The 288358-nt window shown below is 40.5% G+C and overlaps 3 protein-coding genes and 1 long non-coding RNA gene across 15 annotated transcripts; 1 reads left to right on the plus strand and 3 right to left on the minus strand.

The window, feature by feature from the left end:
* The first annotated feature begins 41847 nt into the window (after positions 1 to 41847).
* Positions 41848 to 142758, plus strand: ZNF827 (zinc finger protein 827). Of its 4 annotated transcripts, none has more exons than XM_072334355.1 (14): positions 41848 to 42205; positions 69134 to 70144; positions 75251 to 75423; positions 85632 to 86112; positions 97535 to 97768; positions 109190 to 109438; positions 110118 to 110175; positions 114305 to 114408; positions 132289 to 132426; positions 133958 to 134129; positions 135577 to 135743; positions 138739 to 138873; positions 138970 to 139147; positions 141946 to 142758. In XM_072334355.1, exons 1-14 carry the CDS (start codon positions 42163 to 42165, stop codon positions 142751 to 142753), a joined length of 3951 nt encoding a protein of 1316 aa, XP_072190456.1. In that variant the 5' UTR covers positions 41848 to 42162; the 3' UTR covers positions 142754 to 142758. The 4 variants fall into 4 exon arrangements, with proteins under 4 accessions (XP_072190456.1, XP_072190457.1, XP_072190459.1 ...); XM_072334356.1 differs by having other exon boundaries at positions 138682 to 138873; positions 138970 to 139160; positions 141529 to 142086; XM_072334358.1 differs by having other exon boundaries at positions 138682 to 138873; positions 138970 to 139160; positions 141946 to 142084.
* A 3725-nt stretch (positions 142759 to 146483) lies between these two features.
* MMAA (metabolism of cobalamin associated A) lies at positions 146484 to 173363 on the minus strand. 7 transcript variants are annotated; one of them, XR_011903368.1, is made up of 10 exons: positions 173160 to 173335; positions 172214 to 172684; positions 170635 to 170757; positions 169601 to 169771; positions 169016 to 169101; positions 168297 to 168446; positions 161251 to 161432; positions 151471 to 151619; positions 149256 to 149332; positions 146484 to 146620 (listed from the first exon to the last, which is right to left on the minus strand). XR_011903368.1 is itself a non-coding variant. In XM_072334364.1 (7 exons), exons 2-7 carry the CDS (start codon positions 172632 to 172634, stop codon positions 166258 to 166260), a joined length of 1239 nt encoding a protein of 412 aa, XP_072190465.1. In that variant the 5' UTR covers positions 172635 to 172684; positions 173323 to 173363; the 3' UTR covers positions 163727 to 166257. The 7 variants fall into 7 exon arrangements, 6 of the variants coding, with proteins under 6 accessions (XP_072190465.1, XP_072190461.1, XP_072190463.1 ...); XM_072334364.1 differs by lacking the exons at positions 146484 to 146620; positions 149256 to 149332; positions 151471 to 151619; positions 161251 to 161432 and adding an exon at positions 163727 to 166545 and having other exon boundaries at positions 173323 to 173363; XM_072334360.1 differs by lacking the exons at positions 146484 to 146620; positions 149256 to 149332; positions 151471 to 151619; positions 161251 to 161432 and adding an exon at positions 163727 to 166545 and having other exon boundaries at positions 173216 to 173351.
* LOC140251098 (uncharacterized) lies at positions 161444 to 163724 on the minus strand. The gene is made up of 3 exons (XR_011903369.1): positions 163116 to 163724; positions 162398 to 162481; positions 161444 to 161824 (listed from the first exon to the last, which is right to left on the minus strand). It is a non-coding gene; the product is annotated as an uncharacterized lncRNA (long non-coding RNA).
* Positions 173364 to 187898: 14535 nt separating the features above from the next.
* SMAD1 (SMAD family member 1) lies at positions 187899 to 235300 on the minus strand. Of its 3 annotated transcripts, none has more exons than XM_072336139.1 (7): positions 235092 to 235300; positions 213170 to 213795; positions 200250 to 200507; positions 197595 to 197711; positions 193400 to 193621; positions 191100 to 191356; positions 187899 to 189395 (listed from the first exon to the last, which is right to left on the minus strand). In XM_072336139.1, the coding sequence occupies exons 2-7, from the start codon at positions 213567 to 213569 to the stop codon at positions 189252 to 189254; spliced, it is 1398 nt and encodes a 465-aa protein (XP_072192240.1). In that variant the 5' UTR covers positions 213570 to 213795; positions 235092 to 235300; the 3' UTR covers positions 187899 to 189251. The 3 variants fall into 3 exon arrangements, with proteins under 3 accessions (XP_072192240.1, XP_072192239.1, XP_072192238.1); XM_072336138.1 differs by lacking the exon at positions 235092 to 235300 and adding an exon at positions 234641 to 234828; XM_072336137.1 differs by lacking the exon at positions 235092 to 235300 and adding an exon at positions 234460 to 234641.
* Positions 235301 to 288358: the final 53058 nt, after the last annotated feature.

Here is a 288358-nt window from a genome sequence, read left to right on the forward strand (position 1 = left end):
GGCAGAAGTTAACCTCCATGAAACAACGTCTGTATGGAAGATTGGTAATGACAGCCTGAACCTCTGATTAATCAGCTGAGGCAAGTGTGGGGTCAGCTGTGGGAGCACAGGTGAGAGTGATGTAGCTGTGCTCCCGGAAGGGGTGGAGCTCGACTCCACCTCCTCTGAGACCTCATTTAAGGGTTGACCCCCACTGAGGCAGCATCTCTTGGAGATTGCTCTCCAGTGAGGACCACCCCAGCTTCTTCAGTCAAGGCATCACCACTGGTGAGTTTCCCTTTGCTTATTACCTCTGTACATTTGTTACCATCTGTATATTAACTACCAATGCAATGTCCAAGTGGAGAAGCCTTGCAATTCAGGACTAACACTGTAAGTGCACGGTTTCCTGAAGTAAGCACTGTATGATGTTTTCAGAGTCTGAGAGAAGTAAGGGGAAATTCTTCTCCTACTGAAGTCAGTGGAGGTTATGGTAATTACCTCTCTGTACTCAGAACCTCACAACAAAAATCTTTGAAATACACTGGTAATTTCAAAACAAACCCACCCCAGTAAGCAGGTATCAGAAGGAGAACTGTTGGCTTACAGTTGTCATGGCTTGTTTTTAGAGACTGAAGTTTCAGCAGTGTATCCTGGCTGCTGAAAAGTCCCTTTGTCTACTGGCCTGATCCAAAACTCTATCAGTGGGTTCTGGTTCAGATCCTTTACACACTCCTCGTTTTCTCCAAAGCTATCCCACAGGATCCTCACAGAAGAGCAGAATACCTTTTGCTGCTTAACATCACAGTAAGAAAGCTATTTCAACCTGAGAACCCATCCCAAGGCTTTCTCTCCCCCTTCCCAGAATTTCAAGTGTGTTGGAAAGAAAGAGTGTATCTCCAGGAGCTTTCAGAGCTCACCTCCCTCACAGTACCTAGCAGTGTTCTTGGCTTCCCCAGAGATATGAGAATTTTCATGAGCCTTGAGATGTTTGAAATTCCCTTTGCATGCATTTTGATGGGAGAATTCAGGCATTTCAGCATGTAAATGACACTGTATCTTTGCTTATACAATGAAAGATCAAAGTTTTTGGTGTTTTTTCCCCTTAAATAGAGGCTTATCCAGCATTATTTCCAAGAACATCAGAGCTGCAGATTGCCAGCTATACTTTCAATTAAAAAGTTAATGCATTTTAAAATTGGACCTTAATAAAAAAACATTGGTTCTGTGCTACAGATTTAAGTCAAAGAGCCTAATAAAATTCTATTGTCTTCAGTTCCTTACTTTGTGCTCCCACTCCAGGATGTTCATGTCATCCAATATGAATTAAGTGACATGATTACCTTTTGTTGCATGTGTTTGTCTCCAGCTTTCTATCTGGTTCAAATACAGTCTAACAGATCACATGAAAACTATGCTCTCTGTTGCACTCAGTAGAGGCTCGAAGCTCCACTTGCTTTTGTTCATTTGTTTTTTTTTTTTTTGTGGGGAGGGCACTTAGCTAGGCTCTAGCCAAATTACGATCATAGTGGAGCCAGTCTTCTACATTTAAGCTTTAAGGGGCAGCTAGCACAGTTTATATCACGGTTGTAATATTAGTAAATCAGGTTTATTGATGCAGACCACAACATTACATATTGGGGGGAAAAAAGAAAATTAAAATAAATTTAAAAAAGAAAAAAAGTGCAGATAACTGAGAAATTTGAATCATTTGCTCTGGGGAAAGAAAGAAAAAAAAGAAGATTGAGGTTTCAAGGTTACAGCTCTGAGGCTGTAACCTCTGGTTTGAGGTTACAGCTCTGAGGCTGTAAAGCTCTTGTTCTAGTTGCTTGTACAGTATGCAGAACTCTTGATTAGGTATTACTGAAATGCAAATAAAAATATTAATCATATGTTAGAAATAAGGGTACAAAGATCATTCGGTTTGTCCATGTGAAGAATGCCTTACTGAATGTTACTTTGACTGAGAGCCACAAGTGGAGCTACAGAGTTGGTGTTCACTGCAGATATGCATTCTCTTGTGAGAACACTGCAAAGAGGCAGAAATGATCGGGTCTGTTGTTCAGAGTGCCTGGGTTCTCATGTGCCTCTGCCTGAGGCTTCCAAGGTGACCTTGGGTGAATCGCTTACCTCCTCAGTGGCCACATTCATTTAATTAACAGAAGCTTGATTAGATGAGAGAAGCTACTTTTATTAGTATAAATAATTTTTGAAGTGGAGGAAAAATGGGAAAGAGATATGCAAAAAATCCCAAATATTTCTAGTTTCAAAGATTTTAAAAATAAATATTTGGTCTACTGTTAATTCAGGAAACCAAACAATTAAGTATTTAAAGTAATGGAGACTGTGGTATAATCTCTCTGTTCTTTCTGTATCTTTATTAGCTGCAGAGCTGGAGAGCGCTATTTCTTTAGAAATAAAATGTGATTTAATGTCAGTGTTAGGTTGTTCCTAGGGCACTTGTGAGCTGGTATTTGCCAGTGCCCTTAATTCCTGCCCATGAGTACAAAGTCACTATTTCTGTAGCAAAAATAATGTAAGATTTTGTAATGTAACACCAAGAACAGAAAGAATCAAAAGCGAAAGGGAGGACTAGAAACTCTGTACATATGCAAGATAAACAGTTTTGTTCAGGGTACGACAGAGTCATAAAGTTTTGTAGTCAGAAGTTATTCTCTTAACTTGCCTTTTTAATGTTTATTATCCTGTCTGCATACAGTACTGAAAATAAGGATGCTGTCTATAAGTACAGATCTGACAATGTGGTGCGACTGTCTGTGGCCTGGTCCCCAGGGCCTGCTGAGGTAGTAAAAGCCTCAAACACTGTGTTCAGATCTGACTCTACAGTGTTCATACAGATGCAAGGAAGTATTCCTACGTATTTCACTCATGGCCATTTTGATGGAAAGGTATTACTGGGAAAATTATATAAAAGCAGTATTGAAGGTTACGTGTTTGGTCTTCCAAATGTGTGACAACAGGTATGAATGTTACCTTTGAGGAGAGGTGGATGATACAAGGAAATCAACATGCTCTTCTGTGATGCATTTTTTATCTCTCAACAAAAACTGCCTTCTGTGATACCAGTGCAGCTCCACCAGATCTAGGAACTGTAGGAAAATTGTTAGGATGAAAATAACACGCATCTTTTCCCACTTCCCTAATCGTAGTGTAGGTGGCAGTAGTGTGAGGTGCCTGTAGCCATCCAGACCACCTGGTATTAAGATTAGCACTCTGACTGCTGCCAGTGGACCTGAAGAGGTGTTGGGTACATGGTGAATGCTGAGAAACCACTCAGTGTAGACGTGGCTTGGAACTGTGGAACTGAAAATGTTTGAAGAGTCCTTCTGAGGAGAGGAAAGATGGTACAAAACCTGATCAGTAGTCCTTGCAGGATTTTGTGGCTAGGAAGGTGTTGGCAATATTGCTTTAAAACGGGTTATAAATCCTTATGACTCGGGTCATTAAAGAACTATATCTCTCAGTATTTTCATTTGCTCTACGCGATCAGAAGACTTCTACAAAGAAGAGGAAGAAAATCTCTTCTGCATTCAGGAGAAACCAGAAGGTGAAGAAGCAAACTGTGTTTCTACTGCGTTCTTTGGTTTCCTGTTTCATTTCAATTCCATCTCCACTGTCTTGACACATGCTCTGGTTTCCTCCACCAAATATGTGGAATACTCTGGTCTTGTCTCTTGAGACCATGCCCCAAGCATGCCATCTTGCCATCAGCTATTAAATTCTTCCTATCTTACATGTTCTCTTTTCTCCAACAAATAATAAATTATATATATTTTTTTTCATGTTTTTCACCTGGACTCTCGTCAGCTTGGAACTGACACTACCAATTGATTTCATGTAATGCACACAGCACAGTCTAAATATATTTATTTCTGCCTACATGTATGTAGGGTTTAGACATTAAAATCAATGCCTTGGACATGAAAGGTTTGATGCTCTATAAATAACTCTTGAGCCATCCATTTCAGCTCCCCAAACAGAGAATCAGCAACAAAGTATGTGATCTGGAAGATGAAATTTGAAAATATATATGCTATGCTCCAACGTTTCCTCAGTTGGAGGTCATGCTTAATATTTCAGGAACAAGCAAATGGGGAATAGCAGTGGATTAGTATTCTCTAAGAAAATGGAGTAGTTTTTTATATAATGAGAAAACATCTGATAATTCATAGTAAATGAAGAGTCACAATCTGTGAACAATTCAGGATGCACCAGCAAATGATACAAACAGCCAGTTTGAAATAAGCAAGTTGAGTATTGGGCAGGCTAGTCTAGAGGTGCAGGATCTGTTCTCGCTTCTGTTGCTGAGCTTCTCTCAAATTTTAAGACAAGTCATCTCGCCTCTTTGTGACTCAGTTTCCCCTCTGTAAAACAAGAATGACATATCTGAGGTACTTTCAGATCAATGGATGAAAACATTACCTAATAGCAAGATATCAGTAATATCCTAATGATACCAGGAGAGAAAATGATCAGTAATTATTTATATTTTCCTTTGCTGTTTGTGAGGTATTTCTCAGCTGTGTATTTCTAAAGTAGTATATGTAACAGTGGAATGCTGTTATTTTCTTGCAGAACATACAAGTCTTTTGGTGCTTGTGTGATATGAAGATGGAAAACAGGTTAGATTCTGATATGTCATTTCTCTCAAGGCTGGAGGGCCAAAGTCAAAGGGAAAATCTGATGATTTACTGCATGAGCAAGAGCACAGCCCATGCATTAATGAATTCTACAGGAATTTACTCAAACCAGTTTTTAAGCTTGAATTTTTTTAAGGAATTGAAATAAAAAGGATTCCTTTTTAAAATTGCTCTATGTCAAATAATCCATGTTTAAGAAATTGTATATTTATTCTTAAAGCAACCTTATTACTACCAGACTATTTTTTTCCTTCTGACAGTAAAGCAGAGTGCTTATCTTCATATTTTCATAATGAAAGCTCCCAAGCACAAGACACTGTGGCAGATTTACAGCCTGTGAGCAGCAGAACTGACAGGCATTTTAATATGAAAGGAGATATGATGTCTTTAATGTACAGTGATGTCACTTCTAACAAGGTAGAAGCCTGCTTTTTGCACTGCAATCACCATAAGAAGTGAAACCTGTCTGCTTCAGGAGTGACCTTTTAACCCGGGAAAAGGTCACAAATAATAGAAAAGAGAAGGGACTCTGCTTCCTCAGGTGGAAGGGCACACTGACGGAGGAGCGAGGCTATTGTGAATGTGCATTATCTCCAGGAAGTTGAAGCTAGAAATAGTCTGGCTAGAGCTAACCTTGAGAGCAGAAAAGGAAAGGATAATGAAAATCCTCAAGGGAGTGTTAAACTGAAAGCTAGGTTGCCTGTTGACCACCTTTTTTCCTTTTATTCAACATTGATTGGACCTAATAACTTGAAAGTGATATTGACAGCCATATAGCCTGCCATTAGCTGGGCACACGATTGTTTCACTAGGAAAGCACAGCACTCCGATTTCAAAACCTAAGTCATTCTACATTAGACCAACAAGCATAATACTTTGTCTAGGAAATATTTGCCGGTGATTTTGAAGGCTGATTTAAAATGTTCTTTTCTTTAGTCCCTTCTTAAATATGCTTCCAGCTCCTAAGTGAAAGATTTTATCTTGGAATTGCAAAGCTGCTCTGTTCTTAAACCATGTATGCAAGAATATGTGCTGAAAAGACCATAAAATGGCAAGAAATCTCAAGGTCCAGTGAGTATCTTGTGTTAGCATTTGTTTGGTGACTGCAGTTGAAGACAGGAAGTTAATGTATGTGGGCATACATACCCTCAAGAGAGTCAGTTCCTTTAAAATGAGATTTGAGAAAATCAACTTTGAATTTCACATAATTTGGTATTTTGACAGTTTGTTCTTGAAAAGCATACTAAAGAATGAAAAGAATGCTGGCAACATAGAAAGTAGCTCTTGATTTCTTGCAGAAATTGTAATGTTAAAAGAAAAAGCTTTTCAGCAGGAATCTGAACCCTCTTGTTCTCTTAGCTGAGCTGCTGGGGCACTGAAACAGTAATATTCAGGTAAGGCAAACCAAGAGGAAACCAGTGTTGGCCAGTCTGTGTAGTATTGTCCCCAAAAGAAGGCACTGATGTCAATATAGCTAGCTATGTATCTGCTCTCTACACAGTCTAATATGATGGTTGTCTGGGATCTCTAAGATCCCTGTCATATTCCACAGCTCATCCTGTATCATTTTGAATTCAATTTTTACGAATGTATATTCTCCTAGGTGATTTTTTTCTTTTTTTTTTTCTTTTTTTCTTTTTTTAATAATTCACTTGGAAACAACTGTCTTTCTTTATCCTTCTTCAAAATGCAGAAAGAAACAGCAAAACCAAGCTCGCATGTAGAAATAACTCACATTTCAGTAGAGAAAGCATCAGGAATGCTGGCAGGAGCAGTTAGTTCTCCCTGTTTTGAGCCTGTTCTTCTGACAGTGAAGAAACGTTCCAAAGATCAGCCCTGTGTGTGCTCAGAGATATGATAACTATATTCTCCAAAAAGAAAAAGTATTGGCAAACGATATAGGAAGTGATTCTGCTGTAGATCCATAGATCCCTGCGTGGAAAAAATCAGATGCAATTAATGTAAGCTAGTGATTTGAAAGATCCCATAATAGCTTTAAAGGACCGTGTGTCTGGCGATGAAAGCTGCTTGACAGACCCAAGTAAGTTGTGAATGGCTGCACTTTCCATGCTATCTCCTATTTGTCAGTGTATTGGCTACAGAGTTCTGCCAAGGCCAGTCTCAGAAGGCATAATGTCACACTGCCTAAAAGATAAACCATCCCAAAGGGTGTGAAGAATGCAGGGACACATGCTGATAGACAGGAGCAGCACTGCAACTCTTAACATTTTATGGCTAAGTTCAGTGAGTGAGTACTTAAATGAATAATTGAATTGATAAAAGGCTTATTATATTTGCCCCGATTAAGCTTGTTCTTTCTCCATATGTAGAACTCAGGATAGTTTAAACAAAAAATAAGGAAGAAATTCAGGAAGAGACGTTCATAAGCTCTTTGAAAATTGGTGTTACACAGAAAGCTTGCTAGTTGTTCAGTCGTGTGCTGTTTGGCCCTATTTTCTAACTAAAGAACCTGTAAATATTTCTAGACCATGCTTCACCACTTCGTAACTCATTTCCCTCTGATCTTTGGTAGTTTTGCCATCTGTGATCATGCAGCATCCCCATGGCATATAGTCACTTGGGAAGTATTGTCAGGTAAAAATTAAGGGACTCTATCTATTTTAATGGCACTTGGAAGGCAAAAATATGAAAGAAGAACTCCATCACATCAGCATTTTCCAAGCTAGTGCATTACAACAAGCGATTTCATTACTTGTGCTTTATCCCTCTCTTTAATCTTTTGTTTGTAATTGAATTGTAAGCTGTCTAGGGAATACGCTTTTTTCTGTGTATGCATACACAGTGCAAAGTGCAAAAGTAAGATGGCCCATGACTGGGATTGTTAGGTGTTACGATAACACAACATTCAAACAAATGCATGTTGAATCTGGAACTCATATATACCTGCTTTCAAAAGCTTTGAGCTTAAACCTATGTCTGCTTCTTCCGTAACTTAGCTGATATTGGTTTCCTTTTTCACAAACTCGTTCCTCACCTGTTAAGCAGGCACGTGGTGACTTTCAGAGAATGAGTTCTGAACCCTTAGATGAGTATCAAATCTCTGTGTATTTAAAAACCATTTGCTGCTTGGCTGGATTCTATTTCTTTATGAATTAAAGAATTGGTTCATTGCTATTTGGGGCATGACGTTCAGCTCATCTGTTCACTCTGGCCACGATTCAGGCAAACATTCAGTGTCAGTGAGCATACATTCTATTGAAAGTTATCAGTGAGCATGCATGTGCCTAGTTCAGGAGTCTGACATGAACTAGCCAGTTAGGACTCCATGCATCTCTAACAGAAAGCTCAGAACTGAGTTGAACTTTCAATGTTTGAGTTTCATGTAAGTCTTTCCTCTTCGCACATTTGTGATTTATGAGTATTCTGATAGATTTCTTTTTGAGAACAATAGATTTCATTCATCGTAACTGAATATTAGAACGCGTGTTTAGTTCTATTGCATACGTACATCATTTTCACACTATAAGAATCACAAAATAACAGGAGCACCACGTGCTTGAACACTAATTTTTCTTCTTTAAGTAAGGCTGGGTTTTAATTGCATATCTGCATATTTTTTTCTTCCACCCAAACTGCTCTTGGATTCCTTCCACACAAGCAGCATCACTCACCATTCGGTTCAAATAACTACACTGGAGAGAACATTAGAGATTTTAAAACACCTTCTCCTTATGGAGAACTAAAGGTCATGGCTGGAAAACCGGTCATGTGAGCTCAGTCATTTCTATGTATTTTGTTAGTTTTTCCTGGTTTACGGCCCTTTCAAATTCAAACTGCATGGTTACTTCAGAGTACTTCTTGAAGGCAGACGCTTACAGTGGGAAAAGATAACCTATTCCTTTGAGCACTGTAGCTTTATCTGTGAACTACTGGCATCACGTGAAGATTAATTAAAGTTCTGTAGATGCTTAACACAAAAACAGAACACAACAAAACTCTCCTTGCCCAATTCAAAGGATTGCCATCTTAAATTCTAGCCACTTGTCTCTGAGCTATGAAAACTGGCAGATTCTATTTATCAATTAGGGTGCCAGCATTTAGAACAACATCCAGAGGATAATGGTAATCAGGGACCACAGTCATGGCTCCAGGGGAACATATTAGTATTAACCTCAGTGCTAGGTCATGCACTATCCCTTTTAATGAGGGATGTTAGGGCTTCCTAGACAGGTGCATTTTGAGCTGAAGAGTAACATAACCTTTTTTACCTTATCATGTCAGGTGGCAAATTTAAACCACAGTGGACTGAAATAGGCTTGCTCAGCACTCTAGATAATTTAATTCCACAGCCATCTTTCCTCTTTATCTCCTGTTGACGTGTTCCAGACTATAACACAATAATAATAATAAAAATGTTAAGATAAGCCTTCTGTAGGTGTGTGGCAGGCTTTGTTCCCTTCCCCCTTGTTCACCTGTGTGAATGGCAGCATGGAGTGCTGGAGGTGAAAAACTAATAGCTGGACCTTGGTACAGAGTGTGTTGTGCTTTTGGGCCCTGGCTCTGACAGAATACCCCCAAAAGCTTCTGCAACAGTGCACCACCTGGTGTGCGAGCCCTAGGCTGTGGGAGGGCTGCTGCTTGTGAATGGGGATATGTGTGTTTGACCTACAGCTTTTCTGCATGGTGTGCTTTTACCAGTCTGTGCTCCCTCTGAATTTTTCTTTTTAAATATTATAAGCATGCCTTCAGTAAAATTACCTATTGAAGTGTATCATGAACAGTCTCCTGGGAACCGCTACCTTGTTTTCTGTTCCACAACGGGCTCACTCATAAAATAAGCTTGAAATACACCCTATTTCTCTTCAGGTTTTTGAGGACAGAAACAGTTGATTTCATTAGCCACCAGTCAGGGACAAAATAGCTCTGAATAGATCTGAATGTGCTGAATCCAAGTATCATTATTTATGGTTGTGAAACAGTATGATTCAGTGAAATATGCTGCTCTCCCCAGGAGTTACATAAGAATTACCACTTTGATGTTGCTTTGTAATCTTGGATAAGCCACCTATACATTTTGTGAGTCAGCTATCCCCTTTTCTAAAAAGGGCATCGTGGTACTTACCCTAAGAAAATATATTGTCATTGTGAAGTGCCTGGAGGCAGTGAGAGGGACTCTTTGTGCTAAGCATAGCAGCAGTCTTTCAGGCAGGACAGCAGAGAGGTGCAGGTATATGAGCATTGCCTGTTCTGCCAGGAGCACAGAGACAAGAAAGTGTGTTGAGCAGCAGCCAAGAGCCTGGTGATGCCAGAGGGCCCTTCCAGCCTCCGAACAGTCCTGGCTGTTGCTTGTGCTTCCTGCAGTACTGGAAGGCTAACCAGTTGTTGTGACCTTAGGGCTAAGATCATTATAGGGTATCTAGAGGGGGTTACTTGTTGTGCCATTGGTTGATACAGTCTTCAGATTACATTAGAATAGGTGTAGCCAGTTATATTTTGCAGTACAGTAAGCTTTTGTGGGGCCAGGCTAATGAATAATCCTCTCTGTACCCTCTGAAATCATCCAAGTCCCTCCCTTGTGTATAGATAGAAATGACAGCAGCAGCCACTATAATGTAAGTGTGCCAGTACCTTGAGAACAGTCCAGTGCTGACCCATCCATCAGCGTCCTATTGATCATATTAACAAAAGTGGCGTAGTAGTGTGTCAGTGCTAAAATGCAGCCCTGGTTTTATATTTGTACATTCTTCTAGAGTTAATGTAATTTCAGTGATATCCTCTATAATTAAATATCATTAATAACCATGTCTTTTATTCAATTAAAGGCATTCTGGAAGCATGAGGCATCTTTTTGCATCTGGTACAATACCAGATTTTGTTTGGGAAGTGCTGCAGTAGCTCCATGAGGAGCACAGAAAACCAGATGAGAGATGTTGAAAGAAGTTTCTGTGAGTGGAGGGGGTCCAACAGCAAAAAAATATATGTTGATGCTGTAAGCTCTTGTCTTTGACCCTCCTATTCATGGTGCAGTTAGAGACAGACTGGCAGTAAAGTTACTATTGGAACTGAGCAGGCTAGGCAATGGCCTTTCAGACATGATCTATTTCTAGTAGCTGATGATTGATTTTAGGTGTTTGAATAAATGCACTTACGTTTTTTATAGCAATAGTTTCTGGTGCATAAAAGTGTTGCATTACACTGAAACACCTCTGGAGTGCAGAGGCAGCGATAGCAATATTTCAGGTGCCCTTCTTAATCATTCAGATCCAAGGAAAGACCGTGCCTTTGAACCTCTTGAATGATGGTGTGACTGGCATCGGTATAAGCACAGCTCCTGCTAACAGAGACACTGTGGTCAGTGAGAAACTAGTGCTGATCAATGCCACCCAAGCACACCTATCAATAATAGAAGAAATCCACGACAGAAAAAGGTTGTTGTCTCATACCACAAGGTGCCTCTTATTAGCAGCAATGCTGTGCTCCCGAGTGGACATCTCAGTGAGGAATAAGGTGCTATCCACTGTTAGGATGAGAGAATGCAGTTATTTGTTAAAATTTGTGTGCTGTGCATTTGGTTATTTTACAAGAGCAACATCAAGTGCTTTGCTTTCATGACTGTGCTGTATGACACTGGAAAATGTGCCTTGCTGACAGTTAAATTTAGGTTTTACTAACTCTGTCTTTTACTGTGATCCACAGAATGTTTATCTTGCTCAGTGTTAATACTTGATTTGTATATTTAATTGTGCGATCACCACAAAACAGCCTTCAGCTGTGTGATGCTTCTTCGTACAGCGTCAGCAAGGCTGTGTGAATGGGGCCCAGCAACTCCTCTTCCCTACTCCTAGCTTGGCTGCCTTCATTCTCACGGGCCTGATCCAAGCACACTTGACATTCTGGGGGAGGCTACGTCTTTTTTCAATGGTCTTTGCATAAAGTCCTCAGAGATATTTGCCAGCTGTGTTTTTTTTCATGGAAAAATCATCAAACTTATGAGAGTCCCACCGTGGTAAACCACTCCTCACAGCAGTGCTTTGCAGGCTTTTTTATGATAGTATACCCCTATCAGTAAAAATGCTCAATACTCGACTACATTCCTCATTGCCCTTAGCAGTAGCCTACACGCTTGTGTTTTGTCACTACCCTCTGCAACTTGAAGATCATGGCCACCATCTTGACACTGCTCCACCTTGCTGCCCTGCCTGGCACTGCTGCTCTGGCCCCTGTTAGTATATGTGGCTGCATTGAGTACTGCTTGGTTCTGTTACTGCTCTTCTATAGCCATATGCCCGTGGCTACTGTGGCAGACAGGAACCTGGGCTAGATGTGCCTTGTGACCTATCAGAACTATTGGGCGTTCTTATGTACTCTCTGATATATAGTGTGGAGGTGGAGCTCTGCATACATATGGATGCTTGGAGCTCAGCCTGGCATTTGCAGCTGGGTGAATGGATGCTTTAACCTGGCACTAGAAGCTACAGCTAAAGGAATGTTTTCAGTAGGATCACTGACTAGCAGTTTTAGTACATTTTGTGGTATTTGATGATTCTGAAGTTCCCAGTTCTTGGAGTTATGGGATAACACCAAAATATCCATTTCTCTGCAGCAGTTCAGGTTACACAAGCTCTTGGATTTGTAAGCGGTCCAAGAGGTCAAATCCAGTCAAATGCTTGTGTGGCTTATCTTGTATTAAATATTGCAGTAGTCATCTTATCTATCTGAGAAAGGTGAAAAGGTTCTGTGACCCTGAGACTTGAATCTGTGTGCCAGAGAGTAAGGGAATTTTTCAAAGTTGCTGTATTAAGTTTATCCTCTTTGACTTCTTTTTTTTACAGGTGATGTTAAAGATTCTTATACGGTTAAAAGGGTACAGCACTCTTATTCTATTAATATGTAAGCTTTGCTTATGGTCTGATCCTGCAAAGCACCAGGCACCTCTGGTAAAGGACTCTTAACTTCAGTTGGCATCAGTGGGAATTCTTGTGCTATGTGCTCAGACAAAAATCAGAAGACAGGAGCTTATGGAGGGTTCAGAAATGTTGCTGGAGTTCACTCACAACCTTTTCACAAGGCCATGATTTTTAAAGACTTCTACAACACTCAGCTCCCATCACTGTGGTAGTATGAAGGTATTTGCTGTTGTTATACAAAAAAAAATTTCAAACCTTTGTGATTGAGAAAATTGTAGAACTTTAAAACTGTTTGTCTCAACACCAGCAGACAAACCAGATGACTGCAATATCACAAGTCTCTGAAGTGCTAATAATTATGAAGACAAGTTTGTGATACTTGTAATGCATCTAGGGTTAGCAGCTTTGGGATTTTCAGCTTTATTTCCCGTTTCCCCATCATGCTTCCCATGTTCAGCTCTGGACAACAAAATTCCTACATCTACTTGCACAGTAGTAAGTTAACACTGTAAATATTTGAGACCAAGACTGTTCATCTTGAAATAGTTTGCTTCTAGTGGGTAGACCACTGGGCCTACTGTGAAAGGGTTTCACCTTGCTATATGTTATAATATGTTGATGTTCTCTGCCTCTTCATGATATACTTGTCTCTTCCAGTACAATCATCATTATTTCACAAGCTATTTCTGAAAACTGTGGGGCTGGGTCAAGGTAAGGACCAGCATCTTTCCTGCGATGAGCTCTTAGCCTCTCTCTCAACCAGGCTCTTGTGCTTAAATTATTAGTATTATTTTTATTCAAATCTCATGGCTGTTTGGAGGGAAGGACTCCAATTTCTTCAAACTTTTCAGCGCAGCTCTCCTGAATAACAGTGATACACACACACACACAAAAAGCTTTTCTGATTGCCTGCCTGGATTATGTAATTTTGTATCTGAACAATGTAATTTATGATCAATATCTGAAGTGGATGGCTGCGGCAACCCCAGTATATTAATAGCTGTATCCATTATTTTCTGAAGAAGAATCTCCTGGGCCTTTCCTGTGATATAAGCATTACTGCTAACTGGGTAGCTGGCTGGAAAGGATGATAGTGTCCCCTGCTATTATAAATCTAGTGAGCTCACCATTAAGTGTCTGTCTTTATTCTCCCCTTTGGGCATTGTTCCAGTCCCTTTTTGGCCTTTTTATTTTAAAGAAAAATCCTGTCCATATGGTTGAAGAAGGAAGTATACTTGCCCTCAGATTCAATTAATGTATGCTTGTTCTCTGTATTATGGAACCAGACTGCCGTTGTGCAGGAGAGAGAAAAGAGACTGGTCTTCGCTGAAAATCTGAATTATTAGTCCACATGCATCAAGAAAGAATAAAAGCCCTCGCTAGAGGATACAGCAGATCTAAATATGCATGCCCTGGTTCACGTAGACAGCCAAACTCTTCAAACAGAAACATAATTTGACCTATGAAGTAATTAATGCCATGATTATGGGGAGGGAAGACACCACAGTTCAGACTGCAGCCAGACTGCTTTCCATTAATAGAAAGCTCTATTATCCCCTTTCCCAACACACACACACACACAGACTTATCTCATTTTTAAGAACGAAGTTGGCTACAGAATTTCTTTGTCTGCACTGAAGGCGCAGCAGATTGTTTCTGTAAAACTTCAAGAAATTCAGTGCCGGTTTTTCAGATGTTCTGATTTTAGGCTTGCTGGGCTTTTTGCTTTTTTCCTGCATTATTTGAAAAGGGTAGCTTACTTCTTCTTCAGCCTTACCACGTAAAACCCTTTTACCAGATTTTTGAGGAAGATAAATTGACAGATTTTCAGATCGTCACTTCTTTGTATAACAAAAATGTAATTAAACAACTGAAGGGAAACCTGCTGCAGACTTTCAAGTATGTAGCTACTATTTCTAGCTCAAGAAAATCCCTGAATCACTAGAAACTACAAGACAGTACTGAGAATGTGTTACCATACACTTCCCCTTAGTCACTGTTTTAGGCATTTGCTACTGCCTTCTTCTGGAGGAAAGGTACTTGGTGACACAGACCTCTGTTTTAAGCGTGGCCATAAGTGTACTTATGTCAGCAGAAATTCATTTTTACTGAAACAAAAAAGCATTATTTTAGAACTAGAACAACAGATTTCTCATCAGTTGGACTAGAAATTCAGTCTGTCTTTTTTAGCTCAGGACACAGAACAGTTCTGTTGTGACAGAACTGAAAACTAAAACGTGATGAGAAACTTTCATGTTATAAGAGGGATTAAGAGCTTGAAGAATATTGTTGTACTTTTTCTTTTCTAAGCACTTCTTATTTCTTTGTATTCCTGAAAATTATTTATACTGCTAAAATGTTAAATGTAAGACATCTAAAAATGGCTACTCTTGCCCTTTATAAAGAAATTGTAGTTATTTTCATAGTTAGCTGTTCTTTCAGTTGTGCAATGGGGGAGAAAAGGTAGGTTATTTTATAGAGATTTTGAACTCACTTGATCCCTTTTTCCCCCAAAGAATTGTCTTAAAAATACCTGTGAAAATTGAGAGAGACCTCTAGGATCTGTTTACTTCCAAAATGCTCCTGAGATATAGGGTCAGGCTGAGAACTCATGTCTTAGTTCTCCCAGTGAAATCTCCATCCTCTGTAGGCTGTATAAGGACTGTGTTCATACCATTTCCAAAAGGTCAGACCCATTTCATTATCCCCATTTTTCACTGAGGTAAGTAAGCATCTTGCCAGAAGTCATTAGAGATGCCTGCCGCAGTGCCACGAACAGAGGACTAGCACCATGGTTTACGTCGACATCCTTGATTCTACCTCATTTTTAAACTGTCCTTATCTTTCCACTTAGACAATCTATAAAATCAAGCTAATAATGTTTATGCTTCATTCTGGAAGGAGCTTAGAGGTTTAGATATAAATGCTTGCTCTGCAAATGCAAAGATTTATTTTCCATGTGGAGTAATTACAGCTGAGTAGGAACGGGAAGATGATCAAATCCATTAGAGGAGGACTTAAGATCACAAATGGCTGTCGGTGACACTTATTTTCCTAATATTTTAGATGCTTCTGCATATCCTCTAGGGAGGCTAATCCACAGAAAAAGCTTTGCTATCGTGTCACCTAACTTTTGATGCCTCTCAGAAACTTATTTTAGGCGCAGCATTTCTGGCTATGTGGATTTGGAGTATCCTTTGCCAACAGGAGGGAGATGGAGTTGCATCGGAACACTGGGCTTAGAGGCAAGGGCCTTCTTCAAGTTGGATATCCATTTCTCAAAGGAACAAAATCTGTACTCTTCCATAGATTTCAAAAGGGTTTAAAGACACGCCTTGTTTCAGGGAGCTGCTTCTTTATTTAGGGAAGATTGATCCCAAATACTTAATATACGGAAGAGCTGAGAACTTTGTAGAACAGCACTGTGTAATAAGCCCTGTATAATAAAAACTGACTCATCTTAACTTTTTTTTTTTTTAAAGAAAAATTATTGCGAGATTTAAGACCATTTCCACTGAAGATGCCCCAAAAGTCTGAACTGGGCATCTTCAGGCCCTGATAAGGCAGAGGTGAATGAGGAGAAGACTGGCTGTCAGCCAGCAAAGCTGACCACAGACAGAGAGAAGTATGGGGCATTGTGCCTTGGCCAGCCTGTGCTGTCCTGACCTCAGGCTGTTGTACAAAATGTATGTGAAGGTAAAGCCACAATTCAGAAGAAAGCCGTGCACTGAAACTCTGCAGTCTGGGAGCACCCCTGCTTTAAACACTAGCCACTGGGAGCAAACAAACTCAGCTAGACACAAAATCAATCTTGTGATTAAAAATATATGATTGCTCCAAAGTTTTCAAGCCCAGTGTAATAGTTGGGTCCAATAGCTAGCTGTGAGAATGCAGTGCTTTAATCCTAGGGCCCAGCCACAGTACCCAGGAAGCAAAGCCCTGGCTTGCAGAATATTCAATCCATCCTCCCTTTTTGCCTTTGCAGCCTTCAGTTCCTGCTCACTTGAACTTTTGTATCCACTTTCTCCATTATGTAATGGCCTAGAGGTCACGCGTGTTCCTCTGCTTTGAATAATAAATCTCTACGAAGCCTTAGTATCTCTGTTTGAAAATTTATTTCTTTCATTTTAATATTTTATCAATTTTATCCTAAATGGATGACCTTAACTGGTTGCAGTTCATTTCATTTCTTCTCTGCTTAAATATTTTAAAGGTTCCAAAGTACAAACATCATTCATGCAGTGTGTAACAAAAATGCTCAGCTTGAGCTTTGGATTATTTAATTGTAATTGTCAAGCTATTATTAAAATTGATTTATTTTCTTCTCTTTTTGCAGTTTTTTCTGCCCCATTAACTATCCCCATTTCTGATTTCTTTCATCACATACTTTCGCTGGTATTTATAGAATCATAGAATGGCTTGGGTTGGAAGGGACCCCAAGGATCATCAAGTTCCAACCCCCCTGCCATAGGCAGGGCCACCAACCTCCAGATTCAGTACTAGACCAGGTTGCCCAGGGCCCCATCAACCTGTTTGGATGGGTGTCTTGAACACCCCTAGGGATGGAGCATCCACAACTCCGGGCAGCCTGTTCTAGCACCTCACTCTCCCTGTGAAGAACTTCCCCATGACATCCAATCTAAACATACCTTCCCTCCTTGAGCTTAAAACCATTCCCCTTTGCCCTATCACCGTCTACTCGAATAAAAAGTTGATTCCCCTCCTTTTTATAATCCCCTTTTAAATACTGGAAGGCTGGAATGAGATCTCCTCACAGCCTTCTCTTCTCCAGGCTGAACAAGCCTGTCTTTGTAGGGTTCAGGGTTCTGACCACAGTCTTTGCCAGGCCCATGTTCATTGGGATCGTAAGCTCAACTATGATCGCTGCAGCCTAAGCTGCCTCCAACCTTAACACCTTTAATGATCTCCTCTACATTGGTGAGCACTAGATTCAACAATACTTCACCTCTGGTCAGTCTATTCAATACTTGAACCAGAAAGCTATTGTACACACACTCCAGGAGATTCCTGGATCTCTTGCAGCTTGCCGTGTGGTTTCCCCAGCAGATACCCAGGTGGCTGAAATCCCCCATCAGGAAGAGTGCCTGTGAGTGTGACACCTCCTGCAGCTGAAGGAAGGAGGTCTCATTAACAGGCTCCTCTTTATCAGGTGGCCCAAGTAGAACCCCACCCCCAGGTGCTCTTTATTAGTCCTATCCCTAAATCTAACCCACAGCCTCTCAACCTGCTCTTCACCATTTCTCAGACTGCTCCTCGCAGTCTATCTGCTCTTTAACATAGAAGCACCCTTCCTACCTAGCCTATTCCTTCTCAAAAGGTAACACCCCTCTACAATGGTATTCCTTTTATGGGAATTACCCCACCATGTTTCCGTGATAGCAACCAGATCATAATTTTCCAAGCACGTCACAGTTTTTAACTCTTCTTATTTCCCATGCTGCGTGCATTAGTCTAAAGGCACTTCAGCTGGGCTTGTTGACATACCACCTTTCTAGAGGGGCTCTCTCTTACACTTCTCAGTGCTTATAGAAGAGCTCTACAATGCATTCGTGGGATTGCTTGTAAAAAACAGACAGTCGAGAGCCAAGAACACTATGCAGTGAGGGTAAGTACTGCATTCAGAAAACACCTCAGCAAAATACTCCAATACTGAATAGTGTAATCAGTGTTAGGCACAAGTAGACCTTTCTGCTTTAAATAAAAGTATCTATATATATGCACAATAGAAATTAGTAATTAATTAAATGATGAATTAAATTATACTTAATGAACAAAAAAATGTATTTATGAGCTGGTACCACCTTGGTTCTATGACTAATCTGGACTTTTTTTTAAGCTGAAAAAGTTATATTGTGGTGATATATCATTTGTATGCATAGGTGCACAACAGATTAAAAGAAGTTAACAAATACCTCGCTGTCAAGTGGGGTGTGCTGGAAGCAGTATGGTCTGGGGCAGGTCAGGTTCTTGGTAAGAGTAGCAGTACTACCCCTTCCCAACCCTTTTTAGGTAATTAAATTCAGTCTTCATAAATTTCAGTGTCAGCTGGCTATGGCGTTCTTTCTGCTTGTCCTGAGCAGCTTAGTGTCAGTTTGTGCAGCTTCACATTGACACTTGGTGATGTCCTGTCTTACTGACCCTTACAGTACAGGGAGTGCTTTGGGATATTCAGAAATGAAAGACAATAAGAGCTAGTAAGTGCAACTTAATTTCACCATTGCTATTCTGCACTATACTAAGCAAAACTAAGGTATGTCTTCACACTGTAACATTTTTATTAAACAATAAGAACACTGGCATTCTAAAGAAATGTGACTCATCCCCTTGACTTCTTTTAAATGATGTAGCTGTTATACATTTGCAAAATACAAAATTCAGTACACTATCTTTATATATATGTGTGTGTATATATATATATAAAAGGTTTAATTATTTGGGATGAGTGTGTGTTTGTGCTGGTTGTTACCTTGATAATATTCTTTTATCTTTCTCTTGTTCAGCATTAAAATCTTGCAGTATTAGTTAGATGTGGATTCCTGTTTTATTTTTGATGTCTGTCTCATGTTACAGTGTCATAACCCGTGTTCTGGTTTGGCTATACAGTATTCCACACCAGAGAGACATATTAAATATGTTTCTTTCCTGTTATGTCTCTAGCTACTAAGAAAGTAGGAAAGAAATGGCTCTACCTCTCTTGAACTGACTTTGGGCTTTTGTTTTACATTGTGTTCCGTCACAATGGAGGTCATTCAGATCACTTAGAGCAGACATCTCTCTACCTCCATGCAAAAAAATGGGGACATCTTGTTTTCAAGTGTGGGTCCTAGGCTGCACACAGAGGTGAAAATGAGTTGAAGTGAGTGAATAGATAAGCAGGTTGCCTCTTGCTTGCTTCTGGAATGGTGATAAGTCTCCTTGCACATCAGTCATTTATCCCTATAGTACTCATGTTTTCCCCAGAACCATAGGTGTGTCAAAATCAGAGTAAATGCTTTGAATAGCACTTTAAAGGTTGCTTGAAACATTCCTTTTCTATTTTTTCCCCACTGCAAGTAGCTCGCCTGGTTTGTTGAGAAATTACTGCAGGTAACCAGGATTGCTTCTTTATCTACAGGTTTTCTTATTCAGGTGGTGTGGCAGGTAAGGCTGTCTTGCCTCAATAGGGAATATGGTTAATACAGTCCTTCAGAAAGTTTTTGCAAATACATCCTTCGTATCCCTTGTTATAAAATTAAAAAGTATAAGCACTGAACATCCTTCTAAGTTCATGTTTAAATCCTGAAGGGTCACATTAGATTGGAGTATTAGGCTAGCTAGAAAGCTTAGAAATTAAGAACATTTGTGAACATGTTCTCCTTATTAATTAAGCGTTGTTAATGGTGCTTGGAGTAGTTCACCTCATGCCCAAATTTAAATAGCTTTAATATAAGTGTATCTCCACCTATTAGACATGCCAGACAAGCATTGGCAAAAAAATAGCGGTGTGTTGTTGGAGAACACAATGAGCTGAGACACTGAGGGAGCTAAGTCTGACACCAGGGTCAGCTGTTCTACTGAACAGCACCAATATCTGCACAGATACCCAGAAAGCCATCAAGGAACCGTGGCATTTTTTTCACTAGTGGGATTGCCTGGGAACATATCACTTTGGCCACCAAAGTGAAAACGTACTGCTACTATTAACCCCAACAGGGTAAAAATGCCCATGAATAGCAGTATGCTCCTTTAAACTGGGTGAAGATGAGGTTATGAATTCAAATCCCTGACTCTACTTGCAGATGCATGTGTACGTTTGTCTGTAGACAATGCTGTCTGTATGTATACAGTCATGGATCACTGCAGCAGCACAAGTCAATTAGCGCCTGTGAGACTCCATCATCCTTTGAAATAATTCTGTGAATACTCTAGGGAATGTTCAGAAGGACAGTGCTGAGGATTACAGGACGCAAAGGATAAGCCTGGCAAAATGACCACCTTTGCCACAGGTTTCCAAGCACTTTTGTGTTTACAGGTGCTTGAACTTCTCTACATTTCCTTAGTGTCTCTTGGGAAATACAAAGGATAACAACCAACCTGTGCTTATTACAAACCACAAAAAGCAATGGAAGGTGGAGTTCCTCATCTGAGCTTTCACCTGGCGTCTGAAAGGATAGAAATCTTACTAAGATAGCTAGAATTAAGCTTCCTAATTACAATGTATTTTATAGGCCTGATTTTGCTTTTAAAAGCAATGATGCACAGCACTCTTCAGCTCTGACCTACGATGAAAGAATCAGACTAAGATAAATTTCCAGTCCTTCTTAAGCAGTTCTAACTCAATAGAAGCTATTTTGTGAGATAGCAAAAGACCACAGGTTGTTGTTCTCTTTTACAACTGTATGGGAATTGCTAAGTCATGGTTTGAACCAATGATTGCACACCTGGTGAAGGGACACAGCCAGCCCTGGGAGCACAGATGAAACCAATTCATGTGAAACCACCTTCCACCCCTCCCTAAGCCTCATTTAAGGATGGGCTGCCACAAGGGAACGGTCTCTAGCTGGAGAACCTTTCTTTTCAAGCATGTGAGGAGCTGTGATCCTTGGGATGGGTAAGTCTGTATTTAACCGGTCTGTGGCCATCACCATTTTCCTTGCCTCGCCTTTCAGTAGTTTTCACTGTGGACTGTGTATGTGACACTGCACATTACTAGGAAGTGAAATCAATGTAGAAATGAACTATTAACCAGAGAAGACCAAAGAGAAGGGAGGACAACAGATAAGGAAATTAAAAATAAAATAATGGAGTAAAAAAAAGCTAAAGAGTTTTGTTACATCAAATAGTATCTTAGAACTTTTGCGATCCTCTACTCACTAGTCTGAGTCTTCTAAGTTCAAGTATGCTGTGGGGTTGGCATTTTTCTGAGGTTTTAGGTACTTGTTCTGTCAGTTTTTTCCTTGCGAATATTTTTTTTCTCCAAGGCTTATAACTGTATTGAATTTGAGTGAATTTTTGAAGAAAACCACATAATAAACCATGACTGTGCTAGAAGGCAAGTGGATGGCCCTCTACAAAATTGCCACCTTCCATCTAACAAAAGGACTACGTACAGGAGCTAGAGAATTACAGACCTGTAAGCCCTACTGTTATTCCTGGCATATTACTGTGGAGCACCATCTATTATAAAAATAATAATAAGGAATGCCATCACTGAGCAGTAGGTTGCAGGTTTTAGTGTAGATAAACATGATTTAGTGAAAAACAGTGAAAGTCTTACCTACATGTTTCTGAACTCAGAGGTGACATGGCGTTCCTGAACTTGAGAAGGTGTTAGAGGCTTTGTAGTCACTGTGGCAGCATAAAGAATTCAAACCAACAAACAAAAAAACACATAAGAAAAATAGTGAGTACAAAAGATAGGTGTCTTTCCGGTCACTATGCAAGCTGTGATGCACCCACATGCTCATTTACGTGCGCAGCTCTGGCTTTCTCATGTCACTAAGGAGGCTGTGGGATTAGAGAACATGTAGAGAAGGTGAATCAAAATGTTTTTGAGGATGGAGCAGCAGTGTTGTGAAGGAAGACTTTAAAAAAAAAAAAAAAAGCTGGAATTCTTTTGTAGAGAGGACTGAAGAATCTGAGGGGAGCTGCAGTCAAGGTTCAGAAAATCAAAAATGGGATGGTTTAGGTAATCTCACTAGCATAAGAAAGTTTAGGAAAGACTTGGACTTCATGGAGAAGATGTGTGTGCATACTCAAATAACTAGCTGGGACATCTCAAAACCAACTGGATGCTGGAGCAGTACAAAGGAGTCATATCTCTTTTATTTCCTTTCTTTCAACTGGTTTTGCTTTTGTTCTCCATGCTTACTTTTTCTTTTTTCTTTCTCTGTAGGTATTCTGCTTTTACTCTTTAGTATTCTAGTTGTTTAGCATTACATCCAAAATCCTCATTATCACAGCTCAAATCAGTTTTATTTAGGACCAGACTGTAATCATTGCTGAATCTGAATACCCCATTGCTTTATGAAGGCCTATGGATAGAGCACAACTCTGAATGACTGAAGGTATTGTAATCTGGACCTTGATGTTTGAACCGTTATTAAAAAAATAAATAAATCAGAGTAATTAGCTTATCATTTAAGTTGCAGCTTGTATGAGAAATTTAATGGACTGAAAATGGGTAAAACAGAAGGGATGACTGCTTTAGAGGACTAATTGTTCCCAACCTTCATCTTTGATTCATAGATCAGCTTGCTACTTTTGTAATTTAAATATGTGAAATTTCTTTGGAGTAACATGTGCTAGGAAATATATGGCTGAAGTGCCTGCCCAGATACACGTCCTGGTTAGATGAAGTATCCCAGGGCTTTCAGAAACTGCAGGTTTTTTTGGATTGGAGTACTACAATTTTGCTGAATTAATAAAATAAAAACACAACTCGTCATAGTTTTTTCTCCGAATGTCCTAAGTGCTGTATTTTCTTCAGTCACAGTAAATTCTTTTCCACACCATGTGATCATCAAATTACCAATAAAAATGGGAACACAATTAACAGTGAAGCCACTTTTATAGAGAACGTCATATTTTTGTGCCAGGAAAGCATATGTTTTATTCTACTAAACAGAGCAAAAGTCTTCTCTTGGGCCTTGTCTATTCTGGATGGTGCCATCTTCTCAGAAATACATCATCATCAGAGTGCTTTGTCCCAGTGATCTATTACACTAATACATCTGTTGCTTTAATGATATATTAGTGCCATACCTTATCAGAGTGATGCATACCGATGATCTATTACTCAAAAGGTGGTGCTGTTCAGGAATGAAAGACTTCGTGGACATATTCAGTGTAATTAGAGATAAGAGCCAACATACATTACACTGGAAGCTGCTTTCATGGAACCAAGAACACCAGTATTATGCTAGCCTCTTCAGTGCCATTTTCTAGCGCTATTGCACTAGATTTGCAATGCTGAGGTTGTTATATCTCTTTTAAACCTTTTAAATATACTAAGAGCAACTACCATTAACCCTGGGTCACTGTGAAGCAGACTGTATCCAGCTACATTACTTTTACTATATAGTAGTGCAGTACTTACTTATCCGTAACCATATGAAACTAAGTAACATTAACCTCCAGATAGTCTGAAGAACATATCATATCTCATTATAATAATCTGGGCTTCATCCTTTGCTTGACTTTAATTGTTGTCCGTTCTCAAACATTCTCGGTTACATGACAGTTGAACTTCAGCCTGTCATTAACTGTAGGCCTCTTTAATCTTAACCTTCATTTTCTTTACTGTTACTTTTTTCCCCATTATTTTAATCACAGAAAAACACGCAAAGTCAGTTTGGTTTACGCTGTTTTATGTAGAATGCTAATTAAATGTTTCCAAAATGCCATCTAGAGAGAAGCTTTTTTTGTTTTTGTTTAATTTTCACTGTAAAAAAGGCTAGAAGTCTATATTGATTACATAAACACAGAGCTTTCTCTCCTCTGCCTTCACTTTCTCACTAATTGGGTCCAAGCTAAAGAGACAGTCCTGAGACAGAATCAGAACCACGTTTTGTCTTGTGGTAGTTTAATTGAGGTACGCAGTATTGATTTGTTTGTCTTTCTTTACAATACTTTACAGCCACCTGTAAGGAGTGTTGCTTAGCAGGACACTTAGGCTTCCTTTTTTTTTGGAAGGGCAAAGTATTTATAATGTGTAAATATTGGATTTTGTTCTCTCTTACATTCTCTTCTGTTATATTCAGCTTCCTTATTAGCAACAGGTATCATTTTAGTCTGCAGAACAGCTGTCAGTGATATGTTTAGTCACGTGGTTGGAAGAATCCACAGAAATTTAAATGGTAATGCAGTATCATGAATGCAGAACATCCTGCTCTTCATATGCTCCTCCGTGGGTACCCAGCTGATTTGTCACCTTCCAGCTGGGAAGCTGCTGGCCCAGATCCTTCTCTTGCTTCTACTAGGGCAGAAAGTTTTATTTGTGAGAGTGAGTCCAATGGAAGAATGCTTGCTATCATCCAGAGAGGAAGACTGAGTAGAATAGCTTGCACAGGTGCTCTGGAGCAGGTGGTGGTGTAACAGGTTGTAATACAGAATGACATCTGTGGCTGCATGAGTGTGGCAGCCACAAAATGTGCAGTGTGCCATTTCAGGAGCAGCAAGTGGCCTTTCAGCTGGGAGGGTTACCACAGCCAAACAGTGCCTTGGTTCTTGAAGAGCCAGGTTCTGGAGGGAGGCTGCTATAGTCAAACTGTCCCTGTTATCTTCCTGTCAAACAGCTGTTATTTAAGCAGCAATCCCACCGATAATCAGGGAATTCATGGCTGGGGCTATGCCACCTGATCACAAGTGGAGCAGCCTGCTAGTAAAGCGACTCAGGAAGCTTCACTGCAGTGATAAGGGGGTACTTCAGCAAGAAATGGTGACAGATTTATTCTGAGTAACAAACTTGTGAGTTACCAGAACGTATCTTCTGAAAGGAAGGCATCATCTTTTTCCAGCCTGAGAAGCCCTAATCCTCAATGGGGTGTTTTACCTGAAACTGTAATTGCTTGAGTGACTGTACCCAGGGTATTTGCAGTCTCTTATCTGAAAAAGCAGGTTATTTCCCTGAATGTTTATTAGGATTCTTGAGTCCTGAAAATCTACTGGATCTGGCAGCTGAAGTTTCTGTGGTGTAGGTCTGCTGACTGCAGTGAGTACAGTCTTTTTCTGATAGAAGTCTGATTTACACAGAAACCTCCCAGATGGTTATTAACAAACCCGGGAACTGTTAATTCTGATACACTGCAGGTGAACAAAGATCTTTGCTCTGTTCGCGCGAGGCAAGTTACACAATCAGGGGAGATGGATTTGGTATAGAAAGTCTGACTAGTGGCTGGGCTTCTGATTCTGTTATTATTAAGTACTGTATGTGCCTAACAGTAGCATGTATTATCAACCTGTATGATATCTTGAGTTTCGACAGTCTAGGAAGGTGAGGGGATGTGTTAGTGTTCCCTTAAGAGATGGGTATCTGCATAGAGAAAAAGAAAGCAAAGTGAAATGCTTAATAATCTACAGCAGTCAGGGGGACTGCAGGCAAAGTGTGTGGTCTCATCAGCTTGGTTTTAATGGCCATTTAGTCATAGGCAGCTCTGTGCCCTTGTTTTCTGCTTTAGAGGAACAGTTTGTGGGGTCTCTGGAAATCTATCTGAGTGACTGGTGACTTTGGGTTTTTGTTTTTTGAGTTAATTTTAGCAATGTTTCTTACTCAGTATTGTTCACTTGTGTGCTACGCAAATGCTTTTGCTAGTGTGGTGCAGAAAAGGAAGAATGATAGGCAAGGTGGGTGGTAATTGCTTTAGTTTGCTCAGACTGTACTGTCAGTGAATACTGAACCTTGCCATGTTAGTAGGCTGTGTCAGAGTGGTGGCTTAGGACACAGCATTCCTTTTAGTTAATGATGAAATGATAATGATCGTTTTAGAAAAAACAGTTGGTGTTTTCCCCTAAGCTAGATTTAGCCACCTGCAAATATGATGTTTTAGAATGAACTCAAACTCAGTACCTTTCAACAGCCCACGAAGAGAACAAAGCTTCTCCAGTGAAATTCATCCCAACTTATAGACTGGGGAATGTTTGCCAACCGGTGATGTTTAACAGGAATGACTTTGACTCTCTCATGCTGAAGTCTAGCAGAATTTGCAGTTTCTATCTACTATTAATACTTTCCAAGGCAGTATCTTTCATTGATTTCATAAAACTTTAAACCAGAACTCTATGTTACCTGCATGTCTGAAACTGTCAATAACACAGTTGACAGATTAAATGGAATTGGTTTGAAAGAGATAACATGCGACCTCTTATTATTTACCTGTGTTCCTCAGGTAGATGCTACATACCATAGTAACCAACAAGAGCTTTGCACATCAGCTTATGTTTTGTGGTTGTGGGTTGTTTTTTTGTTTGTTTGTTTTTAATAGAAAAGAAGCCCCTAAAACAAAAATTGTAGATCTGAACTGGAATGGTGAGGGGTGACAGGGCATTGGTAACAGGTCAGCAAACAATCTAACACAGGTGCAGCTAGCTGAGTATGCCCGTGTCCCAACATCTGGACTGCAAAGTGTAATGGCTAATGTGAATATATAGCGTTAACTCCTCTAACTGTTAGAGGAAAATTAACTTTCGGCAAGAGGTAGAAAGCGCAGTCAGAAGCAGGAATGTGGCTCAAGCCTTGGAACTACTTGCTTGGTTGTATGAGAGCTGGAATCATTAGACTCTGTGAGCAAAACCCTGGCTTTGTGCAGATCGGTGAGGACTGTGACATTGAATTGGGACAAGGATTTCACTGTAATTGCTGGTTATGGCCAATGTGCGGCAGTTATGCTGCTGCTTAGTGCTGAACTGTTTGCTTCTGGATTTTTTTCTGGTTGCTTTTGTTTCCAATCATAGAAACTGATATATTCCTTCCCTTGAGTTTTCAGGTGTGGTAGTAGGGCTCATAAATCCCTGTGCTACTTGCTTTCAAAATGTGTAAATTAAAGTAGAATTTGCCTGATGAGGATGGAAAAATCATTTGAGCAAATGAATGGCATCTTCTGGATTACTTTCCTCTTCAGCTCCTCAAGCATTTGCTTGCTGTCTGAAGTGCATTAAATAACTGCATAAAATATTTGTGAACTAATATTTAAAAATGTTAAAACTTGAGGTCATGCCTACTATAGGAAGCTTTCGCTGGTGTAAGTTGTTCAGGTTCAGGCTGAAAGTTAACCATAGTACATTTTGACCAGTAATTGTAGTTTAGCCTGATTTCATCAAGAACATTTCCTGGATGGAGGCAGTGGTAAACATTCTCCAGCCTTATGTGGTAATGCACTAAGAGAACTGGACAGTTCAAAAGCTTGATAGTAACTACTGTTTTCTTCCATGAAGGGAAGCAGAGAATAGGGGGGTAAAAGAAGAGCCAATGACACCATCTTGCATGCTGCAGACCACTGGTAGTGAACTCCAGGATGCAGATGAGCTAAGTTAAATTTCCTTCTTCAAAGATCTGATTCCAACCTACAGCTTCCACTTAATTTATAAGGTATGCCAATACTTCCTGATAATTGCCTGTGTAGGACTGGGAAACTTGTTGAGGAAAACGCATAAACAATTTATAAGCTTGAAATCCACTCTCTGCTAGGAAATCTGTGGATTGGACACATATCTGGTTCAAAGGCACTTCAGTCATGAGCTATCTAGGACCTCAACAGCCTAACAAAGTTCTGGATTTTGCTCTAGAGATAAGACTATTAAAACAAACAAACAAACAACATTTTACACCTGTATTTGTTTGTTTTTTGAACGAGGCTTTCTCCTCGTTCTCAAATGTGTTTATGTAAGCAAGCTGTGCACATATGTATGCCATGACCAACTGTTAACAAAATCAGATGAAGGAGAAGATGAAGACCTGAGGAAATCACTCCCCGTTTTAAGTGGTAAACGTAGCAGTCTTCTGGATGCTCAGGAAATGGTCATCAGGAGGAGCATAAAAATAGTAGAACTGAAAAGGTTAGTAGATGCAATGGAAAACCTGGCTCTTGAACCTGGGGTGAGCTGGCACCTTTAGAGTGACTCCTTTATTTTCAGCGTGTCTTGCAATCGAGAACTTCAGAAGCCCACCGGTTTAGGACTGTACTGAGTATTGTAGGCTGTTGAGTTACAGCAGCATAATGAGGTGGCTGACTGCGTGCTCTTCTCATCTCTGGCACATTTGAAGTGAAACAAAGGTATTTTAGTCTAACACATTGCACTTGCTGCTTTAATAGCCTAAGAGAGTGCCAGGAGCAGCTAGGGAAGTTCAGCTGATGAGCAGTGATTTCTGAATCCACCATAATTTATCATACAGGATTATCTATACTCCCATTTGTGTCCAGTTCTTTCTCTGATGCTGTTGTGGGGTTTATGTGTCTTAGCAGCAGTTTCTCTCTGCTTTGTGTGAGATTGAGTCAAGTTTGTACGTTCAGAGGCACAGTGAGTTCTGTGGAGTGTGCAGAATGCGATACAAGTGCATGTGGACATGTTGTGCTACTGCACTGTTATTTTAATACCGCTACTCATGTTGTACTTAGTAGGAGAAACTTAGCTGTGAATGAGAGCATCTTTAGGTGCATGGTGAGGCACAACCTGAGCCGTGCACATAACCCCCCAACCCACTTGTGCTGTTTTTAAGATGGTATGAATGAATTCAAAGCTATTTGTCCCCTACTTGTCGAATTAATTTACTCAAGGCTGACACTGCTAGTTCCTACAGCATATCAGCTACAGGACAGTCCAAAACTGTGTTCTACCCATCTCGCTTTCTGTGATTGAATATATTTCAGGAGCAGGAATAGCAATATAGCATACACGTTTCTAGGGGACTTCTTGTTGGGGTCGGTTTGATTGTTCTTTATGGCACACCTTTAACATAAAGGAAATCGAGCGTTTCCTTCCAGTGGGTCATGGCTCCACCAAGGCCACAGTAAGAACCCACAGAGGATTAAAAAAAAAAAAAAAAAAAAAAAAGCGAAGCTGAAGTGCTGTCCAGAATCGTCCCCGTCGTTCTAATACTGCCATACAGTGGGGCATTTTCCTAAATCCGCTCCGTATCGTGCACACTAACGAGACGGTGAGCTGCTCGCCCCATCTGCGGCTCGTGTTTCTCAGCCCGATTTCCCTTCTGCCGCCCTGGCGGGGCACAAGGCGACGTTTCTCCCCTACGGCAGCCGCCGTGCCGGGGCGCTCTCAGATGGCAGCAGTCACGCCCCACTGGCGGCACGCACCGACCGCTCCGCTTCGACCGCCTCCTGCCCGGCGGCGCCCGGAGCCTTGGGAGAGCGCAGCGCCCCGCAGCGGCCCGGCGGCCACCCCGCCCGGTGGAGCGTGCCCGAAGCGCCGCCCGCCCGGGCAGGGGCAGCGCCTGGCCGCCGAGCTCTTAAAGGCGAACGGGGAGAGCTCCTGGGGGTGTGCCCCAGCGCTGTCTCACTGACCTCAGGAGAGGGACTCGTAGAGGCAGTCACGTGAGCGCCTCGTAAGGGTCAGCACTGCTGTCGGTGTCTCTTCTCACCTGGTGACAGTTTCCTTCTGTTGAAATGCATCGGGAAGATGTGATGGGTTTTAAAAGCAAGCTGTGTCTGGGGCTGATTGAACCGCTAGCTTGTTCTTGCTAGTGAGACGTACAAACAGCTTAAACTTGTGCAGCATTTGTATTCCTGTGCGCATGAATAAGTCACTGCTTTATCTTCAGCATTCTTAACCTTATCACTAGGAAACAAGCGCTGGCCTGTAACCCAATCCTCCTGCATTTGTGACTTTGTCAACTTCTGTATATTGACACAGCCGTTTCCTTCAGCAGACTTTCTCCCTAAGAAGGGCTTTAATACAAGAGTTGGGATGTTCCCTATTTTAGTGGACAGGTGAGCAAGGCCTCAGGAGTTCTTACAGCTTACATCCAAGAAAGGGCGAAGAAAGAAGCATGTTTACTACAAGAATCTGCTGGCATGGCTGCCTCAGCCCAAGGCTCTGAGGATGCACGCTGCAATCCCTTAGGGCCAAGCTCTAAAAGCAAAGAGTCATAAAGGTTTCCTTCCCTTCTTGACTGTGGCAAAATTTCTTCTTACCATTTTGTGTATGGGGTGGCTTTACTGTGCCACTAAAAACCCAAAGCTTGGTTGTACAAGGAGCAGGTAAAAAAGGACGCTTGGTAGTGTGGAAAGCCTCGCTGAGGATAATGTCACTGAGATAAGAGGAGGCTTTAATGACACCTGGAGATAAGGAGTTTCACAGGGAATGTTACTGTGAAGAAGGCCAAGTAAAACGAATCTGCTTTGAATGATGCTGGATGGAGAAGTCTTCATACTAGAGGAAACTGTTGAAGGCACAGCAGTTTGGAGAGGGGAAGGAGTTTGGTAGGGAGGGTTGGTTTGTGGGGGTTGGTTTGTTTGTTTTCTTTTTGTTTGTTTTTGTTTTTAACCAGCAGATAAAGCAAGAAGCTTTGAATTAGAGTGAGTGAACAGAGGAAGAATATAGGGTTTAGGTGTTCACCTAGGCCAGGAAGAAGGGGAAGAACGTGCTTCAGTCATAAAGATAACATTGGCGTTATTTTCAGCATGAGAAGAGCAGGGAGGAGTAAACTGGATGAGGTAACAGTTCAGAGGTAACTTGAGAAGAGAAGCTTTAAATGGTTGTAAGCTGGATATTCTATTATATGATAGGATGACAATTTCAGTCAGCTGCAGTGTTAAACCTGTCGAGCCACAACGTGTTAAGAACTGAGCGCTTTCAGCAACGTTAATTTGAATTTTAGCTTTCCTGGCAGCCTGATGAAATGTCTGTCTTTAGACTCTTCTGAGGGGTTTTCTCTTATTTTTTGACTATTTTTAGGTGAGGTTGCAGAGGTTTTTTCTGGGGGGGTGGGGGGGGGGGTGAGGGAGGTTGCTTTGATTTTTGGTGTGAGGTGGTTTTTGTATAACTATTTTCTTATTTTCTTATTTTGTTGAACCTGAATTATCTGGTTCAGGCAACCTGATGTGCTATTCTTTTAAATAATATAGAGGCACTGAGAGCTTAAAGCAGGACCTCATGTAAAAGGCTGCATAAAGATGTGAAACATTGTAAGCAGTGGAAGATGACAGCGTTCATATTTTCAGGTTCTCCAGTGGAGACTGTGATGAGCTTTTTACCTTTTTAATAAGTTGATTTAAAAAATATTGAAGGGAGGAAAGTAAGGGTGAGACTTGACTCAGCTTCCTTGATTAACACAATCCACTTGGGCAGCAGGCTGAAATGTCTGACGTGGTATCATGGTTGTTGGGACTGAAAGGTTGTGTAAATCATATAAACCTGATAAGCTCTGAACAGTAGAGGTTTTTCTCATGTTTTCTGCATTATCCTTCTCTGCAAAGCAAACTTTCTTTTTACGGAAGGATCAGAAAGATGTTCCACGCTGTTTCTTCTGAAGGTTATCTCTGTTATAATATCTTCTTCAACTGTTTCCCCCTAGAAAGCTTGCACTTGAGAACCTTCATGACCTTCCTACTAATTGTTTTTCAATGAAGCTGATAGCTTAAAAGCCAGATTTGGGTTTTTATCTCCATGTAAATGAAAACATCCCAATACCTCCCTTCTGAGTTGACTTTTAAAGGATTCATAAATGTGGCAGCCAAAATGCATTGCTTACCTACCTCCTCCCATTCCTTCCCCTCCCCTTCTCCCCCCCCCCCCCCCCCCCCCTTTTGGTCACTGTTCTTTGCAGTATGGAGTACAGACCATCTAATTTCATGATTATTGAGACTAAGGAGGTTTATTTGTTCTCTCTTGGTTTCCATTCAATACATTGGAATGCAATATAATGCAATAGAGATTTCCATCAAAACTCAATAAAAACATCATAAAATTGGTGGGCCTCGTGCAAGTCAGTTGTCTTGCTGGACTCCCTCTCTAATGGTCAGTTGCTTTGATGTTTCCTCAGTGACCTTCAGAAAACCAAGTGGACTTTGGTCTGGTGGGGAATAACCTCTGTTCAGGCACCTGTCAGTTTCCATTGACTTGACTTTTGCCAAGTTCAGTATATAAAATATGGGGAAAAAATACTTCCCCCTTCACCTGAAGAATGTTTCTGCCCCTCTTTTCCCTACTTGTTAAATAGAAATACCAAGGTTTTGTAGCATATGTACAAAAGAATATACAGATGTCACCTGGATGCTTGCTAGTACTGTCTTCAATTGTCAGTCCATCAGTTCTTCATTCATACAGTTGCTTTTCGATTGGCAAGCAGAGAAAGGGGCAAAAGGTCTGCCCCACAGCTCTATTGCTATGCTGGTTTGTTGCTCCAACTGGGGGGAAAGAGGTGTGCGAGATTATGTCGCATGGGTCCATTACTCCCTCTGCAGGCAAGAGCATGCTACTCTTCACCGAGAGTCTCCATAATCTCACTACACTGAAAGCACTTTGGGTTGTGAATGGCACTGCTGGGATGAAGTTTCTCCCTTTACAGCAATACAAGTATCTGTCCCTAGATCTAAATGAGAGCAAGACAAACAACAAATCAAATTATATGCATACCTCATGAATTATATGTGTACCTTACATGAAATAGGAGCCTTTAGGGCAAGCAGTGAAACTGGCTACTGGTAGAAGAGGAAATTGTGCAACGGAAGAATGGATGAAGGTTAGTTAAATAAATAAATATATGTATATCCTTTGGCCATGTTACCTACACATCAGGACTAAAATATGTATTTGTGACATCCCCAACTGTGAGGTGGACATAACAATAGTTTGCAGCTGTCTAAGTGTAAGAAACACACCGAACTTTTAATTTCTATGTTTTAGTGAGATTAAAAAACAGTCACTCTTCTACATGGTCTGTGAGATTACACTGTAGCTTCATTTAGCTTGTGAAGTCCTCAGATGGAATCCATGCTAAGGGAAGAGCAAGAGAGTAAAATACCATCCATAGTTTTGAAGGAAGTAGTGATTTTTCTATTTTTCTGCTGGGCAGTAGCTCAGTAGCCAGCAGGAGCTTTAAATATTTGGACACTGAAAAAATAAATAAATAATTGGTACTCCTTGTATTCTGTAAACTATTCCTATAACACTAGACATCAATACCATGTTTAAGAAATGAGAAGTGCTCATGTTAGTTTTTTTAACAGGATATTTTATTTGAAAGGAGCCTCTTGAGGTCATACAGTCCAACCTCAGTGCTGAAGCAGGGTTAGCTGAAGCTGGTTGCCCAGGAACATATCCAGTTGAGTTTTGGAAGTCTTTGTAGATGGAGATTCTGCAGCCTCTCAGTGCATCCTGTGCTGGTTTGATCACCCCTCACAAGAGGGGGCCGAAAAAAAGGTGCTTTCTTGTGTTCAGATGGAATTTTCTGTTTTGTTTCTAATTCCTGCCTGTTGCCTCCTATCCAGGCAGTGGGCATTGCTGAGAAGAGTCTGGCTCCTTCATCTCCATTTGCACCCTTCACACTTCTGTACACAGAGAAGATCCCCCTGAGCCTTTCTCTTCTCCAGGCTAAACAGCCTTAGCTCTTTCAGTCTCTCCCTGTATGAGAGGTGCTCTAGTTATTTAGTCATCTTTGTGGCCCTGTGTGGGGTTCACTCCAGTATGTCCATATCTCTCTTATGCCAGGGAGCCCAAAACAGGGCACAGCATTCCGTAAGCAGCCTCAACCTGTGATTCCCTCATCCTGCTGATAGTGTTCTTCCTAGTGCAATGCAGGGTACTGTTGGTGGTCTTGGCTGCAAGTGTGCATTGCTGACTTGTAGTCAAATTTGATGTCTGCCAGGACCCCAAGGGCTTCCTTGACAAAGCTGCTTTCCAACTGCTTGGCCCACAGGGTGTGTTGGTGCCTGGGATTATTTCTCCCTAGATTTAGGACTCTGCATTTCTTCATGAGTTTTGTAAGATTCCCCCCTGTCCAGTTCTTCAGACTATCAAGATAATGCAGAATGGCAGCACAACCACCTGGTGTATCAGCCATTTCTTTTGTTTTTCTGTCCTTTGTGACCTTGCTGAAGACGTTCTCTGTCTCTTGTCCAGGTCATTAATGAAGATGTTAAATAGTATTGGATTCAGTATTGACTCCAGAGGTGCTAGTGATTTGTCTCCAGCTGGCCTTTGTGCTATCAGTTACAGCTCTCTGGGCCTAGTCATTCTGCCAGTTTTAAATCCACGTTGCTTGTTACTCATCTAACCCATACTTTGTCACCTTGCCTATGATGACTGCAAGGGAAATGTTATGGGCTGTACTGAAGTTGAGGTAAACAACATCAACTACTCTGCCTTTGTCCACCACCTGTCACCTCATTGTAGAAGGGTGTCAGGTTTGTTAAAAATAATTTTCTTTTTCATAAGTCTCTGACTACTCCTGAGCACTTTCTTGTCATTCAGACAATGGAAATGCTTTCCAGAAGGATTTTCTCCATCAGCTACATACAAAAGTGAAGCTGTGTGGCCTATAGTACCCTGGACTATCTTTCTTGTTCTTGTTGAAGACTGGAGTAATGTTTGCTGTTTTCCAGTTTTCAGGAACCTATCCCAACTTTTCTGAGATATCCAGCTTAAGCATCTCCTGACCTGGCTGTCTTCCACCAAAATCCATTCTTCCTTGCTCCAGATTTTTACTCTGGTTTTAGGGAGCTAGAATTCATAAAGGCTAGTTATAACAATAAGGGCAAGGAAAGCATTTTGGCTTTCCTTTTCAAGTTTCATATGCTATTTTATTCAGCATCGTGATTGCTGTGGTCCATTACTTGGCCTTAGCCTTGCAGTGTTCTCTTCCAAAACTGTCAAACTTCTGTTTTCTTGCAAGGCATTTATAGAATCATTAAGGTTGTAAAAGACCGCTAAGATCGTTAGTCCAACTGTCAAACTTTCTCTTGAGAGATAGAATGGGCTTTTTGGTCTATTCTATGTCTAAAAATAATTTGAGAGACAAAATCTCCTTGCTGGACAACTGGGTGTTGTGCAACTTGTCCTTTTAAGAAAGCTTGCAGAATTTTACCTACTGACAATGCTTTCACCAGCCTCTGAGAGATGCTTGTAATATTTAATAAATATTCTTCTCTAGTCAGACAAAACTTAGAGTAGCTCCTCTTCTACAGGACAGGAATGGAAACATTTAAGTTATATTTATTAAAATGTACCATTGGAGGTAGAAATGACAATTTAGAGCGGTTTCCTAGATTACGATACAGATGTGAAAATAAGAGATTTCAAATGGAAGAAAATGTCAGGTTTTCCAGTCTTTACATTTGTTTATATCTTAAAAGGAAACCAGCGACTCCCAATGTGTATGTGATGACTTAGAGTAAAGGAGCCGAATGCAGATATTTGCTTTTAGCTGAGCCACACAAAGCTTTGATTCTCCTTAGCTAGTGAATGCCCAATTAATATTTTTTCCTCAAGGTTCTCCTGTGCAATCTTCTACTCCCCACCTGCTCAGTTGTTCTGCTTTCCCTTTCTCCAAAAGCCCCACTTCAGTCACTGTAACACTGTTTGTTGTTTCTCCTCTTGTTGTATAACTACATCCCTCAGCTTTCTTATGTGAAACCATAAGCTGCTTCTCTGCAGTCATCACTTCTTCCCCTTCCTTCCTACTCATGAAGTTCTGTGCTACTCCATGTGAGACTTTTCACTATTATTAGCCTGCTTCTTATGGACAAATAATTTGCATCTTACTGTATACTACAAACCTGGAAACACTGTGTAGCCTTAGTCATGCTGAAAAGTAAGAGCTAGAAATGGTATGTTCGTCAAACTGTGTGCAGGAAACCAGACTATTCCTAGTATCTCAAAAGGCAAATAACCTCTTCATCTCTGCTGTTTGGTATGATGGGGAAGTGACAGAGCAAGAAGATACTCCCTAGAGGAGCGACTGCCACGTGACTTCATGCTCAGCAAGCAGTGGTGACAGCAGGCTGACTTGTGGCCCAAATCCTTCTGCATGCCACTGGGTAAGGGCTGATAACTGAGGACATACAGCATGGTGAGGCATGGTTGAATGCTAAGTGAAAGTCATCACACCAGGCAGGTAGAATCCCATTAAGAGCTTAATCTCTACATACTCCTCCTCTTCCTTGCTGCTTTGTTTCCTTTCCCTGGAAACATAAGATTTCAGTACCATCATGTTTTCTTTCTCTCAGTTGCCCTTCTATTCTCTTCTCAAGCTGTTGAGGTATTACAAAGAGGGTGTAGCTGGTGTTAAACTGCTGAAGTCTACCTCTGTGCCTTCCTTCATCTTGTTTGTAAGCTACTGTGCCACAGAGAGAGAGATGAGCTTGATAGATGCACAGTCCTAGATGGTAGGTAAGCCCTTTGGGATCCTGTCAGTTCTTGAGATCCAGAGCAGTCTCAGTATTGCTCTAGTGTTTTAACACAAAACTAGCTGGTGAATTGAGAGACCAGAATTGATTTCCCTGAGGAATTTGCCACCTTGCTGGTGTAGCAGAAACTCTGCCTCTCAAAGTATGTGTAACAAGGTGTTTAAGAACTTACACACACTTTCATTTAGCAAACAGCTGTGGCTTAAAATGCTATTGCCTTTCTACTAAAGCAAGCTGCAAGACTTCATACTGAAGCAAAAAGAAGAGGCCAGTTGCATTGTTTTGCTAGTTGGGGTGATCAGTTTCTCTAGGTGGGCAGTAATGTCTTAAACCAGGGCAGGTGTATGCCGAAATCTTCAATTAACAAGCGATTAACTAGAAGTGGGAACAAAATGATAGAGTTCTTAATCTGGTTTAATTTAAATCAGACATTCTTAAAATTGGGATGAAGCTATGATTGATTTTTAATGAACATAAGTGGAGATGGAAAATAGAGAAAAAAATAGCATTGGAGCAGATACTTATTAGTTACAAAATATGAATAAATAACCCTGAGCCAGGTGCTCCGGTTCCCATTCGACTTAACAGTTTGGGAGATGTTTAGTATTTTATGTTGGAAATATGAAATTAATTTCTGTGTATTTAGTTTGTAGTAAGCTGTAGTGTCTAAAGGTCAAATATTCTTGAGAAATTCTTCATCTCAAATATCTGTAGATTTAAGTCTAACAGTTACAGGCTCAAGTGAGGTTCTTGGAGAAAAGGGCACGAATAGGTACTGTAGTGAACTGTGGAAATGAAAAGGCAACTGCACTAATGGTAAAATGAAAATGATGAGACTTCCTTGATAGATCTGAAGAACATCCCATAGTGGTTGAGTAGCAATTGTATTTCTGGGTCTGTAGTCAGTGTATTTCTGGCCTGCAATTCTGGGGTGATTTATCAGCATGAGTTTAAGGCTAGGATCCTGTTAGTATGATGGTGGTGGTGGTGTGTGTGTGTTTGTTTGGTGTAATTGAGAACTGTATCACCCTACCTAAGTCATATGCTATGCTAGCAGCTGGAACATGTAAATGCTGTAATTCTTCTGAAGGGATTAATGTTCTGAATTTACATTTCAACTAGAAGCAGCTTATGCTGAAATTATTATGCAATGATGATGGCTAGTTTGCTTAGAAGGATCTGGGCAATATTCTGACAAAGTTGCTTGTGGCTTTGGTAAGAGGTGTGGAATAGAATGCACTCTTTCTTGATGCCTACCCACTCTGAGGATGCAAAACTGTAGTTGAATTCACAGGAATCTCATTCTTGAAGAACATTCTTGTGCCTTGTGTTTTCTGATTATTAGCGTGTCATAAGCAAATGAAAAGTCAGAAGAGCATGGCCCATGATTTCAGTAGTTCCAAGAAGAGGTTTTGTCCAGGCCCTTGCATTGTGTTTCTCATTGAAAAGAGAGAGAAGTTTAAAATTTTGGGGAAGGAGAGAGCATGATTGCCTTTTCCAAAAGCTAAAGCTTCTCTGTGGTTTGAGATCCACTGGTTATGCAACTTCACCTCCAACTTTGCAACTGCTTATTATTCGTCCCAAGGTGGTAATCATCAGATTGTAATGACTTTTGATCATTATTTAATGGCCTTTGTGAAACCGGTTGGTGGCCTCGCCAGTAATTAACTTGTCATTATTTATTATTATTACAAATCCAGTACTTAATGTTATGAGTTTACAGAGCATTTGCAAGCGTGGATGATGTTATCCAGGAGCTGTTATCCTATGGATTTGTTCATCCTGTTGTGTTTGCCTCTTAAACACTTCAGAGCAAGGAGCTGTTTGTAATTATGTCTTGTTTGCAGGATTGATTCATAGTTACTGCTCAGAGTAGAAATACCAGCATCAATTAAAAGACAAAAGAGGAGGAGCTTAAGCTGTTGAGGATATCCCTCCAAGATGTGTGGGGAGGAGTGCCATTTCAGCAGGAGAACAGTGCACTCATTTGATGCTGAAGATACAGAGGCTATAGGCAAGTTCCTTCTCTGCTCAGTAGGAAATTAATCTGAAGCTGGTAGCAGCATCGAAGAGATCCTGTATATCTCTCCTTTGACTACCTAGGGACACACAACTTGCTTGGTGATAATTTTGGTAAGCTGTACATTGAAGCAGACAATGGCCTAACACCATAGTCTGGTTTGGGGCCCAAGAGCTGCTTATATTGGCCTCTTTAACCCCTCCCCCCCCCCCCAACTCAGTACACTTTCTTGTTCTTTTTTCTTTTTTTCTCTTAAGCTGACCCTAACAACAGAATTCTTAAAGTTTCAAATAACAATGTGAGGATGTCAGTTAGTTCTTAGGTTTCTGTTTACCAATCTTTACAAGCATTTGTTACGTTATGTGATGATAGTTTGGATTCTAGACAGTCTGTGAGGGTTTTAAAACATTACATCATTTATTACTGTGTAAAACCTTATTTACTCAATTTGTTTCATTTTTCTCGTGTGTAAGTGAGGAAAATATTTACTTTGTTCAAAAGTGGTTTGAGGCTGAACTTAATTCATACGTGTAACTAGCTTTGGTGTTTGGAAGGTGCCATACAATCATTACTTATTAATAGCAGGACCTGCAGAAGGAATGCATTATTTATATTATGTTATCTGTGGAAGACTCACAACTATTTTTGTGTGTTTGGATTAGAAATGTTCAAAAGTATGGTCAGCCAACATCTTTCTTTTTCCCCGCTATATGACCAACTATATAATGAAAGATTATTTTTAAAATGGAGGGATACCCTTAGTCACCTTCCTTAAACTGGTATATGAAAGCACATCAGCGTCTGTGGGGCTGTCTTTGATTCCAGTGTGGCTGGATGCAGTATCTTAAGTGAAAGAGTATGCCATTAACCAGGTGAGGAATGGAGAACAAAGTTGTTTCCATATAGACTACTTCCAGGTATGGGATTAGAAACTGCTTAAAGCTGGAGCGTATCGAGCTTCTACCTGATCATTTGTTCAGCCATTGGGATTTATTTTGCTGGAGGACAGGCTAAAGGTTTGGCCCTTGGTATCTCTTTGGGAACTCTTTATCAAACTTCTGGGATGCTGGTTGGACCCAATATCATCTTCAGAAGTTTGGTGCTGCTGTCACTTGCTGGTTCCCATGGCACATTCAAAGAACTGCGCTCCCACAGTGTCATTGCTGCAGCCACCTTAACTCCCCTGAAGGCGGATTCAAATGATGGAGGAAAAAATTAACATACTATAAATTAATGCTGACACTGTCAGCATTCATTTATGTGCGAAATGCATGAGGGAAAGAGGGTGGGAAGAGTGATGATGCAGAAAGCAGTGCTTTCTGATGTGCTGTTCTCACAGAGCACCTGAAGAAGGGCTGTTGCAGCAGCAGTGGGTAGCAGCACGGGGCTGCTCCTTCCCTTTGTGAAACGGCAGCTCTGCGGCCTCCTGCACTGAGAGCGGTGCTCAGGCAGCTGCAGCTCTGGGGCACGTACAGCTGGCCTGGTTCAAAACCCTGCCATTGGCGTTCAGTGAAAATGTAATAATAAAGATGGGTTTAGCACTGAAACCCCTCTGAAGTTAGCAAAGTTACACTGCTTAAGTCCCAACACCTCAAAACTGAGGTTTGTGAGCAAGAGTTAAAAACAAATAAGTAAAGCCTCTGATGTTTTTGGTTAATATCAGTAATGCCGTACAAATCTCCAAACAGCGCAGTGTGGAGAACAGAAGGCAAACATGGGATTCGCTCTTCTGAGGGAATTCTTTCTGTTACACTTGATCATGAGGAAGTGTAAGGTGGCTGTTGGGATATCAATCGGTTACATGCATTGGATTAAAATTAATCTCCCTGTGAAGATGAAGTATTTTAGCTGTACTGTGAGATGGCAAACCAACTGTAACCAGCAGCTGTGTGTTTTCTCTCAGAAGCGTCACCTGTACGAGTGGTTTTTAGCCCCGGAATGGTACGTGTGTTAATGAGCGTGTGGTTCTCTGGTGCATGTGATCTTTTAAATATTATTTAGGGATGTTGGGTTTTTTTTTCCCCACGTGGGGCAGGGAACCTTGCTGTAAAATGACTGCTGTTGTGTGGAGCCTTTCTAATGTGAGGTGACTGAGCGTACAGAGTAACGGCTTACCAGGTGGGCTGCCTATCTGCTGCTCTGTGTTCTCCCCAGCAGTTGTTGATTTAGAAAGCGTTCTGAAGTTGGGATAAAATCTGATGCGAGAAAGTGATGCGTCTCATAGGTATACACAGGAGAAGAATGCGCTTCTTTAGTTTTGCAACATCTGACTCATGATTTTGATTATGTATTCTGCTAAGTTCAAAGTTTCCCCACACAAAGTGAGAGCTGTACGAAGCAGCCGCGCTTCAAACCATTTGACTTCAATTGGAGTAACAACTTGCAGAGTTTAAATCATTAACAACCTCTGCATGAACTTCTATCCAAATGACTGCGACTCACAAAGGACGCTTCCCTTGCACCGGGTACTTTTGTGCTTCAGTCGGACCCAATCCCTTTTCTGTTTTTTTCCTCACCTTCATGTCTGTCTTTAAAGAGACGCGTGTGGTTGGGAAGTAATGAAAGTTACGTATTGGTTAATGAAAGCTGCTGTACAGGGCTCGTAATGCACCCGGTGTTGCTTCAGGATGGAGCTTCGCGGGTGCGTACCTGCGTTACAGCAGGACGGCGCATTTCAGAAGCATAGGTTGCAGTGTGCGTGTAGGAGTGCCATGTAGCAGTGAAACCAACCATGAGAGGTGACCTGATCCGTTTCCTTTCTCCCTCCCCCCTCCAGGAGCTGTGCTGTCCGTGCCCGGTTCATCTTTGCTTGCCAAACCTGTCCCACATGCGTGCAGCGTGCCCCCCTGCCCTGCCCGGGCCCTTCTGGCCCACTTGGTGCACTCCCTGGACTCGCGGCTGTGCATCCTTTTTCTTCCCGCCGCCCCCTCGCGCTGCTCAAGTTCTGTTAAAATGAGCCCATCTTCCCTCGTGCTCCGTGGAGGGGCAGCGAGCCGACCCGAGCGACGCCGGGGGGGTCATTATCGCAGTTTTGCTTTCCTAGCGCGGGATGACAGAACGCCTTAATTTTCCCAAAACGCGTGCCCGCCGTTATTTCCTTTCCCACCGGCTCGGCGAGGGCATTACGGCGCGGACGCCCGAGCCCCTCGCACCTCCTTTCCTTCCCCTCCCTCTCTTTCCGCGAGCAAGGAATGGGTGCGCGACCGGGGCAGCGCATCCTCCGCGCGCCCCGCCGGGCACGGGGGCACCTTCCCCTTTGCTCTGCCGCGTGCGCGCGCGTGTGCCCGCCCGCCGGGCTCTGTGTGTGTGCGCGTGTCCCCGCTGCCTCCCGCCGCCCGCGGGCGCGCCGCGAGCGCCGCCGCCGCTGCCCTTTGATCCCGCGTTAGTGTCAGTTAGGGGCCGGCGGGCGCAGCCCTCGGCGCTGCCACCGCAGCCCTCGGCCCCGCACGGCGCCCGCCGGGAGCGCGGCCCCGGCCGCCGGGGGACGCGGCGAGCGGGGACAAGCCAGGTGCACGGCCGGCTCGGGGGGGAGAGGAGGGAGAAAGGGAGCGCGGGGGGAGAGAGCCCTTCGCGGCGGCTCCGGGGACGCCGGCTGCAGCCCTCGCTTCCCCCGGCGGAGAGGGAAAGCCCGCCCCGGCCGGCGGCTCCCCCGGGGGGCCCGGCTTTGTGCCCGTCCGTGCCCCCACCTCTCCCCCCCCCTCTCCCGGCCCCCCCCCCCCCTCCCGCTCGTGTTTGATCTCCCGTTAAACAGAGGAGGAGAATGTGAAAAAAGGGGGAAAATGCCCAGGAGGAAGCAGGAGCAGCCCAAGCGCCTCTCTTCACGTAAGTGCCCCCTCTTTTTGCCATTTTCTCCTTCCTCCTCTCCTCGTCTCCTTCCTCTCTGCAGCCGCCTCCGCCGTTTCGCGCATTAGTTTAGGGTTACAGAGGTGAAACTGACAAAGACACAGCCTGGGTTATTCCTCTTTTAGGTCTGAGCTCAGGCAGCCATGTTGGTGATGAACAGCCTTGTGCCCTTTTAATTTTTCCTCTCTCTCCTTTCCCCCCTTCTTTCTTAGCGTCCCTCGCCCTTTCCTCCCCCTCCCTCCCCCCGCCCGTGATTGTGCATTTGTGCTGGGGGGGGAGGGGGGGGGAGACGGCGTGGGGCTCTCTTCGGGGCCGGAGGGAGGGGGTGCCGTTAACGGGGTGGGGAGGGGGGCTCGCACCGGAGGGGAGGGCGGCGAGCGGGGAAGCGGCTGCCGGTGGCTCTGGTGGAACCGGCCGAGAGGTCTGTCCGCGGCTAAAGGTTGCGGCGGGGGCCGGGCGGGATGGGTGGGCACGGCCCCCCGGGGCCGGTGGGGGTGGGGGGAGGGAGGCAACCGCAGCGACCCCGCAGCCGCCCCTACGGGAGCCGGGACCGGGGGGGGGGAGGGGGCGGCGGCGAGGCGGCCCGTGGCGGCGAGGTCCCCGCAGAGCGGGGAGAGGCGGCGGCGCGCTCGGGGCTGCCGCTGGCTGCGGCGAAGCGGGGACTCCGGCGGCGCTGCCCCAGCCGCGAGCAGCAGAGCACAGGGCTAAAGTGCATCCCGCCGCTCCCGCCCGCGGGCACCCCGCGTGCACGCACACGCTTACATCCCCAACGCGGCTCCCCCTGCCCCGCTGCTTCTCGCTCCCTGCCCCCTCCTTCCTATTTGCTCCCCTCTTTGCAAAACAGTTAACTTTTCTCCCGCTCTCCTCCATCCCACCCCGCAACCCCCCCCCCTCCTCCCGCCCGCATTAAGCGCTCGGCAGCTATTGAGGGAGAGACGGAGGGGAGGGGACCTAAAAATACCTTGCCCCTGCCTGGCCCCGGGGTCGCCTCGAGGCGAGCAGGGGGCGGCTGCCGGGGGTCATTTGACCGTCTCCGGCGCATCTGCCCTGAGCACGCTCTCCGCGCGAGGCCGGGGGCACGGCGGGGCCGAGGACTCGGTCAGCGGGAGTTCAGCGCGGCGGCCCCGGCCCTGCTGCCGCTGCCGGCGGGTGGGGGGGGCGCTGCGGGCGGGGCGCGGTGCGGCTCCGAGCGATAGGGGCACCGCTGCCCCGAACCCTCCGTTTAGCGGCACGGGGGCCAGGCCGGGGGGCGGCACTCGCAGCCCGGCGAGTATTTCTCTCCCCGATTTCTTTCCGCTGGTTTAAGGAAGGCTCGAGTTGCGCTTTTAATCGATTTTTCCCCCGGACGCGCTCCCTGCTCCTTCCCCTCATCCCTTCTCTCTCCTTTCGCCCCCGTGCAGCCCTGCCGCGCTCCGCCCGCCGCAGTCGGCGGCCCCGTGCGCTGCTCCCCGCGCACAGCGAGGCCGGCACGGGGGCGGCGGCGCCGCCTCTGCAGCGCCCGGCGGGCGGGGGCAGGGGCCAAGCCCGGGAGCGCAAGGCCTCGCCCGGCGGTGCGGGGGCCTCCTGGGGGGAGCGGGCGGGGGGTGCGGCGCCGCCGCCCGGAGCCCTCAGTACGCGGGGGAGCGGTGTGTATGTGTGTGTGGGGGGGGCTTCCTCGGCCCGGAGGAGGCGGCGGGGCGGGCCCCACGGGCGGCGCGGCGGCTGACCTTGCCCCTGCCCTGCCCCGCGCGGCTGCCCTCTGCCCGCCTCTCGGGCTGACACGCAGACCGGGCTCCATTTTAGCTCGCGCTGCCGTGCGCTGCCTGCCGGGCTCGGCTCCGGCGCTGCGCTGCCCCCGCCCGCGGGCTGCGCCTCGGGCTTGCCGCGGCCCCGACCTCCTGACCGCCGCGCCAGGAAAAGTCGCGGCCTTCTCCGAGCGAAGGAACAATCGGCTGCATTGTGCGAAACGGGCGCCGTGTTTATTTTGTATCTTACACGTACGGCCTCGTTTGCGGCTCTTTTAGCTGAATTTTTTAGTTCAATCCACAAGAGGTGATTTTTTTCTTCTTTTTTTTTCTCCCTGCTGTGTGAAGCACGCTTGCCGTGTCCCACGCTAATGCTGCTTCTTAGTGGGTTGTATTTATTTCCATTTCTCTCACAGCCCGATTGAGTTGAATTAAAAGCAAAAATACGATAGTAAGATGTTGGGTAAATAAGGAAGAATTGTAGCAATACGGATGCAGCCTGCAGCCCCGTGTGTTCAGAGGATGGCCTGGAACCCATTGCACTCAGTGTGCAAGTGCTGCAAATAGTGGGTTTGGGGCTGGTTTTGTTTTGTTTGGTTTTGTGATGTGTTTCTTTAATGGACATTCTGTGTAAAATACATATTTATTTTTGCTGCAATTCCTGAAGGTTTTAGCCATTTATTTTTTAGGTTGTGTATACTTTTTGTTTTTAGATGTTAACAATAGCAATAGAGCAGAGAGTGTGCTGTGCACGTCCAGAAGGAGATGGCTCAGGTTGTGTTGAGCCTTAGCTCTGCCCCAGATGGGTTTGGCACTGTGCTTTAGCCCGGAGCTGTGCCACTGGTTGCTGCTGGTGCAGGAGCGCTCTGCAGTGCACTTAGTGCCTGTGTGCCTGCTTTTGGCGCGTGTGGTATCCTGCACCACCTCCTGATGGTTTGGATTCTCTTGCAGTGGCTGGGAAAGCAAATAGGCATTGTTACACTGAACAGCTTAGTAAGGTGAGAGCATAAATAAGCTGCTGTATGATCCTGTGGACTCTACAGGAGCTCAGGTAGAAAGTGGTGTTTTCAGGATCTCCGGGCCTTATTTCATTTCTTATAAATTGTGTGCCCTGACGTGCATCTGAAGAACATGGTATGATAGTATGCAGCTGCTGCCCGCCGGGACCCTGATTTTATATTTCTGTATATTTGACACTTCTGTCTGTTGGCTTCATTTGATAACTGCTGCAAATTTCGAGGTGATTTCCCCAAAGAAGAAGGCATCACCAAAACACCTGCTCTGGTGAAGAAGTTACCTGCCTAAGAGTTGGTTAGAGACTCCATGGACTATTACAACAGTGTAACTTAGTTTCAAGTGAGTTGCAAGATGCTGACACTTAGGTAGCTGAAGGAGAATAAGAGTTGATTTCATTAGATGCATTAATACTATTTGCTTAAGGGGGTAGAGTTAAGGTTGAGCTCGCAGTTAGTGGAGTTGTTTACAACACAGTTCAATTTGGAAGGGTCCTTTGGAGGTCGTCTGGTCAAGGCCCCTGCTCCCAGCAGGGTCACCCACAGCTTTCAGTTGTGTGGGTGGGCAGTAGGAAACTCCACTGAGAACATGAATTGCAGCTGGAGCTTCTGCATGCAAAGAAGTGTAACTGTTTGAAATCTTTAGTTGCGGATGCTAGTGGACAGTCTTCACTCACATTCTAAAATACAAGAGAAAGCGCTTCCCTTTTAATCTAAGGTATGAGTGAATGAGGTCAGAACTTCAGGAATTCTTGGATAGACAGCGGCTCTTTCGTATCCAAATAAAATACTGGAGCAGCTCACCTCAGTTTGCGCTGAAAGAGCTTCATAAGTTAAAAATTTACTCAGTGCACGTGTGTCTCGTGGCTACTTTTGGATGCACCTAACTCAGACAAATCAATTCATTTTAAATGGAATGTTTGGAGGAGCTTTACTTGTTCCATAGTGTGTCATAGGTGGGCTTTTTTGTGCTCCCTTCCCCCTTTCAGCTGCTTCTATGAGGTTAGACTTAAAACTGCATTCATAAATACAATTTTCCTCTGTTCTTGTTATCCTGATCACCTTATGTTCTATCCTACCTCATGCTGTTACTTCCTTTTCTCAGAGTTCCTCACCTTACAAATGTGACATGGAAGAGATCAGCCTGAGAATTGCAAGTTTTGGGAAGTTTTGAGGCAGGGAGTAGATGTTTAGGATCTGGATCACTGCATTGTCTCAAACATAGCAGTCGGTGTTCCCTGAGGTTTGGTCCGGGCTCTAAAGTTTGAGTGCAATGCAGTTTGTGAATGAATGCCACAGTACTATTTATCTCAAGCTTGTGTTTGTTACATCAGACAACTCGAAGCTGTATTCAGAATTTTGAAGGATGAGCTACTGCTTCTGTCTTTTGCTGAAGATGGAGGTACAGCACTGGTATAATATTAATGTAACTATCAAAAGCTGGATTTGTGGTTATGAGGAACCCTAACTCTTCTTGCTTTTGAGGTTAAGTTTGGTATTAGGTATTCCAGATACTGCGCTGAAGGTTACAAATGTTTCTATACAAAACCAACAACCCTCAAACAAGATGAAACTTTTTATTATATGTCTTTTATTACTGGATTGTATCATCAGAGTGTAAAGAAAATACTGATAGTGGGACAAATTAAGAGGAGTTTAAAGCTTCCTCCTTTTGTATTTCTTCAGCTTGCTTTACGCGTTACCTTCTGGCAGCAAGAGAAGGGCCTGGGGGTGGGTTTTTCAAAAGACTGCCCAGTGTCAGAAAGTTCTCACCAGCATTTGAGCGTTTCCTTTGAGACAAAGAGCTTTTATCAGGAACAGGAATCTCTTAATAGTGTTTATTACCTTACTAGCAGGCATTGCATGTACAAGGGGAAGCTTTTAACATATTTTCTATTTACTATTTTTAACCTCTCACCACTGCAGGGATTGTGATATAGCTCATTGTTGGCAAGAGGGCCCACGTAGGGAAAATTATTATTCTTAGTATGATTAGGTTAATAATTTCATTGCTATTATCATAGTTGTCCTGGTGGTACTATAATGTACCTTTTAAATGAACAGCGGCATTCAGTTGGATGGAGTAGCATCCACATTACTCTGTCTGAAAACACTGTTCTTATTTTGTCCCGCTCCTTATAGCAAAGTCATTATGGACTTTTCAGCAATAGCTTTTCTCTTTACGGGGATGGTTTCTGACGTCTGAAATCTCTGTCACTCGTATAAAGTCATTCAGTGGTCTGTGTCTGCAGTCGTGCAGTGGTAGGCTCTTAGTGTTGTCTGCTGGTACAAAATATTAATAGATTGCACTCAGGTGTGAATGGGGCTAACAAAGAATTGATGTTGTGCGCCTTAAGTTACTTACGGTTTAAGGTCTTGTCAATTAAGTTTCAGAGAGAGCAGAGGGATAAAACAGTATAAAAGACAAATGCAGACTGTTTAGTTGGCAAAACAGGAAAACCCACTGGTAGAGCAATGGGGAATGTAAGAGCGTGTAGGCAGAATGCATTTCTTTATTTTTAAGTTTTCAAATGGACAAAGAAAGAGCACAGCTTCGCCTCTGTAATAGCAATGTTGTCTTTTTCATATGTAAGAAGGCAGAAGTAGGAAGAATTAAGTTTAACAAAAAAAAGAAGAGCCAGGAGGAGCTGGCTGTTCAAAGTGAAGTATTAGTAATTTCCCATAATTTAATCAGACGAGATCCCAGAGCAAGATAATGAGAGCATGACCTACAAAAGAGGACTTTTTGGAAGTTAAAAGGGTTTCTAACATGAAGCTTTACTAGGCATATGATTTGTCATGAAGCACCATATAGACGACCTTTTTTCTTTCACGTTGCAAAGAAATCATAATATGGACATTAGTTCAGATGGTTAGGAAGAGCTAATTTGGCTTGTGCCTGGAATCCTTTTACTGTTAGAGCTGTTAAACTACTCCAGAGTCATACTTGAAGAATTTATCTTCTAAATAATGTTTTGTTCTGGTTTCTGGTATACCATTTTTTCATGATACTATGATGTGTATCATTTAAATTTCCATATGTGTAACCCCCTTCATGAAAACAATATGCAGAAGTCCTGGAGTTGAAAGTAGCTAGCAGTATGTAATGGGCATCAGTTTTCAAGTGATTCTCTTTTTCTGTCCCCCTGGCTTTTTATTTCATATTTTAAAGTTGTTTCTATAAAGAACAGTAGATGATGTGGCTCAATATGGGCTGAAGGAAAGGTAACCTCAAGAAGGTTACTTATCCTTTCCCCAAGATTTTTTTTTCCCCCAATTATTTAAATTTGAATTCTAAAACTCAGGCTTAATCCAGACTTCAGTTGAAAGGAGGCATGTTGCAGGGTACAGTCAGCATAACTCTGCACACCTGCGCATGTACATGCCCACAGTTGTGGCTACTTCGATGCAGGATTCAGTAACTTGTATCCAGAAATTCACAGAAGAGCTTCTTAGCTTCTCTTTCAGTTTTTGTTTTCAGAGACTAACTCAGGGTCACAGTTATGGAACTGTTATGTTCCCAGAGATGAATTTTCTTCTCCTTATGTGCCTTCAGTAGTGTTTACAACCTGGTACTCCGTTTGGCCTAGACAACGCGTGTGCTTGGTCTGAGCCTGTAGGCTTTGTAGTTAGCTCGACTGCTTTAAGTTTCTCCTGCCTTTCCAGGGATTTCATGTTTGTGGTGTAATTACACTGAACAGTAGAACCCCATGGCATAAGCCTAACAATCAAACTAACCTGTTATATTTTGCAGGCTGAGAGAGATGTTGAGGGTTCACACAGAGTCCAAATTCAATTAACTGGGAATTGTAGAAGGGTTATGATTGTTTTTTGAGAAGTATGTAGTAAGGAGAGAAAAACTGAACCATATAAACAGTAATTTCCCTCATTCTTTTCAGTTTTTAGGTGATGGGAATGGAAATTGGGGCTGAAAGGATGACTAATGCTGCTGGTATGGTAGACCGAGCAAAAGAAGTTGTTTTGGAAGACTACAGCTTTAGCTGCTGCTCAAAATATGTTGCATTGAAAATGGAAGGGTTACCATGCAGCAGAGGTCTTGCGGTGCTTGACTTAACCAACAGTTTGAGAAAGTGGAGTTAGGTTCCATACGTTTGAACTGTTTCACTTCTTCTGTTTGGGACACTCACTAGGATGGAAATCAATTATTCAGAACAACTCTAAGCCAGCTCCTGTCACCATCTCTTTAGGTTCTGCATGGTTTTACTTCTGGAGACTCCCTCCCTCAAGAAGGGTTTATAACTGCAGGCCCTCATCTGAGATTTGCTGCTTGAATGTCTTTGCTGCTAGCACAGGACTTTCTGAGCAAGTACTCAGAATTTGTCTGCGTGGCCTTAAACAAGGAGGACAGAATTTTAACCTGGAAGTTTTTATAATGGAGAAGATCTGGTAAAGACTTACTTTAGAAATATAGCTCCCTATTTTAAGTGGGTGTTTTGGATGTGTCCTGGATCTTGATACCTGTTGGAGGTTGTAAGATGTTGTATTAGGGCAAAAGTGGGAATTCTGTTGAGTTCTTAAAAATAAATGGCAAATTAGAAAAATGCTTTTAAAAAATTTGACGGTTTTAACGAGTGTGAATTTTGCTTAATGGATGATCCTCGTGTGACTTTCTGAATGAACCGGAATTCTTTGCGAACCACTTCATTTTGACTCGTGTAGTACAAATAAGCAACAATAATTCATCTTAGATGAATGTAATTTCTCAAAAATGAAAATAGTAGCAGTTCTACCCACAGTAGATAATCATGCAGTCAAGAGCAGGTAAGGGAAAGAGAGAATATTGGGCAACTGGATTCAGCTAGCAGCAGGTGTTGTGGCTGTTTGAGTTAGCTTGCGTTCCTGAAGCACAGGCAGAATCACTCCCCTTCTGGGCTGCTGTGTCAAATGTAGACCTCGCAGCTGGTGCCTCAGGACTCATTTCATCTATGTTTGAAGCAGAATCTCCACTTTTCTACCTTTGTATTTCTAGCACTTTGAGGCCATGAGGAGCCCTTCTTAGGCACCAGTGTAAGCATAACAGCCTAGAGCTGCTCTAATTTCTGCTGCCCACAGGCTCTCATCCTGCTCCTTGTTCTGGAGGGGAAGGGCTGACATAATCCTATTGTCAATTCTGTGTTGCCGGAGGGAGTTCTATGCACAGAGAATAACTCTGAAGGGGGCTCTTCTGCCCACCTTGAGGTACTTTTACATTGTCCATAAGGTATAAATGGACCTCGCCATAATTGCTTATATGTCTTCCTGCACAGTGCTATGTGACGTTGAGATAACAAAGCAAGCTCTAATAAAGCTACCTTGTGTACGGGAGGCAGTTATCACAGCAGTCTACTCAGGTTAATTCAGCCATAATGCTTCTGGGTATTCTCGGGCTGGTTCAGATATCACTACGTAGCACTGTGTTATTTAGTATTGACATACTCTCATGAGAATCAGAGTTGTTGTCTTTGAAGGCATTTCCTGGCCTGCATAAAAACTGGTAAAGCCCACAGTCTTCAACCAATAAAAAAATCAAATCCCGTAATCCAGTAATGCTGGACTGGAAGTAGATGTGAAACATCCCTTTCTCTTCCATCATTCCTCTGAATCTTGGTGAATTTTTGAGCAGAATATAGAAATGGTCCATGCCCTGCGTAGCCATCGTTTCTTCTAAAATGGGATTGTCTCAGGACCCTAAATCTCCTAAAATAAAACAAGTTTTGAGGAAGGTTCATTTTTTATTTGGTGCTTGCCCAAGAATTAAGTGACCACTGACTTTTCTTCAGGTTGGAAGTTGAGGCAGACCTTAGTGTGTCTAAGAGTGGGGAGTGCCTATTCTACATGGGAAGAACTGCTTCTGTGTGTTAGCCTACCCCTACAAGTAGCTTCCTAATCCTCTCTTGTTTGGCTTTGCTTGTTAACCCCAAGCAATCCTCTCAGGGGCAAAGAAAGCAGCTGTCTTTGGTAGCAATCAGCACGACAAAACAAACATTTCTTGAAGCTTCCCTTAGATACTGTAATATCGTCTTTGTGGGGGGAATTAGAGAAACAGAGAATATAATTTTCCGTGTTTTAATCTGACTTTGGGAGAGAGGAAAGGAGTAAATGATAGGGAACAAGATTCTTGTGGCATTTGTAGGAAGGAATAATTTCGGTATCTAAACCCTAAGCCTTTTGTTTCTGAGCCAATCAGAAAGCTAATGTGCATAAAGCACTCAGGTGAGTAATGGAGCAGAGTAAAATTTCAAATGGGAGGCACATTATTTACCTAAATAAATAAATAATAATTAAAAAAATCTGGAGAATCTGCATATACCAGAAATAAACAGAAATTAGTTAAAAACAGAAGAGATCTTTGTTAGATTAGGTACTCTGTTCTCACCTGCTGTGCTTGAGCATTGACATGCATGCCGTTTGTGTGCTTCCACTTTGTGACCCCTTGGTGGGAGCTGTAAACATGATAGGGGTAGTTGAAGACATTGTAGCAGCTTGATCTGAGGCTTCCTTGATTGTCTTTATTACAGTTTACATATTGTAGTAACATAGGCATTTTTTGATTGATTTCGTTGTTTCCTTGATTTTACTGACAAACAGCCTTCATAAATGAGTTCTAAAGTGATAATTCAGTCTATTTTAACAGCGTGTTTCTAGGAGTCAGTGTTTTAGATAGTCACCGTGAGGTTTTCTCTTAATGTACTTTATAAAAGGGAAATAAATAAAGTTCACAGTATTTGCTGTCACAACATTCCCAAATTCAGTGTTTATGATAATCTAAAATAACTTTTCTGAGTTCCATTTAACTTAATTTTGAAAACCAGAGCTTATTGCCTCTTATCAGCAGTGGGCCACCTTTGCAGACTTGCTCCGATCGCCCATGCATTGTTGGGGGGCAGGGGGGTGTGTGTGTGCAAATATTGAGCAAGTTGTCTTGGCCTCCCCAGGTGGGATTCTCATTGCACAGGGAAAACACAAGAGAGAATCAGAGAACTGTAAAGGCTCGTGCTGTGTTCCTCCTTTACCATATACTTACAGTGCCATGGAGGAGGAAACTTGCTCCTGGATCTAGACTGAACAGAAGCATCTGGATTACTGAGCATGTAGCTGTTGTGACTCTCCTCAGCTGAGTGGCTTTTGCCACTGGGGCTGTTGTCAAGTTGTCTTATTTGTAGTCAGAGAAGGAAATACTGAGCTGACCAAAAAGTCAAAGTGAGCACAAGTCAAAATGTACAACAGAGACTGTTTTCTTCTTCCTTTCTTAGAAGCATACTGGGTTAATTTTGTGCTCAGGACATGAAAACCTGCCTTCAACAAGCAAGATTGCTTTTTCTTGTCGTTGTTGTTTTTTTCCTGTAGTTTTCCTAGTGTGTATGTAAGAACTACATTGCTTGTAATAGTTCTTGCTTCTAAGAGATCTAGACTCCAGTGACGGAACTTTCTGGGTTGTCTGTGATAGTGTTTGGAGGCTCAGTGGGATGGTTTATAGACAAGAAGCATCCAGCTTTTGGGAGTACTCATTTCTTCCTTTTTGTTTCTTTTTTTCTTCCCCAGTAGTTTTAACAACAATTTCTCATCAGAGACTGGTCAGCCTTCTCAAGCATGTCGGAAAGTAGAGGAATATCCCTTGTTCATTTTGGTGGTGCTGCTACTTTATCAGTAAAGACTACTAGTGGTTGCAGAATATAACGAAAAGTTATTTGGAACTGGTTGAAGAGATGACACCCTATGCCTTTAACGCCTGGGAGACAAGAAGTTAATGGTGCCATTTGTATTATTCCAGACAATGTTGGCCTTGCTTGAGACGTTAGAGCCAGTGGTAATGCAGAAAGCAGACTAGAAGTAGCATGTTTTTCTATGAGACTCTGAGTATTCTTTCACATGAGTGTCTGCTGGATTTCTGTTTACTGCAGCAGTGATTAGCCATAGGAAGGTGCTCTCAAGAACAACCTTGTGCACGAGAGACAAGGAAATACTGTTTCCTTCTCTTTTCTTGCACTGGTATAGTACATAGGAATGCAGGTCGGGGAGCCAGCCAACCTGTTGTCCTCAGTATGGTCTGACAAAAATTAGTGTCGGCTTTAAAGTGAGCTTGTATTGGAATTAGATGTACCATAGGAAAGATGCATATAGCAGTTTCTCAGGTAAACCAAGGCACCGATGGCTCAAGTCACGCATGTGGATAGCAATTTTCCCTCAGAGGAAGTAGAGGTAAGCTGAAAAAATAGAAAGCATGCTCGTTGAAATGACTAGGTACATGCTGAATGTTGCTGTATGACTTTTTGTTTGTTTGTTTCCCAGTGATTTCAAAACCTCCTGGAGAGCATTCCGTGAGTACTGAAATTTTGCTGGGCGTACATTTCTATATCTGGTGGGAGTTCTCCCCTTCTCTATTTCAAAACTTGACTATGTCTTTGAAAAGTAAAATAGAATGGGTACGTAGTCCTCTGTACTTAATAGCTTCTGTGCGTAGAGAAAGTCATTTTCATTTTGGTTTCAGCCTCTTGTGCCTTTAGTCAGATATTTTCTGTTCTTTTTTGGAAATCTCTTGCTATTACTAGTGAGAGAAGAGGTATGGAAAGGGAAATTTTACCTGAGATCACATGTGCATCCATCTTGCTGTAGATTTGATGTTCGCTTTTGGCCCTAAATGAGCTCACTGCTTCTAGGCAAGAGCAGTGGCCTTCTGTGATTTTCCCATGCTTTCCTTGCTTATTAGGTGCATGGATGTCCAACATCTTGGCTTGCCTGGGCCAAATTTAATGAACAGAAATAGACTTGGGCTGCATATATTTTTATCTGCTAAGGTAGGGGTTATGAAAGTCTGGTACAGAGACATGATCAGATTTTTTAGTTATGTATGTGATTGCAGCTCTATACATTCCATTAGAAAATTTGAGAGTCGTGTATTTGTATCAGCTGAAAATGGTTTCACACATATGAACTGATTTGGGGGGTTTTTTTGGACAGTCTTGAAACCCCAAGCTGCTGGGTGCAGTCAGTGTGCTTGAGGGTTGAGATGCTATTCAGAGAGACCTAGACAGGCTTGAGCAGTGGGCCCAGGAGAACATCTTGAGGTTCAACTTGAGTCCAAGTGACCCCACTATCAATACAAGCTGGGAGACAAAAGGATTGAGCAGAACCCTGCCAAAAAGGACTTGGGGTTATTGGTGGATAGCAGGCTGGACGTGAGCCAGCAACGTGCCCTTGCAGCCCAGCAAATTAACCATATCATGGGCTGCATCAAATGAATCATGGACCTGTTGGAGCACGTCCAGAGAAGGACCACAGAAATTTTCCGAGAGGTAGAACACATCTCCTACAAGAAAAGGCTGAGAGAGACAAGAAGAAATGGTTTCAAACTTAAGGAGGGGAGATTTAGGTTGGATATAATGAAAAGTCTTTTACAGTGGGGGTCCTGAGGTACTGAAGCAGGTTGCCCCGAGATGAGGGGGAAGCCCTGTCCCTGGAAACATTCAAGGCTAGGCCAAAGGAGCCTCTAAGCAGCCTGATTGAGCTGTGGATGTATCTGTTCATTGTGATGGAGTTGGACTAGATGACCTTTAAAGGTCCCTTCCAACTATAAGGATTCTATGATTCTATTTTCAAATCCCTTTATCGAACTGGAAAGCAGGACAGAAGTAAAGGTGGAGTCATTGGCCTCAAGTAATGATGGTGGGGGAGCTTTATTTTCTGGAGCTATGGCTTTGCTGTTCAGAAATATATATATATATATATATTTAATAAGACTGTTTAATCTTATTTGTAGTAATTAAGGATTTCCTGCTAATTTAAAGAGTTGGTTTTGGCAATATATACAGATCGTCTTCTTGTATGTACTGGTTCCAGTAATGTAAGGTTAAAAAATCTACACAAGAGTCAAGGAAGCAGATAATTCACTGATTTATCAACCTTAGCAGATTTTTTTTTTTTCTTTCCTTACAGCATAGTGGTAGCTATGGTAAATTTACTCTGGATTGCTTAAGGGTACCGATTCTATATGGTGTGTGCAACACATGAGGGCACCTCTTAAAATGAATGGGTGAAGGAGCAGGTAATCAGCCAGTGAGGCTTTCGTGCCTCGATTAGCCTTTTGGTCAATGGTTTATTCCTTAGAAAAGTTTGAAATTGCCCTCCACAGCACAGCTGAGAGCATAGGTGCTTTGTGGATTTTCCTTGGTGCATCTAGATCACTTTCAGTCTTTCAGGTATTTTGAGAACTTTCCATAAACTTAGCGCTGTGTGTAAGCAATAATGCTAAATTACTGTTGTGACTTGTAGTTATTTATCTTTGTGGTGAACTGTTTGTGTGCAACAAAGTGGCATCCTTGAACGCTTTCCTCACTTTGGTCAGCCCATTTTGTGGGATGAATTGACACTTGCAGCTTCTCATGCACTTCCTTTCCAACTTTAAGGGTGACTAGAATCATGTTATTGTGGTGATCTTGCTAGTTTAAAATGAATAACCGTGCTAAAATGAGCTGGCATATTGAAGACTAAACCAATGTTATAATAGTATATACCACAAACCAAACTCTTTATTCTTGTCTGCTCAAAACTGTTTGGAACATGCAAAGATTTTTGTGCCTGCTTTGTGTTGCTGGGGTGAAGTCTGTGCTGTGGCTTGCAATACATTTCAGGCAACGAAGATGCACTCTGCTGCAGTAAAGAACTGAGACAGCTGTCACTGCAGCCAGTTCTGGGAGGTGGCAGGTCAAGTGCAGGCAGGCCTTAATAAAGATGAATTGTTAGCTGATGAAGGCACTGAGTGAATAAGAGCAGACAGTTTATAGAGGTGTTTCAAAAATGGAGGACACAGATATGCAGAATAGAGTTTTATCTGTTACCAAGTCAAATGAAGAATAGAAAGCAAAGCTTTCCAACTCTTTCGAGCACCTCGATCTTACATACTATGATTAGAGAAACTGTACTATTTGTACTTAGTGTCCTACTTCAGTTCTGCTGTAGATACTCATGAAGTGCTTGCTACCTAAAGGTGACACCCATAAGGGTGCATTTCCATATTTTCTTCTTCTTTGCCAAAACCTTGTGGGATACTACTGACAACCAAAAGGTATACAACTGCTTTGAGATCATAGAACCCATAGAGTTGGAAGGGACCCTTAAAGGTCATCTGGTCCAACTCCCCTGCAGTAAACTGTGACATCTACAGGTAGATCAGGCTGATCAGAGCCCCATCCAGCCTGATCTTGAATGTTTGCAGAGGCAAGGCATCCATCACCTCTCTGGCAACCTATTCCAGGGTCAGTACTCATCACTGATCTACATCCAGATGTTGAGCCATTGACTAATGCCTTCTCAGTACAATCTCACAACTGGTTCCTTATCCATAGGGCAGTTACCTATCAAATCTATATCTTTCCAGTTTAGAGAGAGGGATGTTCTGGGGGATCGTATCAAAGACATTACTGAAGTCCAGCTCAGTAATTCTTTCCTTGTTCAGTAATGCAGTTAAGCCTTCGTAATAGGCCACTGGTTGGTCAGGCAGGACTTCCCTTGATGAAGCCATGCCGGTTGTCTTGTATCAGCTTCCTGTCTTTCATGTGCCTTAACATAGCTTTCAAGAGGATCTGTTTCATTATCTTTACCAGCACAGTGGAGAGACTGACAGGTCAGTAGTTACTTGGGTTGTCCTTTCTACCCCTCTTAAAAATGGTTGTGACGTTGCCTTTTTTCCCAGTCACCAGGGACTTAACCTGGCTGACATGACTTTTCAAATACTATTGACAGTGGTTTGGTAACTACATCAACCAGTTCCCTCAGGACTCTGGCATGCATCTCTTCAGGATCCATAGGTTTCTGGATGTTCAGGTTCCTCCGGTGGTCATGAACCTAATCTTTGCTTATAACAGGAGGTGTATTGCTCCCCTAATCCCCACCTTCTGAACCTTCTGCTTGAGGGGTATTGTGAATTGCAGATGCCAGTGAAAATTGAAGCAAAAAAGTTGAGTATCTCAACCTTCTCCTTGTCTGTTGTTACCATCCTGCCTGTATGTTCACCGAGGGAGAGAGGGGAAGTACACCTAATTTAGACTTTGCTTTTCTGGTTGATGTACTTGTAGAAGTCTTTCTTGTTCTTTGCATTCCTTGCCAAGTCCAGTTCCAGTTAGTCATTGGCCTTCCTGACCCCAGTCCTACACAGCCTAGCAGCATCTCTGTATTCTTTCCAGGCTGCCTGTCCCTTTTTCCACAGCTTATGCATTTTCTTCTTCCATTTTGACCAGAAGACCCTGGTTTAACCATGTTGGTCTCTTGTCCTCCTTTCCTCGCTTCCTGCATATCTTAAAGATTTGTCATCTCTTCTCCAATCCCTTGTCTTTGAGAACAGTTTCCCAGGAGGTTTTATTCACTAACTCCCTGAAAAGCTGGAATTTGGCTTTCCTAAAATTAAGCATCCTGATTTTACCCTTTGTCTGTTTGATATCCATCAGGATTGTGAATTCCACCACTCCTGATCCTTACAGCCCAGGCAGCCTCCAATCCTGAAGTTACTGATCAGTAATCAGTTCACTTGCGCTGACAAGCAACAGGTCCAGTCTTGCATCTCCCCTGACGTGGCTATTACTTGGCTCAAGAAGTTAACCTCAATACATTCCAGGAGCTTCCTGGATTGTCTACTGCTTGCTGTGCAACTTTTACAGCAAGTGTCAAGGTGGTTGTAGTCCTCTAGCAGGACAAGAGCCTGAGATTGCAACACCTCCTGTAGCTGGAGGAAGAAAGCTTCGTGAACAGGCTCCACTTGATCAGGTGGTCTATAGGAGACACAAACCACAAGGCTCCTTTAGTTACCACAGTCTCTTACCCGTACACAAGCTTTCAACTTGTTTGTGTCCATTCTGCAGGGACAACTCAATTTCTTTCTAAATCTAGAGGACAATTCCTCCTCTCATCCTTCTTTGTCTCTGCTTCCTGAACAGCTTCTAGCCATCGATAGCTACATTCCAGTCATGGGAATCCTCCCAGGTTTCAGTGATGGCAACTATGTCGTGGTTTTCTAGTAGCACGATGGCTTCCTGCGCCTCCTGTTTGTTTCCCAAGTTGCACGTGTTGGTGTAGAAACACTTCAGCTGGTTATCTGGCCTTGTCACCTTGGAGGATAATTCCTTAATTCCTTTGAAGCATTCCCCTTGAGTTTCCCTGCTATTGAGTTTCCCTGCTGCCTTCTCCTGTTACCTCAGTGGTCCCTGACTCATTGTTGTAAGATTTCAAGTGTGTTGCAATTCTACAGCATGTCTCAGGGCAACAGGTTGAAGGGCCCATTAGCACTCTGTCCCTCTGACTTAGCTATGCCATCTCACACCTTATCATGGGCAGGCTAGATGCCTCAAGCCATCCAGTCAGAAGATAGGTCTTCTAAACTCTGTGTTATGTGTAGTCTTTTTCTTGGAGATTGATCACCACAGCACCAAAAAGGCATCACATGGCATGCAGAAAGAAATTCTGCTGGTCTTGTTTCTGCTATGCAAGGCAGAAGTTAATCTCCTTGAAAATACATAAAATTCCTCTGTTTCTGAGCTTTTTGTTCTGGGTCATATGTCAAGTTATTGGCTGGTTCTATGATCATTCCTGTGTTTCACTCCCCTTTCTTGATGTCTTGTCTATATAATGAACTGAGGTTGTTGTTATCTTTTTTTTTCTTTCTTTCTTCTAGATATCTTAATAACGTAGAATGATCCTTCCATTTCTCAAGCAGAAAAGTCCAAGTGAATGGATTTTGTCTTTCATAACACCTAAACAAAATTGTATGCTGGTAGATTTGAGAATGCAGATGTATTTTAGTGCTTGAGCTAATGGTGATTACTTAGTCTGACTGTTGTATTCCCTCCTTCTCTCTCTTTTCTTTTGTGAGGTAAGGGTAACTGCAGCCTCACATCTAGTCAGGAAAAAACTGTATCTTGATTGTGGTGTCTTCAGCCTCAAAAATACAACAGAAGACTATATTCTGGAATCGGACTACTACAAATCATGTATTTATTATATTTATTATATGTTATCATATATTTATTCAACTCAGGCCATTCTATGATTCTATGATTTATTTGGAAATGAGTAACAAAGCTTCCTGCAGGTTCTAGTTTTGCGTGTAATAATCGGTTTAAAAAAAAAACAACAACATTTCATTCAGAACCTGCCAAAAGAATAAAATCCCATCTTACTCATGGAGTTAATTTTCATTCAATGATGGCTATAAAATATTATGGATTCCTATACTGACCATTTGGCATTCATGTAATTATCTCCCACAATAATTTGATCTTTCTGAGGTAGGCTGGTGTGGCAGGCCTTGACTCTTTATATGCTAAGAATAATAAAAGCATTAAGAATAATGTTTAACTCCTCTTATTTTGGATGTTTCTGCATGTAAATTGCCTTTTGGTATTCAGTAGTTTCTCACTGATACAGCGTATTGCTGTAAACATCTATCTAGAGCAAAACAAATGAACAAGCAAATGAATTTTTACCAACTGGAAATAATTGCAGGGAATTTTAAAACTTACTTATAATTAAGGAAAAGTAAAATTTGTAATCACTGTGCTGAACTTAGTGTGTAAGTGAGCTCACTGAGGTAAATGTGTGCTGAAATAAATGGTAGGCTGCCACTCCAGGTGCGAGAAATGCCTCTGTGTAGGCTTGCACATGGACCACTTGAACCATCAAAGATCATTAAAGTTGATCCCCTTTTCAAATACAGCCATGGAATAACAGTTGTTCTCCTGCATATTTAATTTGTCCTCACATTTGTAATATTCTGTAACTCTGGTATTGTAGCTGGCTTTAAAAGATGCGGGAAGCCTCAGTTTCTTAATTGAGGGGCTTTTGAATCTGACTCAGAAACTGGTGGCTAAAGAAGGGTTTATTTTGCTATAAAATAGCAAATGCTTGATTGTGATACACAATCTCTTTTTCATCAGACCGAAGAGATGTATTCCTCAGATATTTTAATGTGTAGACTTCAGGTTTTCAGTTGGCCATGTTCCTTCAGTGTATAAATCAGTGTGATCACGATCTCTAGCTTTATGAAAGGTGTGTTTACACTCAACCGTGTGTTATTACAGGATGTTGACGAGGGCCTGTGGAAGAACCTTTTCAGTAAGGCTGGCTGGGGTATTTTGCTTCGTCTCTGTAAAAGCATTACAATAAGAACATAGGTACCGTAAAATACGTTTTGTAGGGAACATGATTTTCTGTTGTTAGACTGACAGTTTGTGTGCTTCAAGAATCTGTCTTGGGGCTACTAACAAAGCCTTTGCAGAGTAAGCTGTCTTCAGGAGTTTTTGTTTCTTCTAGAAACCTCATTCATCAAAATCAACTGTTTTTGTCGGCAGTCTCTCCAGGAGTTCTAGGCTTTGGTAAGGTCAATGAATGAAAGCTCTTATTTGGGGGTACAGCTTGAGAAATGGTCCTTTAAAAAGGTTCTTTTGAAGCCAAGAGTGTTCCATTCTGTTTTGTGCGCACACCTTGAGTGCTTCAGCTCAGTGAGCTTCAGAGAGCGGGGAAAATCCAGCTAACATAAAGTCATTTTAAATTGCAAGGACACAAATATTACATATCCATAGTTATACATGTATTCTACATACATGTATTATTGTTACATGTTGACAGTGTAAGACATGTTGCTCTGCCCACATACTTCTCAGGGTTTTCTGATTACTAGGCTTTACTGTTAAAATATTCAGGTCTTGAAGGCTTTTTCTTCTCTCATGAACACGTTGCAGCGCAGTTCTAGGGATAAATGTTTTTAACTAGTATTAGGATAATCTTTGATGGGTCCCAGGTAGGACATCTCAAGCAGTCTTCATGAAACTGACGGCCGTGACCATAATTCTCACAAGGACCAGGTTCTCTCTGGGAAGCGTAGGAGTACACTGTGATGATTTGTGATGGGAGGGAGATTCCCTGGTGTTTTTTCTTGACAAAATGTGATGTGTTTTGTACTGCAAAAGACCTCAGGGAAGATGTGACTCAAGTTATTGTCTAGTATAACTGCTTTAAGGCCACCAGCTCCAGTTCTGCTTCCCCATTCCTGCCTCATGCACATAAGTTTTATTCCAGCTTCTTGGCAGACTGAGTTCTTTTCTGCCAGATTTAAGTGAGTTGAAATTGGCTCACCAAGCAGTCGGATAAAGAACTGAGCAAATATAAGAGTGGGCACAGGACTGCCATTTCTGTCAGTCATAAGGCTTTGTCATCTTAACGCAGTGTAGTCTGACTGAACTATGAGGCAGTGCCTGTTGATTTGGTGTTTGCATCTTTGAATCCTGTTGGAAGCAACACTTCTCAAACCAGATCCTGCAGTTTATAAATATAATCTCTCACCTAGAGCAAGAGAATCGTCAGTCTTAGAGGTAAGATGAACTAGCAGTAATCTTCTGAAGAACTCGATGTTTTTGCAAAGATCAGACTTGCTACCACTACAATGTCCTGTTTTGTGGTTTGTCAATAGACCAGAGAGCCTTCGTTAAGTAGTGACAGCTCACCTCAGGAGAAACCATCTATTTCTGTCTTTTTTCGTGGATACCTAGCTAGTAACAGAAGGATCTTTTTTGGCAGGTAATGAAACCCCATTTGACACACTTATTTTAGGACATTAGCCTGAAAATAAAAGGTAAGTGTCTGATTCCCATCTATGACAAAATCCTTCTCCTTTGAGGGAAAGGAAATAAAGGTAGTTTTATGTTGGCTCTGATGAGCTTTTTCAGTAATTTTTCCTGCCTCCCTCCTTCCTTGGAGTCCATAACAGCTGGGTTCTGTCCCTGAAAGGAAGTAGTGCTGTGCATTTTGACTTTCTGTCAAACTGGAGAACTGTTGGGAAGCCTGGATTTCTGCACACTCACTGTTGTTTGTGCATAAGGGCAAAGCATCCTGAACAGTTCCAGTTACTATGAGGTAATTAACTTGTCTTCCTCTAATCTTTTTCATCTTGGAGCCTTTTTTTTGTCTTATTTTATATTTTTAGAACAAGTGCTGGAGAAATTGCTAGGTGAGTATTCTGAAATATTTCTTGCAAGTATATTTTTTTAAACTCACTTTAAGTTAGGGATGAAAGCAGAGGATATATGTCCTGTCTTTAAAGGCTGTGCCTTGCTTTTTCCCTGTTCTCCTTCCCTCCAGTTAGGAAAATCATTATTTTAGAAGATGTGGAGATGAAATAGAGAGCTCTACCTAGGGCTTCTTTTCCTATCTAATTGTGTGAATATTTTCACACATCTTAAACACAGGGGTGAAGGACAGAACAGAAGAGTTATCTCTTTTTGGCAGTTCCTTCTTGCAGCTGTGCTGCTCTCTCTGGGTCAGCCTGCAGTAGAGAAATTTGGTTCAAGCACCAGCAACACTGCTAAACCATTTTGTGATGAGGTCAAGAGTTGAATAATCATCCCGTTGATAAGTGAGCGAGCCAGAAATTCTGTTGAAAGAGGACAGTGACTTACTGTGCTGCTTACCTATTATAGGTCACAGAAATGATGAAGGGAAAATAGGGGACTGAGGGCATTCTAGCACATGACTGTTTATGTAACTGCGACTTCTAAGTTTTATTTGCTGCTGTTGATGTAATAAAAGAAGTTAAGGCAGGCCTTTGTGTCTTTATTAGAATCATGATTTTCTTGCAAGCATCCCCTTGGGAAAATCAACAGTGCTACTGCTCCGGATGTATTGCCCAATCAGATGTGACTGTAAATGCATTTTAGAGATGGAGCTTTGGGTATGTTTGTGCACAGTGCACCAGCTTCCATGAAGTAGTTCTACAGACTGAACATCCACATAATCTGCTGGTTGTGGGAACCCACAATTTGTTAAGACCAAAGAAATGACAAATAGACTTATAAATTTTTATTTATTTTTTTTTAAATTGAAATGCTTGAAAAGACACCTTGAATACAAAAAAGGTAGTTCGTATCGAACTGGGTGGAATGATTTCTATAAAATGCACCAGAATAGACTTCCCAGGTATGGCTGCCATTTTAAAGCTTGTCAATATTGCTTTTGGTACTATCTGGTTGTTTAATTAGCAAGAATTTCTGTGAATATGAGATAGCATGAGTTAGAAAGTTAGGTGATAATTCTGAGTGATCTCTTGTAATCATTTTTTTTCATTGCTAGAATGATACACAATGCACATAATTCATCTGAAAATATTTACTATGTTCAGTTCTTAGCACCTTCATTTTGTTTTCTGGTCTGTACTAAATTCCGCCATGATATTTCTGTGGCTGATTGTTCTCATTGAATATTCTGTTAACAGTGAGGACTTCAAGTTCCTCTTCTCTAATTTTATCCTGGATCTTCTCCAGCATGGCTTCTACTTTCTGTATTTCTGTGAAACTGTTCTGCCCAGGGTGACTAGCAACCGCTCTGACAAATTTCAAGGTTTCTTTGCCAGTGGTACTTACTCATTTTGACTGGAGGAAGAGAGCATCCTTATGTACTCCAGTTTTAAAGGGCTGGAGTATATAAATCAACAGTTGATTGACTGTTGCAGAACTAAAACAGAGACCTGGTGGGGCTGAATTCTCTTCCTGAATGTGCTGCCACTTTATAATGGGAAACCCATCTTTCTTGGATATGATGCTGGTGGTAATAGTTGTGATGGAATCTGGGTTGCAGCACCTGTAAAGAGTATATTTTGCAACAGACTGCCAGAGCAGTGCAGCTTGGCCTATGGCCAGGTCTCTAATCCTTGTTTGAGGGATCTAAGAAAGGAGATGGGAGGGAACAGGACATGGAATTTTGATGTGTCACAGTGACAGTTGAAATCTTCCTGGAAGCCAAATATGAGCACAGGAATTTACTTTGTCTCACCTCTTCCTTGTCCTTGACTAGATATCTGCCTTTATGGTTATCCATGCCTTCTCTGTTCTCAATTGCTTCTCATCCTTACTGCATCTCCCCCTTTTCTTGCTGTTCTTGATAGAAGGCACATGAAGCCAAACTCTATAAATTGTTCAGTTGTTGCTCGTTTTCTTTTTAAAAATGATTTATTTATTTATTTATTTATTTTTAGTTTGACTACTTATCTAAGTCTCTCTGTGGTTCCATAGAACTCCTCATAGATGGCTTTCTGGTTCATTTAATACAACCCTGTAAATTCTTTAGACGTCTTGCAGGGCTCTTCGGTTCCCCAGTGTATACCTATAACTGGGATGACCTACTCTCTCAGTAGGCCATGGTATAGCGTGTAGTATCAGATAATATATAAAATGGATTATGGTAGGCATCACAGATGGAATAAGATACGCTGTTAAACTGCTGCTTGTACTCCCAGGTTAATCGAGCTTCAGTTAGACTAAATAAAAGCTGCAGGGGTAGGAAAATATCATAGATAAGAGCCAGAAGTGTGTTTGAGCAGCAAACTGGGAAGATTACCCGGGTGCCAAATAGCCAACAAATGCAACTATAACTTTATTTAGATTGAGACAAACTTGAATGATCATATCTGAAACTCTTATATACATCAAGATATTTGATATCAAGATGATAAAAATGAAGTATTCTATCACTTTTAATTCCCAGGTCTGTAGATTCCCAGACTTTTCTTGGAGCATAACTGCTGAAGTTAGGGCAATCTTACCTGATCTATCTTATCAGCAATTTCCCTGTGAGCATTTCTTTGAAGCGATTTGACATCTTCTTTTATATTTATTTTAATTTTTATTCTGTAATCCCATAATTATGACTTCCATGTGTATCATGTCACTGTAGTGCATGGAGGAATATAAATATCCATATGCAGTGTTAATTCTGTATTGAAGTTCTGTAACTTAATCATTGCACTGAATAATTAAAATGAAATTATGTTCCTTTTACAAGGAAATTTCAGACTCCTAAGGGTAGATTCCTTAACTGTAGTTATTTTTCAGATAATTTCTGGTGGTCCACACAGTGATCATGTAATCATGCTTTCACTGCCCACGTATGTCGCTCAATGCCATAACTTGAAGACTCTCACCTTTTCCTTGTGCTTCATAGACTGTTCCTACATGGAGTCTTACTTCATGTTTATGTCCTCCAGGTTCATACAAACTGGCATTATCGAACACTTGCTGCTTTCAAGAGTGGCACGTGTACTGTTACATTACTTTGCATAAGATGTGGCTGTGGGGTTACTAAGATTTCTCTGTCAAATTGAACTCTTGGAGGGGGAAACAGAACTTTTCTGTATTTGCAAACAAGAAAGCAAGCATGGGAAACAGGCGCTTCTTCAAGCAGTGACTTTGCCAGAGATTGTTTGATAATGGGCTACATCAGTGGCCCAATAACATGTTGGTGCTTTTTGTTGGTGCTGACAGGAGTGGGAAATACTGCTTTGAGGTTCCTGGTGCAATGTGATGGCATATTCCTGAAGCATGCAGGACACATGTAACTGTACCACTGTCTGCTAGAGAAAAGTGATTTGGGAAGCAGATCTCCCTTCAGAACTGCCATGGAAATCAGGAGAGAAAAGTGCTGACTGGTCTTGACTCTTGAATCATGTTGAGAAGAGCCAATCTGATGAGCAGTTACTAGCTAAGTTTTGGCAGATTCCCAGCAAAGACTTGTTCTAAGTGAAGTTGATGAGAATTCGTCCTTAATTTTTAAGCTACCTTTCCCTATTTTGCAATTTCCATGTGCTTTCCTACCTACATTAAGCATTTCAGACTTAAACAAGAATGAAATGCTTGTAGCTGAGCATGCATTAAGTAATTGTGTTATAACAAACTGTAGTATGTTTGCTGTGGGGAGAAGAAACTTAAATGTGGGATTGCATTTCTACTCATCTAAGCTACTAAGCTTTCAAGGGCTTCTCACTGGAGCTCCTTAGTTGTGTTGCAAGAGGAGGAAAAAAAGCACCATGCAGATCTTTTGCTGCAAGTAGGGAATTCAGCTGAAATTTCTTGACAAACACATGGAGATTGGCTCTTGCTTCAGTTGGGCTTGGACTGGGTGTCCCATGCACTCATCCCCTGAGTTCTGAGGAAGGTTTTATTCATTTTGAAGGTGTGTGAGTCGATGGGTTGGGCTGACTTCTGGAGTTCTGAAGCTTGTTCAAAGGCTTGTGAGTCTATGTGAATTAAAGACCTGCCCTAAAGGCCTTGAATGGCAACTTTGCTTAGAAGTAAAATTGTCAGGCTTCACAGTTATGCTTCTAAACCAATTCACTAGTGTTTAAAAGGAGGTTTGACTGAGTTCATGATAAGACACTGATGCTGGCTTTTTCAGCATTAACCTTACAGCCCTAAAGTACAGTGGGCTTGATACTGCAGCAACAGTGGGAATTACTCAGGAAAGGAAAATTAGAACTGTGTCAGCAGTTAGAGGTCTGATTTTTGTCTACTGAAAGAAACTGTACTGGGGGGAAAAAAAAAGTCCAGCTGGATGTTGCGCTAGAGATGCTGCAGAGGAAATTTGCCCATTTTTTGTACAGACCGCTTGGAAGTTTCGAGCAAGCTTGAGTAGGTCCAGGAAGATGAACAACAGGAGGGGGAGCTCTTTGCACTGCCCAAGGTGAAGGGAATTTCTGGCCTTGGTAGCAACCTCTTAAGAACATCATACCTGTCAGTAGTATGCTGTTGGCTGCCCTTACTGTGTGAGCAAGGCCAATGGAGAATGTGTATGTCTGGGAAAAGAGTGATGATACAAGTTATCTTGCTGTCCTGTCTGCCTTTGCTGTCTTTTTTTGGTTCCAGATATTGCGTATTTGTTTTAGTGTCAAAGAAGGCCGTATTTTGGCCCTGCCAAAGCAGATGTAGTTCCACACCCCACATCCTTACTGTCAATTTGCCAGTGTCCCTGCTGTGAGTATTTCCTGGGTTGTCAGCCATAGAAAGGAGAATAGACAGTGAAAGTCCATGTGGGATGTTTGTTTTGTGGTTACTGCAAAAACTGATGCAGGTGAGAGGGAAGAACTGATTTCCGGTGCAAGTAGGATGAACAAGATTTTTAAGAACAGTGTAATGTAACAGGTATATTAAAGGACTGGTTGCATCTAGGAAACATCAACATAAAGAAGGGGTACACGCCAAGGAACAGAGAAATTTGGGGGTTTATTAAATTGGAAATTTCTCTTAAAAGAAACCTGCTTCTGGTAGCCATATACAGTTAAATATCCTTCAAACTGTAATTTTTTGATGACTGAATGGAGGGAAATACAGTTATTATTTATGGGCAGGGAATGGAGTCATGGAGAGAGAGATTTTGGTGTGGGAGGGATGTTTTAACATAGACAAACGTAAACATACATGCATTTAAGCGGTAGGATGTAGGCAGGCTCTGTCTCCAAAGCTGTGCAGCGGTGTCAGCTCTCTGCTGTGCCCTTCTCTTGGTTTGTCGTGTCAAGGAAAGTGCCAGCAAGATGTTTTCCTGGCTCCCAGTCCGTAATTTGCTTGCTTCAGGTATGGGTGGACAGATCTCTCTTCTGGCTGCACTCTGCTCTGTAGCTCAAGTTACGTACCAGCACTCAAAGATGAAGAGGGAATGTGTTCAGTTTCCTACAAGCTGCCTTGACTGCTGCCTTAACTACTCAGCATGTATTTTCTTTATTGGAATGTACCTGATACTGGCCTTTATGCTTAAGCTACTGTTAACGTTGCTGTGTCTGTGATGTTAATTTGGGTGGTATCAAAATAATTTTAGATAAGTGCTCTGGGTTTTTCTTGGTTTTTGTTTTGAATAGCAACGATGCTAACCCTCTTCTACTTAAAATGCCAGTCTAAGGAAACGGAGTCATTTGTCTATGGGGTCTTAAAATGATGAAAGAAATTTAAGAGCTTTTGAGTATAAGAAACTTATACTAAGAGGCACCGTCTCTCATATTATGTGTAACATCTAAAATAAGGAAATTTGCCTTCAGATTGTATGCTGTTATCTCTACATTTAAGATGCAGTTGGCTAGATTTTTCCTTCTTACATTCACTGGATCAAAGTAATAATATAAATACAAGATTTTATTCATCAACTTCTCTCCAAGCTTTGCAGTTTGCAGGAATTAAATAAGGGATCTAGAAGTAATACATGATTATAGGTACGACACATACCATGAAGGCTTATTTCCAGGATGTCAGAGGAGGGTTATATTGAATCCTTTTGTTTTGCTGTAGTGTGATTACAAAGATTGTTTTGTAGCTAGGGACACTGAGTCTAAGAGCAAGAAACGTGAGAGGTGTCTGGCAAGAGATGATAACATGAATTCAGTTCTGGCATTGCTGCTGTTCTTGACTATGTTCAGATTGGCCTGCAAGATCTGGAGGGAAAAAAACTCACACACAAAAAAAACAACAAAAAAAAAACTTGGTCACATCTGTATGACTTTACATACCTTAGAGAAAGAAGAGCAACCTGTGGGCACAGTTCTATAAACACTGCCAGTTAGGTCTGAGGAGAAACTAGACAAATTGCAGGTACCCAGAAGAGAAAATATAATTGCATTGAGACCAACACATGATATTTAAATATACATACACATAAATAGTTTGGGGTGGGATTTGAAACTTTGATGAAGAATGACAAGCAAATGAAAAACAAGTATTGTTAAAAAAATTAAAAAAAAAAGGTTTTAAATGTATGATGTTCTTCTCCCAAATAGTTGGAGAGATGAGAGCCTTAGCTTGCATTCATGTATTGGTCTTTTCAGCTATTCAGACATGAAGCGTCTATTATTGGTACAAATTTTATTATATTTTAGATAGGGGTCACTGCAGGATTGGGCTGGGATTTAAAGTCTCTGGAAGAAACTTCTTTGAGCAGCTATACACCTGATCTGCTTTTGAAGGTTATCTGTGCTGAGACTCAAGTATCCATTACTTTCTGGACCTATTAAATCCTTGCTTTATACCACAGAGTTCATAATGTTTTGCAGGATGTGCAAACTACTCTAGTAATCATTGCAGTGTATGAGTGGTGCCATGGTATGTATTTGTGCTATATTTGTTTTGCTGCAGTTTTAGCTGCTTTAGTCATACTGACTGAACGATGACAAGCTTCCATGATTTTGTCTTCAAATGAACCCTTTTTCATTTTCAAAAACGCTTTTTCCTGGTCACCTAATCCAGGCTGATGGAAAGTCCATGCACTTCAGTAGGATGTTAGGTGACTACTCAGGAGAGTTGTGAAGAGCCAAATATACTGTATATTAAGGAGTTACTTTGAACAGATTAGGAAGTAATACTGTTATTCTTGGTTCCACGCAGATGGTACCAGGCAGGAAGAAGTGGAAGGTGAACTCAGTGAAGAAGAACGCTGGTTTGGAAATTCTTCAGAGACTCCTTCAGAAGCATCATATGGAGAAGTCCAGGAGAACTTTAAGTTGTCTCTGGAAGACAGGATCCAAGATCAGTCCACTTCCCCAGATACTTCTTTGGGAAGTGCAACTCCTAGCAGCAACACAGCGGAGTTGGGAACCATTGAAAATGAAGCACTAAGAGACACATTACAGAGCAAAGAGCACCTTTCTCCTGACGCGTCATCTCTGTGTGAGGAAGAACCTCCTGGTTCAAATAAGCCTCTGAGCAGTAACCTGAGGCGGCTGTTGGAGGCTGGCTCCCTCAAGCTGGATGCTGCTGTTACAGTCAATGGCAGAGTTGAGTCCCCTGTAAGTCTTGGCTCAAATCTCTCCTTTTCTCCACCTGCTCATCATGCCCAGCAGCTCAGTGTGCTTGCCAGAAAGCTAGCTGAGAAACAGGAACAAAGTGACCAATACAATGCAGGTAGTCACTTTATATGGAATCAAGGTAAGTGGTTGCCAAACTCAACCACCACCTGTGGTTTGTCCCCCGATTCAGCTATCCTGAAACTGAAAGCCGCAGCCAATGCTGTTCTGCAGGACAGATCTCTTTCAAGGACTGAAGATAATATAAGATTTGAATCCTTTTCCTCACCTTTTAGCTCTCAGTCTGCCAGCTCCACGTTAGCAGCTTTATCAAAAAAAGTGAGTGAAAGAAGCATGACTCCTGGGCAGGAGCACCCGCCTCCAGCTAGTTCTTTCCTTTCTCTGGCTTCTATGACCTCTTCAGCTGCCCTGCTCAAGGAGGTTGCTGCAAGGGCTGCAGGCACCCTGTTGGCAGAGAAGAAGAAATCACTGGTTGCTGAGGATCCCCTGCAGCTTTCAGAGGTGAAGCAAGAGAAAGCAACTCCACCACAGTCTTTGGAATTATTGTTACTGCCAGTCCCTAAGGGAAGAGCATCCAAACCCACTAGTACAGGTACGGATACGGTCTGAGCAACTAAATAGAATGCATTTGTTTCTCTTTAGACTTATGTAGCATCTCTTCAGTGGGTCTGGATTTGTTTTGATTCTGTGTATTATGAGAACAATAATTAGGTACTGTAGGGAAACAATAGAAGAGCTTTTTAAAATACCAGTTGAAGACCAAACTGTCACAGATGTTTCCATTCTATGAAAGATATAAGGGTCCAGTTCTGTATTTTATTTTATATATATATTTTTAATTTCATACAATGGCATTTCTCCCCCCCACCACATTCAGAAAAAATCCACAAAAATATTTAATGGAAAAGATCAAAGAATCCCTGTTAGGGAGCTCACAGTATCAGTGAGCGTATACAAAACTAGTGCTTTTGAAATGCTGGACAAGGAAGAATTCTCCCTCCTGCTGTCTCTGTCACAAATGGACTTTTGTATAATCGCTTACTACCCTGTCCTAATTTACCAGAGTATATTATTATGTTGCCACTTTTCATTAAATTTCTTCTTGCAGCATGAATAAATCTCACATGTTCAGTCTTTTACACAGCTTTGACATTAACGAAAAAAAAGTGAACTGTCTTTCTCTGATTTAGCTCAACAAGAGCCGTTTCCCACTTGAGCCTTCCCTCCACCAGTTCCAACTGTTGGCATTCAAGGAATTGGGCTTACAGGGAATAAGAAGAAATAGTCTTGGTAATGAAAGCTTTGAAGAACTGGTAGGCCATGCAGGAGAACGTAAATTATCCATCTTCAAAATAAGGAAAATCAAGATTTCTTTCACCTCTTTTTACAAAACGTTCACATCAGTAGTATGTATTTTGAGTAGAAAATAGGCACTTCTCATGTCTGATGTCAGTGTTCTTCCTGTAGTGGTATTCTCCCATAGAGAATAAGGAAGCTCATCAGGTATCTTTGCAGGGTGCACAGAGCAGTTCAGTACCTTAGAGCTTTATCAGACTGAATTTGTCAGGAATGTTAGCCTGGCTGTAAAAGTGCAGCAGATCAGTTGGGGAGCCTGACATGGGCGTTGTAAGAAAGGGATCTGATGAGGTGCAGCTAAGAGCAGTTTTTTGCTGAGAGATGCAAGTGTTCTACAAGGGTTTTGCCGCTATATTTTGCTAAGGCAGTTAAAGTAGCAAACTTTTCTTGCCATGGATCTTGGCATAAGGTTCCCGCTACTTTAAATAATGTCCTTTTCAGAGTAATAGAAATTAAACCAAAAAAAGGCTCCTTTATGTTGAACCAGGAGCACCTACACTGGCTACACCGATGTGACTGTGGGCATTAATTTCGTGCAACTCTCTGATACAGACTGGTCTTCATACAGGAAAGGCAGCTATAGGAAAGGAGAAAGGTTAAAATTAATCAGTAGCTATTAGTTTGTTTTTTGCTGGAAAAAAATCTCTTCTCCCTTTTCACTAGGGAAAGGTAAATAGTTGTAATGAAATCCAGGTTCTGTGTTCAACTAACAAACTGTGTGCTTTGTCTGTGCAGCTTATACGAGAGAAATGCTCTGGTATGTCTGAGTGCTCTGGTAGTACCAGCACTTCATAAACTAGCTCTGATGCAGCAAATTCCCAGCAACTGTTCTCTTTGCTGAAGGCCCTAGCTTACTGTACTGCTGAAAGATAACAATAGGGGCCAACTGCCTCAGGTTCTTGGTAACCAAGGAACAACAATTCATTTTTTATAATATATGGGACTAGGATCCCAAGAGGAAGGGTGTTTCCTTTCAGTTTATACGCACTGGGCCAGTGCCAGTTGGCATCCAAGCTGACTTTATAGTGTAATGTTCATAACAAAAGATCTTCTAAGTCGGTTTTCTAATACACAATTAAGTTTTTCCTTTCTAAATAATTAACCAACTGAAAACAAAAAGCAAGCTGCTGGTTAGCGTATCATGTTGATGTTGACTGTGGAAAGCCAAATTCCTTGTTTCCTTTGGCCATGGAGGAATGCAGCTCACAAAAAAAAAGGTCACTGTTAGTCAAAAAGGTCAGAAGTGACCTTTGATTGGAAAATTCTGTAAAAGTTGTGTAGGGTAGCGGAACATGTGTATTTTTACCATAAAAATAAATGTCACACACTCTCAATTCCTTTTGCATCTATGACCTTATGGCATAAAAAGCAAAAAAACAATATTTCACTTTATAATGCTGTATCTGTTATTGTGTGTCTGGTTGCTTCTTGAGACATAGGGTTTTTGGTTTGTTCCCAGAGTTAAGCATCTATGACCAGTAGGCATGGATTTTGCTCCCCTATCGTGCTTAGAGTATTTAAGGCATTGGTGACTTTACTTTGTTGTTACAAATCTGTTTTACTTAACCACCAGCAACATCTTGCTTTGGTTATAAGATCAATACTCTGTAAGATTAATTAGTTGTCGGCAAGTAAGGAACAGCAAAGATGGAGGTTATATAGAGGCAGATGTTAATAACAAGAGTATTCCTGCTGCGGAGCTGTTTGATCAGACATGTTTCAGGCAAGAAGCTGGAGCTGTGGCTTACAAGAACATCATCGGACTGATGCTGCAGGTTGGCTTTGGTGGGCTTGATCATTACTTGTATGAATTAGAGTGCAATGGTAAAGAGAAGGCTAATTTTGTTAGTAGACAATTTTCTAGTATTGCCAACACACTTACATGTTTTGGATCAAACTTAAAAGGAAGCCTGTAGTCTCTCTTAAAATTCTGATGCCATTTCTGAAAGAGTATAGGCAGCAACCCTTTTTTTATTTGTACTGACTGAATACTTGCTTGGTAATAATTTTTTGTCTGCAATGCTTGTAGTTTTGTTCCCAGATTTTTTTCCTGGGTAATTCTCTCTTCATTTTTTTCAGCATCAAGTAATTGATGCTGTGTGACATAAAGTAGATGTCAGTGTAAGTGAAGGAAAGCTGAAGGCACTTTTTTTTTTTTCTTTTTGCTAAGGTATATTAAGTACAGAACTAACATGGCTGAGCTTTGAACAGGGTAGATATAAATCCCATTTGCCATTAACTGACGTTATTATTGGTGAAGTCACAGAATTACAGAGTCATAGGGGCTGGAAGGGACCTCTAAAGACTGTCCAGTCCAACTCCCTGCTAAAGCAGGTTCCCTAGAGCAGTTTACACAGGAAAACATCCAGTTGGGTTTTGAGTATCTCCAGGGCAGGAGACTCCACAGTCTTTTGGGTTGTTTGTTCCAGTGCTCTGTAACACACAAAGTAAAGAAGTTCTTTCTCATGTTTGTATGGAACTTCCTGTATTCCAGTTTGTGCCTTTGCCCCTTGTTCTATCACTGGGCACTGCTGTAAAGAGCCTGACCCCATCCATTTGGCCCCTTTAGATATTTATATGCATTGAAGGCCCAGAAGCAGAGGGAAGGCTGAAATGAGCTGCTCCTTGCCAAAGATACTGCTAGCACACTCAGGACAGTCATGACATCCAGAAGCAATGGTGGGCTACCACTTGGCTTCACCATTACTCCCAAAAGAACCACGTGTTGTACCATATCTTGACAAAAGACTGCAGCTCCACTGCCCGGCACCACATCCATTCTCCCCTCCTCACCCTAAGGCCTGCTCAGGGTGCGGTGTGTGTGCATGACCTGCCTGCCTTTCTTCCTGCCCAGCTGCTCAGCCCCTCCTCATGCTGCCCAGGAGGCAGAAGGTATTTGGTCCAGCTCTTTTGTGAAGCGCTAAAGTGCTATTGGTTCATCTTGATTGCAGATTTATTCTTAATGGCCAGGAGAAATAGTTATAGAAGGCTTATTAAACATTTCTGTTCTGAATCCTTCATGATTGTCAGATCCTGGAGAAAAGATAATGAGAAAAGGGAAATAAATGATAGGAACAAAATGCTAAGAATATATATTTCTTTGTATTGCCCTTCTCACATTTTTTATTTTGTGAAGAAGTAAAGATGCTAAAAAAGTGAAACAAGTAATTATAGCATTGGTTTTTGCATGTTCTTTAGAGATTCAGAGAGGGGAACACTTTGATAAGTTGAGTGTGATAGAAAATTTGAGTAGAATTTCTAAAATGGCAGAAGTGCATGCTTTGTCAATGTGTCCTTTTTTTGCACTTAGGTACTTACGGTACTTAGTTCCCCATCAATGGAATCTGGTTTTTGCTACATTCTTATCAGTAGGAAATAACTGGTAGAAAAAAATGAGGTGAAATATTCTGAGAGAAATCCCAGATAGCAGGGATAGGTATTATTGAGCTCTGGGTATTTTAAAACAGTCTTGAAAAAAGGCTTCAAATTCTGTAGTAATTCTAGGCTTTTGTAATAAGCAGAGGAAGTTGTGACTAGGGGAAGAATGAATGGTTAGTTGTATATAGTCAGCAGCAAGGAATTTTCTCTTTCCATCAACACTGAGATGGTTCCACACACAGTGGACTAACCATATTTACTTGACAAATGCCATCAAATCCTTTTAGTATCTTAGAAAAGTAAAGCAGAGTGAAAATGTTTAGGAAAGCAGTGGATTTAATGCCCTGGTGGCTAGCAGAGTAGAAGGAAACCCATGACCCTGGGATTCCTGATGGCTGAAGTTGCCACAGCATCTACTTGAGGCGTAGTTAAACAATTCTTCTGTTAAACATACGTGAGATGTAAGGCCAGCATGCTTACCAGTTAAGCTCTGAATTGGTCTGTTTTATGTCCCCCATGCTCTCCTGACTAACCACTGAATATGGGAATGGATCATATTTGAACAATTAAGCATATTTTCCATACCCAACTACAACTGGCATTTGATAGGAAATGAGGCTGATAAATGATGATTATGAGAGACATCCATCTCAGTTCTGTTAAATTATAAGGAACATTAGCACCAGGTGAGACAGAATAGCATCCCCTACTGATTAACCAAAGGATGTTTGGGACATTAACCTTTATAAAATTATCGTGACCTTTCTTAGAGGGAGAATAACTAGATTAACTGGGAAAGGGACATGCAGGGGGAGGAACTGAAATTTCAGGTACGTGTTGTTGTTTAATGTTTGCAGATGAAATTCTAGCACTGAAAAATGGTATCTTGAGTATGTTTATGAGAGAAAAGCATTCAACAAGTGTCTGTAAAGGCTCCTCTCTTTCTTTTCCCCCTTCTGCTAAGCCTCAGAAGAAGAAGGAGGAAAACCTTTCCAGTGTCCAATCTGTGGTTTGGTTATCAAGAGGAAGAGTTACTGGAAACGGCACATGGTGATTCATACAGGTTTGAAAAGTCATCAGTGTCCACTCTGTCCATTTCGCTGTGCGCGTAAGGACAATCTCAAATCACACATGAAGGTAAGGGAAGTGTTTACTGACTGTCAAAACATTTGACTTGTCAATCAAAGAATGATAGTGCAACAAACGTACTTCAGTAGCATTGGCAAGAAGTTCACTATTCATGCTATAAGTATGTCTTTATTTAAATAAAGACACCATAAATAGATAAAGAAATAAATTGTTTTCCTTTGCTTGCCTTTCCATTTTATGTTGTATGGAAACTGCCTTGGTCTACGTCCACTTGATGCAGCACAAGTTGTCTGTGATAAATTTAGTTACGGACCTTGAACCACCAGAAGCAGGGATATTAGCTGAGATGTGACACCATGCAAACACAGTAGTTCTGCTTTCAGGATGCATGTTAGTATCTGTCTGCCATTGCAGTATGCTAAGTGAGTGCTGAAACTTGGCCTACAGCTCTGCAGTTTTATTCTTGCCATGGTTTTTAACTGCAGATACTCCAGAAATGAAGCATCCAAAATGATGAAAAGCAGGTTATACCGTAATGTTTTGTTTTGAAATGTTTCTACTAAACTTAAGATATGTTTCTAAATCAGCCTACGCTTCAGGCTCCGAAAGAAGCTTAACTAACATTTGTGTTGATATAGAGAAATGTAGAAATGTAAAAGAAATTTAGAAGAACAAGTCTATTTAGCAGAAATACTGTATGATTGCAAAGTACCCAATCTTCACGTACAGTAGGGCATGCTTGGTGAAGTAAAAATGGTACCTGGCCCATTAATCCATGGATGAAGAAGCTAACGGGTAAAAATTGTACTATGTTAATGCAGTTGAGCTGTTACAATACCAGAGAAATATTTTATTACGGGTTGCATTTTGTTTGTTTTGGACAGCAGGTCTCACAGTGTATGGGGGGAACAGAAATGTCAGTTCAGCTTTTCTGTGCTGCTATTGCAAAATCTTGAGTTGTCTGGACAGGAGTCTCACCTTGCTTAGATCTGAGTAAGTGTTAAGTTTTAGATCAGACGATTCCACTGATGACAATAGCAGATTGTGCTGCATTTCAGGTCCTTGCTGGGTCTGAAATCATCCTCCCAAAGTCTGCAAGATCACTTCTTACTTCTCCTAGTGTAAATCAGTGCACTATTCCCAGGCATCCTTAGTGTATTATGCTGAACCCAATCAGTTCCAAGTAGGTTTGGGGTGTTTTTTTGTTTGTTTGTTTGTTTGTTTTTAGGACTTGGTACTCAGAGTTAATTAGAGGGCTTAGATGGTCATCCTAAGTAGAAGACCTGAAAGAATGAGAACTAAATGTAATAAGATTTTTGTTTTCAGTTGTTGACAGTCTGCACAGAAGCATGCATCACCTGAGAATTTGCTCTTCTTTGGCAGAGGCCTGTTACTGTCCTGTGTTTTGTGAAAGATATCTCTGTTATTCCCTGCAGAAATTCTTAGTCTCTGCATTTTGTACCCTTTTGGAATTACTATTTAAAGTGTTAAGGGCCTATCCCTTACTTTTTCATGTGGTGATTTCCATAGGAAGGCATAGATAGGATGCTGGAAGGAATGAGGAATTTTTTCACTGTCTCTGTGTGCTATCATTTTGGTGGCTCTCTGAAGCCCTTGTAGTCTTCTCTGCTCCCTGCCTAATATAAGCACCTTTATTAACCGAACCTGTGTTGTCTTAAAACAAATCCTGGTAAAAACATGTAACAGTAGTAGTTATTATTTGTTAGTATGGTGATTATTGCTTAATTTGAGCTCATTTTGAGTCTCTTAGATGTACTGTGTAGGTAAGATTCTAAGTCTCCTCAGTCAATGCAGTCTAGTCATGCAGGTCATGATGGACTCAGTGATCTTTGCTAGTAGAACTGCTATATTTAAGATGAAGTCAATTGCTTCATAAAACTAATTGACCGGTATTTGGTCTATTGTTCTTGTTATAGTCTTATGAATGGATGCATAAAGTCATGAGTACGGATATTTGCGAGATAATATTCTACCTTAATTTCCAGGGGTTTCCTACACTTCCCTCATTCATGTAGTCCATTCATAAAAACATTGTCTATCAAGTCAGAATTTGTGTGAAGTTGAAATATTTGCATCGTAGTAGATGAATGAAATACAGACGTTAGACATTTGTTCAACAGCAGTGTCAGGTATATTTTGAGTTTCATTTGATAAAAAATGTACATTGATACCAAAATTGAAAATAGAAAAAATAGATTTATTTTCTCATTATAAAAATGTGCTGCTTTTAAATCTGTATCTAAATAAATGTGAGGTTTTAAAACACATATATATCTCTCTATATATATTTAAGCTAACAGTGTTCAAAACTGAGTGAATACACATCAGAAATAGTACAGCACAGCTGGGATTTAGGATGTAGTGTTCTGGCAACTTCAGTTGGATATTTCATTCTTTTCATTGTCCCCAAATCCTCTGGGAGCTACCTGGTCTTATCTCCTTCCTGGCAGGAACCCCATGAAGTCAGAGCTGCCTCTAGCTTTCCACTCCTCTCTTTATCCCCATGAATCAACAGCAGCTGCAGGTGAGACTGCAAAATTACGGTGCTAGGATGGTGTTTGTCATTATAAGTCATTTTTCTTTACTCTACTGTGTTATCACAAGCTCAGCTTTTTTTTTCATTAATGCTACTCTTTAATTTTAAGTTTTATGTTCCATTGATCAGGGTGACTGACAAAACCTGTTGAGATGTTTTGCCCAGCTGCAGTCTTCCAAATCTGATAATGTTGTCTTTATTTCCTCTCAGGCAGCATAGCTCTGAGCTCCATTGAACTTCTCCATTGAATCTGAGAGTTTTGAGATTAATTTCCCTTAATGGTTTTGTGTGTGTGTTTATACGGGACTCCCATATTCTGTGAATATTTAGGTTAATGAATAATATCTATATAATATAAATACTTTGTTATTTTCTGGCAGTTGTAACGCACCAAACTCATTGGCCAGGAATATAATATTGTCAGCATTTTTGATATCTTGTCTCCTGCTGAAGAAAATCTTAATAGACAGAGACAGTTGGATAGATTCCAGCCCTGACCATGCTCAGATCTACATGTGCTACCCACCATGTTGATGAAAGCTTTCTTCCAGGTGCTTTTCCTAGCCAGCTCGCAACTGAAGGCAAGGAAGTAAAATGGAAGAAGGGAAGCGGAAAGAATGTTTCCACACAATGAGCAAGACAGACTGAGTAAATTGCCTTTTAAGGCATGTAGTTTTATCTATAATTGTTATATGGCATTTAAATTCCACAGTGATAGGCACCTTAGAAAAGTCCTAAAATAGACACAGTACAAAGTTTTATTAGTCTATTTTGGAGACAAATTATAGTGCTTGCATAACCACAAGTTTTGGCCCTTCTTCCTAGGAATCTGAGAGTAGCATCTCAGGACTTGATTATGGTATCATAGTGTGGTTTCCTGGGGCCCAAAGGGTACTGAAAGTGAACACAGAAAAAGAAATGGGCATCTGAGAGAGGTATCTTGTCCTGGCAGGCAGCAAGGCTTTTCTTTGAGTCTTCCTCTCCATTTATCTAAATGCATACTCAATTTGAGTACATTATTTTCTTTATGAGTGAAAAAATAACATAAATGATAGTTCTGAAGCTGCTGAAGGCAACAGAAAGGGGTGGTGTAATTTAGCAAGGTGTCTTCATCAGGCCTTTCTGTTTTTACTGGTGGGGAAGTGGGAATTAAATTTACCTCAGAGCAGTGCCACAAGCATCAGTCAGATTTTGGCCAATTGGTATCTCTGGATCATATACATATCTTCCGCAGCAATTGGTGGAAGGTTAGGCTGTGAGATCATGCAGATACGTTCCAAGAAAGCAACAGGATATTAGCCTGAGTACTTGGAAAGGGGAACAAGGAAGAGAAGCATATGGCCAAAAATAATACCTATAAATGTTCCTTGTGCTGCTATATAGACATAATGCAGAAATGAGCGAGCCAGCTCTTCTAACAGTGGAAAAGAAGTTTGGTGTTGTGAATGTGTGCTGAAGCATGATGTTATGGTAGAAAAAGAAGAAATGGAAGATTAAGCTTAGCAGAACAGGCAAATGCAGTGGCAAGCAGATCATGAGATGCTTGAAAATAGTATCTTCCTGTTTGTCTTTCTTGTGAAGGACTATACAGTATGATCTAAGATTAATACTTCTGTCATAGTCAGAGTATTCTAATACACTTACTGATTAGGGGGGCTATTGATTACACAATGGTGAGAATAAGGAAAGACTGAAAAATGTAAACAGGTCTTTACTATCCTTCCCCTCACCCCTTAGTGATTTGGTTGTCACTTTTTCTTTCTTAGCAAAGTTCAGAAGACTGAATGAACATTCATAATCCCATTTTGGTGAAAGACAGAACAGGTTACTTTAAAGCATCTTCACCATATTGAGAAGGAGATTGGCTCCATTTTATGTGAGAGTTTTCTGTTTAGTTTTGTTTAAGCTAACCTTAAAGAGTCACAAGAGACTCTTATGATTCCATTACCTCACCTCAGCTAGGGGAGGTAATACAAACTTACACGGCTTTTCAGCAACAGAAGTCTGTGCCCCAAGACACTGATATATACCACTAGTTACTTAAAATACTTGCCTTTTAATCTTGGCACTTCTTGCCTATGGTGCAAGAGTAAGACATGAAATGCATTGCTGTCTTAAAATCTTCCAGATTTATCTTACAGATGAAATAATTTTATACGTGTTGTATATGTATATTATTTATATATTTTCAATGTGTAGTCCGGTCTTGCAGAAAGGCTTATTTTCCTTCATTCTTTAAGCAAAGCAAGGAAACAGTTTGAAAAAGAAAGTACTTTAATAATAGTGTACATATCCCAAAGTGAAGGATCATACCAAAACTAGTCTTATAAATAAACTTTTGAAAATGAAGGAGCTTATCAGAAATGAAGTGGTAGAGCACACTTGAAAGATACAAAATACAGACCTATCAAGCGTACCTGAATGCAGTCCTAGTAGAAGACATTTTGCTACAAGATTTGAAAAAGAGCCAACCAACCAGGAACAAACAAATGCAAAAAATAGGTGGGAAGACAAGTATGAGTAAAAGGGCAGGTTGTAGTTGTTATTGCCTATAGTGGTTGATTAAGAGATATTTCTCGTGAAAATGTTAGTTTGCATCAAACAAAGTAAGTGAGAAAAAGAAAACCTATCATAGGTAAAGAAAAAACTGATAGCAAGAACCCTGAAAGTAAGTCAGAGTGAGTAGCCAGAAGCAAACATTCATGCTCACTCACTCAACATTCTAATTTTGCTTAGGGGTTCGTGTTCTTAAAAAAATATCATCTCTTATTCCAAGTGTGAAAAAAAGACAAACCAACAAAATAAACAAACAAAAAGCAATAAAATCTCAAGTTCCACAAAAGAAAGATGAATGCCAAACCTTCCCTTCCCGTGTTTCATAAGTAGAAGGGAAAATCTGTGCCCAAATATAAGGAAGGGGGCAAGCGAAAATCTACCTGATGGGTGCTATAAAATGGCAGGAGTAGCCTATGTCACTGTTTCCCTCACCTCCACTACCTGTTTTTCAGGTAGGTGGGATCACATCACTTTTAACTGGTTGGTAAATTGGTCAGGATGTTGCTTATAAGGATGAATAGTTGATTTAACAAGCTGCTCGTGATACCAGAAATATTAGTATGTCGACAAAAAAAAGGTAACAATATATACAATGATATGAATAATGAGATACAATAGGGACACGTGGCTTCTGTAAAAGAAAGTCATGTGTTCTTCCACTAAGATGTTTTGAGCATGTCAAGAAAATCATGGACTTGAGAATCAGATGAAATTTATTTGGCCTTTACACAAGCCTTTGGCAAAGCTTCTCATTGAGAAGCTGCCAAATAAATTAAACAATGTAATGTATTGCGGCAAATTAGAAATTTACCAAGAAATGGTAAAACAAAGGGTAGGAAGAAACTATCAATGTTAATCATGACAAAAGGCTATCAGAGGGTGTTCCATTTCTGAGTGGAATTGTGCGTATTCTAATAAATGTGATCTGCACAAAATGATGGCTGTGGGGTAAGAGAATTGTAAGTGATACAACCTTATGTACATGAATCAAGATTAGAAAAGGCAAAACTTGAAAGGGAATAAAAAGAGCTTGCTGGCAGACAAATGCAAAGGCAAATGAAGTTACTGTTGACAAATGCAAGGTAGTGTGCCTTGGAAACAGCAGTCTTAAACTAATCATGCACCTGAGTGTCTTTAATATAGCAAACTGTAACTACTCAGGAAAAATATGTGGGTATCATGGCAGACAGTTCAGTGCAAACCTCAGCATATTCAGCAGTGGTTAAAAAGTATGTCAGATATTCAAATATGCATAGAATAGAACTGAAATAACACCAAAAATATTACAGCGCTGTTAGAACCCTTTTGATACTCACTTCTGATGCATGTTGTGTATTAAAAAGATATATTAGTAATAGAAAGTGTTTTAAAACATGACAGTGAAAATGACTGGTGGGATGGCAAGAACTTTCTTCTCCCTTTAGAGGAAGAAACTGTAAAGAATGGGGCTAGCAGGTCTAAAAAGAGGGTGAGATCAAAATAATGCATGTGGTAGAGAAGAAAATAGAGATGATTTTTTTTTTTTTCTTCATTCTTAAAATGTGAGACTGGGGAGGCAGTGAGAGAAATTAAAGAAACAAACAAAAAATGCAATTAGCCAACTTGTACCCAAATTTCCAAACCATGTCTAAAGTTTGTAAGAACCGTGTAGGCCCGTTGAAGCTTACATCAGTCACACACAGCAAAAGCTGTAGAAAATCAAAGCATTGTTTGAGACTAGGAAGTCTGTGAGGTTAAAATAAAAATATACTTCTCATAGTCAAGGAGAATATCCACAGTTAAATGAAGCAAACTCAGAAGGTAGGAGTCCATCAATGGTTTTGACACTGGGACTCAGGAGGAAACTTCAGCTGCCCTTGTCTCCTTTTGCCTGGGCTTCTTGCTGTCAGTATGGGACAGGAGTTGGCTCAGGCTCGTTGTAGTAGCCCTGCCACTACTAGAAGTAGCCTGGCTGAGGCTGAAGAGGACATCTGGTGGCTTGGGTAGCATTAGCATAGTATAAGAGCCATTTGCTGGAGGGAGAAGGCGGCCTGTTGGACTGTGTGACCTGGATCTCCTGTAATTGTCTTTCTGTGTAGTGCTAGAGGGTTTCTTGTTTATTCTGTAACAAGTAGCTACTGCCTCAACTCTACTCATAGGAGAGTCCTCCTCTGGACCTGCTCCAACAGCTTGAAAATCTTTGGTTTTGAATTCTGTCGTTCTTTGGCTACAAGCTATGAAACACTTCATTACAGGAGAAATTCATTGGTGATACTTCTGTTGTCTTTGGACAGGAGAGAAATGCAATTCAGATGGATAAGTCTCCCCATTCTCATTGATTCTCAAAAGATATTGCAGCGTGTCTTGCCCTGCGCCTGGGCAGAGAAGGTGGCTTTTCCACCTACTGCAGTGGTGACAGCCTTGAGAAGGCATCGTATTGATGGTTCTGATACAGGGCCTCCAGAAGAAGTGGTTAAATATGTAGGCAGGGAAATGTAGATTGGTGGAGATCCTGGAGACAAACTCTGGCATACAAGATCTCAGTGGGTGTAAGAGAGAAAGTTGCCATGGTGAGAGTGCTTGCTACCATTAGTACATCTTGGTGCTCTTCATGAAGGAAATTGCTTACATGCTGCTGTGCTTACAGACCATCCTGTTTTCAGTAGTGTGGATGGCCAATCTGGTTGGCATTTCCATTGTAACCTATTAATGTTGAGAAATTATTGTGCTGCTGTTATTCTGCAAGATTATTACTTTAAAAGCTAATGCTAACCTATAACCATTTTAATTTTTTTTTTTTGTTGTCAGGTGCAATTTTAAGATTCCAAAATGACTTTGTCTGTAAATGTCATGCTTATACAACACTGAGAATGTCTTTCTATAAAGTGGCAGACCACAGGAAATTGTAGCTGTTTGTTTAGTACATAATCTCCAGAGCCCTCGAGGAACCACTGAGTGCAAATTGGCACAGCACTAGTGAAATATGTTTTCACTGAATGGCAAGAAGACTAAAAGGAGGTCTCACAACTTCACATTTTTGGAAACCTGTGTTCAAGTCCACTGTGTGTAGAGCTGGGAATGGTAGATGTCATCTTGTGACTGAATTCCTCTTGCTATATAAAGAACAAATCTGGCTGAATCTTTTACTGTGGGAAACTTCTTCCAATCAGAATTTTAACAAAGTTTTATTTGGAAAATGCTGTTGCTACCCCCACAGCCTGCACCGGGACTCTCAGGATGTTGGTCCCAGTGCTGTGGGAAACCAGAAAGCGCTGAAAGCCTTAACTAGAGTTAGGCCTTCCAGGCTCCCTCATGGAAAGCTGTGTTTTGACTGGAGCTGGACCTCTCAGAGCTTTTAGGCTTTTAGACTTCAGCAGCAAACTTTGATTCTCTGGCATGTCTGTCTCTGAGCCAAGCCCAGAGAATTTAGAATAGAGCACCACCCAGCTGGGTAGGGAATGATGTCTGATTTGCTAAGGGTTCAATGAACCCCTCCGTGTTTCAGGTGAAATATTTTGCGTTCAACAAATGGCCACTTTCCAACAGAAATTCTGTCTCACTGAAATGTTTCCAGCCATCTCAAGTCACGAGTGAAAGTGAATGTGTGGAGCTAAGTCTGGTGCCAGTTTGCCCTGATAACATGTCATCAGTTGGTAAGGGACAAGTGTATATATTTGCCAGCCTTCCCAGAGGGAGTAGCCTTGAGCGCTGCTGTGAAGGTTTAAAATGTGTTTGTAAAGCTATGGAGAAAAAAGTTTTCCATGCACTGGCCACTACAATGCCAAGCTCAATTATTCTTTTCCTTTCATGAGTACTGTGCTAATCAGAAGTTGTGTATTGCATGATTGTTTATGCGTAGTTTGTATTAATGAGTCTATCTGTTTAAATGTGAAGTATGCTCCAAAAGTAATGCCTGTTATTTGTTTCTTTGGAAACTACAGCAGTATAAAGAACACAATAACACTATTTGATACAGCAGATTTTCAGCTGCAAAAGACTATTTTTTAACATAATCACCACCATTAGCTGTGGATTTTCACCAGCAACAAACCCACTGTCAGCACTGACACCACTGAAACGCTCCTCTCCACTGCCTCGGTGTGCTCACATCCACCATTAGGTCTCCATAAACATCCAGCTAGCATCACTGACTGTCAGTGGGTACCATTTTTTTTCTGCATGGAGGAATTCAGTGACATGCCTTTGTATCATGCACTTCCATGCCAGATGCCATTTTGTCAGACTGCCCTTCTGATGCCCTCTGGCACCCAATAAAAAAATGTAATGGAGTATTGACAGTAAGGTTCAACCTCTACTGCCATACCACCAATATCTGCTTCTGATGTCATGGGCCAATGTAATTAATAGGTGTCGTTACTTTTGGAGCAGCCTTCATGTGTAATACATAAACCATTGCAGATGGATAGATGGAGTTCTCTTTACAAGGTATCAAGATCAGGCCTGAGGATTCTGGATGTTGTATAGTCACCTTGGAGCATGCAAACTCTCCACGAGGCAGAGCCTGCAGTCGGAATACAAGGACAATGGGATTAATTGGTTTAATGGATTTACAGAGTTAGCTGACAGACAGCAGCTCTCCTGTTTGTATTTTATCATAACAGAGCAGTTTATTTTTTAGTGGAATTAATTTCAAGTGGTTCAGTGGTACCTTGGTATTGCCAGATGTTGGGTTTTTTTTACCCTAATGGTACATAAATTGATGGTGGATGTTGCTGTGTAGAATGATGGTTTGCTGGGTTCCTCTGAACAATTTTTATTTGTAAGTTTGACAGAATAATCACGCTTAGCAGAACATGTAACAGATAGGTTCTTCTGGAGTTTCTTTGCTTAGTTTTGTTTTTAAGCAAGGAAGTTGCTCACTATATTTTGGAAGTTTTTGTACATATTGACAGGTCATTGGGATCTGTTTCATCCAAAGCAGACTCCCATCATTTCCATGATACGAAAACAAATGTTTCTTACATGTGAAAGCGTCCTACTGGTTTTATTATCTGACATTTTTCCAAGTGCTCAGAATGCAGAGTTCACTCATTAGCTAAATTTTCTTGTTTTAAAACAGTGAGGAGTGTGGAGCTGAGATTTCTATAATGCTGGTAAACTACTCTGCTTAACACATGCTTTTATCTTTCACCTCTTGAACCAGGTTCATCAGCACCAAGACAGGGGTGAGACCTTTCAATGCCAGCTATGCCCTTTTACCTCCTCCCGCCACTTCAGCCTGAAACTCCATATGCGTTGCCATCAGCATTTCCTCAGGACAGAATCCAAAGTGAAGGAGGAAATACCAGAAACTGAGGTGAAGGGGTCACCACAGCTAAATAGTGACTCCTGCCTGGGACCACAGAGGGAAGGAGTTGGACCTGACCTTATGGGATCAGCATCTGTATCTAAAACATCTGATGTGGCTGGGCAGGCTAGTGGAGGTATTCCACCTTTACTAGTGAAAGAAGAGCCCAAAGATGACAATGGCATCTCAGCTGCACCTTTTGCTCTTAGCACTGTTGACAGAGCCCCCAACAACACAAAGCTGAAAGACTCTGACTTTGTGGCCAGTACAGCATCAGCACTATTCAGCCAAGACATCTCTGTCAAGATGGCATCAGATTTTCTTATGAAGCTGTCAGGTAATTGAGCAGCAAGCAGCAGCAGCAGCTGCTGCTCCTTCTGTGGGCTAAGAACCCCTTTGCCTTGGGTTTGCTAAGTCATTGAATTTCAGGGAGCAAAGCATTGCAACTTCTTAACTTATAATTTCTTGTTTCTTTGGATAAAAAGAGTTGCATGATGGAGGGAAGAGGGGAAGAATTGGGAAAAGAGAAAAGGAGAGGGATTTAGCTTTTTATTGAAACCTGGAACTGGGAATGAGAACTTGTTTTCCAGGCTTTGATATTCACTGACAATTGCCTCAGCAAGTCTCATTTGGTGTGTTTTTCAGATATGCTAACTACTTGTAGTTCTGGTTTAAAATCACTGAGGGTCACAAGCACCCAGCACATCAGGAAATTCAGCTCTTAACTTCTTCTCTGCCTTTACCCATCTGTTAAGTAGGAACAATATATGAGTGGTGACTTTTCTTTAAGGGAGCATAAAATAACTAGTCACTGCTTGCAAAGTATGAATGCTACTGCATTTCTTGATTATAAACATTAAAAAAAAAAAGGTAGTCATAGAGATTCGTGAACAGTTTTTAATTTTTTTTGTTATTCTAATTGAAACCCATATCAAATGCAAAACATTTTTTTTATTATTATTTTTTTTAATTGTTTGGTTGTTTTTTTTCCACTGTCAGGTTATTGCTGTGAGAATATTTGCATGTGAGAGTCTGAAGAGGAGAATGTGTTTAGGGAAAATCTATTACACCTTACGTGCTTTCTTATTGATTTGACTGAATTCAGGCTTGTGGACATGCTGTTGTTGTTGGAGGTGTTCTACATACCAGATGTTTGTGGTTGGTTTTGTTGTGGTTTTTTTTTTTTTTTTTTGGTTTAAATTGGCCTTTAGTTTTTAAAGAGGAAGAAATCAGGAAAAATGTCACTGAAGAAACTTCTGTTTCACAAGGAGATGTCAGTCCATGTTGCAAGTTTTAGACTTTGGAGATAGAAGATACCCTTTACAATAGAGAATAAATGGTCACCATTTTCCTTTAAGTTGAATCTTAGTTGTATTCTAGTAAATTAAAAAAATAAAAACCAACAAAAAAGTCAGATAAACGAGGTCTGTCCTCATTCCCCTGTCAAGGGGAAAGGACAGCATTCTGTTGTGGTAGGAAGGGTTGCTGTCCTCATCTGCCCGGATCTCTGGGATAATAATGCTGTGGGGGAATAGAATAGAGTGGAGAAACAGCAGAGATGAAGCTTGAGGCTTCATGGAGCCAGCCACAAAAAGGGGAAAGAAAAGACTGAGGGCAAAGAGGAAGTAAAATGGGTTAGCACAAACAGTTTCTTGTGTGGGCTGGAAGAAGCAGCATAAATATTTCCTTATTAAAAAAATAAAAATAAAAATGAAAAGAAAGAAAGAAAAGTGTTGGTATATTATTATGATAAACAAAAAAATGAGCAAGGATGAGTCTGCATGGTTTTTTTTGTTGAGTTTCAAATTTGGAATCCATGAAATCCATTTCTGGTGTTTGACAGCTGTCCCGTATGTTGTCCTTCTGACGTCTATTAAATTTGTATTTTTTTACACTGAGTGACTCTACATCATCTGCGCTCAACTGTGGATAGTAGTGCTGATGAAGGCTGCATGTAGCAAGAGTGAGAGCAGAAAGCTGGAGAGGAGGGGAAAGCTTGAATAGTGAAAAAATATACAACATTTTGATGTGCTGTTTTTCATGTAGCAGTTGATGGGGAATTGTTTACAGTTTGGCAGACATTCATGTTTTCAGTGTCTGATCTATTGGCATCAGAAAAAGGATATAAATGTACATTATTCATGCAAAAGACCTATGCCGCTATTTTATGGTGACTTACTAAAGGTCTTGAAACCTGACTTGTATGCACTGTTACCTAGCAACATGTTATAAAGTCACTGGGGGAGTGAGATGTATCTGTAATTTTGTATGTGTGCATATTTGGTTGAAAATGTTCTGCCAGTCACCAAGTTTGCTACACAAGGAGAGCAATGTTAAAAGGAAAAGAATTTCTTTTCTCCTGAGATTTATATTGTTTTATACGTTTAGCTCATGCTTTCTTCCATATAGTGTGCATAAATTTAGGGTGAAGTAAAAGTAATTCTCTTTTAGCAAGTTGGCTAAGTAATAGCTGCATTTTTTAACTGCTTGCTGTGCAAGTTCCTTTGAGTGATTCCTTTATTATGACACTCCCTTCTTAGGCCCATCAGAACTTCAATTATTGGCCTTACCTTTTCAACAATATAAATCTTTTGACATCGCAAATTGTATATGCCAATTGTAACAGCCAACACCGATTTGTCGAGACGGTATTATGTCAAAACAATCTCATTTTCTTCTCTGACAGGCCTTGTGGCTAAGAAGAAAGCAGTAGAGAGATATCTAGGCTTTTAGAACTTGGCATTTATTCTTATTGAATAGTGATGGTTTAAATTAACATTTATTTTTCCTTGCCTATGTTTACTGTCCCTCCTCTTCTTGGTTAGTTTGACTGTGTGCATCTGTAGTTTCATGAGAAACCACGGGGAGCAGATTGGTTTTCATTTCTGAGCAGTTTCGACCCCTTCTTTTCCAAGTGTCTGTCCTTGGATGCGTGCTTGCTTCCCTTCAGAACCAGGAGATGTGCTTTCCTGTGATATCCCAGAGCAGAAGTGTAACTGGTGTGTCTGAGGTGGAAGACGGTACAAAATTGGTGCTTATTAACTATTATTAACTTTAAAATTTAATCTTTATAGGCATGTATATCACCATGACTCTTATTATTATTTCTAATTATGCGGTACTTTTCTAGTCTAAGAAGCTGCTATCAGGTGACGGGAATGCAGTATGCTGAGAGTAGGTTGCAGTCAAAAGACAAGGGTTGCAGACAGAAGAGATGTGGAGGAAATGGGCAGGCAATTGCAAGAATTCTCTATCAAGAATGACTAGCTGGTTAACAGTCTCGTGGGAAAGAAACAGGAGTTAATAACATCGCACCGTTGATCAGATGTTGGCCGTTTGACTGAGATGTATAAGGAGCAAAATGGCCCCCGGGATGTATGAGGAGAAAAGGCTGCTCTTTTCAGTCTTGCTGAAGAGCATGGACAGTTAGAAGGACTTCAGAGGAGAGCAGGGGAATTGGCTGGCGGTTTGGAGAACATGTCCAGAGAGGAAGGGTGAAAGGGAGTGAGGTGGTGAAGCCTGTCAAGAAAGCTAAGGAGAGTCATTAGTAAGCCTTTCTGGATTAAAGAGTTTGTTGAAAGGCGGAAGGAGGAATAATCTGTTGGTGATTCATGATGACTGGGATAAAAAAATAACAGGTTTATATTACTGTAGGTTTTAAGTTGGCATTAGGAAAACCTTTCAGAACTTGAGGTGGTTAAACCTCCAACTGACCAGAGATTGCAGCATCACCACCATTGGAAGTTTTTAAAGGCTGGTTCGGTAACTTCTAGTCAGATATGATTGGTCGGGTATTAGGCAGTAGTGGATTAGACAATGTGGGATAAAGCTGCAAGAAATTCAAGCTGAACAAGCTTGAACAACCAAGCTGCAAAGAAGCAAAGGGAGGAAAAAAATTAAGGATGTTCAAAGTTTGATCTGATTTTGAGGTGGCCATAGGAAAGATGCACAAACTGTAAGGCTAAAAGTAAGAACAAACATAGAAATCTTTACCAGATTACATCCTCAAGGTCCTACTTTAAGGTAGGAGATGCTTTTACATTCACAAGCAATTGAAAAGGATTCTCTGGAATTTTCTTTAACTTTGAAAAGGCTACTACTTAGGAAGAGAAATAGCTGATTACTTGTAATGTGAAACCTGGGCATATCGTTATGTTTAAATCTTCCCCCCTCTTATTTCAGTGGAATTACCTCTGTGCTTTAAATTGCCCTTTGCTGTTTCAGTGCTTTGCCAGAATATTTTGTTCCCCTCGTCCACAAATTCTTTGTAACCATATTCATGTCTTTATTTGCAGAGTATTTGCTTTTCCTGTTTTAAAAGTTTCAGTGATAGACTTTATACAGCACATCTCTTTAAATCCTGATGCCCTTCCACCCACTTCTAAGGCTTGTTTTCTTTTTAAATAAAAAATAGCTTTCACAGTGATCCAAATTACCATGCCCACTGAACTCTAGTGAAGCTATTACAATGCCTGTGTTATGTGCAGCAGTTTCTTTTCATAACATTTGAAAATAAATGGAACGCAAAAAAATGAATGTGATTCTTGCACTATTGATCTCAAAGGAATTCTGTGTGGAAACAGTAATTGTAAGGCATACTTCATCCCCAGCCTCTCTCCCAAACTTCTCTGCATTCAACAAGTGCATTACTGTGGTAAGCACATCTCTTTATCTTCTGACATTGTGTGTCATCAGTTGTGCCCCGCTTCTACCCTTCATTTTATGTTCCCCAAGTTACTTGCAAGGAAAAACTTTAATGTAAAAAGGCTGAAGGAGAGATAACAGGCACGTTGCTTTTGGGACTGTCTATGTTAAGCAATGAGAAACTATGGTTTCTCCCAGTTTTAAGTCATGTCTGATGTCACTGTTGTGTGACAAGTCAAATCTTTATTTTGGAAAGTAATGCAACCATGGGATTTTGGTGACTGTCCAAAAGGCGCAGATTCTGCATTCATGCTTTCTTAGCTGATGCCATTGATGGCGCGATAAGACTGTAAATCATCAGCCACATACCAAATATTAATAGATAATGGATAGACTGATTACTTAGTTTAAGTTTGCCTTATGAAAAATACTGCATTCCTTAAAGGTAACAGAAGTAACTTGAAATGTTGCAACACTTGTCACTGCCTGAGCTGGCTGGCTGGAAGACTCTTGTCATAATTGATGTATTTGTGTAGCAGGTTCCAAAGAGAAGGCCGTGCTGCCTATATTTAGGATTCATAGTTTGTGCCAGAATGTAAAATTTCAATTAGATTATGTAAGCAAGCAGGACTGGCAATTATTCAGCCACGCTTTACAGTCTTACTTTAAGAATACTGCAAATTCCATAATGTTGCTGTTAGAGCAAATACCCCTGATGTCATCAGGAACTCCTTCAGGTGCCTCTCTCAATTAACGTTTTCATACATTTCTACTTGGACCTTTAATTTAACATCAAACTGAAAAAGAACAATAGTACAACTAATTAAAACCTAGTCAAATAAAAGCTTGTACTAATCTTTGCCACTTACACATCACCATCATCCCTTTTCAGCAACTGCTAGTCTTAATACCACAAAATTCTTGGATGTCTTAAAATCATATGCACCTTATTTCATGTACTGCAGAAATGCTTTAAGTTTAGTAAGATAAAGTGTTGTAGACTGTAATTCAGTTGTTTAAAGTACAATATAATGAATTGCTTTTATTTTTTTGTGTACTTAGTACAGTACAACTTAAAGGAAGACTTGAATATGATTCTGGACTGGACCAATTCTGTGCTTACAATTTTGTTTTGATATCCGCTCAAACTTCTATATCCAAGGATAGTTAGACTGATGTGTCCTTTACTTTCCTGATTGCACCATTACTCTGGGCTGAAGCCTTAGCTCACAAGCTTTCCTGTGAGTGCTATCTAAAATGGGAACTGAGGATATTAGTTCAGTCATCTCTGATTATTTGTTTCATCTGTTTGTGCTTTTTTAAATTTTCTTAAACAAATATAAAGGCCACTCTGGTGGCATTTCTCTTTTTCTCTGTTTCTGTTCCTTTGTAGAGAGAAGAAATGTCCGTAGTGCAAACAATTATTTCCTATCAGCAATAAATTTGCCTTCCTCTTCCCATTCTGTTCCTTTTCTCCTGCTCCCCCAGGAGTTTACACATTCTGCTGTTGTTTGGATTTTTACCCAGAAAGACGAACGAGGTCTTAGATATTGCAGTCTTGTTAGCAGGTGGGTCTTTGACTGTATACCATACAGCTTGGAGTGTGGGTGTATGGTCCTATGGATACTATGGCAACTTGCCAAATTCCTCCATTCCACTTGGACTAGAACATTGTAGTATTCTGAGGTGACACCAGCAGCCCTTGTAATTGCCCAGTGCTGTGTCTCATTTTGTTTGACTGTAGTTCCTTAAATGCAAAGCAGCTGTAGAGAAGATCAGGATAACTAGCTGACCTTTTCTGAGCCTCTGCTTACACAATTCCAATATACTTAAGCAAGATAATTTGGAAGGCCTCATATTTTAAGTGGTCCTTAGGAGCCCTGAGGTGGCAAATTTTGATATCATCATACTTCTCTTGATCATCTGTTCTGTCGTTCCACTGCTTTGATAAAAAAAGCAATGCTGAATGTCCTTGAGCCATGAGAAGCTTCCCATTCTCTTCCTTGGAGTCCGGTATGTTAGTTATTTGGTTGAAGGCAGAGCAGAGGGCCTTGCAAATGGCATGTAATTGAGTTAGCATTCCCATGAGGGGTAAGTACAATGAGGACTCTTGGACAGATCAGTGCTTTGGGCAGAAAGCACTGAAAAGAAATGAGAGACCAACTAGATTTCCCTGCTAGAAGAATAGTACTTCTCCTGGTAGATGGCCTCTGTGTATAGTATGTTGGACATAATTTGTCAGCCCATTGGATTTTAGTCTGGAGAGACTCCAGCAGATTCCATTTGCATAGATTATTTTCGCAAAGCGATATGCTCACCAGTGGCTTCTTCTGCAGCGTTTGTACCCCTCAGTCAGTTTTTGAGTCTCCTCAAACAGAAGCTGTAATCTCCCATGCCAAACTGCACATGTCAATTATCAGAGTGAAACCAGAAGACAACTGAAGTCATAACCTTTATTGACCACAGCTGCCTTAAGGAAGATTGACGCCCAGCATCAAGGAAATGTGACTTTTGAATACTGTGGAACAGATCTAATCATAGAATTATAGAATCAAAGGTTTGAAAGGACCTACAAGATCATCTAGTCCGACTATTCTCCCTTTACCATACCTACAGATGAAGGCCCTTGCCTCAGTGTGTCATTCAGATTCTCTAGCTGCAGCGGGGCACAGATAAAATTCTGTTCCTTCTTCCTCAGATAGCTGTGCTGTGAATTCTCTTTATGGTAGGTCTGACTATAATAATAATTAAAAAAAGAAAAGTTCAGTTTGAAGTGCGTTTTGGAATGTATCCCCACCTTCCTCCTTTTTCTTCAGCCATGAGCATCCTGCTGTGTCTCATCTTTGTGTGACAGAGTCGCTGTGATGGTGCAGCAGTGTACTGTGGTGTTAGAGATTTTCAGCAGAGCTCTTGTCAGGGCCTCCTCTTTTATTCTACTACTTTGTTGTTGAATATTTTTTTACCTTTTTTCTATTTTTTTCCTTTGCTCAGACGGAAAGGTGACCAACTCCTTGCTGTCTGTGACTCGCAAATGAAGCAATCAGCCCATTTCTCCTTTTTCAATTAAAAACATTTTTAGTATGTAGAAATCCTCAGTGAGCGGATCAGTGCAGTTAGCAGCTTCTATCAGAGTCTTCCAGATTAGTGGCAGATGCCCGTGGCTTTTCTTGTGGCATTTGGCAGTTTGAGAAAAGTGTTAAAACTTTAATTTTCTGCTTTGTCAAATGAATCAGATGATCCCAATTTCCAGGCAGATAAAAATTGTCAACTTGGAATCTTCTTTGATCTGGTATTTTTTTCTGGGTATGGAATGAAACAAAGTGAATGGGGAATTATCTACCCTCCTCGAGAGACTGCTGCCTGTTGGCTGGGTGTTCTGTGTTGTTCACCCCTCTCGCTGTGCCTTTCTAAATTAAATTACTGCTTCAGTCTGCAGGCACTGCATCCTTCAGTCTGTTCTCATTGCAGTTCGGGATGAACGCAAGTTACCTACAAATTAAGTATATGCACATGTATCTGTTTTTGTATGTAGATAGATGATGGTTTTCCTTCCTGGGCAGTAATAATTTTGTAGTTCAAAGATGCTGTAATAGAATTCAGCGTCATCTCTTTAATCCTTGTCTAGTTCCAGTTTTTTGGAAGATCTTTCATTCAGACCGTTGTTCTTTCTTTAATGTTTGTTTGTTTTTTAAATTGGCCTCAGTCAATTTATTTCCCTTATTTGCAGTGCTTTTTTTTTCCCTATATCTTTTTACTGTTCTCCCTAATAGAACCAGCGGATGCATCATTGTTGCTGTTACCTAATTTTTAGGAACTCTGTATGTAATTGTTAGATCCAAGATAGGGTGGTTTATGTGCTTTGTTGTGGTTTGGTATGATCAGTTAACACAGCAAATAGTTAACAGAGCAAAAACCTCTTTCTTAGCTTATTAGTTCTGTCTTCAGTCCAAAGCAAAGTAGCACAGGCAGAACCAGCTACATAGATAAGAACGCTACTCTTGGGTTTCTTTTTTATCTCAGACAATATTGCCAAATATTCATCATTAAAACTTCTCTGGATTGTGGGCCCTGACTGCATTTTATATTTCTCATAGGTGAAGTCTGGTAGATGTACTGCGATGAACTGAATGCACGGATTTTGTGGAGAGCTTGTTTAGACTATGAATTCTGTGCTGGCAGATCAGTTCTCAGTGTAGCTTTAGCACTGATATCTTGCATGGTGGCTCAAAGCTGTTAGAGAGCAGTGGCTCATGGCATTGTATGCTGTCAGAGTGGGAGAGCTGATACAGGTTAGGGAGACAAGGAAAGCGAGAGGTGGGACAGAAAGGAAACTTGGCACCTTTCCTGAATTAGTTGGGATAGGTCACTGTCACAAAACTGTTTAATCTCTGTAATAACCTACCTTGACTTGTTGGTTCTCTGAGCTCTCAGTGTTTGACTTCATCCTATTAGAGTTTCAGAATAGCCCTGGGAAGAAGGACATGGAGGTACCACTTGACATCTGCTTGGGTTCAGACTGCCCTTGAATTTTGGCTCAGTGCTAAAAGTGCTTAATAAAAGCTCATTTCCACCAGGAGTGCCCACTTTGTTTCTTTTGCTACTCTATTTCTGGTGGTGGGGGTTACTTTTAAGACCTTTGTTACTGCAAACTAGGTAGGGCCTGACCAAAAAAAGTTCCTAGCTTAAATCTATGATATTATGTAAGCATAGTTACAGTGGTTCTACTTGTGTGTAGGTGCTTTACATTAAACTTCACATGGCTTTTGGTGGACCATGGTGAATGGATGCAAACTTACTCTGATCTACGTCTGTTCAGTATCACCTCTATTTTAAATAGGAAAATTGTCTGCCACACATATCTATAGTGCTTCCTCTACCTAATTCATTTCATGGTTAAAAACGTAGCAGTCTGCACTGGTTAAGGATTGTTCTTGGTGTGTATGCTTTAGTTCTTCACTCAGAATCATGCTTTCTTTATTTTCTGCTGCAATTTAAATTAATGCCTTCTTGAAATGAATTCACTCACCAGATTTTTCTCCAGAGTCTCTCTGGAAGTTCATGAAGAATGCGCTGTAAGAGTTGCACTCTGCTCCTGGTGGAGGCATTTTTCATATTTGCAGTAGTTAGAGTGGCTTATTTGAAAGAGGAAAGACTGTGGAAGGTAGTGAAGCAGAAAAGGGTTGGTTCTGGTTTTTCTTCAGTGAAAATTCATCACATCGGGTCAGCCTCTGGAACAGATCAAGTTAAAAAGGTGGTGGAGAAAGCAGGTCGACTTTTTTATTTGTAAGTACCTCAGTAAAGTTAAGATTGGTCTGAAAGCCATCATCTATATTTTGGTGAATTAAAATGTCCTTTCATGTTTTATATTTCTGCTTGGTTGGGTTTGTTTGTTTGTTTTTAGGGGAAAAAAAAATGATTCCTGTTGCTGGTAAAACTGCTTAATGTTCATACTAAAAACTACATGTATGAACAGAGATTTCGCTTCTGAATGTGCCAGTGTGTGTGTACGTATTGCATATGTGTATGCAGTTTGTACCACTTTACTCTTGATGGGAAGCATTTTAAATGGGCTGCAGGAATTAGGAATTCAGATACTGTTGGTTTCAGATATTCTAGCAGTCAGATTTTGGGGTAACTGCTGCGATGGAGAGTATCTTAGGAAGTAAGCCAGGAAACTGAGAAGCCAGAGAGTAGATCGGAAACAGTGAAGTGGAAGAGGAAATAAATAAGGGCTTAAACCAGTGACCTTTGCCAGATTATGAGTTGGTATAACCTGTCAGTTCCCTGTGCCTTCTGTTGGCTGTTACTGTCCCCATAGTATGCCATTTGCTCAGCTTTTTCTGTCTGTCATGGGTTTGTAAAACAGCTTCCTGCAGCAGGTAATGGATGTTGACCTCTAATATCCTGCTGTGTCCAGTAAAAAGTGTTGTGGGGTGCTTCCTATCTGTGTGGTTTGAGTGACATTTGGTAGGAGTCATAAAGGTAGACAGTGGTATATCATGTGGAAGGAGGAAATTACGTAGGAGGGAAGAGAAAGGTAGCGAAGTGGATGGTGAGAGAGCTAAGAGAGCAAAAGGGGGATGATGTTCTGTCTTTAGTATTTGTGGAGATTAAAGTTTAGAGAGTGAGAAAGATGTAAGCTCATCAGTTTAGAGCACTGTTTCTGGGAATTTAAAGTGAACTTTCGTGCAAGAAAAAGCCACTAACAACTGGCAGGAGAGGAAGTGTCTCTTCATGGTCAGAAATAAAGGATTAAAATAAAAAGTGGTGAAAAATAATGCGACTTACATAGCCTCCTGTTGGTCGTACAGTTGACCGATGAATTTATTTTGAAAGGTTCTGGAAGTATTATCTAACGGGTGTTCTTAGTTCTATCCCTTTGGCCAAGTGTAGCACAAAGGATCCATCATTATTAGGGGTATCTGAAAGACTACTCGAGAACAACAGAACTGGATGTGCAGATTTTAAACACCCCCAAGATTTCTGTTTTCTTTTTTGATAAGCTGCTTTCATGCCTTTTTCGAAAGGGTCATTTTAAACTTCCTGTCTTTTTTTATCTGATGCAGAACTTGAAACAGTCCTTTGATAGCATCGACCAGTGCAGAGATGTCTAATAAATATCCCTCTGTTCTTAACTAAGATACTAACTTTTAGGGTATATGATTTTGTAGTTATTTTTCTCTTTATGCTCCTCTTACTTTTCTTATCCATTTTCCATCATCTCAGGTCTCTTTTTTTGCACTCTTAAGATCTCAGTATGTAGTACCTATAGGCTTTGCCAAATTTGCCCTTAAGTGTGATGGTATTTGAACTTCCATCCAGCCTATAGAAGATGTACAAACCAATGGCATTGTGGGACGCTTTTTGTGGGAGTAGGGACAAAGGAAAGAGATGTTGAATATTTTCTTGAACTCTGGTAACTTGCAGTTTTTTGTTGGTATGAAAGATGCAGGTATTTACCTCCTGAATGAAGCACCTATGAATGCACTTTAACATTCTTGCTTCCAGTACCTGCTCTAGCATTTTTTAGGTTGTCTTTTCTTCCTGCTACTAGTTGTTCTATGATTATATATTAGACACCTTGTTAAGTCTAGCTTGTTTTCTTCTTCTGACAGCTGCAAATCAAAAAGAGCCCTTGACTCCAAAGTTTAAAGTGAAAGATGAGCCTAAGGATGAAGAAGCTGCAAGTTCAACCTTGTCTCAGTCCAGCTATGTGTTCGGCCAGGAATCTGAAGCCTCAGCTCCCAGTGCGCCTAAGGAGAAGCTCAAGCCACAGGAAGCACAGGCAAATATGATGAGGCAGGACATATCAGTCAAGGCAGCGTCTGAGCTCCTCATGAAGCTCTCAGGTCAGTATTTAATAATATTCAGCTCCTTACTATTTTTTTAAGGTATGCTGGCTGGCCTACTGCACAGAATTGGTAAGCTTCAGTAGCAAGTGAAGGAACAATTGAAAGTATCTATCTACACAGGCTCATATACATAAGACAACTCAGTTAGTTCTGTCACCATAGTATCTAATTATCTGTGTTCTTCGCAGAATTCACTGGTCTTCAAATTAATGACTGGGATAAGCCAAAAGAAACTATGCCTTAAAGCTTTTAGATGCTGTCATTTTTAAAATGTACCAAAACACGTTCATTCCAATTTATTCACATTTGTGTCACTTCATTAACATCACAAAAATATGTATCTGTAGTGAACTAACTGAACTATATCTGGTACAGCTTTAGAAATGATAGGCTTTTAAAGCCTTTTATTTTTTCCTGACAGTATTTTGTACTCAAAATTGGGAGAAAAAAATAAATAAGTGAGCTGAGAACACTTGCACTTGTCTACATTGCCTTAGTAATACAGTGTTCTGTCAGTTGGACAGTATGCATGTGTGTACATGTAAGTACTGTTACAGCTGAAAGGAGTCAAAAATGTATGTTCTGCTAATTATGCTTAATCTAACTGTTAGACTGTTAGAATTGATGTTTCACTTAAAGGAAAGTGGAAAGTTTGAATTTATGCCCATTGGGAACAGGCTGTGTTTAGTTTTAATACAGACTTTATTATATTAGAGCATTAATGTCGTAAATGTCTGTGGGTGAAATCTGGCGTATATACATTCTTAGTCAGGTCTGCAGTCACTTCTGCTGGGATCTCCCAGTATTTAAAGGTTCTAGTAAGAAATAGACTGGTGTAATATTTCTCTTATGATCTCTTAGTGAGTGGGCAGTTTTTGCTGACAGCGTTTAATCATTAGACTGAAAAGGAAGGAACCAGGATTTACTTGGGCAGTATCGCTGAAATTGACATTCCAGAGTCAGCCAGTGGGTGGAGTTATATTAACTTTATCACATGTACTGTTTTCAGTTTGTACTTTTCTGAATTACTGTCTAAGTCAGAAAGTGTAAAACACTAACGTACAGTTAAACGTGGAGCAAATATAAGGGGAGAATCTAAGAGCAAACACCTTGTTAATGTTTCTGGTGGAGTTTTCTTGTTTGCTTGCTTTATCTGATAGAATATTCTGAAATCACAACTGACTTCCCGGATTGTTTTAAGCAACTTTTCACTCTGTTTTTAGCAATGTAGTATTTAAACAACTATATCACTTCTTCAGAGCAAGGGGGAAATAGGAAGAAATTTCTTCCTTTTTCCTGATACTGAAAGGAGCAAAAAGAAAAAATGGGAGGGAATGAATGTCTGGATATTCGAATGTCAGTGGGAAATCTTAAGCCAAGTGCACCTATTAGATTTGATATATTGCTTAATTGTGTTTAACTCAAGTTCTTCTGGACTCTGTACATATTCTAGGTAGTGGTTGAATGGATTACTTTCTTGCCTTGTTTTCATTTTCTTCTGTGTGCTATTAATTAAGAAAATCTGAGCTGTGTACAAATCACGCAGGCGATTTCTGACGTAATAGTAGACATCCTGACAGATACGTTCCTGTTATTCTCTAGAAATAGTATCGCCAACTGTTGACAACTCATTCAAGTCTTCTGGGATTGGGGCATGTATCTTTCACAAAGAAGGGTGCACTGGCTTATGTTTTTCACTAGAAAATCTCTTTCCCAAGGCAGTTGTACTGTGTTGCTGACTCTTAGAGCTCAGTTTCTACAGCCAGTGGAAGGCCTTTCTGGCTCAGGAACATACTTTGTACTACAAGATAGACTCATTTGTAAATCACCGGTCTCTTGAGAATATAATGCGGAAACTTGTCCACCACTTGGAAATCATTCTAAATCTAGGAGGACCTAGAATAAAAATGGTTTACTGAAATAGAATTTTAATATTGAACATTTCAGTTCTACTCTTTTCTCTGAAAGCTAAAACGCTGTCAGGACACTTGCAGGCTTTTAGCAGCAGACAGCCAGTGCTTGAGGTCAGGCCCTTATCCTGGATATTACTTTAGTGGAGTTGGACCTTGTCTGAAGTTGTTATGCCCTTTTATACCAGTTTTCTCCAGTGTCCCACTTGAATTTAGATCTCCTACCTCACAATTGATAAGCTTGATGTGTAATCAAGACATCACATTTTGAACACTTCTTCCGAAGATCGATGTCATGTCTTGGCAAAACTCATTTCCATCTGTCCAGTCAAAACAAAACTTGGTAACAACCAGTTTGGTATGTTAAAATAAATAGAGCACCCATTTGAAAGAAATGGTCTTTGTGGGTTAGCAGTTTCAGCTTAGGTACAGATCTTGTATCTACATTTACAGAAGAATGTAAAAAGTACCATGTTTAATACAAATGTATACAGGTGAGCTGTGAATGCAGTTCATCACTAAGTCTTCACTGAGGTAAGACAGAATGGTACCCTGATCGATTTGAGAAGGTAGAGAAGCGGAGCAAATCACTCACATCTCAGCCTAGTAGAGCATCGTTCCTGCATGGTTTTAAATTCATATTAAATATTGCACAAAGTCACTTGTGAGAAATCAGTGTATTTCAAATGCATCTAAACCAGCTTTCTACAGTTTTCCTTACCCGCTCTCTTTTGTGGGAAAGCTGATTTAATTCTCAAATTGTTTAATTAAGTGATGCACCCAGTGATCTCTGATCAGTTTTGTGCTCATGGTCTCGTAAGATGAAAGGTAGGTTCCAGAGGAGATGGAGATTTAAAATGAATGTTTGCGTTTACATCTTCGTGTTACAGTTTAAAAGCTCATTTTCTGTTGCAGTAGTTGTGTTGCTAATATGTTTGGAGTACATATGATATTTCAGAAGCATATGTTCCTTTCCCTTCTTGTCAAGAAGGGATGTGTATCTGGGGGTATATAAGTTCTGCTCCAGGTACATAACATTTCATAAGTAATATTTTACCCTGGTGCCTTGAACTATCATGTCGATAAGTCTCTGTCTTCCCTAGGAATGTTGTCTGACTCCCATTTGCCTTAATTCCAGCTGTATCCTCTTTGTGAGGTGTAGTCATTTTTGCATTTCCACAGTAACCTAGATCCTTTTGCTCTTCTTTCAGTGGTTCAATTCCAGATATATTGCAGATATCCTTGTTATCAGTCCCAATTCCATGGCCTTTGTACTACTCGGTTCCTTTGGATTTTTCTGTATTTAGGTACTCAGGTCACAGTGCTTCTCAAAATACACCAGTTTCCTACTACAAACAGCACGTCACAATTTTTGGGTTATCAGTAGTTGAAATTAATGCATGTTTATTTCTTCACAAGGATGTGAAGTAATATCTTGTATGCAATTAATTCCAAAACTGCCTTTGATGAGAGGGCAATAGAGATGCCCTAACTATTATTATCTAATTTTACAACAATTCAACACTCAGCACAACGGCTTGTCGTGGGTTATACTTTCTATTTTCATTGTTTATTCTGATTTCCTCTTTGATGCCTCATAATTAATTTTGTTTGCCACTATATCCTAGGTTTAATTGAAACCACACAGATAGAACTTCTATTAAGTGGCAGAAAAAAGAAAAGTAAAGAAAAATGGATTGTACAATTCTAGCATAAGTTGAAGGCCAGAAGACCCTACTGCTATTCCCATTCCAAGAATGACCCATTGGGTTTTAGGTTGCAGTACAGTGAAGGACTGTCTGTGAAGACTCTGAACAAGCTCATGCCAAAGCCAGTCCAGCAGCTCAGGAATATGTGTATTTTTTTCTTAACTTGGAGGGCTGTTCAGGGAAGTACTTGTATGGAGCTGGACTGCTGTCTTTGGGGGCAGCTGTTGCCAGAACTGTCTAAGTGTGTCCATCCCTGGATTGTAGGGAGTTGTTAGAACACTTTAATCCCTGCTCGGAATGCCTTGATAGTAGAGGTAGGAGTGAAAACTGAGAGGAAGTTTTTGTTGCTTGTTCGCTAAATGGCTCATTAGAAGGCTTTGGCAGCAGCGGGTACTTCTGTAGAAGCCCAGATAAGTAAACAGAGAAGTGTCTGCCCCAGAATAAGACTTTAAGTGTAAGCTGTAGATGGCATGGTAAGCCATATAGCCAGACTGAAGTCCACTACTTTTTTGTGTGTCTTTATTTCTTTTATTCCCCCTTAAAAATGCAGAAATAATTGTGACTGGTTAGGGTGAAGCTTTATTTTAATTAGAGCGTAGAAACAAGATGCAGCTTTCTGCAAAGCTACAGCTTGCTGTAGGAATACCGGGGCAGATCTGGGATGCTTTCATAAACTGGGATATGTTGTGAAATAACAGTTTGTTGCACATGCAGACTTTGGATCGAATTATTTTTTTTGGATTTTGTGAAGGCTTCAGAAGGGTGGAGCAGCTCTCCTATGAAGACGGGCTGAGAACTTATAGCAGGACTTAAAGTGGCCGTACAAGAAGTCTGGAGAGGAACTTTTTACAAGGGGTTGTAGTGATAGAGCAAGGGATAATAACTGTAAACTAAAAGAGGGTAAGTTTAGATCAGGTATTAAAGAAGTAGTTCTTCGCAGTGAGGGTGGTGAGGCACTGAAACAAACTGCCCAGAGAAGCTGTGGGTGCCCCATCCCTGTAAGGCCAGGTTGAATGGGGCTTTAAGCAGCCTGATCAAGAGGGACATTCAATGGCAGGGTGTTCCAGCGCATGAAAGGGAGGCTGGCCCTAGGTGGTCTTCAAGGTCCATTCCAGCCCTAACCATTCTGTGATTCTATGATTCTGAGAACTTCTGAGGAGTTGGGTGTGTTCTGTAAGTAGGTTCTTTCAGGTAGGCACCATATTCCCAACATTTGAACAGAAGGAACAGCAGATGCATATTGCAACTTTAGATTTGTCTAGTGCTGTCATTTTATCTTTCTCATGGTTTAAAATTTCTGTCAAACTGAGCCTTTAGTTGGGAAATTCTGTAACGCGGGACTTCTGAGTTCCACTTTAACAAATATCAGCTGCTTTTTGATTATTTCTTTTTTTAATGCAGGATCACTTTACATTGATTCAAGGCCCATTGACATTGTCTTATATAAAACAGCAGCTTGAAAAAATAGCAGCAAAATAAAGCATCAAACACAGCACCCCAGGGAACGTCAGATGTTACTTGTTGTGTCTGTAGCAGAACCTTCAGGGCTCACCAACTGTTCCCTGCCTCTGAGGGTTTTATTTAAGCTGTTTTAGGGCATGTTTATTTCTAGCAAATCAGAACAATTAGCATAACAAAATGCCTGATTCTTCATACTGAAAGCTTTTGAAGTCAGTACAAGTTGACCCACTAGTTACCCTTGTCTGCTTGATTGCAAAAACTAGTACATGAGTCCAATTTAAGAGACATATGGGAAAGACTTCCTTTTCTAAGTTGATTCATAAAACTGATTTGTAAAGCTGACGGACATTTCAGCATATACAAATACCTTAGAATTTCAGTGGTAAGATAAGGTTTTAAATTAAGTGATCAGAAGAAGCATGAATGATTTAGCAATATTTCACTTGATTTCAGGGAATGGAAAGTCATTGGACTAGCATAGTATCAGCAAAAACAGGGATTGTTTTTGTGTATTTTATTAATTCTGTTTGCTTGGTTTTGATGCTTGTCTCAAATAAGGTGAAGTACATACTGCGCTGAAGAGCACATTTATCATATCCCCTGTATTTAGGGCCTGTTGTGGTCTGCATGTAGAATACTGTAGTAGTTTGCAGTTCTCTGCTGAGAATTTATAGAGGGTCTGGAGGAAGGCTGCTTAGATAATTAAGGTTTTAGGGTTCATGACCTGCAAAGAAGTACTGACAGAACTGAGCCTGTTTAGTCTGGTGAGAGGAGGCTAGAGTCAGATCAAATAATAGCCTGCGGGTACTTGAAGAGGACTTAGGAAAACACTAAACTTTTCTCAGTAGGGACAGATGGTAAAACTCAGGGGGCAACAGTTACCAGCTGCAGCTCCCAAGGCTCAGACTGGACATTCAGAACACTTTTCAGTGCAGTCCTAGGGCAAGTGTTACCCAAGATGTTGTAGATTTCACTTGCTTGGAAGTTTTGGAAATTCTGCTAGATGAAGGTGTAGCTGATACTGTCTGATGCTGCTGCTGATTCAAGGAATAGTTAAGTTCAGAGAGAGCCTCCAGAGTTCATCTCATCCAAACCATTGCTTACGGCAGATCCAGGGGTATTGTTAAATTTTGGATGTGTCCAGGAATGGTGAACTCAGACCTTGTTGCCACATTGATGCATTGTTGACTTCATCAGGTCTTCTTGCAAAGCAGCTCGCTATTTAGTGGCTGTTCCCTCTCTATTATTGTGTGCTTTATTTCTATTATAAATGCAGTACTCTGCGTTTTCCTTTTCTGAACTTCTGAGGTTTCTGTCAGCCCATTTCTCTACGCTGTTGAGGTCCCTCAACACTATCACTGCACTGCAGTGCAGTACTGCCTTCCAGGACATCCATCACTCTCCCCAGTTTGGAATTGCCTCTGAACTTCCTAGGAGTGCACTCTTCCACATCGTCCAAGTTGTTAACTAAGACATGAAGGACTGGCTACCAGCTAGACAGTATCACTGACTGCAGTCCATTGAGGTTAGGGATACTGCCGTGCTTCTACCATCTTGTAGTCCAGTTATACAGTCTGCATTTTACTAGTTTGGCTATAATGGTAGTTACTAATGATGATGCTAAAGACCTAGCAAAAGTTAAGGTGATAAAATCTGTTGCTCTCAGTCCGTCCACATAGCCAGTTGTTTTATCATAGGAGACTATCAGGTTTATCAGGTATGATTTGCCATTGGGAAACCAATGCTAGGTTTTTCTAGACAGTCTTGTCTTTCAAGGGCCTGAAAGCTTCATACAGGCTATTACTGACATTAATAGTACTTGGGGGAAGTAATGACTAACGATTATTTGTCTACACTTTAAAGTACAAAACAATATTTGTATAAAAATAAATTTAACTGTTGCCTTTTGCATTAGTGAAAAGTGATCTTACTGGATGGATGTAATACCCGGGGCTCATTGCTTGTAGGTAGACTGCAATGGAGATGCACTCAGCATCTTACCCCACAGTCCTTACTGAAATGTGCTGCAGGTCATCCCTGGTTATCATCTTCCCAGGGGTGCAGGGATGGAAGCCTCTCCATGGCATATAATTTGTCAGTTTGTCTGAGAGACCAGGATGGCTGGTTTACCCTGACAACATCTGCTTTGCATTGAAGATTTAGGAATATTCCGTGGCTGCTCTTGGCCCTCCTGAGTTCTAGCCCCTTTTCTACAACTGTGAGGCAGACTGAGTCTAAGCAAAATGCTCAGGATTCTGAAAGCTTGCTTTCTGATGTGTATTTTGAATCATGATGCGTTACTACTAGATGCCATTGTGCATATTGGTGTATATCTGTGCAGCAAATGCAGATGTGTAAATGATCATCGATGCTCATAACTTGAGCAGGTGTGTATTTTAAGGTTTGTTATTTCTGCTTCTTGTTTGGTAAAGTAAATACCATTTTTACGTGTCTTCTAAAGTGCTCTGGAAGTTTAGAATTGAGAAGTGTTAAATAGTGCCAATAGTTGCTTTACTTACCATTGTGTTACAATATGTATTCAGTTTTAAGATATCTTGAAATGCAGATCTAGTGAAAAATGAAACTTATCCCAGTATCTCTATTTACAGTGATTGTTTTAAGTCTACTTGCTTGCTATGTTTCTATTTTATCCTCCTTGTTATGCAGAGAAAAGGGTATTTGTCTTGGCACTGGCAACTTCTTGCACATGTCCTGAAATCATCAGCAAGAAATTCCAGTGGTTTTATTCTCACAAGTTTCACTTGGCATTTTTTGCATTACTTTTCAGTGAGCTGAGAATTTATGAATTAGGATTTTATCTATTTTAAGGTGGTGCTGGAAGAATGAAATCATTCAACTTGTGGTGATTTGCTTTGGAAATGTATTTCTTCTGTTTATGTCCTTTCCATTTTCACGTGTCTGATACAGGTGTTGGATTCTTGTCCTGGCTTTAAATGAAGTAGCTTGAATGAAGTTTTAGCTCTTCTAAAACTTGGCAGTCACTGTCTGAGGCTGTAGAGGGGCATTGCATAGGGGTAGACTTCATAGCCACTTCTATTGCCATGCGTACCTGAGGTAACACTGTCAGGCCTTCAGGGTTGAATACTGTACCCTGACCTTTTAGGTAGCACAATTTTTGCTCTGGGTTTTTTCTTTTTTTTCTTTTTTTTGTTCAGTATTATTTTGAAGTTTCACTACTTTGCCATTTGTTGCACCCAGAAGTTGTGGGAAAAATGACTTCCTACTGCAAGAAGCCTATCCAGTACTGCATTATTGCATATCTGCTGTGGGAAACTGTCTCACTTGGCATGAATATAGTTCATTGAGGGTTTTGGACATCAGCTGATTAAAAGTATACTCTAAAGAGCATCTCTGTAGCTTCATGATGGTACATCCATGTATGTAATAATTCTCTCTAATTTTGTTAAGCTGCTTCTGTATTAAGAAAAAAAAATAGAAGAAGAAAGGGAAAAAGGTGTCTTAGGTCATTTAGTTCATCTGCTGCCAGAGGAGCAGTGTTCACTGCTGTGCACTGTACTGTTGTTCTGAGCTTCATCCAGTTTAGTTTGAAATGAATAGCAGACCATGTTTAAATCAATAGCAGAGCAGATCACGGTCCGGATACTTCAAAGCTATTTGAATTGTTCATCTCCACTGATTTTTATTTTTTTTTTCTGGGGATTGCAAAATAATCTTTAAGAAGTTACAGCTCCACAGTGTACAAATTTGCCTGTACATTGAGACGTGCATGGCCATAACCTTAATTCCACCCAAGATGTAGCACAGTTGGGTTGTCTGCCTGTGGCTTGTGGTGTGGCTGTTGCTCACAGGTTGTAATTTCTCTTCATTTAGCGTTGTAAAATTATCACAGAGACCCTCCATGTCTTCTCTCTTTGTTTTGGGGCATTGGACTATGGCAGGATTCACATTTGTAAGGTACATGCTGCCAGGTCAGACAGGTGCAGCTGCGAAGGTGAAGGTGAAAGGTAATTATCAAATATGTAAAGGTAGTTAGGGCTACTGGATTGCTAGCTGATTGCAGGGGAGAGAAGGTCATTGGTATTGCTTAACTATTGCCCTAGTTGGGTTGTATCAGTTTGATTGAAAAGCATTTGCAGGACAGGGAATTCAGCTGCGTGGGGCAGGAACAGAAATAGAAAGAATATTTTAAAAGCAGAAAGAGCAACAAAGGTCAGCTTGACTCTGCACCTAAATTTGGCAGCTGGGTGCAGAGCTCAGTCTGTAGGACAGCTAACGAACTCATTTGTTTGTGGAGTTACCTGAGCTTTTATTGACAGTGTTACCTGATGCGTCCCCTTGCCATGCTGTGTGTACTTTCAGTGCACAGCATATTATTTTTTCACTTCTCAACACAGATACAATGTTCTGTATCTTTAGAATAAGAGACTGATTTAAGCTTGAAAAAAAACACAACAACAACTGCTTTTTAATTGTTTAATGAAAAAGGCATTACATAATAGTATTTTCAACTCCTCTTCATTTGAGAATTCTGCATAAAATTTTTCATATCTGGTGGATCTACCCTATGGTAGAGGGTAAAGATTTTTCTCAGTGTTCGTTTGTTGTTTTGAAAGGTCAAGAAATGCCATAAGAAAAGAACGAAAGGGCTTCATGTAAATCACCCCTGGAGCATGTCCAAGTAGCTTTTATCTCCTGGCTCTGATTTTTATTCTTTTTCCTTTTAAGATCTGCAAGTAGCAAAGCCACTTTTTCCTCCACTTAAGGACAGCAGAGGAGAAAGATAAACCAAGGGAGTGAAAAAGTGGAACACGTCCATTTAAATTCATGTGAGATGTGTATGCCTGCATAATAAAGGATTGTGTTCATCTTGGCTTGAGGCTAGGAGATGACACCAACCAACTGGCTATCCTCAGGATGTTATCGGGAATGACCATACCATGTTTTGGTGCCCCCAAGTGTTATTGTTGTTGTTGTTTATTTGTTTGCATTTTGTTATTTTTTCTTACAAACCGATGCTCATTTATTTCTTTTTAATATTATATCTTTATCAGTGGTGAAATTTGTCAGATAAGAAGAAAACTTCCAGGTGAGGATGCTCATTGTACAGAATGCATCCATTTGATCTGAACATGTTCCCCAGTCTGAACAAAGGCCAGACTGCTCTCTCAGGTCTTAATCCTCACAGTATTTAAGCTCTGTGCTGCTCTGGCTCTCAGTGTGCTGTGGTATCTCTGTGCCTTAGTATGGCCTCTTTCCCTGAGCGCTAGATTTGCCTTTTCTTCCTTTGGTTTATGAAGTCTGTGCAGTTCAAAGTCATGCTTCACCTTTGTCTCCACCTCTGGAGGCTACACTGGGTGTTTTAGGGCATGTGCCCTAAAGTAAAAGGAATCAGATTGTTCTTAAGGTCTTGAGTATCTTGATTAGTAGCAGAAATACATATACAGGTTTAGGCAAAAAGAATAAATCCCTCGGGCATTTTTTTTTAATCTAGAATCACAAATTTTTTTAGAACAGTTTCTCACCTGGATGGCCGTTCTGCTGCATAACTGTGTTCACACACTGATTTATTTCCTTGAGCCTTTCTTCATAGTTCCCCAGTCTGGTCAGCATCCAGACAGAAGAGGCAACACACCTGATTGGGCCATTCCACCATTCTAGATACATGTCCTTTCAGCAGCACTCTGAAAGAAGATCATTAGAAGAACTCATCATCTCTCTCTGAACTAAACTTCAGGTCTTCAACTTCTTTTCACAGTTGAAAGTCTGAATCAAGAAGGGAGTGTGGTAGCTAGTCATCAGGGTTATTGGGTCTTGCAGTATTCAAGGGAGTATCAAAGACTGTTATATGTTAGGAAACTACTCATCTCATCTTGAAAAGAGAGCAGAAGATGAGCAGATGAGGTTTCTACCTCCACCCCTATACCTGCATTTCCAACTATATGCTCAGGTACTTCTCTGATAGAGAGTAATTAAGAGTTTGCAGGACAACTTCAGTGCCCAGCTTTGAAGAGCTGGTTTTTACTTGTCACTCCATGTAATAAATAAAAGCAAGGCTTCACAAACTGGGATATGATTACACAGTGTTCATGAAAAGTGATGTAATTCTCAGATTTTCAAATGTGCAGTTTTCTGCTCTGTAGTTTAAAGCATTATTTTCAGGAGATTTCTTCTATATATAAACTCCCAGATGAATATTGTAGCAGTCAGCTTCTTGCTTCTCTTACCATTGGCTGTTATAGGGTATACAAATTAAACTTTGTAATTGAGATTCCTGCTTTGAGTGCTCTGAAAAATTGTAACCTAATTAAGTGATTGTGGTGGCTTTTTTCTTTTTTTTTTTTAATACATATTTGCAGCCGAGAGTTACAAGGAAACCCAGACTGTAAAGATAAAAGAAGAGCCAATGGAAGTTGACATTCACGATTCGCAGACTTCAGCGTCACCCAGCCAACCCAGCCAAAACGTTGGCTACAGCACTTTATTAGGGCGAGACATTAGTGAACACATCCAGAAGGCACCAGAAGGTCGTGTGCTCCCAGAACGAAATTTGTTCAGCCAGGATATATCAGTGAAGATGGCATCTGAGCTGCTCTTCCAGTTATCAGGTAAAAGCAGAATTTAAAGAGCAAAAAGAGGTGGTGTATAATCATTAAGGTGCTACAAAAGTATGAGATTGCTAAGGCTGAAGCGTAATAGGAGGTAGAGCGCTTCTACCCTTGCATGTGGAATACAAGTCTTGCCAAATGTTCCCCATAGTTAACATATGTTTTAGAGCGCTGTGACAGTCTGATCAGGTTCATAATGTTTAAACTGAATTGGAAATGCTGGAGTTCAACTCTTGTATTTTTGAAGGCTAATTAAATGACTAGTGACAACTGGTTGATTGAGGCCTTGGAATATAAGGGAACATCTAGGTAGTTACTGTCATAAATGGACAGTGTCTGCAGCATAGTATTACTGAAGTTGTGCTGTCCATTCCTCTCCATGTAGAAGATGAACCTCAGCTATTACATGCTTGCAGTGATTTGATTTGAGCTCTGTTTAATGAAAGCTCGTAGTGCCCATGGAGCACTGACACTGAAATGTGAGGGTGAAAAAAACTGGTATGAGTTATGTTTCTAAGAAAGCTGTGCTTATTCTGAAATCATATTGCAACCACTTCCCCTTAAATTATTCTGGATTATACTGTTATCAGAAAGCATTAAAATATTTCTGCTGAATAAAATTTGATAGGGAAAATACAATATGTCCTATAATCACACAAAAATGTACATTCCTCTGCAGAAAAGGTGAGCAAAGAGCACAATCACAATAAAGATAACACCATCAGAACTACAGTCAGGTAAGCTCAGTCCATTGTTATCCATAAATCTGGCATTGCTGAGTTTTGCCTTGTGAGCTTGGATGTGTCTCTTGCCAGTGTGACCTGAAATTACAAGTGTAAGATATTTTCTTTTTGTAATGGAACCTGTATGTGAGAAATGACACCAACAGATACGATTTCTTAGTGTCCATGTTGCAAAAGGCCTTTGGGCCAAAAGGACTGTTCTCCTCTGATCAAGTATTCACATTTGGTTTTAAGAATTGTTTTCTCTTTGTGCTTTTTTCTTCTGCAAAAACCAAAGCTTAATGGAAATTGCATAGTACATGCAGTGCTTGAGGGAAGAACAGGCTGACAACTGGATTTTAAGGCATGGACCAATGTAAGAAGAGGTGCTGTGATTCAGTCTTCTGTCAAACTTGGCTTTCTTGAATAAAATTTTGGTTTAGTATTTCTGTGTCCTCTCAATGCCTTCCAGAGATGGATTTTTGAAAGACCGTAAGAGACAATGCTAAGGAAACTTTTGTTCAGGATTACAGTCACATGAACACAATATGGGAAATTATGCAGGAATTAAAAATGTGATTCATTTATAGCATGTGTTATTAAAGGAGTTTGCCCTTTACTGTATTTTGGCTGGGGAAAAAACTGACAAGTTGTTTAAATATGTGAGCAGCAGAGTGAGGTGTCCTAAGGGGAAAATTCAAAGCTATTGTGTAATAAGTGGCAGCTAGAATTGGTAAAAACTTTGGAGCCCATGGTTAGGAGTAAGTGGGAATTGACTTTGGCTCTCATCTAACCCTGGAGGCAAGGATACGTACACTTATGTCCACCCTGAAAGTTCTGTGGTCAGTGTGGGTGGTTTTGGAGACTGACTGTGGCTGAAGCATCAGAGTTCCTTCAAATATGGAGTAAGACCTTCAGTGTCCCTGCATCCCCTTCTGCAGAAATCCCCAGCATGTACAGTGTTTGGTAACTAAGGCAGCTTTGTCTAGACAGAATTTGAAAAGCATTTCATTTGCAGAAGAAACGGTTTCTGAAATGTGCTCATCTTAAATTCCTAGACCCATCCCCTTCTTTCCTGTTAATTGTAATAAATCAGTTTTTAATAAACTGAGCAATCCAGTAAACACCCATTAGGGATTTTTTGATGTTACAGGTTGAAAGAGAATTAAATTGAGCTTTTTAACTTCAGCTTATTGTGAATGCTTTTCATATTTACTAGTTTGGGAACATGTGGGTTATGGAGACTGCACAGACTTCCCATTACTTCTTAAAAAGCATAAGCCTGAAAAATACTCACAGAGTTGAATGCACATATTGTCCAACTACTCATTAACCATCCAATATATGTTGCAGGGAGGGGTGACAAATAGTTGGTAGAAAATAGATTTTGGTGTCTTGTGATATTACCAGCAGAACTGGTGTGAGAATCCAGAGCTACTTTTGGATCTATCAAAAATAGTTCAAACTGGAAAGGTTGAGGACAGTTCAGACAACCTTCCTTCTCTGCCTTGTAAGAGAATAGCACAGTTGGCTGTTGTCTAACTTGCACTGAATTGTACTGAGAAGTCCTGATAATGGCTGCTACCCACCAGTGTTTGAAAAGCAGAGTGCACGACTGAATTCTTGTGGGTGCTTTTCTTGGCTTGCCTATCTGTCAGTATGAATGAGAAGAGCTTCTTAAGGACAAGTGAGTCAGTCTACTAAATCCTGTGCGTTCTAACAGATTGACTCAAAAGACCTTGCTGAAAAAAGAAACAAAGCACCCCAAAGCAAGCAAACAGCTGGAAGTCTTTACTGGTAAGAGTATGACACCTCTCAAAAAATAGAATGTGATGGAGCAGCCAGCGGAGAATAGAGGCACGAAGGCTGCATTAAGAAAACGTGTAGTGTTGCAGTTTGGCTCACCAACCTACATCTGGAGTCATGACAGGAAGGCACTGGAATCACAATTGTTATGTGAAGTTTGCTGACAGCTGCAGAGTCAAGGTGAGGTCAGTGTCATCCACCTGTGAGTAATTGGGCAGTGGAGAGATTCAGCTTTGTCGTTGGCAAGAGTCTTGAATCAGCAGTGTCCAGCAAGATGGGGGTACGCGAGCACTTCTTTTTTTATATCTTATTTCATATTACCATTTCTGTCTCCCGTCTGTTGCTATTCTTCCTGTGAATATTCCTGGACTGTGTAAGCATATACTTCCATATGACTTTGCTCAAGCAGCCAAAACTGGCAAGGATTCCTCACAGTTCAATGGCTGAGTGAGATGGTAGAACCTGCCATCTGTGATAAGAAGAAAGAAAGCGGAGAAGCAAATGATCTGGAAGTGAGTACGCCAGCATGAGATGCCAAGATAAGTTTCTTTCATCTAGAGAGCTGTGTAGACAGAAAACTGGAAAAGTGCAGCCAGAAGAAGGAAAAAAAATAAAAGTAAAGCTTAATCTTCATCAGAAGAGACTTTACACAGTGACTGAGATCAATGTTATGGAGTTTCGGTGTTACAGGAGCACTTCGATCATACTTTGGATTGGGAATTGGAGAGCATCCCACTGAAATAAAACAATCATGGGCTGACACTGGAGAGACTCATCTGCCACTCTAGACAAAGGTTAAAAAAAAGGAAAAAAGGTGTATTCAAGGATGGTTCTGTAACTCAATGGAGGCCGGTGGCAAGGAGGGGAGATCCTTAAGACACCAGCACAGTGCATTCTTCAGCAGCAACCTACCGAGGGTTCTTATCCTAACCTGAAATGGACGAGCTCTGCATCATTCACTTTGTCTAGAACTAGCAATGCGCAGTGAGCCAGTGAGTGAATCTAAGACACAAGCAGGCACATTTCCACAACACGGAAAGCTGAGTGGATTACACGATTTTGAAGAGTTACAACCAAACCTTTTTTATTGGTGTTTGTTTTTTTCAAATCATTATAAGCCACTGAGAGGAATGTTGCAGTGAATTAGGCCGTATTTTTGTACAGCATCGGTCTGTTTTATATTATGTCCCCCCTGAGGGGGAGTGTGAGCCTTGGAAAAGTTAACTTTTGCACATGTGGGCTGCAGCTCTTCACCTTATCCTGATTAATCAGGTATCTGCATACAGTGAACTGCTCCAGTTTGGGACAGCTTCATGCTTTTCATCCAGTTCAGTCTGCTTGAATGTTTGTGGTTATGTTCAAACTTCTGCAGAAATAGCAAATATCCCGCTGTCATGCATAGGACAGCAAAAAATAAATAGTAGTAAAAAACAAACAAAAAACCCCAATTTCTCAACCCGTTGAGGAATCTCAGTACAGTACAGCTCAGATTTAAATGAAATTCCCATTTCTATTAGAAGGAATTCATCCTTGGAATGCAGATGGAATACGGTGTGTTAGGAATCTGCTGTCCAAAAAGAAGTACCCCTGTCCATCTTTAATTCTTTCATGTACTTCTTACCAACGCCTGTACTGTGGAGGAGGGATCGCAGTTTCTCGTACAACATCAATTGAGCAGAAAGCAAAATACTTGCACAGAAATGCCCTCCCACTGTTGGAATTAACTTTTACCTCCTGTTAATTGAAACCAAGGCACGATATACTTTTGAGAATCAAACAGCTGGTGGTTTATGCTCTGTTTGGGAAGTCACCATTCAGTTAGCTTCTTTGAGTTGTTTCCCGCTCTAAAAATCAAATTAATTGAGATAATTTTGTACGTGGAATGCTCTGTCAGTAGAGAACAGTTCAGCATCTCAACCTAAAGTTTGAAAAGCTTTGTTTTGAACGTAATTACTGTATTCCACAGGTTATTAAATACTTTAAAATATGTAATATGTTTTCCACGTTATGGGAGTAGAATGCAGATTTTTGAAGCATTAATTTTCTTGAGCTATATTGGGATGTGATACAACAAATCTGGCTTGTTGAAATGCTGTAATGAAAAGCATTTGGGGAGGACTTCAGTTTTTGCTCCACAATGCAGTTTTCCCAGAGCTCGCCTCTTTCTCCACACCTTACCTCACCGTCTGGTTGATTTTCAGCATGAATTCCATAAATTAAGCAGGGCTTTTAACAAGATGGTATTTATTATATTGAGAGGTTAAAGTAAAAAATATTGATTTCTTTTTTCTGTTAACTGCTGTTTTGTTTACGAAAAGGTGTCTTATTTCCCCCATAGCCCTTACTTTTCTGAAGACACATTTAGACAATCACCGTTTACTTCCAACTCAAAAGATCTCCTGCCTAATGAAACTGCTCTACATGGAAGGACGTCTGCACCAGGTCAGACACCTTTTATTTTTATTAGTTCCTAGGTTGGGTTTTTTAGTCCACGGTTTTCAAATTATTGTTATTTTTTAGTCTAAACATCACCAATTGACCAGTGCTTCTAAAGTGTAGTTGCTTTGTCAAAGGACAGCTCTTTCCATCACAGTAAATGCTTACTATTAACAAAAAAAGTTAAATGTTGCTGAATTATTTGTGTTAATTCTTTTGGAGCAACTATTTCTGTGAGCTGTAAAGGGACAGAAAGTCTGTATGACAGATTGAAGACAGCAGTGTTAATGGAGGCGGGGTCTTTGTGTGTGTGTATGTCCCACATTTAAAGGAACTGACGTCTGATTACTACCTGCTCTTTTCCTATTCCTTGCTGTTCCATCTCTCACAGTATAGATGAGATGTTTGCAGTATATTTATTAGAATGGCTGAGCCTGGCAATGCAGTTTTCCCACCTTTAGCAGTTATTTAAGAACCTATTTAGAAAGGTGTGGATTTCTTACAGTGTACTGAAAGGCCTTCATATCTGTGGGTGCAGTCCTGCTGAGCTTCAGAACTAGCTGACAGGCATTTTATATCTGGCTATAGCCTGGGTTATATTCTTAGTTAAAACAGAAAAGACAGATGAATGCCATTGCCTTCTAAGGTGGCACTGAATATATGCACAAACTCGATGTGCCTTTACTGTCCCGTTGCAAAATATTTCGTTTGCTAGTTCACTGCTGTCTGCTTTTAAATTTATCGCTCTTGAGTTCTAAAGGTCAGTAATTACACAGCCAGCCGTAGTGGGGGTTATTCACCTTTTCTTAGCAATCAATAAAGTTTTGGGCATGTTACTGCTAATTTTCAGCTATAGGCTGTCATTTAATTTACAACTTAACAGACCCCTTTTTTTTTAATGCTTGAATAGTCATTTGACAGCTTCTGATGAGGCAGATGAGGTGAAGAGCTAGATGTTGTCTAAGGGTAAATACACATTTCAGAAAAGGAATAAAATTTGTAGTATAAGAACAAGGGTCTTCAGGCTGTCTCCAACCATGCTTTCTCAAGGATGCAGCAGTTTTTGTAAACCTGGGCTAAGAGAACAAGTACCCTTAAGTACTAAAATGTAAACCAAATTAGCACTTCACTTCTGGCTTTTGACCGTGACATAACACAGGATATTCATATACCCAGATGACAGACAAGAACTCTTGGACTCCTCAGGCAGTGCTCAGTACCTCACAGGATGTGGCCTCTAGCAATAATGCTCTTACATCATGCTGAGATGGATGCATAAGGATTCTAATTCTCCGTAAGACTTTAAGCGAGGCATTTAAACCTACAGATGGGTTTTGGGCTTAAGAGATGTAAGATATCTAGTTGGTTAGGATATACTGGAGTGTTAAAATGGCTATTGAAATGGTTTTTGTATGCTTGTGATTCCTGGTATTCTCCTTAATGGAATATAAGTAATAACTGAGTGGGTCCATGGATTGTAACATGTATTGCTCTGTGATTATTATCAAGTAACGTATGTAAAAGCAGTATATATACAGAAAATTTAAATATATGTATCTATTTACTCATTTGGAACAACACTATCATGCTCTGTAAAAAAAATTCTCGGACCTGAACAGAAACTTCACAGTAGCATCAGGAATGTTATCAGATTTTTTAATCGATTACAAATGTGATGTTCACATAAAAGAACAGCAGAATACCCACAGATAGATTTCCTATTAGGTTCAGCCTCACAGGAAGAAATTATCTCTGAGGTGCTATGGATAGCTCAGACAAAGCTTAATCCCTGCCGAGAGTAGCATAAAGGAGCAGTAACAAACCATTGTGGAAGCCGACAGGATGTAACCGAAAATGCTGTGGAAATGTGTATGTGGCATCACATGGATAATGTGTGCCTTTGGTTGAGATTTGTTTTATTTCATCTCTGAAATAGGATAGTAAGAACCAGAAGTGAACAGCATACAAAATGACAGTTAATTCAGCTCATCCAATTAAAATACAAGCCAATTAGCTGCCAACAGCCAGCAGCATTCAGTCAGCAATATCCAAATTATCCAAAAGTAACCACGTGCAAAAATGCCAGTCTGTTGCTGTCACCAGAACCAATGGGGGCTGATGAACAAGTGTGGGTGGGGTCTGAGCTGCTGCTGTGCACTGGCTTTCTATGGAGAGATATGACTCAAGCAGGCATAGCAGCATGAGGAAAGGAAGCCTTTGCTGCAGGCTGGTCTGGGTGACGGTGGTAAAACCTCATGAACATTTGTCTTTTCAAGAGAGAGCACCAATATGAATGGCTGTATCCTCAGACTCTAGGAAACATTCTGTGCGCAGTCTTCTTGGCGCCCTAGCTGAAGAGGAATTGGGAATAGTGACAGGAACATGGGGCAGTCAGATAACTTGTGTCAAGTTCAATTCTTTTTTATAATAGGTAACAACATTATGTAATCTCAATTCATTTATTTATCAAGTTCTGTTTAAAATCTGTCATCCTTATTACTTGTACAAGAGCACTGTTTCAGAAGCTCACTCTTTGTAAGAGCTGGACCACCCTCAGCCAGAATTTACTCAAAGCAAGTTCTACTTTTTGTTTCTTCTACCAATGCTGTCCTTCAGCTGTGAGAATTCTTCTCTTCTGTGGGCTTATTTGATGTGCTATCTTATGTCCCATTAATCTGGTCTTCATTTTTGGAAAGTAAGCCAGTCAACATCTTTTAGTCTCTTAGCGTGACAGAGATTCCATTCCTTGACCAACATCGTTGCCTTTTTCTGCCCCTGTTGAGGGAAATTAATTTATGCAAATACGTGCAGTCAGAACTATATATGCTATTTTGCAGAAGATCTTATGAATTACTTTCTTCTGTGGTATGAAATCTTCTTTATGTATATTGGAAATAGCTCTCTCAATCACGTTTTTTTAACTCCAACGCTAATGACTTGCAATTCATTTACTAATCAAATACTAACAAGGTTTTCTTCTCCCTTATATTTTCAGCTCGTGATTCTACAGCATGTAAGAGTGGTTCTTGTTGCAACTTCATAAGTGTATGACCTTTTAATTTGAATCGTACCACTTATTATTGTAGCTGTCAAAATTATTTCTTTAATACTCTGAAATTTCTGCATATTTCTGCTTCTTTTTTAATGTAGTGCTGTTTTTTCATGTTGAAGGTACTAAAGAGGATTTTTAAGTATGGTTAGTCCACAGTTCAGTCTATAAGACCTCGCAGTAGCAGCCCTTCAGCCTAATGCTTTCCTTCTTAGTGCAATCCACTTCTCTTTATAGTCAGTTTATTAGGAAATTGCAAGAAGAGAAATTTAAGAGGAAGTGCACTTTTTGTAGGGCACTGAATATATAGGATCCCCGAGGAGTATGAAATAACTAGGAAAGACCTATTAAAAGATGTGTGAAGGCAGTGCACTGATTGGGGTACTTATGGGAGGAAACAAAGGCCTGAGGTAAAGGTGAAGTAATCCTGATCAGCAGCAGTATCACAGGCAGGACAAGTAGTTAGCATGATTAGTAGAATGAGTAGTTAGAAGCTTTTAAGTCTGGTAACCAAGGAAAAGAAATTTCCCACAACTCTCAGAAGAGAATGTGGTCTGACAGAAGTAATGATAACTCCCTGATAAACTGTGCTGAATTGTTAATAACTTGAGAAGGAAATCAAACAATTTCCTGTAGTTTGAAAGTATTGGATAGATTTGGGGAACTACTCTCCTTCCTTCCTAAAGTGTTTTGTACTTTAATAAGCATACAAAGTTAATTGCAGGTGTATAGACTTTTCTGGATTGCTATCACTATCTGTCTAAGTTCACTTTTGCTCAACAATTAATATTGAAATAATGCGCACATCAAACACAGTTTGCCCCAAAATTAAAGTAGTATCAAAGCCACCACCAATGCAGAGACACATTCAAAACAATCCAGTAGTTTCAGCTTTTCCCCTTAAGAAGTGAAAAAATGACCTTTTTTGGCTTAGCAAAATGTAAGGAGAAAAAATGAAAATGTTCTTTTCAAACAGTTGCTTTAAAAGGGCATTTTTATCCTTTGTTTTATATGACTGGTTTCTTTTGACAGAAAACAGTTCGGTTTTAAGTCAGACGATGTATTTCAGTCCAGATCTCTAGATAAATTAAAGACCTGATCTTATGCTGGTGTTCCTGACCCTTAGCCAATCTTTAATGTGTTTTAATAGTTTTCCACTATCTCACTGACTCATTCTGTAAATCAAACCTGCCTTCACGAAATCCAGATAGGTGACATTCATGACATTCACTATTTCTTTTCCAGCGATTCATGAATATTGTCAAAGACTCCAACCATGGATTTGGGGAGTATCTTTTTCTCCACGCCTATCTGCATGTAGTGTAAGAATATTTCATTATTTTCTCTTGTCTCACCAAGAAACTTATACTCTCCTTCACTTACATTGCCAGTGTGCAGCAATGAAAAAATTGAATCTATAGCTAGTAGTCTGGTCACACACAGTAGAGTTTGAGGGTGGTGAAACTTCTGTCTCCCAAGTCATGCCTCTCCTAGTCAGCAGGGATCACTACTACAATGGAGTCATCCAAGACTTGGAGGAGTAATACACATCAAGTTACTGACAGCTTTCTTAACAACAACTGATATTCTACTTGGGGGTAAAATTGGCTAATTTGCTAATTATGATTAACAAGCTTTACAGGTAAGACAATATTAGGCAATGACTACTTCAAAGAGTAAAAGAATAAAAGAAGATAAAGAGAAATGATAGAAAATGGGGGAAGAGAGACACAGGCAGATGTACAAACACAGCAAAGCAAAGTGGCTTGCCACTTCTTGATCCAGCTATGTCTTGGTGTTAGGTGCTGATCTTCAGTAGTGATGGGTTGCTGGAACTTGTGTCGTTCACTTGACAAATACTCACAGTATGAAGTTAGAGCGAGTCTGTCTATAGTTTCCCTTTCTCCTTAAGTTGCCAATGATTTTTTTTTCTGCTTGGCCTCACCTAGTCTGCTGCCAGACTTCCTATTTTTAACTTGTGTTGTTCCTGAGACCACTGTACTGCACTGTAGAAAGGAGGCCTCGAGGTTTGGATTTTGATTTCTGTGGCACTGTTGTCACCCTGGAAAATGTGCTAGGCCTTAGGGGACTGCGAAGTGTATAGGCCCTGAGGACTTCTGTAGAAGTGTTTGACAATGAAATGTTGGCATTTAAATTGCCACTGTGTAGTTTTCCAGCTATGCGCCCATGGAGCTAATTAGAACAGTTCACACCTTCTTACAGTTGTTTGCTTCCATCTGCAGAAAAGCCTCTAACCTCACATTATGGGTAGTCCTCTGTTCACTTTATGAAGGCTTTTTTCACAGTCCTGAATGCCACAATGTTTAAAGGAAAGCTAGGAGTTAAGAGTACAATTACAAGCTATCAATTTTCTTATACATTCACAACAGCAGAACCTCTGGACTATTATTTTTGAGAGGAAACACAGGGTGGTTGAGGTAAGAAGAGACCTCTGGTAATTATCTTACTCAACTCTGTTGCTCAGGGCAGGATCAGTGGGCTGTTAAGGACCATGTCTCTATCTGCTTTCCACAAGTGCAGCCTAACCTCAAGCACTGTATGCTGTTTGGGGCACCACAAGATAAGAAGGACATAAAACTATGAATACACTGAAGGATCTGAAGGGCAAGTTGTATGAGGATCAACTGAGGTCTCTTGGTTTGTTCAGCCCAGAGCAGAGGCTGAGGGGAGGCCTCATGGCAGCCTGCAGCTCCTCACAGGGAGTGGAAGGGCAACACTGAGTTCTGCTCTGGTGACAGCAATAGGATCCAAGGAAATGGTATGGAACTACGGCAGGGTGCAGTTGCGTTGGGGAAAAGATTCTTCACTGAGAAGGGTGGTCAGGCACTCACGCAGGCTCCCCCGGGCACTGGTCACAGCCCCATGCTGCTGGTGTTGAAGGAACACTGGGACAATGTTCTCAGACATAGGGTTTGAATTTTGGTGGTCCTGTGTGGAACCAGGAGTTGGACTTGGTGATCCTTGTGGGTCCCTTCTATCTCAGGATTCTGTGATTCTGTGTACAGGTAGCTTTTGAATTTCTCCGGGGATGGAGATTCCACAAGCTCTCTGTGGAGCATCCTGTGCCAGTACATGACCACTACCGCACAGTAAAAAAAGTGTGGGGCTTTTATTGTTTAAATGGGATTTCCTGTGTTCCAGTGCATACCTTTGCCTCTTCTCCACTGGGAACCTCAGAGAAGAGCCTGGCTTTGTCTTCTCTGTTCCCCACCATCAGGTTTATATGTGCATTGAAAAGATCCCACCAACCTATTCCCTCTAAGCTGAATGATCCTAGCTGTCTCAGGATCTCCATGTATAACATGCTCCTGTCTCTTAAGCATAGTGCTACACTTCGGTCTTTTAAGTCTAAATATTTCAAGATCCTGGCAGCATTTTCTGGTCCTGTGATGGAGCAGCAATTTTTATTGCCAGTATAGTTGCAGAGGAAGTGTACTTCTACATGAATTGACTTACATAGAGGTTTTTTTGTTTGTTTTGTTTTGTTGTTTTTTTCCCCCCTGCTTTATTCTATTATTTATGTGTATGATCATTTCATTTGGTTTCAGTTTTGGTCTGAGTTATGAGCTCTGCCTATCCAGGATATTTGGTAACCTCTTCAGTTTCCCTATGATGAGAGTGCCTGACCCTTGTTGGCTTCCCGACAGGGTGGAATAATGTAGAGTGGCACTTAATTCACTATGCATGGCTTTCTCCACCAGGCACTCGGTCCTGTTGTTCATTTCCATCTCAGTATTATTGTGAAATACGATTGCTGAAAGTGGTGCTAGAGGTAGATGCCACGCTGCGGTCATCACTGCCTGCAGAACACAGTGTTAGGTACTCGCTAACCCTTGAAAAATCTAGTTCTCTTGGTTTTGAAAAGCAACCATTTAATTTTATTTCTTTTCTGATACCAGTCTGGGGTGAAATTCAACCAGGCACCCTTTTATTTGTGTATGTGTATGAATTCATGCAGGTATATGGAGATAATAGATCTCCCTGTGACGAATCCAGACTTTGTGGCAGTGTCGTAGACGGTAGGAACATACTTGTGACAGAATAGCAGATTGATTTGAATGACTAATTGAAGTTGCTGATCCCCAGTGTGCATTTTACTTTGATTCTTCACAATCAGAAGTATGTCTCTGGGGTACCTGCTGTATGTCTCTCTGTCTTTGCACACTTTAGAAGGCTAAGGATTTGTCAGCCACTGTGGCTGCTCTCTGAAGTGTGATAGCAAGAGACAGATAACTGACAGGTTGTAGAAAGTGATTCTAGGAAAGTGAGATAGTTGAACTGCTCAGAAGTGGGCAGTGCTTGGCGTAGCTCCCCAAAAGAGACAGATTTTGCTTAATTTGTTCAATATAATTCAGTGCTAAACCGTGTGACAGTGGTTCTGGCTCTAGTGTGCTTTTATCTATAGCATCCTGCCTTCAGATTCCCATGATCATCTGCCTGGGTGCAGCCGCCTTTTCCGGTGCACCCAGCTACCTTGAAAACCAGCTTACCTTACAGCCCTTGAGAAGGGGGTTCCTAAGTTCTGGTTCGTTTAATGCGGTCTTAACCAAGCCAGCTGCAACTGGTTACAGCATTATATTTCTCTTTCAGCTTTTTCTGGGTCTGCTGCCAAGCATGTTTCCATCTAGTGTGTTACAGATCTGTGATGCGGTAACGGTGCCCATCTCCTGAGTAGCCATTGCACTTCTAACTAACAAGCCCCTTTTCAAAACAGAACATATTATTATGCAGAACAGACCATTTCGAATGATCAAATCTCCTCTTGGCAGAAACAGGACAGCTGAAGTATGCAGAATGCGCCAATATGTGCATGTTCAAATTTGTCTTAACAGTTGTGAATTATTGGCCATTCCCACAGCAACTGAGGGCAACGTGATTGGATCCCTCTGAGCAGCACGTGAAACTGCTGGTGAATTGGGCACTCTCTCAGTACTACACACATCAAACAGCAGTGCCTTGCAGGAATTGCCACAAACACACGGCTACTTCTTTTCCTGGTGAAGTCACCGCACTCATTATTTTGCCAATTACTTACAGAACCTTCAAAATGAAGGTAGTTAATTAAAACAGAGCCCCCCAGAGTTAATTCAGGTTCATGTCTAATGGATATCTTTAAGGGCATTCCTATCTAAAAGGTTGTGATCATTGTTCTATTACAGGTTGCCTTTATATGTGATAGTTTTTCCCCTCCTACACTGCAGTCTTTTCATGCAGACAAAAACACTTACTTTCCTTTCACTTCATGTTTGTTTCTCTTGAAGCAGGATGAGCCTCACAGTAAAGGACAGAAAAAAGTGCTTTCACTCAGAGCAGTCATCTTCTGGTGTCATTGAGACTAATACTAGACCTCGTTCGCTAAATCCAGGAAAGCAGAAACTCTTAATTTCGTAAGCATCAAATCCAAGGCCAAATGGTCAAAGGGGACCGTTTCATCCTATATGGGAAACAAAACTTAGCATCTGTTTTTCTTTACCCTTTGAATAGGGCGGGGTTTGGCACCTCCTAACATTTTTGGATGTGGTTCCTGACTCTCTCAGTTATTTGACAGCAAATGTTTGGTTGTTTTTTTGTGGGGGGGCTTGTTTTGCTTTGTGTTTTGTTTTTTTTTGTTTTTTTAGTAACCAAAATAGTTGTAGTTACCAGTTGTTTTAAAATAGATGCATAACGCGCGTGGAGGTCAAATTTGAGAAAGGCTCGCTGAGCAGCCTCTCATTCAACACACAGAATAAGAAGTATGGGATTTTGCCTAAGCTGCCTTCTGGGAAATCAGTTCAGGACAACACAGTGTTGCCCAGTCAGTTCTTGGGACCTGTGTTTTCTGCAAGGGTGTGTGCTTGCTTTCATGTTACTTAGCTCTTTCATTAATGTGGGTGATGGAATTGTGTTTATTAAACATGCTGGTGACGCTGTGCTAGGAGGTGCCGTAAGCGCTGCAGAGGATGGAATTAGAGTTCTGCCTTCTCTTGAGGAAATGAAGGAGTGGTCTGGAATACAGTGGTCAATTCAGTGAGGAAAAATTCTGTACTTGAGTGAATGATGAGTGAGTGCCACAGAGTGTGGGGAGAGATGAATGGCCAGGCAGTGCAGCTTAAGGGAGAGATCTGAATTAGTCTTGGTCAAACACCATACGCAGAGCTGACAATGTACACATTGCAGAAAGGGCAGTATCCCTCTGAGATGTGGGAAATGTTGTCTGTAAGGCACATGTGATACTTCTAGCCCTGCAGCTGGAACCCTGAATCCAATTTCGTGCTCTGTAACCCAGGAACAATGTGCAGCACAGCAGTGCTCAGGGGATGGGAAGTCATGAGCTGTGTAAAGACTGAAGGATTTGTGTCTGTTTATTCTGGAGAACAAAAGAGGAGAGACAAGGTAATGGTATTCAAATACATAAAGCTTTCAGAGGAGAGGAATAAATGTTGCCCATGTTCATGTAAGATACAGAATAATGAGTTACTGAGGAGATTTAAGTTAAACAGCAAAGAAAAACTTCCTGGCCGTGTGGTGACTTTGCACTGCAGCAGCAGTCATGGGAGACTGTGGAACCTCTGTATCGTAGGAGAGTTTTCTTAAGTTGGACAAACACTTGTGAGAAACGATAGGTACATTTGGTGTGTGGTGGGTGTGCCTTTGGGTGAGGGAAAGAACAAATGGCTTCCTGAAGCCCCTTCCAGCTCTAATTCTGTGATAGAAATTCAGTAGCAAAGCTGTGAGGCTGATTAAATAACCTCAGAATTGATAGATCAGGCTTTTGGCTAATAAATACTCTGCATGCTATGTTTTAGACTCTGTTTTTCAAAGTCATATGAAGTCTCATATTCTCTTTTGTCTATCTTAATATCAGAATATCTTGTGAAAGTGAGCATCAGCACTGAGCCAGATCGAATATGAATCTTTTCTGAGTACAAACTCAACATGAAATAGGAAGACAGGTTTTAAAATGACTTCTTCAGCTCTGCAAAAGGAATTGGAACATATCATTCCGTGACATTTCTTTCAGAGTTACCTTAGTACTTTCCATCTTCACCCATCTTATCTTGTGCAAGGTTGTCTTCTACGATATTTGTCTGCCTAAGAGTAAATTAAATAGAAACTCAGTCAATCAGGTATTGGGGTAACTTGGGGAAAAAAGAAAAGAAAAAAATCAGATTTTTTCTTCTACAAAATGATTTCAGTCCCTCCCTACTCTACCCTTGGGAGGCCCCATCTGCAGTACTGTGTCCAGGTCTGGGGCCCCCAGTACAAGAAAGACAGAGCTGTTGGAGAGAGTCCAGAGGAGGACCACAGTGACGGAGCACCTCACCTATGAAGACAGGCTGAGGGAGCTGGGCTCGTTCAGCCTGGAGAAAGCTGCGGGGTAACCTCATTGTAGCCTTCTGGTACCTAAAGGGAGTGTACAAACAGAAGGGGAGACAACTCTTCACAAGGGTAGATAACAGCCAGACAAGGGGAAATGGCTTTAAGTTGAAGGAGGGAAGATTTAGGTTGGATGTCAGGAGGAAGTTCTTCATTATGAGAGTGGTGAGGTGTTGGAACAGGCTGCCCAGAGAAGTTGTGGATGCCCCGTCCCTGGAGGTGTTCAAGGCCAGGTTGGATGGGGCCCTGGGCAGCCTGGTCTAGTATTAGATATGGGGGTTGGTGGCCCTGCACGTGGCAAGGGAGTTGGAGCTTGATGACCCCTGAGGTCCCTTCCAACCTGAGCCGTTCTATGATTCAGTCAGGGTATAGATTTTCCCTCCTGGTTCCTGGGTATTTTTGGTCAGTCCAGCTGGGGAAATCACCTCACCACCTGCCCCAGTGCCTGGCATGCAAGCCACGCAGGGGCAGAAGGAATTAAAGACTGCAGGTAGATGTGTTTATGATAGGAGTTATGATAGCAGGGTGGAGGAGCATGTTAAGGGCTTCAAGGAAATGGCAGATGCACTGCTTATCTCTCAGTATCTGCAATAACAGTGGTGGAAATGTTTTCTTTTACAGCAGCAACCACGTTCTATAGAGGTTGGCACTTGTCCCCTGGCAGCTTGCTGAATTGAAGCAAGGTGGCTTTTGCAGAATGCTTGCAGTGGCTTCCATCTGGTTTTGAATCTTAATTCTGTCTGGTCTGGAAGAGATACTCAATTTGTGCTTGGGGCAATATTTTGCATTCCTCCACTGATGTTTCTGGTCACCAGCTCACAGCAAAGGAGAAAAATGTAATCTAAAGGCCAATTTGCCTTTATTTCTATCTGAATTCTGGCTGGAGAGTACTAGTCTTAGGCTCTGCTAAGTGACCTAACTGTGACCTAACTTTCTTTCTATGGAAGAAATACCCCCACTGCAAACAGAAATTGGCAGAATGACCAAAATAAAAAGAGAAGAAAAAAGGAAGGTTTCTGCAGGTACCATAATGGTTCGAAATGTACATGGCAGTCTCTGAGTAATTTTTAAAAGAGTTTCTTAGGAAGCATGTTTTAAACAACCGAAGGAAAGAAGCTCAAAAGGAAGAATCCCATTGGCATTACCAAAACAAATTAATTGCATTCTTTTACAATAGAAGCAAATAATACTTTCAGAAGTTTTCATTGGGATTCATTGTTGTAGCAAACAAACAAACAAAGATTACAAACGGCGTAAGTGGATGAGCTAACTGAGAGGCACCTCTTGGGAGGGGGCTGGATGGGAGCTTGTGCAAATTCACCACGGCAGCTCATCCAGCTACCACAAAGACAGTTGCAGGGCAGTGCTGTGGTATTATATTGAAATAAGGTATGGCATGCAAAGGCAGCAGAGAGTACATTAGTGAGTTTTTATCTGACAACAGGCACAGAATTTATTTTTTATTTACAGTAGCCATTATTTCTAAACAAGCAGAAGTTATTGTGACGGAGCTTTTGCTACTCAAGGGACCGACTGACCGCTCTCTTGGCTGACAGTGATGAGATAAACTTTTAGAAACGAGTTTGGGGGGGATTTATTGGTACTTCACATCCTTTCTTGCAGTGTCACAGTCTTAAAAACAGACCGTCAGCATTATTTCTTTATGGTCTTGAAGCCAACCTGACTTTTTTCATGGTAATAGCTGTGAACGATAGAGGAAAGAGAACTGGAGCCTGAGCAAGGAGTTGGAGGGACTCTTCTACTGCTTTCTGGTCAGTGATGTTACAGCTCAAGGCCTTGCTTTGCACGTGACAGGAGTGATACCTTACTGTGAATGAAATGAGGTTACCAGCAAGACAACCTTGTTTATTCTTTATCCTACAGCAAGGCAGTGGGTCATCAAAGTTGGATAGTGCTGTCCAGTGTCATCCTCAACTTGATGCTGTAGTGTACATTGTTATAATTTATTTCAACAAATGACTGCAAAACTATTGCAACTGCAGCCACCTTCCACAGAATTTACAAACATAGACTGATTTAAGTTTAGAACTGGAATATTTTTTGTTTTCTTGTTTGTTGACTTTAAAGCAGATAGTAAAAGCAAATCTAAAAGCTTCATAATACAGATGAAATTTATCACAAACCCCATCTCTTAGTCAGAAGTCCTCTGTTTGTATAAGTGAAGTTAAAATAGCTGTCAATTTTGAAACAAAGGAGGGAAGCAGATTTGTCTTTCGAGGTCACTGAATCAGCTGCCCTATCTTTGCCCTGACTCAGGCTTTATTTTTCTCACCCTACGTGTGATGTCTGTTTTGAGCAGTGAGCTCAGTATTAGCAGCCAAGTGGGCTTTGCTCGTTTCCCATGTCCCTTTACAGAAGCAACTTTAAAGTTTATCAGTTGTTTATTTTTACTCTTTTCAAAAAACCCAACATCTTTATCACTTCAATCACCTTTATTATTATTATTTTTTAGTTGGGCAATGTTAGCATCACATTTCTGATAAAGAAAATCATTTGGGTTGTATTTTCTTCCATATCAGGGATTTTAAATTATCATAATTTCTCGTATCTGGTACATGCTGTGATGGGGTAGGTTGGTTTCAAAGACTCTTCCTTGTTTGCACTGGGCCCTGCTGCTGGCAATAGGTGGCTCCAGGCTGGTGCAAGTTCACCCCTGGCCAACCCAGAACACAAATGAAGGAACTTGAGTCCCCTTGCATACCAAGGGTATGCAAGATACTGTCGATGCCTTGCACTGGTTTTACAGCATTGACTGTTTTTAATAGCAACAAAAAGCTGGTTAACAATCCACAAAGAGATCAGCTTAGAATTACAGCTGAAACTTAGGTATTTAAAAAAAAAAAAAAAAAAAAAAGATTTCTTATTTCTTTTTATTTTCCTGGGGAATGCAGAAATGTCTTTATGCCAAAAAGCAGTTGCTTATCATTGACTAATAGTGGATGAATATGCGCACAGTAAGAGATAAATCCCAAAATAAGACCAGACGGGTTGCCTTGTTGCTGGCAGTGACAAATGAAGGCTGCAGTTCACAGGGTTCACAGATACCCTAGATAACTGGTAAGAAAATCCTTACTCAAGAACTGCAGTATCTGGAAGAATTCTGCTGTTTAACTGACCTACTAGAAATAGGAATTCTGGCGCCATAAATAATGCCTTTGTGAAAGTAAGTTGGGAATCGAGCAAGATCCGTAGCGTTAGGAGTGCTGCAGTTTCATACAGTCAGTATATTTTTGAGCTCACAAGCCCTTCTGAGGCTTGCAGCAAAGACTCAGTTATACATTCCAGAAAAGGAGCGCTTGATTTTTAAATATACCGTGTGCTTGTGAGAGGTGATGGATGAACACCTAAATGGAAGGCTCCCATGCAATAGAGTGCATCTTTGGTGATGCAGACTGCAGAGTGCGGGAGGACATTACAGTAACATAGATAAATGCAGTGAGTAGAATCTGTAGCCAAATAAATGTTCTTAAAGCAGTGTTTGCATGATTGCCCGACCTGAATACCTTGTTTCTGAATAAATCATTTGAACTTATTTTAGATGCAACAAAATAGAAATAATCCTATAAATGGGTTCTTGTGACGCTCATACACAGCCGCATACAGTATATTTCCCTCTTGGGTAAAAGCAAGGAGCTTGAAGGATGACAGAGGACAGGCTAGCAGCAATCCATCCATTGGCTGGTAGTACCAAAAGTTATCGGCTGACTGCTAAACTGAACTTCCAAAGTCTTCCAGAGACATTTCCCATTTCTTGACAAGTTTTTCTATGTGTGCGAACTTGTAGCAGTCACAGTGCTGACTTAGTGACTCTCAACAGTTATTTATGTATTCAGGTCATGCTTTGTACTTGTCTTCACAAACAGCTTCAACCAGATGGGGTATCCTCTCTCAGCATTTGACAAAAGTCAGGCTAAGGCTATTCTAAACGGGTGTTTAATCTCTGTATTGATATTATCAGTTTCAGGAGAAGAAAAACAAGTTCACCACTGAATGTGAGAACTGCAAATGTGTATCTGTTCAGAGTTGTGGCTAACAGACAGGAAGGGGCAGGCAGTAGTTCTCAAGCTGGTGGGCTTCGTCTGACAGAAATCAATGTATTTGAAGGAGCAAGTGGAGGGATGGAACTTCTGCCTTATCCCCACCTCAGAGAAATGTCAGGTGGGGACAGTCCCAGCCCTTTCTAGCCCTGTCGTGGACGAACGTGAAGCCTTAACACGTGTACTTGTTATCAGGTCCATTTGGGGCTGGTAGGGAAGTGATACCAAGTGACATAAAATGGTAGGAGTGTTGACCATGAAAATGTATTTTGCTAAATTTCACTGAGAATTTGGTTTTACATAAAAAAAAAAAAAAAAAAAAAAAGAGCTCTTAAATCATTTATGCAAAACAAAAACTATTTCAAAGCAATTTCATTACTAACCATTAATAAACTTTCCATTACTTTTTAATGATGTACTGCAGAGTTAGAGGCCTTTCATTTTACAATGCATATTTTGTTTTAAACTCCCAAACCTTTGGAGCTTATTGTTTAACCATTTCAATATTATTTGGTCATATTTGTTTTTAACATAAGAACTTTGGAAAATGCAGAAATCTTACATTGGTTTTCATGTTGTTTTTTTTTTTGTTTTGTTTGTTTTTTGGTATAGGGATGTCTTAGTGCAAGTTGGGTTTCTGTGGGACATGCCTCATAATGGTGATTTATTATTTAGCATTAGTTGGTCTCAGTCCACCTTCCTCCTGGCCACTGGATGACCCACTGCGTGAGGTATTATTTAAAGATAATGATGCAGAGTGGCTTGCTAAAGTGCACCGGGATACAGAGAGAACAGTGTGCATAATACGGTCTTGGAGTCACTGGACCATTCCCAGCCCTAATTAGAGGCAGAGCCCAGTGGTTGACTGTGGATGCTGACTCACCTGATTCCTCAGGTCACTGTGAAGGTCAGTTACTGGGTATGTTCTGGGGAAGATTCCTGGACTACTGCAGGGATGCAGAGCTTCAGTTTCCCAGAGCTTTCAGGAGGCTGATGCAGGCGGAAGGAGGTTTCCCACAAAGTGCTGAGGCTCCTGTGGTACCAGAGATCAGCTCTGTTTTCCTGTGACCAAGCTAAGAAACCTGCTGAATAGAGAAAGTACTTAGCTATAGAGAGAAGGTTCAGTACAAAAGGTAAGAAGTGCTGCGGTTCTGACTGTAGGAATAAATCTTTAAAGTAAACAGAAACACTTTCTGAACATGTACCGTATCTCTTTATTGTCAGTGAAAAGTACACAGCACCTTTGCAAGGGACTAGCATTCCCCAGCTTGAGATAACCAGAAAGTTGGTGTTTTTCCAACTTCCTATGAGTTTCCAAGAACTGATAGCTATAAATCCACAACAGGGAAGAGGATATTTCTCGAGAGATAAAAGAGGGCTGATGACTAATGCTGAAATGAATTGTTAAGAGACATATTTACGTCTAATTGTGCCGACTTGTTTGGTATGTGTCCCAATTAATTCATTTTTGTTGTGAGCACATTGAAGCAACCTGCACCCTTGTGACCTTCTATTATAATTATTACCATATTCCTCTTTTGAAGCGCTGTTTTGATTATGTACTCAAGAAGCTCTGCTAAAATAACTGTAACATTAGTACAGAGTCAGATTTTTCCACTGTTTTGAACTCAAGGACAGTAACAAAAAGAATTATTCTTTATTGAAGATTTTGAAGGTTAAGGGTCACAGTCCCTTTGGGGAGGGTGTTCTTTTTTTTCTTAATTCCACAAAAATGACTGTTTTGCAGAGGCAGAACTTGTTTCCCAACTAGAAATTCTGTAAGAAAAAATGTGTTGTTGGACCTCAGATGTGCCTCATGATTCCTCTCTTGAATACTGTACACGGGAGCTGAAAGGGGGCTGGAAAGTAAGACTGTCCCTAAACTTGAGAATGGAATGGAATCTCTGCCCTAAGTGAGGTGTTGTTTTTATTGTTGTTTAAATTAATTACAGTGTTTGGCAACCGTTTACATAAATCACAATAGAGCCAGCTGGGTGCCCCTTTGTCAGCAGGACTCTTCCAGACATGCCTGCCAGATTTGCAGTGGTAGGTGATGCTGCCTGCGCAAGTTGGGTGCTTATCCTTGGTGTTTCACTGGGTGAAGGTTCTGCTGTTTTGTGCCTGACTCCAGGATAGCAACTTAAGCTCAGTAAGATATTTTGCACCTCCTGTCCTCAGTTCCTCTCCCTTTGTTTACCTGAACACACCAGCCAGATGCTTTTCTTCCATCACACACACCAGGGGAAGTAGTTTTGAGCAGTGGTGCCACAGGTGGTGTGAGATTAGAGAAGGGTGCTCTGTGTGTTTCATCTTCCATTCTAGTGTAAACAGGAGGCCTTCTAGCAAAAGTAAGTTCTAAGCCAACCTTGCCACTCCTGTCCTACGCTGACTGTTGTATTTAGGAAGCTGCTGAAAGCCCTTGAGTTTTGTGTCACTGATCTGCAGTGGTCCCTTCCTTCAGGCACAACAGGACACTGGCAGAAAATATTTATTTCTATAAGGTTTGCTGACACTCTTTCTCGTGTAGGTCTGAGTAGTATCACTGTTATCCTCCATCTACGCCGGCTTTTTGCTCCCTTCTGTCCAGATGCTTTTACCACCTTCTTGAAACATTTTCTTCATCCTCGTCCCCAGTCTTTTCCTCTCTGCATCCTTGCGGGGTGTCTTTATGACTGTGTTTTATGCTGTGTGGATTATCTTCTTTGTACAGCAGACTCTCTCTGTTCTTGGAACAACTAGGAACACCTCTATAAAGATAACATTTCTCAAAGGGTCTTAGCTTTTCAATGGACAGCCCTCTGGGCTGCTGTGGATTTTGATGCCTGAGGACAGAAGTTACTGGTTAGAGCTTACCCCAGGTGCCGCCCACTTACTGGCGTGCTGTGCCCTCTTCATTTAACTTCAGTCTGAGCAATCTGCTGCTCTCCTTCAGCGGAAGACTGCTCATACAGCAGTAGTTTCTATGTCAGTAGGAAAAAGGTTTGGAGGTCTTCCTTCAGTCATGAATAATAATCCAGTGTAAAATTACCCACCATCTCAGACTGGGTCTTCATGCACTGGGTGAAAGTGGCTGAGTGAACAAGCCAAAGGCAAAAACAAAATCAGAGTGTAAAGCTTTGCTCTGCTCATTTTTGAGTTTCTCTCTGTACATAATCAGGTTGAACTCTGACTGTGTCTGGCTGGTAAGTGTTATGCTTTACAGTATATATGGAAGATGATGTATGAAAGATTTACTTCCTTTCCATCATTAGGAAAGTTTCCTTTTTTTCATGAACTCATGTCAGATCAGCATGCAGCCAAGGTGCTGTGCTTTATATCATACCTGCAGGATGATGCTGAGTGAAATCTGAGTCTTCTGAGTTGTTAAAATACAGCTTTCTGTTTGTGTGTGTTTTGGCATAGAAACAGAAAAGCTGGGGCTGGAGGCAGGAAACGGACTGCCGTCGTGGAAATTCAACGACCAGCTCTTTCCCTGTGAAGTGTGTGGAAAAGTGTTTGGTCGACAGCAGACTTTGTCCCGACATCTCTCGCTGCACACAGGTAAGCCCATGCTTTGTTGTTATTCTTCAGCGCTGAGGAAATCCTTGTGATTGACATAGCTTATTTAAGGTGGATGGGGAGAAGATAAGCGGAAAAGTGTGTGCAGAAGGAGAGAAGGAGCTCCACTCCGCTTCTTGCTAGAGCACAGCTTAGACGAGAAACAGGCCAGAATGCCACAGTAGAGGTGCTCGGGGACTTGGCTAACATTTCTGTACAGCCAGCTTGTAATTAATCTTTACAAAACGTGCAAGTTCAAGTTTGTCCAAGTTCCTGAAGATTGACCCGTAGATAGCAGCTGTTTAACCAAATCTGCTAGCACAGTTCAGAAGGAAAGACACAGCCTTCCTTACATTCACTTGATGAGCATGTTAGATGTTATCAAACAACAAAAGATTTGGCTTTGATGTTTTAGATACGGCGAAACTGACAGGATTTAATACCTTCATTCACCTTTGCTCTTACTATTTACTGCTTTTAAGAGGAACTGTTCAAGTTCATAGCAGCTTCCTTAAAGCCAGTGATTCAAATCAACTGATGCAAGCAGAGTTTTTATATGGAAGATGCATTTTATCAGCTTGCTGAGATGTACTGCATGAAATAAGATTTGAAAACAAGGATTTCTAATGCAGGGCTGAAAAATATTGTTGGTATAATGCCAGTATATGTTCTGTCACTTTGTACAGCCGTGCTGGAAAGGTTCAGATGCTCTTGTTCCTTGGCTTTGTGGGCTTTTCTTAATCCAGAGCTGTTGAATTTCTTCCCCCCTAACACTTGTTGTATTATGTTTCAAATTTAGAGCAGCAGCACTTCAAAGGAGAAGGTTGTAAAAGCTGATGTAATGTTTGGTTGTTTTATTAATCAGCTCTTCGCAAAATGAAGCCTGGCATGCACAAAGGATCTGCTGCCAGGACTTAGAAATGTTAAATTTGAAATGAAATCATTTCTACTTTAAAAGCTGTGAAGCACTGAAACTCGTGTTTAATTTCTTTTAATCGTTCTTTGAGTGTTTTGGGGTTTTTTTGTTAGCTTGTGTTCAGAGCCGCCCTAATGATGCAGCATTCTCTTTCATCCCTGCCCGCCCTCAGATCTTAATACAAAACCCATCAGCTCTGCAAGTGATCATATGGGCAGCCTCAAGAATAAGTGGACCCAAAATTCAAATAAAAGCTGTTGGGGAAAGGAAGTAGTTGCAGATTATTGACCTGTTTGTGTACTGGCTCTGCTGCAGCTCTCAGAGCAGCAATTACCCCACTTTTCCAGTTTATAAAGTTTTATAATATCTGACTACAAATGGCAGACCATGTTAAAAACACAGCCCTAAACTCCTGCCAAATGAGGGCGCTTGGTGGGGTTTTTTCAGAGTAATTGCTGTGAACTTCTACAATTTTCCAAACTGTCTGGCTTCCAAAGTACCTTATTCAGGAAGTTGCTTGGAGAAACTCAGAGGAACACATCCTTGGTTATGGGAAGCTTTAACAACGGTTTGCTTCAAAATGAAGCATACATTGCTGGTTTTTTGCTTCTTTCTCAGAAGAGAGAAAATACAAATGCCACTTGTGCCCCTACGCTGCTAAGTGCCGTGCTAATCTGAACCAGCACCTGACCGTCCATTCTGTGAAGCTGGTGAGTACAGACACTGAGGACATTGTCAGCGCTGTCACTTCTGAAGGCAGTGATGGAAAGAAGCACCCTTACTATTACAGGTGAGGACCTAGGCAAGAGCTGTGCACCAGACATTGCAGTTTGTCTTAGCTGCCTGCATAGGCTGTGTTACAGGACCTCTCTTCTGGTGTTCCATGATAGAACTGCACTGAATGTATTGGCCTTGCCCATATCTATCTGACTTTGAGCTGAACGGCAAAAACAGCTGGCTGCCTCGTGCTGTTTGGCTTGAATAGTCATTGGGTAGGGCAGAGTTCTTTGGCATGTGTGGTTTTGTTGTTGATGCTGGTTTTTAATGGTTCTGTGAGGCAAATGGGCTCCTAGAAGCCTCTCTAACTTTCGGTTTACGTTTTGCACTTGGAAACTTCCCACTGTTTATGTAGATTCATGTCAAATCTAAAGCACTGTTAGCTCTATTGTTTTCAACCAAATCTATGCAATCAAAGAGTAACGTATTAAAATAATTATGATCTCCACGTAGACATTTTCCTACTTGCCAGAGGTATATACACTGTGACCAGGACTGTGAAAAAAGACTTTTAGGAGAATGAGCCAGAAAAACTGAAAGGAATTGCCCAGATGAAATGGCTATTTGGGCATTCTCCTCTTTGTGTGCAATGCTGTGTGTTCTGCAAACTGTGCTATGCACCCTAGTGGCCAAGCAGAGTACAGAATTGCTCTCAGTTTCAGTCCGAGTGCTTCGAGTAGATTTAATTACAAGATTATGTCAGTAAAGAAAATAATGATCCTCCTGGATTAGGTTATCCAGTCCATCTCCCTGGGGAAGCAAAGTAGTCCCCCTAGAGTATACATCTTTTAAAACGTTCTTAGCTTGCTTTAAATCTTGATGGCCTAAACGAAAGAAGAAGAGGACTGCACAGAAAGTTAAAGGGTCCCTTCCATTGCTTCTCAATTTCACTCTGTTTATGCAGTGGCTGTGAAATCTGGCTCCCTGTTAATTATTTGCATGGCTGATGACTGCTGTTTTCCAGTCAAGCATAAGAAATGTTTGAGCCCATTTTTACTTCCTTACACTGAAACTGCCAGGCAGTTTTGCACAAGATCTCAGTTTGGCATGGGAACCATTCCAGGGCTTGAAAATAACTCCTGGAGTGTGCAGCACGCTTTCCGTTTGTCAGTGTATCAGCCATACTAAACGTCTTGGCAAAGCTGCGGTGCCTCTTATTGCCCAAAGGAATCAGCGAGGTGATGTGCAGCATCTGGAATCTGTAGTTTTTAATTAACTTTATGATTATCTAGCATCATTATAGCATGTACAAGATTGTTGCATTGTGCCTGCCCTTAATCACATTGGCATGGCCATCAGTTCAAAAGCAATTCAGCAGACAAAGAATTTTCCAATGAACATTCAGCAGTGAGGAAGAGAACTGTGCATCGAGGGGTTTTTGGTGAAGGGAAGGATAATATGCTTCTGTTTGCACTTCATTTTTTAATGCTTCTTACTCCTCAATTCCCCTCTGCTTGCAGCTGTCATGTGTGTGGGTTTGAGACGGAGATGAATGTCCAGTTTGTCAGTCATATGTCCCTCCATGTGGATAAGGAGCAGTGGATGTTCTCAATTTGCTGCACAGCGTGCGATTTTGTCACCATGGAAGAGGCAGATATGAAGGCTCATGTCAACAGCAAGCACACAGGTGATGATCCCCATCTCCCAACTGCAGTGATCTCTCTCTTCCCTGCTTTTTAGGTGCAACCTTCACACTTCTCATAAGCACTCTCTTTACTTTCACTGAAATGCTTGCTAATTAAGGCCTGATCTCTCAAAGCTGAAGTGAAGCCAGGCAAATAGCCTGCTAGTACAGATCAGTTTTCAAGCGTAGAGGACAAGTGAAGGGCTTCTTCACCTTCCTTTCCCATGTCCCTCAAATCTCGTCCCCTGCTGAAGTTAACATACATGTTTTTCTGACTGATTTACTGTTTCATCAAAATCCTGATTTGGCCTCAGTGATTATAAGGCAGTTTTGAGTGCTAACTGCACATATCTGGCTTTAAGGTTATAAAACACAATATACTGAGCTTTGCTCTTGGTGTGTTTGGAGTTTCCTGTTGATGTTTCTTTGATGCTGTGACTCAGAAATACTTTAAATGTAACTTTATATTCAGTACCAGAGCAAGTCCTGTGTCTTCTCCCTGGTCCTGTTCTTAGTCTCTCAATAGCCAAAGATAAGAGCAACAGCAGTTTTATCAAACAAGTTCCATATGCTGAGTCCAACTGGTGAAGCCTGGCATTATTTAAGGAGAAAATTAGAATGCTTTCAGTTGATTTCTATAATAACACCAAGCAGAGGAATTTTGCTGTCACAACCTACTAATAATTGCATTGACAGTACTGAAGCTGAACTGCATCCAGCACAGTTTTCCCATTATTAAATTGCTCTTCGTGTGTTACCAAGTGTAAAACTGGGAAGATAGGAAGGGTGGAAAGAGAGAAAGGACAGGAGAATGCTTGTGCTTACAAATGCATAAGTTACATTATCAGAATGCCCTCCCAGATTTTTGTGCCAGTGTAGCTTTCAGCACTACAGCTCTGCTCCCATCTCCCTGCACTTACACTGTCCTTACCCAATTTTTTCATCCATCCCTACATGTAGATGGAGAAATGCCATCCATAACCATGTGAGAAGTTTGGATCGGGGCTCAAAAAAGAGCTGTACTTAAATGTATCTTCCTGTTGTGGCTAAAATATTGGAGGTGCTGCTTGTCTTTTAAAACTTGTCTTTTAATTATCTGTTCTTCATTCACCCTGTCAAATTGAGCCATTCAGTAGGAGATCCCACCAGATGCTTACACATATGGCACGTATTGGGGGAAAAATACAGAATGGGTTTTCTGGGTCACATGCCTCCATTCCCTACCCTGTAAAGTTACTGAGTCATAAAAGGCCTGTTTGTAAGGCTCTTGGCAGATGTCTTCAGGCAAGTAGAATTGCTTTGGACCAGCTATCCCCACGGACAGATAGCTGCAGATTTCCTGGTCCTAAGGATGAGGTACTTTTTTAAAGTTGCCAGCAAGCGTCTTACTAATAATCGGGACTCACACACATTCTTTTCTGCCAGAACTTCCTTCAGTCTGAATCCGTCAGCCCAACTCCCTCCACCTTTTGCCTCCCCTTCCACAGTATTTATTCCCTTTCTGTATTTCTGGAGAACAACCCTCTCCCATCCAAACATTCATTGAGCCTTTTCCTACATGAAATACTCTTCTCAAAGTGCCAGTCCTTCAGTGTGTGTTCTTGTTAGATCTCCATTCTTGGCATACACATAGTTGGAATAAGTGGTGGTGGCAAAGAAAAACAGCAGCAGCTACTGGGAATAACTCACCCAGTAATATTCTGTGATCATATTTACCTTCCTTGGAGACTTTAACATGCTGATAGCTCATATCCATCCTGTGTTCTGCTCAACCTTTTTTTATTTTGTTTTCCTTGACTGTTTCCAACTTAAGCACTCCTCGTTCGTAGCAAAAAATTCTTGTTACTGGCCCTCCGGGTCATAACCTTGTAGTCTGTACTATTAAATTTCATTCCATTTTTATTACTCTAGTCCCCAAGGTCAGAGAGTCTTTCTGTATGATATCCCAGTCATCCTTCCTATTGACAGCATGGGTCATCAGATTTCATTAGCACGTTCCTACATTTTTTTCTAGACTTAAAGGTGCCATTCACGAGTTTTTAGCGAGGTACATAGTGCTGATTGCAGAGGCCTCGATTGGAGGACCTACTTTATCACATAGATAATATGACATTTTAGTAAAGTCTGTTTTTAACACAGCCCTGAATAAAGCGTGACATAGACGACAGGAGGAAATAATTTGCCCATCTTGACTTTTTGGCTCACAGCGGAGTATACCAGATTAGGCTTATATGAGAACTCTCACTCTTGCTCATTTCTAATGTGTGATGCTATTTGGGATTCCAACTTCATACATTTATTGCACGCATAAGACAATGCTGGAGTGCTACAGCTTTAGATCCAGATCCAATTAAATATGTTTTGTTTTGTTGTTTTTTTCCATTTAATTTTCAATGAGAGTTCCTAGTAACAACAGATCCATCTCAAGACCAGGCTGTTATTTCTTACACTCATTATTGAGGCTGCGTCCTCAGTACACAGAGTGCCATTTTTCTCCTTTACCCTTCCTCTCAATGGACAGACGTAAGCAGAAAGATGATGGAAGTTTGGTTTGGAACGCTAATAAGCTATGCCATCAACAGCACCCCAACCTCCATTTGTGAAAACTTCACTTTCTTCCTCAGTGACAAGTTGTTGATTGTCAAAATTAGTGTGTGCTTGGGATTCTTTTTTGGCCTGATAATGTGATAGAATTGCATGCCTCCTTTCACTGCCATTACAGACAGGATACCTTCTAGGATATACTACTATAAACACTTACTTATAAATTGGAAGGATGTGAAATTACTATGCTTCCTTAACCGACCAGTTGATTTCAGACTTGTTTATAAGTAAGTTTGAATTAAGTGCAAATGACACTCATCCTGAAATTTGAAACAGGATGACTGAGATTGCATCTAGTCTGCTGTACTAGCTATTGCTCCTGATTCCAATTTTTCAGCTGAGGAGAGGAAGACACCCAGTGAATCTAACAGTCCATCTTCATCTTCACTGTCAGCACTCAGTGACTCTGCTAACAGCAAAGAAGATGCAGATATATCTCCAAAAAACAAGGGTTCAAACAACCTGCTGGTCATTTCTGTAGTGCCTGGTACTCAGACCTCACTGAATACTGAAGAGAAGTCAGAGAAAGGTAAAAACCCCATTGAACAAATACAAACTGTCACCTTCTATGCAGTAGATCCGGCCACAGTATCAGGATTGCTTTTTCCTTCTTTTCGTTTTTCAGGCTTTGAATGCGTTTTCTGTAACTTTGTCTGCAAAACAAAAAATATGTTTGAGCGCCATCTGCAAATCCACCTGATCACACGGATGTTTGAGTGTGATGTGTGCCACAAGTTCATGAAGACACCCGAGCAATTATTGGAGCACAAGAAATGCCACACTGTCCCCACTGGTGGGCTCAAGTAAGGAAAGCAAGTACACAAACTTTTACTGTGTTAAGCACCTCTACTATTGTGGGGACAGGGCAAAAGGAAGTCAGCTAGAAAGGATTAGTGACATGTCTGAGAATCCAGATTTGGGGCTTCTTTTATTTAGATAATAAAAGCCCAGTCCTTTAGAGTTGCCTTAACGTGGGTTTGCACCATTACAGTAAATAGCAGTATATGTAGTTTCCCACAGTTATAGATCTTAACAAAGTATGGCCTTTCCTGTTTCAAGTCAAAGAGGAAAAAGTACTTGATGGGTCCTAAGAGAATGAGGTGCTGCCCAACTAAGAGGCATTTTGAAGGCATTAGAACAAAGGAAAGCATGCACCACATTCTCTGTTCCACACCTAGCTCAAAGAATCTAAATCCTGTCCAATCTGTGCAACTAAGTATGGAGTCAGCTTCTCAAATCAGACCTCTCAATTGCTTTGTAATCCTTGTAGATTCTAATGCAGTCAGCCCTCCTCAGCAACTAACTATTTTGATCCTTTCCTGCCTTTCTTTGCATGCTTGGAATAATCATTATAAATTGATGCATAACAAGCAGTACGCTCGTTTAAGAAAAAAAAAAAACAACCTGTCTTTGATTGAGGTGCTGTCCTTTAAGATCTGTTCGTACAGAGCAATGTTTCTAGTGAGCGACTGTGCCCTTATGTCAAAGTTGGATCCCTGAGGGGAGGGGTGATTGTTGGGGCCATATGCTTGCTCCCTGTGTGCAGGCAATGCGATGTTATGCAAGATGGACACCCCTGGTCTCCATTTGTTCCAGCTGCTGCAGGAAAAGAGGCTGGAGCCACTTTAAGCCCAGCACAAACCTCTCTGCTTGCATTGCTCTTGCTAAACAAACTAATGTTTTCAGTGCACCGTAACTGGCAGGTAACTAGCGCACCACATTTAACGTTAGCAGGAGTAGCTCTATCAGTTTGCACTGTGGTTTGTGAAAGCTGGTTCTGTTTGCCAGGCCATGTCTTGTTCTGCAGCTCTGTAGTTTCCCAAATTTGAATCTGTGATCAATTGAGATATGATGACTGAATCTGGGAATAAGACCAGGCTAGGAAACAAGTAGTGTGCCAGAACAATGGGATGTCGGTCTTGGATGCACAGGCCAGTGATCTCATGCGCTCTGGGTTTAAGCTGCACAGAATCTATTCTATTTACTGAGGAAAAACCATGACCTATGACTCAGACCTTCCTGACAGAATGGGCTTCTCAGTCTTCTCATAAGTTCTTCTTCTCATAAGTTATTCCTGCTCGACTCGAGTAATAATAAGGTACCTTCAAAGCTGCATCTAAGAAAAAGCTCTGACTTTTTTTTTTTAAGGCATCCAGAAGAGCCTGAAGAGATCTAAGTAAATTGTATTTTTGTCTCCTGTTTGCTGTGGGGGAAGAGAAAAAAAAACATGATTCCTCCAGTTCCAGATCAAAATCTGAGATTCTGATCCAGAGAGCACCCAGCTCAGGAGAGGTATGTGTGCATAGACGGCTGAGTTCTCTGTTGCAGTAGAGCTAACCACTTTAGCAGCCTCAGTGCCAGGTTCCCTCTCTGGATCAGAGTACTTGATGCTGCATCAGGAAAAGTGTCTGGATATTTTACTTCTGTTTGTTTGTCCTCCTGTATTATTCACTGCACTCAAAACTCTCTCCTCAATTGTTAGCAAGATAAAATAGAACCTGCAAATGCAATCAGTTGTAGTGAGTGTAAACAAAGTGAGAGGATATCTGCTTAGAAATTACCTTAGGTAGTAGAGCATAGTTGGCAGAGCTGCTAAATGGTGAATGCAGATCAGCAGGCAAGGGAGACATCTGTAAGACAACAGCCTGGTGCATTTAGTTGTGTCTCTTTACCTAGACTTGCTCTTCTAGCTCACAAGCTAGATCTGGAAGCCAGTATGCTTTGTTCTGGGTGGGTAGCTGTCTTCACCAACTTCCTCTAAGCCACATCAAGCAGAATCTGGTGCATTTTAGTCTTGATGGCGTCCAGGCTTGGTCAGCTCGGCCTTCCTTCCCAGCTTTCAAGGCTCCCTCCTCCAGCCTTCTGAGCCCTTCCTGGTCCAGGAACCAGGGCTGAGGCCCTTTACCACGTCCACCCTGGTCCGGAACCTTCTGCTGTGAGTAAGCAGAGCCCACATCCTGTTCCCACATTGGAACAATTCCTGCAGTGGCAGAGGTGGCTGTAGGCAAGCAGACTAGCTCATCTCCCAGCAATGGGAATCCCTACAGATCATCTTAATAAGCCAACTTTCAGCTGTTTCTAGCCGGATACCCAGCAAGCTTATTGTTCAGTCACATAAAAGGAATTTCCTAAGCTTTTGCTGTACATACGGTATTACAAGTTTATTCCATCTTTACTTAAACAGCTGCTTTCATACTCATCTGTAAACACTCTCTTTAAACCACTTCTGAACGGAGAACATGGCAAAAGTGACTTTGTGCAAACACTAGGAATGTCGTTACCCAAAGTACCTGTGAATCAGTCACCCACTGCACAACCTGGCCTGCTTTGCAGATCCTGCCCCACAAAGGTAAGCCAGAAGATTAAGGGGATGCTCCTTTGGTGCCTTCCTAGGAATGAGTGAGCTCTACTTCCATTAAATGGGCTAACGTACTCTAAGTAGAGACAGATGTCAAGATCAGTCGAACATAATAAAGAGACCAAACAGGGAGGACTAATTGCCTTTTTTCCTACTTTAGTAGGGCAGAGATGGGCTGAGCGAGAGGGTTGACCCGGTAACACAGAACTTCAAGCCACGTGACTTCTCTTTTCTCTGTGCCAGGTGCCCATTCTGCATCTACTCCACTAACCGCCCTGCAGCAATGGAGTGCCACCTGAAGACTCACTACAAGATGGAGTACAAATGTCGGATCTGCCAGACAGTGAAAGCAAATCAGCTGGAGCTGGAGATGCACATCCGAGAACACCGCCTTGGCAACCATTACAAGTGTGACCAGTGTGGCTACCTGTCCAAGACCGCCAACAAGCTGATTGAACACGTGCGTGTCCACACTGGTGAGCGCCCTTTTCACTGTGACCAGTGCAGCTACAGCTGCAAACGCAAAGACAATCTCAACTTGCACAAGAAACTGAAGCATGCTCCACGCCAGACTTTCAGCTGCGACGAGTGCCTGTTCAAGACTACCCACCCTTTTGTTTTCAGCCGCCACGTGAAGAAGCACCAGAATGGGGACTGCTCTGAAGAGGAGAAGAAGGGCCAGTATTCAACCTCTAAGGAAGCCAGTCCGCTCCTACCAGTGAACAGCTCCAGAAACCTCCTGTCACCCCTCTCAGTTATGTCTGCCTCCCAGGCTCTGCAGACAGTGGCTCTGTCAGCTGCACACAGCAGTGGGGCAGAACCAAACTTGGCAGTGAAAGCCTTGGCTATCAATGGCACTTCCCTGTGCTTTGATAAATACTGGAACTCAGAGTTTGCCCACCTTATTCCTCTAACAATGTTTTTCCCCAAAAACCACTACAGTCTCACATTCCATCCGCCCAGACCTCAGACTGCACCGGCAGGTGCCTCTTCACCTAAACACTCCTTCCTTGCCTACCTTGGACTAACAGAAAGGGCAGAAACTGTCTGAGGGCAGTTACATTCTGTACCAAAAATACCCCCAACAAACCCAGCAGGTATACATTGCTGCAAACCGTAAACCGAAGAGGTAATGAACATTTGTACTATATCAGTAGTAAGGTTTAGAAAATGGCTCTGTGTATACTTATTGCATTGACATGAAAGCTGCTTTATTAAATCTTCAAGAGGTGACCTACTGCATACTTCTACCTTCAGCATGTTCCCAGTACTCTTATCTAAGAAACTATTTTGTCTTGTTAAGCTGAAAAAGAGTGTCCTTACTGGCAGTCAGCGCTTGTAAGATTTCATATTGATGCATTATTTTTTTTTTCAGTCTTTGTGTGTGTGTGGGTGTGTGAAAGAGAGTCTGTAAGCGTGCCATGACACTGCTTTTGCACATCCCTTAGACTGGTTTATTTATCTATTATCTTGAACACACTCGTTCCCTCCCTTCCCTCTGTATCCTCTGGAACTGTAGAGTTGGGGCGGGAGTAACTCTTGGTCTGGGGTTGACTGGTGTCATTATTTCAGTGCTGCATGTAGCATCGTTTAGTTGTTTGAAGCTTTGTATTGAGTTGTCAGGGTCTGAAGATTTTGGGTAGAGCCGATAAGGAAGAAGTGGCTTTCAGCACTGTAGGATGAGAGTATAACAATGAAAATATGTGTGTTTGTACACACACACGTGCTTGTGCAGTGTACACACACACACAGCAGGCTCATTTCTTCTTAGCTGTTACGCAGGTGTAACAGACACCTGAGTCTGGGCCATAGCCTACATCTTTTGTTTTAAAAGGACATATAAATATTATATAGAGATACATATATGCTGTTTTATGCAGTGGTTACCTTTTAGTTTGCAGGAACAACTTGCATAACTAGAAATCTATGGTGGAAAAAAAAATCCAACAAAGGGGATTTTACAAAGGGTATGGATATATGGATAAATTCTGGGTATAAATACTCAGACTAAAAAAAAAAAAAGGCAGATTTGCACAGTGCTTTAGTCCTTGCACTACTTTGTTTCTCAGTTGCAAAAAAACAACAACAAAAATTCTGCAGGATGAAAGTAATCAGACTGTATATTTGACAAGGTACCAATAACTTTGAAATGTAAAGCTACAAAAAAGATACCATTTGAAAGATACAGTTCTCTTTTATATCCTCGTTATTTCAATTGTACTTGCAGATTCTACGGTCCTATCAATGCCCTCCACATGGTCGGTAATACTTTATTCCTTTCTGTTAATGGCTAATAGAGCACACACACTGCTAGGAAGCTAACTTTGTACTTATTTAATGCTCTTACTTTGTGGTCATTAAAATGACATGTTATATGTGGCACTTTATTGCAGGAAGAAGCAAATGCAGAGTGGTTGTATAACCTTTGTTAATCTCAAAATGCCAACAGTGATCTGAAAGAAGAGAAACTGTCTGTTAATTGATTTGTTCCTTAGACAACTTATTTAAAGATAAGGATGAAAAATCCTCTGCATTAAAATTGGAAATACAAAATATGAAACATTTCAAAATTATCACAGGTCTTACAGGAATTCTTTCTTACTGGATTATTGTTTTCCATGGTGTCTCTTGGAACTGGATCTTGCTGTCTTTCACCAGCAGGTATTGGAGATGTCTGACCTTGCTTTTATCAGTCCTCTTTCTCTCGGCCAAGCCATTGTAAGCGATGTGCTGAATCACATCTGATGTGCTACTTACCCACTCTCATGCTGTTCCAAAGCAACTTCTCCTGCAGGGTGCTGTGGGAAGGAGGGATCTCAGCAGACCAGTTGGAGCCAGCCCCTTGTTTGGACAGCACTAAGGCAATATCTCAGTTCAGGAAGGCATTCCTGGTCCACGAAGGCTCTGAGCCACACACACACAGGTAGAAACATAATCTCAATCTTCTTCATTTTTCAAAGGAAGCTTATGTAGATTACCTTTTTTTTTTTTTTTTTTTTTTTCCTTTTTTTTTGGATGCAGAACTTGCATCGCTTTATTTATGTGGAAGATTCCTACATTTGTTTTGCACTGAGATGGCCAAACAGTCTCCACAGGCATGACCAAAGTCTTCCTGTTCAGGGAGGACATCCTCGTTTGTGCACTCCTGTTTAACATCCTCAAAGCTATTTACAAAGGAGAAACAACCAAAATAGGAGCAGGTTATTATTTGGAATAATTAATTAAAGGGCAGAGAAGTCCCACCATTTTGTTTACATTCCAGCAGAAAATTTTTGTTCTACTGAGCATATGGCAGTTCTGCCTGTCTGTGCGGTAGAGAAAAGCCATCTGTTCCAAAGGAAGTATAAAAATCTTAGTAACAACACAACTCAGGGCCCTCTTTGCCATTGGAACTCCTGGTAACCCCCCTGGGAGTACAGACAAAATAGAAAGTGGTGTGTTAGTAAATACACAAAGCATAAACAACTGAGTATCTCAACAGCGTGAAATATGCAATCTGCACCCAGAAACTATACCAGTTCTATACAATACACTCGATGCGTAGCTCTCTGACCCCACCATAGTAAAGCAAACACTTCCAAAGCAAAAAGCTTCTTTTTTTTTCAAACCAACAGGAAAAGTACAGCTGTCTGGGAGGAAGTACAAATATTACTAGGATGCTTTCTGTAAACCAAACTGCAATATAAATAGGGCTGGAAGTTCCAAGAATGAGCTGTCAGCACACGAATGCCACGTGTTCAACAACGTTCCATTGTATCTGTACCTGCCATAATAATGTCTAATATACCTGGGAAGTTTGTTTAGCACTTTGGAAAGGATACATTCATTCTTTCTGGTATGTCATAGAAGTTTTCTCCATAAGGAAAGGTGTGTTAGGAGGTTTTTATTTTTTTAAGAAAAAAAATACAGTATTTATCAGAGCTCATGCCTATTAACATAATTGATTTGCAGTTCAAGACTAAAGAAAGGAATGTTCTCCAGAGATATCCCCTACCTACTAAAGACCAACAGTTCTGAAAAATTCCCCCCACCATAAAGCTAATTTCAGAATAGTTTATCCCTATGCATTCTTTAATGAAGGCTAGTGTGTTTTTCCATTCAGTACTTCAGTTAAAGTTCTCAGCACTTTTTTCTTTCTTCTGTGTTTTTTTACTTGGTGTATTATGTTCACATATCATTCTGTCGAGGTCTGTGTACATTATTAAAAGTTTGTATTGTATAAAGCTTTTTGCATTATAAGGCTGTACAGGGTCATTTTGACAGTAACTGGTATATTCCTTTGCATCTTATGTTGCATTGCCAATTTCTAGTGTATCCAGTTTGGAAGTACAATATACTCTAATTAAAAAGGTTGGCTATATCCCCCGCTTCTTTTTGCTTTTTCTTCCTCTAACTTCACCTTGAACACACTTTAGGCTCAATGTGGGGGAGGGAGAGTATACTCCTACAAGACAAGATGCACGGAAAAGAGGCGAGATATCATCAACAGTACGAATGGTAAAGGAAAGCTCTGGTTAAGCAAAGGTGCCACTGAACATGCAGGAATACCTTACATCTTGAAAGATGAATTTGTAAATACTAAGCAAGGGGGGAAAAAAACAACCGAGTTTTCATTCAATAAAAACTATCCTCAGATAAATTAATGTTAGCATTAAACATATTTGGATTGTCTTTCGCCTTCAGGTGGGGCTGCAGGAAGGTCTAACGAACTGAAAAATTCTTGTTTTCCTACTGGGTTGGAGTACTAATTTTCAGGCTTCCTATCAGTACCTTGTAGAATACGCAGTGCAGATAACAGCTCATGTGTTGAATCCACTCTTCCTCCTTTTGCTGTTACATGATGAGAAGGCTTCTCTAGCTTTGACGTGAGGGTGATAAGTCATGTTCAAGAAGAGATGGTGGTCTTCCTCCTACTGGACTGAAAAAGGAAATGTAAAAGTAATACTTAGGGTTGGTCTGGGGTGGGTTTTTTGGTTTGTTTGGGTTATTTTTTTTTGTATTACATGTATTTACCTTAACAATTCTTTATCAATCATGCAAATTCTCTGGTTTGATTTTGAAGGATTTCTCAGAGATTAATCTACAAAGCCCTGATTATACCTTGATGGTTTTAAAACAGTAATTGCAAATTCTGTTGTAAACGATTGACTGTTCAGTGATAAGAAAATAGTTTAAAACGTTGGTTCAAGTGTTCAGCCTAAACAAGCAAAGAATGTGTAGAGTGAGTCAAAGAGAAGCTTGGCTGGCAGAGAAGAGGGGCCATGGCTGCCTCAGCAAGTGAGCACATCCCTGTGTCCCTACACATTCTAGCATGCACTGCTGCAGAATTTGAGATTTTCTCATCCAAAGAAAACAATTTCTCTTGGAATGGACAGAGCAGAGGATTGAATTGTTCTGCCTATTTACTGAGCCAGCTGGCAATAAAGTCCTTTAGAAGAAGCTCCAGCCATAGAATCTTACTGTAAACTTTCCTAAAAATGATCAGGCCAAACCTTAACCCAACAATTAACTGTCCCCTCAAAAGCACAGCCTCCTCCCAGCGCAGCGTATTTCTGACTGAGGAACTATCTGTACCCAAACAGAGGTAATATCACATACTTATTTACATGACAAAGCCACTGTCCTTTAGAGGAGGTGGCTACAATGTGATTGTAGACCTGTACCATTTTAATCAGTTAAATCAGGTTTCCCTGAACTGTTTTGTTGTTTGTTTTTTTCCTGATACACCAATAATAAACAATATACATTTATATGTGTATGGAAAACAGCTCAGTTCTGCATCTGGACCCACTTCAGATGGCAATGACTGCCCTGCTTTCAATATGCAGCTCTGTGTATTTTGAATATATCACCCATGTAAAATTAAAAGAAAATCATAGAATGGCTTGGGTTGGGAGGGACCTCAAGGATCCTCAAGCTCCAACCCCTTGCCACATGCAGGGCCACCAGACTCCATATCTAACTTCAGACCAGGCTGCACGGGGCTCCATCCAACCTGGCCTCGAACACCTCCAAGGACAGGGCATCCACAAACTCTATGGGCGAAATAATAGAAGTAGATTTTTTTCTAGAGGAATTAGTTCTTATAATCCTGCACTTACCACAGTGAGCACAAGTCCAGCAGAGTAGGAGCTTAAGGCAAAGACTTTGAAAAACCTCAAAAAATATATATATATATTCTATAACACAAATGTAGACACTGATTTTTTGTGAGAGATGGCATCATTAATGCAGAGCTACGTTTTAAAATATATGTTGTGTTAAAATGTATCAGCTGCGTCCATAGCGAACAGACATCTGCATTATATCATCTGCCATCATATCTGCTGCTAATTGGTGTCCTTGTTGACAAGTCTCAGCAGAAAGGTTAAGTACTGGCTGTAAAAGCAATGCAGCCTCCTGTCCGAGGGGTCAGAGCACAGGCAGACTGTGCGGGAGCCTGCACTGCCTCTTCTCTGCTATATATTTTCTGAGAGCTAATAAAACACTGGAGCAATCACTCCTAACCGGAGGTCTGCTAACCACCGCATTGTCTGTGGAATGGCAGTAAGTGGTGTGTCATCTTCTCATCACAGAGGCACTCACATATCCTACAAGGGGAAGGTGTGTGGTCTTTTGCACTGAAATGTAGAAACTACCATAGACATGGTAATCATGCTAATCTTGGGCAGGAGGAGGCTCGTGTCTGAGTGCCCAGAAGGAGCCCCTGGAAAGGGCATGGGGGTAAATTGAAGATCTGAAAGGAAAAGGGGGCATTTTCTGGGCAACTCGAGTAACCAAGTCCAGTAGTCACTGTTAAAAATCTTGTCTTCGTTCACCAGCTGGACCTAAAACATCTGATAGGAGGTGGCAGGGAGCAGTCTGCTGCCCATTTCAGCAGGAGCACAGTGCTTCCAGCATCCATTCAGTCAGTACTGCTTAGAAGCCATGCATGTTTTGGCAAAACCAGGCTGAATTAGCAAGCTACATCTGAAACCAAGACCAGAATTTTATTTGGCTTGTGGGCTTGTTGTATAGCTCTTGGGAAAATAATGCTATGAATACCAGGAAGCCAGGCAGTTGCTAGATGCCAGGCAGCATGACAGAAATGGGGCTGTTGTGCTTCCATATGTGAACAGCAGCTGTCCCTGAACAACTCAACTGTACATATACTCCCTGTATGACTCTCTTAAGTACAACTTAAAAAAGAAAAGAAAAATGTGCAGATATTTAGAGCAGGCACAGGGCAGTAGCAAAGTAGTGCCAACAGCTATTTCTTTGCAGCCTTCTGTAACCAAGAGAAGGCTCTACTGCCTATTTCCCTACTTTAAGAATATACAGGGGAGCTTTTCATGCTAGCTTTTTTAATAAAAAAATTCCCTATTGATCCATTTCGCTCTCCCTTAGTAGTAATTAAACTGAAACACAGCGCATGACTTCGGGGGGGGGAAAAACTTTTCCAATTTAGGATACAGTTACTGAAAAAGACTATTTGATTTCCTATAGTATCCTTTGTTGTTTGCATGCATTTCTACTCTATGTTACTCTTTAAGCCTCTAATTTCTATCACATACCTTCTTTTCCAGCCGTTCGCAGACAGCATTTCATTGGAAACTGCAGACTTTGGACTGTTTCTCTTCTGGGAAGGTGCCTGTTTAAATAAAGAATAGAAAAATGCTATCAGTGAACTGCTAGAACTTCAAACCAATGCTCAGCACAGACTAATGTGACCAAAACTAAGGCTCACTTTCTGGCTGGTCAAAAACAAACAAACAAATAAATAAAACGCTATCTTGGTTCTTCCTCATCTGTTATTTAAGGCTGGAATTTTCACACATTAGATTGCAGACTATATTTTTTAACAGATGTAATAGGAAGCCCGATATAACTAATGTACTTGAGCATATTTGAGTAGGACTTTAGGATGTATTTATGTATAATTGCACGTATGAGCACGTTTTCCCTGGCTAGCTCTCACTGCCTCCTTAAGCATATTGCCACAAATAACCATGCCACTCTTGTCTAGCCCCAGTTCAGAAAAGGCAACCTGCTACACTTGTGACAGCAATGCTACCAATGCAGTGTCCAGCACTGACTAACTTGCTACAAAGCCAGAGCCTGAGGGGCAGGCACCAGCTTCAGGCACCCCCACTCCAGAGCACATCTCACACTGTGTAGTGCCAAGCACAGTTTGTCTGGGCACTGAGAGCAACCTCAACCTCTGCTTGAGGAGAAAGCAGAAAGTTGCTTGGCTTCGCCATAGGAATAATTCCTCTAAAACTGCATGCATAGATTAATACAGATTTATTTTGCTAGAACCAGCAAAACAAATTATAGTAAATTATACATGCTTTGCATTTCTTGTATTGTAGGGATTAACATTTTCCTGACATCTAGATTTTCTGGTACACAGCATACAATTGCATTCCATTGCAGTTAACGCAGTGGTCGTTTTAGCAATAAAATTATGCTATCTTTTTTTTCCCTAAAATTGAAGGAAATAATTGTAAATGGCATGGGAATATAAGTAAAAATAAATAAGGGCAGGAGTGCACACTCCATCAGTGTGATTCAGAAATAATATGCATAGCCTGATATGTGTCACTCATGCCTGTGACACTTCATAATACACCAGAATATCTCTATTCGCATATGTCATCTGCGGTGTCTGTTTGCACTCTGAATATTTAGAAAGCCAGTATTAAGGCTTTATGTTTTTATATCTAGCTGCCTATTTTTAATGTGACCGCACACCTAGAACTCATGAAAAGATCTGAATATAACGTTAATGCAATTTAAAAATAAGCACTAAATCTTTTAAGCTGACATTTCAATTAAAAATAAAGAAGATCCAATTACACTATGATTCTATGCCAAGACTGTATTTTAACCAGTCAAGGTTCATTCAAAGTGACTGATTTTACTAAGATCAAGACAGAGTCAGGAAGAACAATCCTCCAGCTATTCATACCAGGAAAACATAATTAAGGGTACATGCAATCACTTCCCAAAATTCAGAGACATTGAGACTCTCTGTGACTAGTCTATTAAAGCTAATAGTTTCATAATAAAACCTAACCCACATCCAATTTTAACCAGAAAACAATGCTCTGTACACTACAAAAGGCTGTTAGACACTTCTACATGTATGTACCTACTGTTAAAAGCACCTTCATGCAGCAGTTGCAACAGTTCTGATTCATGTCAGTAAGACAAGTATTAGGTTCTGCATGGAAGATCTCTGCTGAGCTCCGACTGCTCCACAGGCTTCCTGGGATACACTAACAGAGGTATTGAGACACCTAACTTGTGTTTTAATAACCAAAAAAAAAATAAAGCAGATTGACATAACATGTCATTGGCAGCCAAAGAAAGGATGGGACTCTTAAATCTTCAGGGGATACATTCCCTAGCTTCCAAAATCTTACGTGGTTCAAAGCTCATTGTTGGCACTGCCAGACAACCAGTGATGACCTCCGCCCAAACCACCTGCCAATTCATGACAGGGCAAAAACTCAAAGTATCACAGTATCACAGTATCGTGCGAGTTGGAAGGGACCTTAGAGATCATCGAGTCCAACTCCCGGGATTCGAGCCTTTCTGTGCAGCAGAACAGCACAAAGAAATCCCTTGGCTTTGCATTTCGCTCCAGAAACCTCAAGAAGAAAGGCTATTTTCCTCTAACTCCTCTGAGATCTGCTGTCTGTTCATGTTGACATTGAATTTACTGTGCAAACATTGGAAGCCAGAGAACTTCCACTTCAGCTGTACTCACAGAAGCGCACGTACCTTGCTTCTTGCTGCACTCTTGCAGAGGGCAGGCCAACAAGCTGCAGTGTCGTGACAAGCTCAAACCACTCATCCTGCACTTAGACTGCTAAGTACCTCAGCTCTTCTTCACAAAGGTCCAGTCATGGAAGTAGACTTTCTGAAGACTTCTGTCGACACAAAAGGAAAGAACACCTGCAATGCCAGCAATGCATATAACACCATTAACAAAGTGAAATTTGTAAACTTGGACCATCTCAAGGAAGTACTGAACATGAAGCCTGTTGACAGCCTTGTTTCCCCTTTCCTCCCAGGCAATAACAAACAGGACAGCCCAGTGAACAAAGGGAAGATCCCTCCTGTCTTTTCAAAGGACTTCGAGAGCTCTCCCAGTAAGGTGCAAGAATGCAGCAAAACTTCCCATGTTTTGGCACAAGCCAGAGACAGCTGCTAAGTGCTCTGAAACTGCAAGAGAGAAAAATCTCACCCTTTTCAACTCCAGTAAGCAACTTGGGACACCAGGTAAGACAGCTCTAGAGAGACAGGAGCCTGTTTGCACACCAGACATGAAATCCCATCTATTTGCCCATGGTGACATATCTCATGGGATTGTTCTTGACAATAAGCACAGTTGTTCCTACTAATGGACAATCAAGCTTGTGCCAGACCTCATTTCAGGTCACAAAACAGAAGCTGAGACTTGCCTGCTAGACCTGAGAAGGGCAATAAAACTCTCCAGGAGCAGAGAGGCAGGGCAGTCCAAGGTTCCAATCACAGAGCTATTGGCTACATACCTACAGGAAGACCTGAAACCAGACCCTCCCCAACAACCTCTACAGGCTGTGCCCTGACCCTGCAGGCTACTTCAGAAGTGAGAGGAGTCAAAAAGGTTAATGTGTGCCCAACTTGGAAACGGAGACTACATCTACTATAGATCACAGGCTGACTGAAGGAGAAGGACTGTTTTTTCGTAATTTAAGAGGCATGAAAGCCAGCTTCCAGGTATTTCAAGATGAAAAAATAGAGGGTTTTTTCCCTGTGGTCAGTGTCTTAGTTTCAGCAAGGACAGAATTGTTTTCTTCAGAGTGCAGGGTATGATGCTGTTTTGCTTCTAGAAGAAAAACAATGTTCATAACACACCAATGTTTATAGTTGTTGCCAAGCAGAGTTGTACAGAGACAAGGCCATTCCAGCATCTCAGAGAAGAGCTGGAGTGGTGGTGCAAGGACCTGGGAGGGAACAGAATCAGAACAGATGACTTAAACTGGCCAAAGAGATATTCCATACCATACAACCTTAAGCAGAAGGAGAGTTTTGGAGGGGTAGGAGTTCATCTAGCCCTCTTCTGCTGCTTGGGGACCTAGGCAGGCAGTGGTGAGCAATTGCTTGTGTATCACTTGTTTTATATGCATTCATACTCTCGACTATCTACCTACATAGTCATGCATATTTTCTTTTCCTCTGTCTTATAAGTAATTTTATCTCAACCCGTGAGTTCTACTTCATTGGGTTTTTTGTTTGTTTGTTTTTAATTTTCTCCCTGATCCCACTGGGAAGGGGGAGGGGAGTGACTGAACCACCCCATGGTGCTTAGCCACCTGTTGTGTTAAACCACAACAGCACAGTACTATTCAAACCTATATCCTAGAAAGGTGAAGAGCAGATAACCACACCAGCTGCTCGGAGCACCTGCTTCAAATGATCTTGCTTGCATGAATGTCAGAAGATGAACATCTGATGTAAGCACTTATCCACTCATCTCTTGGTCATACATCTTGTTTTGTCTGTGCTACTACTAATGTATCATACTTTTTCCAATTGCACTGTCTTTCTTTCAGGCAAAATATCAAACAACGCCAACAACATATTCAAAACCACAGTGCTGCAACTTTTTTTTGTTTTTTCAGTATTTTCTTTTGCTGTTGTTGTTGTTGGATTAAACTGTTGGCAATCCATGTTAGCAGCTAAGATTAAAGCAAAGAACTCTAGGCAATAGGTGCTCTTACTAGAGACTCGGCCTCACTAATTAACTTCAGAGTGAATAATCTCCAGATTCTTCAACCTGTGGGAAATGCAAGTTACTAACTTTTAGAGGAAGTATGATATTTTGTTTAAGTAGATCTATCAATGAAGACTTCATACTGCACCATAAACCACTCCGCTGCATGACAGAAGTTGTGTCTTTTGAAAAGAAACAGTCAAGAGTTTTGTGCAAAAGACCAGTGTGGATTCTTTTCTTTCCTAACTCCAACTCAAAAATGCATTTTCTCTTATCACACTTAGCACTGGAGAACACAGCAGCATCTGTCAAGCACCTTTTTCTGCCAGAACTGTAACTTTCCTCCTCTAGCTAGTAAGAGGTCTGTCAGTCAGGAAACAGTGATGCAAAGATACCATCAGGAAGGAAATGAAAAAAAGGAGCATTTCTAAAGTAGGATTTTGCTCTTAGTAATTAAAAGTAACAAATTCCACACTAGCTCATAGCAATTTTCCATCTAAGGACAGAAGTAAAGACAAGGAGAACAATAGATGGTACAGTTAACTGCCAAAAGAAATATTGGAATACACCCTCCTATGAATTGCAAAATAGGAAAAACTGAGGGATTAAGAGTTTTAACAAGGCCAGGTAAACAGAAGACATCAAGAAGCTGAAGTTAAAAAGAAAAAAACAATGCCACAACAACAACAAATGGATTTCAATTTGTTGGGACTAAAGAACCCGGGTTCCCTAACTAATAGCAATGACTTGAACTACTTAAGTACAAATAAGCCTCTTGAAGAAATTATGCCCTCCAAATTATTTACACAACAGCTGGGAGTCTTAATCTTCCCTGCCCTGCAACAGCTCTCTTCCAGCTGCAAAACCTTTCATAGCCTCAGTAGTTCTTCCCCATCACAAAACAGTGAAAAAGCCCTGGTCAAAACAAGAAAGAATCGTACAACTCAGAAGAAAATGAGACCTGAGGTAATCGATTCAGGGGTCTACTCACTGCTTTCTTTATCACACTTCCCCTGGTTCTGAGCAGCCCAGTGTTCTGAGGGAACACTGAGCAGTTTGACGTATCATAGGGGGGAAGGGAAAAGATGGTAACAACTGGTTGTTCCTTTTACCTTGGCTGTAAATCTGAGTGCAACACACAGCACACTGCATCAATTCCAAACAACTGCAGGCAGATATACAGCATACTGCTTGCCCTGACCAAGTCACAGAGCAGCAGATTAAAAATAAGACTCCCTGGCAAGAGGTAAAAATACACAAATTTGTTGCAAATAAAGTCCACATTTAAGGAGGTCTGAATTCTCCTAATTCTGGAAAAACACCACTGCTAGCTTGACACAGTAAGTCTGCCATACATCCCAAACAGCCCAACAGCAGGCATAGCTGTTTATGAAACATTTTAAAAAAGCAGTATGGTGGAAGAAGGCTATTCACTAAAAGTACAAAATAATAAGAAGTAAAAAATCAGTTCAAATTGAATCATTTATATGGGTAGTGAGGCAGCTATATCATGGTGGATTTTAAGGTGAGAAATACCGAGGAAGTACACTTTCTGCCATCCAAACTACCCAAGAACGTAAATCTTAAAGGAGACTTTCTAGTCACCAATGCCACAACTGCTTTTCTGTAACTCCAGCAAATCTGGTAACAGATCGCAAAATCTATGGGCTGTTTCACTGCATTTTTAGTGTTAAAATACTACATGTTATGACAGGCTTCCAGGATGAAAGCTGCTGATTGACAGCAACTCCCCTAGTTCTTGGGAAGGATTCACACCAAAAGAAGCCACACTAAGCCATCTGATACCAGGAATCACAAACCACACAGACTCCAAAACGTCCCTTTCTGTCACAGGGACTTAAACTCTGCACTGCCTAAACAGCAAGACCAGGCATGTGAACTCAGAGACTCACTAAAGAGACCATTTGTCCTTTTGCGTAGAATGTTTTTACTCAGTCACTCTGGAGTTCCCTTGTAGAGAAGACAGACAAACTCAGTGCTGACATTACGTAGCCATCAGCATTCACCATGAATCATTTGGCATCAATCACTTTAGATTATTATTTTTTTCTTCCTCAAGCTAAAAGTACACTTATTTTTCCTATGTGGAACTGTTTGCCTATACCTGCCATGGGTGCAGGTAGATTTTAGGTTAACCCACGACACTGTGTCTGCATGATTTGATCATCACAAGGAATGAAAGCAGGACGTTTGTACCAAAATATGACTCAAAACCACTAGCATTTATACTTAAATCTCTGATCATTATTTAACCAACTTCAGTTGTGATTTAGGAAGAATAGAAAATAAAAAAAAAATCTGAATTCACTTAAAGCGATGAAAGAAAAAATTATATTTATATATAAATATATATATAGGCAATTCAGTACAAGCAACAAGAGACAGGCAGGAACATCTAGATTGTTTTTTCAAAACATTAACCACTATGACTGCTACCTCCAAGAATTAAACAGGCTCTCCAGTGTTTGACCTCCAGAAGGTAATGCTCTCAAGACAGTGACTGTAAACACCAAGCTGGCATTCCCAGTGTCCACAGCAATACATCCAATTACTTAACCAACAAGCATTAAAAAGCAAAATCCAGCATGTAAGGCTCCTATTGGCTGTGAATTCACATACATGTATCTGTAGATAGAAAGATGAGAGAACAGCACCCCTGCTACTTTACTATACATGCTCTGATTTCTTACATTTACTCACGCATTTTGTTTTCTTAATCTTTCATCTTTGTTTTTCTTTTTTCTTTTTCTCTAGTGTTTGCCTGTTTGGAAACACTTCACTCTGACTCAAAACAGAACAGTTATTTGATTTGACGACTATTTCTTTTGTGAATGTTGTTCTCCCCACAATCGTTCACTGGAATTTTTCTGACTTGACTAGCACAAAATAACATTTTGTTCTTCTGTCAATTACAGATGCATAGATTTAGGTGTTCAGTGAAAACAAACTCAAGCCTCATACGAATTACTCACTGATATTTTTGGATTTTCTAATTAACAGTGAAGTTTAAATAATTTATGTAGATGAAAAACAAGAATCAGAAATCTTCAGTAAGCTTTACTAAGTACACTGTGTAAGCCAGTAAGTTAATATGCTGACTACCATTTCTAAGTTTAACATTCATAGTGATACAAGGCAAAGTAAAAACAAACAAAATCAAGCAATATGTACCAGATACCACAGCTCTAGGTACACTTGAGGAACTGAGTCTGGCTGCAATCAGATCTCAGTGAAAACCTCTTCACAAGTAATCACTTTCCTTTCCCCTGCCTCACTGTGTGGTGATGGCATTTGCAGTCCTCCCTGAAAGCCCTGAAGACCAGCACCAAACAGGGCACCTCTGCAGGCCCCCACATTTGCATCTCAGCTGCTACACTGCTAAGCAGGTCAGTGCTGGGTCGTTGTCACACAACACAGGGAAAATGTTGCCACTAAAATCCTCTCTTACCAGTCTCCTAGATTGGCGGGAAGCAATATACAGCCTTTTCCAAAGGCCCATGGCTTTTTTTTTTTCTTCAGGCAGAAAGAACAGCTTCAAAGCAGCAGAGGGAAGCACCCTGACAAACACATACTTATAGATAGAGGGGCTCTGCTAATCTGAATCACAGAATATTCCAAGTTGGAATTGACCCACAAGGATCGAGCCTAACTCCTGGATCTGAAGGTGAGGCCAACATACAGTTCAACATGACTGTTAACGGGGAGGCTATTTAGCATCTACTTTGTGAAGCTGAGTCTTTGTAAGTCTGTTTCCTTTACATAAAAAGTTGTATTAGAAGAGCCAAACGAGAAACACCTACCACAGACAAAACTAACCAGAGAAGTGATTCTGCCCAAGAAAAATGCAATTTTACCACTTTTACAGTGTTGCCAATTATGGATTATTAAGGACATTTTACAGTGACCTATTTATACAGCTAGAGCCATTTGTCCCCTTGTCAAGGAATTCTAAGAGATAGAAGGGACCTCTGGAGATCATCCAGTCCAAACTCTCTGCTAAAGCAGGCTCCCTAGAGTAGGTTGCACAGGAAAGCATCCAGGCGGGTTTTAAGTATCTCCAGAGAAAGGAGGAGACTCCATGATCTATCTGGACAGCCTGTTCCAGAGCTCTATCATCCTCAGCGCAAAGAAGTTTTTTCTCATGTTCATATGGAACTTCCTGTGCTTCAGTTTGTGCCCATTGTCCATTGTTCTGCCACTAGGCACCTCTGAAAAGAACCTGACCCTATCCACCTTACTCCTGCTCTTTAGGTACTTAGAAGCATTGATTTTCCAGGCTGAACAGACCAAGGTCTCTCAGCTTTCCCTCATAAGGGAGATGCTGCAGGCCCCTAAGCATCTCTGTGGCCCTCCACCGGACTCTCTCTAGGGTGTTTTTTGAACTGGGAAGCCTAGAACTGAACACAGTATACTAAAAGTGGCCTCACCAGAGCAGATCCTTCTCTGAAAGCTCCTCTCCAGCACATCAGCCCCTAACCTTTACTGGTGCATGCAGTTATTCCTCCACAGGTGTAGGACTCTACATCACTTGCCCTTGAACCTCATAATGTTCCTATCCACCCAACTCTCCAGCCTGCCCAGGTCTCAACAAATGGCAGCACAACCTTCAGTTATGTCAGCCACTCCTATTATCAATAATAAATGAGAACTTTCAGTACTATTTTGGGAAATGACCTTTCTACACAGCATTGTAGTGCAGCAAGAGCCAGAAGCCTCCCAAGCTGTAATTCCAGCTCCACCACTGACTTGCTGTGTGGAGAGGTAAAGCTGCTTTAACCTCTTGGTGGTTATTTCTTTTTCTGTAAAGTTTTAGTGACACTCACTCACTCTAGGCACGGTGGAGTGCTTTACTGAGTTCAAATATTTGAACAGAGCCTTGAGAAAGCAAAATGCTAGATCAGTGTGACATATTGCTGCTTAAGGATTTTAATATGGCAGATATTCAGCTGCAGCTGAGAGAACATAGTGCATAGCTACAGGGTTCCCTTTTCATAGGTGAGAATTTACAGCCACTGCATTTAGGCTACAAGTCACCACCTAGTAACACTTAACTTGTTAGTGATTTCAGCTACAGACTTTCTCAATACACAAGGAAAAAAAAACCTCAGTACTTGTTCCCAGCTACATGCCAGCAGAATTTTGGGTAATGTTAACAACTCACATAATGGTAAAATATACACCTACAATAACAGCATGCAGAGACCATAGGATGACAGTTAGTGGGACAAGCAGAACACACACTGGATATTCAGCTTATGTAGTTTGGTACATTTCAAAGGTCAAAAATAAATAAATAAATAAAATAGTTGGGTTATAGGAAGTTACAGAGATTAAAAAAACAGAGCTGAGATTGTATCAACACCAGCTCTTTCTCTCTCACTCTTCCTAAATAAATAAAAGTCATGACTAAATGAAGTCATGCTGGAAACATGAATTATTTAATTTGCTTTGGCAGGATACTCCTAGGCTCAACCACCTCAAATTGTGATAAAAGGTGGGAAGCAATCTGATCCATTCCTGAATTACTGGAACATGCACAGACACAAAATAAAACTACGGGAAGGTTCTACTCCTAACTTAAAGAAATGTACTCACACAGCTCATTTTCAAGGTGCAGGCATCAAGTTATTTTTAACATCTCACTTTTCTCCTTCCTCACTACAAAAGAAAAGATTAGGTTCCAAGAGAGTATTTGAGACTTGTCTAATAAATTCCTTTCATAAATTCACCAGCAGCTTCCAAATAAAACCTATTTCATGGTTTGAGATCCATTCTGCTGAAGGAAGTTTTACTTCAATTTCTGTGTAATTAACAGCACAACTCATGCCCTCAGATCTGCATCCCTGATCCAACAACTCTTCAGAAATACAGTGCGTTCCACAACATGGAAGATTTAAGCTGACAGCCACGGTACCACATCTGTATTTACACAAAGAGAGTGAATACTGTTATTCCATCACAATGATCCTCAAATGCCCTCAAAAACTCTTTAGTGATTATTCAAAAGCACTTTGTTTTACAGACAGACAGCAATATTTTTGATGCACTCTTAATAACAGACTTCAAGTTTTATAAGAATTAAATTACAGTAGTTACTAAAATCTATATTCAAATTTAATATTTAATATGTCTCTACTGACAAGACTGCATTTACTGATTTTAATTAGAAATACCCAGTGATAGCTTATCCATGTTTACATGCTTAAACTAAGGTGCAGTTTTAGATCTAGGCTATGGATCCTTGGCTAATACAGAAATGAATGGACAGAAATGCACATTATCCAGCTAGTCACTGAGCATAATATTTTGAAAAGAAAGAACGTTTCCTCTACTGGAGAGAAGGGTCTTAATTGTGTGGAATGCCCTGATGTGAACTTCAACCCAGGCCCTGATGGTCCCTTTTGCTCCCACCGTTTACTCATGCAACATTTTGGGTTTTTATTTCATCTGAGAACTTCATGGGAGGAAAAAAAAAAGAATTTGAACTTCATCAGTAGTCCAAAGTCAGCGGGTCAAAAAGAAGCCTTTCACCAAGTTACTAAAGCATACCCTCATACAGGGCAAAAGCATCCCTAAGGTGGTTTGACCCTGCAGCGGTGCTGCCACCTCAGACGCTGCACTGAAGAGCTGAGCGTTGCTACTGAGCACCACCTAAGGGCTCTCCGTACATCCTACAACTGAGATGTAAAGGCTGCAGCTGTACACAGCCAGCTTTCAAGTTCTCTGACACACTGAGTGCTTTTCAGTTCTCTCTTTGTAAGAAAATGCACTAAGCAATTTTATTTTCTCTGTAAATCACTGTCATTGTTTCATCAAGAACCTACAAAATGAAGCTACTGCAAAGTTGGCTGAGGAATAATCTTCAAAATAAAAAGATTTACCTCTGTCATTTCAAGCAGTTTCTTGATATGCAAACAAGGTGGTTTACTACAAAAGCTCCAGATCTATGAAACTGAAAAGCAAGAGCAGCTTTCATTCTATCTATCCTGTACAATATCTGAACCTGCATTTCACCTTGTCAATGCAATTTCACTTTCCTTATACAAGTCTTGTTTGTATTTTTCTTTTTTTCTGATTTTATGATGAAATCTATGAAAGGAAACACCACACTAATCTGTAGAAAAACTTAATTCAGTCTTAATATTAAGCAGAAGCCAATAAAGAAAAAAAATACAGCATTAAATTCACTCAAACTGTTGAACAAAAATGCCCTTGCACTCTGTATGTTCACTAAGGGACACATGTTCAGGATATCAGATGAGAGATATCCAGATTAGATTCCTTTAGAGGATCTGTGCACATCTACCGAGCGATGTTTTCCAAGATGAAAGAGTTGGCAATGGGCCAGACAAGATTGCTTTAATTATTCTAGTTCCCCCTCAAAGTTTCCTGTCTCACTGTACATGAAATTTACTACCCCAAAAGTGGGAAACCAACTCTCTAATGGGACAAAAATCAGGCAGCCTGTCTTCTAGGACCCTATTCAATCACACATAAGCTCATGCTCAAATGCCATCCCTTCTTGGTGTCAGGATGTAAAGAAAAAATAGCATTTCCAAATGCACAGCCAGGAAATTGTGTAACTGCGTACAGAATGAAAATAGCTGTGGGGAGAGGTGACTGAAGCCAAAAGAAAAGCTAAATGCACCCTTCAAGAGATGAAATTGAGATTTCCCTATTCAATATATATATATTGAGTATATATATGTATTGAACATATACTCAACAACCTCCCTGGGCAGCCCATTCCAATGCCTGGCCACTCTTTTTGTAAGCCTTACCCAGCAAATGTTTTGTGCATCACATCAGTTTGTGAGGATTGCTAGTGAAATGTCTGTGGTAATCCTTATGCTGTCAAGAGAGAACAGACATCCAGATTGCTTCTCCTTAATGCTGCTTCTGCACAGACTGCTGTGAATGTCAGCTCCTCTACTGCTTGTTTCTTCATCAGCTGAACCATTCTCTGGTGTGGCAGCAAGAAACAGAATATGCGTGTCACATTTCCATTCTAAAAATGTACCGTAATTAGTTAAAAAGAAAAATTATTGTCAATCCACAAATGTTGTTAATGTTCTAGTATATCAGGAGTGGAGCAGGGCTTAAAACTATAAGGGTGTTATCACTGAGTATCTGATCTCCTTTTGGCAAGACGAAACCTGTGGTCATGTTGTACACTGTAGACTGTTCAAGTTGTATGTTCCAGGGAAACCCACTGATTTCTCTTTAAATATACCTTTTATCTACTCCTGTTCAATTACGCCTCCAATGATCTGCTTTAGAATGTCCAGCAGGAAGTTTGTTAGAAGCATTTAGCTCTGGAAGAACATTTCTCATTTTAACTCACAGATGTTACATCTTGACCATGCATTCAGGAAGGGAACAACAGAACAATGAGTAAGAAAAAGAAGAAATAAGTATGTTTGTACCAGAACAGACTAAGTCAGTGATTATGTCTTGCCAAGTAGCTCTAAGAAATAAAATTTTAGGAAGGAAGCTGCATGAGACTGAGTTTTTTTTTAAAAAGTTCACGTGCATCCTTTAGATTTGCTCCCCCAAGAATCTCAATACTCATGAAGAGACATGCAACACACTGCAAATTCATATGTGAACAACATACGCAAGGAGAACAAAATAACTGAGCAAGCATATATATCAGGAAGTCATGAAATTACACAAAGGCGAAGGCAGACTAATTTTCAGGGAAAAGTTTTCTACAACTTAAAGCAGGGCATTACTGCAGAGCAGTAATCATGAAGGGGTCACTGTGTCCTGTCGCTGAAGACAGAAAGATTAGATATGAAAGGAATAAGTCACACTGAGAACATGAACTAGCTAAGAGCATTTTTCCAACCTGAAGTAACACAGACGTAAATATACATGGGGCTCAGAGTAAAGACTACTGAACTGTAACCCTTATACTTTACTGACCTGTTTCAGAGGTCTGGGTAAATCGCTTATCTCACCCTTGTTTTTCCAGCTGTGAAACAGCAGCAACTTCTATTATAAAGGGACCTGGGGAAATGTTTCACACTTAGATATAACTGCAAGACTTCATCAGACAGAAAAGTTTACGCACCTGAAACTTTGTTCCTCACATCCCATAACAATTTGTCTAACAGTTCACTGTATTCTCTAGCAATCTTGCTATTTTCTCATATAGTTACATTATTTTCTTATACTGCTCTGTAGCAGCTGTGGTTTTAAATGTTAAAGTAACAACTCTAGAAAATAGAGAATATGTATGTCAACATCCTACTCAACAGATTTATTTATTTACTACATTGTTTCAGAAGCCTATTTTCTTGAATGGCAATGTTTTAGAGCCTTTTTAAGCTCACAGACCTAGAAGTGATGAGCTGCACTTCCCATCTCAGAAAATACTGAATTGTTTACTAAATTGTAGCCTACCAGCTCAATTTAGGCAGTCCTTCTGAACACAATATGCTTCATCATTTTGCTTATGTTGGTGAGGACATAAAGAAAACTGAACAACTAATGGAACAGTTGGCTTCAAAATAATTTGTGGCTGTATTTTACTAGCTAGAAAGCAATCTGATTCCCACAAGCGAGGTTCAGCTCATAGTTAATGCAGTACGGCTTTTCAGTTTGATAGAGAATTATGGAAAAACAAAGCAAGGACTCTTACCTATCATGCCATTTCTGCAGATTCTTGTCAGCATGGCGCATTTCTCTGTCTACCTGAATCATGAGGCACAAACACACCAAGAAGGCAAATCTAATTCTTCTCTTTTAAGAGGAAAATGCAGCTGAATGAAAAGTAGAACTTGCTTAAACCACAGTACTATCTTAAGAGTTCATTAGTAAATTAACTGCACTTTAAAAGGAGTATTAAAACAAGAAAATAACGATGACTATAAGTAGATACGTAGATCTGAGTTCAGAAAACAAATCTTGAATAACTATTCTGCTACAACAGCCTTCATTTAAACAAAGCCACAAGTTCTATTTTACTTTCTTGACACTTCCCACGTAGGAGTCAAGGAATAAAGCAGACAAACAACAACAAAATAATGGCACCAACAAAAGTTGATGTAGCAGATAAGTACAAGCAAGGTCACTTTAAACACTCACCTGAAACAAATGGGCTATCAAAAAGTTAGGGACTTACCATTTAAAATACTGCTGCAGTCAATCATTCATTTTCCATCCATCTTTTCTACTACTAGGTACCATCAAAATATTGTTAATTTTTAAAACTGAGAGGATGAAGGACACTGCTTTTGGTTTGGGGTACTTTTTGTCATGTTCAATAAAGACCTAAACTGTTTCTAAATTTAAAAAATAAAATTAAAAAAAAAAAATTAAAAAAAAAGTGGAAAAAAAAATGCAGGGCTTTTACAGTTTGTAGCGCAGAAAAGCAAGAATCAAGGCCTTGCTCTTCTGCCACCCCTTAAACACACCTCTCCAGGAACTTTTACTGAAGTGGCTGCAGTAATCCCAAATTACTCATTGGGGATACAAAGTTTAAGAAATAAGTGGCATTAGAACACTGAAGTCCTGACAACCTATGTGATGGATATCACTAAGATCAGCTACACGGGTGCCAAATTTCTTAATAAAGAAATGCTTTGGCTTCATGTTCTATAAAAGCCCACAATGTTCTTTGTTAGTATTTCATGACAAATATACAATGGGATCCTTGCTAAAAATTACGAAGTATTTTTACTTTACATTGCAGTTTGATTTTACTTTCTGTTCATTCTTCATACTCTCAGAGTAAAAAATATATGGACAACAAATCATAAGCTCTCATACAATGGAAGAAGTAAGTGAAATGTTAGCAGCCTGATGGAGATTTCTGTATTGTTTAATTTATGCTACTTTGACAAACAAAAGGAAAAAATCCTCAACATTTTCAACTTCCACTAATCTTTTCTGATAGTTGCATTAAACCTACGAAGGAGTGAAAACCAGGAAGTACAGAGGTCTAGTGAGATAAAGCAGATTTAACTGAGAACACAATGTAACAATTGGTACAGGAGGAAGAGAAAAAAGTCTCCTCTCTAGAAGAAAAAAAATAAAATTAAAAAAATTTAAAAAAAAATAAAAAGGAAGGAAGGAAAAAAGAAATAGAATCAAAGGAAAGCAATTCATTACTACCCTGGAATTATTTGAGATATCCAGACTCAGACTGTCAGAACACAAATGCTCTGCAAAATGCATACTTGTTAAGAACCCGAACAGGTAATACTGAACTTGAATTATAAAAAACAAACAAACCCCACACTATCTCACATACTGTAATAGGCATACGGAAAATCAAGACTATAAAAAAAGCACCTAATGCCCTGTATACTAGAACATTGGACCTCATGGTAGCACCAGACTGCAGTCTTAGTTTTAAATACATTGAATGCATGTAAAAAGAGTTGTACAATCATTGGGAATCTATAGCTATTTTCTGTATGCTAGGAGAAGAGAATTGTAACTATCATAGATTCTAACTAGATGTTTGAATACAAAAGCAATTATGCCTTATTATTTCCTTATATGTTATTATAAGGAAAAGTAGACTCATTAAAACTCCTGTTAATTTAATGCTTTTCTGTCAGCCCTCAAAAAATAAGCATTTTCCTATTTTACTCTTCATATTTAGTAGATAACCCAGCATTCCAGTTCATGAATTAGGAAAATGAAACCTCCAGATGAGTTCTCAAGGAAAATAAAAATAGTCATGTGATCTACAAGAGAAAAGTAAGTATTTTGTTTAAATATGAAAAGATTACTTCAGTTAAATAAGACCAGAGATCAATTATTCTACTATAGGGAGCCTATAAAGAGGAGGGGAGTCAACTCTTTGAAAGGGTAGATAACAGCAGGACAAGGGGAGATGGTTTTAAGTTGAAGGAGGGAAGATTTAGGTTGGATGTCAGGGGGAAGTTCTTTAGTATGAGTGGTGAGGTGCTGGAACAGGCTGCCCAGAGAGGCTGTGGATGCCCTGTCCCTGGAGGTATTCATAGCAAGGCTGGATGGGGCCCTGGGCAGCCTGGTCTTGTATTAAATGGGGAGGCTGGAGGCCCTGCATGTGGCAGGGGAGTTGGAGATTCATGATCCTTGAGGTCCCTTTCAACCCAGGCCATTCTATGATTCTGTGAAAAAGAACTGCGATTAAGAACTTGGTGCATGGCACTCATTCCATATGTCTGTATTTTAAAAAGTCTAATTAGACTTCGCTTTTGTATTCAAACATCTAGTTAGAATCTATGATAGTTACAATTCTCTTCTCCTAGCATACAGAAAATAGCTATAGCTTCCCAATGATTGAACAACTCTTTTTATATGCATTCAATGTATTTAAAACTAAGACTGCCGTCTGGTGCTACCAGGAGGTCCAATGTTCTTGCAGACACTCAAGAGGAAGAAAAAAGTAATCCATACAAGAAACAACTGATAGTAAATCAGAACAGAAAGTAGAAGTGCTTATCACCTCTAATACAGTCCCACAGTGAAACTGCTGCACCAAACCCCACTCTCCAAAACCAGTCATATTTTGACACAGGCTCTCATTTGTGACCAACAAATCCATATGAGTACAGACACAAAAACAGTACTGCTGTCCAAGTACCAGATGTAGTAGTCTCCAAGTGTGTGTTTGCACTGAACTTTACATATACAGAATCCTACAGTGCTTTTCACTCAGTATTTTTGTGGCAGAGTACTAATACTAGTAAATACGTATTCCATTAGTGAATTCATACATAGACAAAGTGTATTTAATATTTAGGTTTACATGAAGAAATTAGCAATACCACAGTAGAAAATAATGATTAGAGACCATCCTTGAATGCTTTCAGCAGCAGATCAGCTGCCAGCCCAGGGGACAAGACACCACTAAGAACTTTTTCTTCCAGAAGTGGAATCTTATCTTTGACTGCCAAGTGATTCCGGAAATGTTCCAACATATTTTCTTGGATGAGATTCCACATCCACACTTTCTGCTGCTTCTGTCGTTTAGCAATCAGCTCACCACTTGTGAGCATGAGGTCGCGAAATTCTGTCATTTTATCCCACATATCTGAGATACCTTCTCCAGTTTTGGCAGAGATACGCATTACCTGTTGGATTCAGAAGAATGTTTAAAGCCACATAATTACCGGGCTTAAGGGTTCAATTACTGCATCAGGTTGACTGCAACAGTCAAGTAACACGGAAGGCAAGCTTGCTTCAATACACATACCCAGTGCCACTCGAAACAGTTCTGCGTTGCTCACACTTTTCTCCATGACGAAAAATAAAAAATCTCAAAGTTGGGACTGTACCAACTATAAGTAGATGCTGAGATCCATAATATTTGTGACAAACGGGGCTCGTTCAACTGCTTGTATAACAAGTGAGAACTATTTTAAATACAATCTTCAGCTAAAAAATGTACAGTGTTGCTATTTTACTTAAATGTAAACTTGATTATGTATTCTGGTAGACAGACTCTGATAGTTACTCTTCTGCACTTCAAGTATTCTGGAAACAAGATATTAAACTTCTTTCTACATATGCTTCCCAGACGAGGAATTCATTCTGCCAAAGTATTTTAGGCATCCAACAGAACCTTTAAACTGTTACCACTGTTTTTATCTTTTTTAAGAAAAAAAATCTCTCTCCCATCTGATAGCTCAGGTCCCTACACATCAATATTTCCTTTTTTCCCCAGTAGTCGGACAATGCTATCACTGAAACAGAGACAGATTTCTGATAACCTGCTTGATTCACTGGTCTCAAAGAGGTGTTCAGGGTCACATTTATAAGGCTGAACAAACAAGTACCCATCCAGATGTATCAGCTGCTTATAAGATAGTGATGAAGTAAACACACAGAGTGATGAAAAGCAAAGAACCACGTATCACATACATGATTATGTGAGAACAATATGCTGCAGCAGCAAGAGGAATCAATAAAGTCAAAAACAGTATTTTGGTGGAAACGTATCTGTTTATACACTTGCAACAATTTACAGTGTTAAAAATCCTATCTGAAATGCAAGAGAATTCAGTATTCAGTTTTTCTGCACTAACTTCAGTTGCTGCATTTCTCATCACAATGACTAGTAACTCTAAACAGATCTAGAATCAAACATGACAAAACAACAGTCAAGCCTTGGGCATCTCAGCTGATGTAAATTTAATTCAAGGGGTCAATTTTAGGCAGTGTAGAGCAAATCTCCTTCACATATCCACATGCAGAGTGAAAACATGTGCACACGTACTTACATTAGTACTGAATCTTTTTCTTAAAGATTTACTGTTCCCTTTTAACATATAGAATAACGCATCAATACTAAAAGCACTCAGGATGACAACCCCAGTAGTTTAGACACTGTATACACCATTAGATGAGGTTTCTGTTCATAAGAACGTCTATTATGTGCTTTAAAAAAGAAGCAAAAAATGAACAAGTCAAAGAACAAAGATAATCATAGGTTTGAGAGTTACAAAGAGAAAAAATAGCTCACGGGACATTTTAAGATATGCATCATTTGCTAAAAGCAAGACATGGTTATTACAACCCGTGTCAGAAATTGGTCTGCTAGTGCTGAGGTTGTAGCTCACAACAGAAATCACAGTGGGCAGGACTGTGGCTTTGCACTGTGTCATGTGTCACGCCTTGAGGTGAAATAGAAACAGCAGCAAACAAGTCTCTCATACAGTGTAAAAAAGGTAAGTAATCGTATTAAACTTTTATAAAAGAGCTCAGAGAGACATATACAGCCAGGTGAGATGGTAACAGCTGTAAATCATTCAGCACTTTTTCTGGGAAAACAAACAAACAAACAAAACACTTCAACAAAAATGCTATAGCAAAGTATACATACCTTTGGTCTCCAAACCTTTGAACGCTTGCGTAGCAGCTTCATAGCACTAACATATTCAGCTTGTATTCTCCGTGCGGGCACAATTAAATCACCATCAGCTTTATTTATAGCAACTAGATCTGCCATCTCAATTATACCCCGTTTGATACCCTGAACAGAATATAGAGAGAAATCTTGAATACCCAGAATAGCTGTGACGCACTGTGTTAATCACAGAAAGCGATCAAAAAAGCTTGGTTTTGGTGGCTCCTGCTGGTGGGTGGTTGGATATGCTAGTTGTGCAACAGTTGTACCAATGGCCTCTACCATCACCAGTTATTATTCTGACACTGGGATGCTATACATGGATATCAGTGTTTACACGAGAGACTATTTTATGCACAGAAACTTAAGTTTAACCAAAACGTGATCAAGTTTGCAAAACTTGTTATACTATTTTCCTGTAATAAAAAAGCCACTCCCAATAGATCATATATAACCAGTAAATGGATCATAAGTATCAAAGTCTTACAACCTAGCACTTCCTATGTATGGGAAAAAAATATATATATCAGATCCCAATTGTGTGATAAATTGGTAAGACGCTGAAAAGACTCAAATAACAGCAATATAATTGACAAAATGGTACTGAAATGAACTTCCTTCACAGACTACATTCCTAGACTTAAATTTCTCTTTCAAAGCTTAGGTAGTACTTAAAAAGTGAATGTGAAAAATACCTGTAATTCATCACCACCTGCGGGTGGTAGCACTAATATAAACATATCAACCATATCAGCCACAGCAAATTCTGACTGTCCCACACCTGAAAAATTAAATCCAGAGTTAACCACTTATAGCAAGCTTTCAAAGTCACATTAATGACAGCACTTACAACAAATAACAGTTTTGCACTATCTTTCTGATATGAACTAACTACAGAATCATAGAATAGCTTGACCTGGAAGGGACCTCATAGCCCACCCAATTCCAATCCTCCTCTGCTGTGGGCAGCTCAGGGCCCCATCCAACCTGGCCTTGAGCACCTCCAGGGATGGGGCACCACAGCTTCTCTGGGGCAGCCTGTTCCTGTGCCTCAATATCAATAAGCACAGACAACATGGAATGTACCATTCTGGTGTTTCTACAGGATGTAAAAACACGTACAGCTCTAGGAAGTTGACAGTTGGTATCCATTTTCACCCAGTGACCTTGTATAATAGCAGGAGCAAAATTCAAGATGAAAAAAGATTAAGTTTGTAGTTAGAGATGCATCTGATAATAGATACTAGCAGGATATCTGGAAGAAAACCCTAAGCACCTACCTACTGTTTCCACAAGAACAACATTGTAGCCTCCTCCTTCACACAGCAGAATGGCTTCATTGGTAGTCCTTGTTACACCTCCTAATGTCCCTCTGGTTGGAGATGGTCTGATGTATGCATTCATGTCTCTCGACAACTCAGTCATCCGCGTTTTATCACCCAATAAAGAACCTTAAGAATTGGCTATTATTTCAAACGTGCAAAACAGTCAGACCTCCCTTCCCCATTCCCTGCCACCCCTGAAACGAGCAAAAGTTACTGCCTGGCTCTTCCACTTTTCAGAATCTGGAAAAGCCTGACAAGCAGATCTTACTCCTACAAAATATGAAGGATTATTTCTGGGTCAGAGTGGATTCTGCAGTTCCTAAACAGTTTTGTTTTTGTTTTTTTTTTTGTGGCCTATACACAGCAGACCACAAAATTCTTCTTTACTGTTCTTGTTTGGTTTTGTTGTTTTTTTTTTTTCCAAAAAGACAAATTCCCACATTATGACCCTGTTATTTGTTGGTGGTGTTGGGTTTTACATGTTTAATGCACGTTCCAAAAGATGAGAGATACACAGTTCACATAAGTGGTGCAATCCTGGCATACTGCCATTCCACTGATGTGTCCTGAATGTGCACACACAAGAACATAATCCTTCCTAGTTATAAACTGGCATGTGCCTGCAGCCTAGTGATCACCACTATCACTTTCAAAATATAAACAGAAATTAATGTCATTCTACTCTTTAATTCACACAGCAATAAACAGATACGTAAAACCTGAGAGAGAAAAAAAAGCAGTTAACTATAATTTCAGACAGAAAAAAAGAAGTAAAAGAGCATTCAAACTCTGGAAAAGAGTAAACCTGACAAAATCAGGACACTGATGCATAATGCTCCATTTCATATTGTATGGGGAAAATGAAAAAACTGGCATAGTGTTAGTTTTAATATCTTACAGACACCCTAACTGATCCATTTGCCCCAAAGATGTGTTCATACTTTTCAAAATATATTAGAAACCTGACCGAAACATTAAGACCTACTTACCGCCACTTGTACTAGAGGAGGGGTCTACAGCCAGCACTGACACTTTGTGTCCTCTTTCTGTAAGCATTTTCCCAAAGCATTCAATGAAAGTTGATTTCCCAGCACCAGGAGGACCAGATAACCCTAAATAAGCACATTAGGAAAACAGAAAGAAGAAAAACAAAACAAAACAAAACAAACAAAAAAAGAAAACAAACACAAAAAAACACCTTGTTAATGAAATAAATAACGTGCTACATAAGCACTGTTAATGCTATTTTGAAAACAATTGCTATTATATCACAATATCAAAAGAATGGTAAATAAAAGGACATGCCACAATTGATCGACCCAACTAAGCAGCTGTAATTAGCTTGAAATACACCTCAGTTCACCCAAAACAGCAGTGCTCATTTCAGCACCCCTCATCTTATCCATACCATTAGGTATTTATCCAGCCTTCCTCCATTCCAAGGAATGTAACTATAATAGCTTATAACCCCAAACTTCAGAAACATAATAACCTAAAACTCTGTTTTTCAGATTTACTTTGAAGGGCTATTAGCCAATTTACCAGCATTTCAAAGCATGTAAGATAAGGCCAGCTTGATAATTTGTACTACATATTTCTCATGCTTCTCACAATCAAGTTCTCTTTTTTACTACTTTTGCACACATGAGAGATGGCAACTTGGCACGACAAATTCTCCTTTGCAAAGGAAGAACATTTTTGAGTTTCTAAGAAAGCCGGGTTCAGCTCTCCTCAGATGAAAAGCTGCTGCTTGAAGGCAATGTAGTAAAGCAGAAAGATACAGAATCACAGAATCACAGAATTGTAGGGGTTGGAAGGGACCTCTAGAGATCGAGTCCAACCCCCCTGCCAAAGCAGGCTCCCTACACCACGTCGCACAGGTAGGCGTCCAGGCGGGTCTTGAATATCTCCAGAGGAGACTCCACCACCTCCCTGGGCAGCCTGTTCCAGTGCTCCGTCACCCTCACTGTAAAGAAGTTCTTGTGCACATTCATGCGGAACTTCCTATGCTGAAGTTTCAGCCCATTTCCCCTAGTCCTGTCCCCACGCACTACTGAAAACAGATCAGCCTCGCCACTATGGCTCCCACACTTCAGGTATTTAAAAACCTGGATCAAAACATCAATCAATACGTATTCTTTTCTCTTATGGATTTTTTGAAAGAATTCAGAACGTACTCAAAGAAAACACCAACTCTGGGATAAGAACTGATCTGTTTAGTTACATCCTTCCCTGTGTAACTTTAGATGACAGCTAACTACTTAATGTTTCGGTTCATAATACATAACACTAACAACCAAAAAAACAAATAAAAACAAACAACCCACAACAATAACTGTCCCACAACAACTCAAACAGCATAAATTACTTCCACAGTTTTCTCGAGAACTTTTTCCAGCCCAAGCCATAACTCCACTGACAGCAGAAGCAATCTAGAATTATTACCCATCATAAGGAACCAACAATGCAAGATTACAGAATAAAATGTTTAAATTACAGTAGCGAGAATGAAAGGTGAATGCTGATGTTTTGTCAAAGCAATTACTGAACAGGCATAAAAAGACTAACCCACTCTAAAGGCAAGTGGCTTTCCTTGATTTAACTTCTCTTGTTCCCTGTGGTAGGATAATACCTTCTGAAGGAGCACCTGGGCTACTTTCTTTTTCCTAGTCTGAGTTGATTCTATAAGTGTAATGGCTTCAGCTAAACAGGCTCTGTGACCCTGGACAAGCCCATTGTAAAGTCTGTCTACAAGTCCTTTTTCTCTGTCGGAAAGCCCCTCTGCTTCCTGCTCAGGGGCAGTTTGATGACACAGCTCTCTGCTCAAACACTTTGACAAACACATCCATTTTGAACAATGTAGGTGCACTGGTGTAAGAGATTTAATGCACAGGAAATCCGATCTGGAAATGAAATTCAAGTTCTTGAAGTAAGTTCTTTTAGAGAAATAATGATGAGGGAATCTCAGAAGTACAGAAGGGATCTTCATTTTGTTTGGAGAACCAGAGATATATCACTTCACTTCTGTTTGCAGAAACCCTAAGGAGAGAGCAAAACACATTTACTTCCTTCCAAGAACTCAAAGTGCTTGTGAGGATTCAGATGAAACAAGTACACAGGCACAAATCAGTGATTTCATCCCAACCTGCCATCTTAAGCAAAAAAGATGGTTCACTCTTCCAATAAACAGAACAAAATGATGCTGTAGAATCATCAATAGCATCACACCACTTTACTACTGCACATAACAAATGAAGGCATCATTTTTGTGAATAATCAGATAATTAAAAAGCACCTTTAGGTACGATAGCCTCCAACAGCGTACAGACCACCCACCTTAAAGACCTAGGAACAAGCACAGCAAAGCAACCCTCGCACACGTTAGCATGTTTTCCTCTGATGAGTGCAGGGCTTTACAAACTATGACACGTTATTTCCAGACCAAACACGGCCGCGGTACGAGAACATTTAGCAACGAGCTGCGGGCACCGACACACTCCGGGCCTGCACCGACCGAGCTCACTCAGCACCGGCCCAAGTCCCAGCGGCACGCACACCGCTTGCGCCCACCCTGCCGTTCCGCTCCTGCCTCTGGGACCGACGGTTGATGGCGGACCGCCGCCGCACGCCAACCTCTCAGCGCCGCGGGTACCCGCCGCTACCTGCCGTCCCCTCACCGGCAGCCGCAGCACGCCGGGGAAGTGACGCTCTTAAAGATAGCCGGAACTCCCAGACAGAGCCCGCCCCGGGGCCGGATAAGGCAGCAGCGCCCGGTCGGGGCTGCTGTGTGGGAGCGCCCGTCCTCGCGCTTGGCTGCAACCGTTACCAGCGTCGGGGGGGGATGGCGCGTGAGGGGGCGTCAGGCACGAACGGCACGCAGTCGGTCTGAGCCCCTCCGCTCCTGGCGGTGGAGATTTGCTGCCGAAAGGAGCTGCGAAACCGCATTCAACTCCTGTCGTCTTCAAAGCGGCGAACTTGAATTCCTTCACGACCGCCGCGTATTCTCCGAGAAGCGCTTAAGCCCCCGACTGTTTATTAATCTATACTTCTCCCTTGTATTCGTTAAGTTCAGCAACCGCATCTTAAACGTTCGAGAAATCGGTGATCTGAAGGGAAGAATGTTCAGTTCGTGGTGTACGCTCATCTTGTGGACCGGAATTAAAAGGTGCGCTCAGCAGTTCAGAAATAGTAGTTCTATGCAGCCCACCAGCTGCATTGCCAACCTGCTATGACCATGAAAAACCATGCGTGTGTTTTAGAGTACTCTTCCTGAAAGAACCATTTCAAGACACTTGAACAGTTGGGATTTCCTGGTTGAGCTTCACCAGTGTTCAAGTCACCTCTTTTTCATCCCCATCTCCTCAGCTCCAATTGTAAACAGTCCCCCCATGTCAGACTTCACAGACAGACTGTATTGCACTGCAATTTATATTCACCCGTTCTCCCACTACACTGGAACAGGGATTGCACATGTCTGTGCACTTTTCTTGCGCCTCTGATCTTATCCTGCTCTGATTTCACGTAAAATAGATGAAGTACTTCCTCAAGTCTCCTTGATTTCTACCCCATTCTCATGTTTCCCCTATGGCCTTTTAATGTACATGTCCAGACATGCATCTTTTTGGTCTCTACTACACCCACTCCAACACATGTTGGTTAGTGTCACTGTTTTGTGCTTTCTGACCTTCAACATATGCAGCTCTCTTGGCCCACATGTACTGCTGGTTACTTAAAAATTACAGTCATAGTTCTGAGCCAGTGCTACAACAATCCTACTAACAGGAAACAACTCCAACAGTTGAGCAGATTCGCTGTACTTGTGCTAGAGAGGAGCTGTAAAGTTGTGAGAGCTGCTAAAGCTGTCTGGTGAATGTGGGGAGAAAAACAAAATTGCTCTGAACTTGGCCTGAAAGCTACCAAGAGAGTATCTGAAGAAAGAGAAGACAGACTTCATCTTATATCAATATGGTTTATACTGGTAAAGCATTTCTATAAGCAAGGGAGCTGAAATTTCTTCACAGAACTTTATGGTAGCGACTTCAACATTGTCACTTTGGCACTGACTGAGCTATGACTGCACATCAGTGAGAAATGACATCGCCCTCTACTGGAAAGTTTCCTATTGATCACACAGAAGTTTTTCAACTGTTCACGATGAACCGCCTGACACAAAATGAAATGTCAAAGACTACAGATGTTTATCTTCTAGAAACAATTACATTTTCTCAATAACTATACAGGCAAAAATAAAATTATACCCATTCATATAGATTAACGCTTGTAATGCAAACTAAATTATGTTATCCAAGACTGATCCATTCTTAAAAATAATAAGCAGGAAAGCAAAGTCACTTATCAGTAAAATATTGCCCATAAAATACGACCATTTTTTCTATTAATAAAAAACCCGCTTTTTCTCCACAGCCTCCAGTGACTCATGATATCAAAATATTTCTCACACAGGGCATCACTGTACAGCTGAAAGCCATTAATTGCCTCCTGATTATTTTCAGCACAGCAGTGAAATCACAGCAAGCATGTTCATAAATACAGTATGGAATGTAAAATCTGATGCTTGACTTTTACAAAGCATCCTCATTCCCAGCTACTTTGTGCCCACGGAAATCATTAATTGGTGGCAATTTCTAAGTTCTTCCAGACTTGACAAAGTTGGTACCAAAGGCTGATGCTTACAAGGGACTAAATCCTACCTGCCTTCTTCCCCAACCCAGGATGCAAAAAAATTCCTTAGATTGGTATGAAATTAGCACGTTCTTAAAAAGCAAAATGTTAAAATCTTACTTCTCAAAATAAAGCATATGTTATCAAAACCAAACCAAACTACCAATGACGAATGCTGTATGGGAACTGTTGATCACAGCTTGGACCTCTGATTGACCACCTGAGGCAAGCAATGTGTCAGCTGTGGGAACACAGCTGATGGCAATTGACCTGTGTGACCAGAAGGGGTAAAGCCTGGCTCCACCTCTCCTAGACCCCATTTAAGGGCTGACTGCCACAAGGGAAGGATCCCTTTGTGGAGATCACTCCTCTTGGAGTTTTCCCCACGAGCATTTCCTGTTTGTTTCCAGTTATCCAACACAATAATACTTCTAGCTTTATGATCTGTGGATACCAATCTGACACCTCTCTGTATGTTTATTGTCTATACACACGCATAACCCGGTTTGTTACTGTAAGCAACATTAAAAGAGGTAGACTTTCAAACACTCAAATGTTTTTCCTTGCATCTCCAACAGCATCAGTGCTCAGAAGTCTGTCTCAACATCCCTGTGCTGAATGATTCACAAGTAGGTGAAAAGGACAATTGGTGGAAGTGAGATAGTAGCTAGAAGTGGCCATAGGAACAAAACAATTGCAGCAAAACATATCAAGACACGCTTTTTCAGTTCCAGGATGACACAGTCAACATGAAGAGGAAGACCAAACCCACAATAAATCTGATAATTGGTATTCAAGACTGAGATATAGGAAAATTTATATATGTGCAGTTTAGGCCGAACTCCCAATACAAATAGGGAAGCCTGTTTCCTGCAGTCCGTGTAAACATCTTAAACATGATGCTATCATTTATCTTGCAAGTAGTTTTGGTTCCTTGTATGTAAGTGTATGCATGTTGTGCTTGTACGCTTACCCTCCAACATGCTCACAAACATAAAGCCCCAGTCTTAAAATCACTGAATTTTGCATTGTAAATGTCTGTTTTCCAGGCAACCATAGCAAGAATCTTTCACCTTCGGATAAGATTCAACATTATAAGCTCAACCCATCCAAAACAGTGGTAACACAACATTGCAAAGGGCCGGCAATCTAACTTAGAAGTGGCTTTAAAAAAAAATTCCCATCTACTTGCGTTGTGTGTTGCTCCTCTATGCCATCAAATGAATATCTTTAGGCCAGTATATCTGCATTTACAAAACTTGTGCTAATGCTACAAAATATTGTGCCACAGAATGAAAATAAAGGAATAACGTTTAAAATTTTAAGACAGAAGCAAGCAAAAAAGAGGTGAAGTCCAAAATAAAAGTGACATCCATAACGGATTCAGCTGCATGGGAAACATCAACACATAGAATACAAAATACAGGAAAATATTTGTTTCTAGCACCAGCTGACAGGAACCTAACATGGACACTGGGAACTTTTCTGTGCAAAATTTGCTGGTTTTTTTAGATCTAATTTCCAAGTCAGACCCTCATTTGGAAAAGAACTCTTTTCCAAAAGTCACCCTATCTCATTCCTTTATTACATTATGGTTCCAATAAACCACGCCTCACCAGCACTGTCCTTCCCCCTCAGTGGCAATTAAGTGCTATTTCTGCTATATAAAAAGTAGCGTTTCTATCTCTGGCATATTAAAATTGATAAACAATTCATGCGTATCTTGCCTTCAAAATCATTTTCCTCTTTTGGCCAGGAGGGGAAGCTAATGCTACGTATTTTAGTCACGCAGCTTGGATACATTCTGAACACAAAAGAATTTATTATTACCTCATTATCACAATGATAAATCTATCCTCTTTGGCTACAGCAGTATTTTAATGACCTCAGAAACAAACACATTCAATATTTATGTGGGATCATTCAGTTGGATTCAGAACGTGAAATACTGAAGTGAGACGTGTGCCAGCATCAGCTCCATCTTGGTTTTAACTTGGAGGCTTATTCACGTAAGACCAGTGGCAATGGGCTGTAACCCTGTAGGGGAAACTTGACAGTCAGTTTCAGCCTTTTCAGCAGAATTTTGCTGTTTCCCTTCCTGTAACTGCTGTAGTAAATTAGGGATCTCCCTACAATATACTACAGATATATATGCATGTGTATATATGTGTGTATACATACACATATATACAAACACACATGCTGATGACATCTTATTTCCTACAAAAGACAGACAAACTACAAAGCAGAATTTTAACCAGTAGTTCTATTTCTATGTTAGAAGACCTACTCAGATTAGTAGTACAGGGAACAAGTTTCAAACTTCATATAAAAGGTATGCAGTTGTCATGTACCATAAATATTTATTCAACGTGTTTTTGTTTTACTGTCAAGAATGAAACAGAAAACTGCATCATTCACCTTCCTATCTAGTCTCCATATTCACGTAGTTGTTTATTCTTGTAGTGCAGGCTATCACATTTGTACCCATTAAAAGCAAGCTATTGTTTCCAAGTATGAAAACATTGATCTTGGTACCTCAGGGGCTTTGATAGACAACGTAAGTAAAAGAAAAGCTGGTCTTCACTCTTTTCTGATCTTTATCACTGTTATAAATAAATTACAGTAATACATAAAAACAGAAGCTCTTGTTTATTTCTACTGAGTTTTAACATAAGCTGCAGGACAGAGCTATTGTAGGACACTACATAAAACTAACAGTGTAGACTATGAAGATACTTATATGTTTAAATAGTTAAGTCTATTTCTTGTTACTGTAATATTCAGTGTTAAAGCAGGTGATAAACAAAGTTTGTCAACCATAAAATAAAAACTCCCATATTTAGTTATTCTAGAATAAAACTTTCCATAAGTAATATCAGTAATATTATAAACATAATAAACTCTAACTGTCAATTTCCTCACTGGCTGTTCCTACAATATGCACAAATACTCCTGCATTACTTAGTGCGAACTGGTCTCACAGAAGCTTAGACAACAAGGAAGCATGCATTTTAGTGAAGGTGATTTCTGAGAAATTTATGGTTGGCCTTTCTGGAAGAAGGCTACAAGTAGAGACCTAATGTTAGCTAACTAACCACATGCTTTCATAATTCATGTGCTCTACACTGCAAAGACCACATTTTAAAGTCCGACCTGCAAAAGGAAACTGATAATTTTCTTGTTCTTGATGCTCTACGAAGGAGATTAAGCACATGCATTTTCCAATGAAATTCGAGGGGAAAAAGAATTTTTGCCTCCCTCCTTTACTTTAATACCATCACTGAAGGTTTTGTTGTTTTCAAGAGTCGTTCTCAAATGTTCGTTGAATAAATATTTCAAGACTTACTAAAGCACAGTAAATGCTTACTAAAAAAAAAAAAAAAAAAAAAAAAAAGGAAAAAAGAAATAGAAAAAAAAAAGCTTAGGAGCACAGCTTTCTTCACAGGCATAAGGCTTTATCAAAATGACAGTGAATGATCTGCTGCACCACCAAAGGCAGACTAAAAAGGAATCAAGGTCATTTGCAGAAAGACAAATTTAAACAGTTTGCTCTCAAAGGGCTTCTCAGAAAGGCAAGCAGCCAGAGGCAGGGCTGCTGAGGTGTGCTGGGAGGCCAAAGCCTGAGCAGACATTTTCTTGGATGTAAAGCAAGTGACCTGCAGCAAAGCCACAGAGTTCCCTGTTGACTCTACCACCAAAGCACTGCTTTTTTCTTTTTTTCTTTTTTTTTTTTTTCCCCCCCCTTATTCTTGTTTTTCAGTATTCTTCCCTCCCCTCATAACCCTCAAGATTTTAAACCAATCACTGGAATCTGTTCCACTGTGAGACCCCCTCTGTTGCTGAGTCAGCTTGTGCCAGAAGGAAACCACATGTGCCAGTAAGTCCATCCAGACTTTCCCCTTTCCTCCTTCAGGACCCTCAGAGGTAGAATCAGTTTAGAGGACTGAAGCACATCTCTGCACCTTATTTAAAGAAGATAAATAAATAAATAGATAAAAATGAATATCAGGACTATTATCTCTCATTTCCTTTAAACTCTCTTCATTCAGCTTTCCAGACAAAAAATAAAATGAGATTGTCACTTCAACACATTTGATGAGACAACACAAACCTAACAAATGAAGTGACGTGCACCCCAAGCTTGGCTCCATTATTTAAAACAGTATTTCCAAATCACTGTACCACATCATTATCACTGAGAGGTGCAGTGGTATAGGTAAAGAGTATACGCATCTCTAATGCAAAATAATTTCAGCACTGTATGAAACCGGGACCTATGCAATGGCTACACCTGTTAGCAAATTCTCTGTATACTGTAAAGATGGGACTGACCTCCATATTTCAAGTACAGTAATTATAGATACATGTTATTTTGACATTCAGGGAAAATACATGCACAGCTCACAACAGATGCTGCTAAAAGATAGCAATAAGCACAGTCAGCTCCTACAAACACCACAGACCCACCTCTTTGACTGTTATCCTCAAAATCAAAGTGACTTCAGAGTGTGAGCTGCCACACACAACAGATCTGGGATGAGCAAAGTAAATCGCTGTTTTCTATTCCTACTTTGACGATGTTCCCTAGGTCTTGTAAGACTTGCCTTCTATAAGAAAAGTAGTATACAATTTAATTTCCATGTTACTACGTCAATGGTTTATGGGCTGGTTTGGCCTGGTTCTGTGCACTACATGATGTTATGATGTGGAATATTAGTAACCAAAAATCACAAAACCATGACACACTATTTTTTTTACTTCAGTAGTAAACCAGCAATTCCAGCTTCAGCACATCAGACTTGCAGTCTGGAAGCTACACTTCTCACCAGCAGTACACAGCATACTTTTATTAGCATATATAAAACAAATGTTTTCCCAGGTATACACTGAATATTTTCTCACAGTCCCATATTGTCGTTTGTATTCTACTTGTATAAACCTGCCCTTTTCCTGTTCTGGGCAGCTTCATAAAAACTCAAGAGGATAAAGCTTTTGGAAGGAAGGAGCAGGAATATGGCAGGAACTTCCCCAGGCATTTGAAAAACAAAACGGACAAAATATACCCATAGATTATATACATGAAAACACAGAAATTGACAGTGCCAAAATTTTATATGACAAAAAGGGGGATATCAGTCTACTGCTGTATTACATGGTATTCTTCCTGAGGATTTGAGGAAACAAAGCCAGCAATTACTTACTTATTAGTCAGCACTATCAAACACGCTGTATTTTATTTATAACAACTATGTATTTAGTAATAATGACACACTGCCAATTACAGTTCAAGTATGTTTCTTCTGTGTTTTTTGTTTTGTTATTGAAGCTATTTATTGTCACAAGAAACTTAGATGACCAAAGAAACCTCAATCTCATTTCTAGTGCTACAGGCCCAGACCAATACCCATGTAAACACTTTTACACATGCAGACTTCTACTCACAATCACTGTCTGTAAAATATCTGTGCCTCAGATCAATTTTAAAGAGAGATTTAAATGTGTAAGGCAACAGCTGGTATCCACACATTCATCGACCATGTTTTTCAAGCTTGTGTGGCACTGAAAGGTTACCATATGGAGATGACTAACAGCCTTATTTAGATTAGGTTTTCAGCTACATTCAGTCCCCTGCAAGCGTTGTTTCCTGTTTATGTGATACACATGTCACATTTTTCAGGCTATGCACAACTGTAAAAGTAACAAACTCTGACTGGGCTCCTTGCACATCCTGATATGAGGCCACGGCAATTTCCCATGCAAACTCAGTAAAGAGATGACCAAATTACTGAGAACAAAGGCATGGCCACACACTCTGCATATGCTTTCACCCACCCAACTACTGGAAGAAAAACCATGCCAGACAACTCAAACAACACAAAATAAACTATGTATACTGTGGTACTACACACAGGGTGATCAGGACATCCTTTCTCTGTCCCGAGTTCCACTCAACACTCACATATACAGCAGACTCCTTTTGTAAGTTCAGCTGCAACACTACATGTCCAATCAACACATTTGAGACCATTCCACCCAACTGAATGGCCGTAAAACTGCCACGCACCCACAGCTGCTGGCACAGAAAGGAGCATTCCCTGCACTTTCTCAAGCAACCAGAAGAAAAAAAAATTGTTTGCAAATACATTTGTCTCCAGCTCCTTGGCCAGTTGCTCCCCCTCTGCCTGTCCTTCATCACTCACTCCCACCACCACATCCTCTCCAGCATAGCTGCAGGATATATGAACACATTAGATATACCACAGGTGGAATATCAGAAACATCATTCTCCTCGTATAACTCTAATCCTAGCAGCTCAGACCATTAAAAAACCAAACCATCACAAGCTTCAGTGAACCCTCCGCTTTCTACAATACACACACCTTTTCTGCTGCTGTTGATTGCTCACGATACAGATTACTCTAGGGCTTGTATTAACACTAACGGATTCCACAAGTCATAAAACATGTGCCCCTCACTAAAAGATTGCTCTGCAGAATCAGGTTCCTCAAGCAGGAGGCTCCTAGCTCATGGTAATTGTTTATGATGCCACATGTACTTTACCAACATCAAGATCAACATCCAAGCGCTCTTCTAGGAAACGTTTTGAAAGTGATCAATTTCTAGAAAGTTTAGTTTTTTAATATTTTGATTATAAAAATGCAAATAGATGCTTTCCATAAATGCAATGCCATCCAATTTAAACTGAACTCTAATGCTATACAACTGTTCAAATTTTCTCCTCGTGGAAATAATGGAAATATTTACCGCAATTACACAATTGCTGAAAAGCCATGAGGAATACAATGGGCCATAAAACAGACTGGCCACAGCACAAAGAATATATTCAGAGTTGGCACAAAATTAACCATTACCAGCAGGCGTACAAAGGAACCACATATACAGATTAAAACACACCCCGTGAAAGAATTTTGATAAAAGTCCTCTCTTGGCACAACGTATAAATTCATCTCCTGAAAACCTAATTTTTAAAGGCACCAGACTGAGGTAGCTTCCTTCTGTATTGCTTCAGAAAATGGCATGGACAAAACCCAGCAGAACAGGCACAAAGCTGCATTTCAGAGGTTTGTTTGTAGTCAAAACCATTGCTTGAGTTATGCTCAAAATGAAGCTATGCTTGGACCCATTTTTTTAATAGTGCTGTTGCCAGTTTTACAGTGATTTTGACTTTGGAAGGCTGGTCCACAAGTTTGAAATAATATCTGATGGGATAGCAGCCATCTTTCAGACTCCACATGAATTTGAAAACGCTCAGGATTACCAATCCCAGAATGATCAAGAAAAGGCAGAAGTGAAAGGCTGAGAGGTGAGATAGAACACTCTCCCTCCTGCCAAGATCCAAGCGCTCTGGGAAAACCGATTTATTGCAGCATTGCACACACCAAGACTCATTCTCCTTCTTATAACAAGTTAGGCTCAGTAAACTGAAGAAATGAAAAAAAAAAACAACCTAATTCCAAAGATATTATATAAGGGTAGGGAAAGTGACACTGAAGGACAATATTTCTTCACGCATAGGAATGCAACAATGCATTAGAGGGATATTGCATAAAGAAAGCTGTCCTGATATAAAAATTAGAATATCTTTAAAAAGGCCAGCTGTGTTTTCCACCAAGCCTAAACAAGTAGCACGCCCACTTAAAATGAATTCCTTGAGTGAGGAAAGCCTGCTTGCTAGGTGCCCACTTAAATACAATCATAGCTCACTTTATATTTAGTGCAACAGAGTTGAATGTGACAGGTTTTTCACTGCTAAAAGAGACCCTAAGACCTCTCCACAATTTGAAGCACGTGAATGAAGATTATAGTTTCTCTTTCAAAATTTACCTAACAGCTGCCTCATCTATGTTTCACAGATTTGAAGTCTCAAAGGAGCTGGCAGGATTATGAAGAGAGGATGCAGAGCTGTAAACTCATCCCTTCATGACAGAATGAACAAACCAATCACAAACAAACTCCAAAGAAAAAAATGAGCATTTTACACTTGATGGAATAAGAATTGCTACACTCCTGAGAGATGACTGAAATCTGCTTCTGTTTATAAAGTTGGGTGTGATATCACTTTCATGACTTTTGATGACTTTGCATGCATATGACAAATAAACATACAATGAGGATCCACTTACTATTCGTAACTATAATGTGTTTAATCAGACCCAAGTAAAAACTATACCTTTCTTTTCCATTCACAGCAGTAGAATTGGTCATCTTTGAACCCATACTGCAAATCAATTGTATGCCAGCATTATAATCTCACTGGAGTTACACTTGTATTTACAATAGGCTTGTATGAATCAGGAGTCTGTCTCTCCACTAAAGCTGCCTCTTTATTACCACTCTGTCATACACCCCAATCAAACTGAGCTGGGATAAATAAGAGCCATTTTTTTAGCTACCTCAAATGAACAAAAGAGGGTAATCAGAGCTCTCTTCCTGAGAGGCTCACAGCATATGAACACAGAGAAACACATTGGTGGCACTCTGACACAGCACACCAGTATGGGCCTGTGGCATCTCAATAACAGGCATAGCATCTCAAGAGCCCTGCAGACTCCGGCAACAGAGCCACTCCAGTCAGTTTGCCCACATCTACTGTCTGAGTGAGTCAGAGGCACAGTTTTGTTTGTCCCAGAGGTCTCTCTCTCCCATCCACGGAGCAGTCACCCAGGCTGGCAGGCAATACAGCAGCTTCATTCTGCAAACTACACAACTTGTTTATTCTGGAGCCCATTTGGAGAGAGATGGTGAGAACAAGCACAGTGCTTATCTTGTGAAGCTGATGGCAACAGTCAGAGAACACTGAACGCAAAACCTGGCCAACAATTTCAATCCATTGCAAACCTTGTGACACAGAACCATAAAAGAAGCCAAGTGAATGGTATAACTGTGAAGTCTTGAAAACAGTAATTCCAAGGAAAACAGACATCCAATAGCACTCACCTTCTCTCCCCAAAAAGACTTATCATTTTAAATGGAGGGGGCTGAAAAAGCCTCTAAAGCATTCATATCTTTACAGGTAGCTTCTAGTGCCTACAGCAATCCATAGTTCTTTACAGGCCTCCGGCAAGCATACTTTACAGGAGTTTTTGTTGGGCTGAAACAGAGATCATCCAGCAGGTATGAATAAAAAGAATCTGACAAAAAGCTATTCACAACAATTTGTCAAGAAAAATAAGTCAAGTCACAAATTATATAGGAGTTGGGAAGAAGGGCTTAAAGAATAATGAAAAGGCAGTTTATCAAAAAAGGACAACGTAACAAGGAGGTGTCTTAGTTTAACTGCTTAAGTCACAGAATTACAAATATATTTGAATAAAATGAACTGTGAGATGATGCATGGAAAGAACATACTGCTCTACCATGACTGGTGATGGTAGAGCTATGTTGTATCTTTAGGCACAAATCCAGAAAAGGTGATTGCCAGGTCAGTTATGAATCTCAAGAGCAGAATAAGAGGCTACAACGTGCTGAACAGAATGAACCAGGAGCAATTAATAAAACAGATCATTAAAACACAGCTAGTTTCCAACATGCTGATTAAAGGCTTAAAGTGTAGCAAGATAATGGAGAAAAAAAAAACTCAAGGAGAGAAGCGCATCAAGAAAGGGCCACAACATTTTCAGACATCTCTACAATGATTTATTGTCTCAAAATGATTATATTCACACAGGAGACTAGGAAAAACTGCAGTTGTGAAAACATCTGTAGTAATAAAATATGTTATTTAGCAAGAGAATGGTTTTACTTAAACTTGTAATGCTGTAATGCTATAAAGCGATGGAAAGTATAGCAGTAATAGCAAAGTAGCACAAACCTAGGCTGCAGCAAATGAGCACAAGCCCAAATGCAGCAACTGTGGATACAGAAACAAAGGAAAAAAAAAAAAAAAAAAAAGAAGCTGCTCACCTTTGAAAGGCCTCTGGTAGGCAGGAATCTCCAGCAAGAGACAGTCTTACCTTCACTGGCAGTCCTTACATGAGGTCTGGGAAGGGTTGGATCCTGGCTCCATCCCTTCTGGTCACTCAAGTACACTGCATGCAGATGAGCTCCCTGGGTTGGCCCTGCCTTCCCCCCAGGTGCTCAATCAGTGCTTCAGACCATGACTTAGCATTTCCAGTACAAAACTAGATGGCAATACCATCTATACGAGATTAAAAGAACAGGTCCATGATTCTTTGATGCAAGATATGTTAATATGTGAATTATTTTTCTCCATCCTCTCATACAAGTAATAACAACTACCTCTCTTAGCTTCCATCAAATCTTTTAAAAATTCACCAAAGGCTCTTATATGGTTAAAGAGCCATCCTCACCTTGGAAGAATTGTTTTCTGTCTAACACTGAAATGCCAGAACATGGCAACTCCAAAGAAGTATTTGTCTCATCTTCTCCTAAGAGGGTCCCTTTCAGCAACTCACCTTGAAGTAATCTCTTCCACATTTAACTCACCTGGTTAGAGAGTGGACGGTTCAGGTTCTCCCTGAGGAGAGCCCAGGGAGCTTTCATCTTCCTGTTCTGTGAGAGGCCAGCATAAAAAAGCTTTCCTTCTGTCCTGCATCTTTGCTGACTTTCTAATTCCAGCTATCCAGAATAGAGCAAATCAGTAAGAAAACTTCTCCAAGCTGCTCCAAAAAATCTTCATAAAAGCCACAGACTAGCAGTTACTTCTAAGGTTGCTGCTGTTCTATCTCCTGTTTTTCTGGTAATTAGTCTCAGGTGCTACTCATCAACTTATATAACAAAGTCCAGCTGGGATCTTCTGAGTCATCACATGAAGGTGTACTTTTCCTCTGCACTTAATGTCTCCTTACCACAAAGCTGGATAATATTTAAAGAAAATAATATGTACATTGTGATTCAACTACACCAAAAGAATAGAAAAATTCTAAACAGAATTTCAAAAGACTGAGACCCACAGAAGTTTCTCTACAAATAGTAGCTGATTTCAACCCCCAGTTAGGAAAAAGAGAGGGATTACGGTAATATACTCAGAGATGTTCTTGAAATATAAATCCATGTTTTCTGATTGCATTAAACCAGAAAGCTCAGTATAACAGAATGACCCGGGTTGGAAGGGACCTCAAGGATCTTGAAGCTCCAACCCCCCTGCCTGGCAGAGCCACCAAACTTCCACGTTTACTAGATCAGGTTGCCCAGGGCCCCATCCATCCTGGCCTTGAACACCTCCAGGGACGGGGCAAGTATGACTTTATAAAAAGACAAAAGACATCAGGGATACTGCCAAACTTTGCTTAGCATGTTTTTAAAAATAAATCTTCTTCCACTATCTCCACTGTTTCCTCAAAAAGCACAAGAAAACACACGTATGGCAAAAACCCAAGTCTGCTGGTATCTCTTGGGAATGAGAAAGGTCCAACTGATCTGAGCTGGTTCGATTGTTCCTGTCCCTCACCTGGCTGCCCAAAACTTAAGAGACAGTAACACTCAAAAACATTTGCAACAGAACTGTCTTTATTTCAAAGCTATTTCAAAGTTTATTATAGTTCTCACGGGATCATCCAAATATGGGGAGGCAGAAACACTTGTATTACTTAAGACCTGCGTGACTGGTGGGTGGTTGTAGCACTTAAAAAGAAAAAAAGAAATTGCCCAATATTTGTATTCCAAGAAGGAAACCTGGTTGGGAACAGCTGAAAGTGAATATAGAAGGGACTGAAGAAAGGATAAAAAAAAAGAAAAAGCAGAGTGAGCCAACAGCAAACAATATTATTTCCTTTTTATGATCACGTTTAACTTAAAAGTTTAAGACTTGTGCCTTGATTAGCACTTTATAAGTCACGTTAATCTGAATTTTAAACAAAATGTTATTAAAGTTGCAAAGACAAAACCACACTGCCACTATGGCCTTCACCTCCAGCAGGTCTCCAGCAAAACAGCTGGGAGGCAGCAATACTCTCCACAAGGCAAACAGACAAGAGATTGTGAAGGCTGATACACAAAAGCTGTGTCCAAACACTTTCTCCATGGAACACAGGCATTCAAACAACCTCCTCATAATTAAAAATATATATATATACTGTAAAGGAGGGAAGTATTTATTTTAATGGAGACCTCTAAACGCTTCATGGAAGGGAATCAGGCTTACTTACTTTAAAACAAGAGAAAAAGGTCAGAACTGAATTCATATCTCACTTGAGTTCTTACATTACAAGCATTTCTCACTGAGTTTCTCAGAACTCAGTCAATGTGTAACAGTACTGACTCAGTCACCCCCACACAGTCTACAGTTTGCTAGATATTTCTGTAAAAGGCAGGGAAACTCTCTGCTCATTCAGATATTGTATGTTGAAAACACAGAAATTTTATGTACTGGAATTTCTGTGTTACTGCATCCATATTAATATATCACATAATTAAGAAGTCTTTCCATCTAGAGAGCTTATTTATCTCCCATGCTAACTTTCGCAAGGTTACTAACCTGTACTAGCCATAAATGTCAGTGTCTCTTCACTTCTAGCTGTTCCTCCTCCAAGATCACATCTTTATCTGGTTTGTCAAAATCTACTAAGAAGTGGACAAGACAAAGTTTTAATCAAATGTAAGCAGTAACAACAGGTTTTATTCAAAACTTCCAGTAAAGAGGAGCCGCTAAGTTTGGAATAAAGGTACTTAAAGTACTACAGCTTACGTGAATATAAAAGATCAAAGAGAAGACAATAAACCAAGCATTAAAAAAAAGAAAAAATAAAATTAAAAAAAATTAAAAATATATATATTTTTAAAAGTTTGAAACAGACCCACATGAGGATTCTGAAGCCCTCCAAACAATTAACAGTTTCTAGATTTGGCAAAACAAGATTCTCTTACAAAATTAAAAGCCTATTTCTGTTACATACACTGTATAAAACTGCTCAATAGTTAAAAGAGCACACTGTACAACTTTGTCTTGAAATACATAGAGCTGCAGCCTTCAAACTGCAGGAATTAATCATTTTGTCCTCTTCAGAGGTAAAAAGAATTAACCAGCTGCGCAATTGCTCTGGGAGAAAAAGGAAGAGGCAAAAAATAAGTCAGAATTATCAAGGTGAAGCCACTATAAAAATGAAATGCACAGCAAAACTCAGACCTCAGTTTAAACTAACAACCTATGTTTACAATATATTCTACATTTCAGTTGTCACCTTCTCTTCCCACTCCCTCTTCCCCCCATTCAAATACTCCTAATTCCTTTATGGGTCTACATCTAAAGGATTTCTAAACTTTCAAATACACCATACATACATTTACCAAAAAACATACCTAACATTCTTACAGCAGTACGGTCAGGACACAGTTTCCAAGATTATGACAAGTTATCGGTATTAAAACTATATGTTAGATGTTTGGTTTGGTTGTTTTTTTGTTTGTTTGACTTATAAAGAGAAGAATAACCATCAGCTTAAACAAATGATTTTAAAACATACTGCAGAAAGCGCCTGCTAAAAGCAGGCTTCACCAACTCTTAGCCCAAGAGGACAACGTGGGGAAAAAAAGCAGTGAGTGCTGGATGTCAAGAAGGAAGAGAATCTCAGAGTGCCAACTATAGGAAACTCCTTTGTGGACTCAGTCCAACAGCTTGTTATTCTGGCTCAGTAGCCTCCTTTATGATAAGGCCTGTAAATCAACTTTGCAATAGAATGTTACTGTGTAAACTAAAATACTTGATACCAACAGTATTATGTCAAAGGGGTTGTTTTTTGCTTTTCTGTTTTCATTGTGTTTTGTTGTATTGTCTTCTTCCCCAAATCCAACAGTTGGTCACAGAAGTAAATTATTTTCATGGCTCTTACTCAGCTGTTGTCAGTTCAGGGGGGGAAAAAATGAAAAAAAGTGTGTGTCTGACTCATACGTCCTTCAAGTACATGCAAGGCAAGTTGTTTCCAAAATGCAGGAGCCTGGGACCTTAAGACACTGAAGAAATAGGATTATGAGGAGAGCCCATCTGAGTAAGTACTTTATCCAGCCACTGAAGGGGACCGTGAAGGTGTATCTCTATCCAGCATGGAGTACTCGTTACATCTTGTCGGTGATATTCAGCTCCCCAGCCCTGGAAACAGAATCATAAGCAGGGAAAAAGAAAATCACCTTATTTAGAATTGCAAATATATGAGAAGCACACTTGAATTCATTTCTTTCTTACTGAAGTAATCTAGCTTTCATAAGTGATTTCCAGCAGAACAGCATCTGATTACTATCACATGTCAACAAACAAACCCCAAGTTTGAAAAAAAACAAACAAACAAAAACAAAACACAAAATTTGCAGAAATTGTCATTTTGAGATCTCTTGGAATTGAATGCTAAGTTCTCAAAAGACATGACTTCTGGCAATGCAAGACTTCCCCACACTTCACTGCCAGTTATATCATGTCCAATAAACCCTCTAACGAGAAGGGTAATCAAGTCTAATGTATCAAGATCAAAAACAAGAAAAACTTAATAAATAGATCAATGAATTAAAAATCGAGGTCACAGGATGACACTGCGGAACTGGGGCTGAGGTATTTGTCTGACAAGAACCAAAGCATCTTTTGCAGGATTGGAAGAATACAAACAGCAACATAATCAGGAAATACCTCTTAAAAGAAAGCAAGCGTGATCATTCCCCCGCAGTCTATTTCCCAAGTTAAGGCAAGCTTACACCCAATTCTGTAACACTTGTCTACAAAAATCTTTGATAATAATTAAACAGCATTCAAGTGAACTGTTTTGTGTCTGTCTATATTAAACCCCTAATGAAGGAATTGCTCAACTCCCAATAGGTGGCAGCAGCTATAAACACAACACTGCATATGCAGGAGGTTATGCGCATACAACACTGCAGTACAACTATAGGACTACATCTTACATCAACAATCCACTCTATTTCAGGGTCCCCTATCCTAACACATCTGAAAGGTTCTATCCTCTTCCCATCCAAGAGGACATTTCAGCATAATATCATCTTCATTTGACTAGCTTCAAAGACATGACTAGCCTTTTTACATCAGAACTTACGTCAACATTCATATCCACATAAAAAATCCTGACCTTTCTTACATAGATTCTTGATCCTATTCTTACATAGAATAGAAAGGTACGTGTTCACTGAAATAATTACTGTCACACCTAATTTGGGAGCTGCTGTTCAAGACAAACTCCCGCAACAGCTACAATGACTTACAAGCCGTGGCATCTCGTATCAAAAATGCCAGCCAAGAACAAGAGCATAAAGTTCAGCTGGAAATCTTTGAGAACAGGAGATGGCACAAAAACATTGCAGCATCGTTTAAAAGGGCAAATCTGATGCTACGTAATTCATTTGTGGCTTTTAAACTTTTAGGCCAAGCTTACTTGTACTGTATCATGCCATATCCCACAAAATTAAGTACCACCATAATTCCAGACTAATTATGCAAACAATTATAGAAATATATATGAACAATAATACAATAATAATATAAATACAAGTATTTAATTGAATAACTCTATCTAAGAGAAGCAATTTAATGAAATTAGAGTAGTTAACAGATGTGACAGGAATGCTTCAGAAAGTAACTAGAGAGACAGCTAAAGAAACACCTTTTACAAGTCGCCTCAGTTTTCACAGTCCGTATCATCAGACACAGGTCTATGGATAACATCATATTGTTAAGGTACATCTTACACTTAAAGAGCAGTATCCATAAATATTTAAATTTAACAGTTATTAACAGGTCAATGGAGGGAGGCAATCAACATTTCAGAATAGCCCCGAGCAAATGTTCACATACCTTTACAAAACTCATGCGCAGAGTGCACATCTTAGTAAGCTCATAGACTGTCTCAAAGCCATGGTTCACAGACTGTGCTAAAAGTTGAGCGAACTCCTGATTATTGAAAATCTTCAAACTGCAGCCACTGGGAATTTTGCACACTGTGGTTGGATGGAAACCATGGTGGTAGTTACAGTTACGACTTTGTACAAAAATACTGCTGTCACTGAGGCACTCAGCATACACTTCTCCACCAACATAATAGAGATGAACACCTGGGAAAAGAATGTTGACATGAGGAGGTTAGATTAATTCACACTGAGCATCTGTTTTTCATATGTTTCTTCTCTAAGAGATGAACATTAATAGTGCATCAGACCATCTTCTGTCTGTCTTAAAACTCTATTTTTATTTTTCTATTTCACCAGTAGATTTAAAGGATGGTTATGCACGTATGCATGCCTAGGTAAGGAGAAAATCAGTAATTACTGCATTTTAACATGCTGTATATTCAACAACAACAAACCAGTAAGTACTGCAGTAGTTTTGATGCTGTGTATTAGATGGATTGTTCACCTTAATTTTCTTTCACTGTATTTACACAAAACAGTAATTGGGAATGTATGAGGAAAGAGTAGAATCCCTATTATATAGACTGTAAAAATACTAAGATGGCCCTAAGCTTGATAATCTGTGTAAGTCCTGACTGCTGTTTTGGTAAGTTCAATGAAGTTGTTTTCAACACATTTGAATGCTCTTGCTCCAGAAAACTACAAAAAAAAAAAACAACGTGTAGATGCATCTCTGAAATGAGGGCACATACCTACCAACTTGACAGTCCTCACCCCACCTATTCCTCATTCTCTCACCCACCACTGATGGCAGCAAGCCTCAAAAACATACCCCCACCCCCCCACATAGGGAACCTCTGGAGATGTGCTGTCAGGATCATTCGATTCAGAAAGCGTTGAGAAAGCAAGAAAATTTTACTTTAGTGTTTAGAAATAGATTATTTGCCGCTTATACTTTTCACCTTCCACAATGCAACAAGTCAAAGAAGCAGACACACAATTTAAATACTGAAGTCAGAAAGCCTCAACTGTGCTCTGTCACGTGAAATGTGTGTACGTGTATGAGAACACATAACACCATCTGATCATCAAAACTATTTATGGCTCCCTTCAAGTACGGGATTTACTGCTTCTCAAAGACCAACAGTTCTACGTCATCATTGACTGTATACATTTACTTGTTCAACAGCTTCCTTGTCTTTTCCGTTCTACTTTCGTATATACACAGTTAAGTGCTTCAGCAGAACTCTGCTTGCAGCTGGGTTACTTTTAAAGGGAAAATGAATGAGGTGTTAAATAAATATCCTCATACTTGGTAAGATGGATGGGGAGGAAAAGAAGGAAGAAGTGTTATGACTTGAGTGGCATAGCACAGGTGTGGCGTACTGCTGAGAGCTGCACACATCCTCATGTAGAGAAAGGTTTTCCAGACTAAGGGCTAAAATTTGATGACTGAATAGTTCCCTTCAGTTTCAATTCTTTTATCCTCAAAGAAGGGGGAAAATAATCAATTGGCATTTATCACATGCTCACTGCTTGGGCATGCTCAGCCCCACTGTCTCGGAAAATTTAGTTTACTAATAACATAAACTCCTAAGAAAGGTGTCTGGAAGAAATAACCCACTGCAGTGGTAACATCAGATTAGCATGTAATCAGTGTTACAGGCAAGTCCTCAAAAGAGAGAACGGTATTAAGTCAGATATAAAAAAAGCTTTTCTTTCCTGCTGGACACTGCCACAGCTGTTAAAGAAAAGAGAAGCACAGAACTCTCACTGAAAGAATCACCATCCCCTTAAAAATGCACTTGAAAAAAAACCTGTTTTAGTAGGTTGCCCTTCTAAATACATCTCAGCACAGCTCATTTATGTCAGAACTAGAAGGTAGATAAGATTTTGTGCCAAGAACTATCATTTGGATTTCCACATTACCAATAATCAAAGACAAATCAAGACATTTCATTTAAAAAAGCCTTAAGCTCTAGCACTAATTAAGATTATGATAGACTTTAGGCAATAAGAATGGCTAGGGATAAAATCTTCCTGCAATTACGGAGCTGGTAGAAAAAATACCAGACTCACAAGACATAGCCAGAAAACTATGTATTTATTAACATTCTAAATAAGCATTTATCCCACATACTGGGAAGAGCAGCCTGCTCTTGAAGCAAGTGGCTCAGACTATCATGCCTAGGATGAACCGTCCCAAAGAAACACCCCAAAAAGAATGCACAAGATTGAAAAATTCACCTTTCCCAATGTGCCTCCTTGTGTTCTCAATGGTGGAATTCCGGTTAACATTGGAGAGCAGCCCCAGGCAAAATCTGTTTTTGTTGTTTGAAGGATCAGTGAAGCCATCCACCAGGATGCTGGTGGAAGAGGCGTGGAAGGCCTCCCCAACGCGATTATTCAGCTCGTAATAAACAATGGAGCACCAGTGCTTCGGCTCTTCATAAGCAACAGCCTGAACATCTGCAAAGCAACCAGGCAAAGTTACAGTCTGGCAGTGCTGGAATACAGGCCTAAGATCTAAAGATTCATAAACATGCAGATTTTGGCAGAAGATCACTAAAAGATGATCTGGATAATCAACTGCAGTCAAATGAAGGGTCTTCTGTCCTCAGATGTTTTTGAACTTTTCATTGCCACAGACACACAATCGAATAACTTCACCTTAACTTTATTTGCACAAGATCCAAAGCAGAAAATATTGGCAATAGTAAAGTGCAAGAAGTTCCCAGGCACAGAGCAAACAATGCCCCAATAACCCTGCTGCACATTCTACAACACGCTATGGCACAGGCTCAGACCATGGAGAAACACCACAATTGTAGAGCTCAACTTTCGTTCCAATCTAGAAAATTAAATCGTATTTCGGTATCATTTTGCTCTGTTGTTTTTTTCCTGTTTTGTTTTTGTCATTTATTTCACAAAATTAGAAGTATCCATTATTCTTAATGTGAAGCTCTGTAAGAATAAGGAGAGACAGCATCATGCAACTGCAGAAGAGGCCATTATAAATTTGGGTACCAGCGAGTGTAGAGCTATCTTAAAAACAGAGTCAGCAGATCAGTTGTTTGACCTCTGGGGCTCGTATTAACCTTTCTTCAAGCAGTAAAAGAGGCTGATATCTGTCTGCAGAACATGCAAACTGCCTGGGATCCAAGGTTGATCAAGGCTGTAACACACAATCCTAACAACTGTTCTGGACTACAGAATAGATGCAATAAAGGCAGATAACATGAGCTTTTTTATTCATCAAATAATAGCCAGTACAAATCCTGCAATTGTTCACCAACAGAAGAATTACTTGTGGAGTAATAGCAAGATTCCTCAGGACTTGGTTTTCTAGACTATGGTAGCAACAAACTGATCCTCAACAGGTCCTAACCAAAGCTGGGAATTGCACAGAATGCCAGCAGGACATCCACAGTTCACAGTTCCTATCTATCAGGCTCTAGGAATGCATGAAAGCCTTGAGCTAACACCTGCGACTCCGCACTGGGAAAAATTTCTTCAAGACACAGAAGGTCTTTACCAAAAGCATTTTCTCATTGGGTGTCCCAACAGCACAGGCTTCTTCAGAAGTCTCCACCCAATATGTATTCTTTGAAGTGTCAAATAGAGCTACAAATTATTAAACTGTCTCCAAATAAAAGGAGGTTAGCAAAGGGATGTGGTTGCTTCATGTGGTTTCTTTCAAATTAAAGAGACTATTTCCCTGCTCAGCCTAGCACAGTTGGACCTGCTGCTGAGATAACAGCTCAGCAGATTAAAGCTCTAACAAGAGGCCAAAGTGCTAAAATGAAAATAAGTTCAGTGTTACAGGGAAGCTTGTTTCTCTGGCCAAAGATTCCTACTCCCAACCCCAAGTCTTCATAGAAGTCAGCCAACAAAGCCCAGCATTCATATTTTCCTTTCTTCACACATTGAGATTTTTCTGATACACAAAAACAAAACTAAAATCCCCTCAAATGAGCATTACATATCAGATAAAAAAGGTAACAAATAGTAGAAAGCAGGACAACACATCCTACTTTATTGTGAAAAACCTTGAGTATAATGTCTACATCTGATTAATACCTTGCTTGAAACAGTGCTAAAAAGGAGCGTCTTTCCTGATACCCTAGCATGTTCTATTCTCTCACATCATAGTTAAAAATTAAAAACCATTCATTAGTTATTAGTAAGAGATTACTACACTTTAAGCTCATATGAAGATGCCAGCAATTATCAAAGCTGCAGCTTTACCCCACTTCTCAAAAGTCAGGAAGAAATCTTGCCAGCTGGCCATTCTTCCAGAATGAATCATATCTCTCTCACACAGATTTCATACTAACTTCCTTACATTTGCTTTAAGTCATGCAGAGCAGGTGCGCTTAGTCTCTCTATTCCCAGCATGGGCCAACAATGGAAATTACCCAACTTCATTGACAGGATGCAGCTTGTTAAGTCAAAGCTCTTAAGACTAACAAATCACCATGAAAAATATGCCTCTAAAAGCTCGCAACAAAAATGTTGCAGTAGATTTACACTAAAACCTGTTCTCTTTCCATCTGTAGCACTGTTTTGTGGTTTGTTGTTTTGTTTTTTTTTTTTAAAGTAGTGAAATTACAGTCTGAGTACAGAGAGACTTTATGAGTGTGTGTAAATGCATACACACATACAAACAACACGAACAGCGGAATACGACAGTAAGGGTACTGACTTGGTTTTGCTTTATTTATTTATTAACTCCATTAACTGAAGAGGCAGAGGTGAGAATCTGCCGTACTTAACTACTAAGAGAGAGAAACACTAACAGACAGTATTTTTATTTGGAACAGCTGAGTATTAACAGAATGGTTTGTATTCTTCTTGTGTATTATTAACTTGTGTAATAGAAGAATTAGGTACACATGGATTTTTAAGAAGGATAAACATGCAGAAGTTTGCAGTGAGGCATAGACACTGATAAATGTACTTTGGGCCTTCAGCAGCAGCAAGGACTGTACACATGCAGTGTATGGGATGAGAGAATACTGGAAATGTTACACAGATGGGGTTTATCACATGCAAAATTCATTCCACACAGAGTAAATAGGTTACCAGGGAAGCTATCCAAATTGTTTAAAGAGTGCAAATATACTTCCTGAAACCAGACATTAAGCTTAGCAACAAAACAAGCACAAAAATCAAACAATAGTTAAATTGTTCGTATGCTTGTGATCTTCATAATCATTCTGGCACAGCACTGAGCTTGCTGCTCTTTCTTGGCACGGTCAGTAACTGTGTAAGACTGTTTGTTCTCTAAAGGGGCTATTTCTCACAACGTGATGGATGCACTAAATCCTTTACCCAGCAGCACAGCGGACTGAAAAGGCTATAAAAAACAACATGTTAAAAAGATTTCTACATCACAGCAGATAAAGCAATTGGTTACATTTTTTATTAAGTATAGATTTCAAAGTCTGTAGCGCTCTCATCCCAGCAGACAGCTTTGGATTTTGAAACACATGCTGTCATTGCAGGACTCAGCGATGGGAAAAAATAAATAAAAAGGGGCTGGTACAACAGAAGAGAAACATCTTTTTAAAAGCTCTTATCACCAGGAGAAATGTTAACTGTACAAAGCAGAGTGTACACTTCAGGGACTTCAAGGTAAGCACTGAATTTAGAACCACAACACATTGAGAATAGGAAGTCTTACTATATATACTGACATATGACATGTATTGCCTGGGAAAAATATCTGTGGGTATTTACATAATGACAGTATTAGCACCCATGCTCTGACCAAGTCCTCATTTTGAGAGCTACCTGACTGTATCTGCCAGCCACAATTCAGTAAATGCTATATGGAACCAACTGCACTGTTTCAGTCATAGAATCACTTAAGCTAGAAGAAAGCTCTAGTCCAACCATCCAGTTACCACCAGTATTGTATTGCCCACTAAACCGCATCCTGAAGTACAACATCCACCCTTTCCTTAAATACTTACAGGGATGGTCACAATAAATCAATGTATAAAAGATAAGGAGATCCCTTGCCCTGCTCATGTACCATTTCATGTGCAAAAATGTGCAGCATTCTAATAATTCTCTTTTCTGGGATTATCAGAATTTCCAAATAGAAATATATTAAATGATCTTGACCACAATGTGATTGGGCATGAGAAAGGAATAAAGTCCATGTTTTTTTGTTTTCTTTTTGTTTTTGTTTTTTGTACAAGTACTGTTCTTGTTCTAAATAACTATTTACTTAAAAATAGTAAATCTAGAGAGAATTTTTATTTCATGCCTTACAGCAACACGGAAAAAAAATTACACAGTTTTGTTTTTTTTCCTTTTCTACAGCTAAAGATGTATGAAAACAATATGAGTCCAATATTAAAGCACCCAAACAGTTCTGAAAGTACTTTACTCTTAAGAAGCAAAGCAGGGGATGAGAAGGAAATGTTTTTACCTCCTCTGTGTATGTCAGGGTGGATTCCGGGTGCCATCATGTTGGTATCCATTGGCTGGGAGGTATCATGTGTCATCTGATCTTCCGGAGGCAGGTAAGCAGGAGGAGGAGTATCAGCTAAATATAGAAGAGATAGATGAGTCCTTTCTTCTCTTTAAAGTATATACATAACCACACACAGCATTTGTCTGGAAATGCTTCCAGTCTGACTCAGCTATAAATTTCCACTCACCGGAAATCTGAGAAAGCAATCATGAACCTTGATTCAGGAAAGCAAAAAAATTACTATGTGTACCAAGCACAAGTACAACAAAAACAAGTCCCTTTCCCCCATCAAACCACAAAAGAAAGCCTAGCTACATCACCTGTCCACATCTTTTACAGGTACAAAATTCCACAGTTGTTAGTACTTATAGAGCTCTTAGGAAAAGGTCTGAAGTACATACTGAATGCTGTAAATGCAAACAGAATTTGGAGCAGAAAGCCTTCAGTTCCAGATTTTCTGTTTGCTTGATTCCTTCAGTGAAGCATGCAAACACTGCTGATACATCCATGACTCTTGTCAATACAAGTACTAGCTCTATCTGCATAGTATAAAGTACTGATGAACCCAAATTCTCTAGAAGTAACTTTTGGGTTTGGACTTTATTTGCTGCCATCTCCTAGTGCCTGCATTGGCCAGCTCAGCACCGGACAACTAGCACAAAAACCATCCTAAGCATTACGACCATTCTCACTAGCCCACTGTTGCCATGCTGTTTGAAGCACCCCAGACAGGTACTTGCACTGCTCTTCAGCTGCCTGCTTTGCTTCCTAAACAGCTTCCCAGAAGCTGCGAATGGCACCACCTTCCAGGAAAGCAGAGGGCTCTCTCTGTCACAGCAATCACAGAGGTACATGTAAAAGAAAAACCCTTGACCAATGCTTACAAGCTTCTGCTGCAAAAGCAGAGGTTAGATTGCCTCTGGTGAGCACTGCTGCTGCTCATCCCACATTTACTCCCATCACTGATTGTCAGCTACCAAAGCAAGTAATCACAGGAGCCCCCAAAATCCTGAAAACCAAACTAACATCAGGAAAAGGCAAGAAAGCCATACCAATGATTTCTAAGCTGAGAGTTGTATGTCTAAAACTGGCATGTACATTGCTAATTCCCTTCCTTTTTGGAGAAGCAAGCAGCAGGGAAAAGACAAAAATGACAACAGGACTGCTTTAAAAGCTTAGCAGTCTGCAGTGGAGTTTAAAAGCTTTCTGTTTTAATAAGCCTTGGACATTCATGTGCATGCAAGTACAATGTTGGAGATGCACAGATAGGGAAATGAGATTCTAAAGCCATAGGGAACAAATTATTAAGTTTCTGGAAAATGTTTGAGATTTTTGGACAACTGTCTTGATCCTTTTTTAGTATTTTCCAAATAGTCAGCCTCCTCTTTCCCTAACAGAGTAAGATGGACAGCTGTGCAAAACTAAGCATGAAGGATATTAGCATCTTGCCTTTCCTCTAAACCAGTTTCTTCAGTGCAGCCTATGACTTGCCTTTATGGGGATGCAGACTGAACAGACCTCCCAAGATCAAGCAAGCTTCCACAAGACAATGCTCAGGAAGACAGGAAGACCTTCATGTTTGAGAAGCCTTTGGAAGAGACCCAACCATACTGGTCATATTTAAAACAGAGCAGAATGCAGAAGCAAGACAGCTGCTTCTGCTGCAACTTTTCACATTAAAAAAAAAAACAAAAAAAAACAAAAAAACAAAAAAAAAAACCACCAAATACATCCACTCTTTTTCCTTCCCTCCTGTCTCAGCAAGTTCAGTCATCTTCACACAACTATCATCAGTAGAAATCTCTGAATGTTCATTTCACATAATAGAAAGCACAGTTTCACAAGCCTGCTGCTTCTGTTTACACATTCTCTCCCTACAGTCCCCGAAGAAAACACACAAACAGAACATCCATAAACATCTGTACAAAGGCCTTCTCCTAACATTTAGGTCAAGAGATCCCTCATAAGCAGCTTCTGCAGTATTTTAACAACTCTGTTTGGAAATACAAAAATACAATAACAGCAGCTTCACAAAAATTTCCACAAACAGTTCAGCAAAATTATAATAAAAAAAAGTTGCTAATTCTTTGAATTTAGAAATTAAGAAGTCTCAAGCTTTATTTTCAGAGCCTTAATTGTATTTCAGTTGATATATATTTGGTTTCTGAGATTACATCAGTGTGTGAAGAAATTTTATCAAGTAGCAGCAGCAGCATGATTCCCTTGAGAAACATCCTTCTGTAGAACTACAGCTCCATGCTGCATTGACTATTACCTCTTTCCTAAACAAGAATGATCCATAGAATTACTCTTGCGCATTAAGTATGTATGGAATACACTGTCAAACCATCTCCCAAGAATATTCATCATTTGGAATCCCTCCCTCTGTCCCAGAAGATTATACTCGTAACATTTGAACTGCATTCAAGAGGAAACATATTCAAAGCCTCAATATTCTTACAAGAGACCAACCAATTACTAAGTATCCATTAGTTTACTGCTAAACACAAGCACTGGCTGGTAATAAAGTATTAATAAGCAAAAATACAAAGATATCTGTTACATTCAACCATATTTTCACTTCTCACAAGTCACAGAAGTTGACCATACCTGGCATCTGGAAAGGGCTTCCTGGGTCTGAGCTGGCTGGAGAATGTGGGTAGGTGCTACTGCTGCTTCCAGGAGAGTTTGGATAGCTGCTGTTTGGCGAATGGGGGAACGGGTGACTGTTGGGTTGCTGAAAAGAGTCTGGGAAAGTAGCGTTGTGTGGCATGTGGGGCTCATTTTGTCCCAAGTTGCGGAATTGAGCCAAGAGGCTGTGCTGAGGGTTGTATTCGCTGTGCCTTGGAACCAGCACTGGAGGTAGAACTGCAAAGGGAGAAAGCAGGACAAAGCAACAGCATTAGAGACTCAGTACTGAAAGACTAGGCCATACCTGGAAAAAACATTCTTCATCCCCTAAGGCATAATTTACATCTGTCTTAAAAACACGGCAGTCAAATCCAGGCACACAACTGAGCAAGAACTCTTTTCCTTATATCCAAGTTACTCTAAGATTGAATTTATAGTGATTGCGCTAGCTATGTGGTTTGCCAGACTGGAGCTTGATTTTACAGAGGGCCAGGGAAGATCCAAGTATAAGCAGCAATTCAACACTGCATTTCTTTTCCCACCCCAAGAAACGCTGTGAAGTAGCCACAGCATGATCACGACAAGCACCCTGTTATACTCTACTTGTGAACTTACTAATCACGTAATGGCTTGTCACCTAAAACCTTGGTTTTAAGGACAGATATGTTTTGGTTTTTTTTATGAAGACAGTACTAATACTACACAGATCTTGAACTGAGCCTGGTCCCAACAGCTGTAGTTATATTTTTAACCTAGGCTGTGTTCTTACAGATAAGTATTGAAATGGCTATTAATGCTACAAGTCAGTTTACAAATGCAATTCAAATAAAGTTACACATTTCAAAAATAATAAAAACAAAAACAACTGAGCAGTCATTAACTTCCAAGTAAATACTACTACAGGATCAGAGAAACACATCGCAAACTGCTGGCCTTCCCAGACTCTCAAGGCCTCCTCAGCAGTGGGAAACAAAGGCCTCTTTAACGGGGAATATGAACATGATACCAGCTACATCAAGATAAAAGAATCAGCTCTTTTTCCAACACTTCATCTTCTATCTTTAAATGCCTCACAGTGAAGTCCAAGCTACTCAAAAGATTAAAAGCTCGTCTTGTTTGAGAGATTTTGTGGGTTATGGAGGAAAGAGGAGAAGAAAGAGCCTACACAGACAACCTATGCACAAGGAAGTGAAATAAGAAGTTATTGCCCTCCACACCTGCCTACTCCCATTCACTGCTTATTTCCCAGCTATACAGCCACATAGGACCAGGAAGCCCCCTGGGTGTCTTCGAGGGAGAATGCCAAAAAGCACAAAGCATCAAAGTAAGCCAGGACACCACAGCCCCTCCTCCCTGAGACTCCTGCCCCCTATCCTGACCAGGTGGCCACGCAGGAGAAAAGCAGGAGCACATATACAGGAGAAGCCTCTACAGGCAGAACTGTATCACTCAATTAAGAAAGGTGTTTCTTAACAGTTGCTTCACCATCAGGTGAATTACGAACCGATAGAAAAAATAAAACAAAGATCAACATCATTTTGATAAACAGGTTCTTCCAATGTATTAAGAAACTTATTCTTCCAGCACTTTGCTTACAAGAAAGCATTCAGGATCCTAGTGGAGTCTCCAAGGATCTACAAGCACCTCGCTATCACTACACCCAGAGACCAGGCCTAAAATCTAGGTCCAAATTCAAACTAGACATTGAATGATGCTACACACAACTCACCCACTGTTCTGAAAGCAAGTCACACATCAAAGCAGCAAGTTTTCCCCTTGCTTTTTTTGGTTTTAAGTATACACATAACAGAGAAATTTATTTATTTTTTCCTGCTAGTGGTATTAAAGTGTGAAATATCTGATCCCAGAAACCTTCCTTGCGTACATATATTGAAGAAAAAAAGACAACCCTCAAACTGAAATGAAGGCTGCCAGTTAGTGTCAAAAGCATGTTTTAAAGATTTAATCTGATGTTTCACTTTCTTAGAGCAGCTGCACCAAGTTTCAGTGGATCTCAAACACTCTGGACAGATGTCATTCCTAGGGAGCTTTGTTTAGGTATGAAAATTTTAGCTGACATCCCTTTAAAAAAGGAATATACAAAGTTTCTAATTATAGCATTTTCTGAAACAAAGCACACCTATCTACCATTCTTTGGAATTTCCCAATTGCAAAACACTGCAGGAAAAGATGCATCTCCCTTGGCCATGCAGGCTGCCTCTAATGCAACTGTTCTCATAGGTGTCATAAGAAAAGGCCAGGAGATTAAAAAAAAAAAAAGACGCTGAAGCTGGACACCATAAATCCCTTCATCCCCAACACGGTAAATGTCAGGTCCACTCTCTCTGAGCAGTAGGATCCCTCCAAATTAAACACTTTCTGTTAAGCTTGACAGTCCTTTTGTAGTGGGGTCACACAATACTTCAGCTGCCTTGGTAAACATCTACAGGACTCGTAAATTACAAGTGGAAAAAAAAAGTAACAATGAGATCATGTGTTAAAAAGTATTTTTCCTTTCCTGTCTTTATGGTTCTTCCTTACTTTGCTGAGCATTAAAAACACATCTTTCCTATCTCTTCCTTTCCTGCAGATGAAGGTCAAACCATTAACTTTTCTAAAGTTAATTTGTGCAGAAAGTACATTACTTACCTTTCCCATCCACAGTCTCACATTAAACAATGAGATGCCTGACATCACAGGAAGCTATACAATTTATAGCATTTAAAAGCTGGACAGCAGGATATTCTCTGTATGTTTTCTGCAATTAAAATACAGCAGTGCCAATTTTCCCAAGGTATACATGCATGTTCTCAAAGTTCAGAAGGACTCAAGACAAGAACACATCTTCTCCTCCCAACCATTCCTACACTTTTCCTCCCACTGCTCCTTCAACCTAAAATAATCAAATGCCAACTTCTTCAAAATACACCCAGAAAGGGGAGGATGGGAGGAAGAAAACAACCAATACTGATACTGCCTTAACAGCCTCAAAAATATCACTGCAGAATTTACTCGAATGCTGCCCCTAATTCACATTCTCCTGCATACAAAATTTAGATGAGGAGAAAAAGCCCCAGAGGCCACATCAGGTGGGACTGAGTCTACAGCACTGCCATTAGTCTGACCCTGAGACAACCGCTCCCTGCCATAACCTGATCTCCCTGAGGCTCAAGGGTTTTTGGCAGCCTTGACGCTCCCACTGGAGTCACTTAGGAGTTAATCTGAACACCATCCACCCATGAGCAAGGACATGAGCGGGACTGGGCGGTTCACAAGTAAGAATGGGTGCCAGGAATTCAATGTGTGAAGGGGGATGCATGCTGTTCTTGTTCCCCTCACCCTTCTCGCTAAGGCAGTGAGCTCCTTGTCATGTTGCAGCCCTCAGCCATATGGAATAACAAGTTACCAGGGCTCAGTACAGCAGAGGAGGAGGCCGATCTCCACAGCAGCTGCCAACTTCAGGAAGAGGTATAATTGAAGGGGAGAAAGCATGAGAGAGTTATTCTGTGCTAAGCCAGCACACCTGTTGCTATAAAATAATGAACTAGGGCACATCTTTGTTGTGGGGATCTCTGCAGGACACTACTGTAACAATTTGCAGAGGGAACTTCTCCCCTGTTTTGCTGTCTTTAGTGGAAAACAGTTGCAGAAGTATGAAAAAACATATATGTATTTTTAAACTGTCACTATTTCTATTCAGTTGGATGCATGCATTTAAAGGAAATACACTGTTGTCTTAAAAAGCTACAGAAACAATTGTATCAAACAGTATCTCAAAAAATATCTGTAAATTGAACCTTACAAAAATGGTTAAAACCAGTAAATGAAGTAGAACTGCAAGTCATCAGACAGCTCAATTTCTGTACTTTCTCAAACAACGGATTTAAAGGTTTTAGGGGTTAAGATGTGTCTAAATCTTGCTGCAGACGTGCACCTGGATGCCAGCCCTAAAATATGCCTACTAGTAGCAGCATTGCTACTAAAAGCTGAGGAGGAAGTTAAACCCCATGGAAGTCAAGCTGGGTATGTTTGCAAAACCATAGTAAAGAAGAGATTCTGTATCTGTCAGCAGAGTGAGACAGCCTGGGAATTAGGCAGCTTGTTTTTAACATGCAAATTGCATTCAGAGTTTGCCTGCACCAAACAAGCAGAGCTGTATTAAAGAAATTACAGCTAAAGGGCAATTTCACCCACAGGGCTATTTCATCTAAGAGCCAAGAACGTCAAAAACATAGAATATAGACCAAAGACAACTGGGCTGCTCAGATAAACGTTCCAACCAACCACACCAAGAAAGAAATGCTCTTATGAAAATGTTACAGTGGCCTTTGAAGAAAGCTACTGATCTCTACTCTTTGAATTTCCGTTCTTCAGAAAACTAACAGGTGTGCTATGCTCAACATTTTCTTGGTTTTCCTTTTTGTTCTAATTTCACATTCCAGAGATAATGGTTTCATCAGTGACAGAAAGTCACTGATTTATGATCACAGCTTCTTTTTTAAAGCCTCTCTCTTAAAAAATAGACCCTACTCCAAACCAAAGGATCTGCTGTACATTCCAAGTATCTTATTTTTTTTTATCCAGATGAATTCTGCTTGTCTTACACAAGCCCAGATGACAGCTGATTTTCCCTCATGGGCTTGTTACATGAAGATCTGGGTAGGGATCTCTCTTTTCATGTCTGAAAATTCCAAGAACAAATAATGGAATATTCCAAAGAGCCACACATCAGAAAGCAGGCTCTGATCATCCTTTCCAAAGTACATTCCATTATTTCTGCTAGCTTTACCAAATAAATAAGTAAAAGATGAGCAATTGCTGCTTCACTTTCAACCACCCTGTCCTTAAAAAACACGACAACTTGGTGGGTACATGTTATGTAGAAGTGTTTGTGCAGCCTTACACCAAAACAGGCCTTATGAAGTCCTCAGGGCACTATCATTAGACTGTGTACTTTAATTTGCAAGCATCATATGGCTTATTTTCATATGAATTTATGCAAAGCTGCTCATGTTTTATGAGGAAAATAAAACTGCATGCTGAGAAGGAATGAAATCCTCACGCAGCAGTTGGCACTATCTGGAGATGGGCATGAAAACAAGGCTCACTCAATGCTCTTGATAGGTCCTTCTGTAAAGACTCAGTGGCAGAGTAAGAAGTCAGAGAACGAAAGAAGAAACACCAAACCAGCACACACACACAAAATCCTAAAAGCACAGCATCAATGTTAAGATAACAAATTCCAATGCTTCTGAAGACTCCTGCCTCAATTTCCTGCCTTTGAGGCCAGTGCAGCTGAAGTGGGCTGTGGCACACCAGCAAGTAATCACTCCCATGGTGGTAACAGAGCAGGTACCAGCACACACCCAGCTCAGTGCTTACCTCTGCTTGCTGTCTCCAGCATTAAGGAGTCACTGAGACTTGCTGACTGACATGTCTCGCCAAGGTCTTGCTCGTAAACAAAAGAACACCAAGCAGAAAGAAAAGTTTTCATGTCATTAGGTTTTCTTGTGTTGCCTCAAACGGGACCTGGCAAAATTGAATAATTTTTGACCAGAGGACAAGTTCTCACATACAAAGACACTTGCATGCCTACACTCACGATCAAGTTTACTCTTGGTTAAAAATAATTACTGTTGTGGCAAATGCAATTCCCCACAGATCTCGCTACTTTATGCTGTTACGGTACCTCCTGGCTGCAGCAGACAGTGCTACAGGCTGCAGAGCACAGCTTTGCTGCTCTCTCTGAAGCAGAACTGCCAGCCTTTGGGGCTGGTGTTCCAAACCTACATTCTAGTAGCTGCAAAGGAAAAGGCTCAACAATAGCTGTCCAGCAGCCTGTGCTGGGTGACAGACAGACAAACATTCCAGACTTTCTATTCCGGGGGAAAGCTGTGAGCTGTCTTGCTTTCTCAAACCTTTGTTTTATTTTGCAGTTTCTGCAGACCCCACAGCTTGATTTGTCATCTTACATAGTTGCAACTGAAGGCTGTATTTAAAAACAGAAGGGAAAAAAAAAAGAAAGAAAGAAAAAAAAAAAGAAAAAGAAAAGCACAGTTATTGCTTCGCTGACTTTACTTTTACATCAGACATCTGGTCTAAATGCATTTGGCAAGTAACATTAGTACATTTCCTGTATTACAATATCCAGTTAACATTAGATTTTACTTGCGGATGCTCTGATAAGCTAACGTTTTGATTAAACTGACATTTGTCAAGGCCAATTTCAGAATTTAGTACTAATCATATGCACATTAGCGAGGGAGTTCTTGTAAGCTGATTTGAGGGGAGAAGCACTCCTGATACAGGAGTAAGTACAGGAGAAAGTTACACTGTGATAGTGTGCATTAAGTTAGACATTTACACAGACCAGAGTTCAAATTACCTGGATGAAAACCATAGTTACCATCCTACTGAATAGATTGAAGTATGGAAGTCAGCTCTTCTAAGCCAGAAGAAACATCTGAATCTCGTTAATTAAAAACATTAAGAAACAAACCAACATCCTTCTTGACAACTTCTGTCCCTTTACTGCAGCTCTCCTTCCCAAGGCTGGACAAAGGAAAAAGAGTTTGTGCCATCCCCCTCCCTTCTGTCTCCCTGTTTCATTTCTGGTGGGGAATTTCAAAAGTGAATTCAGCAAAACTGAAATGAGCAAAGTCTCACACTCCTTGCCAAATGAACTGACAGTTGTTTACTATTTCGGGCAACCATCTTCTAATTGTGCCCACCTGTTGTCGCATGCTATTTTTAAAGTTACGCCCAACAGCGGGGTTATGCAGCAATAAGGCAAAACTTCCCAGCGATGCCACCCCTTCCTCACACACCCCTGAGCCTCCAGATACACAAACTGTGCTATGGGAATAAAGGGGGAATTTTTGTGAACTGCTTCTGTAAATTAGTTTAGTAAACCAGATCTCCTTTTTCTATTTCAAATCAGCTGCTGACCTGTTTCTCTATTATTTTCCTTTTTCAACCCCTCTCCTCTGTTTTCCTCCTTCCACTGCATGTGCATTCTCCTTCTCCGGTCGCCCCCCCTTACAGTTCCCACACAAGGCTCCTCTCCGTGCTCCCTGCATCCCCCCCTTTATCCAGCACCACCCTCCAGAAGGCCAGGCAGTGGGGGAGAGCTGCACACAGCTGGTCCCCAGCTCCCCCGAGCCCTGGCCATCAAAGCTTCTCCATCTGGCCGGAAAGCAGCCGGAGGCTCTCCTGCCGCCTCCGGTCCTCCCAGGTGCTGGGGCCATGCAGGCCCTGGGAACCCTGGAAGCCCAGACAAGCTGGCAGTCCCATAGGGAACTGCTGTTCACCCTCCGTTTTCCGCCCTGCTTCCCTATTTGACCCTGGAGGAATTACAGCCTCTGCCCATTTGATGATGATTGCGGAAGCAACCAGAGCCACAAGCAGCACACTTTATTCAAACTCTGCTGCTTGTCTGCAGCCTAAGCACTCTTTGTAGTGACCTAACAGGTAACTTCTTGGCTCCACACACAGTGATCCTAACCCGGGTGGGTACCAAGAAACAACACTGGGCTTGACTAACGGACCCATTTCAGTTTTTGGTACAGTACCTACATGGAGAAAGAACACACACAAGCAAACATAAGCTAGTACAACTGCATGCATAATCGCACTACACACAACCAAATATCTGTATGATTTCAAATGGCATTAGAAAGCTCCCTTAAACATATTCGTTTTCTTCTGCTGAGTATCAGAGCAGCAGCAGTGTTCTGTGGAGCATCCACTTCCAGGGCTGCACAAATCTCAAGCTGCCTTAGCCAGGTTTTCCACCATTTTAAGTTTCCTTCTGCACCTCTGGTGCACGCAGTCAGGTGTGCAGCCTGACAGACACATTCAGAGCAAAGAGCAGAGAAGATCAAAAACAAATATGAAAGCAATCAGGTTAAAGTCACAGGCTGGAAGCAAAAACAGCACGACATAGCTACTGCTCTTCTCAGAGCCCAGGGGCAGACTTGGTCTGTTCTTGTGCCATAAAGCACCTCTACATTTACATTAAATGCTTCTTGCCACTGAAGGCAAACTTAGTGAGGCAGACATCCACTTTAAATTCATGTTTATACTGGAAAGGAAGATGATACTTAAGCAAAATTAAAAATTCAGCCATTCTGACAACACATTCATCCACGTCACAAATAAGCACCCACTGCTCATTCTGCAATTTAGGCGTCCAAGCAGAAGAGTTTATCAGTTGATGAATGCAACCAGAATTTCTGAAGACAGATAAGCCAGTTCTGACAGAGCAGTTTTAGCACTCCTCCGGACTGTACGGTTCAAGAACAGTGGAGCATTAGTTATCATCTCCAGAAATTAATACCAAAACATAACAAGTACATTTCCCAAGCCAGGATTAAGCTTTCTCAGATCTATGCAAAGCAGGCTTCTTCTAAGCCTGACCCCCAGAGATACCAGGGCATTCTGGACACAAGCCACTCTCAGAAGATACCACTCAGTCATATGCCTGTATATACCCTACATAAAATACTCTGCACCACCAACTTCCACACACCAAGCTAAAAGAAACTCTCTTGATTCCTTTGCAACATGTGACAAACTCAAACTCTCTTTAATCTAGAACACTGATGAGCAGCAGGGACCAACTAACACAGTTCTGCAGCATATGGCACCCATGGCCAGTATCTATCAGTTCTATGGGAATATGAATTTCTTCCTTCCTTTTGTTTAGCTAAGCAAAGGAACTGAACCTCCTCCCCCGTTTATTTATTTATTAAAGCAGTGTCAACTTAAGCACCTCTTCATCCTCCCTGTTCCCTGTCCCATCCCTGTTTTGCTATTAGATCAAACTGGAACCAGGCTTCTTATTTTTTCCAAATTCTGAGTCATGTCTTTCACCTGATTCCATTGGCATAACTGAAGACAGAGGCAAGAAACAGAGGGTGCATCTCCATGAAACAAAAGCAACAGATTAAAAGAAGAAAGAGGCATCTCAGGAAAGACTTTGGGATGCCATTTTGTGTGTCCTCCAGCAAAACCAGCGAGGTCATTTGTGGCATTTTCAAACAGAACTGAGGAATGACACATTTGCTTTTTCCTCTCCCAGTGTCTACACCCAGACTCAGGTCTCAGTCATACTAAAAAGTCCCAGAGCACACAGAAGCCTGATTTCCAGGTATCACTGAGACAAAAGCTAAAACTGAAGGAAAAAAAAAAGCAGCCTCAGCCACACAAGCACCCCAGTTCAGCTGACTGCACCAGTTTTAAAAGGCATCAAATCGAAGTCCTGCCCTCCTTAATTAAAAGCTTTGCTTTGCCTTGCCAAAGGAAAAAAATCCACACCTATCAACTACCACCATTTCTGCACCAGAAATAATTCTGCACCCAACAGACCTGCAAAACAGCAAGCTACTGTAACAAGATATTTCATCCTGGCAGTAGAGAATAAGATTGTGTTCCTGTTCTCAGCAACAAAACAGCCTCCACTTGGCCCGCTCGCTTCACACCACCTCTGCTTCCACCCACAGGCCAGATGTGAGGCCCTGTGGGTGCATGGGTGTTCTCTCATCCCCTGGATGACCCTGATCAGCCCATGAGATAAGGCAGCAGTGGGATGAGAAGAAAGCACTGCCAGGCTGCTTCAGCACAAGGCCACTGAGACAACTGCACTGGCACAGCCCACTGTAGGAGCTGCTTGTGGATGGCATCTCCAAACAGCAGTTTTCTGCCTGGTTAGTTTTTGTGACCATATGGGTGCTGGTGCCTGCACAGAGCCTCAGCACCAGGTTAGGTGTTACCATCATACCACCAAATCACACCCAAGTCTCTTCCTGGATACCAGCGGTCAGGGACACCTGGGAGGCTCTGAAACTCCAGGCAGTTCTCTCCTCAGCCTCCCCACAACTCCTTGCAACCGGTTTTTATCCAACCTAGCTAAGGGAGAAAAATCTCACTTGAATTCAGGTGTAACATTGTAGTCCACAGGCAGACAAAGGCATGCCAACTGCAGTGATTTCCAAGCTTGTGTTTTTAAGCTGGATAGCAAAGATGCACCCCTTCTAGCACCGTGAAAACATAAAAGCATTTGTGAGACCAATTTCCCAACTGAAAGCACTACATGATGTTATCTATTTGAGGATTTACCGTTAATCCACTCTTCAGAACTTACACAAACAGCAGCCACGTGACAACTAACAGGAAAGTGAACAGAGCACACTGATCCCATCCCAGGCAGCACCCTACAGAGTAGCTCCTGAGGAGCTGGGTCTGTTTGAGGCAGTTAAGCACTGACCAAGCTGGCAGGCAGGCAGAGCCAGAATATCACAGTGTACTTGTACAGCCTGCACAGTGCCCATCATACACTCTCTTGAGCTTCTAGCTTCATTTAGTCAAGTATAATTCCAATCCTCCTGGCTGTGATAACCTTGGAAACACAAGTCTCTATATCTGCTTGGGTACGTAAGCTCTTGGAAACAGTGACTCGTGTGAATTCCCCCATCCATTAATCTCAAAGTGTAAGCACTTAGGAAGCAATAATGGTGTTTTAACGTCCAGGCAAAAATGGGGAAAAACAGCCAAGTTTGAGAGTGACTGTCAGGAACTGAAGCTAAAAGTGACACTCTGGGGACAAACAACAGAGAAGGGAAAGGAAGAGATGTTGTAACTTTTGAAATGCACATCTCTAGGCCAAATGGCAGCTCAGTTACCACCTGCTCCCAAAAGCCACATATTCCAAATTTATCTCCATGCAATATCCCTCAAGACAATGATTGATCTATAGCGTTAATTAAGTAGAAAAACCTCCTTCACAAACCCAGCCAGAGACCTCAGTAAAAACTTCAGGCTTTGACCCCAACTCTGGCATTTTGGAACTTTGGAAAAGTTCTTAAGATGGGACTCCAACATGCACACAACTTTATACCTGCAGCCCCATGACTCATTAGGCAGAAGGTAGCTCCTGCTCAGCACTCCCGTCCAGGAAATTTCAGCTGGTCAGAGCAGCACATCGATCTTCCGGAGGACGAAATCCTTTCATCAGCTCTGCCAAGCCGATTCCAGCCCTGATGTAAACAAGTGAACTGCCCAGTTGCTTACTAAGCAGATAACCAGAAGTACTTAGTTTTTCCTGAGGGGCGCTGGCTGGGCAGTGGGAAATATTTCATTGCTACCATCTCCAAACTGATTAAGTCATTCTTTGTTTTCTCCCCAGCACAAACTACACAAACTCTGGAAATTTGTGTTTTACCCTAAAACAACAGGAATCCCAAATTCAAGCTTACAGTTAGTAACATTTTGCTGGTTCCCAATTACAAAATGTAGAAGATGACTCAAGGCCCAAAACCACTTTCCTACCACTTAGGCTACCTAACAGTACTCAGCACATTTTAGTTAGACATCTTTTGAAAGTTCTATTTTTACCATGCATATCTCAGTGAAGTGACAGGATACTTACAAATACAGTCTTAAATATGGCATAAATGATAAGAATTAGAATGTTCTCAGAGTCAGTAACTGCTTCTAAGATTAAAGGAAAATGAGTTGTAACACATCACTTGGTGTTACCATGACAGCAAGAGCCTAACTGCTGCTCACTCTGACAGAACTAGATGTGCTTTGGGAAGCTTATTTTCCAGTACTTTGGAACACTGAACATACATACCAGGTGCAGACACATGCAGAAAACTAGTAATACAAACTATTTATTTTATTGTCCCATTTCTGCTCAACACACAACCCTTCACATTTTTTAAAACTCCTCTTTTTTTTCTTCCTCCAGTGCAGTGTGAGCCTTTGTTTAAGCATGTGCTGCATAAAAGCCATATCTTATGGATATAACACACACGATTTCCAAACTAATACTAACACACCAAAGGGAAATATTTGCCATCTAGATATACGCTACGTGGTGCAAGTCCAAGATAAATGCTATTTCCATTCACAGGAAAATAATCTGGTAACAACGTCATTTCCACTGCAGTTCTTAAGCAATCCATGCCACTCTGCAGAAACAGCTTCACAGTTTACAAAGTGCCTAACACGGGCAGATTTCCTAAATTTAAACCAGAAAAGCCCTCTCACACCTGCAGTGCATTTTCTGCAGATGTCCCTGTACAACCTCACAAGTAACTGGAGACTAGTGGAGACATGTTTAAGCACATTTCATCTTAGTCCCTGGAAATATTCTGAAAACAAACTCACATAAGCAAATCAAGCACAGATTTACTAAAAGCGGGTTGGGCCCTTGAAGAAGAGACAGAGAACAGGCTGTGGAAGTGGGTAATGGGTAAACACATCCCACTTGCAGAACAACTAAAGGTAAAGCTTCATGTACAAAATAAACCCCACTATCAAAGCTCCAGATTGAGAAAGTATATTCCATAGTATGAAAAAAAAAAACAAAAACCAAAAAACAACCAAAACCTCAGACTTCAAAAGGCTGAAGGCAATCTTAAAGACAGCAGTATCTTCTGGAGGGTGAAAGAAAAGAAGTGATAGAAATGAAATAATAACAGTAAGATCATATCAGAAAGTTTTTCACCCACAAAACGCAGTTATCCTTCCTGTTAGCTTGTAACGTTTCATACATACTCAAACTGTGCTGTTCAGTAAAAATATAAAAAAATAAAATGAACTAAGGGATAGTGGCCACCAAGAAAACCAGGAGGCAAGAGATCCAGCAACTTAAGGCACACACAGGGAGTATGCCGCTGCACAGGGACAAAATGCATTTATATATGGCAAGTATTCACCCTGTGAAAGGGAGAACTGCGAATCAACGCTTATATCCAGATAGATTGCAGAGTACAAATCTGACGTGTGCAAACAGCTACTACTGCTTACTTAAGCTGATGAGTCACATGATTAACTGCCACACTTTGCATTGTTTAGATAAGGCGCAATGATACAAACAAGGAAGAACCTACCAGGACTTTCTACCCGCTTGTAGTGGTAAGGATTGATGCAGACCTCCTTCTGTTTAGAACCAAAAGGAAACTCGCAGCATTCCAGTGGTTTCAGTTCATGATGGCTTTGCAGGTCTGGCCAGCGCCACACTCTGCAGTAAATTACATGTGGCAGCCCTTTCCGGTGTGAAACCTGAAGCCGGCCGTCCAAGGACCGAGGAATTGTGACACAGTTGCTGGGCTGACCAGGACAGCTTAATGCTTTCTCCAGTTCCTCCATAGCACCTTTTTTCTTCTTCAGTTTTTTCACTAGTGCATCAACAGCCTTCTCTGCCCATTTTTCTTCTTCATCCCCCTGCTTCCACCCCAACAGCCTTTTCACTGCTGGGCTGGTGAAGGAAAACAAACTTGTCACGTTCATGGTGACCCCACTTGGTCACACTGGATACCACAGACCAAGCAGGAGAGACTGTCCTGTTCTTCCACCGCAGCAGCACGGTAGATTTTAATCAGTAGTCAAAAGCAGTCTGCCCAAATAATTGTGGTGCTTCTGCTGTTTCAGTCCTCCCGTCCCAGGACGGCCATGCTGACAGTTTCCCTTGACAGATGCGGCCTTCTCATCTTGCTAAAGCCTACCGGCTGAGAACCTGCAGGAGAAGAGCAAAAAAGAGGAAAACAGACTTTACTTTGTCAATTAACCACCAGCAGTCAGAAACATTCCACCCCACAGGGCCAGCGTGACCAAAGCCCAACCGATCAACAACAAAAAAACAACCACCACAAAGCGTCAGCAGTCTCAACCATCAGACTGAAGGAACAGCCTGACAAGGACCTTTAACAGCAGAGCTTGCTGGTGAAGCCTTTATACTCTTGCTACCAAAACAGTCCTAAATAAATGAGGGGACTGCCCTGAAAAACAGTGACATTGCATAAACAAAAGAAAACAAAACAAAGAAATGTTGGGGTGAGTTAGAGAGAAGTAGGAAGAAAGTGCAAAGGTAGGGAAACTTAGAAGGTAGGGCAACTGTCCCTCTGCTCAGTTCCCTCATTCAATTCGCAATGTAGCCTCAGTGATTTTTGTGCCATGTAGCAATAGCAATTGCATTTGCCAGCTTCAAATAATGTTCCTGCTCACAGCCCAAGCGTAGCCTAAAACAGTCCCCCATATTTCATCTTTCAAGGCTAAGTGAAAAGTACACTCCCCACAGCCTATCAACCTGGCAACTTCACACAGCAAAACGTCCCAATAAACTCATACAGGATGAAATCAAACCAAAACTTTTGGTTTTGATTTCCAAGTGAAGGTGGAAGCAATATACCTCAACAGCACTGCACGACCCAGCTCTCTACAAGCAATATGAATTGAAAATAACTGCATGGGATCTGTGCATATCACAATCTGAAACAAACTGTTCAGCTTCACCTGAGTTAGTTTGAGTGGCAAACCAAAAACAGAACAAGAAACTAGAAAGATCTGTGCCCTCATTCAGCTCCCCATGAGAAAGCAAAGCTCTGTCTTCCTACCCCACTAAAAAGCCCTCACGTAAACAGAATGAAAGGGAAAGACATCATGAATTCACTTCACTGACTACATCCTGACCCCTCCCTTCACAGTGCCAGCCTGATGTGCTCAAAGACACATGAAGGAGTAAAAAGGAGGAAGAACTGATAAGAGGGTTTGAGGTGGTACAGTGATCTTCAAGTCGGGAGGTGTGAAACAGCAATGAAGCGATGGGTGAAGGTGGGAGAAGAACTCTGCATACAGAGAAATCCCTATTACAGGTCTTCTGCAAGCAGCAGGCTTCACATTTACCCAGGTTATGAGCAAGCAAGAGACTCACCTCTGCCACAGGGAATAAGGAGATAAGGAACACTAAAACAGAAACATTCAAATTAAGTATGAAGACAGACAGGAAATGTATCCCAGAGCAGATACCAAGAGGTTGCAGAGGAAGAGGGAAGAGGAAAAGGACAGAAATGTTTTTGTTACCATCAGAAAGACCAAACAAACAAACAAACAAACAAAAAAAAACCACAAAAAATCCATACACTACCCATACACAGACAGGTTAGAAGGTATCAGAGCAGCCATGAGCCTGAATTGCAAGTTTATAATCAAAAAAAATATATAGATCTTGAAATTGAGCCACACTTATGCTCCTAACTGTCATAACTGTAATTTCATTGCGTACCTCTACACTTAGAGTACTTCAAGCTGAAACTGAATCTGATTCAAATAAGTTGTCACTAAAATAATTATCTAATTGCAAAGACCATTTTATTAGGTCAAATGTATAAACTACATTTATGAGAATAATGATCTTAAACTAAGACAAAGACTGCATCTACCTGCACTTCGTCCTGGTACTTTCCATTCATTTATGCTGAGACTTCTACTTGAAATAATAATGTCAGTACAATGGGAGAAATGCATAAGCCTGGGGCAAATTTAACAATAGATTTTGTTACCTGAGCATAAGCCATACTGTCAACTGAACTAAAACTCCATTACTGTCACCGACTGCACTCCAGGTATATTTTATCCTTATATACATTCAAAAGTGCTGTACTAAAATGCTGTTTTATTTCAACGATTTTATTATCAGAGACCCAGCACACTTACTTTAAATATGCATGCAAGTATTGGGGTTATTCTCAACTCATATATAGCCTGTATCTCATTCAATGTTCTGAATAGCTTTTTTCTACTTTTCGAAAACAAAAAACACAAGCTCCACGCACAAGATGTGCACCACTGTTACCAGGTAATCAAGTCAAACTTTCTACTTCACACCTGTTAGATTTGAAACAACAAAAATATTTAGAATATGTGGATGGAAATTCAAGTGAAAAAAAAAAGCAGTCTAAAAAGTCTAGAAGTCTAAATCTCAACCCCAGCTTCAGTCTACATACATAGAACTGTGTCTGCGTTGATTACCAGTGGGCATGACCCACTTCTACCAAGCTGCTTTAAAAAATAGATGGGCAAACTACTTGTGTAGGAAAAGTTTTCTGCCTATTGAAACAGTATGTTTTCACTAGGGCCTGAAAATACAGCCTTAGCATGTGCTTGCACATAAGGTCTGATATGACCAGGAAGACATTCAGATGTAACCCCAAGCAGCCACGCCACAGGAATAGATTTTCTGACATTCTTGGATCACATCCTGTAACATGCGCACGTCCCATTCCCATAAGCACGTGTTCCAATGTATGCTCAACATCACAAACAAAAGTGTTATCTTAACAGCTGGCACCTCTGGAGCAGCAACCAGCAGGAAATGCACTGGGAGCAGCACAGTGAGTCCCATTAGGCACAGTACTTGAAAATACAGTTGAGGGCAAGGCAGCTTAGCAGCTGCGAGCCGCATCTACAACCTGCTGCTAACCTCCAACCCCAGGACTGCTGCTGAATTTCAGCCTGCCCAGGGAAGATCCAGGCCCTGAATTAGCCAGAAAGAAAAGGAAAAATGAACAAACAAACAAAAATACCCCAGGCTGCTGTATACCACTCGAATGCTAAATTCCAGTAGTGGTGTCAAACTAAAAAAAGGCCATGTAGGTGGAGATTTTCATTTCCAAGAAGCCAGAAGCATGCCCGTAGCAGTGAGCTTTTGCCAGTACATTCTGTTTCCCTTTTTGCCACTTTTGGTTTTTGCAATGCATCATTTCCTGTATTACTTTTGCACAAAATGGTCTTATCAGCTGGAAGCGCAAAATAAAGATTAAACCACAAGTCAACAGATGACAGTCTGCGTCGGCCTTCCCAAATACACACGTCCTTCTGGGAAAATAGGAGCTGCTCCTCCAACAGCTGAGTGACCACCAGCCCTTGAAGGTTATGTTTACTCACAAGGTACCAGTGCAACAAGCTCAGCCAAACAACAGGACACTCTCCAAAAGGCAGTCTGGAATCAGTTGAAAGGAAATCAAGTTGTTACCCACTTATCAGCCACTCTTTACACATCAAAAACTATGCGCTTTTTATTGCATGTTCTGTCTGCTGATGGATGAGCTGGAATCAACAAACTAATATCAGCACTGCTTTATTCCTCTTCCTCCACTGCTGCTATCTTTTGTGTGATCTTTGGATTGACAAACACACAGACCCACACGCAGCTTGTGAGGGGGCTGGGACAAAACTGAGTACTATACACAGAGCTGTTCAGCCAGCCTTGGATTTAGACTGCCATACTCGGGCAAAACGCCTAAAAGCCAAGCTCTGCTTTCCTATGCTCACAATTACCCTGCCAGCAACACAAAGCAGACAGTAAAATACTCAGCGAGACTGTTCTCAAATTCCCACAGGAGATCCCATAGGAAACTGCCCCACTTTGCATAAGTGATTGTTTTTGGTGGGTGGAAAGGGCTGGGACAATTAGGTGATCCTCAGCTGTGCAGGAGCTGAAACAACCCCAAACCCGAGTTTCAGGCAAACAAGCAGCTCTAACTTCCTTATTTGTATCACAGCCCAGGGGTGCAGGCAGAAAGGATCCCATTAATATTTTTCATATGTACTCGGCGCAGTTAGACATAAGATGAGGCAAGAACCACAGCAAATAGAATCTACATAACTGTTAATGAAGAAAGATGTCTAGTTTTCTTACTGCACTTTAAAAATCCAATGTTATTCAATGTGTCTTCTCCCAGTGCCCATTAATTATTGACAACATAAACAAATAACAAGAAGAGAGATATTAATTTGCTTCTTTAAAATACTTCTACCTCCCCCAAAAGACACCTTTTCAGCAGTTCTTGCTTCCTTTGAGTACGACATTTATTTTTTAGAAGTTTGAAAGAAAAAAAAGATCAGATTTTGGCATAGAAGCCAGAGAGCTGTCACTTCCCCCCTCTGCAAGAGCTATTTCCATGTATTACTGTTTAAGACCAACTCCAAAGACTGAGCTAAGACCGTGTTAGGTATCAGAAGAATAAACACTTAGCATCCTTTAACCAGAGCCAGTGGGCCTCGAGGAGGACATTAATCAGGATGCTTTGAGGACGTTGCCAACTTGGCAATAAAACTCAAGGTCCATGCTGAACTACCTTCATTGTAACAATAAAGTTCACACTCATAGGTCAAGAGGACCCTTGCCCTCATGAAGACCCCTCTGCTAAGCAGATGTACCAGTGGAAGTATAGAGTCAGCAATATCTTATGTAAATTATGGACTAATTATCATTGAGGAGGACTGAAAAAATTACCAATTCTAACTTTTGAGAATACATATAGCACAGATTGCTCAGTTTGGTGTGTTCGATATGTGGGAAACTATTGAGCACCCAGGCTCACGCAAACCTGAAATAAATAAGCACAGTCTCTCTTGAACATACAATTACTGACAACGCACAATACTGACAATCACACTGGGTGCCAATCTGCTTTTCAGACATTACTAAAAAGCATGTAGTCTAAGCATCAGTAACGCCAGAATGTGCTACACCAGCCTGTGCATCAGATTCCTCTGACTCCTTATTCTTGGAGCAAGCAGCAAAAAGTTTTGATTTTCTTCTTCACATGATGTGACTTGTTAAAAGAAGCCTGAAGTCTTCTGCTGATTTATTTTGCTAATCAAAGAATTCTTTCTTTGTACCTTCTTATGGTATAAGATCAGGCCTTGTTCGTCTTGAAAAAGTGCATAAAAACCTTACAGAAGCCTCAGTAGCATCACAGTACTCATGCAAAAAGAGAAAGTCATTTCACACTGCTGTAAAACTCATTAGAGAGTTTAAACAGAGCTTGATTCGGCTTTCCTTGCATTTCTGAAAAGGAGGAGAATCAGTGCCAGGGGTGGGAAGGTAGAAAAGAAAGAGAAAATTAATGTTATTACATGTCTTCTTGGCATGGGGGAAAAAAAGAAAAAGAAAAGAAAAAAAAAAAAAAAAGAAAAAAAAACCTTTAAAACACAAACATTTATTTCTGCCATGAATCACATGAATCAGCATGTGACGCGATATGCATATCAAGTGTTCAAGTAAGAAGTGTGTACTGGTGTTGAAAATACTTCAAAACACTCAACAGGCTTTTTTCCTGACTTGTAGGAGACACCCAGCAAGGGCTGGGAAGACACTTCCAGCCTGTCCTATAAAGCAGGCTCTGTCTTGGTTCCTGAGACTAAGGCAAAGCACCATGTCTGAGAAAGAGGACAAAGACGACTGCTCACCATATTGGAATGAGAGGTTGCCCTTTGAAGAAAGTCACCAACATGTCATTATTCAGCCCTGAGAGTAAATCCCTTTAGGCACCAATCTGCCCCCCATAACACAGCAGACTGTAACAGAGCAAAGCAATGGCACAAAGAGCAGGTACTAACTGGAGCCCAGCTAACCACAGCAGTGGTTCACACAACTTCTTGCAAGAATTCCCTACCAGTTATTGGAGGATTCAGCTATCAATAGTACTTCCTTTTATCAAAGGACTTCCACAACTTCTAACATTCGATTTATGAGTTCTGAACATCACCTGAGTACCAAAAAGCAGATCCACCACTCACTTAAAATGAGACAGTGAGGCTATGGATGCCTTTTGTAATGGGGAGCACACAACAACCCCAACAATGAAGTTTCCACTGCTCAGTTATTCTTGAGCATGAAGAAATAACCATATGCCATCGGTATCTGCCAGCTCCTTGCCAGTTACGGTCACAGCTCAGATCAGAACACAGCCTCTGGTTGGTTTCTACCATGAACCAAGGCTTTTCCTGCATTCTCTGACCACAGGAACCAGTTTCTGGTTCCCAGATTTGAAAGACTTCATAAACCTCATTGTTGCTTCTCCAAAGAAAATGCCTCATTCCTGTATACAGTAAAACCCAAATACTATGTTACAATCCAACTAAACTGGCATAAGAATCATGGTGAATGAATATGTAATTGTGAGAAATAACACAATGAAGAGACAGCAGAGGTGTTATCCCAATTTTAACAGAGATGTATCATCAATTAAATATGCTCCTTTTTTTTGTTGTTAGAAACCAACACACAGCTCTTACTAATGCCAGGTAATGTTCGTTGTAACAGAAAGATTGGAACAACACATGTTACAAATTTCTCTACACCCTTAATAAAGCAGAATTCCTCCCTGCTACAAGAAACATTGACATGTACAATCGCTTCATCATCAAATGCTCAAACCGTGGACTTTTCACCACAGTTAAAGAACGATGGCAAACTCTAATTCGCACTGATGAATTGTACTCATCCTAATGTTCAGATGCAAGTGAGTCCCGGTGATGTCACTAACTGCCATTCTTCTAACACCTGCCAGTCTGCCCTCTGATTCATCAGGCCAGGGCTACAGGCAAAAAAAAATAAAACAAAACTAATTCAGTTTGTTTCATAGCTGGGAACAGGATAAGCCGAGTGCACAGGAGGGCTCATACAAAAGGAACACACTGAAACATAGACCCAGGTGTGGAAAAACCTCTTCCGGTATTGGCAAGCAGCCGCACTGAATCAGATGGGTTACCAAAGATTATCTCTAAAACTGCAAGTTAAAATATTAACTTCAGTCAGGAAGGAACTGTAATTTGATGATTCGGTTAGATTTCTGACACAGATGGCATTACAAAACCATGAGCTTCTCTGAAATAACTTACAAAATGAATACAATGCTGCGAACCACAAATCTTGACAGGACGGCATTCATGTGGGTTATTCTTTGAGAAGATATCATGAAAGGTTCTTCACTTTTTACACGCTCTGCCAACAGAAGGCCACATACAGAGATTATCAAATAAGCCAAACACTCAAAAGAAGAAAAAAAATAAAAATAAAAAACAATCAAACAAAAAGATGTCAGAAGATAGAATGAATTACCAGCCATCATAGTAAGCATTATATTGCAAGCTTCTGGGGCAGATTTAGCTACAGTACTTCCACAGGTGTTGTCCCACTGGCCGCTCAGAGTGGGCAAGACAGGAGGAAAGCAAGAATTTCAGTTAGTAAACGACACAGGCCAAGCTCTGAAAATGCAGAACAGCCTGCAAAGCAGTTTGAACCACTGCCCATCAGGCCTGGTTGTGCCTTTGTGAACACAGTGTAGCCACAAAGATGTCACAACCAGTCTAACTGTCTATATTAGAAATCCTCTAGTAAACCCCACCCCCCACTCCCCCCACACACCCCCAAAAAAAAGCTGTGGGAAATAGCCTTCCCTTTCATCATAAAACTCCCCTTTTCCACAAAGATCATTCCCTTTCCTGACTTTTTGAACTGTCTTCAGAAAACAGGTGTTGTTTACAACAATAACAAAACACACATCTGTGTGGGTGTGTTACTACACACAAAGACAGGATAACTGAAACCTCTTCCTATATTTAGATCTGTCTGGTCAGCTCTAATTGCTGAATTTAATCAAAACCTTCTCGAACGGAAACACATCCATATTCATCACAGGCATCAAAGGAAACATCTTTACAAACTATATCCTTTTACAAACCAACACATGGTCCCACGCCACTTGTCCAATTGTTGAATGCCTCCTTTGGGAAGGGCATGGAATTTTATTTCTTTTTATCAGCTGTAAAAAGCATTTCCCTCCAATTCATCAGGGCAGGGCGGGAGGAACTTCCTTCACAGGTGAGAGGGAGGAAAAATACACTGACATGTCTCTGTCAGGGGTTTGTTCGTTTGTTTGTTTTGAAGGGCAGATAAAACATACATTTGTGACATAAAGGAAAACTTAAAGCCCATCTCCTCCAAAGCTTCAACTTTATTTTTTTGACTGAAGTCCATAGAATGCAAGGCGTGTTTTATCTTTACAGAACAGCACAGACTGCTTGGAGTCGGGACAGGCTCTGCTGGCCCCCATCTACTGTAATTCTACAGTAGTGTATTTTTAAGGACACAACCACAGCAAATGCAATCCAGTTATGCTCAGCTTATACAAGCTGCTGCTCCTACAAATGATTCATTTTACCAAGACCACGCACTGATACAGTTACATCAGCTGCAGTAAACCACTTCTAAAGACTGTAACCCAGATCTCATTCACCAGAGATTAAGTAAAGATGTTAAATTACAGCTCCAGATACCCAGCTTTAAGGCAGAATGTTTCAGCGATGCAAGAGGAAACAAAAACCGAGAAGGAAAAATTATTTATTCACTAATTAAACTGTCACTAGGTCAAGCCTGAGTAAAGAATAGACTGATGAAAATTAAACCAAAGAAAGAAAGGCCATTAAAATAAACAACTCTCTTCACAGCTTGGCTCCCCTGTACTCCCCAAAACACCACTTAGAAATGCCAAACAAGAATAGCCTCTTCAGATTGCCCCAATTAAAAGCATCTTGAGGTACACAGCCATTCAGTCGTGTGCTTTACTTAGTTGAAAAAGGAGTCCTCTGGTTTTGCTTTTTTCCTTTTTTTTTTTTTTTTTTTTTTTTTTTTGCCTACTCTGCAAAAGCAACGGAGGTATTTCATCCTTTAGAACACTGCCTTCATCACATTGCTGAAATGACAAGCAGAGTGAAAAGATCGACGTTACATTTTGTGGAGGGTCCTGCAATTCACAATATTTTGGACAGAAAAAGTGTTCAAAGATGATACAGCTTCATGAGCCAAGTTCATACAGCCCAGAAACAAACATCCCGATCTGCCAGATTTCCACCCTCCAGTGAAGCACTGTTTAATTACCGCCTGCCATTAGCAGCCTTCTGAAAACCAGGACTGGACTGCAGCCCACACAAAGACGGGTCTCTTCCCATCACACCCAAACAGACACAAGCAGCTGCTGCACCACAGCAAATGACCCCCAGTGCTCACCCCACCCTGAACACAGCAGGTCCTCTGCAAATGGAAGAGACCAAGGTCACACCATTTAGGATTGCCTTTTTAGCTTATATAGAAGAAAACAAGAAGTTAAGATTTGCAGCTAAGATTTACAGAAACTTATCTGAGATCAGCTCAGGAAACTTGCGGTTCACACTTAAACACACCACAGATGCAGAATGATAAAGGCCTTTATCGGACCACGAGCTACAAGTACCAAAAACACTGAAAGCATGAAGGCCTTCAACTACGCATCACTGAAATTCTAGCAGGGACTACGATCCCACCAATATTAAAAACTGTGCTGGTGGAAGAACAACTACCAACACACCACTACAACAGCATTTAAGTGGTCTCTTAACTTAAGAAGTGTTCTCAGCAAAGCTTTCTCTAAAGCAATTCAGGTTAAACAGAATATCAAGCACTGGAAGCACAGACACTCTTCTTACAGTGGTAGGCATGCCTGGTGCTGAAGGTATTGTGCATTGCTGTGGTTGACAACCATGCCAACAGCCTCCCAGTTGACAACAAGGTAAAGCACTTGAGATAAAAGATGATGTCTAACAGTAAATTGGTTATTGGTGCTTTCTTCTGGCATCCCTAAGCTTGCAAAACCTTGTCAGTGGGAGTAGTGTCACACATTGCTGAATTGGCGCTCAGAAAACAGATACTGCTCCCTTCAGGGCAAGCTGCTTTCTCACTTCAAGCCTTACTTTCTCCCACCAACAAGCAGAGAACAAATCTCCAAGTTACTGCTCCACAGCAAAAATACATTTGCTGGTAGGACTGCTCTGTGAGAGTCATCATTCCAAGAGACATATTCACACCCCATGCAGCCCAAGCAAGAACCCATCACAAGGTTTCAGTAAGAAAAGCTGGAGAGTGAGGCAGCACTGCCAAGACCTAAGCACATGTGAGCATTACTGCATCAGTCCCAGCAACCATAAGTGCCTCCCAGCTACCATCAGCAGAGAATGGGGTAACAAGGATCCATCTGGGGTTGGACTTGCTCTCTGGAGGTCCCTCCAGCCCCTAGAATTCTGTGATTCGATTCAGGGACACCTGTCCAATTTTAAAAGCACAAGATGTTGATGTAAACTGTGCTTGAAGATTCAAAGAGGACTAACAGGCCACAGAATAAAGCACAAACATTTCACAGCCCTGAATCAGAACATCTGCGGAATTTCACCATTTTCTCATATTCCTGAGATCAAGGTTTTGGAGGATTCTGTACAAGGCTTCAGCCCACAGATAGGAACTGAGAGTTCATACAGCACTTGCCAACTGCACAACTTGAAAGGAAGTAGGAGATATCCTCCTACAGTGCTTACTGGGAATAAGGAAGTTTTACGACAAGAGAAAAAAGGCTTTTATCTATCTATCTGGTACCCTGCTTATCTGCAAGCTTTTTATGACTTTGGTAATCAAATCACATACAAAGAAATAGTGAGTATCCTTTAAGTGTAGGATTAAAACAAAAAGAACAACTTAATACAACCTGTATGATTTTGCATATAGAATTCAGGGAACTTATTATTCATCCCACCATTATTTTCTAAGACCGCCTTAAAGTCACTAAATTCAGGTATCACAGAACTGAAATACTGCAAGCTTACAGCTGAGACACCAAAACACAGCATTTTCTGACCAACACATGCCTTTTGGGGCCAGCAGCAGTCTAGCTAGAAAAAGAAGCATCACACTTTGCAAATTTTCCATTGCTGCCTACTACTGAATAAGCAGTGAGAGATGCTCCAGCATAGTGGATAAGACAGCTCCAAACCCCAAGTAAGACATGAAGAAAGATTACAAGGATGAACTTCCAGGACTTGCAACTCTCCAGGGCTACTTACTTCTAGGCTAAATGCCAGTGCACAAAGAGAGCACACAACTATTCACAATCCCCATCTTTAAGCTGTGACTCTGGATGCCTTTAATTCTGAGGATGAAACCAGCACTCCTGGGCTGCCAGGTTCTCCCAGTAACAAGACTTCAGGCTCAGACAACCCCAGTTTGCTGGATGGCCTGGAAGACTTAAAATTTCTGTGTGCCAAGTGGATAAAGGCAAGAAGCTTGGCAAAGGGGTGATGGAAACTTGCTTATATTCAGAAACACAGAACTGTGTTTAGTGAAATTTAGTGAAAGCAGCTTGCCACCAGTGCTCTCTCATCTCAGCTCCTGCAGCGCATGTGCTGAAACTCTTCCCTGCACAGATGCAGGTGTAAGAATGCAGAGCAGGGGGGAAGTGAGGGGTCACTTGCTGAATTTCTGAGAGGACCAATACAGGCAGGAAAGCACATTATTCAGAAACTATGGTTAAGAGAGCCCAGTGCTTTCTGCCCTCCTTGCAAGCAGGATGAGGCCTGCATGGGCACCAGGCATCTATCCCAAAATAGTATGAACATCTGGCCTCAGGGACAACATCACTCATGGTAACAGACATTACCATGACAGTCACTGATATCTGGGCCTCGCAGAGACATGGAGTCAAATGGTAATAAGATCAGTGTGATCAGCGACAGTTTCTTTGGAGTTTTCCTCACAGAGCATGTGAGTCTGGCATCTTCCAAACAGATCTACATACTTATGAATGTACTCAAAATTTCCTTCAGTATCTCCTCCAAGCTGAGGTGACACACACAAATTCTAAGTTACTTGAGACACCCACTTCCACCTAATCTTCTTGCTTTCTGCCTCCCCAAAGTGACTTCTCTCCAGTCTATAAACATACATACAGACACAAGCATTCCTCAACTAATTTCAGATAGAACAAAAAAACCCACAAATTTTAAGTGGTAGGCTTTTGGAAACTCGGGTTAAAAATCAGTTTGCTGAAACCGTGATGTTATTATGGCAGGTGATGTTATCTGAGCAGAACAAAATTTCAAGAAAGCCTATAGTCAAGTTTGAGGGGAAAAAGGCTAGTCAGATTCCCAGGAGTCTGGATAGTTCTTCAGTAATACAGAAGGCTAGAAAGGAATTCAGTGAGAATTTGTAGTTATTTAGTCTAATTCCTTGAAATTAAATATATATTACAAAGATGTAATGTCTGAACACATGAAAAAACATGCAGCTGGAAGAAAAGATTATTCGAAAGACATACACAATACACAGTTAAGATAAGTGCTTTCTCAGTTTCCTTTGAGAAAATTGGACTGACATCCAAAAACTTCCAAGTGACTTCTGAAGTCAGAAGAACCCAGGAAAGCTACAAGCAGTTCACAGGCTTACAGTACGTATCATCTTCATCCGCACTACCTGTCTTCACTGGCAGTGGCTCCCAGTAACACCAACCTGCATTTACAGAAGGCTTCAAACGGTCTCAAGATTTTGCTTTCCTCTAGCTTCTTGCTAATGACAACTAATGTACCTGGTCCAGCAGTTGTTTCAAATTATTTCATCCTGTAAATGCAGGAGGCATTAAACCTGCAGGTCATATTTTTCCCCATGAAAAATAAAGAAAAAACACATCTGTCCTATCTTTTAAAGGACATTCTGTTCACAAATCATATTAAAATAGGAAAACATTCTTACTGTAGTTTCCATCTTATACCAGAAGAACAGTACTTGGCCAAAAAAGCTTGTTCAGATATTCTTCTCCATCCATCCTCCCTCCCCCCCCCATAAAATACACTGCATCATTAATCACTGTCATTTTGCTGCCAATATAACTACACCGGGGCTTTGTGACTGACATAACTGTTGGCAGTCTAACCTCATCATGCTAATCACCAACATAAGCATCTGGGAAAACTGTAAATTAGGCCTTTCCTTGGAAAGCATTTTGGGGAAGCCTTCATCTGGGAGTACTCATTTACAGTGGGTTACCTCCAACAGCTGCTTTCGGCCAGTAAGGTCACCAGTCTGCAAGCAGATCAGCAGCTCCCACAGTTTGCTCCCAAGCAAAGAGGAAAAGGCTTTCCTTCATCCCCTTATGCCAGCTTCAATACTCCAACACAATTCCCTCCCCTGCTCAGTCTGTTAGCCCATTCACCTTCCTAGCCAGGCAAAAACAATTACCACTATTCTGCAGAACAGTTCCACCAGTTCAACCAGGTTGAGCAACAGTTACCCAGCAAGGAAACCTGTGGCTGCAGCAGAGAAAAACTGAGCTGTTAGGGTCCTCTCCATTTGGTGGAACTACCACCCTTCTAATTTTAAATGATAATCAGGACAGAGATTAAGCATTATCTTCAATGAGTGCTTCAGACTCTGGCAACCCATACCATTTGCAAAGCCTTGTCCCATCCCCAAAGCAAAACCTCTGCCTCAGCTGGTTCTAAATAGCTAAAGGATCTAGCATCTGAAGAAAACATAGAAGTGATTTCACAGTCATCTGTCCAAAAAAATTCCATAATACAAGATTTTAACCTGAGAGTACTTATAACACATTTCCCAGATGAAATCTAATCCTATATATTACAGAAACTATAATCAAGTTATCCCAGCTTTTTAAGCTAGTATGGACAAAGTGTTTTCCTTCAGCTACTATGCTTCAGTAGCAGCACTTAACACTGACACTCATGTGGCTAAAATAAAGGGTCTATTATTAAGTATGCCAGTCTGCAAAGTCAGAAGCGAGCAACAATGGAGAACCAGAAAGTCTAACAACTGAGATGGAAATTACATACACTAACTAGGTTTCCCTAGATATGCAGCAAGGTCAAAATTCACATCTTTTGAAAGATCATTCTTCACTGCATTCATCAAGTGAATAGAGATGAAGTCCCAACCATTTCCATTTTATCCATCTTCCAGACTCAGTGATGGAAAGGCAGAAGTATCTGACAAACAACCAGGATACTGCATGAAACGAGGAAAACCAAACTCTGGTCCTGGCTTTGCAGATTCATGGTGAGACCTCAGCAATGCTACCTGATTTGTCTCTCTGCCTCTTCCACATCCCTCTTCCCTCCTTGTGTAAGATAGTAAATACTTGAGCTATCTGAGATACACGAACAACTACACATTTAAAATTAAACTCAAGCAATCATATCATACATTTAGCAGTCCCAGAAGCCAGAATGCACATGTCAGCAAGTCCATTAGAAGGCCTCAGAAAGAAATCTCAAAACTAATTCTGGAATAAGCTTACGAGCAGAGGTCATCAGACAACTTCTAACTGTGCTGACCTGAAGAGAGAAAGTCCTCCCTATGTTAAAACAAAACTAAACAAAAGCCATCTTCTCCAAGGCACATGCTAGTCAGGAAAGCACAGCAGTGATCAAGGAAAAAAAGAGCAAATTTAATAACAAAGCACAAGCTACCAAGAGAAAGACCCTTAAGAAACAGAACATGAACGAGCAAATTCTAACTTTTGCAAACACTCCTAAGTTGGGGCTTGTGGTCGAGCTTGGGAGCAGCTTTCTTACTTCATACAATGCAGTTTAAAAACCCTTGAGAAAAAAAAAGACAAATGACCAACAGTGAGCAAAGGCGTTCTGCCAATTTCTCTCCCTACAGGAACACGAACAAGTGTTTGCTTTACCATGTGCTGGGAGAACTAGAAAGAAAAGAACAACAAAGAGTTAAAAAAAATTCTCACACACTCGCTATCCACTTTGTAATTTACTGGGACACCACAGAGAATTAAACAATGTTGGTAACCTTAAAGAACTTATCAAATGAAACAGCAGGAGATGTCAGTTCCAGCAGGATTTTCTTTTGCTTCCACATTACCCCCTTCCTCTTTGCTGCCCCCTTCCCCCCCCTCACCCCCCAACACACACACAGCCAAATGTATCTTGAGAGTAAACTCTGTTTTTCTCCAGTTGCCTCAGGAAATATGAATATCTACAAGCCACATACCTGGTCCCTCACATCAGCTGAATCAAAGTCCCCACTAAGTAAAGTAAGGCAGCAAGAACGCTGCATTAATTCTTTCCATATCAATATTCAAAGAAAACATAACAGACACAAAGATGAATAGAATAAAATCAAATATATAGCTCATTAACAGTATCTCTCCAAGCAGCAAATATTCCCTCCTGCCACTCTCAGAAGCACATTTCAGTGGGAGCCCCAATTTATCACACAACTTCCCAGACAGTAACTTCATAAACCGACTTTTGGTTTATACATTTATATACAAATTGTTTATATACAAATTATATACAAATATATACACTTTGATCAGTTTTCAGGCACTTTCATATTGCTTTAGTCTACCTTTATCTGGTCCAAATAGTCCACTGTTCCAATGTTATTTTAGGCATTGACATGTGCAAGTGTAAATACAGTAAACCTATTGAGTGTGAATAACCCCACCTATATGCCACTGTAAGAATAACCTATCTTAAAAGATTTATATCCTGGTTTCATCAGATTACGCCAAGCAGAATGCTGCTATTACTGAATATCAGGTGTTTAAGGCTGTGCCAAAGTCTGAAATACCAGAAAAACATCCTCAGCAAATCAGTGTTTTATGAAAACACTGAAATTACTGAAAATTTATTCTTCTAACACTGAACAAACTGAGGAAGAAAAACAAGCAAAAGTGTTATCAACTACGGTCACAGCACGATACAAGGGATGTGAACATCAAGTTTTTCCCGGAAATCATAAACCCCTTTTTGAGCTGCCACATGAGTATTAAGTGTTAGCTCTATATGCACACATGGTTTTTTGTTTGCTTTCCTCTGCCTAGAAAAGTTTTTAAACACATACATTCTGCAGAAGAAACTCTAACATGGTAAATCCTGAAACCCAACTTTACACACAAAATAAAGTAATTAAAGTAAAGTAAATTAAAGTAAAGTAATTCCCAGCTCCATCAGTTAAAGCTGGCAGACAGACGACTCAACACGTGATGCACACAGAAGCAAGAGAACTTCCTCAAGGTTCTGTCTAAAATTCCCTTAACAGAGTCAAAATATAATAATTAATGGACACCTGATTGCCAAGTTAACCAACAGCATACTGATGGTCACTGATCGTTCTGACCTGGATTGGCATTTAAATGATTTTAACGACAAAAATGTGCAAGTTCTAAACACGGTTATATGCTATTCCAACAGCCTTATGTTTCCAAGTTGGGAAGTATTCCCTTTATAGTCAAAGAAATATGAAATAATGCTTCAAAAATCACCGGTGAACTACATTAACTATTTGCCTCCATGCCAAGTCGACATATTAGTTGCCTTTGGATGGAACTGCTTTGAACACTGCCTAAATACAATGATTTATATAGAAGCATGCTTAAAAATAATTTGTCTTCCACCCTGTACTCCACACTTCACCTCTGCATGCAAGGACGAAGGTGGAAGAACAACAAAATGAAGAAGATGGGTGACATCTATTCTAACATTACGCTCCCTTGTAGATAATAGCCTGTACTGAAATAAAAGCTACGTTGGCCCAGATCAATTCCAGAGTTATGTCAGGATGACTGCACTGTGCAGGTGTTCAGAATAGCCGTACTGGACAAGTTCCCTACACTGGCAATTCCATCCTTCCCAGAATCAAAAAAGAGAAAGATAAAAATTGACCCATCTATGCAACTGGGTGGCACTGAGTACTTGACCTCACCCAGCCTAATCTGAAGTAGTGCGCTCCAACATCGCTCCATTCAGCAAACAGATTCTCCCAACGCCAAAAAATAACGGTATAAAATTGAAGTGGGAAGATATTCCGTAGGAGCCATCTTCACTCTGTAAAATACTTTACATTCTCCAAAATCAGCCTGTTTATTTTATGAAATGCTTTGTTTCTCCGACCCGTTAAAAAAGAAAACACAAGGACAGCCTCACTCAAATACACACAAAACAAAAAAGCTTCTCTGATGCAAATAAGCATTTGTCCTCAGAAGAGGATAGAGATCTTTGTGACAGCCATTAACAGCTCAGAGTGTCCTTCTCATCACCCCCGGACCCACTCCCTGCAAAGCCCTTCACAAAAGGCCTAATCCAACATTTTCCCTCGTTGTTTTCAGTCTTAAATAGCTACATTCGCATGGAAATAGCTGTTATACAGCAGCCTGCATGGATACAGCTCTATCAATTAGAAAAAAGTATCAATTTTAAAATCACTGCTTTCCCACCTCAAGCAAAGCCTGCTATTCAAACGCAAAAAGAAGTCCTCTAGGCGCTCCTGGAGTTACACCACTGCAGCTGGAGTAAAACAGCCAGAGCAGAGCAAGATGCCTACCTATGTGAGCCTTTAAGCCACCGGCATGTCAGGCCATGTTTGCATCTCTTATTGAGATACACCTGAACCTGAACGCTAACAACTCTTCCACAGCTATTACCTGTTTTTCTCTTCATTTCTCCCATATTGCTCAAAATTCGATTTTTTCCATTACCTTTGAGACTAAAAATAAGAGATGTTTCTTTCTGGGGAGAGGGAGAAAGCTCAGGAAATGCAACCATAGAGCCCTCACCAATATGGGCAAGGAAATTGGTTTACCTGCCAATAAAACCAAACCTCACACATCTCCCACTCACACACTGACCCCTGGAAATAAGTTTTAAGAGGATTTGCCCAGAATGCTTCTCAGTGATTGTATCAGCAGACGTGCAAGACAGTTTAATAAGCAATACAGCAAACACTTTTCCACGTGCTACGTTCCTTTCCAAGCTATTTAGAGCATAAACATGAATGTGAAGCTTGCAGTTGCCTTCACCAAGAAGGTAGGATTATCCACACCAACCCACATTCAGAATCACTGCCCCTGTTCTAAAATAAGTTTGCTCATATATTTCAAGTTACAAACAAATGCTGTCTTATAAAAGAACTCAGACGTACAAACACATTTCTACAGGCAGTTACAGAACTTACTAAGACAACAACATTAAGGGGAGAAACAGCTTTTTTTTTGCCTAATTGCCCATTTGATATCTGACAGCACAGCGTGCAGGTGAAGTCTAGGTGACTTGGAGACTAGAGAAAATAATACATTAATTCAGAGATGCCCACTCGCAATCACTTCTGCTCCACACACCTCCACGCTGCACACACATTCCATCTATTTCAGCTACTACCAACTGCAAGGAAGAGGTTAAGAGTCAACCTAAATTGGTTCAGCATTTATTCTACACCGCAGTACAAGCTTAGATTTCAGCTACTCTTTGCATAACCTAAATAATAAACATGGTGCTCCCTTTATTCGATTCTTAAGCCACCCATCTGAAGCACAATGGGATGTGTCACACACTCGCTTTGCTGCCCTCATAATACAGTTTAATTATGATGACTGAACTAACGGCCTCACATCATAGACTTTTACAGGTTGACCCCATGTCATCCTGATGTATCATTTTGCACCAGTTCAGTGCTGTAAATCAATTTAAGATCTCCAGCAAGTTGAAGAGGCTGGTAATGATGCTTTCTCTGCAATCTCCAGGGACTCCACATTATGCACAACTTACATTATTTATAAAGCTGAGATGATGCCTCCATTAGGCTTGCTAAGACTACTCAAATAAGCTTCTATTTTACACACACAGCTTGGACCTCAGAAAGCACACCACTGGCCAGATACGATATACAGTGCATTAATGTTTCAATTAAAAAAAGAAAAAAAAAAAATCCCTTCATTTTCAAAATGTAAATTTTTATACTAAAAACTAAACTCTGAATTTAACCTGAATAACTTCCCAATATTTTAGAACACACTAAGTACTTTTCTGAACCGCTGTATTACCTTTCCATACGTTCAGCTCCTTACTTTGTGTTCAAGCTACAAAGGAACAGCAAAAGCTCATCAGCTTTCATGCATCTGACTTGACAGCTAATATTTATATGGAAACAGAAAGACCTTCATCTGTTCATTCAGTCACTTTTCTCAAATGCACTGGATCATCACAGCTTTAAGGGTGGACAAGAAGGCAAGCCAAACAGGACAGAGGAAGAAAAAAAAAATGTATTTGTTTACATACCCGGTGGTTGTGGGGTCAAAATTGCAGCAAGGACAAATCCCTGCCCTTAGGGTAACCTGATCGTGCCTTGAACAGATCCTCTCTGGTAGCTGTGGAGGACTCGGGCTCACCCACCTCGAGGGAAATTTCTCTCAAGCTCCTCCTTGCAGTCAGAAGTAAACTATGAGGGTTTGATCCTTGAGGACAGAGCAGGAATCCTAAAAGGGGCTACAGAGCTCTCAGTGCCATCCTGAGGATCTTCGGGTCACAGGGATGAAGCGAGCACTCCAAAGTTGCATCGAAATCCAATAAGAACCCCTAACAAGCCTCACAGCACAGCTCTCTGGCTTGGTGTGAAAATAGAAGGAATACTCATCAGCTGCAACTAACAAACTAATCTCCTGTAATTCAGCAGAGTAATTACAGACAAGCAAAAGAAAAAATTAAGCCAATGTTGACACCTCGAGTTTCCTCACACGATTTGTTCCCATTGTCTGGCAGGCCAACATACAGGCCGGCAGCCGCACGGGCTGGAGAGCTGCTGGCACACACATGCCCAGGAAGAAATGCAGCCTCTGTGGGCCAGGTCAGCTTAAGTTCTTAGTCCTGTTCTTGAGTGCTGCTTAAAAACACACGGATCTACTGGAGTGAGTCTTCACCGAGAAGGTAGGTTTATCTACACAGCGTCTTTTCTTTTTGACTGCCAGTCTGTTTGCTAAAGCAGCCTTAAGCTGTGCACAGCACAGCTTTTTCCTAAAACATGTCAGCCTCAAGATGCCGTATCCTCAAGCACTGACATGCATTAAACTGTGCCATGTTCCACAGCAATGAGCTTTCCCACTCGCTTGTGTCTGGAATACACATCCACTCATGCTCCCACTCACCTCCATCTCACAACACCTCTCCTTCCCCAAGTAACACTCGTAACTCAATTTACACCCAGCAAACAATTTTTTCCCATAAACCACACGACAGTAACGATAACTGCTCAGACTAAGTTACAGTTATTTGTCCAACATAACAGCAGACTGGAAGGTCAGAGCACATATCTGCAGATGGATCTGCTAACAAAAGAGTAAGCACAGCGCTGCTTCCACAGTAACAACTCCCACTGACTTCGGTTTATACAAAAAAAACAAGTCAGGATTTGGCCCAGATCCTTTCCAGTGTATGACTGAGTATTTCCACACCGGTAGATTTCAATCAGCTTTGAAGATCTATATTCAGGATAAGATAATTTGGCTGCAGAGCCCCGAGCATATGAAGAAACTACACCGAGGAGGAGGAAATGTCGTGCATCCCAACCTTCTAACGGCAAGGAAGAAAAAATTTAGTGAACTTTCCTTGACCTCTAAGCAGAGATTTGTCATTAAAGGAAAAAAAAAAAAAAAGAAAAAAAGAAAAAGAAAGAAAGAAAAGAAAAAAAAAAGGAGGGGAGGGGGGCTGCGGAGAGAAAGAAAGCAAGATCAAGTCCCGACGCAGGCAGAACTTCGGGCCGGCCGAGGAGAAAAGCTTCTCCCCGTAAAAACAAAGGCGGGAGCTCTCCCCGTCCCGAGGCGCTGCGCGTCCCCGGCCGGGGCACAATGGGGCCGGCAGCGAGGACGGGGTCGGGCGGCGGCCGCGGGCGGAGGAGCGGCTTCCCGCGGGCCCCCCCTCCCTCCGAGCCCGCGGCGGCACCCGCACCTACCCGGGAAGCGGGGGCCGGCAGCGGGGCGGGTCGCCATCATGCCGGCAGGGAGAGGGCACGGAGCCGCTTCTCCCGGACGCGCCGGGGACCCTCGCCCGGCCCGGCGCAGCGGGGAGAAAGAGGAGGAGAAGGAGGAGAAGGGCGCAGCCGAGGGCGAGCCGAGGGGCCGCGAAGCTGTTACCGGCTGTGGTACGGCCGCCGGGCGCTGAGAGGGGGCGAGCCCCGCGCCCGCCCTGCCTCCGCGCCGGGATTGATCTGGTCGCGCTGGCGTCAGGCAGTCGGAGCCGCCCAGCCTCCACTTACCGCTGCCAACGCGCACGGACACACACGCGCGCACACACACACACACATGCATGCATACACACACACGCGCGCGCGCACGCACCGGCCCGGCAAGGGATCCTCTCCAAATTACCGCCCCGCCGAGCAGGGCTCGTGCCCCGCTAGGAGCGCTGTGCACGCCCAGACCCGGCCCGGAGGGCCGCGACGCACTCGGTGCTTTTATTCCCGCACGGGGCTCGGCCAACGGCGCGTTCGCTCCGCTCAGCGCGCTGACAGAACGGGGTTCTGTGCTACCCGTCGCTTACAGAGTTGCTCCTTATGTGTGAAAGCGTGCGCTCACGTACGCTTACCCCTATGGCCTTGAAATGAACGAGCGCTTTCAGTTGCTGTGCGGCGCATCCAGCCGAAGGTTCAGAGCCCGCTCGAAGAAGATTAAGCAACAGTGCAGATGAATGAACGGAAGCTCATCTTTGTAGCAAATTCCTTGGCTTTCACCAAGCCATCATCCCTGTGAGGAGATAGGAAGCAACGAGTGAAAGACAGGAAAAGATGATGATGCACCCGCACCGACATCATTACATCACTGTACGCACACCAGCAGGTTCTAGGGATGGTATTAGCCTCGTTTTTAAACACAGCAAGACTACAGTGCCTGCCCCAAGAGCTTGGCAGCGTCTGGGTGATCCGCATGGAGAAACACATGGAAAAGGAACAACATGTGTCCACAGCCTGGGCTGATCAGCAGGCTGCTTTGGCAGGGCTGGGACGGGCAGCAGGCTCGTGGCATTTCACTGCTCCAGCATCAATTCAGTGCATGATTCACACTAAGCAGATACGACAAGACAATAATTAGGGCTGCACTGCAGTTTGTCAGGTGTCTCGTTAGAACCACATTTTTACCTCTTTTGTTGTCGTTAGGCTTGACTGGTTGGTTTGCTTTGGCAAAAGAGAATTAAATTATTTTCTACTTAGATTGAGGCTTGGGGAGGATCACATTAATATGTGCTTTTACTATAAAGGGAAACAAAATGGGCCATCCCTCCTGGCCTATCTGTACATCAGTCTGATTGATCACACCGTCAGTCATAAGGCCCTAAACCTGAATTTCAATGGAATCGGGATACTTACGCAAATAAACTTCTAATAACATTTTCAAAGGAAACATTAATCTCCTGTACACTTGTTAAAATCTCACCAAGCACCTGCCTGACCACTTCTAAAATCCTCTCAGAAACAGCATATCAGAAGGCGCAGTGCAAAAGGATACTCAGTGACATTGCATATTTCTATCCAGTTACACCATGTAACAAACATTAAAGAAATACTAATTCAACAACTGCTACCACTACTACCAGATTTCAACCATTCCCTACACTTAGAGTCTATATGCAGATTATGAGTTACTATTTCCTGTTAATCTCATCAAGGCAGACTATGTTTTACCAGGTTTACCCACAGAAATTCCAGGGATAGCAGCTCCCTTCTGGAGAAGGTTTATCACCAAATACTTTGTTTTAGCTCTACTTCACAAGGTTTCTGCCCAAAAACTAGAACTTCAAGGACAATTAAATTCTATCAAACACACAACTTATTATTTGCATTAAAATCACTGGAGTCATTTTCTTTTCGGCCATTACAGTGTTGCCCCAGTGTGGGAAAATACAAACAGCATTTTCTGAAAGGAGAAGCTGTTCTGTCAGGAAGAACAATGTGGGTTTTTTTTAAGGACACCTGATTTCATAATTTCCTTCTTTCTGGTCTGGTAAAACAGCACTCATCAACCTCTATTCTCCATGGCTTGTCTTCTTCTTTGAATAGGTGAGGTACTAAACAAGCTTCCCACCACAGCATTATTAAAATTGTATATGCAGATTGTTCAGCAGTCACACAAATCACAAATAGGTTTGGGAAAGATGCCTCCAGCAAAAAACAGCATGTGAGAAAAGGTAAGGTGTATTTTTAAGAGGTCACCATAATAGTACAGAGCTCAGTATACTTCTCCAAACCCATCTGGGTTTAGGGTACTGGTTAGCCATGGCAGTACGGCACTGGCAGCTGATTTCCACTGCTGAGAAAGGCACTTGGATTTGAGCTGGGCCAAGTCATTTCAGTCTGCACAGCAGCAGAAGTGTGACAGTGCACCTGGACTGGCTGAACTGTGGCCTCCAAAGGGCAACTGAATGGGGCACCAAAAGGATAGCAATGACTGAGCTGCTCATCTGATGCCCTGTCCCTATTAAAGAGGACACAGTTCTCCTGTTCCCCTTCTTCCCTGATTGTCTGTGCTGCCAAGTGCTCTGCTGGCATCAGTGGATGCTGGGGCAAAGCAGGCTTTGGGGCAGCTCTCCTTCCTCCCCTGCTCCCACGCATAAGAGTAGTGTCTCAGCAGCCTAAGTGCCTGCCCAAGGCTGGCTGAGTGTGACTAGCAGAGGTTCCTTTCACCAGTGCTTTAAGGGGGATATGAGAGTGGTGGTACCTTAGGCTGTTCAAAGTGGTTAATGCTTGGAAGAACTGCTCTGATGTTACTCCCGGAAATGTGATTATTACATCTCCCAGTAGAAGCCAAAAAAAGATAGTCTGTGTTAGGAGTTGACTGGTCCTCATCCCCAAGCATCAAGATTCAATTCTTGGTGCTCTGAAAAGAACTTCTGAGCTGGCAGTGCGTGCACAAACATAAAGGAGCTATCCACAATAGAAATGGTGAGGCTTTTCTTTACACATTCTTTGGTGGGTCCAGCCATTTGCTTAAATGAGCTCTTCATGAGCTCTTCATGAGCTTGTCCCTGTACAATCAAAAGCCTCCTTAGGACCTGCCTGTGTTTCCTGACACACTCATGCAGAAGAACATCTTCACTCTAACCTAGTAGTCCTTCCTAATCTGGCCTACTATGAGTAAGTAGGATGTATATAAAATAAATGTGGAACTGATAATTTTACAAGATTATTATATGCATTTTCCTTTGTTGCATTAAATAAGACTTCTGCTTTAAATCTGTTTCTAGATGCCAAAAATGTCTTTGATCAGATTGGGAAGTCATTCATCTTTTCCACCCATGAGATGATGGGATTCAAACCAAAATTCATGATTTGCCTAAGATTAATGTATATGGCTAAAGCTGCCAAGATCGTTATTAAAAGTTATGAATCTGAGAGGTTTGGGCAGAGAATGTGCTAAGCATGGCACACCCTTATCTCCTTTATTGGTTGTTTTCTCTGTAGACTCTAATGTAAGGACTTTGCTCCAGCAATACTTAATCACTGGTAAGGAGGGGAGGAATACTGGGTTGTGCTCTGACTGCAGCTGAGCACAGAACTCCTGCCCACTATGCTGCACCACTGCTGTACTTTCTAGGGAATGAAATTTTCCGTTTGCATATTACCTGGCACTATTTAGAAGCTTTTGAAGGTAGATTCGCTTTATCCTGGCTTTCATTTTATAACAGATAGTGGACCCCATGTAATCAAACATTGCTGGTTCTTTTAAAATTAAATTTCCCTTTAGTCACTCAGCTTAAAAAGATTTACATAACTGGAACAACCTTGCTCTATTATTGGCTTCTTAGAAGACACCACTAAGACTAATCTTATCTCCCATTTTAATTACTATTTTCAAGTTCTTACAGCCTTGTCCCAGTTACATCTTGTTGTGAAAGAAAACACCACAGAATGATACATTAAAGTTTATTCAGACAGGTGGCAGATACAAAATTAAAGCCAATAACCCTATGAGAGGAGAAATCAGAGGTGGTTTGGCAGTTCTGGGCTCTCATTTCCTGGTCACTTGGTTGCACTGTAGGACAAGTACACTAAAAACTGGTGCTACAGGAGCAGCTGTGTGTTATAGCTTGCTACGCTACTGCCTGTGGACTAAAGGGACCTTGGGATGAGACTGACTCAGCAGATCATGGTAACTGGATACAGAGATCTATCTCCTTCATACCCAAAGTAATGAGCTCATTCCACACTAAGAACACCGTAACGGATTAAAAACTTAACAGAAAAAGCTCTCATGCCCCACTTCCATTCCCCATATAAACAGCACTTAGTATAAATCTCAAGGAATTCAGAACCGTCCTATCATTGTTTTCCTGAACCAATGCAATTCTAATTCACGCTGCCGGTGTCACTTTTGGCTGCATAAGTCAGCAGTAAAACAGTCCCACCCTTTCTCCCCCACAAGAGCTGCTCATCCCTAACCCTGTGTCACCCACCTCCTTTGTGCTGGCACAGTTGCTGGTGCAGCTGCAGACAGAACAGGCCTAGGGAACTGGCGTGGCCGGGAAAAACAAATGTTTCAGGGGCCAAGTTCATTTTTAATTTGAATCAATTCCCTGATAAGGTTCACTGTGTGGTTGTCCAAACCCTTGTGCTGACCCTGTGTAGGAGCAGGAATATGGTGGGAGAAAGGGTGAATGGCTTCAACCAGCTGAAGTGCTTATGAAACTGTAATAGATATAGTGAACTTCTTTTTAAGCGAGGAAAAACTCTTTCATTTCAAGTACAACAGCATATGTGGGGTTAAAAGAGCTAAAGTAAGATGTTTTTGAAGACAAAGAGTGATAGGACCAAGGAATTGAATGAGCTTACTTACTCTCTTATGGAGAGTAAGTAAATTAGTCATCCCAAGGCAATGAGTTCTTAGTGACTTCTCCATAACTGATAAGTCCTGAGAATAAATGTATACGTATTGGTTTCTGTTTGCACTTTCAGGAGGAAATGACATCATAGGCTTCAGATGTCCTGGCAGTCATGCAAAGTGTTAGAAAATGTTGCTGTCTCGCTCCAATTTAGGAGAGGCAAGGTTCTTTTGATAAGTTATGCCCGGCGTGAGATTAAGAAGAAAAACATTCAAATGTTGATCCGACCAGTTTATTAGAAATAATAGACAGCTGAGGGGATGGGGAAGGGAGAGTGGCGAACTTTGAGACAGTAATGTAAAAAGCATGGCCTCTTACAGTTGCCCACATGACAAAGGCATTAGGACCAATTTTAAGCTCTGTCTTTCCTTGACAGACCAAAAATAGCCAAATTTTTGACAAACAAGTAGATTTAAAAGCAACCCCCTCTACATTTCATATATTATTGCACAAATCTATAAATCCTCATTATAAGCCAAAAACTGCAAAACTAGGCCGCTGAAAGTAAGGACCTATCAGGATCAATGTTGTTGTTGTCATCTTAAGTACTCGGTCGTGGTGGGTCCTGATGCCCATCCTCTATTGCTTATACATGTTCTTTCCAAAAGATCTGTCGCATTCAATGAACAGAACAACAAGTGGTCAGAAATAACACACGGTGATTTTGCTTTCCCCACCAGATTATGCTGTAGCTAACCATTACAGAAAGGGCTTTGGCAATACCTAGTTGCAAAACTGAAGCTAAGATAAATCTTGCTCATCTCCTATCAAAGAAAAATCATCCCTCATTTTCCTGCCAAATTGATATATTCTCCCAAACGTTCTCTTAACATTTTCAGCCCTGGCAAAACAATTTGTTCATTTCTTTGTCTTGTTTTCAGAAAGGCTCAAACATTTTCACGGACATTTTCTACACACGTTCTGCCTGAAGCACACACCTAGGATAATAAATATTTGATGAAGTTCTGAATGCATAAAATCAATACAGTCTCGGTGTAGGCAACCTGAATGACAAATGATGATCTTAGCCCACTAATACTATACGTAGATTGCTCTGAAAGTAATGCCTCCTATTTATTTTTTGGAAACTACAACAGATACAAAGAATATAATAATGCTACTTGATAGAGCAAATTCTCAGCTACAAAACACTATGTTTCAACATAGCCACCACAATTAGGTATGCATTTTTGTCAGCAACAAACAACAGACTGCATACCATGGTGGTGAAAACATGCATGGCTGCCTGGATCATGGCTTGTTTTTCACATCGCTGTCACCACTGCTGATACACACTGCCCACTGCCTCACTGTACTGACACTCTTTGTTCCTTCTCCATACACATTCAGCAAGTGTCAATGAATGTCAGTGGGTGCCAGTTTTTCTGCATGGAAGAATTCAGTGACAAATCCTTGCTTTACATGCACTTCTACCTCAGACATTATTTTGTCAGACTGCCCCTCTGCTGCCGTCTGTCACAGGGCAGCAACATGTAAAGGGATATTGGCAGGAAGGTTCAACCTCTACTGCCTTTAATGTCATGGGATGGCAGCCCTCGTAGTTCTAAGGACTGAACTATGCCGTGCATATCCAGAGATTCTGCTGATGTCAGAGGAAAAGACCTCATGGCTCACTAACACTTCGGAGAGCAGTATTCTAAGTTCCACAGTCAATGAGACTAAGGCACCAATGTGCCTTTTCAGACAATTAGATTTCAGTATGAAGCATTTTATCTGAGTGCAGAAACATATCACTTTTACAGACAAGGATAAAATGTTCAATACGGACATCATCATCACAAGGAAGTCCCTCAGTAACCACAAATAGCAAGATAAAGCAATGCTGTCTTATTCTAACTGGAAACCTGTAATCAGAAGTTAGCCTCAGCCAATGCACAGCTGGTCCAGCTTCTGCAAAGTACTGTCACATGGCATGTGAAGCCCCTACAGTTCAGTTGTTCATGCTCCTAAGGCTTTCAGCCCCTAGAAGATTGCACTGACAGAGAGTATATCACCCCGATTAAGCAAAGCATATGCCTGTCAGAGAGCAACCAGATGGAAGAGTGCAACAATTTATGGCCTGCAGTTAGACAGCCTTGCACCGTGATCTCATCAAATCCTGAACAGAATATGTCAAACTTGGTCAGTGTGTCAGTGCACAGATAAGATACACTCCAGGGAAAACACGGATAGATTAAGAAACAGTTTAGGATTCTGACATAGGATTTAGATGACAACTGCTAATGCACTGTTTCAATTCTCAGTTAATTTCCCAGATGTCTGAGATACCCCAATCTAGTCCTGGTTGGTCATAGTTGGGAGTCATTGTGCTGCTGGGAGCAGATTTCTCATTTCTCAGATGAGAAATAAAATTATAGTCATGCCTTGTGATTAATTAAAAAAATCATCCTTGGTTTTGCTTGAGGGCATGGCATTTTCAGAGGCAATGTAATAGAGAAAGGAAGATTGTTCGGTTTCTTTGATCCCGGTATAACCTGCCAGCCTTCTTTTTTCAAAATCCTACTTTAAAGTCTGTCAATACTAGGACACAAAAAGCCAGAAATGTAAGTTGGTTTCAGACTCCAAATATCATGAGAATTTTCTAGAAAGACATATGCAGTAATGGACCAGATAACGCAACATATTCTTTTACAGTTACATTCTCTTCCCTTTACACTCACATTTCTGCTCATTCACACCACTAATTAGTCAACTGTTAACCTCAACTCATTTCCCCAGATTCTGATCTAGTGTGTGTTCATCCTTATGCTGGTTTGAATCTCTTTGGTTCCAATCACTATCTTTGCCTGCAAAAAACAATATACATAGAGAATTTTACATAGAATTGTTGTGCTCTAACAAAGCATATAAAGTTTTATCTCAAACTCATTAAAAACAGTGATAACTATGCTTCCTGAGGAACTAACTAGTCAAAAAGTAATTAACCAACCAAAGTTTAGCCAGGGTACCACATAGCACCAACGGCTCAAGAGGAAAATGCCCAGAGGATTGCAAGCAATCAGGTCTCCTGCCTCCCACACCACATATCACTCCCCACAGATGGATCGCTAAGGCCAAAGTGAATTTACAAACCTTTTGTTCTTCATATATACATAGTGTTTGATTGTATCAGGCTATAAAATAATTATTTTCTGGAACTTTTAGGCTGAAAAGCATTCACATTTTTTATACTTGATTTGCTCTGATTTTTGTTTTACTTTCCGTTCTTTCAACTTCGACAAAAGTGAATCAGAGAAGCAATGCCTGCCTTATAGTTGATTCGTGGTATATAATCACATTAAATACAGATCACTGGCCTCCTAGTTACTACAGTGCCATTTACAAGAGACAATTATCCCTGCATGGTGCAGTTTTCATGATCTAGTGATTGAAAATGCTTGTTATCAGTGCAGACCCAGCTGTGTGTTTCTCTCTCTAAAGCTGATTTGATTTTCCAGCGCTGTCATCCTTGAAGTTCTCTGCAGTGCAGCTCAGTTCCCAGTCTGCACATACCAAGTGAGATCCTTTTGATGTACAGTGCATGGGGCAGAGCCTGCATGCTGCTTCCACCTGTTCCAGGACAGCAGTACAAGAAGAGGGAAAGAAACATTTCTACTCTGGGAAGTCTCCAACCACTGCAATATACTGAAAGGAAGCCCAACTAAAGGCAGTGACCACCTGTAATAGCCAAAACAAAAGGCGAGAGGGGCTGGGGGATGGAACACAGCAGCATTGTCTACCAAAACAATACAGTTAGTTTAAAAATTAGCTGGAGAAGATGCAAAGAAGCCTAAGTCTTAATGACCTCAGTCCTGTAATATACTACTAATTAGCCCTATGATGAATAAATAGGAACAAAATAAGGAGTGACAGACTAGGTCAGCCAGTGGTTTGCCAAGCCTTGTCTCATCTTTTCTACTTGGGTCTGTATGAGATGCTTTTTAATTGTGTCTATGCTATCTTTTATTAGTAATCAGGACCAGAATTGCATTGCGTTATACATTATACAAATATACACAGAAACACTCCACTTGCTCTTTGATCCTATAAAGCACAGCAAGAGCAGCTCCTCTCCAGCTGATATTTGTGCAGCTCCTTCTGGAGGGCAGACACATGCCTTTGCTGTTTCTCTGCCAGCCCCCTCTCTACCTCCTGCTGTCCTAACCCAGCAAGCCTCACATTTTTCTGCCCTGCCTCTTTCTGCAGCCTACACTGTTCTGCACTGTGATTATTTTTTTTCCTGCATGCATTTACCCCTTTGGTCTCACCCCTAACACTGTTCTCTCTTTTCCTCCTTCCTGTATGATGAAGACCTCATTCTTTTTTTTTTTTTTTTTTTTTTTTACTTTAATTACCAGGTACGCATTTACCAAGCAGTGGGCAGTCAGGAGGTCTTCAGCTCATTCATCGACTAGACCAGCACACTGTGCCTTACATATCTACCTCCTATTTCTGTTTAATTAGAACTATGTTCCCTTCTAGTCAAATTTACTGAAAGGCTGGGACAAATAATAGCTTCATTCTCATCTACTGGCCATACCTACATGGGCAAACATACAGCAAACGCCCCCAAAACAGAACTTTCCTCCTCTTTGTTGTAAGGAAAGTGGAATCAGCTTTCTGGCATTAGCACCTATGAGAGTAGACACAGATGCACACTGTTAACCAGCAGGTCTTGTGAACTCAGAGTCCTGCTTTCAGCAGGATAGATGTGATAAAATCTTACTTCTTTCTTCAACAGCATGACTAATAAATGTAGAAATTCCCTTCTCCTCTCTCCTGTTGCCAACATCTGTCTTATCTCCAGTTCTTCCTTAGACATAATTTCAAACATGAAAGACATGTCTGTACTATGACCAGGCAACCTTATTTTTGGCATGAGATCCATGGAATGCTGCAGTTCAGTGTTAGGGAGCTGAAAGTTAAGATCTGGCACCTCCAAAACACGGTGATTGGAATGCCTGCTTCTGGATCTCTGCTTGCCTGGTTCAGTCTGCTCTATCTCATGAAGGCAGCTGTGGTTCCACTGCTGGTTTCTTGCCACAGCAGGTGCACAACTGAAAAAACATGGCAGGCATTTATGAAATGGTACACCATTGAACACTATATCCAGCAAGTGAAGGGGACCATCCCAAAGCCTTCCTGGAATTTTGGCAGCATTTCCAGGAGATCAACTGCAAATTACTAGAGATGGGTATTACATGCACACTGCGGGCAATAAATAAGAGTGATTCTAAGGGGCAGCAGATATTGACAAAGTAACACCTCCAAGAATAGAATACAATCACTGGCATAAGCAGCAGAGACGCTAACTGTAATTGAGGAGGATCTAGGGAGCGTCTTGAAAGTACATTTAGTGGCAAAAAAAAATTATTTCAACCAACAAAATCCAGAGATTGCAAAGGGCTACATCCATATGAAAACAAATATCCCAGCCACAGCCTCTCTGAACTATAAAAGATAACAGGCTACTCATATTTTGCCCCTAGAATCTGAGTTTTGCAAAAGTAACCTCTTTTCCTGGCAGCATGTGTTTTTCCTGTGGCTTTATTTATTTATTTATTTGTTAAGATTTGTAGTGTGAGTAGTAATAAGGAAAAAAACATATATTGTGTTACGTAATATGCAAACACTGAAAGCTTTTGCACATGGAGGAAAACCTGCAGGCAACTTCAGTAAGTAGAAAAAATAAAACAGCTGTACCCCAAACCAGGCATAAACACCACAGTGCTGTGTGTTGTGAAACAAGTCATGATCGTGGGCCAATACCGAGATTCCTCAGTAAGGAATGTAATATTTTTGCACCACGTGAGGGAAAGGGTTAGGACAGACTCAACACAGATGTAAACACTTGCGTGTTTCACCTGCCTATATTCTCAAAGCAGCAGGTCAGCTCTGGCATGGAAATTATCTCCTGACATGCTTGGTATCCACCACACTTCAGCAGAGTTTTTACTTCTGCTATGCTTCTGCCTGCCTCCCAGGCAGAGCTAGTTCACACCTGTTGACCTTGTAATGCAGCTAAAACAACTATGCTATTGTGTTTATTCTTGGTGCCTTTGTGTGGAACAACAACAACTGCAATAAAATATTAGAACTTCAGCCAGAGAATTGTCCTGGAATACCCAGCTGGAAAATGCTGAGGCTTTGGCACACCTCTAAAAACTCTCTCTGCTTTAGTAGTACTAACTCAGAACTGCAAATAAGATACCTACCCTCAATTCACACAAATGGGAGTCCTCATGGATCTGCACAAATGTTTCTTAATGTGGAGCTGAGGAAGAGATGCCACTGTTGCTGCTATCCTTATGATCTGAAATCTGTCTGCTGGCTAGAGGTCTTAATATGATGCAGCCTTTCACCTCTTCACAGTTGCAGTAGAGAAGCTGCCCAGCTACAAGGCAGAGGCCTACATACAAATGGAGCTCTGCACAATTGTACAGCACTCTTGGGCTCAACCTTGGATGAAGAAAGTCCCTAATTATGCATGTTGCATTCAGAAATAACTGTGGCAAAGTCCTGCTTTGGTCACCTCTGCATTATTTAGATATAGCCCAGTCTGGTTATTCGAGAAAGGATAAAACTTAACCTCACTGATCACATAACATCAGAATTAGTTTGAATATATAAAACAATATTAATACAGGAAAACATAGGTAATAACAGACGTAGAAGAGTTACTTCTAAGTTCTTCCAAATTTCTCTTGTTGCATGCTTTTAAACTTAAAATGTTAGAGAAGTTGTACATTAGGGTTGAGCCCTGAACAAACACTTATTACTTATACAAATACCAAATAAGTATCCAAGAAATATATTTTTCTCGTGACATAATTCGTACATACAAAATAATACTAGAGACAACTGTAGCATTAGAACTACTGGTACCTCCTTCAATAGTTTATTGCATTTCATTTGGCTCTTTTCTGAACCTGAATCAATTCCTGTCCACACAAATCCCCCTTGCACTACTCCATCAGTCAACAGATTCATTCGCTAGGATACTGTTCCTCAACTGCTGGATTCATTTGGCGTTCTCAAATGTTCACGTGGTACAATCTTTCACAGGTATGTCTATACCTTACATTTTGCACAGATCAAAATTTGCTCCCACTTGTGCTTCAAGCTGACCTGCAGCTTCATTAATATGGTGCTGAGCTGAACCTAGTAAGAACTGTTGAAAGGTTTAGTGTTGGCGACAAGTTAGAATGGCTCTGTAACTTTGTTGGCCAGTTCATAACAAGAAGGCATATGGTCGCAGTGCATCATCTCATCTTTGAAGCCTACCTATCAGAAGCGTACTGGATCTTTACCATCACCCAGTGGTATCTGAAAAGAAGTGGGAAGACTCCTATTGAATTCTGAAGGATGCCAGAAGAGGCCTTAAGACTTCTGAATGACCTCTGCTAACCTACTTTTTTTTTTTTTAATGTACTTAAAAAAACAAATAAAATAAATATTATCCTTAACGTGAAAGGTAGTTGTCTAAGCTAAATGAGAACAGTTGAAAGTTTTAAAATAGCTTTTTAAACAGCATGGTTACCAAATCCACCTCAAATTTTTCAGCATTAGGCGACCACATGCTACCCCACAGAAAATGGCCACTAGTTAATTCCAACTGACTATAAAGCAGCACTGTATCTTACGCTATCTGTTTATATTACAGAGTTGAACTTGTGGTTCTGCCAAACCTGGGGTCGTAGCACAGTAGGAATTTGGTAAGAGTTTCAAACAGATCAAAGAGAGGAAAATGACATGAAAATTCAGAGTTTGGCCAGTGACAAAAGAAATCCAAATATTGTTTTTACTTGCGAAAAAAACCAAAGACTGTGTTGCCTTTACAAGCAGAACTAACAAGATGAAGGGAGAGTAAAAGCTTTCTCCAAACTATCTGAGATGCAAGATATTGTAAACCCTTGAAATTTTGCTGTCTAAAGACTTATTTTTTAAACCTATTTTTGCATTTGTCTGTGTGTTAAGACTATTTCTCTCACCCAGGAAAAGCAAATATTGGGCTCTGAATACTTTGCAGCTTCATGTTAGAAGAGGCCACAGATGGGGAAACAGTTTGATCAATGTGGGAAGGACCAACCCAAAGTCAGATATATTATATCATCAAAAAATGGCATGTCTGGAAGGAACATTTTGAATATAAATTAACAGCAACCTTAGCCAAAACAATTTGCTCTCTTCAACATCTGCAGCTGTGTAGTTGCTAGGGAGTTATCTGGCTTCATACGCTTTTTTCACATCTGTCAACTAAATCAGAGATGGAAATACAAAAGTCCAGCATAAAAGGACATTATATGCATTTGTAACACTCCCTAAATGACTTGAGGTCTTCATGCTAACAGAGATGTTGCAAAGGGGCACAGGTATAAATTTGTCCAACGCTGTGCCTGCTCCATTGTGTAATGGAAAATCTACATCTGTTCTCCTCTGATGAGCTCTCTGAAACTTCCAAACATGGGTAAACAGAACTACAGCATATGAGACAATAAGTTTGGCATACATGTATGAAACTTCATACTTCTGGGATGAGCAAAATGAATAAACTTTCATATTCGTTGCCTTACAACACTGTGTGAGCAAAAGCAACAGAGTGGGAGCAGATTGTAAAAGGACAGAGAGACTCTCACAGTTTAGCTTATACAACATGTTCACGATTCTTCATGATTTTCAAGATCACCAGTGACTTTCAAAGTCTAAACTGTGAAACCTTAGTAGAAATGGGCATGACAGAGTTATTCAACAGGAATAACAACATTTTTCAGTACTTAGCATGCAAGTTAGTGAAATGAGTGGTATGCTGTATTTCCCCTGCCTGCATCATCTCAGGTTATGTTATGGTCCAGTCTAAATGACAAGGTGATGAAATTGCATAGGTGTAACATACTCTTATTTCAGCAGCACGTGTGACACAAAGTACTAAAATCCCTAAAGTGCAACAGACTTGAATAGTATGGTTTTAAATCTTTAGGTGTCAGAGGGATATTTGTAAGTTGTTGCTCCACGCTTGCAAAACACGGGAGTTGTTCTTAAATTATGTTCCATGCTTTTATTAATAAAATTAATAAAAAACAACAACAACAAAACGCTCAGGCAAAAATGCAAGAGTTTTTGTCCTCATTTTGAATTGCTAAGCTTTTCATTCATAACAGTTTTGCAATTCTTTTATGTCTCCATAATATCAAACTAGATTTAGGGTTTAAAAAAAAAATAAAAAAAAATAGGAAATGCAGATTGATACATTTTAAATGTATTAAAAGATTTAAGGACAGTCATAAATATGCAATCAAAAATCAAACAACTGTGCATGTGTATATAGACACAAACAAAGAAGTCACCTTTTGTCTATAGCCATCAGGCAAGGCGACAAAATTCCACTTGATTCTCTCTGTATTGTCACCAATATGATTTGTTTCTTACAGCAAGCAAATAACGTTTTCATATGGGAAGAAGAGTAGAGAAGGGGTCTGCAGCAACCAGCTAAACAAATGCAGAGGTGTAAGAAATAATAGAGGTATTCTTACAGAAAGCTATTTTCTACTGACTTTTTTTTGCTGCTGGATTAGCATAATGAAACAGCTCAGACCAATGTCAGCACTGGTGCAAAAGAAAAGGGCTACAGTTGTAAGATTTATTCAAATGGCCTGATCAGCTAGACTGTGGCTCAGAAACAATGATGGTCTCAGTTATACATCAAGCATTTGGGTCCAGAATGGTCCTGGTAGAAGTTTGAGAGGAGTAGCTCCTGAACAGATGAGCTTCTGTGTCTGAACAGACAAGTTAAGTGCACAGTATTCTTTTCCTCCATATTATTAGTAATACGATGATAGTGATAATATGACCTTAGTACTTACTATTTTTTTCTTTTTGAAAATAACAACAACAACAACAACAACAAAAACAACGCACCTCTTGCACCTTAGAATCACAGAATGGTCTGAGTTGGAAGGGACCTTTAATATCATCTAGTTCCAAGCTCCCTATTGTAAGCAGGAACACCTCCCTCTAGACCAAGTCGCTCACAGACCCATCCATCCTGGCCTTAAACACTTCCAGGGAGAGGCCATCCACAACCTCCCTGGGCAACCTGTTCCTATGTCTCACTATCCTCATAATAAAGGATTTCTTCCTAATATCTAGTCTAAATCTACCATTCTCCAGTTTAAAGCCATTTCCCCTCATCTTGTCGCTACATTCCTGTAGGCCCCCACCAGGTGCTGGAAGGCTGCTAAAAGGTCCCCCAGAGACTTCTCCAGGCTGAAGAGCCCCAGCTCTCTCAGCCTGACCCCATAGGTGAGGCACTCCAGCCCTCTGTCATCATCACCTGGCCAACTCTAGATGGTTTGCTCCTCAAGTCTTTTTAAAGCACACTAGAAATCTATGTACACAGCTGATGTTAAGGATGTCTTCAGGCAGAATGACTACTCAGGATTTGGGCTTACTCGGCCCAAATTTTGATAGACTTAAGATTCTTGTATCTCATTTGAGTGATATCTATAACTTTGACTCTCATAAAATAAATCTCTGAATTACTGTGAACTCAGCCTATGACTCTAAAGTTTAATTTGAAATTAATGTAGCAGTTTACCTAGAGCAGAGGAAGGAGGAAGTGTGAATACTGAAAAACATGCAAATCTAAAGTCAATTTAAGTTTTCGAATGAATTTTATTCATCATTTCTCTTGACCATTCTTTTTGTTTCCTCCCAAGAAGCAGGGAGAAGCTGTTACCTACATGTATGCAGGCAGCAAATTTAAATATCCTGCAGGAACAAAAGCAGAAGCTGAATTTCCTTTTGCATCCAAACAAAAGTATTAAAAATATATATATATGCACATTAGAACAGTGCTACATGTCCAACAGCAGCCAACTAAATACTAGTAAAGTACAAAAATTAAAAGGCATTATAAAGTGTGGATAAAATGTAATTTTCAGTGTCAGAGGAAATAAAATATAAAAAATAAACAAAAACAAACAAAAAACAAAAACCACAACTACAGTAGATGGTTTCATTTTTCTTGTGAACTTTTCACCAAAAGAAATCATAATATGGCAAAGTGAGTACAAGCATCAACAAACGAGTAGTCAGCCTAGATACTTGTAAATAAGGCTGTAGCTCATGGGAGGTCTCTCCAGAGTTCTTGGTGGCAGGCTTAGTGAATCACTGCTTCTACTCTCACCCTTCATGTCACCAGCCCTCATTCTCCCTTTTTGGCTGCAGCCCACCAGTACATTCCCTCCAGTCACAGCCATACAGACATTTCTTTCAGGGCCCTGGTCATTATCTCATTCTTCTTCCCAACCCTGCCACCTCATTCCTGGCCTCTACTGCCTCCTTGGTCATGTAATTACACCACTTTGCGGGGTGGCTTATCAGTGTTATTTTTTAAGAAAGTGTGATTGCGCAGTCAGCTCTTAAGACGGTGCGTGGGCTACATTCACATCGTCAGCCCAGATTTTCCATTTTTCCTCTGCGCTCCTTAGCCCCATGTAATCAAAAACTTCAAGCTTTAAAACTTCAGTGGTTACAGCCAATGTTTAAACACATCCAACAACCTCTTAATATCTACAGAGTTCTTTCAAGTAAATCCAACATTTCTTGAGCAGTTAAATCTGGTTGTTTTGTGATGATTTGGAACTGAAAACAGACAGCCTGGGTAACTGGAACTTAAAAATGCAAAATCTACAATGAATCCAGATTAGCTTTTGGCATCATATTGAGTTTGTCTCAGCAGTAATAACAGTTATTATGTTTTAAAACTTATCTAGCAACCAAACAGGTTAGATGCATTTAAAAAAGCCAAAACCAGCGTATTTTTTTCTTGTTTGACAAGGTGATTCATTTACACAGTCCTTACTAAGTCACAGAGTGTTTTTAATAAGAGCAGAAATCCAGGATCGCCTGAGATGGACGACTGGGTCAAGTCACCCTTTGGCAGAAGTCAGTGAACAAAATGTGAAACTGAAAAATTCCTCCCTGAGTTCCATGCAAATATACTCTGGAAACTCAGTACCTCTCATTTTCTAGGGTTCAACCACAGCACCAGGCCTCCAGGGATGTACTTTCACTAATACCTTATGCAGTCACTGTCACTGCGAAAAAAAAAAAAAAGAACACCAAAAAACTGGTCTTTCCCTCCACTCCCACACCCATCTCTTTTCTGTCTGCTTTGCACTCATCTGTAATGCTGATCTTGGTTAAAGCTAAACTGTTTATGTCGGTTTGGCTTTGACCCCCTAAACAGCTCATCAACTGCATGTGTGAGTGCTGGCATAAGGAGGGAGGTGGTGGAGAAACAAACAAACAAACAAACAACAACAACAACAACAAAAACCAACCCAGGTGGGTCTACAGCAAGGTTAGGCCTGGGTGCAGATAGAAGATGCAGCTAAGCTAACTTAATGGCTTGCTACTGCCAAAAACATCAGATCCACACTCTCCCACCTCTCTACATTGGTGTACCAGTGAGGAGCCAGGCCTTTCTTCCTTGTGCCCAAACAGTCCTGCAGAGGGCCAGGCCAGCTGATTAAACCACTGTTTAACTGTTGTCATGGTTTAACTGCACAGATACTGAAGTGGTCTGCTGAAGGATCAGAAAAATAATAGAGCCAAGTGCAAGAGGAGTAAAAGCAGTGTATGGCCAGCAGCAGAGAGGCAGGTCACAGGGACACACAGAAATGCCAGCTACTTTCAGCAACAGTGACCTGTTAGTTTGGCTCAGCCAGACCATCTAACTGCACTCTTGCACTGTTTTGACAGCAGTGCTGGTTTATGTCAGCTCTAAGTGTTGTGTAACTACACCCTATGTCTCATTTCAGCCATAGGTGAGCAAGACTTTAATGAGCAATTCACATACCTACAGTTAAGAATATGCTGATACACATTTTACATTAAAGCTCCATCTCAAGTGCCACATATAATTTCACAGGAAGCCCAATAAATGCCCTTTAAAGAGGTTCACTGATCTACATTTCAAAAACTCAGACCATTACGCCAGTACTACCCCTCTCCTGAATTATAGCTTTAAGCGCTTGTTACTGATTTAAATTTCGAACTGGTTTGTTTTGATTCAAAACATCATTACACCTACAACTTCATTTGTGTTGAATTACTGTCCAAGTCCACACGTAAATTACTTCATCAGCTAAACAGAAATTCGAGGCTGTGGTTCCCCATGCAGATGTTGCCAGCTGCGGAACTCCCAGCATCTGCCTCCTGTTTGTCCTGATGCATCCTGTCACTTCAGCTTTGCCAGTTTGTGGGTATACACTGTAAAGTGGATAACTGGACTCAGACAACAAAGATATTCTAGCTGCCCCCTTCTGTTTCGGGGAGTTAGTGCTTCAGGCTGTAATGCCAGCAGTAATACTGGCTTATTGTATAGCCAGAAGTTATCACCCCCTCCCCACATGCAGAATTTATTCCTCTCCATATTTCACTTACAGCACACTTTCTGTTGTGTCACCATGCACAGTTGTGCTGGGACAGGGACTAGAGGATTTATCAAGCTGAAATGTAATCTGGAAGGGAAAAGAAACTAGAAACACTTAATTCCCTAATTCCCTTCAGTAGTTCACAACAAAGGCAGACAAATAATGTGATATGCTGACTAGACTGAGGTCACAGTTAAACAGATTACAAGCATTCTGCATACAGAGCTCCCCACCATTCTTTTCACTTTTCCAGTGGTATATACTCATCGTTGAGCTTCTACCTTCATTGTGCCAGAAAATGGGCAACTTGATGTCCATATTAGAGTCAATAACAGTAGATAGCTCTAAGAAACAGAAATTTTCCATTCATATTATTTATGCAGACATTTTATATTTTAAAACAACTACGTTTTAAAACAGGCTTAGACTTAGCCTGTCTCAATCAATGGATCAGCTGCAACCATCTTAAGACAATCATCCAGCAGGGAAAAGAAAAGCTGCTGAGCAACAGTAAAGCACCCTCTACACTACCAACAAGCCTAACAGGCTGTCCTGGTTGCCCTAGGCATTATTGGCTTTGGTAGAGCAAACCACGTCACATCTGAACCAGTTGAACTGGCTTCAGAAGTACTACAGGAGCCCAAAGGCAGGTAGTTGTTCCTCCAACTGGGATGGGTACAAAAGTAGCAAATAAGTGTCAGAGGTTCTTTCCCATTACTGTTGTCATCTTTGCCAGGGCCGCAGGGCTGACAAGCACAACTGGAAAGTAGAGGAGCTGTGTAGACAGTAATTCTGCTTTGTCCAAACATCCTGTGTACAGCCCAGGTGAAATATGCACAGTGACAGATACTACATAGCACTGATGTGTACTTACAAAATCTGACAGAGTACGCTGACAATGAGTTGGCCAACTGTTCTGACAGCGAATGTCGGGTGGAGTTATTTCACAGTTATCTCACAAACTTTTGCTGGCCTTGTTATGTCTGTGATCATTTTTGTGATGATGAAATAAGAGTTCCTCATCTGATAAGGAAAGGTGAGGCATGTAAGTAGCTGAGAGCAAGCCCTGAAGTGTTTGTATAATGGTTTCTTGGGTGGACTGTACTCATTCATCCAGAAGAGACAATTTCAGTTCTTTACTAAACATATAGTAAGGATAATTTGCATGTCAACACCGTTAACTATTTCAGCAGTAGGGAAAAGAAAGTCAGAGACCTGCTCAATTAACTGAGCAATATCTCATTTTTCTATGCCTACCAAGAAAGAAATACAGTGGAAATTGAAACACATTCAAGGCAAATCAAGACACATAGAGAAGCATGGTAGTAACACAACCTACTGCCTTTTCATGACTCATGAGAATAGGACTTACTCTGCAAGTGAAACTTGAAAGAGTATGGTCAACCTCCCTCTGTTCACCAGACCAACATCTCTCTAACTGCTGTCAGAATGGCTTTGCTAGACCTTCCAAGAAGTGTTCAGAACACTTGTGGACAACAAAGACACACAAGATGGTGGCAGAGGACCCAGCAGCTCACAACTACTCCTCAGTGTGATAGAACTATTTACCTGCTACTGTCCTCAGAGCCTGCTGGACCTGTTTCCTGAGCGAGTTCAAATCACTGATCTAGGAGAAAACTGATCCAGGAAAAGAAAACAAAAACAAAAAAACAAAAACGAAGGTGCCTAGTCTTTTACCAGGCAAGTGAGCTGAACAAAGAGATCAAGAGCATACAGGATATATCAGAAACGATTCATAAGTGGAGGCAGAACAGATGGCTGAAACAGTGATGGAAATGGACAGCTAGTTTTCAATAGTTCTCTACTGCACAGAGATCATTAAGGTTTGAGATTCCCCACTTTCCTTTATGCAGTTTGCTCAAATCTGGTCAAATTTTACCTTCAGCGCAATAAAGCCAGCAGTGAATTTATTACCTAAATATACTAGTGAAATCTAACATGGTCTAAACTTCTAATACTGACAAGGCATTAGCACATTCATGGTATTAGATAATTACATCAAAGCTAGCTAACAGGTTTTTAAAAATCTTATTTTATAAAAGTCTACACAAGCCTGTCTAAAGATTAAGAGATTCCACAGGTTTAAATACTAGTTTTACCAATGAATACATGGCTCAGGCTGAAAGAAACCTTAAAGGTCAACTAATTCCAACCCCCTGCTTTGAGTAGGTTTGCCACCTATTAGATCAGGCCATCCAGGGTCATGTCCAACCTGGCCTTGAACATCTCCAGGTATGGGTCATCCATAGCTTCTTTGGGCAATCTGCACCTGTGCCTTATCACCCCCTAAGTAAAAACCTTCCCCCTAACATCTAACCTAAATCTTCACTCTTTTACCTTAAAAAGTCTGTCTCCCTCCTGTTTATAAGCTTCCCTCAAATACCGGAAGAATAATTCTCTGAATCCCGCTTTTGCATTTGCAGCTTAGAAATTGACACTGGCAATAAGGCAACAGGACAAACAGTATTAGCAAGAGATTAAGTGATGATGGAAGAAAAATTGCAAATTCAAGAGAAACTGATATCACTATGAAGGAAAGATTTTGAGGAACTTGCAAATATTCTAATGTAGCCGCTAGTGCAAAGTAGTTTAGTATCCTAAACCACAGAGAATTCAGATTCATGAAACATGTGGACTTAACAAAACAGTTTGTATAAAGTATCCCTCAACTCCAGCCACTGGTTGTTGCTTCTAAAACATAGTTGCTTACTGAGGCACGTGGCCATCTCAAATAACACAGATGCAAGTCTTGTGGGCTATTCTAAAAAGCTACATTTGTTCACTGATCTACCTCACAAAGAACAGTATTTCATAACTACTTCATATCACTTTAAGGCATGCAAACTTGCAATGAAGATAAAGTCCTTGTTATCTTTGGACAGCAGGTCACACTAGCACATTACTTAAATAAAACATTTTATTTCTAAGTAATTTAAAGTGACCAAACATCATTTCCATGAAAACAAAGACATGGAAAATTGCTTCTTGCATTCCTAGCTAGCCAGGAAACTATTCCACTTTTTTAGGTAAGCTAAATTTACCTCCAGCGTTGCTTCCCAAAATGGTCTAAGGAGTTCAATGCTGATGCAACTGTTTGATGACAATGAGCTCATCTTTCGGAAGTTTTTCCATCTCCTGATGGAAAAACAAAAACTGTATACATTGTCAGAGCTTTTATCATTTTTCTTTGTTCTGTTTCTGCTTATTTGTAGATCTTCCTTCTTGCTTGCCCCAACCAAGATCTCCCAGCCCTCTGTGTGAAACTTCCCCTCCTTCTGATCCAAGTCTTCACATGTAAAGATGTACAACAAAGTATGTGTAGACTTCACGCAGGCAAAGCTGATCAAACCCTACACCTCATGTTGCAGCAGGGGCCCCTTACACCTCCAGCAGGTTCTCTGAGCTCCTCAGAGCCTCATCAAAGCGCTGCCTGAAGGGCCTTCCACTCATTTTCTTAATACCTGCATCTTCTGCTTGCAAAGACAGCTCCTGATACCTGCATCTTCTGCTTGCAAAGATACCTCCTGAGACAACTGTCTCTCACCCCACAGCCTTGCTCTTCACAGCTTCTTACCTAATCCAGCAAGTCTGGGATCTTACAAGAAGAGCTGCTGGGCCTCAAGCACAGCAGCAGCTTGACTTACAGAGCATTCTGCTTACCGTTTTAACATCACATTTGATCCTTCATTACCATTTCCCCTGAATCCAATCCCCCTGAATCCAATCCCTTGAAAGCAAAATCTTTTTCTGTGAGCAATGCTATATCCAAGTTTCAGCTTACTTTACTATCTATTGCCATTTACTCTCCCCAGTCAGCTGCCTTTCCCTCTACTTCTCTTATCCCCCCTCCCCAGCATATCTTCTCTCCCTCTTTAAAGCTTCTTCAAATATTGGGCTGACCTCACTGGGGAGGTGACACCCTAATCCAATAAAAAGTGCAAGATTGAAATGTATATAAGATCAGTGCTTTCCTTGGAATATGTGGTGTTGTCCTTAGTGAGACAGCATCCCAGGGCTTGAAAGCTGCCTATGACATCTGTATCACTTTCTTGTAACCCCTCTCTTCTTGTTGTCCAAGTAACATCCTCTAAAAAGGGACACAGTATCAGAAAAGTGATGTAGGAATATTACTTCCCATCCCTACAGAGTTTTCACTAAGTTAGCAAAATAATTCTGTGCTGGTTAAGTCAAATGGAAGTCATCCACCTGGAAAAGGCAATTGCTTCTGAGAACTCAGAAGAGAAATACCTTTTCATTGTGACATAAAGTTCTATCCACTTTGGACACATCTTTGGTACAAACCCATTAAATTCAAGGAAGTCATGCCATTATATCTCTCCACAGGTTGAAGGAGAAATGCTACCTCTTGATTTGAGATTACAAAGGTAAATGAAAGGAAAATAATCAGTCTTACTTCCTTTTCCTTTGCCATATACCTCTATTCTGTGTTATCTGTATTTGGGGTGCTCATGACCAACTTCTGCCTTGGTTATATTTACGCATTCCTGTAGAACAGTAACAAAATATCACATTTTTCTTAAGAAAGTGTGTTAAGAGTTAATTACTCATGATAACTACTAAGTGGTTGAAGTGTTTGCTTTCCTAGGCTCTACAAAGACACGTTTTAAATGCCATAGGATAAGCTAGTTGTTTTAAACAAAACAAAGCAAAAACAATTCTGCAGTTTAGATGCTGTGGTATGCAATTAAGTAGATAGGCTTAGCCTGGCGAACAAACAAACAAACAAAAAAACAACTGAAAAGACTATTTCCATTTCCCCTACAAATCTAATTTAAATGTGTAGAACTATGGACGTAATTCTTGTTAGAAATAATGGATATCAAGTTCAAAAAAGTGTTTGTAAATTGCACTGAATAAAGTATACCCAGCACTATAAGCAATATTTTTCACGTCATGAATGCGATTAGCACTAGCATCACTAGAAACTGTGAGCTTCCTTTGCACCCTGCAGAAAGCTATCCTTATAGAGCAACACTTTTCTATTTCAACTTTGAGTAAAGTCTCTTCCTGTAAGTCACCAGTCACACTGATATAAAATGTTTGATTGAGATAAACTTGATCATAATTATTTATGAAATCAACACAATACGAACCTCTTTGGCACCCAAAATCATGTCCTAATTAAAAAACATGACCTATCTAGGCATGTTATACACAATTAATACATACACATGTATGTGAAAAGTGGCTTGCAATATGACTAAAAAGAATGGTTCTGTGAAAACTAACCTTTCTCACAGGAGCTTCAAATCACAGAAGCTTCATGGTAAAACTGCTTCCTTGTATTTCAAATAACATGTTGTTTCCTACCCTATTTTATCAAGATAATACAAACAGTATTTGCCATGCAGTATAAATACAGTGAACACAAACTTTGATCTGGTCACCAGGCTATAAAATGCTATGAAGTCACATCAGAGCGAGACTTGTCAGTTATCAGTAAAGGTGCCAGCAGCTCACCCTGAAGGATCGGTGTAGACTTGCACTTGCAAAGCCCTTGCAGGAAGTATCTCCAGAGCAATTAGATACCAATGGCTTTTATTTTTACTCTACTTCTGCGCTTTCTGAAATGTCAAAGTAATTGTTTCTTTTCTCCTTGTGCTACTCATTACAAAACTAGAGACAACAGAAAAATATAACAAAGCACAAATCGAGAGGTATGTATCTGAAAAAAGGAGTAGGACTGCAAGTGCCTAAGAGGAGTGCTGTGTGTATTTGTGGCGTGCAGTTTGCTATGCCATTCCTTAGAGAGGCACCTTCCTGTTAGTACCCAATATTCCCATTAAGTTAGTCTGCAAACCTCCTTCACAGCAGACGAGACTGGATGATGGTCTCTTCAGCACTCAACTGAAAAATGATATTGAGGGATAAGGTTACATTTGATGTTTTTGCTTAAAAAAAAACTTTTGCCAAAAAATGAACATTAAATTTCCTGTTTTTGCAACAGAGACCAGAAGCTGGTAGGCATAACAGACAGGGGACATTTAAGCAAAGACACAGAAGGGGAAAAAAAATTCCCCAGTGCAAAACAAACATTTGTATTTTTATTAATCCTCTCCAGTTTCACTGTCAAACCTTTGTTCCAAAATTCCAAGAGCACCAGAAGCAATCAGATGCATTCAGTTTATTTTCTTTTTTCCTTCTATTTCTCATATGCTTCATAACACCATAAAGAAAGATTAGAGCGAACGGATGCCTTCTGTTAAAGCAAATGTTAGAAACTGGAAAAGTACCTAAGCTTTCAAATACAAAAGAGGATGGTTTTTGATGCAGACACTATTTAGGCTAAGGAAAGGCTCCCAGGCGACTATCAATGAACTATATAAGGAATGAAATTACCCTCGTTTATTGAGAAGACTTGAATTACATCTTATTTTAGAAAGTCTGTATTTAAGCAAGCCTTCACAAAGCATTGAGGAATGTGAACTTTACCAACACTTTTTGTTAAACAGCTTAATCCACACCCACATCAAAACAAAGACAGAAGGCTGAGCTCTTTACACATGAGAAGGTGACTTTTCACACATAACCTTAACAGTAAACCTTTTGCTTTTTTTTTCAAGATAATGCAAAGCTCCTAGATAATAGAGTTTCTGTAATTTACATATCTTCCAAGAAGTGGAAATTAGAAAGCTACAGACAATAAACATTCACTAATCAGTACAGAGAAAAAGGTACAAAGGGAAATCTCAGAAAATGGTTGGTTTAATAGCTACCACAGGCAGAAAGAATCTTGGGTTACAAATGTTCTTGTGCTATTCTACCTAATGTTCTAGTGATAAAAGAAAAAAGAAAAAACCTTGAAGAAATAATTCTGTCCGTGCTAGAGTGAATTCAGTAACCTCTTAAAAGAAATAATGAAGTAAAAAAGCTAATATCTTGTTGGTCCTTCTGTAAGCCTTCCTGAAGATCTGCCTTCTCAAACACGTATGTGGGAAAAAATAATGGTTCATTTTGTAGTTAACATGTGTAACTTCCACAGGAGGCAGCGGGACCTTGCCTACTGATTGTTTTGAACCTGCAGCTCTTACCTAACACAGCTGTCAGCCACAGAGCCTGAGGAAGCTGTCATACAGACAATATTCAAATGCAGTTGTGTTTTTCCCACAGAGCTGTTGAAAGGAAACCCGTTTGTTAACAAAGCCTGAGAGACATTAGGATCCTCAAGAGGAAGAAAAATGAAGGATTGTCTCCCCAACCGATTAACACCTTCCAAGTACAAGGTGCCCCCGGAGCTGAAACTACAAACTACCGATGTTTTTTAAAGCTCTTCCACAAGAGAAGAGTTTCCAAAGAAGAGTCTTTGCTTCATGTTTATTCATACTCTGTAGCAAGCAAACGAGAAGCTAAGCACTTAGAAAATGGTGCAGCATTTTGACTGCTTGATCCAGGCTACCGACAGAAGAATTTGGCATAATTGCTGACATACATAATACTTTCAAATGACAGTTCTCCAAAACAAGCTTGGGCCTGAGCTAACAGCAGTGAAAAGTGAAGAGAAGCTGCTTACATATTCAGCTGGCTTCTAGATTATCAACTACAAATCTTAGTTACCTGTAGCTTTAGATACTGTTGACAACAGAAATGCATTCCTCTACCTGTAATACCAATTCTACAATGGGTAATTCCTACAACTGTTGCTTTGGAAGGGTGAAGCCCTTCCCATCCAGTTGACCACAACTGTTTCAGAACAGGCCCTGGAAGTCGTCAGTGCTGCATCCACAAGTAGCTTTGAGTTAGCAGTGTGGTGTCACTTGACTCATGCTGTTCCTTCTGAGTCATGCCAGGCAATTACCAGGGGAGCATCTTTAACTCCATGCTGCTTTGTATCTTGGCTCACAGGCAGGAGTATACGACTTGCTAATGGGAAACTACCTCATCAAGTGTGACCACAGAAAATGATGAACAGTACTTCAAATAAACTGAAGAGATAAGAAAGTATGGCCAATAACAAAAGTCTAGGGCTTTTAGAAACCTTTCAGAACTACAGTGATGCAGGGATACTGTCACTGACTTAAGACAGAGAACTTACATTTTCAAATAAGGCTATTTTGTTTTGGTATCTCAGCATTTGGCTATCCAATTCCCACCAACTGATTGCCATCACAAACTTTTTGTAGCAGCAGTCATGTAAGGTTTGAGTGACAACAAGGAGGCTGGCAGCAAGGGGGACCCAAAAGCAGGATAGCTAGTCAACACGTGTTTAGCAACTGCAGTTGTGCCCCCTCTGAAGAAAGACCTACATCTGAGATTTATCTGTCCCTTATTTACCTATTGCATGACCAGCAATGTAGAGTTTGTCAGAGCCCGCATGGAAAAGGCATACAGAAAAAGGAGAAATATATATCTGTAAAATGAGACCATGCAGCACCAATTATGAGCCGTTCTTAATGTATCTCCCTTACAACCACAGCATATGTGCTTGACATTGGAAGTATGTCCTCTGTTGCAGGAAGAAAGCTCTTGTCTTCATTTTCTTCCTAAATTTTTTTCCAAAGGTGTGATGCCTACAAAACTTGATGCATTAAAAAAAAAAAAAGTCCTAAAACATTAATGATTTTTTCATAGTAGGAAAAAAAAGTAGCTTTTGTACACTGTAGTGCTATTTGGAACAACAACAACAACAAAAAGATCTTCAGAGGAGAGGACAAATATTTATTTAAAAATTATACTACAGAAGAAAAATATTTTTTTAATGTCTTATCTCCTAAACAAAAATATGAAATGAGACATTTCTGCACTTGGTGAATAGTTTCTGCCTTTTTCTGGAGAGTCACTGACAGCACAGATGCCTGAAAGAGACCATAGGCCAGATCCACCTGTAGAAAGTTTTGCTGTTACAGTAGAAACAGGACTATCAGACTGGACATAGTGCAGTCAAAGCTTACACCGGCACAATCCCACTTTTTGCCATATGATCTCTTCTGTTTTTTCAGATTAAAAATCAGTACAGTTATATCAGCAATGGATATCTGTCTGCACAGCTGCATTGGCCACAACTCTCTCCCCAGAGTGCGTTAGTCAAAACTTGGAGATCTGTTCTCAGACTTGCTCCCAGATAGCTGCTGAAGTGGAATAGAAATAGATCTGTGAACACTTTCTGGGGATCTTATGTACTCTCAGTAAAACTAATAAAATGGTTCTGCTGTCAAACAAACAATAAGCTTCCAAACCAGCTTATTCAGAGTTGTAGACCAATATAATCTGAACCCTAACATATGAGAATATACCTATATGGCTAAAAGAACTAGGACTGACAGCTTTCATGAGATGTGTTCCAGACTGTATTTTTTCTTTTGAAGATTAGATCATGTGAAGTTGTCATATCTCTTAAATACACTGATACTGACATCTTAACTTCTCTAAAGGCAGTACCAGCACATCTTCCTATCACTCACAGCATGTACATCTTTTCAAACTGCAGATCCACGGTCTAACTGATTTGTGATTCGACTACAAGGCAAATTAATTTGATACTGTGGGAGAACAAACTCCAGATGAGCAGCTACTTGCAAAAATTTCAATATTTTACACTTCAAGAAAAAAATATTTTTCCCTTCCTTGGTTACTGAGCTAAAGGCAGAATATGGAAATGACAGCATTTTTATTTTTACCTCAGTAATGAAACTCTGTTTTTAGGTTGAATGACCATCCTCATGTCCTCTGCACTTACTTGGCTACAATACTCTTTACAGAAAAGGTAAAAGCTAGGTATGTTGCATTAGTACATTAGATACTTCCCTTTATCATCAAGGGTTCCAGAAAGCTAAGGAGTTCCTGAACTTAAGTATTAGTCATAAATTCTATCTTTAGCTTTTGTTCTAGTGGAAATAAAATCATTATGATCACACTATCTCTGATTATATCTTTCTCCAAACCTGAATCACTTCTGCATCTGTTGGGCAATTGCAGCCAAATTTGAGAAATGAGTGGTCTCAAGGCAATTACATTTCTATTAAGTTTTACACATAAAGGGAGTACACAAGGACAAATTCTGAAAGTATCTTTGTGTGTGTCCTTACCAGGAATCAGAGATAGGCTGAAGCACAAAATTGTTAAATCTCTCGGAATCCACTGAGTCCTCCTTTGTCAGTTTTGTTCTGAGACTTTGCCCCATACATGATGGGAAAACAACCTGACCAGCACACAGCCCAGATTTTACACATTCATGGACAAGCAAGATGCAAACTAGCAGGAGAATAAATCTCACCATTGGGTGAAATATGTCCACAGATGAATCCAGATCAATGTTGTTAGATCAATGAAGTTAGACTAAATGCATTAGTCTGTCTCAATGAGAATAGCTCTTATGTATAACTATACTCCAGATTACTTTCTAGGTCTTCACTACACTCCAGTCTTAGAATAACTGACAAAAGTCTGCATCATAAGCCATACCTGCTGTTTTCCAGAGATTCTGCTCTGGGATAATCTCCTATTTATTTCTTAATATTTAAAAACAATTCATATACTAAAAGTCACCCTGTGAAATACTGATTTTTATAAAACAAGATATTTTTAGATTTCAGCAAGGTTATTGCTCAAATCTTGTTGTCAGTCTGATCTGTGCAGCGTCTACCTTTGCTTGCTGAACCTGCAATCTGAGAAGCCAACTGACAGATGTTAAAAAAAAGAATTAATATCACTGCATGGAATGAAGGCTAAGAAGGAAGAGTAACTTCAGAATGCCACTGTTTTTAAGTGACCTAGCCTTTCAGTAAATATTTGTTGTTAGCACGATGTGATTGAGAACTCCCATTAACACCTATCTTTGTTTTAAAACTGAGTTTATGTAAGCAGGTAGAAGCTTACAATGAGAAACAATCCAACAAAACATGGGCAACGCATGAAACCACTGCAGGAATAGATGTGAAACACAAATAGTGTAGCTATTCTAGAATAGTTTTGATGATAAAAGTCTGGAATGACGGCAAACTGTGACATTTTTCTTGCACAAAATCATTGATTTATTTTGGAAGACAGTATACATATGCACAATTACCCTGACTAGCTATTCTGGCCAACATTGTGGGCAAGCACGAAGTGTGATTTTTCAGAGCCATATGCAGTTTTATTATTCTCTAGGTCACTAAAAATTTGTGGGAAGATAGTAGCTTAGATCTGTTTTCAGCGTAAAAGCTCAAGCCTGCAGCTAGCAGAGTGTGAAGCATAACTTAGGTCAGCAATTTTTGTTTAAAAAAAAAACCAAACAACTTTAAATATATAATGGAGAAGGTAAAAAGAATCCTTTGTTTTCTTACATAACCTTGCTCTAAATATTGCTATTTTCCTGATTTTGTGTAATGAAATTGAAGAGAAGGTTAAGATGACACAATGAATTGAAGATATCACATACTTTGACAGCTCAGAAAACATTAATTAATATATATTTACTTCAACATAAATATTTTGTCATTGAAGTAGACCATTTTTCACATAAAGATCAGACTAAATCCACAACATAATTTATAACCCTCTAGAGCAAGTGTAAGCTAGCTGCTGAAATCTAAAGAGATTGACTGAAGATGACTGAGGATTGAGAATTATTCCCCTTTGATAGCTCTATGCTGACTGATAGGTCTATTGAAATACCTCAGTCCAGTTCCCTCTGATTAAAATATCCACAACAGAAAAATGAGCATATAATCAGTGGTCCCATTAGCTCCCTCAAGGAACTGAATATGCTGTCAACTAAAATATTCAGGGACTCTTAAAAAAAAGAAGTCTTCAAAGAGGCTTTAAGAGGTCACCTTGACCGAAGAAAAACAACATAACTGCTGCCAATCTTGAAAGAAAAGTATCCAACCCATTCTTTAAATTATTAGTTTAAAACAATGAGTAAAACCAAGAGAAAACTACCTAGAAAAATGTCACGAATACTTGAATTATGTAAGGAATTACCTGAATTTTTATAAACTTCAGTTAATGTTTTATACTGAAGAAAATGTGTCCATGCACATATGAAACAGTTTGGAGCTTTACAGTGATTTAATCTGACAACTTATCTATTTTAAAGCAGTTTAATTAACAGACTAGATCCCAGTATGACTTTCTAACTGAACCACAGAACTGGAGGACTCATGGAATCTGAGAAGTCTCTGGGCTGCTTACAGAGGGTCAGGGACAGATAAGGAAGAATGAAGAGAAAAAAAAAAAGAACCACAGAAAACCCAGCAAATGAAAGTTAGTCAGGTAGCTGCACAACTACAAATAGAGAGACTGATCTCAACTGTTATCAATAGCTAGAAGAGCCACTTGTGCCTGTACAATACATATGCCTTACAGAAGCATTTAGGGAATCTTGCACAGTCGCTGTTGTGTGTTAGCCTTCAATCCTATCAGTACTGATAAAGAATTTGTCATTAATAGAGCTACCTGTTTTAGTTGAGACAGTTTTCTGGTGTTGCCGCATACACATGAAAATGACTGTGCTAGACATTACCGTGTGAGATTCTTTATAACATCATGCAGGCAACAAGTTTTAAAAGCAATGTGATTAAATAAAAAGTGAAGAGATAAGTAGAAAAAAAAAAACTATCATAAACAACTTATATGTTCATATTGTTCTATAGTGTATTCTCCTCAAAGGCCACAGCTATGGGTATTCACACTGGGATTTCTGTCACAAAATTCTTCCTTCTTTTAAGTATGCACATATCAAATTCAAATGGTTCTGGGAAACAAAACAAAACAAAAGAACAAACTAAGTAACAAATGAAGAAATAGGAGTAGGTACAAATGCAAGAGCTAAGAAAAGCTCCCTCTATAGCTGGCTACATATTCAAACACATCCAGCTTTAACCCTCCAACACTGTAGAATGGTTACACACTTTCCCCTATCACCTCTCCCATGAAGAAAGGTTGAGGGAACTGGGCTTGTTTAGCTCAGAGAAGAGAAGGCTCCAGTGAAATCTCACTGCGGCCTCCAATACCTGAAGGGAGCTTATAAACAGGAGGGGGAATGGCTGTTTACAAGGGTGGATAGTGATAGGACAAGGGGGAATGGCATTAAACTAACACAGGGGAGGTTTAGGTTAGATATTAGGAGGAAGTTTTTTACACAGAGGGTGGTGATGCACTGGAACGGGTTGCCCAGGGAGGTCATGGATGCCCCATCCCTGGAGGCATTCAAGGCCAGGCTGGATGCGGCTCTGGACAGCCTGGTCTGGTGGCACATGGCAGGAAGCTTGAAACTGGATGATCATTGTGGTCCTTTTCAACCCAGGCCATTCTATGATTCTATGATAGTACACATAATCATACCTCAGCAGAAAGGTGAAATCAGCAATAGCCAAACATACCCAAAATTTTCAGATGCAGAAATGCATTTAGAAACATCTCAGTGAGCTCCTATAAACAAACTGAAGTGTGAGGGTGCATTTTGCACTATATTAACCACTTAGCCCAGAGTGAAAAACATTAATCTCAATGTAGCTAAGATCTGTATGAGATTTACTTTAACTAATGAGATTCACAATGCTTACCTTTATACTCAAACCCACGTTGTTTTGTGAATTGTCATCTTAGGTAACCAGAGAGTTTGTTTAAAAAAGGAGAGAGAAACAATTCAGACAGAATTCATGGATGCAAGTCCTTTCTAAAGCCAAACTTTGACCAAACTGAATACACTGCAGAATAACTCAAACCTTATTTGTATGTTTATTGAAATGGAACTGTGGCATCAGAAACATTTAAATACAGAAACAATGTTCAAGCCATTTAGCTCTGTCATGCAGCATATATGTGCACAGATAACCACTTTCATGCTGATAAACATTCTTTGAAACTGTCTGTTGGTAGGGACAAGAAGAGACAGTCTTGTTAATACATTGGCATTTCTGTTTCCAAACAACTTAAAGGGTCACTAGACTTCGCTTCCCATCTCATGCAACCACAGAAATACAACAACAACTGCTAGTAACATACTGAAATCTCTTTTGCAGTCAGCCTGCTGTATTTCAGTCACTACAGGATTCAGACACCATTTTCTAAAAAAATCCTAGTTATTTTTGTCATAAGAAGAATCAGCATAATTTGAAGAAAAGAATCTGTATTTTCATTTGTTTCCAGACTTGTCAGTGTGGCTGTACCCTCTTTTATATAATGAATACTTCAGATGGCAGGCATATTGCTTCTAAGCAATTGTGTTAAATAGTCACTAATAAACAAAACAAGTGGGAAGTAAGAAATGTTTTCTACTACTGCCTCAGGATATTCTAGGCTGAGTATTGGCTCCAAATTTCAACAATGGTACTACCAGTATTAGCATTCTGTGAAGTTTTCTTACCCATAGCTTATCTGGAAAGAGGTGGAAGCCACTTGAAGAGCTAGAAAAAATGTTAAGGTATTTTGTGTAACTCAAAAATCTCTACTTCTCCCTTTATCTCTGGGCATGCAGAGCACTGGAAAAGTTGGTTCCTTTGAGGAGAACTGAGAATTTATGGAATTCATTTAGCAGATGAAGGGAATAAAGATACACTATCCTGTGCTGAAGAAAACAAAACGCAGTATAAGAACACTGTAGCACGTATGCTGATGAAGTAAGTTTTACAACCACACATAAAATACACGCGTCTTTGCTACATCTGAAGATTCATAGCACTTGTTGACATTACACTTCAAAATAAAGAAGCTCAGTGCCATATCATTACCTAAGATATGCAAACTAACTATATATATATATATTTATATATATATATATATTTTAAAAAGTACACATTTCAATTTTGGCAATATATGACGACAGTACCCTTTAGAATGTATTTTATAAACACAGCTTTTACTGGGAGTTTAAACAAGAGTCTTTTGGAAAGAGTATGAAAGTGGTCAAATGTTTATGGTGTTCAGTGGCCATGGCCTCATACAACTAAACACAGAAGTCTGTATGGAAAATATGGTACTGCTAACCAAAATGTGGGGTCTTATGGCCTTTTTAGGACTAGATACAGCAAAAGTGGTGTCAAGCAAACAACTGGGCAAAACTTCCCCTTCCTATAACCAAAGCATAGGCCACAATCACACTGTCACCACACTAACCTGAGTAGGTCCAGAAATAACTGCTGTTCTCCACTGGATACCTTTCACAAGTGCTCTGAGCTATTCTGTTAGGCTTCCTATATCCTACCTTGTAAATGTTAAGCTGGGCCTTCAAGTACATAACAATGTCAGTTAATCTTCCTAACAGTGTTTCTTTTATGTATGCAACTCTTCTGAGTGACACGTACATAAAGCAATTGCACACACCAGGAAGTGTTCCGTGTGTTATGAATTTCAATTATTTGTCTTATTCAGCAAAGTAAGCTTTTAGTTTTGGCCTGTTAGACAAGAGTGATATCTTGCAAGGCCATTGCCTTTGCTAAAGAATTAAAGGCACACTTTTACAGTCATTTACAAGGAGAGCAGCTGCATACAATAGGGAATTTAGTAGCCCAAGTTCCAAGGGCAGAATTTACAGCTTGTCCATTAGCATGGTAATACTGCAAACAGCAACAGTATGCTTGCCTGTTAGCTCAGATATTGCCATTTTTGCTAAGGATAACCTGCTCTAAGTACACAAATTTCATCTGTAGTTACAGTCAGATCTCAATGACTGTCACACTTCAAGAGTGAGAAGGCAAGGAAAAGGAATGTTTAGTTATTAAAAATCTGGAAGGACCATCATAACTATAGCAAGAAACAAACTAATTTTGAAGAAAAAGTTTTTGACTGGTATTCAGAAGAGTGCTGTGTTTACAAACTAGCACTACCACTACCTTCTTTTCTCCGAAGCAGCAGGCTTCATTATGAAGAACTAAGTATTTTGCATGTGGTTTGGTCCCAATTATGCCTGTATCTTAGCACAGTCTGTTCTCTTACTCTAGAAACTAAAATATTACCTTGTGTTCATGTGTAAAAATCTCAACTTCATTAAAGCTTAAGCTTTAAGAGATACTTACTGGACTTTTCTCAGCACAGCTTCTCTACCATTCCACCTCCCACTAGAGAAAGTGCTCATCTCTACTCCCTCTTCTGCAAATAAGGCAAACAGCCACCTGTGACTGGTATGGACTGTGAGTCAAAGTAGTTTTCTGCTTATGTGCTCTCTGTTCTCTAGAGGCTATTCTTCCTAAAAACAGGTATTTTAAAAATAACATTTTTTACTTTTAGGAGACCACAAGAAATTCATTGTGAAGACAGAGGGAAGGGGAAATTGCTGATTATTACTAGATTACCACCAGCTATCATATACTTATGCTGTAAGGTATAAGGTTGGAACCAAATTTGCATTACTTTATCACAGAGCTCTAAGTCAAGTGATGAAAGATACTGTTATACCAATGCAGATGCTGAATAGAGGACCACAGTTTTGAATGTACTTATTAGACTTGTATACACACACAGTTTAGGCTGATGGGAGCAACAAACTGCTTTCTGTACTGCTACTCACTGTTATCTCTATCTACGCTTATGGACTAGAAAGTCGACAGAACAGCAAGAGCATATCTGTGTGCATTATTCATGCACATTTATCTGTCAGCAGATACAGTTAAAGTCTTCCAGATAATTACTTTAAATATTGATTACAATATCATGCATCTTTTACCATAAGTAGAGCCAATCTCCTATCTTGTGTGTATTAGACAAGCAACAGTTCATAATTCACCAATGGATTATCATGTAAATGAGTCAAGTCAATTTAAACGAGAGAACAAAATTTTGGCTGTCTTTCAGTTATTTTCTAAGTATCATAGGATTTCACTTCTAAACCATAACTGTCATGGTGTTACAATTCTGCATTGTACGTTTCCTGTTGCACTCACCAGAGTGTATTTATTTGGCTGTGCTAAAGGGAACTAATGGTTAAAGTACTCCAGTCTCTTTGTGGCTGAGGGGAAGTATCAGAGCTCAACATTTCACAGATTTCTGGGAAGCTAATAAGATACGTGGCTGATGCCGCATGCCAAGAAGTGGGCAAACAGCAGCAGAAAATCATTTCAAGTCACTTCACAATCTTTGCTGAGTCATATCAGTTTCAGTGTCTGTACAGATAATGTTAAACATCAAACCTGAAACTACCAGAACAGATCTGTGCCTGTCTTTAATATTTTAATAGAGAATTTACAATATCTGCCTAAAAAAGCCACATAAACAAGTCTGAAAAACGTAGACTCAGACTACATGTCTGAACATCATATACAGCCACAAATTTGACAGATCTAAATCCAATGGCACACACACCATTACTGAAAAATGCTGTTTTCTGTGGTCTGTCTCTTAAATGGTGAAGATATCACCAGTGCAGACCAAACTATTACACTGTAACATTTCTACTGATTCCTTCTCATTTTCTGGCAGAGCAGCAGCAGCCTCTGTCATAAGGATCTATGCCTAACCTTGTTTAGACTGAGTGTGTATCTCAGAGCTCCTCCCTTTATCAGCGTGGGTGGACAAATCAAAAGCTGATTTTATCAGACAGGCATTTTCACTCCATTCTGAAACAGAGTCTTATTCCTTGTTCTCTGGGTTGACTGTGCCTACCAATCAGCAAATCATAATAAAAGGGCTTCACTCAGCCTGATGGTTATGCTTGATCTATTTGGTCAAAAGGCAGAGCTAAGTTTTGCTTTAGTTTCCCCTCTCCTCCCATCTACTTGCTAAAGGCAGAGGAGAAATAGTACTCAATGATTGCCATACCTTTAATTCCACAACAGTTTCTCATTGCTGTGTTGATATATGCAGTAAGCTTCTGTTTAGCATATTCCAGTCATCTATCTGTGAGTAAATTATGTTAAAGATATGCATGACCACAATGATCCCTCATTTTCTGATTAGATATAGACAGAACATAAGCCTTTTTTGAAATGAGTGCCATTCCTTGACTGCCATTAAGGATCTTAAATTATCCAGATGGGCAACGAGAAATGGATACATTTCTTGTCTTATCCTTGTCTTCTTTCAACAGACCAGTGTTACCTTGGACTTATATTAGCAAACACTCATCTGTGCTCTCACCCATAACAGACAAATGACTCAATAACAAGAGGTTGGTCAGAACAGATGGAAAGGGTTGAGCCTTGGTTTCACTGGCATACTGAAGTACCCCCACAACCCATCCCCCCACTTCAACCCTTTCAACAAATCCTAGTTGACATAATGGATAGACTGAATTATGAAGAGCTGTGTTGGACATTCACCATATTAGTTCTTCAGCAGTTTGAATTTACTATGAATTTGTCTTAAAACACTATGTCAAAAAATTACACTTGTAATATAATTCACTACAGAATCATAGTTCCAAACCAAAGTTTTGCTTGTAGAAGAGAGAACGGCTGTCAGAGAGAAATAAACATACAAGATCAGAGCTACCTTTCATGCTGTTAAGGAGCTACATGTATCCCCCAGGTCATAAAGACTTAGAAAAACAGCCTAGAAATCACGCAGTGGTAAAAAGACTTATAAAGTCATCCTACCTATTAAAGCAATATGCTTTCTTCAGTCTGGATGCTTCTTCTATTTCTCTTGGAAGATTACTGGAATTAAAGTAACTCGGAGTGAAGAAAGGGAAGAGTAGGGAAGGGTCTACTGTGTATGCTACAGTTTATTCAATTTGTCTTTATTTTTATCATACTAATTAGCTGCATTAATGTAAATATCATATTCTCTTTTTGTCATCACTGTTCATGTTCTCTGTATTTATCTGCAGATGCCATGAGCACTTGTTTGTTCTTGCTATAAGGTAAACACTGTTATGGCAGGAGCGCTACTGCGACAAAGCGTCTCTTTGACAAACATCCACCCTAAGGGAAAAAAACAATGTTTGCAGCTTGGTAACAGGAGGCAATAGGTTATCAAGTGGTAACAAGCACTTGAAAACATAACATCTGAGAGTGTCATATGCTAGCATTTTGAAGTAAGGATTTTCAGGAGCCTAGGATTAGTCACAACTATTTTCTTATCTTCATTACCCTACTCACTCTGTAGCTAGCTACTACTTATGTGGAAACATTTTTTTTTTTCAAGCAAACAGAAGAACAAATGTGATTAAATGATACCATTTTGCAAACAGGTAGAAATGAACAGCGCTCCTAAAGTCTTGGGAGCACAGACAGAAATTGCAGCTGATCAAAGAGAAGGAAGAATATGACAATTCTTAAGATTCTGCCAGTTTTGTAAATTTGGAAATCAGCTTAAAAATACAGTTCAGCACCATTACTTCTACCTGATGGTAGATGGTCCTTCTACATAAGACTTGTCTGAATACAGTACACACAAAATTTAGCTCGGCACTTCACAGAAAAATGTTTGATTTCTATTGTTTTTTTCCTCTATTGGTATTCCAAATCAGGTTGTGCTTATTAAGAATGTACTTTGTCCTCAGCAATTGAATAAGTACCTTCAATCAAATGTTCAACATCATATTTTGAGGTTTTATGCAATCTGTACTGTGGTACAGACCTGTAAGTTACATTTTTCTTATGAAGAACTACAGTTTGCATAATTCAGAAGAGTTTTACACAGAAATGTATTCTCAGATGGATGAAGATGTGTAAATTCCTCAAAATCAAAGACAAGTGATACCCAGGAGGGCAGAGCAGACAAAACAGCCCATCAGCAACTGAACCACATGAAAGATCACAAAAAAACTCCAAAGCCACCCACACAGCTGCCTGAGGAGTCTGTCAAGAAATGAGGCTCTTGTTCATCTCATGTTGCTGCTGGAAATGTGTTTGAAGACCTTGGCAATACATCTGGATTTTATGAGTGGCGCACAAAGATGAGAAAAAAAATGAAACTGGATTGAATTATATGATGCAGTACATTGCTAGTGTCACATCTCTGCTAACTAGCATGTAATATAATTTACAAGATCATGGAACAATCTCCTGCATTTGTCATTTCCAGAGGGGATGCTGATAAACATATCCACCATTTATCTACAAAGATAACATGACAATCACCTACAAAGTAAAGTAGACATTATCCTTTGCATAATATCTTAAACTACTGAATTTATTATTTATATATATATAGAAAAACTTCTGCTTCTGAAAAATGAATATTCAGGCCTAGAATATCAGAGATGTAAAAAAAAAAAAAAAAAGCCCTTTAGAAACTACCAGTAAATTCTGGTAGAATAACACAGATATGACATCACTCGTTATTGCTTTCTATCTGTTTTTTTTCTATATAATTGTAACAGAAATGTAAACAGAAATATCCCCCCCTCTTACTTTGTCTTTCTACAAACAGTTCTGAAGGCATCCTTCTTAAATTTCTTTGCTCACCTCAGTCAACAAGGAACATGACATAAGACATGCACGTTCAGAGTACTGTCAATAAGTATTCAACACAACTTGTCCTAACCTTTGATCTCTATTACACCAACACAGCTTAGCTAGCTGCGCTGAAACTTGGATAGAGGTTGTTTTTTCTAAATGAGAAAACACTTGAAGTACATTTTGAAGTAATTGTTACAAAGAGTTTCAAACTGCTGCAGCAGTAGAGAATGAAGAACCTGGAACACTGAAAACACTTGTCTTTGTGGGAATTCAAGAAGGATTTTACAGAGCAGCAGCTGTGGAGCAAGATAAGGACTTTACAGAGCAGCAGCCAAGGATAAACAGCATGAGAACCAAGGACACCTCTAGGAGAAGAAAGAACAGCTTGCAGATTTGGAGGGGAGGGCTTAGGGTTGTTATTGTAGAAGCTTTCCGCCAATTGGTGTGTGTGATTTTTGAACACCCTCGTCTGATTGCTATAAAAGTATGGCTTTTGGGTACTAAAGGGAAGCATGATTTAACCTTATTGGTGGATGTCATGACTTCAGCTGTTTGATTCTGACAAGTGGCACCCGAACAGGCAAGGCGATACAAGTGTGTAAAGCTACCTCAGGGCATGAAGAATTCCCCTACGCTGTGTCAATTGTATGTTGCGTGGGCACTAGAACCTATTCACAAGTAATGGAAGGAGGTAATCATCTATCATTATATGGATATTAGTGAACAGTTGTTCACTAATATTGATTTTATCCAACACGCAACTTCATAAAGCTGTACAACTATTAGTCATCTATTAGCCCAAAGGCATGGTTGTGAGTTCTCTAAAAACATTTGCTGCACAAATTTTAGTGATCATTCAAAATCCACACACCAGAGCATACAGAAGTTGAAGACTTCTTTCTAACCAATTATGGATTAACACAGAATGGGACCTTTAGGGATTTATTTTCAGGTTGCAGAAACTGGGGCTGCAGGGCAAACGTGTTTGTTCTCCTTAGTGGGTTTAACAGTATTTCTTGTCATTATGCTGTGTTTGACTTGTTTTCTTTCTCCCATTTAGAGTATTTACAACTGAGGCCTTGATTGAGTTATAATGCCTATGTTACTAATATAAGTAGTGTTATTATGCTATAGTATAGTAGTAGTTTGCAAATTAATAAAAAAGGGGGAGTTGTGAGAATACAAGAAGGACTTCACAGAGCAGCAGCTATGGATAAACAGCATGAGAACCAAGGACACCTCCAGGAGAAGAAAGAGTAGTTCATGGCTTTTTGGGAAAGGGGATGGCTTAGGGTTGTTATTGTAGAAGCTTTCCGCCAATAGGTGTGTGTGATTTTTGAACACCCTCGTCTGATTGCTATAAAAGTATGGCTTTTGGTTAAGAAAGGGAAGCACAATTTAACCGTATTGGTGGATGTTATGACTTCATCCCTTTGATTCTGACAACATCTTCACTGTTTGCTAGATGCTCCCTTACTTTAACTTCACAAATTTGTAGTAAAATGAACAGAATATAAAATACACAGTGAAGGCTGTGAACTCCTTATTCAGTCTCTGTTTAATCTTCCACAACACATTTTGTTTAAATTTATGAATGAGTCATAGCAGTGGCTTCAGCCAAACTTAGCTCAGACAGACACTGTGCGTGCCCACACAAATACTGATGCATCTATTCCCACTGCTGGCTCATAAGATTCCCACTATCACTATCCTAAGCTTTTTTAAGAAGAGATTATTCTTTGTGTCAGTTTCTGCCAAAGGATCTTATTCTGGTGATGGGAATAGCTGGAGACAAGAGACTATGTAACTTTTTGCATTAGTCCAAATGAAATACTTGTCCTAGAAATTATACTTTCGTAGGCCCCTGCATAATGCTCAGATATTTACAGTTAAAAAGCTCTCTAGCTTTTGTATATGAAAAAAAATGCATATAGCATCAACATTCTCCAAATAAGAATCTATTCACACGCTACTGCTTGCTGTTCCACACAGGAGATTTTAGTGGCTAAAATAATAATAATAAAACCCTCATTTGCTTTGACCATCTGATTAAAATCTCAAATCCTCTTAGACATGAGAAACCTCCTCTTGCAAAATTCTAGCACAGCTAGCTTAAAAAGAAAAAAAGAAAAAAGTAGTTGCCCTTATATTCCCATAATATATAGACAGCTCTCTTATTTAGTGTGCAGATCTCTTGATAAAGCAGACAGGGTGCAATCACCCATTAAATATAGAAGGTCCGGCCTAAGGGATCATTATTGTGCTAAACTGATCCAAACTTTTAAAGATGGAGTTCTACCCCATCCCACTTTCCTGAGATAGATTATTTTTTTCTGGTGAGGTTGTGTGTAGCCAGGTCAGTTCTGTCATCTGGGACACCTCTTGGCTGCTCGCATGTCAGTGTCATGCTAGGGGGATGCCGTGGAATTGCACAGCTTGGGTCAGACTGAGTAGGACCTCCCCTCTTGACACTGAGCTTATGTTAGCATAACTGATCCTGGCACCCCACTTGATGATTCTGGTCTATTAATAAGTGCACCAGCAGGGGTGAAGAGTAACAATGTTTAGCTTCACTGAAGTTGTCCCACAGTCCAGAAGGGTGCTGCTCTTTATGGAGCTAACAAATTCTAATCCTTGGCTATTATCCCCTAAAATACACAAGAATGTTTCAAATATGACTTACATATTATGAGGCACCACATGAGTATGTATACAGTTCAGTATTAGGATAGGGTTGAACTACTGAGATTTCACATCAAAATCAAAGCAGACCGTATTAAAATGTCATCCTAAGAGCCTGAACACGAAATTCCTTGAGAACCCTGTACACACTCTAGTGGATTTCTATCACACTGAAATAGATCTCAATTGTATTTGATAACAGGTTGCTTCTAGCCCTAGATTTGCTACATGGTAAAAAGCATACTTGTGAAGCTTGTGTTCAGGAAATGAAAGCTAAGTGCTTGCCTGAAGAAAGTTGTTGGTGACAGTTCCTATATCAAGCTATGCCTGTCAAGACATTCATGTATCCAGAATGAGATTTTTGTTTTTTTTGTTATTGTTTTTGTAGGGAGACTTATTACTTATGGGTCTCATAACAGACTCTGAAGATCTTCCTGTGTTAAAATGTAAGATTAAGCAGATAAATTCTGAATTGACAAACTCATTTTTGGCCCTCACTTGAGCTTTCTAAAGAAGGCATCTGTGTCTCAAGCTTCACATAGGACTATTGTGTTTACTGTATTTAACACTCCTGTTTTAGCACTGACACTCTAGATACTCTTCAGTCAATTTTTTTTTGTAGTTACACCTATTTTCTACAGTACTCTGATTGACTAGAATTTGTGGGGCCCTGACATTAATGGAGCCCAAATATTACAGAATGTAACATATTCAAGAAGTTACAGTAAGAAAATGTATCTGGAGGATCTTCAGAGATCAGAGTTCTTTCCATTTATCATATTTCGTAAGAAAGTACTGTTTTTCAAATGGAAGGGGAAATATAAAGTACTTAAAAGAAGCTATTGCTCAGAGATGACTTTCTTTTTATCCTATCCACAATCTAGTATAAAGGTTCCATCCAACATCAAGATAGAACTATAATGCAGATACTTTTCAATACAATCTATAATGGAAATTATGGTAACCAAAGAGATAATTAGCCAGTTATTTCCTTGATGTCTTAAAAATAAATTATCCCATAAATGCTTAAACTTATCCCTGTATGTATTTAACTGAATTTTTGATGAAAATAGACAGCATCACATTTGAGTTTCTGAAAAGGCAGGAAAAAGTTCCTAAAACTGTTGAGGCAGTAGCTGCAAACATGAAACAAGCTTTAGGCTTCACATCATAAAATGGTGTCTCATCAGAACAATGGAGTGTAGTGAAACAAGAAGGAAGAAGTTGTTTCAAACACCAGCTGGGCTCACATCATCTGAATGGCTACCAGATGGGGCTCTGAGCAGGTCAGAGATCCCACCTGGGGAGTTAGACTTGCCCCTGAGCTCTGCAGTGGGATGAATGGCCTCTCTGTGTCACCTCCTCCATGAGTGTGAAACCCAGCTGGTCACATCTGGTGAGAATTCTGCGGAAGGCCACTGAAGCAGAATTCAGTAAGTAATTCATGGGCAGAGGGAAAGGCTGGCAGTGTTTCCCAAATTATCCAGAAGTTCTTTAACTGTCAGTTTTATGTGATCTATTAATTCTCTAGGACTAGGCACTAAACTTCCTCAGCTAGAAATAGGAGTAAGTAGCTGCATAGATTTTATTGCTATCCTATCAGCAGCTAAGACTAGAGAAGGCTTCAAAAATCCTTTCTCAGCTAGAAGTGAGGAGTTATAATGAAGGGAATGTGAAATTAAAAACATAACCAAACTCTATTTCAATTTCAATTACTCAAACTATATAACATAACTACAAACATACACTAGATTACTTACCTGTAATACAGAAAATTTTAACAGTAATCTGAATGAATATTTTTACTGTCGGTGTATCACGTTTAGTTGTTTATCACATAGCTCATTTTCAGCTGTATCTCGAAATATCTCAGAGTTGGCAGGTAGACATTTACCTTTAGTGATGTTAAAAATCCAATACAAACTTATATATATGACATTGTGCCTTAATTTTCTGAAATTATTCAAGTCCTGAAACAGAGCAGGGGAACAATGCTGACGCCCCTGAAAGGGAAGAAAGCAGTGCACAGGTAGGAGAAAGAACTGATAGAAATTGAACGGCAAAAATGCTCAGGAAACACATCCAGACATGCACTGCAAACCCATTTGGTAAATTGAGAAGAAAATTTCACATCCTCAAAATTAAAGCGTTTTCTTACACAGACAGAAGACAATCAGTTACTGGTAAGATAAGAAGAACAAATTTCACTGGACTGCAATGAGTACAGTACAAATCTTAATGATGAAATCAAAATCTCTACATACAACACATTTCCACTAATGTCAGTTGTTATCAACACTAATTACTGCAGATAACTGCAGGGACAGACCTTCTCTTCAAGAAGGTATGGTATCTCTCAGGCTATTCTAAACTGGTAACCTTTCTTTAGCAAACCCAGTTGGGCACGTCCTGAGGCAGGTGCAGACCTTAGTGTAAATTTTACAAAGGTGCTCCAGCTTAGAGCTCAAGTCACATGAAAATGACTTGACACCATCACAAAACCTTAACAGACACAGACCAGCGCATCTGGATCACAGATTACTCCAGCAGCTCACCTACTCCAAAGTCTAACTGACATAGGACAATGAGATCCAGAATAATAGAAGGTCATCAAAAAGAAACTAGGAGAGAGCTCAATCATTATAAGAGGAGGGATATAGAATATAAATGTAGGGGAAACTGAGTGGGCTAATAATATGTGTGCACATAAACTCATCAGTTATCCTACACCTGTTATTGAGCTTTTAGTCTTTTGTCAGAGTAGGCAACAAATACGGAGGTTTTACCTAAAGTATTCAAAAATTTTATTTCCCATATGATTCACATGATAACCCATTTGCTTTTGCTTGTTTTTATTAGTTTCCATTCTGCTACAAATCACAGCATTTTGAACAAGGAAATAAAAGCAACTTCACAGGAGTTAGTGGCAAGAAGCTGCCTGCTAGTCAAAAAAAAACAAATCTAAGGGCAAGAATTCTGCAGTGATTCTTGAGAAGCCTTTAGTCAGCTTAACCTACTGGCTACCTAAAGAAACCTAAAGTACAGCTGAAATGAAACATAATAGTAGGCTACACCATGTAATGCCTAGGCAGCAGGGTTACAGCTTCCCAACCTGACCTATCTAGATTCAGCATATATAGAATGAATGAGAAGCAGAATGGAAAAAAGACAGAAAATTTCTAAGGGAAGAGACTTCACACGACTTCCTTTAGTATGCCTAAAAGCCAATTAAGGAAAATCATTTTCTTTGTAATCATCTGTTAAACCTTGAAGGTTTTAGATCCTGGGAAAAAAAATGATTACATGAGGGATAAATAGATAGATGTGTAGCTTTAGACTTTTCGCAACCAGTTGTTTAGCTAAGGGAGAAGAGTTGAGGGTTAGGACTATATTTGCATCAAGAGTACTTTTTAAGAGAGTTTCCTTGCAATCACTGAGGTTCTTAATCTCCTTCTAAGAGATCCTTTTAAGTTAAAAATTTTCATAAAGGTTACTTAAAAGCAGTTTTTATCAATATGGAGGCACATCAGTGAAATGAAGAAACTGTATTCCTACTTTATTAAAAGCTTACATTTACCCATAAGATCACTGCTGCCACAAATACAAGCTACTTACTACCTCAAAAAGGGAATCTTGTATGATGTGTTCATCTCATCGTATTACACTCATCTAAATACATAGAAATACATGTAATTTTAACTATATCCTCAACTCCTTCCTGAATCAGAGCCTAGTGTTACTACCGGTCTAGTCCAGTTTTTTGTTTAGGTGCATGGAAATTGAAGGGCAAAAGGTAATATGCTTATTCTAAAGGAGATATCATTTCTTTTAGACTTTCTACATACAATGTATTCTTCTCTGTCCCCTCTTGCTTCATTAATATTAATAAAAACTTGTGTGTCCAAGACATTTATAATACTGAATTACATTAGTCGGTGGCTCTAATTATGTTATGTCTTGAATTCAAAATTGACTCCTAGTCTTACTCATTTTACCTGGTTTAAATAAGAATGATTCATCATTTACAGAAAGCACATCTCGTAAGTTACAGTTTCACAACAGAGCATACTGACTGCCTACAAGGAAACTACGAATAGAGAGGATTTTCTATCCTTAGTTTGAAATTAAACTTAGACTACTATGTCAATCATGTGAGCTCCAACTTAAATGAGAACAGAAAACATCATCACGTTTTCGACATTCTACACTAATAATAGTCTGGAATTGGTTTTCAAAAAGATATAGCTGTGCTTAAGAAGGATGTGAGACACAAGTATAAATGCTGTAAATAAAAACTTAGTGAGTTTATTTTGTTTTATAGTCTGTCTTCTTCCTCATGAGGCAAATTTACTCCATATGTAGTAAATAGAACGGCTTTGCAATTCTAATGAAGAGTGTAAGCTACAAGCAAATTATTATAGCACCAAAACCCTGGCAGATTGAGCTGTGCACTGTGGCTTACAGATGTGATTCCAATAATAGTAAGTGAGCTCATCCTTAGCGTAGATTATTCATTAGGGAGAGAATAATGTAAGCGATATGATCATTACATCACCTTTTCCTGTACATTATTCTCACTACAGCTGACAGGAAAAACATTTCTCAATTTGAAGTTAAATGATGTTCACATTTTATGGAGTCTAGATAAAAGCATTATCTGGAAGTATATGTGCTTCTAAAGCTTCGTTTGATAAAAAGAAATACAAGTTAACGCTACAGTGTTGAAATTAATTATTTGTTCAGTCTACCTGCTTTCTTCATAAAGAATAGCTATTCCATAGCATTACAACCCACACTAACAATTTAACTTTTAGATAACTGCTTTTAAGAAAAGATCCTTTGAATCTAGGTAAGGAAGGACTGTGATTGAATGATACGAACAATTTGATTAGCGTAAAAGAGGTCTTAATATTTAATTGAAAAGAAAATGGATAGGTGTAACAAACTGAGGGAAATTTGGGTGCAGATTGCAGAAATAGCATATTTCCACAGTGATGGAGACAATGAAGAAACAGGAAAAGATTTCTTGGCTTCTCCTGTGCTTTTGGTAATAGTAGTTTATATTGCCATAGTCAAGTATGGGTTGAACACATTTATTATGATGAGGAAGGAATTTATCACAGTGAACAGTGTTTTCACTGATACTACTGCATAAACGGAGGAACAATGGAGACAAAAGCAGAATCTCTGGATTTAAAGACTACAACAATTATAATGCTGATAGTATGGGTACTTAGGTCTTATTTTCCCAAATCAAACTGCTTATTCACAGTTTTCTCAGAACCTACCATCAGAATAAGAATGATTATCAACAGTTTGTAACACTCTTAGGCCAGACTACAGACAGAAATACAGACATATACATGTGTATGTCATGGTTTACTAAAGTTTCCAATAAATAAGGATGTTGTAATGATTTGGAATGCTTATGGGTAAATCGAACATCACATTTTTAGATCTGAACTAAGTTCAGGAAAATGTACCAGTTCCAACATGTACGCTGCAGTTCTGTTTCTGCTGTAAGCATTCTTCAGACAATTAATACAAATCTTTAAAAGGAGCCTGGAAATAGCAAAATCCTCATTTTCTCACATTTGAGAGTAAACCGTTCTCTCCTTTGCCTCCTGCTGCAATTAAACAACTGGGATATCTTACTAAGAATAAAAATATTCTTGTTAGTAATGGTATCTTTAAATAATCCCCTGATTACAGATACACCTATATGAAAAACATCAAGCGTTACAGGACCTTATTAGCTGTAAAACTATCCTTAATCATTTTAAAATATTCATTTTTGTGATGTGGACAAAACTAAACAGAGTATAATGGTTGAATTCAGTCCTCTTCATAGTAATAGTGTTACTTCAATAAACAGATTCCAAAATGAAGCCTGTAATTTGTACCTCGATAAAGTGATTGCAAGTAGTTTTTGGAGTAGATATTATCCATACAGGCAAAGTGCTCATATGAAGTCCAATACCAGAATGTTTCACTCTCCTCTCTCAGAAGACATCCATGAGATGGAGAAGTACCTGTCTCATCACTTCACATATGTGGCAGATACTGTTTTCCTGCAGCAGGTGGCCTTGATGCTATTACTTGTATTGGCTCATATCTGACCTTGTTGTGTCACCAGAGCACACAGCCAGTTGAGTGCCTTTGCCAGGCCTGTGTGTCTCCCCTGCGCGAAATTTCAAGGGTAAAATACACAGGTGCCAATGCTGTTGTGACATTAGCAGCATGGTTTGTGACTGAGGGCTGGCACTGTAATGGGAAGACCGTGTATCTCATAAGAAGGGACACATTTTGACAGCTTGTGTGAGAACACAGTGCAGCTTCTCATAGGAAACTATGCAGCATAGATGAGGCCTGAGGAAATGAGGCTCTGCAGTTCCAAGGACACCTATCTTGCTGACAATGCTAGCTAAGTGCTTCCAGCCCTTTCATTCATGACCAATCACTTCCATGCCTGCACTGACACCCTTATTTGTTCTAATACGATTGTTTGTGGAGAGAAGATCAGAAACCTGATCCAATTTAAAAAATACTCCTACTCTCCCTTTTTTTTCTGTTCTTGAGGACATGCCATTGAGAGAAACATCCATAGAACCAAGACCTGTAAAACTAGGGACCAGATCCCTAATGATACAACAGCCAAAAAAGAAATTAAATACCTAAATGAATCTGTTACTTTGATCTTACATGACCTGTTAGGAATTGTGAGAATTAAGATTCTTCAAACTCAGCTGAATTCTTATCTGGCACCCTAATGCTCTGTTTTTTCATTTAGTACATGAGCGGTATTTTAATCTGACACCTTTCAGATGCTGAAGGTGCATATATTCCACAAAGAGAATACCAATAAAAGTACGAAAAAAAAGTATATTTGAGCCCTAACTCCAAAACATATAAGTGTGATATTCTGTTACACTTGTTTGCATTAAAGACCTAATTGAATTAAATTCACATAAGTTCTACACAGTCTGCTTGTCATGCCTTCATTTGCAGCCTGACTACCCCCATTTTTGACAGAGATTTAGAAGGTTTCCTTCCTTCCCCTGGGATTAAAGACAGTGCTGAACATTAATTAGCCACCTGCACCCACAGCATGGTGCTACAGCTTGTTTATTTACAAGGGCTGCTGCACTACTTGGGAAGAGTCATAGCATGGTGTGTTTTTTCTTTTAAACATTACATGTTCAGTTCTTCTAAGAAAAGTTTAATTTCCCCGAATTACTACAAGTAAAAGGCTCCTTTCCTCACAGTACTACCTGGGTGTGACAGAAGAGAAAATACCTACTGTTTATTTTCCTTCTCTTTTTCAATTTTAGTCTTGCCATTAGCAAACTGTGCCTAATGCCAAGTGATTCATACACTTTGTTCACTGGTGTCACTCTGTTCTCTGTAAGATTCTGGGATTTTTGAAAATAAAAACAAAATTTAGAATACACTTCCCCCCCCCCCAAGATTTTTACGCACGTTAGCATGTGTTAACAAGCATAGTCTTGCATCTGGGCAAGAACAACCCCAGGTACCAGTATAGGCCGAGGAGCGATCTGCTGGAGAGCAGTGCAGGAGAAAGGGACCTGTGGATCCTGGTGGACAGCAGGGTAACCAGGAGCCTACACTCTGCACTTGTGGCCAAGAAGGCCAACAGCATCTTGAGGTGTACTAGAAGGGGTGTGGTTAGTATATCAAGAGAGGTTCTCCTCCCCTTCTACTCTGCCCTGGTGAAACTGCATCTGGAATACTGTATCCAGTTCTGGACCCCTCAGTTGAAGAACAACAAGGAACTGCTTGAGAGAGTCCAGTGCCGGGCCACAGAGATGATGGAGTGGAGCATCTCCCTTACAAGGAAAGGCTGAGGGAGCTGGGCCTCTTTAGTCTGAAGAGGAGACTGAGGGGTGACCTCGTTAAAGTTCATAAATACATGAAGGGTAAGTGCCAGGAGGACAGAGCCAGACTCTTCTCAGTGACATCCAATGACAGAACAAGGGCCAATGGGTGCAAGCTGGAACACAGGAGATTCAACATAAGAAAAAATTTCTTCATGATGAGGGTGACAGAACACAGGGACAGGCTGTTCAGGGAAGTTGTGGGGTGTCCCCTGGGGACATTCAAAACACAATGGGACATGTTCCTGTATGACCCGATCTAGGTATTCCTGTGCTGGCAGAGGATTGGACTGGATGATCTGTTGAGGTTCCTTCCAATCCCTGACATTCTGTGATGTAGAATTCACAGGCTGGCTAATTAAAATACAAGAAACTTTCAAAAACAAGCAAAAGAAGCCTCTCCTCAAATCCTTCTAAATGGGGAAGCTTAACTAGGCTTTTTATTTTCAAAGCATTATTTAACATTAGCAACTGATAGCAGAAATAATCTAAACTGCCTTTGTCTTATTCACTCTTCTTTGATAGCATGACTGACTAAGAGCAGTAAAAATTGGTCTGCTTTGTTTCTCTTTTATATGTTCTGATTCAGTGGCAGGCAACTACTACTTACGGGCCTGATCTAAAGCCTAGTGAAGTCAACTGGAATGTTTCCAATGACTTCATTAGACTTTGGATTGGGTCTGAAGTGCAGCAATTTACTCAACTCTGGAGCATAAATTACAGACATAAAAAACAAATTATTTGTGTGTTGCTGGATTACTGACAGCAAAATGTATGATCTCAGAAAAATAATAGGCAGAGATAGCCTGTACAAGCTGGAAAAGCTTAAAATATAGACAAAGATAGGGGAATACTCTTTGGCAAGAACAGACTGTCTTAGTTACACTGCTGGTGGAAGAAAGTTGAGTAATTCAACAGAAAATTAAATGATTGATGTAGTAGAAGATGACACTGTCTGTCTCAGAACAACTCTGCTGCCTGATCACTGGGTTTATATCTCGATGAGATTATGGTCTGCTATCATAGCAGGAAGAGCCCCGAATCAGTAACAACTGATGGAAAGCCCTCTGGGAAGATAAAGAATTCCAGTGGCCTAAGCTCAGAGCAAAAACCAGTGAAGTCAGCCAAACACATCAGCTGAGTTTGTTGCCAGGCTTAGAATGATAACATTCAAGAGAACTGAACATGAAATTCACTTAAGAAGTCAAACAACCTCCACTTTAAACAAATATCCATGTGTCTAAATTTCATACTACATGCCTCCATGAATTCAGAGAGATGCAAGAAATCAGGAAAATGTTTCAGTCAAAATAGACTCAATTTCTCCTTGTTTGAAAATCTTCAAGATGTCAGCACCTGACTCTAGCTACCTCAGGGAAGCCAACCAGAATACTTGTTATAAAACTCCTATGTGGCTTAAACAACTCTTTTGGATAAGCAATGTATTTTAGCATACAATAAACTAATCATTGATCATTAATTCTATTCTGTAAAAAGGCAGATTTGGAATAAAACCATTCTTATGGAAAAGCCTATTCAAGCAAGGACTGTCAACCTGAATTAGTTGGTAATAAAACAGCTGTATCAGTTCACTTGCATTAGTGCAAGACTTAAGTATTCAAATACCAATTTCCTGCAGTTCAGGAGAGTATTTTCACATTTAGAATCTGATTCAGGTTATTCTTTTGCTAGGCACATATATCTTTAACTTCATTATATTAACAAATTAGAATGGATTTTTATTTGAAAAGGCATTTATATAAGATATGTTTTGTGTTAAAGACAGTTAAAAATAATTGGATATGGATGAAGTGCCTTTATATCAATTACTAATATTACATAGAAAAAGCATTACTGAAAGATGCGAACATTTTGCTTATAAAATTGCTATGCAAAGTAAAATTCTTATTTTTAAAAATAAAAATCTTACACTTCTTATCTTTTATTTTTTTTAATGTAAGGTGCTGTAACATAATGGAAAGCACAACAACAGCAGAGCAGCGAGAATACATTCAAACACGACAGCCATAAGCACAGAAACAAAGAAAAAAAGCTGCTTACCTTCAGAAAGCCTCAGGTACACAGGGATCTCCAACAAGATACGCTTAACTGAGATCTGAGAAGGGGTAGATCCTGGCTCCACTCCTTCTGGTCACTCAGGTACATTGCATGCAACCGAGCTCCCCTGGGTTGGCCCTGCCTTCCCACCAGGTGCTCAATCACTGCTTCAAGACATGACTTAGCATTTCCACTACAAGTGTGTATCTTCTGTCGAACTAATGATGCATATAAATTCATGTCAAACAAAAAATTGTTTACTTTTAAGTAATATTTTGCTATTAGAAGTTATCTCCTTCTCCTAAAAGTGAACAACAACAACAAAAGTCTGTGTAAATTAAAATACAAATTAAAATAATAATAATTTAAAAAAAAAAAAAATCAACTTAATTCAATTCCTAATTTTGACTGCATTTGTTTTCGTAAGAGTAAAATTAAATGGAGATAGACAGGAAAATAGAAAATGAAAGGGAAGTTTTAAAAAAAGAATTACTAAACCAGATAACACAGTGACGAGTACAGAAAAAGTACTGAATAAACAAACCTTTGCACAGCTTACACCTCTGCTTTGAACTACAACAAATTTTAATCACTATGTCAGTCTAACAAGAGATTATCCTCAAAATGCTTTCCTCACTCATTGCCTCCAATTGTTATGTTCACTGTAATACTACCCAGGCTGGTACAAAAAGAAGGAATAAAGAAAATGGGTACAGAGAAAACACCCTTGTAATACAGGCCATATTTTTAATAAGAGAAAAACTGAGTAATTGGAAATGTTTTTAAAATTACTACAGAAAAAAACAAACAAACAAAAAACAGCAAACACATACTGTTCTAGGATAATGTACCCGTGCCTTTTAGTACTGGCTATAGCAGATTTGTATTATTATAATTATTTATTTATTAAACAGCATCTGTTTCCTGCTGGGTAGATCACATTCAACCTTGCCTTACAGATGCTGCACACTCCTGCTTTGCTGCAGGACATGCTTCATCTTATGTATCCGCATGCTCTGTGAAATAATGGCAACAGATAGTAAACTATTTCATGCAAAAAGCTTTAATTTGCTTCAGTCAAAACAATTTCTAAGACTCCTCACTCAGCAGGAATTTCACAGACATTTTCCCACATAAGATAGGTAATGAGACAGCAGGAAAAGTGACTTCAAGTTCTGAAGTTCTGTTTAATTTGGGAGCCAGTTTGATTTAGAAGCTAGGCTAGTTTAAAAGGCAAGGGGTCAGAAGACTTCAACATTTTGGGAAGGCTGAGTGATTCACTGAGCTACCTTGGGCTAATCACTTAACTGTTGTGTTCTGTAATGAAACTAGCTGTAATACAGGATCAAAACACATGCACAAAACCTCATTGAGAAACAGATGTTTAAGTCTGGTTCAGTTCTCCAAAGTAAATAAATTACAAAAAAAGAGCATGACAAATATGGCACGAGAACAAGACGCTCCTTTAGAAGCCTCACTAAGTTAAACTGAGAAGCAGCTGCAATGAATGCCCACTATAATGCAATGTTGAGCTAAATGCCAGCACAAAATACACTCTGATATCTACTTGGTTATTAAAGGCTCTCTTTGATACTAGAAGACATTCAGACTTCATAAACAGACAAAACCGCAGTGATTTCAGAAACAAACAACAAAAAAGCATTGCAAATCCATGGAGTAGTATCCTATGAAGTGGAGACAAAGCTTCGTGCATACATACACAACATGAAGTCAAGAAAGTAAGCACTGCCAGCATCAAGTGTTTTCAGAATTTTGTCAGTATCTGCACTTCCTCTAAAGCACTGTGCATTTTTGGGTCCTTCATTGTTCTAATCTGAATGCTAGCTCAGGCTTATGGTGAATAGCAACACTATTCCATATAAGGATGTATAGTAAATGCAAAATAAATCTGGCAATTAAGGGACAAGAAGAGAGATCTGTAATCCACCCAGCTTCCATTTTCAGATATGTCAGGTACCTCCTGGCTGATAACATGCATATCATCAAATTTGGATGTTCCAATTCCTCATCTACAAAATGGATCCAGCAGCACTTGCTGAAAAAGTTTTGTGCCACGAGACCAGGATGACAAAGCCTTAAAAGGTCTGCAGTTAAGGAGGAACTACACATTGCTAAATATGGCAGCCATAGTTAATTATTCTCCTGTTTCATTAATGCATCAATCAGTTAATTCAGCATATCAGTGAAAATATTATGGAGTGGAACTATGCACAGTTTAAATCCCCCAGTGTCGTTCATCATCAGCTAAATTAATGCCATCTTTTTCACAGAGTACACATGAATTTTGTACTTAGAAATATGCAGAAGCACTGTATCCTATTGAAGTGCAGCACGGAATGTAGAAAATGGACAGTTTCAGATAATATTACTTGCAATAGTTCAAAAACCACCACCATAACAAAAACAAACAGAAAACCATCCTGGAAACACGTGGCATTTTCAGCAAAGGGTGTGCTTTTCAGTATCTTAAACACGACTCCTTACTGCAATACTGGCACTTCACACATTAACAGTAGAACTAGAGTTAACCACAGCACAGGGAGTCACTAATGTATAACTTCAGCATACAAAAGACCCACTCACGG

Source organism: Excalfactoria chinensis, chromosome 4 (genome assembly GCF_039878825.1).
Source record: "Excalfactoria chinensis isolate bCotChi1 chromosome 4, bCotChi1.hap2, whole genome shotgun sequence".
Classification (NCBI taxonomy): domain Eukaryota; kingdom Metazoa; phylum Chordata; class Aves; order Galliformes; family Phasianidae; genus Excalfactoria; species Excalfactoria chinensis.

Coding starts and splice junctions, on each gene's coding strand:
- ZNF827 (XM_072334354.1), top strand. CDS start 42,163: ATGCCCAGGAGGAAGCAGGAGCAGCCCAAGCGCCTCTCTTCAC. Junction 70,145..75,250: donor ATCCAAACCCACTAGTACAG/GTACGGATACGG, acceptor CCTTCTGCTAAG/CCTCAGAAGAAGAAGGAGGA. Junction 139,148..141,945: donor GTCCCCACTGGTGGGCTCAA/GTAAGGAAAGCA, acceptor TCTCTGTGCCAG/GTGCCCATTCTGCATCTACT.
- MMAA (XM_072334364.1), bottom strand. CDS start 172,634: ATGAAGATCCCTTCTGTACTTCTGAGATTCCCTCATCATTATTTCTCT. Junction 169,102..169,600: donor TGTTCTTGTGGAAACAGTAG/GTAGGTGCTTAG, acceptor TTAATTTTTCAG/GTGTGGGACAGTCAGAATTT. Junction 168,447..169,015: donor CAGGTGGTGATGAATTACAG/GTATTTTTCACA, acceptor TATTCTGTTCAG/GGTATCAAACGGGGTATAAT.
- SMAD1 (XM_072336139.1), bottom strand. CDS start 213,569: ATGAACGTGACAAGTTTGTTTTCCTTCACCAGCCCAGCAGTGAAAAGG. Junction 197,712..200,249: donor AAGCCCTTTCCAGATGCCAG/GTATGGTCAACT, acceptor TTCTATATTTAG/CTGATACTCCTCCTCCTGCT. Junction 193,622..197,594: donor CCCTGACATACACAGAGGAG/GTAAAAACATTT, acceptor GTTGCTTTGCAG/ATGTTCAGGCTGTTGCTTAT.